This window comes from Jaculus jaculus, chromosome 14 (genome assembly GCF_020740685.1).
Source record: "Jaculus jaculus isolate mJacJac1 chromosome 14, mJacJac1.mat.Y.cur, whole genome shotgun sequence".
Lineage (NCBI taxonomy): Eukaryota > Metazoa > Chordata > Mammalia > Rodentia > Dipodidae > Jaculus > Jaculus jaculus.
This window is the reverse complement of record NC_059115.1, coordinates 20002343-20290700: the sequence shown is the minus strand read 5'-3', so window position 1 is coordinate 20290700 and position 288358 is coordinate 20002343. Positions and strand designations below refer to the sequence as shown.

Below are 288358 nucleotides of genomic sequence, written 5' to 3'. Positions count from 1 at the left end.
TCCCTCCAGGCATCCACACTACAACGTGCCAAGCTCACCCCCTCCAGGATCTGAGTTTGAACTCCCACTCTGCTGTTCAGCTGTATGGCCCTGTCTCACTATAAACTCCATCTGTAAAATGCCCTCACCCAGAACTCAGTAACTCTGTTACCTCGCGTCTACTGGCTTCTGCTGGCCAAGCTTGTAGCTAGTTCCATGTTTTCGTCTCCAGAGGCTGTGCCACAGTTGGGAAACAAAATAGCTATAGTGTCCTGTTCAACTACCCAGTAGCCATTTTAAGCCATATGATTAATCAGAAAATCATGTTTAGTGTTTGGGTAGCAGTTTGTAGTTGTATAAAGTGCCTTCATTATTTTTGCTTTCTGCCTTTCTTCCTCCCTTCCTTCCATTCTTCCTCCGTCCTTCCTTTCCTCCTTCTGTCTGTTCCTCCATCTGCCTCTTCTTCCTTCCCTCCTTTCCCCCTCACTCCTTTTCTTCCTTTCTTTGTGTGTAGTGTGGCACTAAGGTTTGAGCCCAGGGCATGTGCTAGACAAGCATTCTACACTGAGCTCCCACCCCAGCTTTTTATTTTTCATTAAAAAATTTTATTCGGGCTGGAGAGATGGGTTAGCGGTTAAGCGCCTGCCTGTGAAGCCTAAGGACCCCGGTTCGAGGCTCGGTTCCCCAGGTCCCACGTTGGCCAGATGCACAAGGGGGCGCACGCGTCTGGAGTTCGTTTGCAGAGGCTGGAAGCCCTGGCGCGCCCATTCTCTCTCTCTCCCTCTATCTGTCTTTCTATGTCTGTCGCTCTCAAATAAATAAATAAAAAATGAACCAAAAAAAATTAAAAAAAAAATTTTATTCATGTATTCATTTGAGAGTGGGGGTGTAAACAGAGAGAAAGAGAGGATGGGTGCACCTGGGCCTCCAGTCACTGCAACTAAACTCCAGACACATGTTCCACCATATGCATCTGGTTTTATGTGGGTGCTAGGTAATCAAAATTGGGTCCTCAGGCTTTGCAGACAAGCACCTTTACTGCCAAGCTGGTAGTGGAACTAGGAAAACTCCAGCCTTATTTTTTATTCAAAAAAACCTGAGAATCTTGTTAAGTTGCCTAGGCTGACTTTGAACTTGCTATGTAGCTCAAGCCAGCCTCCAATTTGTAATTTTCCTACCCCAGCTTCCTGAGTAGCTTGGATGTGCCACTGCATCTGGCCTCAGTAATGCTACTGTGCCTCTGTGGTGAGATTTCTCATTATTTATTTATCTAGGTTTTTTGAGGGAGGGTCTCACTCTAACCCAAGCTGACTTAGAATTCACTATGTAGTCTCAGGGTGGCCTTGAATTCACAGTGATCCTTCTACCTCTGCTTCCTAAGTGCTGGAATTAAAGGTGTGTGCCACCACGCCCAGCTCCCCTCATTTATTTTTAATTTCATTAGCTTATTTCTTCTTGTTTTTCTTCTGCATAGTATTTGTGGTGTGTATGGGTCATGTGTGTGTATCCATGTGTGTGTGTTGACCCAGCATCCCATGAGGTGCATTCAACTGCAAAGCCCCGTCGTTTAAATCAGAACGACTGCTGTACTCTGCCCAAGCTATTCTCTAGTCTCTGCTCTCTATAGGACTGGGGTTGAAGCTGTTTGCATGGGCTCTGGAGATTCAAACTCAGGCAATCGCAGGTTCTCATGCTTGCTCAGGAAGTGCAATTTACTGTTAAGCCATCTCCAAAGTCCCCTTCCCTCTTTTGCTGAGGCAGGGTTTCACTGTGTATCGCAGGCTGGCCTTGAACTTCCATGCTCCTGCCTTTCACTCCTGAGCAGCTGGGGTGACAGGCGTGCGCCCCAGGATCAGCTTGGACACTTTGCTATTGTGCAGTTGTTTGCAGTTTTCCTCTGGGATCCATGTGAATTTATGAAAGTTTCCTTGTAAGTCAAGAAACCGGAGAACTTGGGCCACATCATTCACAGGAGGAAATTTTGAATCAGCTTTGACTGACAGAAGGAAAAACCCATGGGTTTCACATCTGACTTCATGTTATAAGAATTTCCTTCTTCATAATACGTATATTAGAGGAAGATCAGAACCTGTCTCTTTGTGCTTCCAACAAGACAAAAGGTCGCAGATGAGTGCAGGACCATCAGTCATCTTAGACATTAGAGAGGCCATCTGGTCCCCGCTAGCAAGAAGCAGGGACAGGCTTGTCCATGGAGCTAGCCCATGTGGGCCATCTCTTTCTAAGGCTGTGCATGAGTGGTGAGTCTTTAGTATTATTATTTCTCAAATTGTCATAGTTGTTACTTATTTGCAGGCACAGAGAGAGAGGGAATTAATATGGGTGCATTAGGGCCTCCTGCCACTGCAAACGAACTAAGGTGCATGTGCCATATATGTGGCTTTGCATGGGTGCTGGGAATTTGAACTTGGGCTGTCAGGCTGTGTAAGCCAGTGGGTTTAACCACTGAGCCATCTCTCCAGCCTGGGTCTTTTTATTCTTATTGTTGTGTTGTCTCTATTTTATTGTGAAAAGATTCATCCAGTGTAAACATATGCACCAAAAATATTAGTTTTGCTGGCTTGGCTCAGTGGATAAAGGGCTTGCTATATAGGTGTGGGTACCTGAGTTTGGATCCGAGAGCCCACAAGAAGCTGAACATTGTAGTAACAGCATCGAGGACTGACAGCTGAGGTTGTCCTCTGGCCTTCACGTGTGTGCCATGCCCATGTACGCGCGCGCGTGCGCGCGCACACACACACACACACACACACACACACACACACACACACGCCTCCCTCCAAGCCCCACAAAATAAAATACATCCTGCCTCCACCCACAAATTCCCTGGGTCCAGCCCTGTAGTGCAGTTTCCAAGGGTGAAAAAAATATATTAGTTTTCCTGGTTCCACTCCGAGGCCACTGCTGTAGGCATTTCAGATATGTATATTTCTTAGTTACCTTTCATGTTGCTGTGACCAAATATGCCAACAAAAGCAACTCAAGGAAGGAGGGTCTTATTTTCACTCACTGTTTCAGGAACAGACCAGCGAAGAAGTGGCCGAGGGAGCAGGAGGCAGAGCAGGTCAGCTGTGCCTGCTCTTAGGCAGCAGAGGGCAGCACATGCACGTGCTCAGCTTGCTTTCTCCTTTTCATCCAGGCCGGGACCCCCGCCCATGGAGCCGTGGGTCTTCTGGCCTCAATGAACCTAATCAGGATGATTCCTCACAGGCATACACAGAGGATCGTATCCTAGGTGATTCTAGGTCCTGTCAAGTTGACAATCAATAAACCATCACAACATAGTACAGAAAAAAAAACAAAAAACTGGGGCTGGAGAGATGGCTTAGCGGTTAAGCGCTCGCCTGTGAAGCCTAAGCACCCCGGTTCGAGGCTCGGTTCCCCAGGTCCCACGTTAGCCAGATGCACAAGGGGGCGCACGCGTCTGGAGTTCGTTTGCAGAGGCTGGAAGCCCTGGCGCGCCCATTCTCTCTCTCTCCCTCTATCTGTCTTTCTCTCTGTCTCTGTCACTCTCAAATAAATAAATAAAATATTTTAAAAAAATGTTTTTTAAAAAAAAAAATTCCCAGTCTTTTCCCCTACACAAATAGTTACTAACAAGACCGCTGATGTGAGAACACCCACGTATGCCTCTTCCTTCTTTTCTGAACTAAGGAGTTTAACTAGGGTCACAGCATCATGGGCAACAGGGTGGAGTTTCATGAGGCCCCATCTTTGCATCTCATATTTACATACTTTGAGGCAGTGTGATAAAACTCTTTCAACATACAAGTCTGTTCGCTTTATGTTGCCTGATCAGATACCTTCCATCAGGGTAAGAAAGAATATGTTGTGCTCCCACATTACAGATGAGAAAATGAGGAAAACCTGGAGTCCAGGTCAGTGGTTCCACGGCGCCCGCAGCACACCGCAGAACTACTGGGAACTTGTGCGTTTACACTTGTCGGGTTTTGTGGCACTGATGTTTGCATTGTTGGGACAAAACACCTGACCAGAAGCAGCATATGGAAGCAAAAGGTTTATTTCCAGCTTACAGCCTTTTAAAACTTTATTTGAAAACAGAGGGGGACAGAGAAGAGATAAGAGAGAGAGAGACACACACACAGAGAGACAGAGATTGGAGCGGAAGAGAATGGGCATGCCAGGGCCTTTAGCCACTACAAACTAACTGTAGACACATGCACCACTTGGTGCATCTAGCTTTACTTGGATACTGAGCAATCAAACTCAGGTTGTTAGGGTTGCAGGCAAGCACCTTAACCACTGAGCCATCTTTCCAGCCCCACTGTGTAGTTTTGAAGTGAAATTTCACTATGGTATAGAAAGCAAGGCAGGAGAAGCTACCCAGGTATCACATCTTATCAGCAGGGAGGATATAGAATGAACTGAATGTGGCAAGGGGGTCTTGGCCACAACACCCCAAGGCTTGGCCCCTGAAGTGTACCTCCTCCACCAAGGATCCACCTTCCAAAGGCTCAACAAACTTTCCAAAAAGCACTGCCAGCTAGTGATTAAGTATGAAGCTTCATCTCAAATACATGAAGCTATGGAGAACATTTTACAGTCAAACCACCACAGGCCTTATTCTGTGTCAGAAAGACTAGAGATGTGGCCTGGTGTATTAGTTATCTTTTTTAAAGAAATATTTGTGTTTTTATTTATTTATTTATTTTTGAGGTAGAGTTTCACTCTAGCCCAGGCTGTCCTGGAATTCACTATATAGTCTCAGGGTGGCTTTGAGCTTATGGTGATCCTCCTACCTCTTCCTCCCAAGTGCTGGAATTTTTAATTTTTATTATTTGAGAGAGAGAGAGGCAGAGAGAGAAAGAGAGAGAGAATGGGTATGCCAGGGACTCTAGCCACTGCAAACAAGCTCCAGATGCAGATCCTCCCTTATGCATCTGACTTACGTGGGTCCTGGGGAATCGAACCTGGGTCCTTTGGCTTTGCAGGCAAACACCTTAACTGCCAAGCTATCTCTCCAGCCCTGTATTAGTTATCTTTTTGTCACTATGACCAAACACCCAAGAAAAGAAAATTCTAGGAGGCTAAGAAATGCATTTTTTCTCATGGGTTCTGAGGGTTCAGGCCCTCGTTGCTAGGCTCCATGTGCTTGGGTGGCAGGAGCGTGTGACGGAGGACCACTGTTCACACTGTGGTGAATGGAGCGTGTGGCGGAGGACCACTGTTCACACTGTGGTGAATGGGAAGTAGAGAGAAAGAAAGGCAGCAACAAAGGGGTGAGTATAAGGTTCCCCCTAGCAACTTACTGCCAGCTAGTCTCCTCTGACGGTTCCACAGCCTTCAAAAATAGCATCAGCAGCTGGGAACAACTATGCAAAACATGACCTGTGAGGGACATTTCAGATCTGAACCATGACATGCATATATTTAAAGAGGACCTCCTGTGATAGAGTTTGTGATGGTGGTTGGGAAGGAAGATAAATGTTGGGTACTGATAAGCAAGAGGATACACCAGTCCTTCCTCCAACTGTCATTTTGATAGTTACATACAGCACGATACATAATTCATTAAATTTTTTTTTCTAGGGGCTGGAGAGATAGCTCAGTGGTTAAGAAGCTTGTCTGCAAAATCTTAAGGACCTGGGTTTGATTCCCCAGGACCCACATAAAGCCAGATGCACAAGGTAGTGTGTGTGTCTGCAGTTCATTTGCACTGGCTGGAGGGTCTGGAGTGCCCATTCTGTCTCCCCCCACCCTCTCGCTAAAATCTCTCTTGCTCTCAGATAAGCAATTTTTTTTAGTTATTCAAGTGAATGTGTGTGGGGGTGCATACCAGGGCCTCTTGCCCCTGTGAACAGTCATCAGATGCTTGCTACACTTTTTGTATCTGGCTTACCTGAGTGTCTTGGGAATTGAACCCTGGGGCTGTCGGCTTTGCAGGCAAGCACCTTTAACCACGGAACCATCCCCCAGCTCTGCATAGTTCACTTTTATTTAAAATCAAATGACACCTAATTCCCATTTGAATACTTCCTGCTGGAACCAGGTGTGGTAATTCATGCCTTTATTTATTTATTTTTTTAAATTTTTTATTTATTTATTTGAGAGCGACACAGAGAGAAAGACAGATAGAGGGAGAGAGAGAGAATGGGCGCGCCAGGGCTTCCAGCCTCTGCAAACGAACTCCAGACGCGTGCGCCCCCTTGTGCATCTGGCTAACGTGGGACCTGGGGAACCGAGCCTCGAACCAGGGTCCTTAGGCTTCACAGGCAAGCGCTTAACCGTTAAGCCATCTCTCCAGCCCTAATTCATGCCTTTAATCCTAGTACTTACTTGTGAGTTTGAAGTCAGCCTGGGCTACACAGTGAGTTCCAAGTCAAGCCGAGGCTAGCATGAGATCTTGCCTCAAAAAAATAAAACAGGAAGAGAAGGAGATGGCTCAAGAGGTAAGAGTGTTTGTTATAAGCATGATGGCCTCAGACCACCTGAGTTTATTCTCCAGGACCTGTGTAAACAGCTGCATGTGGCCATACAGGTCTGCAACCCCAGTCCTATGGGGAGCAGAGACTGGATCAACATTGGTGCTCTCTAAAACTTCAACTCTGAATTCAGAAAGAGTCTGTCGCAAGGAAATACCCAGATAAGCAATAGAGGAGGGACATCCAACGTTCTCTGTTGGCCTGTACACATACATGTGCACACGTTTGGCCATACTCATGCATACACCACCACCACCGACGCACATACTACATGTGTGAAAAACAAGCAAACAAGCAAAAACCCTTCCTGTTGGGTGCTGGTGGCCTAATAATATACTATTTTTCCTCCTTTATGCCTGAAACCCCACACTGTGCTTCACAAAATAGGCAGTAGGGGAAGCAACTCACCATCCCCCCCCCCCCCCCATGCTATGAGACAAGGATCTTTGGCTTGCTAGATAAAGGAAGAGAAGAAGATGGGCTGGAGAGATGGCTTAGCGGTTAAGCACTTGCCTGTGAAGCCTAAGGACCCTGGTTCGAGGCTCGGTTCCCCAGGTCCCACGTTAGCCAGATGCACAAGGGGGCGCACGTGTCTGGAGTTCGTTTGCAGAGGCTGGAAGCCCTGGCGCGCCCATTCTCTCTCTCTCCCTCTATCTGCCTTTCTCTCTGTGTCTGTCGCTCTCAAATAAATAAATAAAATTTAAAAAAAAAAAAAAAGGAAGAGAAGAAGAGGCAGAAATCAAGGGACCAACATCAAGTGGCAGACATGCCAGGGGCAGTGACTGTACTCCAAGGGGAGCCACCCCAGCTCTGTCTATAATGAGTGTAAAATTAGCATGGACAGCCCCTAACCACAGGCTACAGCAGAAGACACTTGATTTGCTTCTCAGTCTCTTGGCTAAGGTCAAGGGGAGAAAGCCTCAGCTATCAGTCCTCAGAGGCCATAATCAGTCAAGGGTGAACACTGTATTTTTTTTTTTCTTTAAAAGCAGAAGTGGCAGTTGGACATGGCGGCACAGGCCTGCAATGTCAACCTTCATGAAGAAGAGGCAGGAGGATGGTGAGTTTGAAGGCAGCCTGGGATTCGTAGTGAGACCCTATCTCAAAACAAAACAAAACACAGCAAAATTCAAAAACAGAAGTGGCATCCTATGTGCTCATCCTTTACCAAGGCTAAGTGGGGAAATCTTAAGCATTCAGAAACAAAGGGTTTGCACCATTGATTCAGACGCCAGAGAGACTACTGGTTACTCCTCTGAGTTGGTTGGAGATTACCCTCCTGGGATGGTCACCGTGAGGGATTGAAAAGCGCCTAGGGGATTAAGAAAGCACACCCCTGGATCTGCCTTTGAAGATTAATTAAGGGAGAGACACCCTCACTGTGGCTGGCCCCACCGTAGGCCAGGCTCCATGGAAGAACAGGAGGGAAGGAGAAAGTCAGTTCAGTGCAGGCATTTCCTCCCCTCTCTGCTTCCTGTCCTCTGCGATGCAAACAGCTGTGCTCTGCCCAGGTGCTTGGGTCAAGCGACCATAGACTGAGCCTTCACAAACCTTAGCCCAAATAAATCCTTCCTCCTTGAAATTGTTCTCGTCAGGTATTTTGTCAGAGCGTTGACAGAAATAACTGATATGTCTTCCTGCAAGAATGAAGTGGATTTAGAACTTTATCAAATTAAGTCAAAGGTCTATGTTTACTTTTTTGTGGTTTTTAATATTTTATTTATTTTTATTTGCAAGGGAGAGAGAGAGAAGGAAGGAGAGAGAGAGAGAGAGAGAGAGAGAGGAGAATGGCTTGCTGCTGTAAACAAAATCTAGATGCATGAGCCGTTTTGTGCATCTGGCTTTACGGTGGGTACTGGGGAATCAGGCCTCAGTTGTTAGGCTTTGCAGCAAGTTTCTTAACTGCAGAGGCATCCCTCCAGCCCATGTGTGTTTTTTATTAATTAATTTTTTAAAACATAAATTGTAATAATATGCTCTCTCCCTGTCACCATTTCCCTGTGGGCCCTCCTCAGTAGGGTTATTGGTGTTCACTGTGAGTAATTAGGGCCTCTGTCTCTAGGGGGTGCTGTGTCTGAGGATGCTTCTACCTGCCCCGTAGCTCTAACAATCTACCTGCCCCTCTTCTCCCTGAGCCTTCGCAGGAGTGTCCTCGGTTAGTGTTGACTTCTCCGCAGCTGCTGGGCTTCCGTTATGATGTGTTTCGGTAGGTCTGATTTTTATTTGATAGCTCAACCAATTTTGACCTGATGGGTGGTAACCTCTTGTCCCTCCCCCGCCCCCTTCTCATATAGCCAAGGTGCCGCTTTGTGCATCTGGCTTTCGGTGGATACGGGGGAATCAAACCTGAGCTGTTAGACTTTGCAAGCAAGTCCCTCAACTGCTTCGCCATCTCTCCAGTCCCTGTCCCTGATTCTGTAGTTTATACAAGCTAGCGCACCCTTCCAAATCTCATCATAATGGAGATACCGCGTTACACAGTTTTTATGGAAGAGATAACCAGAGAAAGTTGGGTCCCGCTGTGATGCATAGTCATGTTGGAGGCTAAAGTCCTGACAACTGCTTGGCTCTGCTGAGGGGCCTGTGGCTTCATGACAGCGTGGAGGATAGCAACATGCTGGGAGCGCATGTGAGCGTGGAGAGGCCACATGGGAAGACAAGAAGTGACAGCTGAGGGCTGGAGAGATGGCTTAGCGGTGAAGTGCTTGCCTATGAAGCCTAAGGACCCCGGTTCGAGGCTTGGTTCCCCAGGTCCCACGTTAGCCAGATACACAAGGGGGCGCATGCGTCTGGAGTTCGTTTGCAGAGGCTGGAAGCCCTGGCGCGCCCATTCTCTCTCTCTCCCTCTATCTGTCTTTCTCTCTGTGTCTGTCGCTCTCAAATAAATAAATTAATTAATTAAAAAAAAAAAGAAGTGACAGCTGAGACAGACAACCTTACAACCCCTTCTCAGGAGTGACCTACTCCGTGAGAAGGGCATTAATCCCCTGTGACCTACCACTTTCCATTATGTCCCACCTCCTAGAGACCCCATCACCTCGCAACCTGCCAAGGTGGGAACCACACTTAACCGCACGTGAGTCTTGGAGATGCACAATCAACCATGTCCAAACCATAGCTGTCACCTTTAAAAGTATCTCCGATCTTTGAAAACCCATAGTTACTAGCAGTTTACTTGAGTAGTGCCTGCGGATAAGAGAATGGTTGCTTCTCAGAACACTGTATTCAGAGAAGGCCGCCTGGGGTAGATTTGTTAAATGGTTCTAAAAGTCTGAGATGGGATGGCTCGTTGTTGGGTGATTATTAAAAAAAAAAAAAATACTCTGGTGGGGCTGGAGACATGGCTTAGTGGCTAAGGCACTTGCCTGCAAAGCCAAAGGATCCCAATTCAACTCTCCAGGACCCACGTAAGCCAGATGCACAAGATGGTGCATGTATCTGGAGTTCATTTGCAGTGGCTGGAGGCCCTGACATGCCTATTCTTTCTCTCTCTGTCTCTGTCTCTTTATCTCTCTCAAACAAATAAATAAAGAAATAAAATATATTTTTAAAGAACCTAATGAGCTTATTGTGGGCGTTAAATAATATAGTGGAATACTTTGTAAACAAAATACTCTGGGGATGGGAAGATGGCTCAGCTGTTAAAGATACTTGCTTGCAAAGCCTGATGGCCCAGGGTTTGATTCCTAAGCCATCCATGTAAGCTGGATGCAAGAAGTGGCACAAGCATTTGGGGTTTGCAGTGGCAAGAGGCTCTGACATACCCCCCACATAAATAAATAAAAATTAAAACACACACATACAAAGAGAGACACTATCTGTGTGACCGGGGATCAGTTGGTAGAGTGTTTGTCTAGCATGCACAAGGTCCTAGGTTCGATCCCCACCGCTGCTAGGTCTGTCGTCCCAGCTTTGAGGAGGTGGAGGCAAGAAGATCTGAGCGCAAGGTCATCCTTGGTGACATATCAAGTTAAACCCAATCTCAGTTATATGAGATCCTGTCTTAAGAAAGAAAGATGGAAAGAGAGTACAGAAACAGAAGGGAGGCAGTGCATCCTGTTCTCTGAACCTCTTTATTGCCCCACCTTTCTCCCCAGCCAAGGTTCCAGTCCTAAACCCCAGGAGACCCTCAGTGGAATCTGACTTCTGCATACTCGGCCTGGGTGTCCTGTGTTCTGAGGCAGGGGAAGTGGAGGTGAGCGTAATGTAGTTCTTCTGGGTCGTTCTCATTCTCGGAGGCTGGGGCTTGGGTGGGTGACTTGGACTCTGGGTAACCAGGAGAAACAAGATGTGGCTCGTTCTTCTTCTGCTTTGATTCAGGGCAGTGGGTGCCTATAGGAGGGGTCCTGGGAGGAGGGCTGGGCTTGGCCTTCCGATTCCGATTCTGAGGGAATAATGACCATCATTTATTCATTTACTCAACCAATACGTGTTCACCTGCCACATGCCAGGCACCTGCTTAGGGTAAGGGGCTTTAGCTGGGACTGTACCAACGACCATGAGCTTGCATTTTGTCTTGGGGACAGGACAAACAATAAATGAACGTGGCTGGAGAGATGTTCGATGGTTAAAAGTGCTTGTGCTTCCCGTGCAAACATGAGGGCCTGAGGAGACCGGAGAGACTGTTCTAGTTAGATTTTTGGGACCCACATAAACTGCTGAGTATGGCCAAGCGCATGGCATCTGTAACCCTAGCCCTGTGGGGAAGAGGAGTCCCAAGAATGTTCAGTGCTTGTGAAAAAATGGCAAGCTCTGGGATGAGTAAGAAACTGTGGCTCAAGGCTTACATAAGAGCCTTGAGTGGGGGTCAACAGTGACGGAGGGAAATACTGGATGTTCCCTCTGGCCTCTGCAGCCTAGTGTGTCTCACCACAGGTGAGAATATGTGCACCACAGGGGCACATACACATGCATACACTACATGTACTACGTTACACATATATACACACACACACAAAAGCAAAAAAAATGAACAAAAATATAATAATGGCCAAGTAATAAATGCATAAAAAATAGGGCTGGAGGGCTGGAGAGATGACTTAGTGGTTCAGGCCCCTCCCTGCAAAGGCTAATGACCAGAGTTCAATTCACAATACCCACATAAAGCCAGATGCACAAGGTGGCACATGTGTCTAGAGTTTGTTTGCAGTGGCTGGAGGCCCTGGCATGCCCAGTCTGCATCTTCTCTCTCTGCTTGCAAATAGATTAATTTTTCTTTTAACTAGGGGGGGTGGAGAGATGGCTCAGCGGTTACAGTGCTTGCCTGTAAAGTCTAAGGATCCAGGGTTTGACTCCCCTGTACCCATGTAAAGAGGTGCATACATCTGGAGTTCATTTGCAGTGGCTGGAGGCCCTGGCAAGTCCATTCTCTCTGTCTGTCTCTCTTCTATCTCTTTCTGCTTGCAAATAAATAAATAATGATTTTGTGTTTTTTTGTTTTTTTTTTAATGGCTGGGCAGATGGCTTAGCCATTAAGGTGCTTGCCTCTGACATCTAAGGGCCCAGGTTCTATTCCTCAGAACCCACATAAGCCAGATGCATATGGTGGCACATGCATCTGAAGTTTGTGGTGGCTGGAGGCCCTAGCGCACTCATTCTCTCTCTCATTCACTCTCTCTTTTTATAATGATGAATTAAAAAATAAAAGATTGGAAAATAAATCAGGATAATAGACAGTAGAAGGGAAGGTGGGATGATGATTTAAATAAGGCATCTAGGAGATGAGGTCACTGTTTCAAAGAGAGATCTGCATTTCTGTTCTCATGTCTGTTAAGTTCCCCAGTCTGTGGCCTTTTGTCATTGCAATTATTCAAATAGCCAAGATAAAGGAAATGTGGTACATGTGAACAATGGGATATTATTTAGCCACCAGAGGAAGAAATCTTATCACTAGTGATGTCATGGATGACATGCATTATGGTAAGTGGAAAAGCCAGCCACAGAAAGACAAATACGTATTACCTCCTATGTGGAATGTAAAAACCATTGTTCTCTGAGAAGTGGAGATTTTGACAGTGGTTATCAGAGGCTGGGGAGGAAAGAAGGGGAGTGAGGGCAGGTTAGTCAGTGGGTTACAAGTATACACAAGAAATAAGTTCTTATGTCCTACTGAGATTGGGATGACCACAGATCACAGTGTGATGTGTATTGTAAAGCTGTATAAAGCGAGTCGCTGGGTTGGGGATGTAGCTTAGTCAATGAAAGGCTTCACTAATGTGCACAAAGCCAGGGGCTTGAGTCAAGCATGGCATAAGCCAGACGTAGTGGTGCCTGCCTACAATCCCAGCAGGTAGAAGCAGTGAGGTCAGAAGTTCAAGGTCATCTTTGGCTACATAGGTGACTTTGAGGCCAGCCTGGGCTACATGGGATGGTCCAAAAAACAGAAGAGGAGGAAGAAGAGGTAGACAAGAAAGAGGAGGAGGAACAGAAAGAGAAAGAACTATACCCACAAAGCAAGTAACCTCACCACAAACAATGAATGCTTGAAGTGCTACTCCATCAAATGGGATCCCTGCATTGTACAGAAATTCACTGAGTCAGCACATTGTGTCCTGTACAATTATGATTTGTCAATAAAAACGATGAGCAAATAAATAGAACACCTGGGGAAGCTTAAGAGATTATTGTCAAACAAAAAGAATGAATTAACTGAGGCAAGAAGCAGCGTAGAATCTGGGGGAAAACTATTTCAGTGGAGGAAATGAGATTATCTGTTTGAGTAAAAGTAAGATTTTCTGTGTGATTAAGCAGGGAATCCAGGGAGACAGGTGGAAGCTAGCCAGACAGGAGCATGAAGACCCCGGAGAAGGCTTTGGAAATACAGAGATATTGTATTAGGAGGTGTGATAAGGAAGTGATTTGATGTATGCTTTTCTTAAGCTCTATACTTTAGAATAATTATAGAGTCCCAGGGTGTTGCGGAAGTAGAACAGAGGGGTCCATAGGCCCCAGTTTCTCCAGTAGTAATATTTAGCAAATATAATTAATTAATCAATTAACTGATTTATGAGAGAGAGAGAGAGAAAGAGAGAGAGGAAGAGGAAGAGGCATATATATATTGAGAGAGAGAGAGAGAGAGAGAGAGAGAGAGAGAGAATGGGCACATAAAGGCTCCAGCCACTGCAAGTGAACTCCAGATGCATACACTACTTTGTGCATCTGGCTTATGTGGGTGCTGGGGAACTGAACCTAGGTCCTTAGGCTTCACAGGCAAGCTCCTTAACCAGTAAGCTACCCTTCCAGGCCCCAGGAGCAACATTTTTATAGTATAATATTTACATAATAATATTAATATCTGACAAATGTATGTGTTAGCTACTTTTACAGAGAATCACCTATACTAATTTATCTTCAAAATATTTCTGCTGTGTATAATTTTTACCTAATCTTAGCATTCCCAGAGGCATTCATGTCCAACTCTTTCAACCTTTTATATATGTGCTTCATGACCTTTAGCTAATTATGATTTTAAAAAAATGTGTCCACCATCTTTCCTTCTTGAGCCATGACCTTAAACTTGAGGGTGTTCATGTTAGGAGTATACTCCTTAGCTGAGTATGCTAAGGACTGTACCCTTCACCTGAGCATACTAAAAGTGTACACTTTGACCTAGCATGCTCAGGAGGGTATCCTTTATCTGAGCATGCTCAGGAATGTACACTTCAATTGAGCATGCTCAGGAGTGTATCCCTTTGGCTGAGCATGCAGAGGCAGGTAATCTTTTTTTTTGGGGGGGGGTTTCGAGGTAGGGTCTCAAGCCCACGCTGATCTGGAATTTACTATGTATTGTCAGGGTGGCCTTGAACTCACAGTGATCCTCCTACCTCTGCCTCCTGAGTGCTGGGATTAAAGGCGTGTGCCACCATGCCCGGCTTTTTAGGGTAATCTTTAACCGAGCACCCTCAGAAGTATGTCTAAACTTACACATCCTCTTCCGTATGAATATGTAACAGCTCCCTGAGTAAAATCCCTATGCGTTCTTTGTTCAGAGAGGGTGATGTATTTGAAGGGGACATTGCTTTGTTCAGGGAGGAGATGGCTTTGAGGAGGGCTCAGCTTTGTAGATAACTTCAATGCTCTCCTCCCTGTAGCTAATATTTCTCTGCTCGTAAGTTTCTTGGCTATCCTTGTCTTAGCTGTGCACTCACCAGGATGAGAGCCTATTGCATCCAGTCACTGTGTGTGCAAAAGCTCTGTGTGAAAACTAGTGTTGTCGAATGAACCGGGTGACCCTCCAAGTTCATGTGCTGAAGTCCTAATCCCTAGTAAGTCAGAATGTGATCGATAGCATGGTAGAAAAGAAGCTCAAGTCGAACTGATTCACTGAGTTCCCGTAAGAGTTAACTGCTGAGGAGCTAAAACTTATCCTTGTCAGCAGATGGAAAAATCCCAAATAAGTGACTGTCCAGAACGGGCACAAAGGGAAGATAAGAAGAAAAGACAGTTTAGGCTAAAACAAAGTAAAATGGAGTTCACTGTTAGGGTGGCCAGACGACAGAAATGATTGATATGCAAATTGCCACATGGTGTTTGTTCACTTACCCCTCCCCTTGGCTATGAAAACTATAAAATGGAAATAATATCTCAGCTGGGGCCAGGGCTTCTTTGGAGGGCTCCCTCAAGCTCCCCCTCCCACCCCCCTAATAATCGCCTCTACTGTCACTCATCCTGGCGTTGGAGTGATCTTTCCAGAGAATTTCTACAACATCTCAAGATGGGTCTTTAAAGAGGTAATCAAGGTAAAATGAGGCCATATGAATGATCCCTAGTCCCTAAAAAGAAGAGATTGGGACATAGATAAGCAGAGGGAAAAGCGGGCCAGGACACATGGAAGAGACATCAGCCTACAAAACCCCAAACCGGCCCTGTTGACTCCTGAGCTGGGACTTTCGGCCTCCAGAAGCACAACAAAATAAAGGTTTATTGTATAAGCTGCCCAACATGGGGCCCTGGCTTTGCGCCCTCAGCACGCTAGTACAGGTAGATGTGAGCAGTCGCCAGAGCCAAGAGTCAGCCCTGCGCCTTGTCCTGGAGCAACTCCCTGCTGCTTAGCAACCCACTCATCTCACCTCCACCCCCCCTCCCCCAGCAAAGCACTCCTCTGCTCTCCAGCTTCATCACTGTATCTTTCCTTTTGTAGTAGGGTCTCGCTCTAGCCTAGGCTGACCTGGAATTCACTATGTAGTCTCAGGCTGGCCTCCCTCTCTATATATATAAAATCATGGCTTTGGGGACTTTCTGTTTGCATGTCTCTAAGACTCACCAACTTGTGGCCGCAAGAGGTGGTTCCTTGGGTTGCTGAGGAGTAAGTATTCCATAGGGTGGAAGTGTCTGTGTGGGTTTCTAAAGGATACCATGTGAAGAGAAATCGACTGGAAGGGTCAAGGCTAGAATCGAAGGGAGGACAGGAAGAGGGTGGCCGTGGTATTGAGGGGCAGTTAGGTAGCCAGACAGGAGGGAGGGCCCCTAGAGGGAACACGGTGCCTGCCCTTCAGCAGAACCACAGTTGAGCGTCTGATCCAGACATCCAGTCTGCTCTCTCGCCCCTGCTTGGGAGCCAGCCCTGAGCTCAGACCACTCAGCCTCAAGCTCACCTGAGTCTGAGGGTCAAGTCCACCGCAATAAGATCACAAATAGATTCTTACCAGGTGGGCAAGGCCTCTTGCTGGCTTTTTGTCTCTCCGGAACTCCCAGGTCCCTGCTCTGGCAAGCCCAGCTGGGTTGAAATGAGGTGCAGAGAACCCCTGCTCCCACGTGGGATCCCTACCTCCTCCTGCCTTTTGCAGGGCAGATCTTTGTACTTTTCTTCTCTTTTTCTCTCTAAATGTAATAAGATCCCTTTCCATGTTCTTCCCCCCCCCCCCCAGACCCATGCTCAACTCCCCCATGGGCTCTCAGACCACATGGGTGTATCATTTCTCTTTCGTTGGTCCATGGACTCTCCCTCATTCCCCTGACTTCCCTGAATAAATGTAATAGTTTATAAACTATCCTTCTCAGTCTGTTTATTCCAAGTCTTCATTAAAACAGATACAAACTCAGGGTTTGGAGTTTAAGGGCTTTTCCTGACTGCTCTGCCCGCAACCGCAACCCCGTTAAGGTGTCTGGGTGAGAGATGGACGCATGGACTGCACGGTTGAGGGAAGGGTGAGAGAAGTGCTTGGCTGTCTCCTGAAGGGATTTGGTGACGCAATGGTTGTGGGGGACACAGAACAGAAGAGTGAAAAAGAAGTCTATGGCCTTAGACAGGGCTGGGAAGTTGGTGTTATTTACTAAGGGGGCTGAGAGGGGGTGAGGAGCATAAACGAGAGGGGTGATCAATGTTGATTGTGCACTGACTAAATGTGAGGTGTCCACCAGCTGCTCACCCCGTTGCACGTGGGTCTGGAGTGTGGGGAAGAGTCTGGCAGAGCTTGGAGTCATCAGTGGTGACAAGTGATCCCCTACTTGTGGCTCACCTTTACCAAGCGCTTTCTAGGACCAAGGAACTCCTCTGAACATTATACTAGTGGAATATATTTAATCCAGGAAGGTAAGTACTACTGTGATGCCCGTGTTACAGTTCAAGACATTGAGGAACAGAGAAGTCAAATGATACATTCAAGAACACACTAGCCGAAGCAGGATGTGAGCCCAGGCAGGCTGACTTCAGACCCCACTCTGTACTTAATCAATAGGATATACTGTCTCATGAAGACTTTAATTATCAGGGCTTGGGGTGCAGTTGATCATCTGCCTACAACCCACAGTGAGGGGCTGGAGACATGACTCAGAGGTACAGCTCCTGCCCAGAATCCACAGTGAGGGCTGGGGGCGTGGCTCAAAGTAGAGTTCCTGTCTAGACTCCATAGTGAGAGGCTAGAGATGTGGCTGGACGATAGGATGCTGGCCAGGCATGCATAAGGCTCTAGGTCCCATCCCTAGCACAGCAAAAACAAATATTAAATGTTACCTATGATTATAAATCTTCTGGTGATGGTAGTAATGTAGGAAGAGCTATACATGGAGAAACAGCCTGTGTTCTAACCTTCAAACTAGGAAACAGGAAGAAGCAAGAGCTCTGAGGAGCCAGGGCTGATGTCTCTAAGGCAAAGATTCAGGCAGATTGGAGAAGGGTGTGTTAAGAAGTAGAGGGATGATGACTCACAGAAATGACTGGTAGTGTGGCTGGCTAGTCACTCACCAGGGATCTGGTCTTAGGGACCACGTTGATGTAGTCCAGGATTGTGCTGCCCCGTAGGATCTTGGGCCTGGAGGTCTGCTCCTGAGTCTTTTTCTTCCATAGCATCTTCATACTGAGGGAAAAGCCCTACATTACCATGGACTGTTGCATTTGGGCCCAGACCCCGGATCCCCACAGCTTCTCCCAACTCACAGGATCATGATGAGGCAGAGGGTGAGCAGAGCCATGACTCCGATGCCAAGAAATACACCACTAGTGAATGCTGTGGAGCTTGGTCTGCTGTCTGCACAAGGAGAAAAATGGGTGAGCGCATCCCATGGGAGCGTGAGGGTCTCACACTCACGAGGCCTTCTATTTTCCAGGTGTCACTGCACACATTGTACCTGAAACCACTTTGTTTCCTTCTAGGAAGATGGCCACATTCCAGGACAAGCCTTCTCACCTCTGTCCCACTACACACACACACACACACACACACACACACACACACACACACACGCACGTATGCACACGCACCTTGGGTTCTATATCCCCTCAACTTCTGTTCCAAGCACAAATCCCTGCTGCCCTCTACTCTCTAGACCCTCCACAGAGAATCTTGATTCTCCCACAGGCTGCTGACCAGGCAGCAAGAGGACAGTGGCTCTCTGGACTCCATGGGCATTCTGGGCCTCACAGCTGAGCCCAAAGCTGGCACTGAACCCCATGTGGAGGCTCAGGGAGCTGTTGGCCCAAGGTCCCATGGTGCTTGAGGTGACCGTGATGGAGTCATTGCTGCTGTTCCCCTTCAGCAGCTCCTCCCCCAGCTGCCAGTGCAGGGAGGGGGCCGGCCAGGCCCTGGAGGAGCAACTGCAGAGCAGACCCTCGGCCTCCCAGGAGCAGGAGGGTGCTGGCATCTGTGGGGGGTCTGTGGGGAGGGAGGAAAAGGGTCAACAGGTGAACAATGGTCCGTGGCATCAGGTGTCCCGTCCTCCACTCACAATGCACAGAGAGGCTCAGAGAGATGTACTGGGCACCCAGCGAGTTCTGCGCACTGCATGTGAATTTCCCTGCATGCTCCCACTGGACCAGAGGCAGCTCAAGGACCCCAGGGTCTGGAGAAAGGGTGGGGTCCAGGGTCTGTGACTCCAAGGTCCAGCTCAGTCTGGCTGGGGGGTTGCTGCGGGTGACACAGACCAGGCGCAGGCTCTGGCCCTCCAGGACTGGGAGGGAAGTGCCATTCCTGAGGATTTCCAGCACTAGGGAAGGGAAGAGGCAGAGAGCACGTGAGGTCCGGTCACCTGGAGCCCAGTGGAACACCTCAAGGCCCTGTTCCTTAGCCCTCCTTCCTACCTGTCCGATTTGCTTGGAAAACCATCACTCTTGGGTCCTCTGGAGCATCTGCAATGGAGACAGGGAACTGCTCTAGACAGGCCAGGGGCTTCCCTCTGGGCGGAGGATCTGTCCATCTGGGAGAGGTGGGTGGGTGAATTACTCCTTGGGACTCTAACACAAACAACCTGGTGGTATAGCAGCTATAAGCCTGGTGTGTTCCCTGCCTTCTTCAACCCCTTCCCTGTGCCAGGGACCTCTGGTGGGTCACACTCACACAGCACAGAGAGGTTCAGGGTGCGCTGCTGGAAGCCCAGCCTGTTCTCAGCTTGGCAGGTATAGCGTCCTGAGTCCTCAGCCTTCACCTCAGGGAGCTCCAGCCACAGGGTTCTGGATCCCAAAGGGCTAGACCATGAGAGAACTCGGTCCTCCAGGACCCAGCTCAGGGTGGCAGGGGGCTCGCTGGCAGCAGCACAGAGGAGCCTCAGGGCCTGGCCTTGATGGACTTTCAGATCTTCCAGATGTGAGATGTTTCCTTGGGATTCTAGAGCAAGAGAAGGAGTCTGTGGAGAAGGAGAAAGAGAAGAAGGAGGAGGAGAAAAAAAAGAGAGGAAAGAGAAGGAGGAGAGGCAGAGGGACATGAGAGACACCAAGTGATAGAGAGACAGGGAGATAGTGGAGGCAGAGACACATATAGAAACAAAGAAAGAGACGCAGAGAAAGAGGGGCAGAAAGATGGAGGAAGAGAGCTAAGGGCTGAAGGATGAGATCAGCTGCGTCACTGGCCCCTCCTCAGACTTTTCATTTCCCAAGGAGAGCTGGGCCACCCTGCCCTCTCCCCGATATACCCTTGGTACCTGACATAGTGCCTTGGAAGATGCTGATCACAAGATCTTTAGGGGCATCTGTGAGAAGATTGTGAGCTAACTTCAGGGTGGGATATCTTATTACCTCAGAGAAAGTACTTCAGGCAAACAGAAGCATGACCATGCCGAGGAAGACACGTGAAAACTCAGCACCAAAGCCTCCACCCCCATCCCTTCCCAGGGCCGAGGAGCACCAAGGACAAGGCTTCACACCTTCCTCTCTGCAGACCCTCTTGAGCCTGGAGCTGGGGGATTCTCTGTCCCCACCACCAGGCCTCTGCACAGCCCAATGCCCCACATCGCACTCACAGGCCATGTTCATCCTGACGGTCTTCTGGGTGCTCACACCCAGTCTGGGGAAGTCCACCTGACAGGTGAGCTCATCGTTATGGTGCTGAGGTTCTGGGGTGAAGGTCAGCACTGAGAAGTAGGAGGTGGATGGTGTGCCTCCTTGGGAGGAGGCTGCAGCCCCCCTCCAGGAGAAGGAAGGGGCTGAGCACCCCTCAAAGGCCCAGTTAAACACACAGAGCACTTTCACGGGCTGTCCCGGCTCTAGGGTCGCAGGGATGAAGATATCTGGCTTCTGAGTCAGGCCTAGGGGAGAGGTTGGCCAATCTTAGTGCCCCAGCAGGTCCTTTAAGAGCCTGTCCACTTAGCCTCAAGGTCTGTCCTTCCACAGTCCCATCCCAGTGCAAGGCAGGGGATCTCCACCATGGCTGCATCCCATACCTTCCACTTGCAGAATGAATCCATCCAGGAAATTATACTTATCAAAGCTTTTCTCCAGTCGGAAGAAGTACCCCATGCTGTCTTCCCTCTGAACATCTCGGATCATCAAGGAACAGTCCTGTTTTCCGGGATCCCCCACAAGCTGGAATCGTTCCTTGGTCCTAGGTCGCACTGCCTTATATTTGTTGTTCGTGGCCACCGGGTGACCTTTGTCCGTGTTGGTCCCTCTTGTAAACCAGTATCCATAAACCATAGAGTTAGGCCACGCGCTCTTGGGGGAGGAGAAAGAGCAAGGCACCAGGACACAGAGACCCTCCTGCACCGTCACGAGCTTCTCCACCTGTAGACTGTATTTGTCCGTAGCCTGGCTCTGCTGGCCCTGAACCCACTCACTGCCTAACAACAGCAGCAGCACTGGCAGCAACAGAGACATCTTGGCCTTGGGAAACTCCTGGACCTGCATGAGTTGGGCTGCCTCCTCAGCTGGGTCTGTGACTGATCAGAAGGAGAGGAAATGCAGGCGGAAGCTGGGCCCTTGGGACTCACCTCCGAGGTGAGCTGTTGACTGTGAATTCAGATGTCATCAAAGTCACTCTTCCTTTCTCCTCCATGTCTCACCAGCCGTGCCAACTTGCCGGCTCTGTGTGTTGTGGCATGTCGGCCTGACCCTTGGGCACGTGGGGCGGAAACTTCCCAGCCACCTCCGGTGGTGGGGATGCAACAGGGTAGAGCTGTGTGTGGCCTTGGGGCCTGGCTGGGGGTGGGTGAGAGGCGGTGGGTGCTTACCCTGGGGACCCGTCACTAAGGAAGCAGAAGTGAAAGTCCATGGTGGGGGCAGAGAAGAAAGGGCTCCTGAAGGAGGCTGCTCTTGACCCGTAAAATTCACAATGTCTGGTTTAATTGGCTTCCAGATTTAAAAGACAATTAATAGAAAATTTAAAAAAAAATAAGAAGTCTTGTTTCTTGGTATAAAAACATCCTAAGCTTAAATGGGACCTATTTATGCTAACAAAAAAATTGGTTTTGGTTTGTCTGAAATACAAATTTTACTAGATGTCTTCCTATTTTATACACTCCACCCCCAAATCAGGCAAGCATTGGTTGGCCTTAGCCCCACTCCTTGATTCTGTCCCCAGAATTGTCAGCCCGCTAGGTCTCTGTGCATTTCCTCATATCTTCTTCCTTTCCAGTTAAAGAACTGGAGATCTGACTCACAATACATGTAGCACTTAAAATCTTTTTAAAACTTATGTGTGTCAGGGGCTGGAGAGATGGCTTAGCGGTTAAGTGCTTGCCTGTAAAGCCTAAGGACCCCGGTTCGAGGCTCGGTTCCCCAGGACCCACGTTAGCCAGACGCACAAGGGGGTGCACGCTTCTGGAGTTTCTTTGCAGTGGCTGGAGGCTCTGGCGCGCCCATTCTCTCTCTCTCTCTGCCTTTCTCTCTGTGTCTGTCGCTCTCAAATAGATAAATAGAAAATGAACAAAAAAAGAAGAGAGCCGATGGAGGAGCAGCGGGCATCACCCTCTGCTTCCTCACTGTGGGCTGCCCTGCCTTCCCACCATGGAGGACTGTGACCTCCAGCTGTGAGCCGAAATAAACCTCCTCCCTCATGCTAATTTTCGTCAGGCATTTTGTCCCAGTAATGAAAAGGTAACTGATACAACCTGTGCACCAGGTGCCTGCTGCATGTTGGGAGGACACAAAGGTAGATTTCACAGGGAACCTGTCCTCAGGGGTACCTGATTTGATGAATGAAGATTCTGTGGAACATAAAAAGCATTGAGGTGCTCCTAAATGTCCCAGCTGCTAGGCATTTGTGGAGGTTATATCTTCTGTGTGTGGGGAAAGTCAGAGCAGGTCTCTTGGAGGTGACCATTAGCTGTCCCTACCTGCACTGTTTGTTTGTTTATTTGAGGTAGGGTCTCACTCTACCACAGACCTGGAATTCACTATGTAACCTCAGGCTGGTCTCAAACTCACAGTGATTCTCCTACCACTGCCTCCCGAATGCTGCGATTAAAGATTAAAACTCCCCAGTTATGTTTTACGAGAGAGAGAGAGAGAGAGAGAGAGAGAGAGAGAGAGAGAGAGAGTTGTGGATGTGTGCAGATGTGCACACCCTACCACACATGCAGAGGCCAGAGGAGAATGTCTGGTATTCTTCTCTTTTCACTTATCCTCCTGTTTCTTTGAGACATCTCTGACTCAACCCAGAGCTGCCATTTTTGCCCTTTTCTTGGTTAGCAAGCCCCATCAATTCTTTGGTCTCTGCTCCCTGTTGGACTGGGATTATAGTTGTAATGGCCCAGCTGTTTTAGATGCTGAGGAATTGAACTCAGGAGGTCTCAGGCCCTCTCAGAACCTCATGCTTACACAGCAAGCACTCTTAACCACTGAACCATATCCCCAGTCCACCGGGTTTTGTTTTTATGTATGCTGGATGATGTGAGAGAGTGCAATCAACTTTCTGTGTCTCTGGGTTTTTCATTCACAAATACAATTATTCATGGATTTAAAATTAAAAAAAAAAATTCTGTCTTGAGTATGGAGATCTTTTTGTCCTTATTCTTATTCCCTAAATTATATAGTGTTACAACAATTCACATAGTATTTATAATGTATTAGTTATTATAAGTAATGTAGAAATGATGTAAAGTACACAGAAGGATATGCATAAGTTATTGTGAGGCTCACACGGTGGGGGGTGGTAGGGAGAGAGAGATGCTTGCTGTGTAACCCACACAAAATTGAAATTTGCTGTTTAGCCCAGGCTGGAGTTGAACCCTTGATTCTTCTGCTCAACCTCCTAACTGCTTGGATTATACGTACTCACCCCCCGTCCCAACAATGGTACCACTTTTTTTTTTGAGACATGGTCTTATGTGTCTAGGGTGCTCTGGAACTCATTATGTGGCTGAGACTGACCTTGAACTTCTGATTCTCTGGAGAGTAGGCCTTATAGGCATGAGCCACCACACTCAGTTTTTGTGGTCCTGGAGGTAAAAATCCAGGACCCAGGCAGGTACCCTACCAACTGAGCTATATCCTTAGCACTAGCCCACTACCCATTTTTTTTTAAAAAAAATTGTTTCTTTTTATTTATTTATTTGATAGTGACAGACAGACACACACACACACACACAGAGAGAGAGAGAGAGAGAGAGAGAGAGAGAGAGAGAGGCAGATATAGAGAGAGAACGGGCATGCCAGGGCCTCCAGTCACTGCAAATGAACTCCAGACACGTGCACCCCCTTGTGCATCTGGCTAACATGGGTACTGGGGAATCGAGCCTCGAACCGGGGTCCTTAGGCTTCACAGGCAAGTGCTTAACCACTAAGCCATCTCTCCAGCCCCCAAACCTATTTAAAAAATATATATATATATACATTTTGGTTTTTCGAGGTAGGGTCTCACTCTAGCTCAGGCTGACCTGGAATTCACTCTCTAGTCTCAGGGTGGCCTTGAACTCATGGTGATCCTCCTACCTGTGCCTCCCAAGTGCTGGGATTAAAGGCGTGCGCCACCACGCCCGGCTAAAAAATATTTTATTTTTTTAAAAAATTATTTATTTGACAGAGAGAGAGAGAGAGAGAGAGAGCGCTCACCAGGGCCTCCAGCCACTGAAGAACCCAACCCACTCCAGCAGATGAACTCCAGGTGCGTGCACCCCCTTGTGCATCTGGCTAATGTGGGTCCTGGGGAATTGAGCCTGGGTCCTTTGGCTTTTCAGGCAAACACCTTAACCACTAAGCCATCCCTCCAGCCCCCACTACCCATTTCTTATAAGGGATTTGAGCATCCACAGGTGGTCCTGGGAACACCCTCCTATGGATGCTGAAGGAAGAACACATCATAGACTATTGTAGTCAGCTCCAAGTTGCTAGGATGAACATACAACCAGACAGTTTGGGGGAAGAAGGGATTTATTTCAAGCTTACAGATCCAGAGGAAGTTCGATCAGTAGTGGAAGAAGCTGCTACTTCCACACATCCAAGCACAGAGAGGGGAAAAAAAAATTCAGTCAAACCACAGCAAGCACCAAAAGCAGGCAGGACACGCCCACCAGAGCTCACACTGCTGTCTCCACCTTTGGTCTGGAAACAGATCCCCTCTTCCCCCCACCCCCGGGACACGCCCCGCTCCAGCAAGTGGCTGGAGATTTAAGCAGGAAGCTTAACTATCTGAGGCTACGGGCTCATACATTCACATTCAAACCACCACAACAGAGTAGCTGAAATCCTGAACGTTTATTGGGGGCTGAGATGAAGGTGGTGGGGTTGGGTTCTTCGGAGGGCATCTCTCCTTGGCCAGTAGGTGGCAGTGTTCGTCTGTCCTCTGGTTCATGTTGGAACAGGGCTATTAAGATTTGAATAAGAGGGCTGGAGAGATGGTTTAGCAGTTAAGGCATTTGCCTGTGAAGCCTAAGGACCCCCGGTTTGATTCCCCAGGACCCACGTAAGCCAGCTGCACAAAGGGGTGCATGTGTCTGGAGTTCATTTGCAGTGGATGGAGGCCCTGGTATGCTATTCTCCCTCCCTACCTCTCGCTCAGATAAATGAATAAAAGATCTGAATACAAAATGTCCTTCACAGGCTCATGTTTTAACTGCTTGATCCCCAGCTGGTGGCAATATTTTGAAGGCTGTGGAGGCTTTAGGAGGCAGGGTCTGGCTTGCTGAAGACGGTCTCTACAGGCAACTTGACTGTTAATTCTGGCTTGCTGTGTCTACTTCATGGGTTACCACCTTGTGACCTGGTTTCCACCTCAGGCTCCCTCTGCCATGTCTTCTCTGCTGTGACCGAGTGATCCTCTGAAGCCACGAGCGAAATAAATGCTTCTTCCCTGTGATGGTTAATTTTGACTGTCAACCTGATCAGCTTTTAGAATCACATAGGAGACACACCTCTGGCATGTGTCATTGGAAACGTCTTCCCTGGGGAGATACAAGCACATGTCTCCACCCTAGATAGGGCTCAGATGGCAGACCAAAGTATGATCACGCCAATGCCAGGTCAGTGAACCAGTGAGTGTGTCGAGCTTACTTACACAGCACCGAGAGGGGTTATTTACTGGATCACGAGGCCCTCAAAAGAGCCACCTTGATTGAAGCTTCCTGTGTTAAAAAGAAAAAATAAAAATACTCCTTGGACTCTTCTCCCTCAGCCATGGGGTGAGGGCTTACTTACAGAGTATTGGGACCCCAGGGCAGCAGCACCACTAAGCCTCATCCCACCCTGAATGATGACTTCGCTGTGGCCACTTCAAGGAGCTCCTTGATCCTGTCTAGGAGCGTGGAGGCTCTCAGAGCAGCACTTCAGTGATTGCTCCCACGGGTGCGCTTCCCTCAGGCTCGGAGTGAGGGCTTACTGCAGAGCAGAGCATGGAAACCCCAAAGCAGCGACTTTGATGGCTCTGCCCCTGAGGCCACGAGACCTTGCACAATATTGCATATAACTGGCCCAGAGGGGCGCGGAGCTCTCAGGTGGAGGTCTGATGACCCTCCTCACTCCTCCCGCGAGTTCTTCCTGCTGCTTTTGACAAAGCTGGCAATCGCTGCTCACTGCTTTCGATGGGGAGGAGTTTTGCTATGTCAGCATGTCTACGACAGCATTTCCAGAGAGAACTGACTGGAAAGGAGAAAGCAGCTGAGCACCAGCATTCATCCTCTGGCCTTCTTCACTGTGGATACAATGTGATCGGCTGCTCATGTTCCTGCTGTCATGGTGAACCATACCCTTGAACCATGAGCCAAAATTCACTCTCCTTCCTCCCTTAAATTACTTTTGTCGGGTATTTTTTTAAATTATTTATTTATTTATTTGAGAGCAACAGACACAGAGAGAAAGACAGATAGAGGGAGAGAGAGAGAATGGGCAAGCCAGGGCATCGAGCCACTGCAAACGAACTCCAGACGTGTGTGCCCCCTTGTGCATCTGGCTAACGTGGGACCTGGGGAACCGAGCCTCGAACTGGGGTCCTTAGGCTTCACAGGCAAGCGCTTAACCGCTAAGCCATCTCTCCAGCCCTTGTTGGGTATTTTATCACAGTAAGGATAAAAGTAACAACACATTCCCTTAAATTGTTTCTGCAAACGTGGTGCAAAAGTAACTAATAGACATACCCCACCAGGAATGACTTTATGGTAACCGGGTTACCTCATTCAATATGGTTTCCAAATACAGTCACATTCTCAGCAGATGGAGGTTAACGCACCACAGTGGGGTAGAATGGTTCAACCAGCAACATCCACATTTGCCTTTGGTTGATATCTGGGGTGCCTGTGATGGTTAATATTGCCAACTTGACTGGATGTAAAGTCATCTAGGAGACAAACCTTTGGGCATGTGGGCAGTACCATTCCATGAGTTGACGTTTTGGAGTGAATAAAAAGGTGAAAGTGAGCTAAGCACCAGCAGGTAGTCACTCAAGATTTTATCCTGAGAGGGCTGTAGGGTATGGGACTGAGGACTTGTGCCCTGAGCCCAAAGAAACTCTCCCCCCACTTAGGTTGCATGAATCAAATGCAGGGAAGGGTGAAGACCCCTATGGTGGAACTAATGCTCTTATAAGAAGAGAAAGGAGGCTATGCTCTGTCTGTCAAGGGAAAAAAAATTAAAAGACAGCTGTCTGTGAACTTGAAGGAGAGGTGTTATAGTCAGATGCACATTGATGGGCTGAACATCTGAGCAGGTAATTTACAGGAGGAAGGGATGTTTTCCAAGCTTGCAGATCCAGGGGCATTCCATCATGGCAGAAGCAGCAGCTTACTTTCTGAGATCCAAGCAGAGGGAAAAAACTGCAGCAAGCAAACACCAACACCAGCAGACACAAAACCTGCCAGAGCTCAAACTCCTCTCCACTCATTTGTGGGGTGGAATTTAGATACACCCCCAGTGACACCTTAGGACTGGACTCCAGGATCTGCTCCTGATGACACCTCTTCCAGCCAGGCATCTGGAGACCCACGTTACAAGCCTAATAAAACAGCCAAGTCTATGGGGGACATACATTCACCATAAGGGGCTCACTAAGAATCCAACCATAGTGGCACCATAGTCTTGGACCTTCTGCTTCCAGAATGTTGATAAATAACTGTTTGATGCTGGGCTGGGGAAGGCAGAGTTCAGGTGAGTGCTTACCTAGCATGCATAAAGCTTTGGATTCCATCTGTAGCACCATTTAAACCAGGAGCAAGAGTGTGTGCCTGTAATGCTAGCACTTAGGAGGTGGAAAAAGGAAGATCAGAAGTTCACGGGCATCCTTGGCTACATAGTGAGTTTGAGTACCAGCCTGAGCAACATGAAACTCTGGCTCAAAATGAAAAAAGGTTCACGTTTAAGCCATATGCCAAACAAATAGTGGAAACCCATTCAAAGCTACTGTGGTCTGGATATGGTCTGTCCCCTCTGCAAATCATGTGGAGATGGAATCCAAGAGACATGCAGAGGTGGGATCAGTTGCAGGTTTCAAGAGGTGATTAGGCACTTCCTGCTGCCAACAAATTCCAGATTCATGCTCCACCTTGTGCATCTGGATTTACATGGCTAACTGGGGAATCAAGCCTAGGTCATTAGGTTTTGCAGGCAAATACCTTAAGAGCTGAGCCATCTCCCCAGCCCAGACACTTTCCTAATTAATGGATGAATCTATGCATGCCTTTAATGGATCAATGGGTTCTCTCCAGAATGAGAATGTTATATGTATAAAACCTTTGGTTTGGTTAGGTATTTCAGCATCTCCCTATCTTTTTTCTTTTGTTTTAAATTTTTTATAAGAGAGAGAAAGAGAATTGGCATGCCAAGGCCTCTAGTCATTGTAATCAAACTCCAGACACATGTACCATCTTGTGTGCATGTACAACCTTGCCTGCATGCTTGCATCATATTGTGCATCTGGCTTCCATGGGACCTGGAGAGTTTAACATGAGTTCTTAGGCTTTGCAGGCAAGTGCCTTAGCTTCTAAGCCATCTCTCCAGCTCCCCCCGCCTTTTTTTACTAAGTATTTTTATTTATTTGCAAGCAGAGAGAGAAAATGGACACACCAGGCTCTCCAGCCACTGCAAACAGGCATACACCACTGTGCATCTGGCTTGATGTGGCCACTGGGGAATCGAATCTGGGTGGTTAGATTTTGCAGGCAAGCACCTTAACTCCTGAACCATTTCTCCATCCCCAGCATCTCTCTATCTTGTATCACCTGAGAATGCTACCAGCAAGAAGGCTATCAGAAGATGTATACCTCCACTTTAGACAACTCACCTAGTCTGTGGTATTGTTATGAGGTACTATTAGCAACAGCCAATGGGTGAAGGTGTGCTAAGGTAAGGTGTAGACCAAACTGACTAAGACAACTTTGGTCTAGTTTTCTCTCAGTCTAGGTAAGATTTATTTAGTTATCTAGTAATAGAATACCCCTGGCTTCCTAACTGGCAACCCAAAGCAAACCCTATTTCCTTAGACTTTTCCCAAATTGCCCAGCAAAAGCCCAAGTCCCATAATAAATGGTTTCTAACACTCTCTGAGTGCTGCAGCCAGAGTTTCCCACCATGTGCATCATTCCTCACTGCAATGAGCAATAACCTGACTGCAGGAGTGTTACTAGTGCTTGGGGCCTTTGGACATTCGACTGATGCATCTATTGACATGGTCAGTGTTGAGATTCGATTCCTTCCAAGTTGTTCCACAGCTGTTGTTCTGTTGATAATTACTTGGGTGAATGATATAAACTGAGGTGCACGTTTTCTGCTCATTACAGCCCAGATGAAGCTGCAGCATTCATGTTTCTGACATGTTCACTCTTGTTTGTTTATCTTTTATTTTGTGCGTATGTGTGTACATGGCCAAGCAGGCTACCACCCATGTGTGGATATCAGAGGACAACGTGTCCATGCTCGAAAAGTACCAGATGGAAAGAAATAATTAAGATCATGACAGAAATCAATTAAGAAAATAATTAAAAAGAATTGAAGAAAAAAAAATGGTTCTGGGCTGGAGAGATGGCTTAGCGGTTAAGCGCTTGCCTGTGAAGCCTAAGGACCCCGGTTCGAGGCTCGGTTCCCCAGGTCCCACGTTAGCCAGATGCACAAGGGGGCGCACGCGTCTGGAGTTTGTTTGCAGAGGCTGGAAGCCCTGGCGCGCCCATTCTCTCTCTCTTCCTCTATCTGTCTTTCTCTCTGTGTCTGTCGCTCTCAAATAAATAAGTAAAAAAAAAAAAAATTAAAAAAAAAATGGTTCTTTGAAAATATAAACACAATTGACAAACCTTTAGTGTAATTACCCAAGGTAGAGAGGCAGACCCTTAAAGAATAAGGAAGATATTCCAACAGCTACCAATGAAATCTGATGAATCATAATGACATATTTCAGCAACTATATTCTACTAAACTGGAAAATTTAGAAGAAATTGATAAAGTTCATGACACATATGTTCTACCAAAGTTAAAACTGAGAGGAGATAAAGAACTTAAAAAGTATTTTGATGAGATTGAAGCAGTAATGACAATCTCCCAACTACAGAAAGTCCAGGCATAGACGGCTTCATTGAAGAATTCTATCAGACCTTGATAGAAAATTTGAAACTGACTTCCAGTTAAGATGGCAGCATAGGAACCACGACAAAGCAGCCTAGGTGAGAAAAAGCCAAAGAAAACCCAGCAAAATACACACTGTTACTAAAAAGTGAGGTGAATGAGAAATTAAAACGGCAGCAGAGAAGTAGGAGAGTCTCAGAGCATCCAGAGCCCACACTGGCAGGCTGAAGCAGCTCCGGTAGTGGAAGCGGTGGTGGAAGCCGCAGCTCTGGCTCTGGCAACAACAGCAGCGGCTCCGGCACCGGTGACAGCGGCTCCAGCAGTGGCAGCTATAGCAGCGGCAACAGCGAAAGCTTCAGCAGTGGCAGCGGCAACTTCAGCAGCAGCAGTGGTGGGTCCAGCAGCAGCAGCTTCAGCAGCAGCGGCGGACCCAGCAGTGGAAGCTTCAGCAGCAGCAGCGGTGGATCCAGCAGCAGGGGTGCAGCTCTGCAGAGCCACAATTGCCAGGCTCGCTTTGCCCCACAGGAAAAGCCAGTGCCCAGCTCCAGAAAACAGAATAGTGGTCCAGCAACCCAGCCAGCCTACTTGACTGAGACCAAAATCATCCAAAAAGGTAACTGGGATTGCACCAGGAAGGGTCTCACTTGGTCACAAGCTGACTTGGAACCCTCAACAGACCAGAAATCTTAACTACTTTGTTGATAGAGGATCTGGATGTTATAATACCTACTCTTGCTAAATACTCGGTGCTGTTGTTGATTGAAGGTGTACAGTGTTTAGTTAAATTTTAGAATCTACCTGTAGTTTGTTCTACTCAGCATACTTGAATACTCCCATAACAGGCAAACTCAACCCCAAGAACACTTTTCTAGATACTCTGAGTGTTAAGAGCCACACCTAACATCTTAATCTCCTACACTGAAGATATATAACATCAGATCCATTGATACAGCTAAGAATACCCAGCTAACTAGAAAATCCAAGCATTAACTTAATCCAAGATGCAAAAATATATACATTATAACACAAGAAACACCAAAACCAAGACAATATAAATCCACCAAAATGTATTAATGCATCAGAGATGACCTCCAGTGAAAACGAGTTGGAGGAAATGCCTGAGAAAGATTTCAAAAGAATGATGTTAAATATGTTCAAAGAAGTCAGAGAGAAAATTAAAGGAATCAAAGAGGAAATCAAAGGAATCAAAGAAAACGCAGGGCACCAAGTTAATGAAATAAAGAAGGCAATATAAGACATAAATAAGGAAATAGAAATAACAAAGAAAAACCAGTCAGAATTACTAGCAAGGAAGCACATAGTTAATGAAATAAAAAACTCTGTAGAAAATCTCACCAGTAGAATGGATGAAGGTGAGGACAGAATATCTAAGCTAGAAGACCAGGTGGCAGATCTAATACAGTCCAACAAAGAGAAAGACAAACTAATAGAAAAGTATGAGTGGAAATTTCAAGATATTCTGGACACTATGAAAAGATTCAACATAAGAATTCAGGGCATAGTAGAAGGAGACAAATCTCACTCCAAAGGCATACTAGGTGTCCTCAACAAAATCATAGAAGAAAACTTCCCCCAAATTGGGAAAGAGGTGCCAATGCAGATACAGGAAGCCTTTAGAACCCCAGCCAGACAAAACCTGGGAAGAACCTCTCCTCGCCATATTGTAATCAAGCTACCAAACACACAATCCAAAGAAAAAATATTGAATGCAGTTAGAGAGAAAAATCAAGTTACCTACAAAGGAAAGCCCATCAGGATCACAGCAGATTACTCAACACAAACTTTAAAAGCCAGAAGAGCTTGGAGTGATGTGATCCAAATTCTGAAAGATAACAACTGTTAACCGAGGTTACTTTATCCTGCAAAGCTATCCATTCAAATAGATGGAGAAATAAGGACATTCCATGATAAAAGCAGGCTAAAGGAGTATTTGAAGACAAAACCAGCTCTACAGAAAATACTTGAAAGAATCCTCCATGCCAAAGAGAAGGAAAAGCACACATATAAAGAATGTGGAAAAAACAAGCAATACTCAAATACTAATTAACACAAGAGAGCAAAGGTAGAACTGGAACCACAAAAAAATGGCAAACATAAATAAACAACTTTCAGTAATATCACTTAACATCAACAGCCTCAATGCCCCAACCAAAAGATATAGATTTGCAGACTGGGTTAAAAAGCAGGATCCTACAATTTGTTGCCTCTAAGAAACTCACCTTTCTACAAAAGATGGACATTATCTTAGGGTGGAAGGTTGGAAAATGGTGTTTCAAGCAAATGGGCCTAGAAAACAAGCAGGGGTTGCCATCCTAATATCTGACAAGGTAGACTTCAGTCCAACGTTAGTCAAGAAAGATAAGGAAGGTCACGTTATATTGATTAAGGGCACACTCCAAAAGGAGGACATTACAATCCTAAACATATATGCACCTAACATGGGAGCTCCAAAATTCATCAAACAAACACTATTAGAACTAACGTCACAGATAACACCAAACATAGTGGTAGTGGGTGACTTCAACACCCCACTCTCATCAATTGACAGGTCATCCCATGAAAAAATAAACAGAGAGACATCTGGACTAAATGAGGTCATAGAAGGAATGGACCTAACAGATATATACAGGACATTCCATCTAAGTGCTGCAGAATATACATTCTTTTCAGCAGCACATGGAACATTCTCTAAAATAGACCATATATTAGGACACAAAGCAAATCTTAACAAATACAGGGAAATTGAAATAATTCCTTGCATTCTATCTGACCACAATGGAATTAAACTACAAATCCATAGCAAGAAAGGCTATAGAGCATACACAAAATCATGGAAACTAAATAATATACTACTAAATGATGAATGGGTCAATGAAGAAACCAAGAAGGAAATAAAAAAATTTATAGAGTCAAATGATAATGAGAACACAACATACCAAAATCTCTGGGACACAATGAAGGCGGTTCCAAGAGGTAAATTTATAGCTTTAAGTGCCTATGTTAAGAAATTAGAAAGGTTGCAAGTAAACGACCTAATGCTTCCCCTTAAAGCCTTGGAAAATGAAGAACAAGGCAAACCAAAAATCAGTAGATGGGAAGAAATAATAAAGTTTAGGGCAGAAATTAATGAAATAGAAACAACAACAGCAACAACAAAAAATAATTCAAAGAATCAATGAAACAAAGAGTTAGTTCTTTGAAAGAATAAACAAGATTGACAAACCCTTAGCAATTCTGACCAAAAAAAAAGAGAGAAGAGACACAAATTAATAAAATTAGAGATGAAAAAGGTAACATCACAACAGATGCCAGAGAAATTCAAAAAATCATAGGGACATACTATAAAAGCATATACTCCACAAAGTATGAAAATCTGAAAGAAATGGATGAGTTCCTCAATTTATATGACTTACCTAAATTAAATCAAGATGAGATTAATCACTTAAACAGATATATAACAAGCATGGAGATCTGAACAGTTATCAAAAATTTCCCAACTGAAAAAAGCCAAGGCCCAGATGGATTCACTGCTGAATTTTACCAGGCCTTCAAGGAAGTGCTAACACCATTGCTTCTTAAGCTTTTCCATAAAATAGAAAAAGAAGGAATTCTACCAAACACCTTCTATGAAGCCAGCATCACCCTGATACCAAAACCAGACAAAGATAGAACAAAAAAAGAAAATTACAGACCAATCTCCCTCATGAACATAGATGCAAAAATTCTCAACAAAATATTGGCAAACAGAATACAAGAATATATCAGAAAGACCATTCACCCTGACCAAGTAGGCTTTATCCCAGAGATGGTTCAATATACGCAAATCTATAAATGTAATACATCATATAACTGTGTTGGAGGACAAAAATCACATGATCATCTCATTAGACACAGAGAAAGCATTTGACAAAACCCAACATCCCTCCATGATAAAAGTCCTACAGAGACTGGAATAGAGGGAACATATCTCAGTATAATAAAGGCTATTTATGACATGTCTACAGCCAACATATTACTAAATGGGGAAAAACTGGAAGCTTTTCAACTAAAATCAGGAACAAGACAAGGGTGTCCACTGCCTCCACTTTTATTTAATATAGTTCTGGAAGTCTTAGCCATAGCAATAAGGCAAGAGACACACATAAAAGGGATACAAATTGGAAAGGAAGAGATCAAGTTATCATTATTTGCAGATGATATGATTCTATATATATATATAAAGGACCCTAAAGACTCTACTAGCAAACTGTTAGAGCTGATCAAAACCTACCGCCACGTAGCAGGATACAAAATAAATACACAGAAATCAGTAGCCTTCCTATATGCTAACAGCAAACACACAGAGGATGAAATCAGAGAATCACTCCCATTCACAATTGCATCAAAAAGCAATAAAGTACCTTGGAATAAACCTAACAAAGGAAATAAAGAATCTCTACAATGAGAACTTTAAAACACTCAAGGGAGAAATTGAAGAAGACACTAGGAAGTGGAAAAACATCTCTTGTTCCTGGATTGGAAGAATCAATATTGTGAAAATGGGAATCTTACCAAAAGCAATCTACACATTTAATGCAATCCCCATTAAAATTGCAAAGGCATTCTTCATGGAAATAGAAAAAAAAAATCCAAAAATTCATTTGGAATCACAAAAAACCTCGAATATCTAAAATAATACTGAGCAACAAAAAAGAGGCTGGTGGTATCACCATACCTGATTTTAACCTATACTACAGAGCCATAGTAACAAAAACAGTGTGGTAATGGCACAAAAGTAGACATGTAGATAAATGGAACAGAATAGAGGACCCAGGTGTAAGTCCAGGTAGCTATAGCCATATTCAATAAAAATGCCAAAGATACTCATTGGAGAAAAGACAGCCTCTTCAGCAAGTGGTGTTGGGAAAACTGGATATGTATCTGTAGAAGGATGAAAATAGATCCTTCTATCTCTCCATGCACAAGAATTAAGTCCAGATGGATTAAAGACCTTCACATCAGACTGGAAACTCTAAAACTGCTAGAGGAAAAAGTAGGGGAAGCCCTTCAACATATTGGTCTTGGTAAAGACTTTCTGAATACAACCCCAATTGCTCAGGCAATAAAACCACAGATTAACCACTGGGCCCTCATGAAATCACAAAGATTTTGTATGGCAAAGGACACTGTGAATAAAGCAAAGAGGCAGCCTACAGAATGGGAAAAAATCTTCGCCAGCTATATATCTGATAGAGGATTAATATCTAGGATATACAAAGAATTTAAAAAGTTAACTAATAAGGAATGCAGACTACTGTCAATGTGCTTGGCTGCCCACCAGAACTAGATGGTGAGACCATAGAGCTGAGGACACCACTGGCTGCTGCCCGGACACTGAGAAATCAAGCTAGAACTGTGCTGGACGCCACTTCTCTTCTGGCTACCTGCCACAGTGCTGGAAAGTACTATGCAGAAGGCTGGGGGAGAAAAGCCAACAGCTTTCAACTGCAGTGGACCCTGCAAGCTGCACAGTCAACCAGCCAGGCAAGATGTACCCATGGGTGCTAGAATGAGTAGTATCTAAGTTTTGGGGGGTAACAAACTGCTCTCTATATTTGAGGCTCACTCAGTGGCAGGTAATTCATCTCTAGCACTGAAAACTGAATAAAAATCATATGGCTTGGCAGGACATAGGTTCTAGAGGGAAGCTACCGTCATTCTCTGACTAAATGAATCCATTAAGCCCATCCAAATGCCTTCTAACTTGTATGTTTGTGCTCATTGATAAATTATATTTTCACTTTTGGTTAGAGGAGCTTTTTTTTTTTTCTTAAGTAGTAAAGTTGTGGGGACACATCATGTGTGGTCCCATCATTTCCCCCACCCTGTCCTCACTCCACTGAGGGCCCTCCTCAGTGTGAACGCTGGTATTCCTCATGGGGTTGTGGGTTATGAGTTATGAGAGCAGCAGTCAGTCGTGTGTGTGTGTGTGTGTGTGTGTGTGTGTGTGTGTGTGACTGTGTGTGGAGAGAGAGAGAGAGAGATAGGTTAGTGGAGAGAAGTGTAGTTCTAGAAGCCACACATCTAGTGCGGACCTTCTTCCCCTACTGCCTAATGTCATGACATTGATTGTTAACAGTGTTTTCTGAAGCAGGCTCTCACTCTAGCCCAGGTTGACCTGGAATTCACTCTGCAGCCTACAACTCATAGCTGTCTTCCTACCTTAGCCTCCTGAGCGCTGCTTTCCGGGATTAAAGGCTTGTACCACTGTGACCAACAAGTTGTTAACTCTTGAAGTGTGAATTTATGAACCATTCAGTTCATAAATTATGTGTGATAAATATCATGTATTCATGTTTTCTTTATTAGAAGTTCAACTGAGAAATTCTTATTCCTTATAACTATAGAAATATACATAATATATTGCTACGTCCACGGCGACCTCGCCTGTGTAGCAAGCAGAGATGCTTCTGCACTGGAAGAGAGCTGAGGACAGAGGGCCAGCACTCTTCGGAGGGATGCCTCCGGTGACCCCTTGGCAGTCAGTTACTGTAATGGTTCCTGCTGCCCATGAAGTCACGAAGACCCGATTGCTGGCGCCAATGAGCTGTTTTCTGCACTCTGTTTCTTTCCTGCTTCCTTCTAGTTGTTTGTCTAAGAACAGCTAATTCAACGCTCACTAGTAATCATGCACGCAATCAGAGTACAAGAAACAATTTGAGTATTGAATGTGCCCCTCCTATGATTAGGGCAATGGAGGAAATGTATAACTCTACTAGGAATAAAAAATTAACTCTAGGACAGTTTTTAGATGGTGTAGAGTAGAAACAGCTTATGATGTTTGAAGACAATACTGATCCTGAGAAAGTGAAAGTAGAAATGTTAATCGGTAATGTTCATAAGAAGTATGACGATTCTGCAGAAAAGAAGTTACAAAAGTTGGGCATTCCCACCAGAACGCTTCCTGGGGGGTATGTTCAGTACTTGATCAAGGGCTGATAGTGGACTCCTAGAGCTGGGAACTACTTAGATCCACTCCCCTATGAGGGAGGATATGATGAATTTGGTAATAGATGAATGAATTATGAAGGAAAAAGGAGTCTATGGCATTCTCTTCCATTTATGAAATGCTTAGCAAGGACACATAAGCCTTGGTGCTTATACTCTAGATAAGAAAGAAAAGAATTCCTGGAAAACATTAAACCAGCCTTAAAATATTGGTGGTCTTTTGGATAGAAACACTTTTATAATGAATATGAGGATTATATAAATAATCTAATAAGTGGAAAGAGATGGCTCTCTGCTCGGTTTATAAAAAATAAATAACCTATTGTTCACCTTACATCTCTTACCCCAAGCTTCTATTCATGTAAAGCTGTGGTCAATGGTGCAAGACGTCCTTCTTAAAAAATGGTTACATTCCTGGGGCTGGAGAGATGGCGTAGCGGTTAAGCACTTGCCTGTGAAGCCTAAGGACCCCGGTTCGAGGCTCAGTTCCCCAGGTCCCACGTTAGCCAGATGCACAAGGGAGCGCACGCGTCTGGAGTTCGTTTGCAGAGGCTGGAAGCCCTGGCGCGCCCATTCTCTCTCTCCCTCTATCTGTCTTTCTCTCTGTGTCTGTCGCTCTCAAATAAATAAAAAATTTAAAAAAAAAAAAAAGGTTACATTCCTGCCTGATAAATATTACATGTATGCTTACAATAGAACAATACTTAAGATTGTTTAGATTAATGATTTCTGAGATCACTTGTTGGCTTGCTAAGTTTCCCTGTTCAATCTGTATAAAACCTTCATGAAACCTTCAGTAAATTGCAGCAGCATATTCAACCTAGAGTGTGTCTGTCTGTCATTTCCTCGTCGAATCCCGAGTTCTCCTTGAGCCTTCGCCCTTGTTCTCCCTTGGTCCTGATCTCCCCGAGAGTCGGTCCGCGGCAATATATAAATACCTGGAATTTTAGTTCCAAATAACTAGAAAAAACAAGTGGGAATAATGGGACATGCTATTTTATATTTTAGATTCTGTTGCTGTTCGAAGTATGGTTTTGGTTTAACCCAGGCTGACCTGGAATTCACTATGTGGTCTCAGGCTGGCCTTGAACTCATGGCGATCATCCTACCTCAGCCTCCTGAGTGCTAAAAAAGGAATGTGACACCATGCCTGGTCTGCTTTATATTTTTGCATATGCCTTTAATGCAGGTCTTTCAGACTACATCGTATAGCCCCAACTCCCTGTTCCCCTGCACTGGAGGGTGTGCATGCAGAATGCGTAGGCCTGAGTTCCCTGCTGCTGCCATGGGGCTGCCTGAATCCTGCATTGGTGCTGCAGGAGCAGGCCTTTTGCTCCCAGCTTTTTGACTTCCTCCCTCTGGTTCCCCAACAGCTTGTTCCCCTGGGCTGGAGGGTTCATGTGAGCTATGGGAGCTGGCCTTATGTCCCCGTTCCCCGGCTTCGTAGCTCCTGGTTCCCCAATCCCTGCTTCCCCTGCATAGTAGGGTGCACACAAAGAGGGCAAGTACGCCTGAGCTCCCTGTTCTCCACCTCCCAGTTGCCCTGGTACCGCTGTTGCACTTGCAGCCTCCACAGCCTGCACATCTGCAGTTTATAAGCTCATCCTACTCCAATGTGATTCAAGTCTAATACAGAATACTCACTGAAGATCCTACAAGGGGCTGGGGAGATGGCTTAGTGGTTAAGCACTTGCCTATGAAGCCTAAGGACCCTAGTTCAAGGCACGATTCCCCAGGACCCATGTTAGCCAGATGCACAAGGGGGCGCACGCATCTGGAGTTCGTTTGCAGTGGCTGGAGGCCCTGGAGTGCCCATTCTCTCTGTCTCTCTCCCTCTGCCTCTTTCTCTCTCTGTCTGTCACTGTCAAATAAATAAAGAAAAAAATTAAAAAAAAATCCTACAAGGACAAATACTTGCTTCCTCCTTAATAAAATAAGACTTTTACCGGGAGATGGGTAGACCCCAACACACACACACACACACACACACAAAACAAACAAACAGCCAAAAACAATGAGAGTCAGAAAATTGAGAGATCTCCACAAAGGATGCATAGTTCCATAATGTAAGCCCCCAGTGAAAATATAGAGGAGAAGATGGTGGCTTCCTAACCACACTTCAGCTCTCAGGGTAATATCAGACAAGATCTGTGGGGCTTCAATTTGAGTAGGACTTAGCAGGCCTCCAGTGGGCAGGTACTAAGGGGCACAGTTGGGAATCTATGGATTCCCATGTTCTAAGGGACCCTCAGGTCTCTCCAATCACTTACCCCAGCCACGGCGCCCCTGACTCCCCAGCCAGGTTTTCTGCTGTGCTACCCTCAGGCTCCACAGACCACAACTGTGGGCTGTGCGCCTCCCAATTTCCCCTTGTCTGTTGCTTCAGTCCAAGGCCTACTCACTTCTCTACCTCCCACTGAGCTACCTGTCAGTCCCCCCCACACTCCGCCCCTTGTCAAGGCATCTGTCTGTGGCCTGCGTGCACTTCCTGTCTCCCAGAGCCCCCCACTCCCCAACTGCATATGGCTCACACTGGGATCCTGCAGGCTCCACCAACTGAGCCCACAGCCCACCTGTGCTCCTATCTCGTGCCCCTGTCTTGCCTCCTTGGTGGGCTGGCCTGCAGGCTGCCTCAGCTTCCCCTTGCTTGCAGAGCCTGCACACCCTGTCCTACAGGCACCCTCCTGTGTACCCCTTGGCCAGTGTCCCTGTCTTCCCAACACCAGTCATCTCCCTTATCCAGCCTGGGCTGTGGAACCTAGCAACCTCAACCATCTCTCTAATGCACTGCCTCACTCCCAGTGACTACTTGGTGCATCACCTCAGCCCCAGAAGGTGGAGGCAGGAAAACCAGGCAATTATGTGCCAGGAGGAACAAGTAAGTTGTCCATAACCTGTCCAGCTAGGTACAGTAGGAGAGTAAGGGCAAGGGCTAAGGCCTGGAGTCATAGGCAAGACAGAGCTAAGACCAGGTCAAAAGGACCTCAGAACCCCAATCCCACCTTTGGTAGTAGGTACCAGCCCAGAGTGTCTTATGCCTTCTACAACCTGCACATCCCCAAATACAAAGCCATCATTAGCCTGTTCTATTCAAACACAAAATGGAAGACTCACTGAAGACACTACAATGGAAAACTCTTGCTTCTTCCTTACATAAATAAGATTCCCACACTATGATGGGCAGGCTACAATGCAAAAGAAACAACAAAAGATAACAAACTGACATCTCCAACAAGGTTGCCTAGTCCCACAATGCAGGTCTCCAGTGAAAACATAGAGGAGACAACAGGAACAGAACTCCAAAATGAAGACACAACCAGGCTTGGCCTAATCTATTAGGTCAAAAAAACAGAGCAACCTCAAAAGAGAGATAAATGAATTGAGGCAAGCCAAAATACAATGGATCTCAATAACTAGCTGGTAAAGCTTAATGAAGACATAAGTAAATGCAAGAATGAATTTCAAGAATCATTAAGAAAATCAAAACATGACCTGAAGTTGAAACTAGCCATAGGGGTGGATACTATAAAGAAAAAGGCAACAAAAGATGCAAGCCAAATTGAACTAGTTAAAACCTCTCTAGAAACCCTCAAGAATAGAGTTGATCATGAGGAGGACAGAACCTCAGAGCTGGAAGACAAAATAGAAGCAACAGTTCAGGAATCCAAAAATTTTAAGAAGTTCAAAAAAAATTGTGAACAAAACATGAGGGGACTGTGGTAAACCCTAAAACATCCTAGCATTTGGATAATGGGTATACCAGGAAGGGAAGAAATTCAGATCAAAGGCATGGAGAATTTATTCAACAAAATTATCAAAGAAAGCTTTCCCACCTTCTCAAAAAAGAGTCCTATCAAGATACAAAAAGCTAACAACTCCAAACAGTCTGGACCAAAGAAGAAACTCTCCAAGGCATATCATCATTAAAACTCTAAACATTGAAAACAAAGAGAGAGGGCTAAAAGCAGCAAGAAAGAAACAATACACTACATACAAAGGCATTTCTATCAGAATTACCTCAGATTTCTTAGTGGAAACCCTGAAAGCCAGAGGGCCTGCAATGGAGCACTTCAAAGTCTAAAACACCATGGCTTCTGACCCAAACTACAGTGCCCAGTGAAAGTATACCTTATAATAGGTGGTGAAAGAAAAATTTCCCAGGATAAAAGCCAGCTCTATGATTGTATGAACACAAAGCCAAATCTACAGAGAATACTTCAGGGAATTCTACAAACAGAAGAGTCAAACAACCAATCTCAAGAGCCTATAAGAAGAAGATCACAATAACCAAAACCAGAGCATGCTCAGAAAAGTACAAAGTCCAAGAAAACACCAAAACCCCATAAAGCACCACAACAAGGCAGGTATTAAATCAAACCTCACATTTATAACCTTAAATATTAATGATCTTCACACATTCATCAAAAGACATAAACTAACAGGGTGGATCAGAAAAATGGACCCTTCGATCTGCTGTATTCAAGAAACCCACCTCACCACTAAAGATAGACACCTCTTCAAGGTAAAAGCATGGAAAGTGATATTCCAAGGAAATGGAAATAAGAAACAGGTGGGTGTTGCTATATTAATAGCTGATAAAATAGACTTCAAACCAAAAGTAACCAGGAATGACAAAGAAGCCCACTTCTTATTCATCAAAGGAATGATCCAACAAGAAGATATCACAATCATTATTCTATATGCATCAAACACAGGTGCACCACAGTTTATAAAACAAAACCTACTTGACAACAAAGCAGAAATAAACACCAACAACATCATAGTTGGGGAATTCAATACTCCACTATCATTGTCCTAATAGAAAATCAACAGGGAAGTAAGAGAGCTCAATATCACCACAGATCAACTAGACCTAATGGACATCTACAGAACATTTCACCCCAAATCTACAGAATAAACAGTCTTCTCAGCAGCCCATTGAACTGTCTCCAAAATAGATCATATATTAGGCCATAAGCATAAGTCCATAAATTCAGGAAAATTGACATAACTTCATGCATCATAACAGATCACAATGCTTTAAAGCTAGAAAGTAACAAGAGATACATCAAGAACTCTACCATTGCCTAGAGACTGAAAGATACACTTTTAAACAAAGAATGGGTGGTGGGGAAAAAAAGAAATTGTATAATTTCTAGAACTGAATGACATTGAGAACATAACTTGGCAAAACTTATGGGACACAACGAAGGCAGTCCTAAGAAGAAAATTCATAGCACTAAATGCCTTCATAACAAATACAGAGAGATCGCTAACTAATAACCTAACCATCTACCTAAAGGCATTGGAAAAAATAAGAAAAATCCAACCCAAAGAGGTTCAGACAGAAAGAAATAATCAAGATTAGAGCAGAAATTAATGAATTGGAATCTAAGAAAACAATTTAAGGATTGAAACAAAAACCTGGTTCTTTGAAAAAATGAACAAGGTTGATAAACTCTTGGCCCAGTTGATCAAGTGAAAATAAGAGAAGTCTCAAATTAACAAAATTAGAAATAAAACAGGATATGTCATAACAGATATCCATAAAATTGGATGAATCATCAGGCTTACTTCCAAAATCTCTACTCCATAAAACTGGATAATCTGGAAGAAATGGATGAATTCCTAGACACATACCACCTACCAAAACTGAAAGCTAAACAACCTAAACAAACCTATCATATCCATCGAGACAGAAAAGGTAATTCAGAAACCTCCCCCAAAAGAGAAGTCCAGCAGCAAATGGTTTCTCAGTCCAGTTCTATAAAACTTTCATGGAAGAACTGAAACCAATTTTTTCAAACTGTTTTACATAGTCAAAGAAGAGAGAATATTCCCCAACTCCTTTTATGAAGCTAGCATCACCCTCGTACCAAAACCAGACAGAGATACAACAAGAAAACTATAGGCTTATATCCCTGGTGAACTTACATCTAAAGATCCTGAACAAAATCTTTACAAACTGAATTAAACAACAGATCAAAAGCATACCTTGATCCAGTAGCTTTATCTCAGGAATGAAGAGTTGGAAATCAGTCAACATAATATACCATATAAATAAACTTAATCACAAGAACGCATGATCATTTCAATAGATGCAGAGAAGGCCTTTAAAAAAATACAACATCACTTCATTATCAAAACACTGGAGAGACTAGGCATGGATGGTTTATATATCAACACAATAAAGGCCATACATAAAGCATCTAAAGCCCAAATAATACTTAATGGGGAAAGACTCAAGAAGGTCCCACTGAGATTGGGAACAAGACAGGGGTGCCCACTCTTACCACTGCTCTTCATAGTTATAGAAGTCCTAGCCCAAGCAATAAGACAGAAGAAAGAAATAAAAGGAGCCACGCATGGTGGTGCACGCCTTTAATAAACTCATGGATTGCCATGAGTTTGAGGCCACCCTGAGACTACATAGTGAATTCCAGGTCAGCCTGGGCTACAGTGAGACCCTACCTTGAAAAACCAAAAAAAAAAAAAAAAAAATAGAAAGAAATAAAAGGGATCAAAAATTGGAAAGGAAGAAGTCAAGTTAGCCCTATTTTCAAATGACATGATCTTATGCATAAGTGATGCAAAAGTCTCTATCTCAGAACTTTTGAAGACTATTAATTAGTTCCTTCAGTAAAGTGGCAGGATACAAAATCAACACACAAATGACAAATATACAGAGAAAGAAATTATTAATAAGGCTGTCCCATATTCAATAACAACAAAAAATTTAAATACCTTGGAATAACACCAACCAAGGATATGAAAGACCTATATAATGAAAACTTTAAAGCACTCAAGAAAGAAATTGAGGAGGACTTGAGAAGATGGAAAGACCTTCCATGGTCCTGTATAGGTAGAATTAGTATTGTGAAAATGGCAATTCTATCAAAAGAAATATACAGATTTAGTGCAATGCCAATAAAAATTCCAGCATCATTCTTCACAGACATAGAAAAAAATGACCACAAAATTCATATGGAATGGCAGCAGGCTTCGGATATCCAAACATATCCTCAGCAAAAGATACACCTCTAGAGGTATCATTATACCTGATCTAAAGCTATATTACAAAGTCATAGTAACAGAAGCAGCATAATACTGGCAAAAAAAACAGAAATATAGACCAACGGAACTGAATTGAAGACCCAGCCCTTAGTTCAAACAACCACAGTTATTTGATCTTTGACAAATGAGCCAACAATGTTCACTGGAGAAAGGACAGCATCTTCAATGCTGGTCAAATTGTGTAATCACATGTAGAAAAATGAAACTAGACCCACTCTTTCCTCCATGCACAAAAATAAACTCCAAATGGATTAAGTATCTCAATATAAGACCTGAAACTCTTAATTGCCTGGAATTAAAAAAAAAACAAACAAACAGGTGGAACTATCCATGATATAGGAGTGGGGAAAGACTTCCTGATTAATACTCCAGTAGCCCAGGAAATTAAATAATTACCCAACCAGTGGGATCTCATGAAGCTTCAACGCTTTTGTGCAAAGAAACACACCATAAATTGAGTGAACAGACTACCTAAATACTTGGAGAGAATCTTCACCAGCTATACTACTGACAGAAGCCTAATACCTAAAATCCATAAAGAACTAAAAAAAAAAAAAAAAAATCAAACAATCCACTCAAAAAATGAGCAGAGAAAAGGATAGGGAATTCTCTCTCTGTCTCCTTCTCCCCCCCTCTCTCTTTTGAATAGGGAATTCTCAATGGAAGAAATACAAATGGCTAATACTCACAGATATGTTCAACATTCCTAACCATAAGTGATATGCAAATTAAAACAACTATGAGATTCCACCTTATTCCAGTAAGGATGGCAATCATTAAAAAATCAAATGAGGGCTGGAGAGATGGCTTAGCAGTCAAGTGCTTGCCTGTGCAGCCTAAGGACCCCGGTTAGAGGCTCAATTCCCCAGGACCCACGTAAGCCAGATGCACAAGGGGTGCATGTGTCTGGAGTTTGTTTGCAGTGGCTGGAGAATGGGCGCACCCATTCTCTCTCTCTCTCTCTCTCTCTCTCTCTCTATCTGCCTCTTTCTCTCTCTGTCTGTTGCTCTCAAATAGATAAATAAAAATATTTTTAAAAAATCAAATGACAAGTGTTGGTGGGGATGTAGGGAAAGAGGAACACTCATTCACTGCTGGTAGGAGTGTAAACTTGTACAGCCACCATGGAAATAAATATGGAGACTCATGAAAAAGATAAAATAGTGGTAACAACTGACCCAACCATTCCTCTTCTGGGTATCTACCCCAAAGCCTCCTCCACTGCAGAGATATTTGCTCAACCATGTTTATAGCTGCTCAATTCACAATAGCTAAAAACTGGAATCAACCCAGATGTCCATTGTTTGATGACTGGATAATAAAAATGTGGTATGTATACACAATGAAATTCTCTTCAGCAGTAAAGAAACATGATACAATGAAATTTGTAGAAAAATGGACAAACTTGGAACAGATCATATTAAGTGAACTCATACAAGCTCAGAAAGGCAAATGCCACACAGTCTCCCTCATCTGTGGTTCCTAAGGCATATCTGACAGGCAACTCAAAGGTCACATCATAGGGATGAAAATTGTCAGGGAAGGGAAATGGTGGGGGGGAAATATGCACAAAACTAAATCCAGAATGAATTCTTTCCATAGAAAACTTTTTCCTAGCTAGCAGACTAAATGATACAACCCTCAGCAGGAGTATGCAGGGATTGCTGGGTAAGAAGGACCCTTGAGAGGGTGGGATGAATCCAAACCCTACAACACTTGGCTCTGTACCAGAAATCGGTTACAATCCACATGAGCTGTTGATTGGAGAGGCCTATGAGGTCCCCAAAACAAGGCAGGCTTTTGCCAAAGCACTTGATTACTCACCTGAGGTCGAAGAGAGGGCTGTACTGCTGAAGACACCACATGCTGCCAACACAGGACATTGGGAAATCTGGATGGAACCTGAAAGGAAGTCAGGCTCCAGATGGTCTGCTCATATGGTGCTGGAAAGTACTACATGAGCTGCCGGGGGAACATAGCCAACAACCTTGTGAGCTAACAGGGGATGCTGCTGTACGAAAGCAGCCAGCCTGACAGAATGCACATGCCCGTACAATAGGGGCTCCCAGCCTAGGTGGGTAACCAGCGGCTCTCTTACTGGCTAACAGATCTGCTCAGTGGAAAGGAAACTTCAGGTAAAACTGGGACTCAGAATCCTATGGAGACCAAAATCATGTATTCCAGCAAGAAGCTCCCACTAGTCTTTAGCCAAAAGCGACGTTACACCCATCAAAATCTCTCTTAAACAATAATGCTTATCCCCTTGGACCTATACTGGCCGCAGTCTCCTTTGGAGAATCTGCTTTTCTTTTTTCAGAAGGCAGCTAGAATGTGTTGGGAGCTATGAACCAAACCTTGGCCATGTTAACAGAGACAGCCGTATAGCAAGTTAAGTTTCTACTTCCTTACCTAATACTCAACTACCAGAAACAATGGGATCATACACCTGGCTAAACACTCCCCCATCCTGCCTGTAGCTGATGAAGAAACAAAGGCATTGCTGTTTAACCAGTAACTCTGTGATCTTTGCCGTAACTGCTTCCCCTTCTCCCTACAACTCCTTGCCCTGACCACGTCCCCTTCCCCCTACAACCCTATATAAACCTATGTGGAAAAAATAAAATCTCGAGGCCTTGACAAACACCTAGCATGGTCTCCTTCTTGTGTCTGTTTGCCTTTTCCCACTCAGGTTAGCTTCTCCTCGAGTCCTTGTTCAACTCCCTGCTGGCCAGGGCAAGAATGAGGAGAGGAGATGAACCACCCTTACCTATCAGCCAGGGCCCAGGTGAAGCCAGAGGAAAAGGCTCAATGAGCAAAAGTGCTGCTCACGAGCGAGCCTGTCAACAGCACCAGGGTGACAGAGACAAACACTGAAGACACTCAACATGCACCAAGGCAGAAATCCAACACCTACTGAGAGCACAACACTAACGTAGACTTAAAACATGCCCACCACAGCTCGGGGACTTTTGTAGAAGAAGGAACAGAAAGTTTGTAAGAGCAACAACAGGGTAGGAGGGAATGTCCAGATGCATTGTCCCCCCAACCCTTATAATGACGGGCTGATGTTCTCACATCTCATAGCCCACAACCCCAGGAGGAATACCAGCATTCTCACTGAGGAAGGCTCTCAGTGGAATGGGGCAAGGAGGAGGGAAATGATGGTACTAACATATGTTGTATCCATACAACTTTCTATTTACTAAAAAGAATATGTTTTATAGCTGGCTGTGGTAGTACACGCCTTTAATTCTAGCAGTTGGGAGGCTGAGGTAGGAGGATCACTGTGAGTATGAGGCCAGTCTGGGACTACACAGTGAAACCCAGGTCAGCCTGTGATAGAGTGAGACCCTACCTCAAAACAATGCCAAAAAAGAATATGTTTTATAATTCTTAAATATTTTCAACTCCAGAATGAAATATGAGTCCAGTTATCTATGTGGATGCAGATGAAGGTATTGTGTTATAAACTTTATTAAAAATTTCAGGCATAACCAAATATAATGAAATATATAAAGAACCCTCTTTCAGTAATTATCAGCATACGTTTCATCCTATTTCATCTGTGATTCTCATTGCTATATTATTTTTAGGTAAATTGCAGGTCTTATATTGTCCATAAATGCTTTGGGATCTATCTGAGAAATGGTAGCTTTTTATATAGCCATAAGTGCCATTTGTGTATCTAATAAACTAGTGATGATTTCTGAAGGTTTTCACATCCTACATAAAACTTCTCACTTGAAATTTTTATTGAGAAGTTTATTGTATGAACATATTGTTTACATTCCCATTGGGTTGTACTCTTAGTCTCTCCCCCAACACCCATTCCATTGAGGGTGCTCCTCAGCAGAGTTATTGGTTCACTTGGAATTTAAGGGATCCACCTCTAAGTAAAATAACAGGCCTTTCCCACCTTATTTGCTTGTCCCTAGCTTGCCTCTCCCAAAAGTCTGCTTTGCATACATTTCCACTGTGTTCTCTTTGTAACCTCATTATTGAGCCCGTGCCTTTGCTATTTTGCAAATCTCTGAGTTCCTGGAAGAATAAAAGCATATGTAAGCAGACTACCAAACCCGAGGACACAGCACATGGAAGCTTGGAATACTATTGCTTCATGTGATGCTGCCTAATTATTGCAAGAGTACTATATACATTTTGGGTCTCCTTTAAAAGAAACAGTGACTAGGTATACAAGGGATGATAAGGTGCTTTGTATAAGCTTTCTTTATTGTCCAGACTATAATGTGAAAAACAGGTATCGTGTGGGAAGCCTAATGGTACATTATGGTGAAAAATCACCCCAAAACACTTACATAATGTATAGCATTTCCATTTGCCAGCAATGAATACCTTACAGTGAGCAGCATTATATTGTTAGAGATTGACATCACTTCAGGAAGTGACTGTGGACTTAAGCAGGGAGGAGTGGCAGCAACCAGCCCCTGTCAGAGGAGTCTGTACCAACATGTGATGTTGGAGGTCTACAGCCATCTCTTGTCAATGGGTGACCTCAGCTGACCTGGGAATCTTAGATGGCTCTCATTGAGATTCCCTTCCTTCTCTTTTCAGAACATGGTAGAATACCAGATGTTGTGGTTTGTTTTCATAGTTACTTCCTTTTGGAAACCACTAAGTATGATTTTACGCTCAGTAAAAGAACATGTTGATTCTTTTCCATGTAAGTCCATACAAAGTTTCATTGGATGACCTCTAAAACCTAAAAAGCTATACACAAAGCTCTTCGGAGTATCCCATTCTCAGTCCCAAGGTTATCCTTAGGGTAGAGAAAATAAATGAAGCCAGGCATGGTGGTGCGCAGCTTTAATCCCGGCACTTGGGAGGCAGAGGTAGGAGGATCACTGTGAGTTCGAGGCCATCCTGAGACTACAGAGTGAATTCCAGGTCAGTCTGAGCTAGAGTGAGATCCTACCTAAAAAAAAAAAAAAAAAAAACAGGAAAGAAAGAAAGAAAATAAATGAAGAAGTCTGGTTGGAGAGGCTGAAATCCCACATCTGAGATGTCAAGTTCAGTGGCTATTTCCCAGTTGGGATGAGCATCACTCAGGGACCAATTACCCATGGTAGACATCTAGATTGCCTCTTCCTGTCCTCTCTGGAAGTAATTCTTGAACACATTATGCTATAATTGTGGAATAAGAGACAGGGTAAGACTTCTCAAAGCTGAGTGCTAGGGAGGAAGCTTGTCCAATCACAGAGACAAGTATAGCTAAGTTAAGTCAGCCATAATAGTTCTTCTAGTGATCTGTTCTGGAGTCCGCTCCCACACGCAAATGCACAAGAATTTGCATATTTCATTTGTCAGCATTTGACGTGTTAGACTGCCTCCTCATTCTAATTTTGTTCGAATAACTGAGCAGGTAGAGCATCCCATCTGGTCATAGTTTCTGTGTATATGTTGGTTTTTGTGTTTGTCATTTTGTACCCATGTAGCTTTTGTTTTTGTTTTCCTGTTTGCCTCTGAATTGTTAGGTTTTCTCTTCTATGTCAATCTTCTTTTGTCTGTTCTCCTTCACTGTGGCACATCTGGCTTCCTACTTGGGATGCTTCTGTGCTCATGTTTCCATACAGCCTTTGCCTGAAGGGACCATCAATTGTGAACACTTTAGTCCTTGCCCTGCACCATGACGGTTCCTGTATTTATATCTCCAGTCCTTATGCTTCACTGTATCTACCGCCTAATTTAGCGGCTTGGATGATATGTCTCCCTCCCTCAATTTTTAGCTTTTAAAAGTTATTTATTTATTAGCACATGTGTGTGCATGTACAAATGTGTGTACACACTGTGTTCTCTTTTAGCTGCAAACAAATGCCTGTTCAGCTTTATATGTGGGTGGCTGGGAAATTGAGCCCTAGGTCAGCAAGCTTTGGAAGCAAATGCTGTTAACTGTGGAACCATTTCCCAAGTTTCTCCTTTCCTTGATTTAGGGAGGTCAGAAAGTCTGGTCATTCTCATCTAAATCAGAAAGTCTTTATATATAATTTTTATCAGGAACGTTAATAGATGAACATGCTGTAAATTGGCTATACTCCCATGAAGTTATCCTCTTTTATCCCTTCTCCCCTGCCCTCCATTTCACTGAGGGCCCATCTCAGAGGCTATCATTTATCACTGTAAGATGATGAATGCACTAGTTGGTTCACATCAGAAGGACAGAGCGTCACAGTACACCTTCTCATCCCGCGGCTCTTACAGTCTTTGCACCTCCTCTTCTGCAATGTTCCTTGAGACTTAGAGGGTGTGTAGGAAGTTTCCTTTAGTGTTGAGCTTTCGATAGACTCTTAATTTCTGTTTTGAGTCTCCCCAGTATCTACTACTACCGTAAAGAAAGTTCTTTAACTAGCAGTGAGAGCAGCTCTAACACAAGTTGATCTGGAATTCACTATGGAGTCTCAGGCTGGCCTTGAACTCACAGTGATCCTCCTACCTCTGCCTCCCGAGTGCTGGGATTAAAGGTACGTATCACCATGCCCAATAGCGCCCATATTTTACCTACCACTTCTTCAATGTTTCATGGACCATGCCAGGTGTGACAGAGATGACTTATCCAGTGCTGGGCACTCTGCTTTCTTTTTTATTATTTTGATTGGTCTTGAGTCTCCTTGGTATCCATCCCCATCTGTAAAAAGATCGTTTTGTTTTTAAATTAAATTGAATTTATTTATTTGAGAGAGAGAGAGAGAGAGAGAGAGAGAGAGAGAGAGGCAGATAGAGACAGAAAGAAAGAATAGATACATCAGGGCCACTGTATTGCCTTGGGCATCTGGCATATGAGGGTCCTGGGGAATCAAATCTAGGTCTTTTGGTTTTGCAAGCAAATGCCTTAGCCACTAAGCCATCTATCCAGCCCCAAAAGAAGATTTTTAAACTAAGAGTGAGAGGAAGCATTGATCACAGTGTATAAATATATACATTTAGACATAACCTCTCCATTTAGCCAAAGAACAGTGAAAGCTTTCCTCTAGAGTTGATGACCTCCTAAGCTATAGGCTTCTGACTTGGTTTTCAGTGCCAAGCATGAATTCTCACCCTCTGAGCGGGCCTGGTATCTAATCAGAGAGCAGTTGGTTACCACCACTATAACTTATGAGCCACTACTGTACCTGTGGGTACATCTTGCCCAGCTGGCTGATTTTATAGTTTGCAGAATCCACAGTTTGTTCATACCACTGATAACTTTTATCCCACAGCAACTCGCATAATGCTTTCCAACACTGTGAGAACTAGCCAGCTTGATTTCTCAGTGTCTCGGGACTGCAGAACACTGCGGTATCTTCGGCAGTAGGGTCTTACCACCCAGTTCTGGTGGGTAACCAAGCACCTTGCATAATGTGCGTTGTTTGGGGGGCCTTAAGGGCCTCCATGACCAACAGCTCACTGTGAGGGGCAATTAATCTCTCACACTGGGATTTACCAACAACAACCTAGGGTTTAGGGTCAAGTTTTCTTTACCTCAACAGGGTACTGCTGCCCAAACTCATTCAATCTCTCTCTTTCTCTCTAACGGAGCTAGTGGAGTCAGTTTCTATAGTACTTATTCATACCATCTTTAGTTTGTGTATCCCTGCCCCTCCCTTTCCTACCTTTCCCGTCTCCACTGAGACCTTTCTACCACCTGTATTCTGTTCTTCCACTTGCCTGTCTACTAATCCCCGCCCATAATCCCTTCCAAATTCTCCTTTCTCCAAGCCTCTTTCTAGCTGCCTGACCAGTGCTACTGAGGCTTGCAACAACTTATCAACAAACCTAACTATTCAAGTTAGGATCCACCTATGAGAGAGAACATGTGGTGTTTGTCTTTCTGTGCCCATGTCACCTCTCTTGGTATAATTCTTTCCAGATCCCCTCCCTCCACTTCCTTGTGAATTTCACTATTTCAGTTTACTACTGAATCCAACTCCATGGTGTATTTGTACCACATCTTCATTTGCCATTCATCAGTTGATAGGCATCTAGGCTGATTCCATTTCCTCACTGTTGTGAATAGAACAATAAACATGGCTGAGTGAGTATCTTTATAGTAAAGAGCAGAGTCTTTAGGGTAGATGCCCAGGAGTGGTATAGTTAGATCATATGGTAGATATATATTTTTTAATATTTTTATTTATTTGCAAAGAGAGAGACACAGAGAAAGAGAGAGAATCTGAATGGTCTGCCAGGGCCTCTATCTGCTGCAAACAAACTCCAGATACATGGGCCACTTTGTACATCTGGCTTTATGTGGGTACTGGGGAATTGAACATGGGTTGTTAGGCATTGCAGGCAAGTGCCTTAACCCCTGAGCCATCTTTCCAGTCCTTTTTGTTTTGTTGAGAACTCTCCATACTGTTTCCATGGTGGCTATAAAAGTTTATACTTCTACCAACATTGAATAAGCGTTCCTCTTTCCCACACCCTCACCAGCATTTGTTGTCATTTGATTTTTTTGATGTCTGCTATTCTGACCACAGTGAGATGAAAGAAAACTCACAATAGTTTTAATTTTCATTTCCCTGTTGGCTAAAGATGTTGAACATTTTAAAGGTGCTTATTGGTTATTTGTATTTCTTTTGGTAACTTTGTTCAGTTGCCTAATATATATATATATAGTGGGGATGGTGTTTCAAGGTAGGGTCTCACTCTAGTCTAGGCTGACCTGGAACTCACTGTGTAGTCTCAGGATGGCCTCAAACTCATGGCCATCCACCTACCTCTGCCTCCCAAGTGCTGGGGTTAAAGGCATGTGCCACCACGCCTGGCTCTGCCTACCCTATTTTTGACTGGGTTGGTTGATTATTTTATTATCTAGGTTTTTGAATTCTTTATATATTCTATATGTTAATCCTGTCAGGTGTATACATGGTGATGATTTTTCCCCATTTTATAGGTTGTCTGTTGATTCTATTGATGGTTTGCATATCTGTATAATAGTTTCTTTGGTTTCATGAGATCCCATTGCTTGAATGTCTTATTCCATGGGCTACTGAAGTTTTATTCAAAAAGTCTTTCCCTACACTTATATCTTGGAGTGCTCTCCCTACCTTTTTTTTCTACTCATTTCACAATTTCAGATTTTATTGAGGTGCTTGATCCATTTGCAATTGAGTTTTGTGCAGGGTGAGAGAAGTGGTTTTAGAATAAAACCTACTTTGTTGAAAATGCTGTCTTTTCTACAGTGTGTGGATTTTGGCCTCATCGTCAAAGACTGGGTAGCTGTACTTACTTGAACTTATGTCTGGATCCTCTGTTTTATTCCATTGATCTATATGTCTGTTTTTGTGCTGAAAACAGTATCAGGCTGTTTTTATTACTTTCGCTTTGTAGTATATCTTGGAATCAGGTACAATGGTACCATCACAGTGTTCTTTTTGCTGAGGACTTCTTCAATTATCTAAGAACTTTTGTGCTGCCATATGAACATTAAGGTTATTTTTTTTCATATATGTGAATAATGTACTTAGAATATTGATTGAAATTGCATTAAATCTGTATGTTGCTTTTGATAGGATGGTCATTTTCATGATATTGAGTCTTTCAGTCCATGAGTTTGGGAGATCTTTCCATCTTCTGATGTTTTCCTCCACTCCTTTCTTCAGTGTTTTGATATTTTCATTGTAGACATCTTTCACTTCCTTGGTTAGAGATATTTCAATGTATTTATTTTTTGTGTGGCTATTGTAAATGGGGCTGTTTCCCTGATTTCTTAGTGTATTTGTCATTGGTATAGAGGAAGGCTACCGATTTTGTGTGTGAATTTTGATAGGAGACAGAAATTGGCTAGGCAGTCATGGTAACAGAACTCCAAATGTGAATGGTTTTTTATTCCTTGACTAAAAGCAGGAAATGTCATTAAGCTTACAGAAATCTGGATGCTACATACTCCAGGAAAGATTTCTAGATTAAATTTACACCTAGAGGACAGAAACTCTGACCCTTACCTGAGATTACTGGTGAAGCTGTGAAATCTGGTCTTTCTCCACAATAACCAGCCAGCCTGGTTTTCCTCATGTAGCCACTCTCCATAAAAATCCAGATCTGAGTCTGAGGTGGGCTTCTCAAATCCCATTTTGCCTCTCTGAGCAAGAACGCCACCTTGCTTCTTTCTCTTACGTTCTAGGCTTAAGTCCCCTTCTCATCTTCCTAAGGTTTTAAACTGCCATAAGAATTTTCTGAAACTTATCCTTTGGTCCATGGATTTTATTCTTCAAATTCATAGGAGAAGGATCCAGGAACACCCTCAAATTACTGGTACATTGGTGTACAAGGAACCCAAAATTCCCGTATCATTTTATATCTTGCCATATCATCTACAAATAAGGCTAGTTTGACGTCCTCCTTTCCAATTTGTATCCCTTATTATTATATATTATTATTATATTATTATTATTATTATTTTTCATGTCTAATCACTCTAGCAAAGACTTCAAGTACAAATAGCAGTTGGGAAAATGGTTGCCCCTGTCTTGTTCCAGAATTTTGTGGGAGTATTTCAAATGTCCACTGCACAAAGCACTTTCTGGCATATGCTGCATGATATACATGAATTTTTGTTATATCTTGAGAACTGTGAGAATGTTTCTAGTCATTGACACCATTATCAGAATTCTTGTTACCGGACTCAAAGATCTCTGTGTTTTTAGGCCCAATTACCTCCATGCAATGCCTCCATTCTGTCCATTTAATCTATTTCTTCTTCTCTTCTTCTATCTCTTCCACACCCCAAAAGAGGAATCTTGATTCAATACTGTGCCACAGAAAGTTTCTGAAATTCCTCATTTCCAAATAGTGAGCAAGTAAAGTCAGAAGAGACAGTTTGTGGTCTTTCATTTTAGAACTGTGAGAGGATGTGACCCTGGAAACAGAAAAAAACACTTCCTACCCTTGAGACCTGATAGTTTCCTCAACAAGAGAATACTGAAAACAAGCAGTGATTGTGAATGTAAAGAGACATTCCTCTGGGGACTCACCACTCTTCTAAACAAATGAAACATCCCAAGTCTTCATTTGTAAAATGTTTTCTCTACAAATGAGTAGAGAAAATCAAAGCAATATCAGAGAGCAGTTTAATGACCTTGCTGTGTTGGGTCAGCTCTTCATACACACATGCCTCGTCCATGCCAACTTCACACTTCTTCATGGAAGGGAGAAATCATGCAAAGGTAACAATGGAAGAAAAGTTCTCAGTCACAAACAACCACTTACACAAGTAAGTGCCTGCAACCACTGAGCTGTCTCTTCAGTCCACCAGCCACTTCTGCAACAAGACAATCATTCTCCAGAGAAACCATTCGAAGGTACTGAAGGTGGGGTGCTCTTCAAACACAGGTCAGGCCTCTGTAAACTAGGTAACTCATACTACAGGAAAGATTTTTTTCTCTCACAAATGTGGGAGGTCTTTCCCCACGAAGTCAGTCATCCTCTCACCAGCAAACTCACACTGGTGAGACTTATGACTCCCCTGACTGTGGGAGACGCATCAGTGAGCCACACCACTGAAGTTGCAAGAGTTGGGGCTGTCTTACCCATAAGGGACTGTGGGAAAGCCTCCATTTCTTAGCCTCAAACTCCAAGAGCATGAATAAATTCACACAGGAGAGACCGGCTATGTGTCCATTCAATACAGAAAGGAGATTAACCAGAAGTCAATACTCACACCAGAGAGTATTCTCCCAGGGAACCCTTACAAATGCCAATCACCCATCCCAAGTGAAGATGAATGCCTGTGTAAAGTGAGCAAAATGTTGTATTTCTCTACATTTCTTTATACCTAGCTTAGAGAAAAACAGAAGTCACTTCCTTGTAGGAGCTCATAAAAGAATGGAATGAAGCACTTGTTTAAGCAGATGGAGATGGTAGATAAACAGAAGGCTCTGCTGGTCTGAGTAGCATTATCCCAGGTCTGTATTGTTGAGCAAACTCCTTAAGGACAGATAAATGGGAGACTCCTGGTCTGGTCACAGGCCTACTTCACACCCACCAGGGACTTCCTATAACTGATTTATGGTTTAACTCCCATCCTGTTTTTTTTTTTTTTTCCTCTTTCCTATAAACATCATATGGTTATTTCCAATGAAAGCCGAATCTTTAAACAATTCGGGGCTTCACTCTGAGATTCTGGTACAGACCTGGTATACCATTTTCTTTTCTTTCTTTTTTACCCAATAAAACTTTGCCTCACATTCTGTGAGATAGTGGTCTTACCTGTGTGACACCAGACCCCATAACACCTGAAGTGACCATGAAAGAGATGTTATGTGTGTCCCAGATGTTGTGAAACCTTCAACCAAAAGTCATTACTCAATATGCACCAGAAGAAAAGCCTTACAAATGCTGTGACTGTCGGAAAGTCTTTGTTACTAAGGTCCAATTCCTGCATGAGAAAATTCACAAAAGAGTAACCTTTGTGTGCACCAAAGGTAGGAAGGCCTTCAATGACAGGTTAATTTCCATAGACATAAGATAACTCTCTGGGTTGTGACCTTTTACCTGTCACAAATGTGGGAAAGCTTAATGGCAGAGGTCAGAGATGATGTCCCACCCATGAACTTATATTGGACTGAATCCTTAAGAATGCCCTGAGAGGGCTGGATGAATGGCTTAAAGCTTTTGTCCTGCAAAGCCAAAGGACCCAGATTTGATTCCCCAGGACCCACATTAGCCAGATGCACAAGGGGTGCACGTGTCTGGAGTTCATTTGAAATGGCTGGAGACCCTAGCATGCCCATTCTCTCTCTCTCTCCTTCTTTATCTGTTAAATAAATAAAAATAAAATATTTTTTTAAAAAGAATGCCCTGAGAATGGAAATCCTTTAGTAAAATCCTTTAGTAAAAACATCACAACTGAAGTTGCATTATCAAATTCACACAGGAGAGAAGGCCTACAAATGCACTGACTGGGAAAGCCTTGCCTACTAAAACCCAATTCTAAGAATGTGGGCAGATTCACTAGAAGAGAAACTCTATGTGTACACTGAATATGGGAAGCCCTTCAATCACAGTTCAGGTTTCCAAAGACTTGAGAAAATTCACACATTTTGTCTCAAATTGGAGAAGTTCTTAGGAGCCAGATGTGCTATCAGCAGAGTCATGCTGGAGAGAAATCCCATAAATGCCGTGTCCTACTTCTAGTTAAAGGTATTCCCACATTCAGTTAACACACAGTTTTTCTCATACATGAATTCATTCATGTTCCTATATTTGAGTTGCAGAAATGAAGTCTTTCCCTGTCACCACATTTATTTTTTGTTTGTTATTTTCTTTCTTTCTTTCTTTTTCTTGTTTTTGCTTTTTCTAGGTAGGGTCTCACTCTAGCCCAAGCTGACCTGGAATTCACTATGTAGTCTTAGGGTGGCCTCGAACTCATGGTGATCCTCCTACCTCTGCCTCCCAAGTGCTGGGATTAAAGGTGTGAGCCCCCATGCCCAGCTTCCCAGTCACCACATTTATAAGGCTCCCTCACTATCATCTATCCCAGCTGAAAGTGCGTCTACAAATTCATAGGGAAGAAAAACCTCATATGTGTTCCAGATGTGGAAAAGCTTTCTCCAAGCAGTCAAGGCTCAACTCCCACTTAAGAACCCATTCTGTTGACATGGCTCTTAGGTTTCAATGTAAGGAAAACAAAGCCCTTTTCAGTGTGGATGCTCATATCACAACCAATTAGAAAATACCAGCTGTACTTTAGGAATGTATGGCTACGTAAGGTGTGGTTCCACTTTAACCTTTGGGCTGGAATTCAGATCAGCACCAGTGACACCTCCACCAGCCAGGTAGATGGAGATTCAAGTTATAAGCTTTAATAAAACACCTGAGCCTATTCATCCAATGATGGGCACCTGGGTTATTCCAGTTTTTAGCTATTATGAATTGAGCAGATATAAACATAATTGAGCAAATATCTCTGAACTAAGGCAGGGAGCTTTTAGGGTAAATGCCCAGTAAGGCAATAGTAGGGTCTGTTGGTAACTCTACATTCATCCTTTTCAGGAGTCTCCAAATTCATTTCCACAGGAAATGAATGTACCAGCCAGCTTACCTTTCCACCAACAGTGAATGAGTATTCCTAGTTCTCCACATCCTCACCATCATTTGTTTTCATTTGATTTTTTAATGATTGCTATCCTTACTGGGGTAAGATGGAATCTCATAGTTGTTTTAATTTGCATTTCCCTGTTGGTTAGAGATGTTGAACTTTTTCCTAAGTGTGTGTTAGACATTTGTAATTCTTCCTCTGAGAAGTCCCTGTTTAGTTCTCTGCCCCAATTATGAAGTGGGTTGTTTGATTTTTTTTTTTAGTTGTTTAGTTTTTTGAGTTCTTTGTAGATTCTTGATATTAGGGTTCTGTAAGTGGTACAACTACAATGGTTTTCTCCTATTAAGTGGGTAATCTATTGGCTCTGCTTATGGTATGTTTGTGCAAAAGCTTTTTAGCTTCATGAGATCCCATTCGTTGTGTGCTTGTTTAATTTCCTTGGCTACTGGTATTTTGCTCAGGAAGTCTTTTCCCATATCATGTCTTTTCTCCATATATCATGGAGAGTGCCTCCTACTTTCTCTTCCAGTAGTTCAAGAGTTTCGGGTCTTATATTGAGGTCTTTAATCCATTTGGAGTTGATTTTTGTGCATTGCGAAATGAGTGGGTCTAACTTCTATTTTCTACATATGGTCATCCAATTTGCCCAACGCCATCTTTTGAAGATGCTGTCTCTCTCTGCAATATATATATATATATGGTAGAAGCTCAGCAGGGAGAACTACAGGCGTCTTATGGGTAGAAGCCAGGAGACTACTTAACGTCCCACAATGCACAGTCTACCCACCACTCCAAGAACTGCTCAGTTCCAGAGGCCTAAATGTGAATAGTTTTGAGGCTGCTGAGCTTGCTGAACCCTGCACCAATGCGGGGTGTGGGAAAGTACGGGGGTTGAGGACGCTGGAATGGGAGGGACATCCGAGGAGGGACTTTTTGTGCTGCATACACAGGACAAAGTTGACAACAGCACAGTGATGTGAGGCTGTAGATGTGGAGTGTAAAAAGGCTCAAAGGAACGTGAGAGATTTAGGAAGTGGTCAGGATTTGGGTGCTGTGCATGAGGAATAACAGAGGGAAGCAGTTCAGGTAGTTAAGGGTGAGATTGTGAGAAGCCTTCAATGTCCTCAACTGAGTGGTCTCTAGCAGAGAAACGAGGTTTAAGTAGAGGGAAGTATTAGGAAGCCCTTTGTGGAGCTCTGGATGAGTGGTAGGGTGTTGTGTTTGCTGGCCAAGTGTGGAGTCACTTTCCAGGATCCTCATTGGTGGATTCTAGGGAAGTGCTTTACCACTGAGCCATTTCCCCAGCTTCTCACCATGCATTCTAGGCAGGCCTCTAATGGTGAGCCACACCCCTAAGCGCTCACTGGTACCGAGCAATCCCTAGCCCTGGTTGTTTTTCTTTTCTTTTCTTTTCTTTTCTTTTCTTTTCTTTTCTTTTCTTTTCTTTTCTTTTCTTTTCTTTTCTTTTCTTTTCTTTTCTTTTCTCTTCTCTTCTCTTCTCTTCTCTTCTCTTCTCCTTTCCTTTCCCCTCCCCTCCCCTCCCCTCCCCTCCCCTCCCCTCCCCTCCCCTCCCCTCCCCTCCCTCTCTCCCTCCCTCTCTCTCTCTCTCTCTCTCTCTCTCTCTCTCTCTCGGTCTTTCTTTTTTTAAATGGAGACAGAATTTCTATGGAGTCCAGGTTGTCCCCCCCAACTCAAAATCCTTTCATCTCCTCCTCCCAAGTGCTCGGGTTACAGACATGTGCCACCATGGCTGGTTTTGGAAGCTCTCTTTTCAGATGGGAGCTGGGTGGGATGACATGGGGGCCCACAGGCTGAGAAGGGAGCCATTGCAAATGGTCTGGGGAAGAGAGGGCAAGACTTAGACTTAGGGGTGGGGAAGAGGGGACAGATCAGCAGCTTGACTGATGGTGAGTGGGGAGCGGGTGATGAGGAAGGGGGAGAAGCAAAACAAAACCCTGAAGAAGTAAAGTTGTCCTTGTGTTGATTCATTGATTTACATACCCGCGCTTCCCCTCTTTGATCAGTGGAGAGCAATGGGTGTGTCAAGGCCTCCAGCCTCTGCAAATGAACTTCAGACACATGCACCACCTTGTATATCTGGCTTACGTGGGTCCTGGGTCATCAAACCTAGGTCCTTTGGCTTTGCAGGCAGACTCCTTAACCACTAAACCATCTCTCCATCCCAAAGTTGAACTTTCTATGCTGACATGGTGCTAATCTCCAGCAGTAGGTACATTTCATTAATCTTATATATGCCATCTTCATATATTCTCTACTGTCCTGTTCATTTTAAAAAGCTCACAAGGCTGGAGAGATGGCTCAGCACTAAAGGAGCTTACCTATAGAGCCTAATGACCCAGGTGGCACATGCATCTGGAGTTTGCTTGCACTGGCTAGAGGCTCTGGCATGCCCATTCTCTCTTTCCATTTCTCTTTCTGTTTGCCTGTCTCTGTTTGCAAATAAATAAATAAATAAAATTATATATATATATATATATATATATATATATATATATATATAGTTTGACAACTCCTATACTTATAGACAACAAACCATGATATTTACCTCCCCTCCCCCACTTTCCCCTTTATAACTCTGCTCTCCATCATATCCCCTCTCTTTCTCTGCTAGCCTCTCTTTTAATTTGATGCCATCATCTTTTTCTCCTATTATGAGGGTCTTATGTAGGTATTGCTAGGCACTGTGAGGGCATGGATATCAAGGCCAATTTCTGTCTGGACAGTTGCATTGTAAGGAGTTGTACCCTTCCTTTGGCTCTTACATCCTTTCTGCCACCTCTTCTGCAATGAATCCTGAGCCTTGGAAGGTGTGATAGAGATGTTTCAGTGCTGAGCACTCCTCTGTCACTTTTGGGTAACCAGTGGTCACTTCCATGTGGAAAGAGAAGATTCTCTAACCAGAAGTGAGAGTAGCATTAATATATGAATATGAACATTAAGTATAGTGCTTCCAGGGCAATTTGGTGAGAATAATATATGCATTTATCCAGATAACAGCAGGCTTCATACCCCTTAGGCTCATGACCTCCCCTGCCATAGGCTTTTGATTAAGTTTTCAGTACCAGGCATGTATTCCCTCCCATAGAAGAGGCCTTCAGTCCAGTTAGAGAGCAGTTGGTTTCCCTCAGAGCAAACATGCCACTATTGCACTTGTTTGGTCTTTTGGCCTGTTTGGCTAAACTTGAGGTTTCCAGGGTCTGCTGTTTTTGCTGCTGATGACTTCTGTCTCCCATAAGACTGCATACAGTGCAGCTTTTTCCAGCTTTCAGTTGGCTGAGCTATAGGGAGAAGGTTTTCTGCTCAGCACCAGGTTGGTTTCTTAGTGATTTTGCCACTCAGGCATGTGAAGTATTCAGTAATAGGGTCTTACCATCTCTTTCTCATGGGAAACCAAGAATGTCTGTAATGTTTTAGGGGTATAGGGACATCCATGGCCAACAACTCACTGGAAGGTATCCCATCTCTGGCACTGAAATTTTTCTAGTGACAATCTATGGCTTCTGGATGTGCCATTATTTGAGAAAGTAGATTTTCATATGTCTTATTTAAAATATCTTGAGTTTTGATTGACCCTCCCTCCCCACCTTTCTTTTACACAATCTCTTCCCCTGACCTCGCTTAGGCCTTTCCCCTCCCTGTAATCTGTTCTTCTGCTTACATATATACAATACCACACATCAGCCATCATCTCGGTCACCTTTGCACATGACATTGGTGGTTCTGATCTTCTCTCTGCTCTTTCCCTGGATAGGATACGTATTCTTTTTCAAGTATAAACTCCTTTGATGGTTAGCTTGATAAACAATCCCCAGGTGTGCTTTATCGAAGTTCTTTAATTAGTTACCTACCACTTGAACTTTCTACGTACAACCTTGACAGTAAACAGATAAACAGATGTACTTTCCTCCCTATTCAGAGGTGAGCTCCCTTTCAGCTGTGCACTTCTCCAGGAAGAGTTTGCCCTGTGTGGTCATTCAGTTACAAACTCTGCTTGAGATCATGTCATGTCACCGTCCGACAAAAGATTCTCTCATTTTTCTGGTGCTAACTTTACTCTCCCTTGGAGAAACTGCTTCTCTTTTTCATATAGACGCAGATCCTAAGGAGAGAACCATCCCATCATACCTCAAAAGGGCCCCTGCTGAAACTAAGAATAATTGGTGAAACAAGCAAGGGTGCTGTTTTCTTGGTGAACCGGGTACCAGCACAAGGGTGAAGGAGATCAACACAGAGAACAATCAACTCCTACCAAATCAGATATCCAGAGACCCAGAGGCCCCTAACACATCACTGAAGCAGACTTAAAATGAACTCAACATGGCTCAGGGAAGTTTTGTGGAAGAAGTGGAAAGAATGTCAGAGCCACTCTTTGGGTCATGATACGCAGAGACATTTCTCCTACCCATAACTGTGGGCTAACTCCACAGTGCATGACCCATATGCCTCAACAAGGAGGGGCAGGGGGAGGGGGAGGACACGGATGAGCCTAACAATGGTATCAACTTGACTGTATACACTGAGTACAAAACTAATTAATAAAAAAAATAAAAAATATTCTCTCATCCTCTACATGAGTCCCTCTAATTTTTTATAGTCACCCAACAACCAAATGACCCTATGGGCAGGATTTGACTAGGCTGAGTGCACTTTGACCAGCCTATGGAAGTTTAGCATGCCACTCAGACTGCTTATATAACTCCCTGAAGCCTCATCCCGCTGAGCTGAGTGGCGTTCTTGTCCCTATTTTCACATGAGTGAAAGAAAGTAGCAGGAGATGAAGCTGGGAAGCAGATGTTTGAAACCTGGAAGCCTAACTTCAAAGATATAAATATGGCAGGGGGTGACTTCCAAACTTATGATACACGGTCTCACCATGAGACACAGACTGGTCTTGAGCTCCTGTTCCTTCCCTCTGCCTCCTGAGTGCTGGGGTTACAGGTTTGCTCCACTGCACCATTTACTTTATTACTTTTTTTTCAAAGCAGGGTTTCTTTTTTAAATTTTTATTTATTTATTTATAAGCAGAGAGAGATAGAGAGAAGAGAGACAGACAGGCAGAATGGGCACGCCAGGGCCTCTAGCCACTGTAAACGAACTCCAGATGCATGTGCACCTTGTGCATCTGGCTTACGTGGGTCCTGGGGGAGTTGAACCTGGGTCCTTTGGCTTCGCAGGCAAATGCCTTAACCCCTAAGCCATCTCTCCAGCCCACTTTATTACTTTTTTATTGAGGTGAAATTCTCATAACATGAATGGGATGAGTCTGAGGTCTCCATGGGCTTGCTGGCTGTCTGCTTCTAGAGGATGCTCACATTTCTTCTCTCAAGTTCCTCTACATTTCCAAACAGCCCATCAAGTGTGCCTTATGTATGAATCTCTGACTTTGCATTGGGGTCTTGAAGGTCGTGCATGCTTAAGCAGGTGCCATCCTTAGTGATCGATGAATGAATCCTACACTATGTGCAATTTGGTCATCCATTCACCAGTTGCATAACTTTGGTTGTTTCTTTGTTTGGGATAGTACAAAGAAAATTAAAATTGTCATGCTACTTTGTAGGGAATTCTCTAAGACAGTTTTAAAAGTGTCCAGCCACTGTAATAAAGCTGTTGGAGAGATGAGTGAGGTCCAAGAGGAGGCAGCTGTAGAATACTCCCAAGGCGGCAGGAAGGAGTCCAAGAAGGCTGATAATGGAGAGAACTTCGTCTTGTCGTTTGTTTGTTTCTTTTTAGATAGGGTCTTGCTTTGTAGCTCAGGCTGGCTTAGAACTCTTCATCATCCTACTACCACCTCCTTCCCAAGGGTTGTGATTACAAGCTTGAGCCACTCTGTCTGGGCTGGAACGAACTCCGTTAGTCCTCAGGACACTTTCTCCTGTGATGCTCATAAAAAATTTGATGTGTGTTATGAGGAGCTGTTACATGCTTCATTCTTCACATGAATATTGTGAAATGTGTTTACTTCCTTACTACTGGTGGACATTTGGGTCAATTACACTTTCACTGATTATAACTAATGCTGTTGTTGACATTTTTTTTTTTTCAGTCCTAGGGTTTAAGCCTAGTAGTGCCTTGGACATTATAGGCAAGGCCCCATCACCGAGCTCCATCCCCAGCCCTGCTGTGAACACACTTGTGTAAGTCCGATGAACAGCTGAATGTATTTCTGTTCTGTGGTTGGGCATTGTGGAATTTTATTTCCCTGTCCTTGACAACAGTGAAGGCGAACACTTCCCTGTGTGCTTATTGGCAACTCACATATCCAGTTTTCCTACTGGTTTGTCTGCCGTTGTTTACTGGTTAGTGGAAAAATTTTATAGGTTATTCATACAGTTATACTTATGATTCCTTTGTGAGATACTTTAAAATAAAATTTATTTATTTACTTATTTATTTGAGAGATATAAAGAGGCAGAGAGAAAGAGAGAGAATGGGTACACCAGGGTCTCCAGCCAATGTAAACAAACTCCAGACACATGTGCCACCTTGTGCATCTGGCTTATATGGGTCCTGGGGAATCGAACCTGGGTCCTTTGGCTTTGCAGGCAAGCACATTAACTGCTAAGCCATCTCTCCAGCCAAGTGTGAGATACTTTAATTAAGAAATATCTTCTCCACTAGATAGGCACATTTCAAAGTGGATTTATATTTTTTAAATAATATATATTCATAAAAATATTCAAGTAAACTAGAAGTAATAAGAGTCAAAAGATACCATGTCCCTCCACCACGTCGAATTGAATATGATTAAGTCACACATGTAACAAGATGACCGACAACACAGGTTGTATATTTTCTTCATTGATGTACCTTATGACTGTCATCCCATTTTACAGAAGGGCAAGTGAAGGCACAGAGAGGCAAAGTGATTGGCAAAAGCTAACATAGTTTGGATTTGAACCCAGGAGTCTGTGAACATCATGGCCTCAAGGAACTCCATTTTCCCCTTTAGAGCCTTTGGCTTGGAGGGTCTTTGACTTCAAGAATCTGCCTTCCTCAGGTTCCCTGCTTGGGGCTCCAGCTGGTGCTACGGCTTGTGGGGAGGGACGTCATAGCTTGTGGATCTTGATCTCTGAGTACTCGCACTGGGCGTGCTCAGGGTCCAGAGGCTGCCTGGGCTTCAGCCCTTGGAAACTGAGGGAGGCATAATGGAGCTCTGGCTCCTGCCCTGGAGTGTCTGTGGCTGTGGTTGTGGCTGTGTCCAGGGAAGAATGGTTTTCAGGGCTGGGTAACCTGGATGCATTGAGATCACCCTGACACAAGCAAGAGAGAAGGGCCTTTGAGAACAGTGGCAAAGACCATCAAAGAAATTTGAGACCCTTTCTGAGAGCTATTCTGGGTGGTCTGACCAGTGCAGAGGCCCAGGAGAGAAGGCATGAGGGCTCAACAGGAAGCAGCTACTCTGAGAGAAGCTTTGGTGGAGGGAGGAGAGGGAAACTCCCAGGCACCTCACCTATGGCTGCGGGAGGGAAGCTGGGCAGGGCGGGAAGACATCTGGGGAGAATAAGAGTTCCGTTTGACCTGCTAAGCTGCCCTGGCTTACCCGGCTGCAGCGTCTCACGTAGACACTGGGGGGAAGCATCCGGGAGACAATGCTCTTGGCAGGACATGTCTCCTCCCTGCTCGCTGCTTTTTCCGCTGATTTGGTTCTGTAGGTTCTCACTCTGGGAGAGAGAGCGGGACTTTTCATCTGAGCGGGGTGGCTGTTGGGAGCCCCAAAAGGCTGACTGCAAGATCAGAGACCCTTGTCTGGCCAGATGGCTCCCCTTTTCCTGGATGACTGGAACCTCATGAGGGGAACGGAATTGACATCTGCCCTAGGTGGCACGGCACCAGCTAACCACATCCACCTGGGCTTCATCACCTAGCGCCAGGAGGCTCTCTGGGAGTTGGGGAATTCTTTGACTTACTCCCGCCACCACCACTACTCCACGAAGCCTGCACCCAAATGAGGCCAGCACTCACATGACGACAATGAGGAAGGGGCAGACAGCAAGCAGGGCTGTGATACCAGCTCCCAAGATGGCCCCCTGAACCATTCCTGTCTCGGTCCCCGGTTTCCCTGGTGACGAAAGAGATTTGAGGTGATGGGCAGTCTTCCTGAGCCTAGGGCTGAGCATCCTACATTCCATGACCATGAGAATGCTTACTTCTGTCCTTGACTGGGGTCTTTCTCCCCACCTTCTGGTGTGCCCCCAACTTCCCCTTCCTCGTCAAAGGAAAAGGAACCCGCAGCTCTGTAGCTGCACTGCGTGCTGGGCCACCCCTTTGTCCCCCCCCTCCCAGTGTCCTGTTTGATCCAGCCACTCCGTGCCTTTCACGACGTCCTGATGCAGCAGCAGCAGGATGATGGCTCTCTGGGCCTCGTGGTCGTTCAAGGCCTCACAGCTGAGCCTGAGGCTAGAATTGAGCCGTCCGTGGAGTTTCAGGGTGCTGTTAGCCAAGGGTCCCATGGAGATGGAGGTGACCTTGAAAGAGGCGTTGCTGCTGTTCCCCTCCAGCAGCCCCGCCCCCAGCCGCCAGCGCAGGGAGGGGGCCGGCTGGGCTCGGGAGGAGCAGCTGCAGAGCAGACCCTCGGCCTCCCAGGAGCAGGAGGGTCCCAGCAGCTCTAGAGGATCTGGCGGAGCAAAGAGAAGGGTCAGAGGGGCTCTTCTGGGCTGGGCCCGCAGGGTCCTGCCCCTGGCATCCTCCTACTCACTCCTCATGATGAGGCTTACGGAGATTTCTACAGCGCTCAGCACGTACAGAGCTCGGCAGATATATTTTCCTTGGTCCTCTAATGTCACCTGAGGAAGCTGCAGCACCTGGTGAGTGGAGCTTTGGTTGGACTTCAGCTCCGGTTTCTCCCAGCTCACTTTGGCCTGGGGGTTGCTGTCAGCCACACAGTCCAGGAGCAAGGATTCACCCTCTTGAACCTGCAGAGATGAGTTGCTATGCAGCACCTCAGGTTCTGAGGAAGGAGAGAGAAGGGGAGCTCAGGCCCCCATGGAGCTCCATGCTGTTCTCCTCCTCCTATCACATAGGTCAGTCTTTTCTTGCGCTATCAGATTGTGCATTCGGCTTCAGGGGGAATAGAGAGGGGCCAAGGCACAATCTCCCAGAAGCCCCTGCGACTCCCTTTGGGCCTGCCTTTGGTCTCTCTCCTCCAGTTTTGGTCATCTGTGCCAACTCAGATCCCCATTTGCCCTGAATATTGTGCCATTCAGTCCTCAACACAGTGCACTGAGGCCTGTCTACTTTATTTGTGTCTGAAGGGCTCAGAGTCTAGGGGGCATGGTACCCTAATGCAGATGTCACAGAGCACCATGACAGATTTAGTGGTTGAAGCTGTCCACAAAACCCAGTGAGACTTCAGGACAAAGAGTGTTTCCCAGAAGAGAAAGGCTGAAGAAGAATGGGAAGAACAAGAGGAGTGGCCAGCAAACATGCCACTTGCCTACCCGTCAGAGCAGCTCTGGTGCAACTGGACAAGTCCTAGAGCAGGATGTTGCCTAGTAAAATCACCACAGGCCAAGCCAAAGCCATCCACACAATGGAAATAAATCCTTTCAGCTAACAAACAGCTGGCCTCCTTAACATGCAAAGGACTTCCTCAAGTCACATAAGAAATGGTCACAGAAGCCGGGCGTGGTGGTGCACGCCTTTAATCCCAGCACTCAGGAGGCAGAGGTAGGAGGATCGCCATGAGTTCAAGGCCACCCTGAGACTACAGAGTTAATTCCAAGTCAGCCTGGACCAGAGTGAGACCCTACCTTGAAAAACCAAAAAAAAAAAAAAAAAAAAAAGAATAAAAAGAAAAGAAATGGATGAAGAAACTCAAGTGAGTCTTAAACATAATAAAGCACACCCATCATTTTGACAAAATCATGATGTGAGTGAAAATGGCAGAGAATTCACTAGTGATGTCAGCAGGGTGGATGTGCTTAACAGGGAAAGAGACACAGTGCTCCTGGGAGAATAAATTAAGATAAATTCCATGTGGCACCATTTGGCTATATGTGTGGGGAAATTATAAACGGACTTTTTGTCTCAGAACTTTCTTCTCTAAAAAGTCACTTTTGCAGGCATGCATACAAATGTAGAGAATTTCACCTATGTCATTCACTTAAATGTTACTTGTTTTAATAAAAGACAAGATGCACCAGTTTTCTACCCAGACAGAACCAGTTAAACACCTTATAATCTCATATCATTGGAAAACCATGAGTCGTTAATAACGTGTGAAGGATTCCACCATATGAATGCAGAAAGAGCTTCAAGTTTGAGGGAAATAAACAAGTTTAATTCAGGCTTGTATCACTGTACTTTCTCGGTTGTGACAAATGTATCATAGTGATGTAAAAATTTAACAATGGAGGAACCTAGGTAACAGATCTAAGAAAATCTTATGTCTACTACACAGCTTTTCTACAAGTATAAGATCATCCCAAACTAATAGCTGTATTTAAAAATAAAAAGGGAGCCTGGAGCATAATTGAGTGAGAGAGTGTTTGCTTCGCATGCACAAAGTCCTGGGCTCAATTTTCAACAAATAAATAAGGAAATAAAAACATGATAAAATTTCAAAGTGATGTGTATAGAATGGTGTGTGTGTGTGTCTTTGCGTGTGTGTGTGTGTGTGTGTGTGTGTGTGTGTGTGTGTGTGTGTGTTTAAATGTGTAAGCATAGGTTATCTATGCAAGGACAGCCTAGATGAGAGAACAGAAGGTTTCAAGCAGTCACTGGGTTTTTCTAGGAATGGACTTCTAGTCCCCTAAAGTCCCTGTGTTAGCTTTAACCTGCAATGTGATGGAGATGGGGCCTTGGTGGGGGAGGGATAATTAGATTATCTGAGGTTGTGAGAGGGCTGGCTCTAAGTGGGATTTCTGAGATCCTATGAAGACACCTGACTGCTTGTGTAGCCTGCCTCTGTTGTATAAGGACTAGAGAGGTGGCCATCTGTAATCCAGGAAGGGTGCCCTCACCAGACATGGGATGGGTCAGCACCCTGAACTTCTAGCCTTCAGAACTGGGAGTCAGGTTCTCCGTTATGGAAGCTCAGGCAGAATAAGACACATTTCATGCTTGCTCTTTGACAAAATCACTCACAAGAAGGGCAGTAACTGTGAAGCAGGTCAGATTCGGGTTCTGAGGAGAAGGAGGGCAGGTTGGGGACTAAAACACAACCTTGGCACTGGGGACTTTCATAAGTGCACCTTGAGCAATGCCAAGGCCATGGGCCCCTCCGGGAGAGTGCAGTGTGTGGGTGACAAGTAAGTGAGGATGCCCCACATCACCACCCCACACCCAGAGCCTCCCCCTGCCTGAGCTGCGGTGCCTGTTTATCTTTAGGGGAACAATCCCTCCCCCGACTCCAGGGAGGAGATGTTACACCCTACCTGTGTGTTGTCCCCGGTACACCTTGATGGTCAGCTTCTCCGGAGCATCTGGATGAAGAGACATGATTGTGTCCTTTTCAGGGGCAGGAAGTGGTTGCTGGTGCTTCTCCCAGAAAATGTAGAGCAAGGAAGTAGGGTTGGGGTGCTCTCCACTTCTTCCCCATTCCTGTCTTTCAGTGCCAAACACACCACTCCTCCATTACACAACCCCAACACCCAGCCCCCGGGTCTGAGACATATTGACCTGACACTCACACAACACGTCTAGCTGGACAGTTTTCTCCACGGTCACACCAGCTCCAGGAAAAGTCACCCGGCAGGTGAGGTTGGTGCCATGGTCCTGGGGTCGGGGTGTGAAGGTCAGCTCTGAGAAGTAGGTGTTCCTAGAGGCCATGTGGGTGAGGTCAGCTGACATCCAGGAGAAGAGAGGGGGCTTCCCTTGCTCACAGGCCCAGGGCACGGAGCAGGTGAGGTTGCTTCGATAGCCAGCACTCAGGTTCCCTGGGACTTGGATGTCAGGAGTCTTTGTCAAAGCTGAGGCATGAGACGGAGACAGTCGGTCATGGCTGGGGCCCCTGGTTATACTCCAAAGCAGATGCTGCGTGAGTCCAGCTATCTCCACTCACCAGCCAGGCTGTCAGGTCAACAGCACTCCCCAGGGTTAGGAGCCGGGGATCCCCACCTCATCACGGTGTTGGTGCCATCAGGACCCATGCACATAACCTCATTGCTTACCCAGTACCTTCACAGCCAGTGGCTTCTTTGAGTAACTGTATTTCATACTTCCTCTCTCCACCCTGAAGAAGTATGCTCCTGTGTCACCCTGGCGTGCATCTTTGATGAGCAGGGAACAGTTACTGTTCTGAGGGTCCCCAGTGAGTTGGAATCGGCCCAGGGTGGCCTCCTTTACTTGTCGATTGGGGTTGTTTGTGGCCACTGGAGAGTCAGAATTTATATTGGCCCCATTCTGGAACCAGTAGCCAAACACAGAGTCCGTGGGGGAGGGAAAGCTGGGGAAGTGGACACTGCATGACACAAGGACACACAGACCCTCCTCCACCTCCACTGAAGAGGGTGCTTTCAGCTGGTACTCTGAATTCTGAGCCAAGGACCCTGCAGGGACACAAGAGTTACATTGGTCGTGCCCCACCAGCCCCTCCCTGTGCCCACTTACCTGCCCACGGCAGGGGCAACAGCAGTGGCCACAGCATCACCCCGAGGAAGGTTCCTGGGCTCCTGGGAGTGAGCAGAGAAGGAAGGAATGAGCAGAGGAAAGAGAAGGTGAGTGTCATTGGTGGTGCTGCGGGACGGAGAAAAAGCCCCAGCGAAAGCCTGGGGATGAGGCAGAGAGCCAGTGACCACAGAGGAGGAACTTCCCACACATGCTATGTGAGAGCCATAAAGGCCCTGGGAAAGCAACCACTTCCACTTTCCACATATGGTCCTTTGCTGTCACTCAGCAAGAAGGACCTGCCCTCAGCTCCTGGCCCTTTGTCTTTGGTCTTTTCCTCCCACCCCACTGTCCCCAACCGGCAAGTAGGCATCAATTGACCACTGGTGGCTTTAGATCAGCTGGCAGGGCAGGATTACAAAAGGGCTGGCAGGGCTGGAGGGATGGCTTAGTGGTGAAGACATTTGCCTGCAAAGCCGAAGGACCCAGGTTCAATTTCCCAGGACCCACATTAGCCAGATGCATAAGGGGGCACACACGTCTGGAATTTATTTACAGTGGCTAGAGGCCCTGGTGTGCCCATTCTCTCTCTCCCCCTTTCCCTCTTTCTTTGTCAAATAAATTTAAAAAAATAAAATATTTTTTAAAAAGGGCTGGCAGAGCAGGCATAAGGAAGAAAACACGAAGATGGAGTGGATGAATGAGGAATGAATGAATGATAAGTGAATGAATGCAACACACACATCCTGAACAGCTCCTCTTCGCTGGGAAGTGCAGTCAGAAGACAGACTGAGTTCTCCAGGGCCAGAGGACGCCCAGGTCACTCCAGCAGCTGTGAGTAAAGGTTAGTGCAGGGACACGTGGCAACCCTGCCACCGACTGTGAAGTAAGAGAAAGTTCTCAGGAACAAGTCAGTGAAGAGGGAGGACCAGGAGTCAGATGGATTCATGTGGACATGGCTTTCTCACCTCCTTCCTGTTCTTCCCTAGCTATCCCTGGTGTGGACCACACAGAGCAGGCCCCCAGAGCCCCTTGAGTGGGGCAACAGCAGCAGAAAGTGGAGAGGGGTGAATCAGAATTTGTGGCAGGTGGTCCTGGCACATGTCCCTCTGTGTTTCAGCTTCATTTGTCTCATGGCTGGACCACAGTCCCCAACCCTCAAATCTGAGGGGAATCCAACGCGTAGATGGAAGACAGCGTTCTCTGCACTTTGGAATAACTATCAAGCTGTGCGTCCCCACCATACCAGTGGCTACCGTGGCATCCCCGCTCATCCTGAGTGGTCATTCTCAGCCAAGCCCCCTACACCACCTCCTGGTGGTCCACACTTCTGTGGATCTTCCTCATTTGAGGCCACACAGGAAGGAGGTGAGGGTGCAAAGGCTGTCAGCGTAGACTGAATTCTCTAATACCCTCTGTCTGCCCGAGGAAGGGACAAACCCTCTCCGTGCATAGTTGGATGTCACATTCCGGGACCGACATCATGGACCACACTGATCCACCTTCAAGTTCATCTGCTGTAGTGCCAATCCCACACCCCACCTCAGAATGCGGCCGTGTCTGGATACAGTGCGTTTAAAGGGGTATTCAGTTAAAATGAGGCCATTAAGGTGGCCCTAATCCAATATAAGTCGTGTGCTTTTGAAATGAGAAAATTGAGACACAGACATTTCACACGATGTGAGGACACCGGGAGAAGATGCCACCTGCCGACCAGGGACGCAGGCCTCTGGAAGGAATCTGTCCTGCTAAGTTCTACCTCAGAACTGTCAGAGCACAAACTCAAGGTTTCAGCTGCCCAACCTGTGGACTTTGTCACTATAGCCAGAGCAGACTGGCACCTGGGGTCATCTTAAAGATGCCATGTGTTGCCACAGGGAAGCTGCTCAGGCACCCTGCCCTGGTCACAGTGAAGTGCACAGGGCCAAGCCGACTCAGTGTCAGTGGATCTGTGAAGTCAGGGTGCGGGAGGAGACTGGGAAGAAAAGGGTTGGGCCACCAAACCAAGTATCCTGCTGCCCCTGTGCCCCAGCCTTGCTCTGCGGTTATGTCGCCCCAACACACTTGCTCTCTCTTCCCTAGGACAGGACTTTTCCATCTGTAGAGCAGCATCTCCTAGGGACTGTGCTGAGGTGGGACAGACTCTGCGGAGACACATGTGGGGTCAGAGGAGGCAGAGATGGTGTCACCACCTGGAGACTTCAGAGCTTCACTGTAGGAGCCCAGGGGAGGGAATGTGGATCTGGCAAGACAATGGGACAGATGAGGTAGAAGGCAATGCCATTCAGGTCACAGAGCACTAAGGAAACTGGACTGTCTGTAGGAAAGAGCAATGGAGGGGAAATGACCAGGAGATGAGGAGGTGGCTCAATGGTTAAAGGTTCAATTACTCAGGACCCACGTAAGCCAGATGCACAAGGTGGTGATGCATCTGGAACTTGTTTGCAGTGGCTGGAGGCCCTGGCATGCTCATTCTCTCTCCTCTCTGAAATAAATAAGTAAATAAATAAATAGGCTGAAGAGATGGCTTAGCAGTCAAGGTGCTTTCCTGCAACGTCAAAGGACCCAGGTTCAATTGTGCAGGACCATGTAAGCCAGGTGCACAAGATGGTGCATGTGTCTGGAGTTTGTTTGCAGTGGCTGGATGCCCTGACATGCCCATTCTCTCTCTCTTTTCCTGTCTTTCCCTCTCTCTGCTTCATTCTCTCTCTCACATAAATACATATAAACATTTAAAAAAATTGAGAAGCAAATATGTTTATAAAGTGTTCAATGGGTCAGAACGTGTGTAATGGGTAAAGTGTGAGGAATAAAAAGAGCTTGATTACTCCAGAGGAAATGACAGATCAGGATTGGAGTTTGAGGTGTGGTTTCAAAACATTGTCATAAAGGCCTCCCTGAGAAGAACACAAGAGCTACGCTTCCAAGGTTCGCCCCACAATTGATGACTGGCTGAAGCCACAGGGTGCTGAAGGAGAGGCAATGTCTTCCAGGTCACAGAGCACAACTGGACTTTCTGCAGGAAAGAGGAGTGGGCAGAAAATGACCAGCATAGGCAATTTCAGCTCCTGATTGGCTCTTTATCTGTGCATGGGCTCCGAAGGTATGTCCTCCATCCACCTGACACTCTGACTGGGTAGTGGTCATAAGAAGCCCCTGGTTACCTGCAGTGTAGGGCCCTGCGCTGGCTGCTTGGCTTGTGGAAGCTGAGCAATGGAGAAAGCTCCTTGGGTAGGTCAAGGTCATGTCCTGTGCTTTCTGCCCTCTTCCCCACTGGCAGACAGATCATGACTGGATATCCAGATCACCTTGTGAAGGCCTGGTATTGGGACCGCACACCCTGATTTTCAGTAACACGGGGCTCCTTTCTCAGTCAGGTGGTGTGTAGCCGGCACATTCTGGGACCATGCACAAGACAACTTCACATGCTTATGATGGTCAGATGAAGCTTGCAAGCTAGTCAGTTCACCATGGGCCTGGCTCAGTGGTAATCAGCTGGTGCTCTTCATTCGGTCAGCAGTCAGGAACCATGTTGTCAAGCCAGTTACCCAGTCAGCCTGCCATCACTCAGTCACGTGTCCATCCTGTCTCCATGCAGTTACATGTTCATTACATTACCCCTCAGTCACGTGTTCATCCTGTCTCCACTCATTTAGTTGTTCATTGCAGTCCCTCAGTCATCTGCCCATGCTGTCACCTATCAATCAACTGGTCTCCCTGCCACACATAAATCACCTGCTCTTCCTCTCATCTTCCCATTACCATTATCTTTCCATGACCCCCTTGATATCCTGGTCATCCTGTCAATCCCAGTCATCTGTTGATTTTGTCACCTGCCATCACCTGGTCAGTCTATCTTCCTGTCAGTCCTCTCTTTAACCTGTCACCCTTCAGTATCCTGTTATAGTGTCATCACATATGTTACTTGGCTTAGTATCCACTGTCTGTCACTGTTCAGTATCCTGGTCAGCCAAAAGTGCAGTTGATAGGTCACCAGTCTACCAACAAGTCAACCGAGCAGTCTTGGTCAATGATGATGTGGGTGGCATTCAAAGTCAACAACTGGGCTGGAGAGACAGCTCAGTGACTAAGGCACTTGCCTGTAAAATCTTATAACCCAGGTTCAATTCTCTAATATGTAAAACCAGATGCACCAAGTGGCACATGTATCTGGAGTTAGCTTTCAGTGGGCTAGAGGTCCTGGTGTGCCCAGATATCCAGCCATTGGTCAGCTGCCATTTCTCTCCCCACCCCTAAGGTTTTAGGCCAAAGTCATGTTCTTTTTGCTGCCTGATCTAGGGTCATCGAAAGTCTTAAGTCTTAAGAAACTGCCTTCAACATCATCTCCCCCTCCTTTTCTGGAGAAGGGGTTCAGGCTGGGCTTCAGATGAGCTCCCTAGCCTACAAAGCTAATACATAGGACCTCAACTCCCTCCCACTGAAATCCTTTCCTCTGCAAACTGGTCTTCAGAAAGATACCTCAGGGGTTTCCAGGAGGAGCCTAGAGTGTGAGCACCAAAAGCTAGAGTACCAAAACACACGTTCTCTCAGGACAGAAACAGATCTGGGAGCCTGAGATGAGCTTTCCAGACACCCTTAAGGGGCTCTTAGTGCCCCATAAGTGCACCCACACACCCATGGTATCCTCAATGAAAGACTTAGGAGAGGCATGCTAGGGACAGACACTGCGCGTGGCGCACTTGGGCTCCCATGCTGGTCTGTGGCCCCAGACCCCCCTCCTCTTTGCCTCACATGTCCTCTCAGGAAGGCCCACTCCCTTCTTACATGCTTGTTTTTCCCCTTCCCACATTTCTGAGTAAGCTAAATGGCTAGTCCCCTTATCATAGGATCCTCCCACTTCAGTGCTGGGGTCCGACCTAGACAGTGCCAACCACCAAAAGGGGCAATCACCCAGACAGTGCCAATCACCGAGGGTGATCCAACCACCAAAAGAGATTTGAATCCTGAGAGTTCCAGGGACGGTTATCACTGACTTTGGTACTGAAAACGGCTCGAGAGTGGAGTTTGGGGGCTACCCAGTCAACAGGAGGACCCGAACCTGAAGATCTTGGGCCACAGAGGAGAGCATAGACAGGGAGTGGGCAGGCCTAGGGAGCAGGAATGTGTGTGGCCAGATGAGCTCCCACCGGGAGCAGGCTATGCAGAGCATTTCTCTCTGGCCCCACCTCCCAGCCCTCAGGCACTGTCCCTCTTGAGGGTTATCTGGAGAGCCTCAGGGATGGAGATGTACATCCTGAGGCCTCTGCTTTAGGCTCACTGCTCTATTCCTGCAAGGATTCTGTTTCACACCAGCCCCACAAAGTTGGCAAAGGAGAAACACAGTCAGGAGTAGAGTGTGTCTGTGCCTTTTTCTCCAGGTATGTCACCAGCCCTGTGACCCTGGGCAGTAGAGTCTCGGGCCTGAGGGGGAAGGACAATGCTTTGTGGTCACTTAATCCTGGCTCTGATGGATGTCCCTGTCCGGTGATGTCACACCTCCCTGGTGCTACTTGGAGGAGCTCCTTTTCCACCCAGGAAAGGCATGAGCCTATATAGCTGCCTAGCACTGTGGATTCTGGGTAGAGGTGGGGAATCTGGTGATCTGGTGAGTGGTAGAGATGGGGGATCCGGTCGGTGGTAGGGAATGAGGGGTACAGCTGCTCTGATTCTATCTATCCTCAGTCCTGGAGTCCCAATCTTTCTAGCCATCTTTACTCCACTTCTTTGCATTCTTTTTGACTCTTTCCTGCACTGTTTCCAATGTCTTTATGGTTGTATTAGAGGGGTCAGCAGGGAAAGATAGACCGAGGCCATCTGTTTAGACCACAAGTCTAACAGTCACTGTTTAATGTTTTGGCTGGAAGGTCTATCCTTATTCCCAGCCTCCCATTATCAAAAAATGGAAGCCTGATTCAGTTGCCTCTTCTGAGGGGGGATGAGCATCAGGCACAATGCCAGATGTTTCCACTTGGTTTCTCAGTGGTTATCATGAATGCTGACATGATGCCCTCACCCTTCATGATGTGGATGAAGGTAAGGAATTGGGGGCTGTTTCTCCTAACACTGATTTTTATCATTTCAATCTGTTTTTCAGGAAGAAGACCAGAAGACAGCTTCTGTTGCTGTCTACCACCTCCTCCCAGACACCTGCTTTTGAGCTCGTTTGTAAGGAGAAGGTCTCTGTCCCAAATGGACATGGACATGGGTGTTTTTAGAGGAGGAGTGAGGACACCCCAGGAGGGAGGGATGCCATGCAGAGAATGGCTTAGGTTCAGGGGTAGGATACAGCCATGAGGAGCAGGCAAGGGCAGCCTGGAGCACAGCTTAGTAGCCTGGAGCCCATGGGCACCAGTCTATAAGCTAAGTCCTGCTGGAGTGCAGTCACGCAGGCTCACCTGCAGGCAACCATGGCTGCCTGTGTGCTTCAGCAGCAGAGGTGAGTAGTCGCAATGCAGACCACGTAGGCTGCAGAGCCCGAAGTATTCACCATCTGATCATTTACAAAACAGCGTGTAAATGTCAGGGTGAAATGCTTTGAAATTCTTCTTTGGGATGTACAGCTGTGGAAGTATTTTTACTGTGGTTAGCTCTGAAGTTTAGAAAACCCCCAATGCTAATAAGAGATCTGGATCGTAGCTGGACATAAAGGAGACAGGAAATTCAAGTAGGAAGAGGTTAGATGCCATTAGGGAAGACTTAGGAGTGGAGAGTGGGAAGATGCTGGAGGAAAAGTTAAGGAACAAAAGGGTTTGCTGTAGGGATTTAATCATGGGGTGAGGCTGATGGAGGGGGGTTGGTACCATGTCTGGAATAACCACACTGGGCTTGTGGACCAAATGCCCACATGGGAGGAACCAGTCATCCACCCTCTCCCTACACCAGGAGTCCTCTCCACTACCTTGAGAAGTAGGACTAGTAACATCCATTAGACAGACAGGAACACAGACTTGGTTCCCAATCTCTGGTTACAAAATCATAGAACTTCAACAGAGGAGGAGACACACACAGTTGTCTGTCACACACTTCCTACTGGGATGGAAAGTTTCGGAAGCAGCCTGTGAGGTCCACAGAGGACACGGGTCTTTGGGATGAGAATAATACTTCTGAGGTCTCCTCAGTGGGTTCGGATCTCCGAGTACTCTGTGGAGGTGTCCTCCTGAAGCCTCATGCTATGAAAACTGAGGGTGGCGTAGTGGAGGTCCTGCTCCATCCCCATGGTGGAGGTTTCCTCTGAAGACCTTGGGGGCTCAGTGGGACTGTAAGGCTTAGAGTCCAGCTTGTGACCCTGTGTAGAAAGGAAGGAAGGAGTCATAACAGGACACTGAGACAGAGATTGCCATAAGGTAAACAGGACTCATGAAATGAATTTCATTCTGATGGAGTAATTATTCACTCATTCTTCCGTGGAATGTTCCTGAAGGCATTATTTGGTCATTTATCCAACACTTCATGTACTGATTTCCTGCTTCTCGGATATACCGATCTCCCATGAGACCTAGAGGAAACTGTTATGACTGTAGTCATTTTACCGAAAGGGAAGCTAAGCCTCGGGGAGGCCGGATCCTTCACATAGTCTCCCATCTCTTGATCAGGAAGTCCACCCAGGTCTCTCTGAGACTTTCTGTGTGTTGGATCCATAGGAGGCAGGAGTACAGAGACAAACCCTATGGCTCAGGTGGATGAAGCCAGCTTGTTACATCAGCATGTGATTTTCAAGTGTGCCACCATACAGGTGAGTCAGTGAGAGGCAGAACACCAGCAAGTTCCTCAGACCCCACCTTCATCTCATGGATTGCCATGCAGCGGGACACCCTAGGAGTGCCTTTGTCACAGGTTTGAGGTGCCTGTCACAGACGGGCACACAGGGCACCCTGGAGACACAGCATTGGACACTGGTGGAAATGGTCAGCGATCGCAGAGCAAGAGAAGTGTGCTGAGGAAGGTGCTGACTGCACCTGTGCTATCCTGATCTGGGCTCCTGATGATCCTGGAGACACTGCTTCTCTTAGGGAGAGATAGTTTGTAGGGACAGTAAAGGAGGTGCCTGGGTACACCTATACGAACAGTTAATCCAAATTCAAACACAACCACATTTAAAATTTTTTTTTTGTTAGCCGGGTGTGGTGGTGCACGCCTTTAATCCCAGCACTTGGGAGGCAGAGGTAGGAAGATTGCCATGAGTTCGAGGCCACCCTGAGACTCCATAGTGAATTCCAGGTCAGCCTGGGCTAGAGTGAGACCCTACCTCGAAAAATCAAAAAAAAAAAAAAAAAAAACCAAAAAAATTTATTTTGTTCATTTATTTATTTGAGAGAGACAGACAGAAAGAGAAAGAGGCAGAGAGAGACAGAGAATAGGCAGGCCAGGGCCTCCTGCCACTGCTAACGAACTCCAGACTCGTGTGCCCCCCTGTGCATCTGGCTAACGTGGGTCCTGGGGAATCAAGCCTCGAACTGGGGTCCTTAGGCTTCACAGGCAAGGGCTTAACCACTAAGCCATCTCTCCAGCCCCCAACCACATTTTTAATGGAGCTCTTACACTCTGGGCACTGTCCTTCAGACCCATAAACCTTTAGGTCCCAGGTACCAGGTAAGTAGAGATAGCCTCGACCCCAGAACCAGTTGAAATTATAAACAGGGACAATCCTAGCCTGACAAGCCTGCTCACCCTGTCTCATCTAGTCCTTCACATGGTCACCACAGTCAGGACTTCTGTCCATGACTCCCTTCACCACCACTGATGCTCTGTGGCCTCCTGTGATGCCGCGTGCCTGTTTCTCCAAGACACTGATTCTTACACTGTTTTCTAAAGGGAAATCATCTCATGATTGACAGGCCATGCTGTGACTAAATAACACACACACACACACACACACACACACACCATAAAGCAAGGGGGCATGTAAAAAGCTCAGAGCTGGGTTATGAATGGGTCACTGCCATGGGCCACCACAGGGAGGTGTGTTGAAGGTAGACTAGGTCCCAGGTGCTCCTGTCACTCACCTGGGAGGCTGGCTGCACGGCGGGGGAGCTGTAGCTAGTGCCCATTCTGATCCTGGCTGTTTTCTTCCGGTGTGACTTCACTCTGGTGGGAGACACAAGGGTCTCTCAGCCTCATTTGCTCGGGGTCATTTTCATGACCATGACACAAGCCTCAGGAACACTCATCTAGCTGCCTTCATGATTGGACTGTCACAGGGACCCCTCTTGTTCCCACTTCCTCAGTGATTTGGACTAGGTGCTTTGGGACAGACTCATACATGTCTGATAGTTGTAGCTTAGGGTTCTCAACACCCCATAGCCTGTTCTCTAGAAAAAGATCCTCATGCTTCTCCAGGTCCCTCCAAGTCCATGTCCCCGTGCTCCAGCCCTGGCCCACTCCTGACCCATGGCTGAAGCTCACATGAAGACGACCAGGCAGAAACAGATGGAGAGCAGGGTTACGACACCAGCGCCCCCTATGGCACCCCGAACCACTCCTGAAACTGCTTTTGTCCCCAGGTTTCCTGCTGAAGAAAGAGACATCTGTGAACTCCAATCCTTTTAAAAAATTATTTTAAATTTATTTTATTATTATCATGTAATTATTATTTACTTTAATTTATTATTCATAAATAAACTTATTTATAAGAACTGAAACTCTAAAATGACTAGAAGAAAAAACAAGGAGAACACTCTGAAATCTAAGTGTAGGGAAAGACTTTCTGAATAAGACCCCAGTAGCTCAAGAAATTAGTTAAACACACAAGCACAGTGATCTGATGAAATTAAAAAAGCTATTGTAGGGCTGGAGAGATGGCTTAGCGGTTAAGCTCTTGCCTGTGAAGCCTAAGGACCCCGGTTCGAGGCTCGGTTCCCCAGGTCCCACGTTAGCCAGATGCACAAGGGGGCGCACGCATCTGGAGTTCGTTTGCAGAGGCTGGAAGCCCTGGTGCACCCATTCTCTCTCTCTCCCTCTACCTGTCTTTCTCTCTGTGTTTGTCGCTCTCAAATAAATAAATAAATAAATAAAAAAGAAAGAAAAAAGAAAAGCATAAGCCAAATTCAATGGCTTTAAAAAAGTTAAAAAAAAAAAAAGCTATTGTACAGATAAGTAAATCATCAACAGAGTCCATAGGCAACCTACTGAATGGGAGAAAATCTTTGCCAGCTATACATTTGACAGAGGGTTACTATCTAGAATTTACATATGACTGAAAAAATTAGGTGATTTTAAAAGTCAAACAACTCACTAAAAACAATGGGGGCAGGGAAATGAACAGAGTTCACAAAGAAAGAAAATGGTGAATAAACACCTAAAGAGTTGTTCAACATCTTTAACAATCATTGAAATGCAAATTAAAATGACTTTGATGGGCTGGAGAGATGGCTTAGAGGTTAAGGCATTTGCCTGCAAAGCCAAAGGATCCTGGTTTGGCTCTCCAGGACCCACATAAGCCAGATGCACAAGGTGGCGCACGCAACTGGAGTTTGCAGTGGCTTGAGGCCTTGGTGTGTATATTCTCTCTCTCTCTCTCTCTCTTCCTCTCTCTCAAATAAATAAATAAAAAATATTTTTAAAAATGACTTTGAAATTCCATCTCATGCCAGTCAGCATGGCAAGCATAAAAAAATAAAAAATCAGGGCTGTAGAGATGGCTTCGCAGTTAAGGCACTAGCTTGTGAAGCCTAAGGATCCATGCTTGACTCCTAAGCCATAAAGCAGACATACCATGGTGAGGCAAGTGCAAGGTCGCAATGTCCACTAGGTGGCGCAAGCATCTAGAGTTCAATTTCAGTGGCTGAGGCCCTCGCCTGCTGATTCTCTGTTTCTCTAGCTTTCTTTAAAATAAGAAAATATATACATATATATTTTTTAATTTTTGTTTTGTTCACTTTTTATTTATTTATTTGAGAGTGACAGAGAGAGAAAGAGACAGAGAGAGAGAGAGAGAGAGAGAGATTGAGAAGGGGCGTGCCAGGGCTTCCAGCCACTACAAATGAACTCCAGATGTGTGCACCCCCTTGTGCATCTGGCTAACATGGGTCCTGGGGAACCGAGCCTCGAACCCGGGTCCTTAGGCTTCACAGGCCAGCGCTTAACCGCTAAGCCATCTCTCCAGCCCTATACATATATTTTTAAAGACTCAAATAACAACAGATGACTGCAGAGAAAAAGGAAACCTCATCCACTGCTGGTAGGAGTTCAAACTTGTAAAGCCACTATGGAAATCAGTAGGGAGCCTCCTCAAAACGCTGACAATAGACCTATCATTTTATCTAGCTATACCACTCCTGAACACCTCTACCCGGAGACTGTAGTTTACTACAGAAACACTTGCTCACCCATACTTGTCTCTGCCCTATTTACAATAGGAATTGGAATCAGCCCAGATTCCATGAATAGTTAATGAAGATGTGATACACACACATACATGCATACATACACACACACAATGGAATTCTATGCAATGGTAAGGAAACATGAAATAATAAAATTTGCAGGAAAATGGGTGGACTTGGGAAACAATACTAAATGAGGTTTACACAGGCTCAGAAAGACAAACACTGCATTATTCTGAAGGTTGTTAGAGCCTTTAAGCACTGGAGCTTGGCTTGAGAAAGTAAAACACCAGGGACCTTTGCAAATCATACCTACCCCAATTGCGGTCCTGCTCTCCCAGATTCCTGATTGGGTACAAACTTCTTTTACATACTCTTCCTGCCTTTGCTATTGTCATGGCCTGAAATCTCTCTGAAAATGTGAGACAAGATATACTTTTCTTCCTTTCAGTTGTTTCTGTTAAGTATTTAGCGACAACATTCAAAATAGACCTGCTTTCTTTTTTTTTAAAAAAAATATTCTTTAAAATTGTTTTAAATTTATTTGCAAACAGAGAGAGATAGAAAAGAGACAGAGAGAGAATGGCTACACCAGGGCCCCAGCCACCGTAAGGATGCATGCACCACTGTGCATCTGACTTTACGTGGGTACTTGGGAATCAAACCCCAGTTGTTAGGCTTTGCAGGCCAGCACCTTAACCACTGAGCAATTTCTCCAGCCTACTTTCTTTTCCTTTGAGGACTGAAGGAAGGGACTACCATGTTCATCATTGTGTGACTTACAACAGTCACAGTTACTTTCTCATTGCTAGAACAAATATCTGACCACAAACAGCTTATGGGAGGAAAGGGTTTATATTAGATTTCTAGAATACAGGGGAAGCATCATCAATAGATAAATAGCCGAGAAACACCACCAGTAGTCAGCAATCATGGACAGCCAGAGCTCCAACTGGCTCTGTACACCTAGTAGAGCTGGACTAAAGGTCCACCCCCCAAAGACACACCTCTTCCCTAGTATATGAAGCTATGATTGTTGGACAGGGGGAGATGGCTGAATGGCTAAAGGCACTTTTATGCAAGGCTTGCCAGCCTGGATTCAATTCCCCAGGACCTATATAAAGCTAGATGTGCAAAGTTGCGCTTGAGTTCATTTGTGGTGGCAAGAGTCCCTGGCACAGCCATTCTCTCTCTTTTCTCTCCCTCCCTCCTTCTCCTTGTTAGAGGTGGGTCACCTTTCTAAGAGTTGTCAGCTATGGAGTCCCTGAGGACCCATAAATCATATGGGCTGTTGCCATTACTATCTTTCCCATGCCCAAACTAGATGTCTATTGCTTAAGACACCATACACTTTGGCTGCACATCTTCCAATTCAGCTGTGGACTGTGGTATCAAAATGCCAGGAAATACGTGCCTAATGGTACAATAGCAGCACAACTAAGATATGAGCAGCTTAGGGGTGACAGGGCCCCAAATGCAAAAATGAGGAATGTCTTTGAGCCTATGGGGGAAGTTGTAGGTCGTTCCACCTCACTACAGGCCAGAAATGTCACAAGGGAGAATCTGGCCTTTGTCTTATCTCCTAAAACCTCAGCATAGGAGATGAATAAATGCCACCATTCCTATCTCTTCCTTTCCTGGGAGAAGAAGCAATGTAAGGGGATTATCCATCGTCCTGAAGCCCAGGCCCCTGACACTGGGACGGCCTTGGGTGAACGAATTTTCTGTCAGCTACCTAGGCAGACTATCCTCACGTCAGCACCAGCCATCCAGAGCATTTCACAGACATGCCAAGAAAAACCACAGCTGATTGCTATGGCTCCTGAAGGCACAACTCCAGCCAGGGATATTTGGGGCAGTGTGTAGTCAGTTGCCTACTACCATAAGCCCTGATGAACTCCAGATGACCATAGACCATTGCCACCTGGCCTAGGGAGGGAAGCGCACCTCCCCTGTGGTCTGGCAGAGTGGCTGCAGCTAAGAGCCAATGCTGTGATTAGTCCAAAACCCAATCTCTATAGCTGTGATTGGTTCAAAACAAATGGCTGTGCCTTATCCAAACGTCCATTCTCAGGCTGTGAAAACAGCTGCTCGGGCTTTCTTCAGAGTCGGCTGGGAGGCAGGCACTGGGTTGCCTGCCCTGGTGGTGCATCACCAGGTCCAATAAAGGACTGGCTGGTCTTCTCTTGCTCACTGTCAGTAGTGGAGTCTGTGCTGGGAACCCGACAAAGAAGCAGTGTGGAGAAAGCATTGTGAGGACATGAGTGGATGGCAGGGTCAGTGACAGCAACAGCCGAGCAGCTGGAAGGCTGAGTTGTAGAAGGGACAAGGCAGACATCTTTCTGATGTCCAGAAAAGAAGCAGTGGAGCAGGAAGCCGGGCAGAAGAAGTAGAGAGGCGGCTGGAAAGCCAGGTGTGGTGGCTCACGTCTACAATCTCAGCACTCAAGATGCTGAGGTAGGAGGGACTGCTGTGGGTTTGTGGTCAGCCTGGGCTCCACAGTGATTTCAGGGTCATCCTGGGCTAGAGTGAGACCCTGCTTCAAAAACAAATAAGCAGAGGTGGCGAGAGATGTAGAGGTGAGCCTAGAGAAGGGTAAGAGGGGCTGGAGAAATGGCTCAGGAGTCATGAACACTTCCTGTGCAAGCATGAGGGCTCGAGGAGTCCTTAGAGACACTCAGGTTCAATCCCCAGGACCCATATAAACAGCTGGGCATGGCCATGCACATCTGTAACTGGAGTCCTATAGGGAAGCAGAGACCCATTGGAGCTCGTGAAAAAATGACACGATCCAGGACCAGTAAGAGTCTCCAGCTTAAGTAGAGTGATGGAGGGCTGGAGAGATGGCTTAGCCGTTAGGCGCTTCCCTGTGAAGCCTAAGGATCCGGGTTCGAGGCTCGATTCCTCAGGTCCCACGTTAGCCAGATGCACGAGGGGGCGCACGCGTCTGGAGTTCGTTTGCAGGGGCTAGAGGCCCTGGCGCGCCCATTCTTTCTTTCTCTATCTGCTTCTTTCTCTCTCTGACTGTTGCTCTCAAATAAATAAATAAAAATTAACGAAAAAAAAAGAAGAAGAAGAGTGATGGAGGGAAACACCCAATTTTCCACTCCAGCCCTTGTGGGCGTACACACCCTACCACAGGCGAGCACATGCGTGGAGCACCACCTGGGTACGCACACACGCATGCACCACATCACCTTCCCTGTTCCCCCCACACACAGAGGCAAAGAAAGGCAAGATAAGAGGCCGTGAGGACCCAGAAGTTTACAGGACAAGGGTCTCAAACTCAGGCCAAGAGCTGCAACGCTGGCTGCTCTCAAGGACAGGGAAATCCTGACCTCCTAGGCCAAGACAACTATAAACCTGGTCCTGGTACCCGGGGCCTGCAAGAGAAATGTAACACTAGGGGGCGCCACTTAGCTCCTGCTTCTGCTCCAGGCTGCCCTTGAAGACCTCCTTCACTACACATGATTCCTATCCCAGTAGAGCAAAGGAACCCCACACACCCACCCAAATGGGTGCTTAGCAGGACCATGAATTCTGGGTGCACATGAAAAACATTCACTTAGCGACAGTGAGAGTGACAGAGTGCTCGGGACCCCACAGACTCCAAGTCCTCTTCCCTCCCAGGGAATGGATCTCCAGGCCTCCTCTATCCATCACTCCTGGTCACTGTGGTCCTATGTGCCTGCAGAAGGGGCTGGAAACCAGCCCGGCAGAGAGAAGCTCGTCCTGCCTCACCGTGGTTCCAAGCACGCCAGCACCCAGACGCAGGGCCATGTCTCAGCATCTCGTTTCTGCTGCTGAGGAAACCCATCCCCGCCCTGCCGGGCTGTTTGTCCCATGGAGACCAGATGTTGTTATAAATAGGAACAGGACAGGGTGGGGAATGCTCATGGGTGAGCAGAGGTCAGGGCTAAAGCGGGAGGATTAGCAATAAAAATATGACAATAACACAACACACCTGCCAAGCCTAACGGTGGAAAGAAGTATCCTTGTCTCTGCCTCTTCTCACAGAGATGGACTGAGGCATTTATAACCCCATGGTGAATACCAATAACCCAATAACCCCACTAGGCCAGTCTTAAGTGGAATGTGAGCAGGGGGGGGGGGGGGAGGGTGGAGGTTAAGAGGACAACACAAAGGGAATGGGACCAACATGTCATTTGTTCATACAGTAAAGTGCATAATTAATAACAAAGTTAAACATGGGCTGGAGGGATGGCTTAGCAGTTAAGGCGTTTGCCTGCAAAGCCAAAGGACCCAAGTTCGCTTCCCCAGGACCCATGTAAGCCAGATGCACAAGGGGGCACATGTGTCTGGAGTTTGTTTGCAGTGGTTGGAAGCCCGGGAGCACCCATTCTCTCTCTCTCTCTTTCTCTCTCTCTCTCTCTCTCTCTCTCTCTCTCTCTCTCTCTCTCTCTCTGTCAAGTAAATAAATAAATAAAAGCAAAATATTTAAAAAAATTTTTTTTTGTTTATTTATTTGAGAGCGACAGACACAGAGAGAAAGACAGATAGAGGGAGAGAGGGAGAATGGGCACGCCAGGGCTTCCAGCCTCTGCAAGCGAACTCCAGATGTGTGCGCCCCCTTGTGCATCTGGCTAACGTGGGACCTGGGGAACCGAGCCTCGAACTGGGGTCCTTAGGCTTCACAGGCAAGCGCTTAACTGCTAAGCCATCTCTCCAGCCCGCAAAATATTTTAAAAAAAATTTTTTAAATATGTTAATAAAACAAATTGCCCCAAAGAGATGGTGAGGGCTGTGTGAGTGCTCCGTGTGCCACTGTCACGGAACATATCAGACATGTGCCAAACTCATAGTACATACAAAAGCAAGGGTGAAAGCTAATGTGACCTATAGACGCCACGTGACAGTCACACACCAAGAAGGTCCATCACATGTGGCAATGGAACACCTGGTTGGGGTGGTGACCACGCAGGAGGCTGTGCACATGGGAGACTACCAGGTACATGGTTAACCTCTGTGTACTGCTTCCAAACTTAAACTGCGCTAAACACTGACAGCTATTTTTTTTAAAAAAAAATCCAGCCGGGTGTGGTGGCACATGTCTTTAATCCCAGCACTCGGAAGGCAGAGGTAGGAGGATCGCCGTGAGTTCGAGGCCACCCTGAGACTACATAGTGAATTCCAGGTCAGCCTGGGCTAAAGTGAGAACCTGCCTTGAAAAACCAAAAAAAAAAAAAAAAAAATTCCCAAGTTGCTGGAAGGAGAAGTAACGGCACACATGCTCAAGGGGAAACCTGCTGACTCATTACCGCCACCCCCTCCATCAGAGAACCCCAGGTCAAGAGGCCTCATGAGTCACTCAGGATGAACCTCTCACATCTGAATCCAACAAACACCCAGCTTGAGTGAGGCTGGTACAGACATGTCCCCAGCAACAGCCCCATGGATGGAGGTCATTCCTGCTGGGCCACGGAGACACAGATTGGGATTCTCTGGAGTATATGGACAGCACAAAGGAGCATGTTGTCTTTACCTGCGTACAGGGTATGCTAAGGAAGCACTCTATGGCACCATCTCTGCAATCAGAATCCCAGAGGACAGGGTTTGTGTCATTCTGTGTCCTCTACTAAGCCATGTCTGAAGGACTCAGCCACCATGATTCTCCAGCATCACCACCCTGTCACCTTGAGAAAACCACCCTCACACCCTCAGGGACCAGGTCTCCTGTCTTTACTCACAGGAGACATTGAGCTGGATGGTCCTCTCCACAGTCACACCAGCTCCAGGGAAGGTCACCTGACAGGTGAGGTAGGTGCCATGGTCCTGGGGCCGGGGCGTGAGGGTCAGCATTGAGGAGAGTGAGGTCCTGGGGCCGGTGGAGATGAGAGCAGCTGACATCCAGGAGAAGATGGGGGGTGTCCCCCGCTCACAGGCCCAGGGCACTGAGCAGGTCAGGTTGCTGGGATGACCAGGATCTAGAGTCTGTGGGAGGTCGATGTGGGGGGTATGGTTGAGGGCTGGTGAGGAAAAGGGGACACAGGATCAGGACAGAGCAACATGCGACCTTGGGGAAGTCCAGGCTCTGGTCTAGCCCCTCCACTTAGTTCTGAGACTGTAGCCCCAGCCCCTCCCAGTTTGGGGGGTCCCATCCCAGACCTGTCCTGTGGCTGGCTCTGTAGTACCCATGACTTACCTGTCACCTGCACAGTCACTGGGCTCCCACAGTAATTCCATTTCACTCTTCCTTTCTCCACCCGAAAGAAATAAGAACCACTGTCACGCCTCCGTGCATCTCGGATGTCCAGGGAGCAGTTGCTATTCCTCAGGTCCCTGGGGAGGTGGAATCTGCCTTGGGTGATCTTCTGCACAGCTTTATGTGGGCTGTTTGTGGCCACTGGAAGCTCATGTCTTGTGTTGGCCTCTTTCCAGAACCAGAAGCCAGCGACAGACTGAGACCAGCTGTCCAAGGAGGGGTAAGAGAATTTACAGGGCACAAGGACACACAGGCCCTCCTGCACCGTCACGGAGCTAGTTACCTGCAGCTTGTAATCCTCGTCATTGTCCTCGCACGCAGTGGTAAGAGGACTGCAGGATGTGAGGCGTGTCCACTTACCAGTCCAGAGCAGGGACAGTAGTAGCACCCACATGATGGTGGAGGGACACACTGGGATTCCCAGGCTGCTACATGTGAGCAGAGAAAAAGGGAACATCCTGCTAGGGAGGAGCACGGAACCTCAGTGGTTCACGGAAGAGGAACCTCAGACGCCCAGGCAGCCACTGCTTTCTCCTCTGCAGAGAGTGGAGACAAACCCCCAGGCTGAGACCCAAGGGACCTCAGAGACCAGCATGAGCCAAAGACAGAAAGCATGCCCCACCTCATCTTTCCACTCCCATCCAACAGTAGGTCTCAAGTAGAGACTTTGAGACTTTTAATTTTCTTCCACTCTGGATTTTTGTTTTTTATTTTGTGTTTCCTCTTGAGGTTGGAAACCAAGCTCTTACATAACTTAGGCAAATGTAGTACCTTAAAGCCTGTTTTTTTTTGTTTGTTTTTTTTTTTAAGAGAGAGAAAGGATGAGGCAGGCAGATAGAGAGAATGGGTGCTTCAGGGCCTCCAGCCACTGCAAACAAACTCAAGACACATGCACCACATTGTGCACCTGACTTACATGGGTCGTGGGTAATTGAACCTGGGTCCTTAGGCTTCACTGGCAAGTGCCTTAACCACTAAGCCATCTCTTTAGCCCAAGCCTGATTTTTTTTTTTTTTCGAGGTAGGGTCTCACTCTAGCTCAGGCTAATCTGGAATTCACTAGGTAGTCTCAGGCTGGCCCCAAACTCACAGCGATCCTCCTACCTCTGCCTCCTGAGTGCTGGGATTAAAGGCATGTACCACCATGCCTGGCTTGCAAGCCTGGTTTTCTGAGACAACGTCTCTCTATGTAGCCTAGGCTGGCTTCAAACTCATAAACCCCTCTGCCTCAGCCTCTTGAGTTCTAGAATTACAGTCATGAACCATCAGGCCTACTTCAAAAGGTCTTTCAGTTCATGGTCTCAATCAGAACCCAGTCCTCACCTGTCTAGCCGTACAATATCAGCCACATGTAGACTCAGCAGGTGGCACGTCATGCAGGATGTGGGGTATCCGTGAGTGTGTGAAGGATGGGGATCCACAAAGAACCGATGCCAGCATCTCTTCAGTCCTCACTCAACAAGCACACAGTGAGCTCTGGACATGGGGTGGGGCTAGACACAGGAAGGATCACCTGTGTCCTGATGTCAACACCGAGCTGATCCCTATGCAGAGCCCCCACAATCACCATGCACGTGCTTCGGTCTTCAGAGTGGCTAGCATTGAGGGGTTCGCCCCTGCCATGGTGCCAAGTTGGGTATATTTCTAAAGCCTGAACTCAGAATTTTCTCCTTCACGTCCAAAGCCCTGATTCCTGAGGGGTCCATGACAATTTCAGAGAAGAACCATGTGGTGTCCCCATGAGATGCAAAAGTGGAACACGTATACTCAACCAGTGCAGGAAAAAAGAAAAAGAAAAAAAAAGCCTGCTCACTAATGCTGCCCAAGGTGTGGTGTGGTCAGCTGCAACATCCGTGTCCTCACCATGCGGACCAGCACTTCCTTCCACAGCACAAGTCTGTGTCTCCCAGTTAGATGTACATTGTCTTCCCATCAGCCAAGTGGATTTTGTAGCAGACGTTAAATATTCCATTTGGGTCATATATGGCTTTCCATGCCATCATAGCATTTGGTGTTAGTGGGGTTTTAAATTCATTTTAATTTGTACTATTTAAGCCATTCTAATTGTATATGCTGGTGTGTAATCCTTTTATTTAAGCAAAACCTTATTGTTTTAATTTTAAAATTATTTTAGAGCAATTTGGACTTTATAGAAAATAAGCAAAAAACAAACAAACAAAAAAACAAAAACAGAGTTTCTGCGTATACTAGCTCTTCTCATATGTTTATATAAACAAAATCTTGTCCTATAGGCTTGGAGTCCTTTCTTCTTCTGACATATGTTAGCTTAAATCTGGAAAGTTCACCTTTGTTCAGAGAAGTTTCTTTCTTTCAGAAAGAAAGGATAATTGGTGACTATTGGGGACATTCACTTTGTCAAAGGGCTGGAGAGATTGCTCAGTGGTTAAGGTGCTTTCCTGAAAAGCCTAAGGACTCAGGTTGGATTCCCAAGGATCCACATAAAGCCAGATGCACAAGGTGGCACATGCATCTAGAGTTCATTTGCAGTAGCTGGAGGCCCTGATTCCTGTTGGGTGAGAAAAGTCACCAACAATTTTAACCAGCAGTAGACCCTGCAAACTTCACAGCTGGCCAGCCAGGCAAATGTACCAACTGATGTAGAAAAGGTATTTGACAAAGTCCAACATGCCTTCATGAAAAAAATCCTGGGAAAAGTTGGAATAAATGAAACATATCTCAAAATGATATTATAACCAGTGGCCAACAGTATGCTTAGAGAAAAACTACATCCATTTCCCCTAAAAACAGGAATAAGAAAAGGATGTCTGCCCCTACTACTTCTATGCAGTATTATTCTAGAAGTCCTAACAAAAGCAATAGGATAACAAGAAGACATGAAAGAATAAAAATAGAGATGGATGCATACAAGTTGGTGTACATGTCTGGAGTTCAATTACAGTGGCTGGAGGCCTTGGCATGCAATTCTCTCTCGTAAAAAATATCACAAAAATTTTTTAAAAATAGAGAAGTCAAATTAGCCCTATTTGCAGGTGACATGATCCTACACTTAAAAGACCTAATAGCGTCTACAAAAAACTCCTACAGTTAATAAATACCTTCAGTAAATTTGAGGATACAGTAGTTAATAGACAAAGTCAGCAACTTCCATATACACCACTAATTAATTCACAGAGAAGAAATCAATGAAACTACCCTATTCACAATAGTTACTAAAAATTAAATACCTAGGAATAAACCTAACCAAAAATGTGAAAGGTGTCTACAAGGAAAGCTTCAAGACACTAACAAGAGGAATCAAAGAGACCTGCTCACTATGGAAAGACCATCTATGCTCTTAGCTTGGCAGAATTAACTGTGAACATCTTACCACCAAAATTCCAGTGATGTTACTCTTCAAGCTAGGCAAAAGTAATCCAGGAATTCATATGGCACCACAAAAGACCATGAATAGCCAAAAAAAAAAAAAAAAATCCTAAAGACCTTTTCACCATCTTGGGTCCCATGCAGGCCTGCTGGGAACAGGACTTCTAAAAGGCATAAATATGTCTGAAAGGCTCTGGTGCAAGGCCATTTTTGCTGGCTATAAGCAGGGTCTCCAGAACCAAAGGGAGCACATGGCTTTTCTTAGAGTTGAAGGTGTTTATGCCCGAGATGAAACTGAATCTATTTGGGCAAGAGACGTGCTTATGTGTACAAAGCAAAAAACAACACAGTGACTCCTGGTGGCAAACCTAATAAAACAAGAGTCATCTGGGGAAAGGTAACTGGTAACTGGGGCCCATGGAAACAGTGGCATGGCTGGAGCCTAATTCCTAAGCAGCCTTCCTGCCAAGGCCATTGGACACAGAACACGGGTGATGCTGTACCCTTCAGGGATTTAAGAACAGTCAATAAATAAAAGTGCATTTGTGGGCTGGAAAGATGGCTTAGTGGTTAAGCGCTTGCCTGTGAAGCCTAAGGACCCCGGTTCGAGGCTCAGTTCCCCAGGTCCCACGTTAGCCAGATGCACAAGGGGGCGCACGCGTCTGGAGTTCGTTTGCAGAGGCTGGAAGCCCTGGCGCGCCCATTCTCTCTCTGTCCCTCTATCTGTCTTTCTGTCTGTGTCTGTCGCTCTCAAATAAATAAATAAATAAATAAATAAATAAATAAATAAAATTTTTTTAAAAGTGCATTTGTGCTTTTGTAACAAACAAACAAACAAACAAAAAATTCTAGAGAGAAAGAACACAGCTAGTCATATCACAATAGCTGATCTGAAATTATACAGGGCAATAGTGATAATGACAAGCATGGTACTGACACCAAGACAGACACACAGACCAGTGGGACAGAAGATCCAGAAGTAAATCCACACTGCTTTGTCCACCTAATTTTTAAAAACTAATTTTGAACTTTACTGTGTGAACATATTGCAGGTTGGTCATAGTCCCATGACGTTATAGTCTTTCCCCTTTCCCTGGTCCCTATTCCCCTGAGACCCTCCTCAGGTGGGCTATCAGTGTTCACTGCGGGGTCAAGAATGCACCAATCAGTCTGTGTGGGGGGGGGGGGGGACAATGCCTCAGGAGACTCCTTCCTAATGTGCTGGCCACCAAAATTATTCAGTTGAAAAAAGACAGCTTATTCAACAAATGGTGCAGGCAAAACTGGATATGCACCTGCAGAAGAATATCTCCCTGTACAAATATTAAATCAAAGTAGATCATAAACCTCAATCTAAAACCTGAAGGACAGAAGATGCTAGAGGAAAAAGTAGGCAACACTCTCCAGGCTATTGGCATAGGCAAGAACTTTCTGAACAGGACTCCAATAGCATGGAAAATAGCCCACTAAATCAACAAATGATACTACACGAAATTAAAAAGTTTCACGCAGCAAAAGAAACCATCAACAGAGTGAGCAGACAGCCTATAGAATGGGAGAACATCTTTGTCAGCTATACTTTAAACAGGGAGCTAATAACCAGAGCTTACAAAGGCAAAATTTGAACACCAAAAAAAAATATATATATATTACCAATCACCAAATGGGCTAATGAATGGAACAGACAGTGCAGAAGTGAGAAACATAAATGGCGAAGGAGTCAAACAATGTTCAACATCCCTAGCCGTCAGGGAAATGCAAATCCAAACAGCTTTGAGATACCATGTTACCCCGGCCAGAATGGTTATCATCAAGAAAACAGACAGCAAAAGCGAGTGCAGATACAGCAAAGGAGAAGCCCTCAGCTACTGTGGGTAGCAGGGCACATTATGGAAACCAGTATGGAGAGACCCAAAGGGTAGAAACAAACCTCCCACATGACCCCATCATGCCAGTCCTGGGCATCTACTTTAAGGACTCTACAATCTTCTACAGAGATTCTTGCTTATCTATGTTTATTGCAGCACCATTTACAATAGCTAAGAAATGGAATCAGCCGAGATGCCTGTGGCACATACAAACCATGGGATTCTATGCAGCAGTACAGAAAAGTGAAATTATGAAATTTACAAGAAAAGGGGTGGATTTGGAAAGAATCATATTAAATGAAGCGACTCAAACTTAGAAAGATCAACATCGCATGTTCTCTCACATAGGCAGGTATTAGCATGTAACGTCTATTTATAAGTATGTGTATATAGGAGGGAAATGGGAATTAAACCTTTAAAGATAGAACCGTAACCAAAAATGACCCGGAAGAATGGGGAGGCGAAAGCAAAAGGATACATACGATACAGGGAAGAGGGCAATGGGAAGAAGAGGGAGAGGAGTGGGAAATAAAAAACCTTGTACTTGGGCTGGAGAGATGGCTTAGCGGTTCAGCGCTTGCCTGTGAAGCCTAAGGACCCCGGTTCGAGGCTCGGTTCCCCAGGTCCCACGTTAGCCAGATGCACAAGGGGGCGCACGCGTCTGGAGTTCGTTTGCAGAGGCTGGAAGCCCTGGCGCGCCCATTCTCTCTCTCTCCCTCTACCTGTCTTTCTCTCTGTGTCTGTCGCTCTCAAATAAATAAAATTTAAAAAAAAAAAAAAAAAACCTTGTACTTGAGCCAGGTGTGTGATGGTGCACGTCATTAAACCCAGCACTCGGGAGGCAGAGGTAGGAGGATCACAGTGAGTTCGGGACCACCCTGAGGCTACATAGTGAATTCCAGGTCAGCCTGAGCTAGAATGAGACCCTACCTCAAAAAAAAAAAAAATGTTTTTAAGAATGTAGATTCTAGGGATGAAACTCAGGTCCTTATGCTTGTGAGACACGCATTTTACTGACTGTATAGGCTAAACTAGAAGGTTGCCCACTCTGGGGGAAGGTCTTCCTTCCTCAGTTGAGCCTTCTAGGAAACACCCTCACAGACCTGTCCAATAGTTGTGACTCTTACTTGATTCCTGAATATCATTGTCAAAAAGAGAAAAGGTGGGTTGGAGCAATAGCTTAACAGTTAAGGAGCTTGCCTGCAAAGCCTAAGGACCCAGGTTTGATTCCTCAGTACCTACCTAAGCCAGATAAGGTGCATGCATCTAGAGTTTGTTTGCAGAGGCTCTCTCTTTCTCTATAAATAAATTTTAAAAGTTAAAATATTGCAGGGCATGGTGGAACATGCCTTTGACCCCAGAACTTGGGAGGCAGAGGTATGTGTTCAAGGCCACCCTGAAGTCTCACAGTGAATTCCAGGTCAGCCTGAGCTAGAGCGAGACCCTACCTCAAAAAAAAACAGACACAAAAGTAAAAATATTAAATAAGAGAACAAATGAATGTTGTCAAAATATGAGGAAAGGGAATCCATAGACGCTTTTTAAAAAAATTATTTATTTATTTATTTATCTGAGAGCGACAGACACAGAGAGAAAGACAGATAGAGAGAGAGAGAGAGAATGGGCGCGCCAGGGCTTCCAGCCTCTGCAAACGAACTCCAGACGCGTGCGCCCCCTTGTGCACCTGGCTAACGTGGGACCTGGGGAACCGAGCCTCGAACCGGGGTCCTTAGGCTTCACAGGCAAGCGCTTAACCGCTAAGCCATCTCTCCAGCCCAACACTTTTTTGTAGAAATGAAAATTGGTACAACCATTGTGGAAATGTGTGGAAGTTTCTCAAAAAAGTCAAAAGTAGTATGACCATTTGTGCCAGCAATGTCATTCCTGGGTCTATAGAGAGCCAAAGAACATGAGATCAGCATCTCAATGGGAAGCGGGACCTTCTTATCCATGGCAGCACTATCCCAACAGCCAAGGCATGGACTCAGCCTGAATGTCCACCAAGGGAGACTGGGTTTATTTCAGCTTAAAGTTTCGAGGGAAAGCTTCATCATGGTGGAGGGAGCTGGCTCACTTCATCACACACTAGGATGAGAGAGAAGAGCATCAAACACTAGCTGGCTCTGAACACATCCAGTGGAGCTAGACTCATCAACCACAAGGTCTGCTGCCCCCAGCAACACACCATAGCAAGGCTCAACCTCCCAAAGAGTACTCTACTTGCACTCTTTTGATTGGTCCTAAGTTTTTGGCGGGTTAGGTCTAGGGGAGTTTCAGGAGGGTTAGGTAATTTTTTTTAACTGATTGGCTAGGCAAGTAGCCATTACAGTTGTGCATCTCTGATTGGTTGGGGCAGAATGGTTATGGAAAGCACAAAAGGGACATGTCTCCGGGAACCGACTCAGTCCCTGGGCGGTTATCCTTTCCAGCCACATGTCAGGATCACTGTTGATTAACAGCCTGCCCTTTCTTGCCTGCCTCTCCAGGAAACTGGAACTTAGGCCTAGTTATGGTGACACCTTACTGAAGCCTGCCATGATGTCAGTTTGGTCCCTTCATAGCCACCCCAGGGAGGTGCCCAAAAGGATGGGGGATGCTGAGGCCCCATCTCACTCACCTGTGAGACTAACCCAGGACAGTATTTCCACTGTGTCTGTGCGCTACTGGATTCACTTTCTTCCTCCTGCAGGCCCTGATCGTGGGTGAGGAGAGCAGAGCCTTTAAGTGTGGCAACAAGGGGCCAATGTTCAGTGGCCACCTCCCTTGTGACCTGATCAGAGACAGGAGGTGACTGAGGGAGAGAAAGATGTCCAAAAATCTAGTTCCTCATGGATGAGAAAAGCATCCTTCCCACTTATGCCAAGTCTGGGAACAGACAACATCTAAGCTGAGTGAATTTGCCTCCCGACACACACACACATACACACACCTACCTGGCCTGCTTCTGTCCAGACCCCTTCATATGCCCCATCATGGGAATTTCATACCCAGCATCAGGTCTCCACATCTTCTCCTCATCCCAGGGGAAGTACTGACCTGAAGAAGAGGATGCAGAGCCCTAGAAGCAGGACCTTGTCAGCTGCCTCCCCAACAGCCACCAGAACCACCTCTGACAGGGTCTCTGATTTCCCTGCAGAAACATGGGTGAGGCAAAACTTACATAGTCACCAAAGGTAGAGTACTTTCTTTCACAGTGGGACTTAGATATTGCTGTAGTCAGCTCATCCTTTCTGGCAGAAACACCTGGCCAAGAGCAGTGTGGGTAAGGAGAGGACTTGTTTTGGCTTATAGACTTTTGAGGGATGCTCCATGATGGCAAGGGAAAATGATGGCATGGAGAGGATGGATATCACCTCTTGGACAACATCAGCATCAAGAGAGTGTGCCAAACACTGGCTGGCAAGGGGAAGCTGGCTATAACACCCATAAGCGTCCCCCCCCCACACACACACACACAACAGTTCACCTCCAGGAGCTTCCAGTTCCCAAATTGCCATCAGCTGGGGACCTAGCATCCAGAACACATAAGTTTATGAGGGACACCCAAATCAAACCACCACAGATGTAGTCCTCCAGATCTTCCTGAGCTCCTGGATATTTTACCACAGCAGCCCAAACCTCCTCCACCCCACACTCATTTGTCCAACAGTAAGTCAGCGAAAACACAACTTTCTCATTATAAAAAGTAATGTTTCTGTCATCTAAGGTGCTGGGAGGCAGTTCGGTTGGTAAAGCTCCTGCCTCACAGGTATGAAGACCTAGGTTTTATCCCCAGTGCACATATAAAATGCTGGGCATGGGAACATACTGGTAATCCCAGTTCTGAGGATACAGACATGATAGGGTTCCCAGGCCTTACTGGCCAGTCAATCAAGCCTGACTGGTAAAATTCTGGTGAGTAAGAAAGCCTGTCTTAATGGAGTTGGATGGTTTTCCTGTGGATGGCATTTAAGGTTGTCCCCTGACCTCCATGTGTACAGGCACATGTGTGCACACACACCCACACTCATGTGCATGCACATACAAACATCCATACTTAAAGAAACTTCTACCAGCAAGGAATGGTGGTGCGCACCTCTACTCCCAGTACTTAGCCTCAGGTAAAATGATTGTGATTTCAAAACCATCCCGGGCAACAGAACAAGACCGACTAAAAAAGAAAAGAAAAGAAAGAAACCAACTCATTTTTAAACAAAAAGTGAGTTCCTCCATGGATAATACCATGAAAGTAAAATCAAAACCCAGAGATTATGGGAATATATTTGCACATCACAGATGCGACGCAATTCTACTATCTGGCACACAGAAAAATGCCTGCAGCTCAAATGACGCAGAACCCCAAATCCCTCTTGTAAATGGTCACAGGGTATTAAGGTAGAACTTCTCAGACACTGAGAGGGAACTGACCAGTGAGAACATGGCGACACTCTCCCCTCCTCCTGGTCACTTCAGTGCACATCCATACTGCGGTGGGACAGCTGTGCACACCCAGCGGCGGGCTGCAATTCCGTGAGAAGGAAAGTAATCCCACTGATGGGAATGTGGGCACAGCTGGAAGGGACAGGAAGTGGTGCGACACTGTGGAAGCCACTGTGCATCTTCTCAAGAGAAAAACACAGAGCCCAGCAACCATGGTGGCGATTCCCCTCCTGGGTGTGTACTCAGAAAACAGAAACTTGTTCTCCAACATTCCCATGGCCTCAACCATGACAGAACAGAGAGGAAACACCCCTATGTCCATCACGTGATAAACAGGTGAACATAGTGTGGGCTAGCAAACAAGGGGGTGGTATTTAGGTTTGCAAAGGAAGGAAACACTGGTGTATGCTACCTGTAAGGATGGACCCTGAAAACACTATGATAGGGGACAGTGGCCAGACACATAAAGCCATGCATCTTGCCTTCTGTCTCTGTGCCATGTGCTGAGGAAGTGACTCAAGAGACCACAGTGAGTCAGTGTTTGCCAGAGGACAGGGAGGGACAGCATAGTGGGCACACGGTTTCTTTCTGGGGTTATAAAAAAGCACTGGTCACAAGGTGACCATGGTTACCTGGTGCTTGTTAGTGCTGCTCTAACGCTGATAATTATAAAAACGACAGGAGACTGGGTATGGTGGCCCACCCTTTTAATCCCAGCACTTGGGAGGCAGTGGTAAGAGGATCACCATGAGTTCAAAGCTACACTGAGACTACATAGTGAATTCCAGGTCTGAGCTAGACTGAGACCCTATCTCAAAAAAACCAAAAATTAAAAAAAAATTAAAATGACACCGAAAATTTTCTAATAACAATCTATGGCTCTTGAGTGTTCCATTGCCAAGAAATGTAGGTTTCCATATGACTTATTTATATCCCCTTAGATTTTGATTAGCCCTTCCTCCACCTTTCCTTTACTCAACCTCTTCCCCTGATCTCACTTAGGCCTTTTCACCCTCCAATAATCTGTTCTTCTACTTACATATCAGTGCCAGGGATGGGATACCTTCCAGTGACTTGTTGGCCAGGGAGGTCCCTGATGCCCCCCAAACATTACAGGCCACAGCCAAGGTCCTTAGTTTCCCACCAGGAATAGATGGTAAGACCCTATTGCTGAAGACTCCACATACTTGGGCTGCAAGGCCACTGAGAAATCCTGCTGGAACTGAGCTAATAACCTCCTCTATCTAGACCAGCTGACAGAAAGCTGGAAGAAGCCATTCTGCATGCAGTTCAATGGGAGAAAGAGAAAACACCAGTTAAGGTACTCAACAGTGGACACTGCAAGCCTTATATTTGGCCAGCCAGGCCAAATGAGCCAATGGGAGCAATAGTGGCACATGGGTCATGGTGGAAACCAACTGCCCTCTAATTAGACTGGAGGCCCATTCCATGGGAGGGAATATATCCCTTATAATGAAAACTTAAGACAGGCGTAGTTATGAGCTCTAGAGGTGTAATGTCTGCTGCTGTCTGGCTAAAAGTATATACTATGCTCACCAAAGTGCCATGTTAGCACTTCTCTTAGTGTTCATACCCATATATTAATTCTACTCTTACTGTTTTGGTAGAGAAGCTTCTCTTTTTAGATGGCAGTGACCTTGGGATGACTCAGAAGGCATCATGGTGCTGGGAAGAAGTGACAGAGGAGTGCTCAGCACTGCAGTATCTCTAATCACACCTTCCAAGGCTCAGGGTCCATTGCAGAAGAGGTGGCGGAAAGAATGTAAGAGCCAAAGGAAGGGTAGGACTCCTTACAACGTGCTTCTCCAGACACAAAATGACCTGGATATCCATGACCTCACAGTTCCTAACACTACCCACACAAGACCATCATGATAGGAGGAGAATAAAAGAGACTGATTGAGAGGGGAGGGGATTTAATGAAGATTGGAGTTTCAAAGGGGAAAGTGGGGGGAGGAGGAAAGGAATTACCATGGGTTGTTTATGATCATACAATCATGGAAGTTGTCGATAAAAATGTTTAAATGAGGGCTGGAGAGATGGCTTAGCGGTTAAGGCGTTTGCCCGCAAAGGCAAAGGATCCCGGTTCTACTCTCCAGGACCCATGTAAGCCAGATGCACAAGGGAGTGCACACATCTGGAGTTTGTTTGCAGTGGCTGGAGGCCTTGGCGTGTCCATTCTCTCTCTCTCTCTCTCTCTCTCTCTCTCTCCCTCCATCTTTCTCTCCTCAAATAAATAAATAAATAAAATATATATTTAAAAAATTTTTAATGACAAGATATTGTTAACTTTTACCTGAGCCCGGCAGTCATACACAGCATTCTTCAGAGATGTGGCTCAGTGATCCTCCTCAGGGTTAATCCCAAGCCAAAAACTAAACACAAAGAGATTTCATCCCATCCTGGGTAGAGTAGCTCACCATCAACTCTCACCATTGGGAAAGGGCTTTTAATCACCCTTCATGTGGAACCACTGGTCACAATTCTCAAAATTACACAGGATCCTTCCACTACTTGGAGTGGCCAAGGGTTGTTTCCAGGAGTCCAAAGAACTGAGGAGTGGGTGGAGACCCGTGTTCAGGCATATGATTAGGGGAATTTGAGGAAAGGGGGCCACTGGTTCTCCAACAAGGAGTCTGTTTCCAGGGTGAGGAGGGATGGACCACATCCTCACATGAAGGGGCACCACTTCCCCAACCACAATGGCTCCCCTATCTTGCACTCCCCACATATGGACCAGCTTCCCCAGAGACTTGGGTTTTGAGGTTCTGTACAGCATCTTGAAGAAGAGAAAACTTCCATCTTATGTGTGGGTGAGTGTGAGACAAGACAGGGTAACCCAACATCATCCCAGAGAGCTTCAAAGGACAGTGGAACAGGGCCCCTGGCATTCCAGGACCCAGACTCAGCCACCACCATCTCCATTCCTCAGGGGGCCAGTATTCTGGCTGCCCTCACTGGTGACATTGAGATGGATGGTCCTCCCTATAGTCACACCAGCTCCAGGGAAGGTCACCTGACAGGTGAGGTTAGTGGCATGGTCCTGGGGTGGGATCGTGATCACCAGCGCTGAGGAGAGTGTGGCCCTGGAGCCTGGGGAGGTGAGACTAGCTAACATCTGAGAGAAGATAGGCAGTGTCTCCCACACACAGGCCCAGGGTACAGAGCAGGTCAGGTTGCTGGGATGGCTGGTTTGCAGCACTGGGATGTGAATGACAGGAGTTAGTATCAGACCTGGAAAGGAGACAGGGACTATGGTAGGCACTCCCAAGTGTGCCCCCAAAGGCAGACTCTGCTCAAGGCCAGCCAGCATCCCCCAAACAGCCATAGCATTTGATTCAAAGGGTACCCTCATGATGAGGAGCAGGGGATCACAGCCCTACCCTGGGGACCCTCAGGACCCATCCATATGGCCTCATTGCTTATCCATCACACTAATGGACAGCTGGTCCTGCTTGCAATTATATTTCAGAGTAAATCCTTTCTCCACCCTGAAGAAGTACACTCCCGTGTCACTTTTCCATGATACTGTGATGAGGAGAAAGCAGTTGCTATTCTGAGGGTCCCCAAGGTGGTGGAATTGACCCCAGGGGGCCTCCTGTACTTGTCAATTGGGGTTGTTTGTGGCCACTGGAGAATCCAGACGTGCCTTGACACCTTCCTAAAACCAGTAGCCAAAGACAAAGCCAGTGGAGGGATTGGGGTAGGAGACACTGCAGGTCATGAGGACACACAGACCCTCCTGCACCATGATCACCAACTTGGGCAGATCCAGCTTGAATGGGGGAGCCTGAGCCAGGGACCCTGCAGAGAAACTAGAGTTATCTTGGTGGTCCTGTCTTACCAACCCCTCCCTGTGTTCACTCACCTGCCCACAGCAGGGGCAGCAGAGGCAGTCACAGTAGGTGCTCGTGGGTTCTTACAGGTGAGCAGAGAATGGTGGGGTAAGCGCTTGAACGCGTGTCCTTGAGCATGAGAGTGTCAGGCTTTGGTGTCATGGGGCTGAGCGGAAAACCCACGGGAGCCATAGAGTGAAAGCTGAGTGACCACAGAAGAGGAACGTCCCACCACACGCCGTCAGCACTTTCAAGAGCCTCGGAGAGCAACCACTTCCACTTTTGGGGGCTGAGGGGTGGCTTCGAGGCAGGGTCTCACACTAGCCCAGGCTGACCTATAACTCATTCTGTAGTCTCAGCCCAGCCTTGAACTCACAGTGATCCTCTCACCTCTGTCTCCCTAGTGCTGGGAGTGCTGGCATCAAAGGCTTGCACCACCATGCCCTGCCAGTTCCACTTTTTGCATAGTGCCATGTTGGGGGGGGGGCACTCATTAGGAGGGCCTGCCCCCAGTTCTTGGATCTCTACCTGTGACACTTCCAACTACCCTGTCCCCAGCAGCCCAAAAGATGCTGCTGGCACCCACAGCCTCTGGAAGCTAGGGAGGACCATCCTGGCAGGAGCACGACTCAGGAGAGGCTGGCAGAGAAATCATGGAGAAGAACGCGTGAGTGCATTGCTCTGGGGTGAGGGAGGCGGGGTTAATGAATGAATGACTGAATAAGCAAAGTGGGTAAATGAATGTAAATGCCACACCCCCAGCAGCTCCTCTTTACTGGAAAGTGGAGTCAGAGGGGAGGACGAGACAGTCACCAAGGACTGAGGAGGTAGAGAGACCCAGGCCACCCCAGCAGCTGTAAGGGGGGGGGTGTGATGCAGGGGTCTGTGGACTCTGACTTTCGTGGGTAGTAGCAGGAGGTTCTCAGGAATAAGTGGACTGAAACCACGACTCCGATGGTTTCATGAGGAGGTAACCTCAAGTGGGGCTTCCTAACCTTCCTTACAAACCTTCCCCAGGCCTCCCCTGTGGGTGTGGACCACACAGAGGACTCCAGGGGGCCCTGTAGGAGGGGCAAAGCAGCAGGAAGCTGGGACTTTGGAGGCAAGTGGACCTGGCCTATATCCCCTCTATGTCTCAACTTCCTCATCTGTCACACAGAGGAACTACAGCCCCAAATCCTGTCTGAGGAGGCTTCAATGGGAGGGTGGAGGGCGGTGTTCTCAGACTCAGTGGTGTAGACTCGGGGGTAGCTGTCGGGTTGCATGGCCCACGTGCCCCAGAGACCACAGTGGCCTCCCTGCTCTTCTCAGACCTCAGCAATCGTCTCCTGGTGGTTCACACTTCCTGGGCCCTCCTCATTTAAGGCCTCCCAGGAAGGAGGTCAGAGCACAGAGGCTACCGGTATGGACTTGGCTCCCCAATGCCTGTGCTGACCTGCCCGGAGAAGGGGCAGAACCCCCCTGCACAGTCAGATGTCCACATTCCTGGAGTGTCATGGGCTGGATTGGATCCATCTTTTAAGTTTATGTGCTGAAGTCCTGACCCCCTGCACCTCAGAAAGTGATTATATCTGGAAACTGGGTATTTAAATAGGTATTCAGTTAAAATGAGGTCATTAGGGTGGCCTTAATATGAGTTGTGTGCTTATGAGAAGAGGAAATTGAGACATAAACACACCCAGGATAGAGTATGTAAGGATACAGGGAGAAGGCGCCATCTTCAGGCCAAAGAGAGATGCCTTTGGAGGAATCTGTCCTGCTGAACCTTGGCCTAGGACTTCAGGCTCACAACTGTGCGAACACAAACAAGGCCTGTGGACTTTGTCACTGAAGCCTGAGCGAACTGACACCTGGGGTCATCCTGACAATGCTGTGTGTTCACACACACACACACACACACACACACACACACACACACACACAAAGCTGTTCAGGCCATGGTGAATCACACGGTGTTAGTGGCCAAGCTGTGAGACCTGGCTGGGCAGATGAAGGAGAAAGGAGATGAAGGAGAAAGACTGGAAGGGTTGGGCCACCAGAGGAACCATCCGCTGCCACGGAGTCACCATCTCTCCTCTTTCCATGAGGACATTTCTCATCTGCGCAGCAGCATCTCCTCGGGGCTCTGCTGAGGTGGGACAGAGTGCTGGGACACGTGCAAACAGGACAGGCAGACACAACCTCACAGTCTGGACACTTCAGAGCTGAGCCAGCACGGGTGTTACGGGTGGTCTGTGTGTGCATGTGTGTATGCGCACGCGTGTGTGTGCGTGTGCACACGCTTCCAGGTTTTTGGTATTTTAGTCAAAGCCTGAAGAAAGGTGCACAAAATATTTTAATGGCAAGAAACTTCATTAAGACCAAAGCTAATGTAAAGGTCTGAAAGCACAGCCAAAGTGGCATCAGGCCACTTGAGTGGGGAGTATGCATGGGCAACAGGAAGTGCTCCGGGGCTTCTCCTTTAGGAGAGGATGGATTGGGTGCTAAGGGTGTAGCTTGGGCAGGGCTCTGGCTTGATTTGGGGTTGTGTAACATTGTCTACTATGCATATTTTTCCCATGGCTCATCTGAGTTTAATCATATGTATGCCCAGTTATACATAGGCATAGGATGGCAAACAGGGGCTTCTCCCTAAAAGTTCACTGAGAGGATACAGTTTACATTACTGCACATTCGCTCAAAGCCAGTCCCGGCTAGATGAGCTCCCTGCTGCTCCCATCCTGCATCTATCTAAGAACATACTTCAATGAGTACGGGTCATGAAGAACGATTGCTAGAGGAGGAGCAAACTAGCTCAGTGTTTGCAGCAGGATGTATGTGCAGTTTGTTACAGGCGGGGAAGCCGGGAGAGGGGGGCCCATGTTCCCAACAGGTTTAGGAGGAGAATGTGTTTACTGCTCAAGCAGTGTCCCGAGTGGTCACCTCATGGGGGCTAGGCTACGGGATTCCAGGGGAGGCACTGTGGGTCTGCTAAGAGGATGGATGGATATGGTGGGAGGCAAGGTCATCCAGGTCACAGATACAACCAAAGATAGATATCATGGAGGGAAGAGCACTGATGACCAGATCGCTCTATATGGAGCTCTGTTGTGCTAGGACAGCCAGACTATAAACAAAAGGGGCTGGGTGTGGCGGTGCAGGGGTCTCAGCACTCACTACTCCGGGAGGCAGAGGTAGGAGGCTCCCTGCGAGTCTGTGACCAGCCTAGGGCTGCAGAGTGAGTCCCAGCTCGGCTGGGGCTAGAGCGAGACCGTGCCTGTAAACACCCAGACACGTGGGCTGGAGCGGACGGCCTAGCGAAGGGTTGTAGCTCTCCCCGAAAACCAGAGGGCACTGAAGAGTTCATAACCATCCCTAAGGCTAGAAGGCCATAAAAGAAATACCCGCGGCGTTCGCGCAGGCGCCGCGCTCCCCGCTCTGCCCTGCGCTCCGCGGGCCGGCGGCCTCCGGGACCCCCGCCGCGGGCCCGGGATGGGGGGGCCGGGGGCGACCGGGGGTTCCCCAAGGAGCCGGACCAGTGCGTGGAGCAGCTCCACGGGAGCCGAGTGCGGACGCCGTGCGAGAAGACTAAGGAGATCCTGACCAAGGAGTCAATCGTGCGGGAAGTGCGGTGCTCCCCCCACCCCGCAGCCATCGGTGGAGCTCCGTGGCTTTGCAGCGCTGTTTAGGATTGGCGGGAAGGCCCCAGACCCGAACTACCTATTCATAGACAGAGGCTACTACTCTGTGGAGACCTTGACTGTCCTTGTGGCCTTGAAGGTGCCTTATCCAGAGCGCACTACCATATCGCGAGGAAATCACGGAAGTCCTCAAATTACCCAAGTATATGGCTTTTATGATGAGCGTTTTACAGAGTATGGAAATGCCAACGTGAGGAAAGACTTTACAGATCTGATTGTCTTGCACTTACAGCTTTAGTAGATGACAGGTTTTCTGCCTGCATGGAGGACTCTCTCCATCCAGAGGTACACCGGATCATCTAAGAGCCCTGGGCCTTTTACAGGAAGTGCCACATGAGGGCCCAGTGCGTGATCTGAGCATCGTGGTGGGTGGGGCATCTCACCACGTGGTGCTGGCTACACTTTTGGACAGGATAAAGCGTTAGTAACTATCCCCAAGGCTAGAAAGCCATAAGAGAAATAACAGAGGTTCAAGCGCCACATGTTCTCTCTCATATGTGGATCCTAGCTACAGATGATTGGGCTTCTGCTTGAGAATGAAAATACTTAGTAGCAGAGGCCAGTAAGTTAACAAGGAGACATAAAGGGAAGAGAAAGGAAGGGAGGAGGGTACTTAATAGGTTGATATTGTATATATGTAAGTACAATGATTGATATGGGGAGGTAATATGATGGAGAACGGAATTTCAAAGGGGAAAGTGTGTATGTGGGGGGAATTACCATGGGATTTTTTTTTATAATCATGGAAAATGCTAATAAAAATTTAAAAAACAAAAAGAAATAACAGAGGAGTTCAGCTCGGCTTCCCTGATTGATGATATACTCCCCTTAGCTCAGACTCAGTCTTGAAGAACCAGGGACCAGCTGGGTATCCTCCCTTAGGCATTCCTGGCTGAAGAAGCCCACTCTGAACAGACACAAGCAGCTACAAGTTCCCTGTCTACTACACCTGGTCCAGCCTGTTTTTCTTAGGATCCTCCTTATGAACTTGCACCTCAGCCTGGTTCAGTGCTTCAGACTTCATCCCGCTGGAAGGCTGCTGTCCCTCGCTGTTTCTCTAAATAAACAGTCTGTCGAGCTCAAGCCCAGTGTTCTCTCTTGCTTTTCTCTTACACTTTCCTTTCACTTACCAGTTAAGCTACTTGCCTGCAAAGCCAAAGGACCTAGGTTTATTGCCCCAGTACCTACATAAAGTCAGATGCACAAGGTGGCACAAGCGTTTTGTTCTTTGCAGTTGCTGGAGGCCCCGGCACACCCATTCTCCCTCTCTCTCTCTGTCTCTCAATCTCAAATAATTAAATAAAATATTAAGAACATTTTTAAAACCCCATATGTGTGTGTATGTAAATGTATGTATGCAATCGAGGAGTAAAAAAAATTAGAAAATGTGTAATGGGTTAGAAAATGCATAGTGGGCAAACACTGAGGAGGGAAAGCCTGGTTTATCCAAAAGAAACTGAGTGATAGGGTTGGAGTCTGGGAGGAGTTTCAGGAGCTTGGTCATAGAAGGCTTCCCTGACAAGTAAACAGAGCCATGGTGCCAGGGGTCCATCCACTGTTTCTTATTTATTTATTTATTTATTTTGAGAGAGAGAGAGAGAGAGAATGGGTGCTCCAGGGGCTTTCAGCCACTGTGAACAAACTCTAGATGCGTGTACCCCCTTGTGCGCATGTGTGACATTGCATGCTTGTGTCACTTTTGTGTCTGGCAAGATACCTGGGACCTGGATCAGCTAAAACCACAGAAAAGGATATGCACTTTCAGTTCCTTATTGGATCTGGTAGCCAAGTATCAGTGCCAAGAGGCACTTGTTCCATCTCCCTGATTGGTGAGGGCCCTAAAGCAGCTGATTGGCGTGGTGGTACACTCCTTTAATCCCAGCACTGAGGAGGCAGAGGTAGGAGGATCGCTGTGAAGTTCGAGGCAACCCTGAGATTACATAGTGAATACCAGGTCAGCCTGGGCTAGAGTGAGACCTTACCTTGAAGCCTGACCCCCCCGAATAAATAGTTTAAAGCGGATAAAAGAAGAATTTTGAAAATATGTTTTGAAAGAGGAGAGCACAAGTAGATAGGCAATAATAGTTTTTGTACCTTAATGTCACAACTGTACATTAAATTTAATTTTTAAAGTATTAGATATTAGATACCGTTTTAAAAGATGCAATAACATATCCATTTTTATTATATGCAGAGTAAACTTATATAGATTCTGATTGTTATTGTTCAGTGGGGTTGGATGTCCTGTATTTTTTTTGTGTGAAAAGGAAAAGCAGATAGAGAATTGGCACTCCAGGGCCAAAGCCACTGAAATTGAACTCCAGAAGCTTGTGCCACCTAGTGAGCATGTGCGAACTTTCACTTGCCTCACCTTTGTGCATCTGGCTAAGGTGGGATCTGCGAACATGGGTCCTTAGGCTTTTCAGGCAAGTGCCTTCACGGAGGGGCTGTTTTTAATAGGAAAAAGCTGGTTACCTAGATGTCTGTCCTTATAGATCTTTGGAGCACCAGATATTGTAGCTGAACCAGGTCAGGATAAGAGCTATGGTTGGGGACCGGTTGGCTGTTGGACCTTGAGGGGCTTATGTGGTTGGAGGTCTTTATCTCTTTATCTGAGGAATCACAATTTGGAGTGCTCTGTAGATCAATTTCAGAAGGGTCATGTCCATTGCTCAAGTTCTTTAAACATCAGCAAAGATTTTATATATGTATGGATGTATATGTGTGCGTGTGTGTATGTATGCATGTGCACACATACACACACACACATGCACACACACATTTCTATGGCTTGGTCTTGAACAGAAGATCAGCCACTTCTGTTTTTAAATTTGGGGAGTGTTGTAGACATCCAAACCACACACAGTTTGGGGGAGGAAGAGATTTATTTCAAACTTACAGATCTGGTGTGTGTGTGTGTCGTGGGGGGGGGGTCCATCCATGGTGGAAGAAGCTGATTCCATACATTCAAGCAATGAGAAACAACCAACTAGCCAGTAAAAATCTAAAGCAGCAAGCACAAACAGGCAGCAAGCAGCAGGGACCTAGGAAGAGTCCAAACCTCTCTACATACCTTTGTGCTGGAAATCAGATACAACCCCAAGCACATCTTCAAGCCTGTAATTTCTGTCTAGCTATATCACCACCCTCTTATACATGACAACCTCATGGAAGCTGTATCATGGAGTCTCTCTTTTGGTTAACTTTCTAGCTCCTGTGTCCTCTAGCATTTCCCAAGATCACTTAAAGTAGGTGGAGGGCAGGAAGGAGAAACAACTTGAATCCCAGGTGAAGGTCTTGTCATCCTCCTCCTCCTTCTACTAGAAAGTGTCCCTGGCTCCACTACCATTACCATAGACCTAGCCAGCACTGTATTGTTCTACCAAATTAGTTTATCATGGCTAAGGGGCCAAGATAATATCTACTCCATGATGGCTTCACATTATGCCCGGTAGCACTTCTCTTCTTGTTGCTGGGATGAAACATCCAGCCTGAAGCAGCTTATGGAAGGAAAAGGTTTATTTCAGCTGGCAGTTTCAAGGGGGAAGTTTCAGCATAGTGGGGAAAGCATGGCACAAGAAGGAAGTTGGTTCACGCTTTCACATAGAGGCAATAGGAAGGAAGTAGTTTAAGTCCTGGACTTGGAGCTGGGCTGCATAATTCTAGCCCTCCCCCCACCCAGGAATACACCTCCTCTAGCAGGACTCCCAAAGGCTCCACAACATTCCTAAATTGCCACCAGCTGGGGACCAAGTGTTCAAAGCACATGGAGACTATGGGGCCATTTTGCATTCAAAACATCTACCTGCTCTGTGTGTGTGATGAAGTGGGGGCAGTATACTGCACCAGCGTCCTTCTCAGTTCTGCTTTCCAACCTGGTGTCTCTGGGCGGAAGGGAAGAGGCCCAGGCTTGAGGATAAAGACAGTGCTTTGTGGCTTCTACGTCCTGGCTTTTATCAATCCCACTGTCCTGTGATGCCAGATCTGCCTGGTAATCCTGGGGAGAAGGCGGGGGCTCCTCTTTCACTAAGGATTTAGCTGAGCACATTTAACCACACAGTTGCCATGTGGTGGAGAGAGTGATTTGAGGGCTCTTCCCCAGTGGGTGGGTGGATGGTGGGAAGGGGAAGGTGCAGATGCCCTGTTGATTCCAGATTTTGGGGTACAGGAGGGGTCCCTTAAGTTTATGAGCCCTAATTTTGAGTCCTGTCCTATTTTTTAAAAAATGATAAAAATGGACTCAAGAAGGGCAGATTATGAATCATTGAGTTTATTGAGGGAGAAATCACAAATTGGGATCTAGGAAGAAGGCTAGAGCAGAGGAATAAGCACACAGAAAGCAGGAAACATGCACTTATAAGGAAGGCATACAATAGCTCATGAGGCTCATGTAAGAGAAATGGAGGTTTTTAGGGAATGAGCCATAAGCACGTGGGGGATAAGACCTATGTAGAGATATTGAGGAGAAACACACTCGTGTGGGAGGCACAGCATAGTCTGTGAGATTCATTTAAGAGGAATAGCTGGAGCAGAGCCATAAACATGTGGAAGACAGAACCGAGGTACTTATGCAGAGAAATTTAGAGACACCGCATCTGCCCTAGCTTCCCCAAGGAAGAATGCTAAGAGGGAAAATGGTGGAGACTGAAGGAAGAAGAGCAGAGGGAAGATGTCAAAAGAGAGTCTAAGAAATCCAGATGAGAAATGAGTTGGAAAGAGAGTTACACCCAGGGTTACCCTGAGTTTAGAGAAATTATACAGGTAAGAGGCCCAGAGTTCAGAGAAAGCAGCCACGTGATAGATCTAGAGTATAAGGGAATTACACCTGTGGTAGACTCAGACCAGAGGAGAATCTTAAGTGTGATTAAAGTAAGAAGTTACCCTAGGGCTGGAGAGATGGCTTAGCGGTTAAGCACTTGCCTGTGAAGCCTTAACCCTGGTTCGAGACTCGATTCTCCAGGACCCACGTTAGCCAGATGCACAAGGGGGCGTATGTGTCTGGAGTTCGTTTGCAGTGGCTGGAAGCCCTGGCGTGCCCATTCTATCTATCTACCTCTTTCTCTGTTACTCTCAAATAAATAAAAATAAAAAAAATAAAAATAAAAAAAAAGAAGTTGCCCTAAAGTGTGAAGTATAAAATAATCAGAAAATTACCCAGACCAAGAAACAGTATTCTGTTCTCCCCTGCCCCTGCCACACCACCACCCAACCCACCAGGCTGGATGAGAGGGAAAGCCAGACTCATGTGCATTAAACCAGAGATCACAGGACAGAGTGAGACAGAAAAAGAAGGCTGAAAATAGCCTTTATAGTCAACTGAAAATGGATTCTTTCATCAGATTCAGATATGTAAGGGGGAAACCCGATGGTTTGTAATTTGAAGGGCAGACCCCAGAGGACAGCCCGCCTAGGAAGTATGTGAGACAGTGGGCAGCAGGAAGTACTGTAGCTGTTGTAGATGAATCTGGATCACACAAGCATTCCATTCCTGAATTCCATTCCTGCCAAGGCACGTTGGCATGTGGGTTGGCATCTCCTGGCTCTTCTCTTTTGGACGTTTGTCCCTAACTAAAACTTCCTGAAGGAAGTTAGCTTTCTCCTGAGTCTCTTATGCTGTCCCTGTGTGGTACCTCAGTCCTGAACTCCAAGCCCCGCTGGCCTCATCGACTTTCTCAAGTTGTCTTTGTCGCCATCTACAAGGTTCATGGTTGTGTGTTGGGGGTGGAGGTGTACTGGAGAGTAGTGGATAGATGCCATCTTCTCTGAACCAGAAGTCTAAAGTTTACCAGTGTTTCAATCTGCAGCTCAATGTGTATGAAAAGCCTCACATTTTCATAAAGAAAAATCTAACTCAAGAATCCTTTCTGAGGACAGGGATGGAGGTGTGGGCATCAGGTACTTTTGTCAGAAAGTTCCACTTGGTTTAATAATGGTCCTCATGGATATTAACATGATATATAATCTCATAATGATTTGTGAGCTGCTGAGGAATTTGGGCTCTTGCTGATGAAACTGATTTATTATTATTATTATTTTATATTTTTTGGAGGAAGAGTCCTAGCTCCTGCTGCTGTTCATCATCTCTGAGGGGGAATTAGTCAGGAGAGGGCCTGAAAGAGGGAATGAAGCAGATGTAACACTGTCTGCCTCTCCAGCAGAACAAGAGTCCAGCATCCGATTCAGTCTCATCCAATCAGCTCCCCCCCCCCCTCTCTCTCTCTCTCTTCCTTTCTCTTTCTCCCAGGTGTGCCTACCCCTTCTGAATCCCTGACCAATCAGCTGTCTCTCGGCCCTGCACATGGAACATCTCAGGGAGATCTGAGTGGAATTCATTGGCGGTGGCCAAGCAGCAGTTGGCTCTGGAGCTGAGCTGATGGGACTCCGTCTTACAAAGCTGCGGACTCCAGGATTTCCCTTGGCAAAGCCGGGAGGACTTTCAGTGAGTCTCTCAGAATGCCTGCTGCCTGACAGCCTGTGCTACTGTTTTCTCTTTCTTGGAAGTTTTTGGAACTATATTAAGTATACTGTTGCTTATTTTTGCTTTCATTTCCCCCTTTCTCAATAGTAATAGGGAATCCAATGCAGATATGTTTATACAGTTACCAATGATTAAACAGGAAAAGAATGTTTCTGCAGAAATTTCTGAGGCTGTAATGTTTAAGCAAATTATGGATCCTGAAACTACAACTAAGTTCCTTAACACCACAAATGTATGTTTCACCTGAGACATGTCCCACTCATTGCTACATGCCTTATTGCCTGAGCTAGGACTCACAGTACTATATTGAAGAGCGGCGGTGAGAGTGGACACCCCTATCTTGTTCCTGATCTCAATAGGAATTCCTTCAGTCTCTTTCCATTAAGAATTATTTGGGCTCTAGAAGCTTTATATATAGCCTTTATAATTTGAGATATAAACCATCCATGCCAATTCCCTCCAATGTTTTGATCATGAAGTGATGTTGTATTTTGTCAAAGGCCTTTTCTGCATCTACTGAAATTATCATGTGGTTTCTGTGTTTAAGCTTATTTATATGGTGTATTACATTGTCATATTTTCGTATGTTGAACCACTCTTACATTGCTGGGATGAATCCTACTTGATCAAAGTGGTAATGCTTTTCATGTGTTGTTGAATTTGGTTTGCTAGGATTTTGTTCAGGATCTTTGCATTTAAGTTCATCAGGGAAAGAGGTCTGTAGTTTTCTTTTCTTGTGGCACCTCTGCCTGGCTTTGGTATTACGGTGATACTAGCTTCATAGAAAGAGTTGAGGAGCTTTCTCTGTTCTCTGATTCTGTGGCATACTTTGAGAAATATTGGTTTGAGTTCTTCCATGAAGGTTTGATAGAATTCAGATGAGAAGGCACCTGGTCCTGGACTCTTCTTTTGGGGGAGGTTTTTGATTAACTTTTCAATCTTAATGGGTGTGATAGGTTTGTTTAGGAGATTAATCTGCTCTGAGTTTAGCTTTGGTAGATGGTATGTGTCTAAGAATTTATCCATTTCCTCCATATTTTCAAGTTTTGTGGACTAGAGGTTTTTGAAGTAAGACCTGATGATTCTCCCAAATTCACTTATGTCTGTTGTCACCTTTCCTTTTTCATATTATCCAATTTTGTGGAGTAGAGGTTTTTGAAATAAGTCCTGATGATCCTCCCAATTCACTATGTCTGTTATGATCTCTTTTTTTTTTTCATTTCTAATTTTGATTTGGAGTGTTTCTTTTTTTGTTTGTTTGTTTGATCAAATTGGCCAAGGGCTTATAATCTTGTTTACTTTTTCAAAGAACCAGCTCCTTGTTTCATCAATTTTCTTAGTTTCCAATTCATTAATTTCTGTTCTGATCTTAATTATTTCTTTCCATCTGGAGCTTTTTGGGTTGGATTCTTCTTGTTTTTCCAGTACCTTTAAGTGGATGGCTAGGTTATTGATTTGAGATCTCTCTGTCTTTGTTATGAAGGTATTTAATGTTATGAATTTTCCCCTGAGGATTGCCTTCATTGTGTCCCATAAGTTTTGGTTCAGTGTGTTCTCATTGTCATTCATTTCTAGAAATTTCACTTTTTATTTTGTCCACTACACATTTATTGTTTAAAAGTGTGTTGTTCAGCTTCCAAGAGCTGATGGGATTCCTGGTGCATCTTTTGTTGTTAATTTATAGCAATACAGCATTGTGATCTGATATCATGCAGGAAATTATGTCAATCTTCCTAAATATATGGAGGCAGGCTTTATGACCCAGGGTATGATCTATTTTGTGGAGGTTCCATGGGCTGCTGAGAAAAATGTGCAGTCTGTGGATTTGGGGTAGGATGTTCTGTAGATGTCCATTAGGTCTAATTGTTCTATGGCTTTATTGAGCTCTCTCACTTTCCTGTTGATTTTCTGTTTGGATGATCTATCTGTTGCTGATAGTGGAGTATTTAAGTTTAAGTCCCAACTATTATGGTGTTGGTGGTTATTTCTGTTTTGTTGTCAAGTAGGTTTTGTTTTATGAATTGTGGTGCCCCTGTGTTTGGTGTATAAAGATTTATGATTGGGATAGCTTCTTGTTAGATCATTCCCTTGATAAATAGGGCTTCTTTGTCTTTTTTGATTACTTTTGGTTTGAAGTCTATTTTGTCCAATGTTAGTATAGCTATGCCTGCTTGTTTCTTCTTCCCATTTGCTTAGAATATCATTTCCCACTCGTTCACCCTGAGGAGGTGTCTGTCTCTAGTGCTGAGGTGTTTTTCTTGAAGACAACAGATTTAGAGCTCTAATTTTCTGATCCGCCCTGTTAGCTTATCTCTTGATGGGTGAATTAAGGCCATTGATATTTTGGGTAATGACTGAGATCCCTGCCATACTGTGGTCGTTTATGTGGTTTGGTGTTTTCTTGTACTTTGTAGTTTTTTGTGCCTTATCTGAGTTTGGTTATTGTGATCTGCTTCTTGTAGGCACTTGAGATTGATTATTTGATTCTTCTGTGCAGAGAATTTCCTGAAGTACTCTCTCTGTAGGTTTGGCTTTGTGTTCTTATGGTTGTGAATCTGAGTTTTATCATGGGAAGTTTTTCTTTCACCATCTATCATGAGGGATACTTTTGCTGTGTAGAGTAGTTTGGGTTGGAAGCCATAGGTTCTTAGACTTTGCAATGTTCCATTCCAGGTCCTTCTGGATTTTAGGGTTTCCATTGAGAAGTCTGAAGTAATTCTGATGGGGTTACCTTTAAATGTAATGTGTTATTTTTCCCTAGCTGCTTTTAGGACTTTCTCTTTGGTATCAATGTTTAGAGTCTTAATGACAATATGTCTTGCAGAATTTCTCCTTTGGTCCATTCTGTTTGGAGTTCTGTTAGCTTCTTGTAATCTGATCAGCTTTTCTTTTGACAGAGTGGGAAAGTTTTCTATGATAATTTTGTTGAATAATTCTCTGAATTTCTTCCCCTTCTGGCATTCCCATGATCCAAAAGTTGGGACCCTCATTTTCTGCTCACAAAAGTTTTTGTACATTTTGAAACTTTTGGACTCACAAACTGTTTCTTATGTTTTGTCTTCCAGTTGTGAATTTCTATCCTCCATACGGCTGACTCTATTCTTGAGAGCTTCTATAGAGTTTTGGGCTTGTCCAATTTGGTTTGCATTTTGTACTGTTTTTTAATGTATACTTTCCATCCCTCTGTTGAGTTCTCTTTTCACATCATTTTCTGCCTTTCTTGATGCTTCTTGGAATTCATCCTTGCATTTCTTTATGTCTTCATTAACCTTAGCCAGCTGGTTATTGAGATCCTATTTTTGTGGCTCTCCTTCAAATCATTTAACTGTCTTTGGAATACTTCCAGGTTCTTATCTGTTAGGTCTAGTAGTGTGAGGACAGCATTCATGCAATTATTGGCCCTTTGTTGCTTTTCTGAAAGTTCTGCTATTTGCTTGGTCAGGGTAGCATAGATTATATCTTCATTTTGGGGTTCTGATCCTAATGTCTCTTCTATGCTTTGATTAGATACATCCACTGTGGGACTGGGAAATCTTATTAGTTTTATTTGCACTTGACTGTTCATGTTATTCCTTTTGCAGTGCGGTCTGCCCATCACAGGTAGAAGCATTATTTAATTTAGGAGGAAGCTATGGTCTATCCTTGAAGTGCATTCAGTGGTTATTCCTTTTTAAAATATTTTTGCCAACTTCCATAATTGTAAATAATATCCCATGATAATTCACTCCTTACCCCCACTTTCCCCTTTGAAACTCCACTCTCCATCATATCCCCTCCCCCTCTCAGTCTCTTTTATTTTGATGTCATGATCTTTTCTTCCTTTTATGATGGTCTTGTGTAGGTAGTGTCAGACACTGTGAGGTCATGGATATCCAGGTCATTTTGTGTCTGGAGGAGCACGTTGTAAGGAGTCCTACCCTTCCTTTGGCTCTTACATTCTTTCTGCCACATCTTCCGCAATGGATCCTGAGCCTTTGAAGGTGTGATAGAGATATTGCAGTGCTGAGCACTCCTCTGTCACTTCTTCTCAGCACCATGGTGCCTTCTGAGTCATCCCAAGGTCACTGCCATCTGAAAATAGAAGGTTCTCTAACCAAAAGTGAGAGTAGCATTAATATATGGCTATGAATATTAGGAGAAGTGCTTAGCAGCATAGTATATACTTTTAGCCAGGCAGCAGCAGATGTTACACTCCTAGGGATCATGACTACTCCTGTTGTAGATTTTCAGTATCAGGGATATATTCCCTTCCATGGAGCGGGCCTCCAGTCAAATTAGAGTGTGGTTAGTTTCCCTCATAACAGATGTGCTACTATTGCATCTGTTGGCTCATTTGGCCTGGCTGGCCAAATATAAGGCTTGCAGTGTCCACTCTTGGGTATCTTCACTGGTGAATTCTCTGTCTCCCATTGAATTTCATGCAGCATGGTTTTTCCCAGCTTTCTGTCAGCTGGTCTACATGGAGGATGTTTTCAGCTCAGGTCCAGCAGGGTTTCTCAGTGACCTTGCAGCCCAAGTATATGGAGTATTCAGCAATAGTTTATTCCTTTAAAAAAAATTGTTTTTTAGTTATTTATTTGAGAGTGACAGACACAGAGAAAAAGGAAGAGAGAGAGAATGGGCGCTCCAGCCACTGCAAACTAACTCCAGATGCGTGCATCTCCTTGTGCATCTGGCTAATGTGGGTCCTGGGGAATCTAGTCTCAAACCTGGGTCCTGAGGCTTCAGAGGCAAGTGCTCAATGGCTAAGCCATCTCTCCAGCCCAAGTTACTCCTTTTTATGTTTGCTTCCACTAGTTTTCTGGTGGCAATTGGGCCTGCCTGCTCAAAGGGAAGGAGCCCATGAGGCTCTGGTGGGGGCCTGAGGACCTGATGTAGAGGCTTGTCGTTCGGTGATTCTGAGTATTGAAGTGCATGGTCATGTGGTCTGAAGTGGGCGGGTGGGGGGGGGGGGGCGAAGATGGGGTTTGGCCAGTGGGGTGGTGCCTGAGCCTGAAGGCATGGGTGGAGCTAATCTGACTAGCCTGGGTCCTTGAAAGGGGGTAAGAGGTGGTAGCGAGTGGGAAGCCGATCCTGAGCCTGGAGGCTGGATGGATCTACACTGGCTTGCTGGCTTGGGTCCGCACATGTGGATGGGGGGTGGTGAGGTGTGGCGTGGTGTTCCCAAGCCTGGATACACGGGTGGAGCTATGTCGGCCTGCTGGCTTGGGTCTGGGCCTGGGGTGGGGGCTGGCGGCGAGCGGGATGGTGTTCCCAGTGGAGGCGAGTGAGTGGAACAGCATTGGTGCTCTGTGTGCGGGCAAGTGGGATGGCGTTTGCAAGCACGGTGACCAGTGGGAGGGCATGGGTCGGTGGTGACTAGTGGGGCCGTGTGTGGCATGGGACGTGGACGGCGCTCGCGGGGCAGGGAGAGCGGCCGGGTGTTCACGTCTTGGTGGCCAGTGGGATGGTGTTCACCCGTGCCTGGGGGCGCAGGCCAAGCCACGCTGGCCTGGGTCTCCTTGCCTGCAGTTAATGCAGGAGGACCCTGTGGCTGGGTCTATGGCTAGGATGGCTTCGTGAGGGGATTGAGGGATTGGTGTACCACCCGAGAGCATGGGAATCAGCGAATTCAATTAATTGTTGTCCCTCCACGCCTTCCCACTGGAAGTCTGTTAGAGTCAGCTCCCCCCAGAAGACCCAATGAACCCTTAATGTCTTGCCGTTCCTTCTCCAGGAGGTGCAGTACTGTTAGGCTGACACCATCGTGAACGGAAGATCCAGACATCTATTTTTGAGCTCATTTAGAAGCAGAAGAGCGTCTCAGTCCTAGGGGGACATGAGGAGGAGTGGGGAAGCCCACAGGAGGAGGGATGCCATGGAGGAGCAGGCAAATGCAGCCTAGAGCAGACTCAGTACCCTGGAGCCCATGGAAGCCAGTCTATAAGCTAAGTCCTGCTGGATCACAGACATACAGACTCACCTGCAGGCACCCGTGGCTGCTTTTGTGCTTCAGCAGGAAAGGTGAGCAGGCGCAAGGAAGAAAATATAGGCTGCAGAGCCTGGAATATTTATTATCTGACCATTTACAAAACATCTTGTAAATGTTGTGGCTTTTAAATTATTCTTTTGGGATGGAGAGCTGGGAAAAGTATTACTACTGTGGTCAGCTCTGGGGCTTAGAAAGTTCTCCAAACACTAATATGACATTTGGACCTGTATCGGGACATCAAGGTGTCAGGGAATCCAAGCAAGGAGAAATGGGATGGCAAGAAGGAAGTTAGGAGTCTGTTGTAGTTTTTTTTTTTTTTTTTTTTTTTTTTTTAATTATTACAGGCTGGAGAGATGGCTTAGCAGTTAAGGCATTTGTCTGTGAAGCCTAAGAACTCATGTTTGGATCTCCAGGTCCCACACAGCCAGCACACAGTGATGTGAGCATGCAATGTCACGCATGTGCCACAAGGAGGCGCACGCATCTGGAGTTTGTTTGCAGTGGCTGAAGTTCCTGGTGTGCCCATTCTCTCCCCCCCTTCCCCCCACCCCCCACCCCCGTTTCTTTCTCCTTTTCTCAAAATAAATTTTAAAATCATTTATTGGGCTTCAGGCTTTTGCCTGTGAAGCCTAAGGACTCACACTCAACTCCCCAGTACCCACATAAGCCAGATATATATACATGGTGGTACAAGTGTCTGGAGTTCATTTGCAGTGGCTAGAGGCCTTGGCATGACCATTCTCTTTCTGTCTGCCTCCCTCTCTCTCCCTTTCTCTTTCAAATAAATAAAAATAAAATATTATTTATTTATTTGAGAGAGAGAAAGAAGCAAACAGAAAGAGAGAGTATGGGTATGCCAGGGCTTCCTGCCTCTGAAAATAATCTCCAGATACATGCGCTACTTAGTGCATCTGGCTTTACATGGGTCCCGGAGACTCAAACCCAGGCTGTCATGTTTAAAAGAAAGCATTTTTGGACAAACCAAAGTGTAAGCTGACGGCCCGAGATATTGCCGCCAAGCTGGGAACCCGGGAGATGGCCGAGATGGACCCCAAGACTATGCAGGAGATCACCTTGGTGGTGGAGACACTCTTGTAGCAGATGCAGGATAAATTCCAGACCATGTCTGACCAGATCATTGGGAGAATTGATGATGTGAGCAGTCGCATTGACGATCTGGAGAAAAACATCGCCGACCTCATGACACAGGCTGGAGTGGAAGAGCTGGAAGGTGAAAACAAGATACCTGCCACACAGAAGAGTTGAAGCTGCCAATAATTCACACTGAGATTTGGAGTACCATTTTTTCAAGCCCGGAAAACCCATGTGGCTTTCTGAAGCTAACATCTCTGTGTAGACAGGTTTTGTAAAGTGTGTTCTTACCACATCCTGTATAGCTAGTTTATAGACTGACCTTCCCCTTCCCTCCAGTTTCTCAGACACACTATCTTCACATCTTAGAACCTGGCCAGTTATCTCTTAATTACTAAACACTAAAATTTTGTTGATTCCTGCATAAAATTGTCAAATTTTTTAGTGTATTTTTGTGAAGTCATTTTTCTCCTGCTGTTCTTTTGTAGTAGTTGCTGTTTGATAAAAGTGGCTGTATAATTTTTATTAGGTAAACAGTAAATCATTCCCTTATTGGTAGATTCAGTGAAGTGAAACATTTGTAGAGTTTAGAGTTCTTTTATTTTCAGCACAAAGTGACTATTGAGCTAATACTAAATAGAGTGTTGAAAATACTTCTCAGATGGCTGAGAACGTTTTTAAATGTCTGTGTAGAAGTATCTGTCACGACACTGCTGCCAAAACTCAGAGTTGAACCACAGCTTGTGACTAAGTCTGAGATGAGATGCTGAAACCAGCAAGAGGTAACCATTGCCACTCTACATCCAGGGCTTTGAAAACTCAGCGAGTGAGCCAACAGCCTGAAGCATGGTGGCATTCATTTGTGAGATTTGCATGAGATTCTAGTAACTTCAGAGGGCTCCATCTATGTTCATTGACAGTAATTACCAGAAAACAGTTTAGCAGGATCTTAAAACCGGGTAATTCCATCCTTTCTTTGAGCTACTGACTGGAAAAGTGGAAAGAGAGACCACATGACTCTATGCCAATCACATGGCTCAATAATGATGTGTGGCTGGTAAGAGGCTCTGGCTTTTAAGAAATAATATTTTACTTGAACTGTTTCTTGCCTAAATTCTTGCAGAATAAAAATTTTATTATTGATTATAGAAGACAGATAATAAACTCTTGTCATTGACAATTCCAGTGTCTGGAGTGCCAAGCCTAGAAGGCGCTTCTGATTACCTGGAAGGTGATCCATGTCACCGTTCCCACAAAGTGATTTCATACAATAAAAACATGAATACATGGGAAAAAGAAAGAAAGCATCTTTAACTGCTGAGCCATCTCTCCAGCTCTGTTGTAGGGTTTTGAGCAGTGAGTGAAGCTGATGTAGGGACTTGTTCCATGTCTCCATAAGCACCCTGAGCCTGTGGGCCAAATGTGTCTCAGGTGGGAGAGCAGTGAGCCCACATTCTCCCTGTACCAGGACTCCTTGGATGAGTCTTTCAATTGAACCTTGATTTATCTTCCTGGAAACCCTGAGGAGTAGACATGTTGACATACTTTGAATGGAGAGGAAACCCAGACATGGAACAGGGAACTGTGTTTCTTTATGTCATAGTCTTGGTAAATGCAAAAGCACATACTTGGCCACAGGTCTCTGGTTGAAAATTCCAATTATTTCACAGAGCAGGAGACTCAAACAGCGGTCTGAACACACTGCCTTTGGGGATGAGAAGTATATTAGTCAACTTCTCGTTGCTGAGACAAGATACCTGATAAAAATTAGTTTAAGGGAAGATTTATTGCAGCTTACAGTTCTAGGTTACATATAGTTCACATGTCAGAGAAGGCATCGCAGCAGGAGAGGCAGCTGGTCACACTGGCGCCCAGTGAAGAAAAGAGAGAGTGGCAGATGCTGGTGTTCAGCCAGCTCTCTCCTTTTTATAGAGTCTAAGACCCTGGCCCATGGAATAGCGCTGCCCACAGTTAAGGTGGGTCTTCCCATTTTAGTCGACCTAACCAAGTTAATCACTCACAGGTATGCTCAGAGGAAGACTGATCTATATGATCCCTCAGAAGTGGTTCTAGGTCTTGTCAAAGTGACATTCAGTATAAACCATCATAGTGTCTTTCTGAGAATCACCCTCAAGGCTCCATAAAGGACACCAAGTCCTGGAGGCTCCTCAGTGAAGCTGGGTCTCTGAATAGTATAAGGCGGTATCCTCTCAAGTCCTTGCCCCATGAAAGTTGAGGGTGGCATAGTGTAGGTCCTGCTCCATCCCTAAGGCAGGGGACTCCCTTGAAGAGCTTGGGTGCTCAGCAGGTCTGTGAAAATTGGAGTCTTTCTGTTGACCCTGTGTGGACAGAAAAGAAGGGGGTCACAATGGAAAACTCAGAGAGGGACTACGTGAAGGTAGAAAAGGTCTATAAAATGAATTTATACTGACAGGACATTTATTCACTGTCATTCTTCCATGGGATGTTCCTGAAGGCATCACATGACCATGTATCCAACACTTATAGTACTGATTTTCCTCTTGCCAGATATACTGACCATTCACAAGACCTAGTGGAAAATTCTATGATTTTACCCATTTTATAGAAAGGGAAGCTAAGAGCCAGGTGTAGTGACATCTACCTTTAATCCTAGCACTTGGGAGGAAGTGTTAAGAGGATTGTCATGAGTTCAAGGTCATCCTTAAACTACATAGTGAATTACAGGTCAGCCTGGGCTAGAACAAGACCCTACCTCAAAAACAAAAATAGGCTGAAGAGATTGCTTAGTGGTTAAGGCACTTGCCTGCAAAGACAAAGATCCCAGGTTCAATTTTCCAGGACCCATATAAGCCAGATGCACAAGGTGGCACATGTGTCTGGAGTTCATTTTCAGCAGCTAAAGGTCCAGGCATGCTCAATCTCTCTCTTTCTCTCACACACACTCTCTCTCTCCCTCTTTTTCTTTCAAGTAAATAAATAAAATTTTTTAAAGAAAATTTAAAAGGGATGGGGATCTAAGCTTCAGGGAGGTTGGGTCCTTCACAGGGACACCCATCAACAGATCATAAACCCCACTCAGGTCTCCTGAGATGTTCCATGTGCAGGTCTTGGGTTCACAGGAGGGTAGCAATGCAGAGACAGGCCTGTGGTTCAGGTGTTAGAGGGATAAAGACAGATTGCTGCAACATGTGATTACTAAGTGTGCCACCATATAGGTGAGCCAAAAGAGGCATAAAACCAGCAAGTTCTTCAGGGACCATGTTCTTGTAGATCTCTATATGATGGAGACATCACTGGAATGCTGTTAACACAAGGCCTAAGGTGCCCATCACAGACAGGAGAACAGAATATCCTGGAGACTTAGCATTGAATGCTGGTGGAAATGGCTAGTGATTATACAGCAAGACCATCTCCTGCTGCTGGACCAATCCCCAGCTCTAATTTACTACAATACTTCTCAAAAATATCTTTAATACCCACAGTGCCCATCTCCTTGCCTCCTCCTCCTCCTCTCTCCTCAATGCTCACCAATCAGGAGCGATTTCTCCCCATGAGGCTTCCGCACCTGATGGTAAGATGGGCTAGATTCCACTCTGTTAAACCTGTGTCAGCCTCATCCTTGATATTGCACCTGACAGCATCTAAAACAAATATCTAGTCCCCTCCTTGACACCTTATCACCCCTGGCCACGGGACCCGTCCTCATTGGTGGCTTTCCTCTGTGGCTGCTCCTCTCAGTGCGTTGGCTGTTTCCTTCTCATCTCCAAGATTCTTGAGTGCTGGAGTGCCCCTTACATTGTCTGTGGGCCTGCTCTTCTTTGTGGTTTCAAACTAACAGATCTTGATGTGGTAGGTCCCCAAACTGTCCTGTGTGGACCCTGCTCTGACTCCAGACACTGACATCTTTATCTTCATCCTTGGAAGCGCAGTGAGATGCTGATTGTTGCAGAAGTTCAGTCCACCAGCAGTGCTGGCCATCACAGTCATTGGAAGGTCAGGTCTGAAGTTACACAGGATCAGCACAGTGCAGTCACCTCTAACCTCTATGGGCACCTATGACATCTATAGATGTCTATGGAGTCATTGTTGATGACCATGACATTCGTGTAGTGGAGACAGTGGCCTATCTTGTCTCATGTCACATGGCCATTCATTCTCACCCATTGGCTTTTCAAGATGTATCCAGAGTCTGACCTCCCAATCAGACCCATCACAAGGACCCTGGACTGTGTGTGTTCCTCTTGGGAACTGAGTCTTACAGTTTTCTCAATGGCAATTATCCCATGAGTGACAGGTCTGTGATCAAATAACACACATACATCAAAAAGGAAGGGGACGGGGGCAAGCTGAGTTCTGGACTATGGAATGTTGCACCCTAGTGGGCCACACCTGGAAGTGTACTGAAGATGGACAGGGTCCCAGAGTGCCCATGCCACGCACCTGGGAGGCTGGGGATCTGTAGTTCATGTCCACCATGGTCCTGGCTGCTTTCTTCCTGTGAGACTTCACTCTGGTGGGAGACACAGGACTCATTCAGGCTGGTTTGCTCAGATGTGAGCCATTGTCATAATCTTGGAATTGGCCACCATTGCAGGTTTTGGGAATGCTGCCCATCAAACCCTTCTTACACCACTCTCTCAGTTTCAGGGACCAGGTGCTGGGGACAGACCCATGCTTTCCCAGTGGTTGCATCCTGAGTTTCCAATACCACTCAGACCATGTTGTGACCCTAGGTCCTTGCAACCATGCAAATTCCTCCAATGCCATGTCTCCAACCTTGGTGCTCCCCTGACCCAGAGTTGGGGCTCACATGAAGAAGATGAGGCAGAAGCAGATGGCGAGCAGAGCTGTAACACCAATGCCCCCAATCACTCCCAGGAGCTCTTCTGTTGCTGCTTTTGTCCCTGCTGAAAAAAAACAGGTATGGCTGGTCTCTGATCTGGATAAGCAGGCCTGACCCCACCTCTGCACCTCTAAGAACCTATCCTCTGAGTTGAAGTTCTTCCCAAAGTCCTTCTCCACTCACAGAACTTCATAATTGTCCAGAACCTGAGGAGAAGGACATGATCTACCTGATCTAGATAGATAGCAGAATCTCTCTCTTCCAAGACCCATGCTCCTTACAACCCAGAGACTCTGCAGCAGAACCCAGTTGTGGACACAGCAGAAGCATGAAGCTTGGGTCCCAAGAGCTTTGCACTAGACACAGTGAAGGGGACAGAGAGAAGGTGGGACAGCACAGAGTTGACCCTCCTCTCTTCACATGAAGTGTGTCTGAGTTTCCTCTCCTGATCTCCTCTGTCCTGTCACTCAGGGACACTGATTATTTGCACTGTAGAAGGGGCAGGAAGCAAGGGGGCAGGAAGTAGTTGTCTGACCACAAAGACAGAGCCAGGTATATACTCCATGGTTCATCCTGGCTATGTCTCCCAGGATCCCAGCTCCCAGATGTAGGGGTAGGCCTTGGCATCTGTCTACGACACTAAGGGAAAGGCACCCCTCCCTTGATGGGTTCTTTACCCAGTGAGGACCAGACATCATTATGAATGGAACAGAACATGGTGGGGAGTGCTGGTGGCTGGTTTTGTGTGAACTCTTCTGGGGAGAACCAGTAAGTGCCTGCTACCCCAGGCTGAATAAACTAAAAGCTGACTCCACCAAAATTCACCTTAATGGAGTGATGAGCTTATTGGTCTTTGTAATGGGAATGTGGAGACCCCTCAGCAGTTGCACTGAGAACTCTCATGGCCGCACGGATAACAACCTCCCCATGGCTGGGCATATGTTTCTCCCTGTCGCTTGACCTTGTGCTTTCTATGTGCTCCACTGCTCCCCCGAGGCCACAAGACCTCATGCATCATTGCAGAGAGCTGGCACCCAGAGTGACTGAGGTCTCAGGGGAGCTACGACTCTCTTCCCCAGCAGCCCTCTTTCTATGGGGGAATATCAACAGGCCCAATCTGGAGTTTCTCATGTGCAGTCAGAGCTACTTTCTGATGGCAAAACTGACTTTTTTCAGAGAACCATGACACATAACAGTTAGACCAAAATCAGAGCAAAAGGCTGGGGAACTGGCAGGGAACATATCTTAATAACAGTAAAATAAAATGTCTTAAAGAGTCATGTCACTATTCCATGTGAAGCTATCATAGGGAGCATGTCATGCATGTGTCAGACCCATGGGATATACAATGACAAGAGAGAACCCTGATGTGACTCCAGGTAACAGTGACAAGTATGAAGGTTCATTATCGGTGACAATGGACCACCTGGTAGGGATGATAACAACACAGGAGTCTGTGCCCACGTAAACAGGTAAAGAAAACCTCTGTATTTTCCATTTAATTTTGTTAGAAGATAAATTGCTCTAAATACTAGCCTATTGCTTTTTATTTTGAGAGAGAGAGAGAGAGAACGAGGCAGAGAGAGAGAGAGAAAGAGAGAGCACATAGGTGCACCAGGGCTTTCAGCCACTGTGAACAAACTCCAGACGTGTGTGCCTCCTTGTAGCACACATGTGACATTGTGTGTTTGCGTCACTGTGCATCTGGCTACATGGGACCTAGAGATTTAAACATGAGTTTTTAGACATCACAGGCAAGCACCTTAACTGATAAGGCATCTCTCCAGCCCTTAGTCTATTTTTAAAATGCCCCAACATCAGAGATGGAAGGGAAATAGATCTATATGCATGGTTGAGGGGAAGCTGACTCATGACCATCTTCTACCCAGTGTCAAAGAACACATGGTCAGGAGGTTTGAAGAGCCATTTTGGGATGAACCTCTCACCACATCTGCATCTGAAAACCATGTCTGAGTGAAGCCGGCACAGGCATGTCCCTAGCAACAGCCCCAAGGAGGGAGGTCACTCCTGCTGGACCAAGTCCTGGTAGACATGGAATGGGGTTCTCTGTAGCATCTGGGCCACAAGAGGGGTATTCCCTCTTCACATGGGTGAAAGTGAAGTAAGACAGTAATTCCCACTCCCACAGGGATAAGGCCTGTGTCCTTCTATTTGCCCTGCTAATCCAGGTGTCCAGGACTCAGCTTCCAAGGCTCTGCAGCCTTGCTTTCCTACACCTTCACACCCTCGGGGATCAGGGCCCTGGCTGCACTCACAGGTGACATTGAGCTGGATGGTCCTCTCCACAGTCACACCAGCTCCAGGGAAGGTCACCTGACAGGTAAGGTAGGTGCCATGGTCCTGGGGCCGGGGCATGAGGGTCAGCATTGAGGAGAGCGTGGTCCTGGGGCCGGTGGAGATGAGAGCAGATGACATCCAGGAGAAGATGGGGGGTGTCCCCCGCTCACAGGCCCAGGGCACTGAGCAGGTCAGGTTGCTGGGATGGCCAGCATCCAGGGTCATTGGGAGGTTGATGTGGGGGGTGTGGGTGAGGGCTGGTGAGGCAAAAGGGACACAGGATCAGGACAGAGCAACATGCAACCTTGGGGAAGCCCAGGCTCTGATCCAGCTCTTCCTCTAAACCCAGATGCTCCAACCCCACCTCTCCTCTGTTCGGGTCCCAGACTACCCTAGCCATGCCCTGAACCTTCCCCTGACTGTCACTCACCTGTCACATGCACTACTGAGAGGTTCTTACAGTAATTCCATGTTTTATATCCTTCTGGCAGGAAGAAGTATGAGCCATTGTCACCCTTCTGTGCATCTCTGATGTCCAGGGAGCAGTTATTTTTCAGTGGGTCCTGGAGTATATAGAATCGCCCCTTGGTGTCCTTCTGCACTAGTTTCATCTGGTTGTTGGTGGCCACAGGAGAGTCATGATATGGGTCAGCCTCTGTACGGAACCAGGAGCCAAAGCTTTTAAAGGAGTATGGATGTCTGAGTTCGCACGGCACAAGAACACACAGACCTTCCTGCACCGTCACTAACTCCTGCACTTCCAGCTTGTATCTCTGACCAACGTCCTTGCACTCCGTGGCCATTGGTCCATTGGCTCCCAGTGCCCAGTCATCTGCCCACGTCAGGGCCAGCAGCCAGAGCAGCAACATTGAAGGGTTTCTGGGCTCCCAGGAGTGCACAGAGACGGGGAGTGCAGCAGAACCCACCAAAGTGCAGCTGGCAAGGAATCAGAGCGCTCAGCTTACAGAAGAGGAACCAGAGGGCCGTGGGTGATGGGAGCTCCTGCCTCTGCACAGAACTGACAACACAGACCAGTGAGACGTTAGAAACCCGCCCGGACAGGAGCAGAGGAGGAGTCCTGCCCTGTCTTGCGTGTCACCTTTCAACACTCGGATGGTCTCAGACGTGGGTGGCATCTGAGGCCCTGTCCCTCTGTGGGAGTGTTTCTCATTTCCTGCAGCGCTGGGCTTCCGGTGCCACGGGGCTGCCACCCTACCCTCATCTCTTCTGGGACTCTGTCTTTCTGTGTAGGCCAAACTGTTCTTGAACTCAGCACTCCCTGGCCTCAGTCTCTCTAGTGCTGGCTTTACAGGTATGTGCCATCGCGTCTGGCTTCTGAAGGGCTTTCTTGCATCACTGTCACCTCCCGGAGCTGTCTCCCTCCTGCCTGGCCTGGCAGTGTCACAGACAGTGTGGGTCCTGCCAGATGTGTGGCTGGAAAGAAGAGTCCTCAGGGATCTGGTGACAGCATCTCTTCACTCCTTCACTCACTCATTCAGCAAACACTCTGGGCATTGGGAGGTTGGTCACATGTGCCCTGGTCCTCATGCTGAGCTGCTGCCATGCAGGAGCCTCAACACACACACACACACACACACGATGCCATCTTCAGAGCTGTGGCACTGGGGAGATTGCCACCTGCCATGGTGGCATGTGGGTATATTTTTTACAAAAAAAAGCATGCACTCAGGACTTGAGAGATGGCTCAGCAGTTGAGGTGCTTGCCTGCAAAGCCTAACAGTCTGGGTTTGATTCCCCAGGACCCATGTGGCTAGAGGACCTGGTGTGCCCATTCTCATTCTCTCTTTCTCCTTGCATGGTAGCACATACCTTTAATCCCAGTACTCAGGAGGCAAACATAGGAGAATTGCTATGAGTTCAAGAGCACTCTGAGACTATATAGTAGATTCCAAGACAGCTGGAGCTACAGTGAGATCTCACCTTGAAAAAAAATAAAAAGGAGGGCTGGAGAGATGGCTTAGCGGTTAAGCGCTTGCCTGTGAAGCCTAAGTACCCCGGTTCGAGGCTCAGTTCCCCAGGTCCCACGTTAGCCAGATGCACAGGGGGCGCATGCGTCTGGAGTTCGTTTGCAGTGGCTGGAGGCCCTGACACACTCATTCTCTCTCTCTGTCTGCCTCTTTCTCTCTCTGTCTGTTGTTCTCAAATAAATAAATAAAAATGAACAAAAAATTTTTTTAAAAAAAAAAGGAAAGAAAAAAAAGCAATACTAAAAAAAAATGCACTCAAAATTTGCTCCCCACAATTAGTACTCTGATGTGCTCGTGACAACTGCAGGATAAGACCATGCGGTGTCCTCATGTGACACGGGGTGGGGGGGACACATAATGTGAACCAATGCAGAAGAAATGGCTATTCACCAGTGCTGCATTTGGGGTGGTGTGAATAGTGGCGACACCCGTGTTCTCACAAGCCGACCAGCACTTCTTCCATGTCACAAATCTGTGTCCTCCACTTAGACGTACCTCAGAATACACCACGGTTCCATTGGTGAGTGGGTTTGCAGCAGGAATTAAATCTGGGTTGGTCAGGCGGTTGTTCGTCTCAGTCAGCATAGACTTGAAGGTCTGGCTTCCTTCTCCAGGCATCTCACATCGCAGACTGCGCATGTGATTGCAGGGGCTTATTGCCAGTGTTCCCTTTTACCCGCTGGCCTGTGCTCTCCTGCTCCCATGGAGCTCTTCATGTAACACACTCCCCAGGAGTTGGGGGCAGATGGATGGTTTGGGGGATTGGATAAAGCTGCTGGAAGTATGAACAGGTGAACAGGTGGGGTTCAGTGTGCACATGAGTCCATATTCCTCGGGTAAATACTGAGGAGTATGTCACTTGCTCATATGTTCTGTGCAAAGTTATATTTGTACGAAATTGGCTAACCATTCTTCAAGAGGCTGTATATTTTGCACTTCCACTAACAGTGTGTGTGAGCTTACTATAGCACTTGAAATTATCAATTTTTTTTAAACTATTTATGTATTTGTCTTTTATTTTTTAGCCATTCTTTTTTTTTTTTTTGAGGCAGTGTCTCACTCTAGTCCAGGCTGACCTGAAATTCTCTATGCAGTCTCAGGGTGGCCTCGAACTCACAGCAATCCTCCTATCTATGCCTCCAGAGTGCTGGGATTAAAGGTGTGAGCCACCACACACAGCTCATTCTTTTTTTCTTTTTTTGAGACAAGCCCAACTGACTGGCCTTTTATAATGAGAGAGAGAGAGAGTGGGAGAGAATGGGCATGCCAGGACCTCTAGCCACTGCAAATGAACTCCAGACACATGTGCCACTTTATGCATCTAGTTTTATGTGGGTACTGGGGAATTGAACCTGGGCCCTTAGGCTTTGCAAGAAAGCACCGTAACCACTGAGTGATCTCTCCAGCCCTATTTTGTAGCCATTGTAATTGGTCTCTATGGACATCTCAATCTGGTTTTTTCTGTAATTCCATAATTGTAATAAGGGTGAGCACATTTTCATATAATTATCAGTTCAATTATTTTCCTTTGGTAAAGTAGATGCTGGAATGTTTGGTTATATTTTCTTATTGTCATGTTAAAAATCTACATGAAAATTTACCATCTGGGCCCAGTGTGGTGGCACACGCCTTTAATTCCAGCACTTTGGAGGCTGAAGTAGGAGAATTGCTGTGAGTTGAGGCCAGCCTGAGACTACATAGTGAATTCCAGGTCAGCCTGGGCAAGAGCAAAACAATATCTTGAGACAAACAAACAAACAAAAAATGCTATTTGGGAGCTGAGAAGATGGCTCAGCAGTTAAAGGCCCTTGCTTGCAAGGGTGGTGACTTGAATTTGATCCTCCTCAGCACCATATAAAATGGGATGCAAAGCGTTACACATGTCTACAACCCCAACACACCTATACACCTATGGCAATGGGAGAAGAAGCCAGAAGAATCTAGAAAGTTGCAAGCAGCAGGGGCAAGAGAGACAACTATCTCAAAAGAAGCAAGAAAGAGGCCATGAGTAAGGAGAATGGAGAAGTGCTTACAGAAGTAGAAATGTAAGTAGAGGATCAGAATACTGGTGGTGGAAAGATCTAAGAGGGGAGGTCAGATCAGGAGGATGGAAGAGAGGAAAGCGTGGGGAGGTTTAGCCCAAACTAAAGATGATATGAATAAACCACATGAAAGCCTACTTCTTTATTATAGAATGAAAATTTAAGCCATAGCTTGTTATAAGAAAACTCCAGTGCCAGTGAAGGGTGAATTACCAGTGTATTGTTCTAAATCTTGCCCATGACAGAAAATCTTCCATATTTGGGCTTGTTAGTCTGGCTCATTTCGCCTGACATTAGATGTCCAATTCTACCTACTTTGCTGGAAACCACATGCCATCTTAATGATCTTTTGTGGAACAGTGGAATCTTGTCCTTAAGTTCTGGGTTACACATAAGGGGAGTTCTAGTGCGGGGCACAGGTGGGCAGGAGGAAAAAAATCTAAAAGGGGTAGTAAGGTCTGAGACAGATAGGGAAGTTTCAGAGCTCAGAGAAATGCAGGTATCTCTTTTCAGGACCTATCACTGTTGCCTTTGAAATCCTAGCATTAATTATTTTTCACATAGCTGTGGCAAAATACCTTCCCAGTGCTAATTAAGGGAGAAGTTAATTGGCTCATGGTTTCAAAGTCACAGTGCATCCCAGTGAGGAAGAAGTGCTAACACTCTGCCTGTGCTCACATTTTTTTTTCCTCAAATTTTTGTACATTGAGAAGCAAAGAGATAGGCTAGAACCAGAGGTGGCATAGCCCTCAGGGCCTTCCCAGAGGGCCTGATGTCCATCAGCTAGGCCACATGTCCCAAAGGTTCCATGGCCTCTGTAAACAGTGTTTTCAACTGGGGACCAAGTGTTTCAACATTTGACCTTGTGGGGGACATTTCACATTCAAACCATAGTGCTCTGTAAAAAGTCTTGGCACTTGTGAGTAAATAAAGGATCATGCCAGGGGGTGTGGCGGGGAAGGAGAACCACATGTATTTCCCATTTGGTTCTGGTGGCGTTGTAGCAGTTATCTTCTCATTGCCAGAATGAAGCACCCAACCAGAAGCAGCTTATATATAGGAGTTTATTTTCAGCATCCAGTGTGAAAGGGAAGTTTCGTTATGGCAGGAAAAACACAGCAAGAGCATAAGGCTGGGCCGGGCGCTGTGGTGCACGCACTAGGGAGGCAGAGGTAGGAGGATCACCGTGAGTTCGAGGCCACCCTGAGAATACAGAGTGAATTCCAGGTGAGCCTGGGCTAGAGTGAGACCCCACCTCAAAAAACAAAAACAAAAACAAACAAAAAAGAGCATCAGGCTGGCTCCCAGGCGGGTAGCAGCATGAATAAGCCAGCAAGCTGGTCTTGGCTATAAACTCTCAAGAGCCCCCACCCCGCTGCCAGGGACACATGTCCCAAAGGCTCCACCAGCTAGGGACTAAGGACAAGGCTGGGGGGGAGGGGACTTTTTACAAAGTCTCAAAAGCATTCAGTATTAGTCACCAGCGTCCCTGCATAGTGGGTGATGGCACTCTTACAGAGGGCTCCTCGTGTTTGATAAGCACACACCCACCCTGACAGCCTGCAGACAAAAGCTGAGGTCCAAACAGGGACAGGGAGAAGAGGGCAAGGAAGGACATTCAGGAGTGGGAACTGCACTTCAGAGGCTCCAGTGCAGGAGTTTGGGGGGAGTCCGTGAGAGGGCCGTGAAGCAGGAAGGGAGGACTCAGAGTATGGCGGGGGCCGACTGCACAAGGTCTCCAGTGCAGGCTGTGGAGTGTGTCCATCTCCATCCGACACAGGGCTGTTCCGACCGTGGAGGAAGCGGGCGATGGCTGCAGCTGGAGATCTGTTCCAGAGACCAATTCTAGGGATACATGGGAACAGGGAATGTACAGGATTCAGAGAGCAGGGAGAGAGATGAGGGCCAAGGACAGCTAGGGTCAGGGTGGAGAATGGAGTCAGGATGGACTGGGGTGAGGAGGTGGAGAGGCCATGTGGTAGTTCACGGATAAACAGTAGAGAGGTCATGATGGAGACTCACAGCTAAGATGGGGCCTCGGAACCAGGGGCATCATGGAAACCCAGCAGGGACATGGGATATAATGGGGATGGGAGAGGATGAAGATTGCCTGAGGTTAGGCTGAGCCAGGCCATCGTGTGACCACCACAAGGAGATGTCCAAAAGGATGTAGGATGCTGGGACCCATACATACCACTCACCTGAGCGACTAAGTCATGACCGTGTCATGGTCCCTGTGCACTGTTAGCCTCACCGTCTTCTTCCTGCAGGGCTTCATGCTAAGTGAGGAGACCAGGACCCTCGGGGTGGGCATTGGGGGACTGTGTACATCAGCCACCTTTCCTGTGCCCTGATCGGGGGCTGAAAAGGTGACTGAGGAAAAGAACGATGCCAAGCCCATGGGACCTGCTGGATGCAACCGGTCTGTCTCAACATGGGCCAGAACTAGGGACAAAACAACATCTAGCCCATGTGGAGTTCTTACCACCTACAAAGCCCTCTGCCTGGACTCTGGTCCTCCAGATACCTTCATGTCCCCAGCACTGGGAATCTAGGTTCAGCCTTGGGTCCCTGCCTTCCTCACACCTCCTCCTCTTCCAGGGGCAGAACTCACCTGAAAAGGATGAGACAGAGCCAGAGAAGCAGGACCTTGAGCGCCGCCTCCCCCATAGCCACCAGAACCACCTCTGCCAGGGGCCCTGATCTCCCTGCACAAATAAGGACAGGCTGGACTCACCTTCGAATCACAGCAGGAGTCCCTCCTCTTCTAGTAGGACTTGGATTTGGTCCTTCAGAGCTTCCTTCCTTCCTAGATCTGGTATCACATCAGCCCAGATCTCCTCCAACCCTACACCCCATTGTCCAACAACAGTAAGTCAGAGAAAAGCGAATCTCTCTCTATCAAAATTAAAACCTCTGTCAGCCAGCTATTGTGCCGCATGTCTGTAGTCCCAGCACTCTGGGGGCAGAGGTAGAAGGATAATGAGTTCAAAGACAGCCTGGGCTACATAGCAAGATCCTCCAGCCTCAAAAAAAAAAAAAAGTCTGAGTTAGAGAGATTGCTTAGTGGTTAAGGCACTTGCCTGTGAAGCCTAGGGACCCAGGTTCAATTCCCCAGTACCCAAGTAAGCCAGATGCACAAGGTGGCACATTCATCTGGAGTTCATTTGCAGTGGCTGGAGGCCTTGGGACACCCATTCTCTCTCTCTCTCCATATATATATGTCCTGTTTGTCTCTTTCAAATAAATAAATAAAAATAAAAAGATTAAAAACAAGTCAACCAAACAAACTGAAAACAAAGTAACATTTAGGGGCTAAAGGGTTAGGGCACTTGCCTGCAAAGCCTAATGATCTGGATTTGATACCCCAGTATCCACATAAATCCAGATGCACAAAGTGACGCATGCATCTGGAGTACATTTGCAGTAGCTAGAAGCCCTGGTGCAGCCATATTCAATCATTTATTAATTCATTCTCTCACTTCTTGCAAATAAATAATATATTTTTTAAGTGGCATTTAGATCACTAATTAATACTATCAAGGGAAGGCTGGAGAGATGGCTTAGCAGTTAAGGTGTTTGCCTGCAAAGCCAAAGGATCCCGGTTTGATTATCCAGAGCTCATGTAAGCCAGATGCACAAGGTGGCACATGCATCTGGAGTTTGTTTGCAGTGGATGGGGCCCTGGCACGCCCATTATCTCCCTCTCTGCCTCTTTTTATCACTCAAATAAATAAATAAAATATATTAAATAATAATAATATCAAAGGAGGGTTTGAGAGATGGCTAGCAGTTAAAGCACATGCCTGCAAAGTCTAAGGACCTGGGTTTGATTCCCCAGTACCCACATAAAGCCAGATGCACAAAATGGTGTGTGCATCTGGTGTTTGTTTGCAGTGGCTGGAGGTCCTGAGACACCCATTATCTCTGTCTCTCTTCTCTCTTTGCTTGCAAATAATAAAAATATTTTTAAAATAAATAAATAAGTATCAAGGGAGCTGGGCATGTGGTGCATGCCTTTAATCTCAACACTCAGGAGGCTGAGGTTGAAGGATGGCCATGAGTAAGAGGCCAGCCTGAAGTTACAATGAATTTCAGGTCAAAAATAAGAATAAAAATCAAGAAGAGGGTTGGCAAGATGGCTCAGAGAGTAAAGTGCTTGCTGCAGAAGCATGAGGACTTGAGTTCAGATCCCCAGAACTCACGTAAAAGCTGGGTGCTGTAGGGGGGCATCTGCCATCCCAGCATGCTTATGATGGGATGGAAAGTGGAAACAGAAGTCTCCTGGAAATCTTTGAGCCAGCTCGCTTGGCTTATAAAGCAGCGAACAAAGAGACTCCCTGCCTCAAACAAGGGGGAGGCAAGGGCAGATAGCCGAAGTTGTCCTCTGGGCTCCACATGTGTGCCACAGCACTCCCGTGCCTGCCGTCACATGCATGAACACACGCACACACATGCACACACACTACAAGGAACACAAACAACCCATCACATGACTAATCATAGAATGTTCAAGAATGTCTCAAAAGTAGATATATGAATGACCAGTGAGTACATGACAGTGCTCTTCCCATCCTCCTTGTGCACATCCACATTGCAGCGTGACTTAATGAGAAGGAAAATAATCACACTGATGGGAATGTGGAGTGTTTGGAACCATGGGCATGGCTGGAGGGGACAGGAAGTGGTGTGACACCATGGAAGCCAGTCAGCATCTCCTCAGGAGAAAAACAGAATGCCAACAGCCATGGTGCTGTTTCCCTTCCTGCGTGTGCGCTCAGGTAACCGAAACTTGCTCAGCCCTGAGTGGAAATCTCTTGTGTCCATCACCTGACAAACAGATGAGCAAACTGTGATCTATGCAAATAATAAATGTTATATAGGTTTACAAAGGAATGAAACACTGGGGCATGCTACAGGGGTGAGCCCTGAAAACACAATGCCAGGGGACAATAGTCAGACACAAAGGGCTACATTTTCTTTTGTATTTGTGTAGGTGTGCCTATTCATGTGTGTGTGCACACATGTGTGTGGGGTCACATGCATGTATATGTGTTGGCCAGAGGACAGGACAACCTCAGGTATCGTCCTCAGATGCCACACCTCTTTTAATAAAGGGTCTGTCGCTGGCCTGGAACCCACCTAATCAGGCTACATTGGCCGGTCAGCCCCAGGGATCTTCCTGTCTCCATCTCCCTAACTCTGAAATTGTAAGTGCATACCACCATTCCTGGCTTTCTCTTTTTAAACATAGGTTCTGTGGATCACACCCAGGTCCTAATGCTTGCAAGGCAAGCACTTTACTATCTGAGTCTTCTCCTAGACCCAAATTTTCTTAGGCAACTTGGCAGAGACCATAGCAGGTCAGTGGTCAGTGTTTTCCACAGAAGATGCAGGGAGTCAGCATCGGGGGAAGTGTTTCTTTTAGGGGTGGTAAAAAGGTTCTGGAGTCATACAATGGCATTGCTTGTATGATAGTGGTAGGTGAATTTTATCTCAAATAAAGATATAGCTCAGGCTGACTTTGAACTCATGATAATCTTCCTACCTTAGCCCCCTGAGTGCTGGGATTATAGGTGTGAGCCAACTTCAAATAAAGATATAAAGGGCTAGGGTTATAGTCCAGTGATAAAGTGCCAGTGTAGCATGCATGAGGTCCTGGATTCAATCCCCAATATTACAAAAAAGACTATTTGAGGGCTGGAGGGGTGGCTCAGTGGTTAAGGAGCTTGCCTGTGAAGCCTAAGGGCCCAGGTTTAATTCCCCAGTATCCATGTAAAGCCAGATGCACAAGGTGATGCATGCATCTGGAGTTCGTTTGCAGTGGCTACAGGCCCTGGTACAATCATTCTCTTGGTTTGCCTCTTTCTCATAAACAAATATTTTTTAAAAAGCTATTTGAGTAAAAATATAAGAACTATAAGGAAATTCTAAATTTTACCTGACTCCTACAAGACCCTAAGAGCTCCCTAGGGGCTAACATGTGACTCAGCACTCTTCCCCAAGATCAAGCCCCAGCACCCAAAACAATGGGTAAATAGAAGCACACACCTTCATCTCTCATTGTGGGGCATGTACTATTGCCCGACCTTCATGGAGGAAAACCACTGGGCAATCATTCTCAAAATCAGAAATACAAGTGATCCAGCTACATTTTGCATTTAGGAGTTTCTCCTCCCTGCCCCCCCCCCCATTACACACACATTTGTGGGTATACAAGACTATTTACTGAGCCCTGCTGTTGGCTGAATGAACTCAGTGCTGTGGCATTGGTACAAAATGCCACGGAATTGGCATCTATCCATGCAGTGGGAAACTACAGGCATGGAGAACAAGGATTGTCTGTGCTACTGACATCCAGCGACCTCTCAGATCCTCAAGTGGATGAACCCAGGCACAGTGCAGACACTGATCACTTGTGGGTAGAGGACTGAAGTTCTGGAGATAGACTGCTGGTTGTGTCCTAGAGAGGTTTGCCTGTGTGGCTATGCCTCCTGCACAAACACCCCATATATATATATATGTATATACACATATATGTTCATATGAATATATAGCCCAGACTAGAGGCAGATCAGATATACCAGATGCATGAAAAGTATCCACAATATGTGGTTTCATGAATGTTGGCTGTCCCTGTAGCTGCTGAGGGAAAGATGAGTGGGTGGAGACAAACTCAAATTTCAGCATGAGCTGTGGACAGGTAGTAGCCACTGGTTTCCCCACTAGAATCTCTGTCTACAGGGAGTGATGGTCCCTGCCCTAACTGAAGAGGTCTTGCTCCCACAGCCCACAATGGTTCCCCCTTCCTGGGGCAGCTCCTCTGGAGGCTGGGTCTATTGGGGTCTGTTTAGCGTCTTTGAGAGGAAGAGAGAATTTCCATCTTAAGTTGAAGTAAGAATGAGATAAGACAGGACTCCCTGCCCTGCCCAGAGCTCACTCAGAGTCAGAAGGATTGAGCCCTTCTGGATCACCAACTTAAAGGCCATCCGGGACACAGCTACCATGAACCTCCCAAGCTTGGATTGGAACTCACAGGAGACATTGAGCTGGATGGTCCTCTCCACAGTCACACCAGCTCCAGGGAAGGTCACCTGACAGGTGAGGTAGGTGCCATGGTCCTGGGGCCGGGGCGTGAGGGTCAGCATTGAGGAGAGCGTGGTCCTGGGGCCGGTGGAGATGAGAGCAGCTGACATCCAGGAGAAGATGGGGGTGTCCCTCACTCACAGGCCCAGGGCACCAAGCAGGTCAGGTTGCTGGGATGGCCAGGCTCCAGGGTTAGTGGGATGTCGATGCGGGGGGTGTGGGTGAGGGTTGGTGGGCTGAGGGCAACAGGTTGGATCAGGAAGGGGGAGGTGCAGCCATGGGGATAGCTCTGCTTCAGCCCTGGTGCTCTGGCCTCAGCTGTTCCCAGGACAGAGCCCCAGGCCACATCTGCCTAGCTGCACCCTTAACCATCAGCTGGGTCTCCTGGAGTCAGAACCTTACCTGTCACGTGCACAGAGATTGTATTACCAAAATAATTCCTGAATCCATCCAAAAGAAATAAGATCCATTGTCGGGCTGGAGAGATGGCTTAGCGGTTAAGCGCTTGCCTGTGAAGCCTAAGGACCCCGGTTCGAGGCTCAATTCCCCAGGACCCACGTTAGCCAGATGCACAAGGGGGCCGCATGCATCTGGAATTCGTCTGTAGTGGCTGGAAGCCCTGGCCGGCCCATTCTCTCTCCCTCTCTCCGCCTCGTTCTCTATCTGTCGCTTTCAAATAGATAACTAAAAATAAACAAACAAACAAAAAAGATCCATTGTCACCCCTCTGAGCGTCTCTGATGTCCAGGGAACAGTTGTTTCTCCCCTGGACACTGGGCAGGAGGAATAGGCCCTGGGTCTCCTTCTGCCCCTGTCTCTTTGGCTTGCTTGTGGCCACTGGAAGGAAAATCCAGGTTTATATCCGCCCCTGCACGGAACCAGTAGCTGGCCCCAGGCTCTGGAAAGTCTATCTAGGAGGAGTAATGGAAGAATGTGCAAGGCACAAAGACGCAAAGGCCGTCCTGCACTGTCACCAACTCTTGCACCTTAAAGGATAGGTGCCTAGAACAGGCACCCCGGCACCCTGCAGCAACAGGAAGGTGGGCTCCAGGTACCCAGTCACCAGCCCAGAATAAGGGCAGCAACACAGACAGCAACATCACAGCGCCGGGTGGCTGTTTGGTGAGCTCCAGTGAGTGAGCAAAGAAGGAAAGGCAAGGGAGGCGCCGCGGGTAGGCAAAAGCTGCAGACAGACCACAAATATCAGTTCCCAGAAGAGGAACCCTGGACCACAGGAGGCCTGGACTTTTCTGTCTATTGAGAGGGAACCTGGGCGACCCAGGAAGCAAGCAACAGGTGTGGTTAAAAAAAAAAAAAAACAAGGGCTGGAGAGATGGCTTAGCGATTAAGCGCTTGCCTGTGAAGCCTAAGGACCCCGGTTCGAGGCTCGGTTCCCCAGGTCCCACGTTAGCCAGATGCACAAGGGGGCGCACGCGTCTGGAGTTCGTTTGCAGAGGCTGGAGGCCCTGGCGCGCCCATTCTCTCTCTCTCTCTCTATCTGCCTCTTTCTCTCTCTGTCACTCTCAAATAAAAAAGAAAACAAAAAAAAACCTTTAAAAAAATTGTTAACAACAACAAAAGTAGGCATAACATGGTATTTCTCCATCAGTTGGAGTCCACCATTAAAAAAAAAAAACAAAAAAAAAAAAAAACAAAATTAAAATTGATTTGTTAAGTTACTATAAAAATTAATTATTAAAAGCTAAAACTTATTTTTGTTAACAAATAAAAGATCTCAAAAACCTGTCCCACCCCCAAAATTATAAAAAAAAAACAATTTAAAAGAAAACAAAATAAAATTCATTACTAGAATAACTTAACTACAAAACTAATCTACAAATTGTCACAGCCTGTTTGTTCACTCGCCCCTCCCCTTAAGCATAAAAACTATAAAATAAAAATAAAATCTCCACTTGGGGCCAAAACTTCTTTAAAGGACGACCTCAAACATTTTTTGCTCCCAAATAATAAACTCTACTTTCACTCATACTAACATTAAAATAATCTTTCCAAAAATTTTTTCTACAACACAGGGAAGAGCAGAGCATACCCTGCACCCGCTCAGACGCTTCTCTCCAGCACTGGGGAGGGACCTGGACACAGGACAAGTCTAAGGTCTTCCCACTCTGAAGGTTTTTCTTTCTCTATTAAATATTTTTATTGTATTTATTTGAGAGAGAGAGAGAGAGAATGGGTCCACCAGGTATGGACCTCTGGCCATGCACCTGGCTCTGCAAGAGTGCTAAGGAATCAAACCCAGACTGTCAGGCTTTGCAAGCAAGTGTCTTTAGCCACATAGCCAACTCCTCAGATCCTCTTTTCCTTTTATAATTAAAAATATTTATTTATTTATTTATGAGAAAGAGAGAGGAAGAGTAAGACAGAGAGAGAGAGAGAATGGGAGCAACAGGGCATCTAGCTACTGCAAACTCCAAACTCATGCACCACCTTGTGCATCTGGCTTTATGTGGGTAATGGGGAATCAAATCTGGGTCCTTAGGCTTTGCAGGCAAGCATCTTAACTGCTGAGCCATCTCTCCAGACCCCTCTTTTTCTTTTTATTGGTATGTTAATTATACATAACAATGGATTTCATTATGACAGTTTCCTACATGTAGACAATATAATTTTTGCACTGTATGTGTGTGCACGTTTGAACATGTGGGGTGTACATGCGAGCCCATAAGTGTGAAGGCCAGAAGTTGACACCGGGGCGGTCTGCTTCACTCACTCTTCACCTCATTCCTTGACAAAGGCTCTCTTGCTGAACTTAAAGCTATCCAGCTGAAATAGACTAGCTAGCTGGTGAGCCCCAGGACTGCTCCCTTCCTCTACCTCCCCAGCACTGCTAGGTTCCATACGTCTGGCATTTTACATGGATTCCGGAGATCGGAACTCAGATCTTCATAGTTGCACAGCAAGCGCCTTGCCCACTGGGTCCTCTTCCCAGCCCCGACAAGATATTTTTACCACACTCGCCCCCAATTACCCTCTCTTCTTCCCTTCCCATTCCAGCTGCTCCCCTCCCTCGTCCCAACCAGTGCTCCTACGTACTTGCCATTTCTTGTTATATTATTATTTTCTCTTTTGTCCACATTTTTATTCTTAGATATGGACATATTTTATATATAAACACCACATGTTGGTACCATCCTTTCCCTCATCCCTCACCTTTTCCGAAGACGCCTTCCTCATTGGGGTGCTGTTCAACCCCATGAGGACTGTGGGTCATGCATTGTAGGGGCAGCAGTCAGTTATGAAGGAGAGGCAATGTCTCTGTGCAAAATGTCCCAATTTATGGCTCTAACAATCTTTCTGCCCCCTTTTCTGCAAAATTCCCTGAGCCATTCTGGGAGCATTTTAAGTCTACTTCAGTGGTGGGCTCTTAGGAGCATCTGGATCTCTGGTTTGGTAGGTGTTAAGTATCTTTCAGTATCTTTCTCTATCACCCTTATGTTGATATCAGCTTAACTAAGAAAGCAGCACTCTTGCTCATTTCCCCAGTTCCTCTGTGGTTTCAGCTGGGGCGGGGGATGGAGTGCACTGAGTCATTTATCTCCTCAAATCCAGTTCCCATAAGAAAAAGAGAAACAGATTCTCTAACGGAGAGTTAAGTCAGAGCCAGTTAAATGGGATAACCATTATTAATTTAGAGAAAATTAAAAGTGTTTAGACAGTCTTGTAGTCTAAGGTTAGTGGGAGCTTGACAATGGAAAGCAGAATCATTATCTGGATATGATTCTGACTTGTTTCCCAGTTCCAGATATGGTTTCTTTTCCATTGAGTGGATCTGTTAGCCAATCCAAGAGCAGTGGGTTACCCACCATGGCTGTGTGCCACTATTGCACTTGTGTGAGCATCAAGTCAATTTGTTTGCTTCTGAGTCACTTAGACTTTGAGTTGCTTGGACAGATGTTGGCCACTTTCCCCTCGTAGCTCATGTAGCACGTTCAAGCACTAGATGGGCTGATTGTCTGGGGACTGGCTCTCCTCTGTATTCCAACCAGGTCTCTCCATGGTCCATGCCAACAGCATTTGGTGTCTTCAGCAGTTGGGTATTACCATTAACCCCTGGTGAGTAATCAAGTGTCCTGGCAGAAGTCTGTCTTGTTTGTTTTGGGAGAACTAGTAGGTTTCTCTGATCAACAACTCATTGTGGGTGTAGACCACATCCAGGGCGGTCTAGGTCTTCAATCTGTTCCATTGGTGTATGGTTCTTTTTTTTATTGCAGTACAATGCTGGTTTTGTCACTATGGTTTTGTAATATAGTTTGAGATCAGGTATGGTGATACCACCAGAGGTGCTTATTTTGCTGAGGATATGTTTAGATATCCGAGGCCTTCTGCCATTCCATATAAATTTTGAAATCATTTTTTAAAATCTCTGTGAAGAATGATGCTGGTATTTTTATTGTTATTGCATTAAATCTGTATTAAACCTGGTGCAGGGAATTACAGGCCAGCACCCAGGGAAAAGAAAAAATAAAAAGCCAGGAAAGAAAGAAAAACAAAGAATTTGAGGTTAGATTTCATCTCGCTCTCTCCAGGGCCCTTTCATTCAGGTGCTCCCTCTAAGGTCCTCTTGAGGGTTACACCTTTTAGTCTGACTTCCAGGATATAGGATTCTATGGTACCAGTTCAATTTTGGTTCAGTTTATGTCCCCCCACCCTTTCCCTTCCCTAAAACCCTACCCTCCCTATTGTCCAAGCCTCAAGATGCTATTCAGTTGTGTCAGCAACTTGGACTGATCCAGGTTAGGAACTGCAGATGAGTGAAATCATGTGATGGTTGTCGGCCATTTTTCTACAAATGTCAGTGTGTATTTTTTTCCTACTGCTGAGTAGAATTCCATCGTGTAGGTATGCCACATCTTGGTTATCCATTCATCCAATGATGGGCACCTGAGTTGATTCCAGTTTTTAGCTATTATGAATTGGGCAGCTATCAACATGGTTGAGCAAATATTTCTAAACTGAGATGTGGAGCTTGTAGGGGAATAACAGAGTCTGTTGGTAACTCTATATTCATCCTTGTCAGGAGTCTCCAAATTGACTCCCACAGTGGTTGTACCAGCTTCCATTCCCACCAATAGTTAATGAGTGCTTCATTATCTCCACAGCCCTGCCAACATTTGTTTTTCATTTGATTTTTTTTTTTTTTAATGTTTGCTATCCTTGCTGGGGTAAGGTGGAATCTCATAGTAGTATTCATTTGCATTTCCCTAATGGTTAGGGGTGTGGAACATTTTCTGAAATGTGTGTTAGCCATTTGTAATTCTCCCTCTGAGAACTTCCTATTTAGTTCTCTGCCCCACCTTTGGAGAGGGTTGTTTGATTTTTTTTATTGTTTAGTTTTTTAAATTCCTTGTAGATTCTAGATATTCGGTTTCTGTCAGTTGTATAGCTGGCAAAGATTTTCTCCCATTCAGTGGGTAATCTGTTGGCTCTGCTTATGGTATGTTTGTCCATGCAAAAGCTTTTTAGATTCCTGATATCCCATTGGTTGAGTGCTTGTTCAATTTCCTTGGCTACTGGAGTTTTGTTCAGGAGGTCTTTTCCCAGTTCTATATCATGGAGTGTGCTTCCTGTTTTTTCTTCCAGTAGTTGAAGAGTTTCAGGTCTTATATTGAGGTCTCTAATCCATTTGGACTTGATTTTTGTGTTGATTTTGGCAAAATGGGTGGGTCTAATTTCATTTTTCTACATATGGTCATCAAATTGGTCCAACACCATTTGTTGAAGATGCTGTCTTTTCTTCAGTCTACATTATTGGCACCTTTGTCAAAGATCAAGCAGCTATAGTTGCTTGCCCTAAGGTCTGGGTCTTCTGTTCCATTGGTGTATGTTTCTGTTTTTATTCCAGTACCATGCTGTTTTTGTCACTATGGCTTTGTAATATAGTTTGAGATCAGATATGGTGATATCACCAGAGGTGTTTATTTTGCTGAGGATATGTTTGGATATCTGAGGCCTTCTTCCATTCTATATAAATTTGAAATCAATTTCTAAATCTCTGTGAAGAATGATGCTGGTATTTTTATTGTTATTGCATTAAATCTGTTTATTGCTTTTGGTAGAATTGCCATTTTCACAATATTAATTCTATCTACCAGGAGCATGGGAGGTCTTAACATCTTCTCAAGTCCTTCTCTATTTCTCACTTGAGTATTTTTGTTTCATTAGATAGGCCTTTCACATCCTTTGTTAGTGTTTGTTGCAGTCCAGTTTGCATTGCTGGTAGAAATCACCCAACCAAAAGCAGCTTCTGGGAAAAAGAGATTTATTTTGGCTTACAGGCTCGAGGGGAAGCTCCACGATGGCAGGGGGAAACGATGGCATGAGCAGAGGGTGGACATCACCCCCTGGCCAATGTAAGGTGGACCACAGCAACAAGAGGATGTGCCAACAACTGGCATGGGGAAACTGGCTATAATACCCATAAGCCCGCCCCCAACAATATACTCCCTCCAGGAGGTGTTAATTCCCAAATCTCCATCAGCTGGGAACCTAGCATTCAGAACACCTAAGTTTATGGGGGACACCTGAATCAAACTACCACAGTGTTATTCCATGGGATTTAATTTTTTGCTGCTATTGAAAATGGGACAGCCGCACTGATTTCTTTCTTTGTATATTTGTCCTTTTCATATAGAAAGGCTGCTGAATTTTGTGCATTAGACCATGAGTCTTGTAATGTGTGATAAAGATACTACAGTACTGATTACTCCAGTCACTTCTTTCCAGCACCATGTGATTACAGGTGTGCATGGCCATGCTCAGCTGTTTATGTGGGGTCTGGAGATTGGAACTTGGAAGGTCTCAAGGCCCCTCAAGACCCTCATGTTTGTCCAGAAAGCACATCTAACTGCTGAGCCATCTCTCCAGCCCTTCTTTCTACCTTAAAATATTTTTTTAATAGTGACACTTTCTTTTATTTTATTTTAGAGAGACAGCCATTCAAATCGAATTCCAGTGGGCATGTGCAACCTTGAGCATTCCTCAACTTTGTGTGCCTGGCTTACATGGGATCTAGAGAGTTGAATATGGTTCCTTAGGCTTAGCAGGCAAGCACCTTAACCACAAAGCTATCTCTCCAGCCCTCTTTCTACCTCTCTCTCCATATGTATATATTTGAGAGGGAGGAGGAGAGAAAGAGAGGAAGAGAGGAAGAGAATGGGTGTGCCATTGTAAATGAACTGCAGATGCATGTGTCACTTTGAACATCTGGCATATGTGGGTAGTGGGGAATATAACTTATGGCCTTAGGCTTTGCAGGCAAGTGCCTTAACCACTAAGCAATCTCTCCAGCCCTCTATCTTTGAATAAAGTTCTCAACTCTGACTTACCAAATTAGATCTATCTATCAGAAGCTAAGTATCCTAGAGTTTCACATGGGTACAGATCTCTAAAAAGGAACTCCCCAGATTGCTAGGAGATGAGCTGATGGGTTAAAGGAGAGCAAAATTTCAGTCCTATTCAACATCACTGACATTACCAGAATTTTTAAGATTAATTTTAATTGTTACTCTGTTATCCATTCTAATTAGCATATGCTGGTATCCCATTCTCGTTTTTTTATATCTATGTAGAAAGAGCACAAGAGAGAGAGAATGGGTGCACCAGGGCCTCCAGCCACTTCAAACAAACACATGAAAACACATGTGCAACCCTGTGCATCTGGCTTACATGGGTACTAAGGAATCAAACGTGGGTCTTTAGGCTTCACAGGCAACCGCCTTCACGACTAAGCCATCTCTTCAGTTCCCTCCCTTTCTGTTTTTAAAATATTTTTTTAAATTTTTTATTTATTTATTTGAGAGCAACAGACACAGAGAGAAAGACAGATAGAGGGAGAGAGAGAGAATGGGCGCGCCAGGGCTTCCAGCCTCTGCAAACAAACTCCAGACACATGCGCCCCCTTGTGCATGTGGCTAACATGGGACCTGGGGAACCGAGCCTCGAACCGGGGTCCTCAGGCTTCACAGGCAAGTGCTTAACCACTAAGCCATCTCTCCAGCCCTCCCTTTCTGTTTTTAATCTACCATTTCATAATGGCCAATGATGCTGAGCCTTTTTTCAACTGATTATTACTTGTCTTTTTCTCCTCTGGTGAAGTGGCTCATCACATGTTTGGGTGTGTTTTGTTGTAGATATGGGAAACTCTACACAGAAATTACCATTTCAACGTCTTTGATGGCACAAGTGAGTGACTTGAAGGACATTCCCTCTGTTGTGCAACCATCTCTCCCATCACTGATAGAAATTTCATCTCCTCAGAATGGAACTCTGTTCCCATTAAAGACATCTTTCCATCTTCCCCTGGCCACAACCACTCCTCTTTCCTGGTCTATGAATCTTCCCACCCCAAGCATCTCATGTGAGTGGAATCACATAGCACTGAGCTTCTTGCCTCTGCCTCATTTCACTGAGCACTGTGCACTCAAGCTTGGTCCATGCTGCAGTCTGCTCTGTGTGTGCGGGGTGCTTGGGGCAGAGGAGTGTGGCATCTGCAGGTGGACACTAGAGTTGCTGTTAGTTGTGAATTTTGCTACTATGACTGTAGATACAGAAACAGAAAAAAAAAAAAAAGTTGGCTCAAGTCCCTGTCTCTAAGACTTCAGGGTGTCTGGTGAGATTAACTCTATTTTTTTTAAATTTTTTATTTATTTATTTGAGAGCGACAGACACAGAGAGAAGGACAGATAGAGGGAGAGAGAGAGAATGGGCGCGCCAGGGCTTCCAGCCTCTGCAAACGAACTCCAGACGAGTGCGCCCCCTTGTGCATCTGGCTAACGTGGGACCTGGGGAACCGAGCCTCGAACCGGGGTCCTTAGGCTTCACAGGCAAGCGCTTAACCACTAAGCCATCTCTCCAGCCCAGATTAGCTCTATTTTTAACTGGTGAGGAACCACAGCAATGATTTCTGCCTGGGTGTACTGTTTCACTTTCTTGGAAGCTCTGTGCAAGGGTTACAGTTCCTCTACGTCCTCTTAACTGCTTGTCGTTTCCAACTTCTTTATTAATAACTATTGTCAAGGATGTAGAGAGGCACCTCATTGTGACTTTACTGCATTTACTGAGAGTGCACGACAGGAGGTTTGGATGTGATGGGTCTCACTTGCACTCTTCTTGACTAGTGACCCTGAGAACTTTTCTTGTGCTTATTGACCATCTGTATACCTTTAGTGAAATGTCTGTACAATTAAAATGGGTATGCCTGGGCCACTAGCCACTCCAAACTCCATATGCGTGTGCCAGTTTGTGCATCTGGATTCACATGTATACTGGAGAATTGAATTTGGATCATTAGGCTTTGCAGACAAATGTCTTAGCCACTGAGCCATCTCTTCAGCTCTAGTGTGTGTGTATGTGTGTACATAAATTAGGGTATGGTCAGTTTACAAGATGACAGTCTTCATAATCACATTTACATTACAACATATTGTATATTTTGCTCATAATCACCCTTATAATCTTCTCTCTCTCTTTTCTGTTTCTCCTAGTAACCTTTCTCTTCCCAAATAGTCTCCTATCCACTTTTATATTATGTATGTGCTTATATAAAATTCTGGATCCCACAAATTAGAGAAAGCATGTGGCACTTGAGTTTTTAGTCTGGATTATTTACTCTTGCAAATGATATAATTTATTTCTGAAAATATTATTATTTATTTGCAAGACACAGACAGAGAGGGGAGCAGACAGAGAGAGAATGAGTACGGGCACACCAGGTCCTCCTGCCACTGCAAATGAACTCCTGATGCATGTGCCTCTATGTACATCTGGCTTTACCTGGGTACTGTGGAACTGAACCCAAACCATCAGGCTATACAAGCAAGTGCCTTTAACCTTTGGGCTATCTCTCCAGCCCCTAATTGACTTCTTTATGCAGCTAAGCTTTTCAAAGGGCTTCTTGTGCTCCCTCACATCTAATTTTTTTCTGACATTTTTTTCAATTAAATCTTCATACTTGCTCCTGCCACTCCTCTAAAACTGCTCCAGTCAGAGCTGGAGAGATTACTGCAGGCCTTCTAGCCCAAATGCAATTCCCCAACACTCACACGAAGCGGGACACCAACTGGCACACACGTCTGTAGTGCCAATGCCCCTTCAGCAATGGGAGACAGAACCAGAAAAGTCTGGAAGCTCACAGGCCAGCTAGACTGGCACACATAAGGAAGACCCCATTTCACGCAAAGTACAAAGGACAAATACCCTGAGGTTGTCCTCAGGCCTCCAGACTTGCACTGTGGCAGGTGTGCACACCTGCATACCCATACACATACACAGCCCTCCCACGTGCACACACAATTAAAAAAAAAATTTATTGACAACTCCCCTAACAGTATAGACAATAAACCATGATAATTTCCTCCCATCATCCCTATTGTCCCTCTCCCAAATCCACTCTCCACTGAATCCCTTCTTCTTTCTGATTGTCTCTCTGGTATTTTGATGTCATCCCTTTCCCCCTGCTTTTATGAAGGTCTTGCGCAGTCACGCACTATGAGGTCATGGATATTAAAGCCACTTTGAGTCTGAACGATTGCATTGTAAGCAGTCCTACCCTTCCTTTGGCTCTGACATTCTTTCCACCACCTCTTCTACAATGCACCCTGAACCTTGGAGGGTGTGATAGAGATGTCTCAGTGCTAAACACAATCCTGTCACTTCTTTCCAGCACTATGGTGAATTTTCAGTCACCCCAGTGGCCACCACCACCTAAAAAGAGAAGCTTCTCTAACCAAAGGTGGAAGTAGCATTAATATATGAGCGTAAGTGTTTAGTGGGTGGTTTGGTGGGCATAATATATCTATTTAACCAGACAATTGTGGTCATTACTCCTCTAGGGCTTATGGCCTCCCCAGCCACAGGCTTTTGACTAGGTCTTCAGTACTAGGCATGTATTTCCTTGGGTGGAGCAGGCCCGTACTCCAATCAGAGAGCAGTTGCCACCATTGCATGCCATATTGCACCAGTTGGAACTTTTGGCCTGGCTAACTGGCCATAAGGCTTGCATGGTCCACTTCTGGTTAACACTGTAGGGGACCTCTGTTTCCCCAAAAGGCGGCATGTGGCACAGCTCTTCCCAGCACTCTGACAGCTAGTCAGCAGGGAGGAGATTTCCAGCTCAGCTTCAGCTTGATTTCTCAGTGATCTTCAGCCTACGCTTATACACACATAATCTTTAAAAAAAAATTTTTTGTTTCTGTCTATTTATTTATTTAAGAGTGATAGGCAGAGAGAGAAAGAGGCATCAAGAAAGAGAAAGAGAGGGCTGGAGAGATGGCTTAGCGGTTAAGCGCTTGCCTGTGAAGCCTAAGGACCCCGGTTCGAGGCTCGGTTCCCCAGGTCCCACGTTAGCCAGATGCACAAGGGGGCGCACACGTCTGGAGTTCGTTTGCAGAGGCTGGAAGCCCTGGCGCGCCCATTCCCTCTCTCTCCCTCTATCTGTCTTTCTCTCTGTGTCTGTCGCTCTCAAATAAATAAAATTTAAAAAAAAAAAAAAAAAAAGAAAGAGAAAGAGAGAGAGGGAATGGGCGCACCAGGGCCTCCAGCCACTACAAACGAACTCCAGACGTGCATGCCCCCTTGTGCATCTGGCTAAAATGGGTCCTGGGGAGTCGAGCCTCAAACCAGGATCCTTAGGCTTCCCTGGCAAGCGCTTAACCACTAGGCCATCTCTCCAGCCCCTAACACATATAAGTTTAAAAAAGATTTTAAGTGCTTTATTTATTTGAGAGAGAGAGAGTGAAAGTTGCAGATAAAGAGAGAGAATGGGTGCGCCAGGGCCTCCAGAGGCATGCACCACTTTGTGCATATGGCTTATGTGGATACTGGAAATTGAACCTGGGTCCTTAGGCTTCACAGGCAAGTGCCTTAACTGCTAAGCCATCTCTCCAGCACACACATAATTTTTTAAAGGAAAAAGTACCCTGCTCTTGTCAATGATCTTGGAGTGTACACAAGAGCAGCTCAAAGTGGGTAAAAGGCTCAAATGTAGGATCTGAAGCTATAAACATTAGTGGAGGAAAAGAGAGCTGATTCTGTACCACTGCCCTGTGAAATAATATTTTTGGATACGCCCTCAAAAGCACAGGTAATGAGGAATGGTGTCTTCTGAATATGACAAGTGTGCTACACTCATAGACTCACAGCCGATGGGGTTTCCCACACATGACTGAGCCGGTCAATATTTCTCACAGATGAGTGAGGGGTCCATGAGACCCCACAGATGACAGCATAAATAGTGGAAACTGATGATTGCTGGGAAAGAGAACATCAGGCCTTTAGTGCTGTAGCCACTGGAGGATTGCCCCTTCTCCAGTAAATAACCGCTCGCCCATGATTAAGCAAATGAGCATACTTTAAGTCAATGGATCAAAACAATAGACAAGGCATGGAAGTAGGATAGGGATCTAATGGGAAGAAGGGAAGCCATGGGAGAAGGAGGAAGACAGAGGGCAAATAGAGAAAGCACAAGCACCAGAGGCCATCAGAGGGCAGCTATTATTAAAAAAGAAAAAGAGGCCAGGTGTGGTGGCACATGCCATTAATCCCAGCACTCGGGAGGCAGAGATGAGGATCACTGTGAGTTTGAGGCCACCCTGAGACTCCATAGTAATTTCCAGGTCAGCCTGGGCTACAATGAGACCCTGACTTGAAAAAAAAAAAAAAAGAAGAAGAAAAAGAAAGAAAAAACAGAAGAAGAAGGGCTAGGAATATCTCAGTAGTTAAAGACACTTGCTTGCAAATCCTGCCAGCCAGGGTTTGTTCCCTAGCTCCATGTTAAGCCAGATACCAAAAACAATGCAAGCATCTGGCCTTTGTTTGAACTGACATGAGACTCTGGACAGGAAAAAAAAAAAAAAAAAGGCTGAAAAGATGGCCCTCATCTTTTCAAGTATGAGGGTCTAAGACAATCTCAGTTAAATTCCCCAGGGCCCATGTAAACAGTCGGGCATGGCCATGCATGTCTGTAACCCCAGTCCTGTAGGGAGCGTAGACCAGAGAATCTCTGGGACTTGGGAAAATTGCAACTCCACATTCGGAGGGACATTCAGTCTCAAGGCAAATACTCAGATGAATGATGGAGGAGGGACACCTGACATTCTCCTCTGCTGGCCTCCACGTACCCATGAGTGCATGTGCATATACAAACGTGTAACACATGAGAAGGAGAGAGACAGAAGTGTTGGTAAAGATGTGAGGAAGAGGAATCTTTATACATTATTTGTGGAATGTAAATTAGTACCAGCATCATGAAACATAGCATGGCGATTTCTTACTAAATTAAATAAAAAGCAGGGCTGAGGAGATGGCTCCATGGTTAAAGGCACTTGCTTGCAAAACCTGATGGCCTAGGGTTCAGCTCCCCAGCCACCCACATAAAGCTAGATGCACAAAGTGGTACAGGCATCTGGACTTCATTTCCAGCAGCAAGAGGCCCTGGTATGCCCAAATGAACTCTCTTTCACCCACACTCTCTATGCCTCTCAAAATAATTAATTAATTAAAATAAAAAATAGAATGGGGCTGGAGAGATGGCTTAGCGGTTAAGCACTTGCCTGTGAAGCCTAAGGACCCCGGTTCAAGGCTCGGTTCCCCAGGTCCCACGTTAGCCAGATGCACAAGGGGGTGCACACGTCTGGAGTTTGTTTGCAGAGGCTGGAAGCCCTGGCGCGCCCAATCTCTCTCTCCCTCTATCTGTCTTTCTCTCTGTGTCTGTCGCTCTCAAATAAATAAATAAATAATTAAAAAAAAATAGAATGACCACAAGTTCCTGCAATCCCATTCCTGGATGCAATAGACTCCAAGGAAAAGAGATCACCATCTCAGTGGGGAAATCTGCTCCTCTTGTGCATTGCAGCATTCCCAGCAGTCAAAGCCTGGCATGGATTCAGCCTGGATGTCCATCAAAGAGAACTGGATAAGAAAAATAGATGAACACACACATACACAGTAGAATCTTGTGTAACTTAGGAAATTGGAGTTCCAGTGGTGCAATTGGTTAACGGGCAATACTTATGCAGAATGGAAGGAAACAGTGAAATTTGCAGCAACACAGATGAACTTGGAGGAGGGCATCGTTCTGTGTGAAACAAAGCCAGTGGAGAAGGACATGGACTCTGAAATATTCAAACTCATGCATACATGAGAAGAAACGTGGTGGGGCTGGGGAGAGGGGGGAACTTGGTCAGCGGGTACAGAGTGGACAGGTGGAGAGAAGGACGAGTTCTGAAGCTCTACTGCACAGTATGGCCACAGTTAATAACATTTGCACATTTCAAAATTGCTAAGAGATGAAAGAGCAAATGTTCCTCACAATCACATGAAACAAGGGCCACTGGAGACAGAGCAATGTTGCAATGAATATGGGGTATTGGGCTGGGGAGATGGCTCAGCAGTTAAGGCGCTTGCTTGAATATGGGGGTTAACTCAAAGTAAAGAGGTGGCAAGCATGTGAGGTGTTTCATGTAATGTTATATAGCCTGCCTCCATGTTCCATAGTCTAAATATATTTCAAATTTCGTGTAATATACCATACTTGCATGCTGTGTGTATTTGCTAATAAACTAACAATCATAATAATAACTTGATAACTGTATATCTACAAAAGTCGCATTTTATGCAAGAAATTCATAATCTTTTTTAAAATTTCTGACTCGTAATTCAGTGAGCTAAAAATATTCAGAGCAATTCAAATAGGTTGTCAGGTGTACTAGACAAGCAAAAACCTGTTACAAGAGTCATCAAGGACAGATATGCTTCATCTTCTCCATGTATAATCACACTTTTCTCTGTGTTCTAGTTTCTTTCTTTTCTATTGTGTGTGTTCTGACACAGGGTCTGGCTGCATAGCCCTGACTGGCCTAGAACTGCTATGTAGACCAGGCTACCCTCAAACTCACAGAGATCTCCCTGTTTATCCCTTATGAATGCTGAGATTACGGGCATGTAATCTCACCATGCCTGGCCTTGTAACCACCTTTCCTACCTCTCCTACCCCAGCCTGTGGGCATCACTTTAAAAGTCACCTTGCCATACTGTAACATGCACTCTTTCCCACCCTCCATACACTTGCATGTAGCTCTGTGGCTGGTATTCTCACGCTGATATCAACATGCTTCTCAGAATTCACACCTGCCTTCTAGCTTCCTGCTCTGTGGTGCAGAGGTAAGGTCCTGACCTCACTTGTTCTTTCCTATCCCCCTCTGACCACATCCATTTGGAACCCCTATTACCCTGACCTTCTACATGTATCAAAGTTATGTATCCCATACAAAGTCCCTGGCTCATCAGAGCATTGCCTCCTCTGAGGTGATGCAGCAGCCCTTCCCCTTCAGTAGAGTGTGGGATGTCACACATGACTCAGGTCTTAAATATGTGGCTTCCAAATGATGCTGTTATAGGAACAGGTGAGGAACCTGTAAGAGATGAGACCTAGTAAAGAGATCTGAGCCTGACATAGATGTTGGGACCCTGGCACCGACCTCTCTCTCTCTTTTGCCTCCCGACTCCCACGGATGAGGAGGCCTGTGCCCTGGTGCTTTCCCGCCATGGAGCACTGTGTCACCACAGGCCCACAGCAGTTGGGGACAAACAGCTCTGGATGGAAACCTTTGACACCATGAGTTGTCTACTTCAGGTTTGTGACAGTGATAGAAAGCTGATCAACACACCCTTGTCTATTGTTCTGGGACTTACTCTGCCTTGTTCCAAGCAGAGCAGCCGTGGGAATCCCATTAAAGGTCCAGTCACAGCTCTGCTCTCCTCCAAGGCTCTGCAATCTTGCCTCACCCTGAAGACCCTACAATTGGCATTCTTCCACTGCCCTCCTTCTGCCACCATCTTTTCTTCTTCCTTTTTTTTTTTTTTTTTTTTTTTTTTTTTTTTTTTTTTTTTTTTTTTGGTCTTTCGAGATAGGGTTTAGTCTAGTCCAGGTTGACCTGGCATTCACTATGTAGTTTCAGGGTGGCCTCAAACTCATGGTGATCCTCCTACCTCTGCCTCCCTAAAAATGTGCACCACCATGCCTGGCTTTTAATTCTTTAAACAAAACTATTTTAAAAATCTTATTTTATTTTATTTTTTCTCAATTTCTTAAACATTTTCCATGATTATAAAAAATATCCCATGGTAATACCTTCCCTTCCCCCCTTTTCCCCTTTGAAGTTCCATTCTCCATTATATCCCCTCCCCATCTCAATCAGACTCTCTTTTATATTGATGTCGTGATCTTTCCCTCCTCTTATAATGGTCTTGTGTAGGTAGTGTCAGGCACTGTGAGGTCATGGATATCGAGGCCATTTTATGTCTGGAGAGAGTCACTATTCTACATAATGGATGCTGCAGGAGGCACTGGAGGTTTTATAACCATATGCCTACCCAGATAAGCTTCAGACAGAGTGTGGGGTGATCAGGACAGACAGGGAAGGATGTTACCTTTACCAGTCAGCTTCTGTGCCTCAAACTAACACTTAATTTGATAAGCTAACAGGGATAGCAACTTCACTGAAGTATATGCTAAAATTCATGATATATTAATCAGGATATTAAAAAATTTCACAAAGGTTCCAGGAATGTTAGTTTGCTAACAATATCTTTTTAGAATAAAGTCATTTGTGCCGGGCGTAGCACAATCCCAGCACTCGGGAGGCAGAGGTAGGAGGATCGCCATGAGTTCAAGGCCACCCTGAGACTCCATAGTGAATTCCAGGTCAGTCTGGGCTAGAGAGAGACCCTACCTCGAAAAGCCAAGAGACAAGAAACCTAGAATAAAGTCATTTGTTAATTTACTAAAGACATTTTCCTTTTCCCAGTAGTCAAAGGGGATGATAGTCGCTGGAATGTGAGGACTGCCTCTGCTAACCAGGACAGAGTAGTCCACAAACCACTTCAGAAACGAGGACTTCCTCAAATGTACTTAATACTATACATAAGCCAAACAAGTGCAGTGGTAAGCATTTGCTTATTGCAATGTCACTAGACACATCTCTATAATAATCTACATGTCTTCTTTGAGGTATTCATTTGGCCTACTTCATTTAAAAATGATAGTAATAAATGATTTAATACAAAATGTTAAAGTTTAAGACTTGTTTTCCAATTTAAGATAAAACATTCTATTAATAAAATCCACTGTAAAAACATTTATATTCCGTGCAAAATGACCTCTTAGTAAAAAAATGTCTGTGGTTCTTTGATCCTACTATCTAAAAAAGCAGAGGAAAGTTCCACTTGTTTGAAGCCACAGGATTTATTAGACCTGTTCATAACCTTTCATTAAAGCCAACAGCTAAAATGACTACTTACAGAGTATCAGGGCTCCAAGTTCAATTGGCCTACGGGGGTGGGTGGTCACACCTAATCCTTTGGGAACTCCAGGAGATGTGGTGCTGGCCCTAAACTCTGGATACAGAATCATCACTCATGTGGGCCTCAGTCAGAAGGTCAAGCTCATTTCTGAAGCACGGGATGTGATGCCTCCTGCTTCTGCCCTCAAGTCCTGAAGAACTGACTCTGGGGAACAGCTCCTGGTACCTCAGAGGATGCGAAATTATGCATCAAATCCTTCTACTGTACCTTTGTTGCAGGAGAGACAAGGCAAGACACCAGGAAGAGGCAGGACGCAGGTTTCAATCAGGCTGCAGTGGCACCCCATGGACTATTGTCTCAAGGCCTGGGTGCCGCGAAGAGAAGTTGTTACATTTTATTTTATGCATTGGGTTGGAAGGGGTTTACAGTAAAAATGCTACTTACATATTGACTGGTTAACAGAAAAGTCTTCAAATATATGATTATAAGAAATTGGTAATGGACTGGAGAGATGGCTCAGTGGTTAAGGTGCTTGCCTGCAAAACCTAACGGCCTGGATTCAATTTCCCAGTACCCATGTAAAGCCAGATGCATAAAGTGGCACATGCATCTGGAGTTCATTTACAGTGGCTGGAGGCCCTGGCATGCCCATTTCCTCTCTCTCTCTGTCACTCTTCTCTGTGTCTCTATTTCTCTCTGTGTGCAAATAAATAAATAAATACAATTTTTAAAAATTAAAAAAGACATTCACAAGTTATTAGAAGTTGTTAAGCTCCCCATAAATAGTTTCCAGAGAGGTGTGAAATTTCTTGTCTGAGGCAAACAGTAAGAGGAAGTTCTTTTTGCAGGGGAAAAAAAAAACAAAACATAATTTGGTTGACAGCAGCCAGCTAGGCTAACAACAAGCCTCTCAGAGTTTTGCTGGTGTTATGGGGTCTGGTGTCACACAAGTAAGACCATTTCAACTCAACGGAATGTGAGGCAAAGTTTTGTTGGGTTAAAAATAAAGGGGGGGGGAATAAAAACTCCAGATTCTGAGTGAAGCCCTGAACTGTTTGGAGTGTCAGTTTTTTGTATTTTAAAAGAAGAAACAGTTGGGGGAATTAAGCCTAAATTCACGAACTCATTTACACTCTGGTGGATACAGGACGTTGCCGCAGTCATTTAAAAGTAAAAGAACAAGGAGGAATTGTAAATAGTTTACTGTCTGTGGCAGTTACAGAAAGAGAGCACTTAGTGTTTGCGAGTTCGGGGCCAGTGCAGTGGCCAGTGAGAGTCCCGCTTATCTTCAGGAGTTTGCTCAACAGTGCAGGCCTCAGGAAATGCTATTGATCCCAGCAGAGCCTCTTGCTTACTTGCTATTAGCAGAGCCTCCTGTTTGTCTGCCATCAACAGGGTCTCCTGACTTCTATATTTCTCTAGGCTGTCTTTACACTGGCAGACACTGACAGTAGAGCAGGGAGAGTAAGGATTCAATCCTTACTTAAAATCCTTGTTTCCTTTCCATGTTCTACACCACCTTGGGTCTATCAATTCATTCCTCCTACAGTGCTACACTGTTTTCACCTTTTGATATGGCTTTTGCCATGCTTCTCCTCCTCCCCCCATCAGGTTGTACTGGTCCCATGTATTCCACATTTAAAACATCTACATAAGATATTTATCCTCAGGGGATCATGGAATGCTTCCTGATTATCATGTACAAGAAGGTCCATTTCAGATCTCCTTTAATCTTCACTTGGCTTCACTTGCTCTTTCCCAATAATCAGTCCCAGTTTTCCATTTTCACATGTTCAAAGAAAGAAAAGGAAACAAAAACGCTGAAAATACAGATAAAAGATATTTTTCTTACTTCCATTTTATTCATGGGCTTGTTTTGCGAGGCAGGTTCTCACTCTCGCCCAGGCTCTCCAGGACCTCACTCTGTAGCCCCAGGCAGGCCCTGAACTCACGAGGATCCTCCTACCTCAGCCTCCCTAGTGCTGGGATCACAGGCGTGAGTCACCACATTAGGACACACACACACACACACACACACACACACACACACACACACACACACACACACACAGTGAATAAGCACCCTACCAATGTGGGGACATCAGCTGACTTACTCTGACATTCCACTAGACTTCCCTGACTGTATGGAATGGGAGTTTTCCCATCGTGGCATCCATCACGGGGAACCAACCGGGCCGGTGCATGACAATTTCTGGAGCGACAGGAAGCACCGAATGAGCCTCGGTCACTCTTGGCAAACCGTAGCTTCAGAATCGCTAGTGAGCATGCGCGAACCTCCCGGCCCGAGGGAGGATGCTGACGGAATTGAAAATGGTCCAGAGTGGCCATTTCGGCGCAGTCACGTGGTCTGCGGTGTTGTCGCTGTCCAGACGCCGAGGGTTTTGGGGGCCACCGTTATCCGGGGCCCTCCGGCGCCGGGGTGAGTCTCGGGGAGGGATGGCTTCCCGGGACCGGCTCCGCGGGGTGGCCGGAGGCGTCCTTCTCCCGCGTCTCCGTGGTTCCCGGGGTCTGTCACCTTGTCGCCTCACTTCAACTTTCTTCCATGTCGGGTTCTACGCCGTCGCCCCTCCGAGCTGTCCACGGAGGACAGTGGACGGTCCTGGGGACACTCGGGCGGGACCGTCCGCCCGGGGCGCTGAGGGTCGGCCCTGGTCCTGGTGGGGAGCTGGCGCCTCGGGGTGCGGGACTTTGTGGCAGGCTCGGGGCGGCGGCGGGTGACCGCAGGGACCGGGAGAGTGGGCGGTGAGGGTGGACGGGAGACCCGTGACGCGAGGCCCGGGGTCGGCGGTGGTCCTGCGAGGGAGACTGCGCTGCTCTCTAGCCAGGGAGTGTCCGCAGACCCCTGGTTACAAAGACTGGCTGCGTATAAACACTGGCCTACAACAAAGAGAAAAATAACATAGAGTATATAACAATGGGAAAAAAGTTGATTTCCTCTTTTGTCCCTCATTGGAGACAGCCATTCCCAGTCTGCCTGTCTCTTTCCTAAGCAGGGTGAATACTTAGAATGGATGGAACAAAAGCTAGAGATACACATTTGTACTTTTAGCGGTGGGCCTGGCCACCAGCTGGGAGGTAGCCCTTGGTGAAGGTGCCAGGGCTTCTGGGTACCCATTATTTCCATTCCCAGCATGAAATTTCTTGGAAGCTAAAGCTGAAATAAAATTAATTTAGGGCCTGGAGAGAGGGCTCAGCATTTAAGGCACTTGCCAGCAAAGCCTGATGACCTGAGTTCAGTTCCCCAGGACCCACATAAAGCTAGAAGTAAAAGATGGCACATGTGACTGGAGTTCATTTGCAGTGGCTAGAGGCCCTGATGTACCCATTCTGTTGCTCACTTTGTCTCTCCTTCACACTCTCTCTCTCAAAAAAATCTTAAAATCTCTTTAAAAAATCTAAAAACAAATCCTAATTCCTAGGGCAGTCTTCCATTGAGGTCCTTGGATGTGCTTTGGTGGGTCAGTGCTGACCTCTCTATGGTCCCTGTGGATATGGTAAGGCTCTGTGACAGGTATTGGGACACAATGATGCTGCTTCCATATGTGTACATACATTTGCGCCTCTCTGTTAGGATTTATTTGGGGTTTTCAAGAAACCTGTAAATTGCTATCTCTGGCTAACCTTTATTGACTATCAAGCTGGTGGTCATTTAGGGAGCTTGGGGGTTCTGGGTTCCACTCATTGGAGGTCATCGAAAGTCATTGGTGTCAGTAACCGCACACATGCTCACACACACACACACACACACACACACACACACACACACACGTATGTATGTATTTTACCACTGGTGATGGAGAAGCTACAAGTGCTCAGTGAATGGGGTCCTGGTGCATATGTACAGGTTTTCTGGATCAAGGAAGGATACGAGTCTGAATTTAAGTGATGTGTCCAAGTGAATACACTGTGTGGCATGTCATAGATAGACACAGAAATGATTAAGATCTTAAAATAAGTACTAGAAATGGCCATCACCCCTCTGAGCTCTCCAAAGGCAAAAGAAAATTGAAAAAAAAATTGTTTTGGATGCTGATCACACGGGGAGTGTGTCATTTTGACTGAGGTGACCCCGTGATTCCACCTCTTGGCCTCAAGGCAGATTATGGAGTGACATATAGCTTCACTTGTCTCAGCTGGAAAAAAAAATAGGTGTGCTAATGACATATAGCTTAGAGCAGTCTGTGACAATTAAAACTTAAAATCAGCAGTTAAGGTACTTGTCTGCAAAGCCTAGAGACCCAAGGTTGGTTCCCCAGTACCCTCATAAGACAGATTCACAAAGTAGCACATGTATCTGGAGTTCATTTGCAACAGCTGGTGGCCCTGGCATGCCTATTCTCTTTCTCTCTCCTTGCAAATAAGTAAAATATTTTTAATTAAAATAAAATCAACGTACTGATTTGTATTTGCCACCCTCCATGCAGATGCTAAGGGCTTTCATCAGATCCCACTTTGGAAACAAGTTAATGTCTTCCACTTCTCACGGTTAAAAGGTGAGTGACTGCAATGAATCCCTTCCCACCTGTAGACCAAACTCATGTTTTTTTTTTAATTGTTTTTTTCTAAGTAACAAAAGTAAGGTTGTGTGTGTGGGGGGGGGGGGCTGTTTGTTTTGTTTTCCGAGGTATGTAATCCCAGGCTGGCCTAGAACTCATGGCAATATTCCTCCCTCTGCTTCCCCAGTGCTGGAATTAAAGGCATGTGCCACCATGCTTGGCAAAAGTAAGGTTTTCCTTGGACTTTGTCATGTCTGCATAGTGACCTTCATATTGGGCCCTCAGAAACTCATGGGCAAATGTTGAATGACTGACCACATGATCATCGCCTCTCTAGGACTTTCCAGTATCTCGGCAGAGCCCTGGATCAGGTCACATCATTCAGACTGCAGAATTTCCCTTCACACCACTGCTGACTTCTGCCTGGCTACTCTCCTTGGAGCATCCAGGAAGCCATCAGCTTAAAGTTCCTGCAAAAACAAAATCCATCTGCCAACAATAGAGACCAAGAGAAGGAACATGCCTGCTGCCATGAAATCCTCCCAGAAGCCCCAGAGCCTGGGTCCAGAGGAGCTGGATGGCTCATGTGAGGTAAGCAGTAGGGTGGTACTCCAGGTTCAGTTGTCTAAACCAGAAGGCAGACAGAAAAGTAGAATTCCAGAAATGACCTTGATCTGCGAGCTAAGAGCAGACCACAGAGGGCTGATGCACCAGGACCTCCCAATCTTTCCATGACCTGCTGTCTGTACTGCCTCTTGGGTTTTTGAGTTGAGATTTATCCTTATTTCATACACTCGTCAAGGTCCCTTGTTCCTGTATCATTTTCTCCCATTCTTACCTACTGTCATTTTATGTGAGTGTGTCCTAGGGTTCATTAGACATGTGTGCATGGCATATAGCTCTTAAGAGACCATGAATATCTGACTCTGCCTGCCAAAAAAATCAAAATAATCACCATATATTTAGTTATCTATATGAAGTAATCTTGAAAACATATGCATACATTTTTAAAGATGTCATGGAAATAGCATTTCTTTTATATTTTATGCATATACCATTATTGTCTGAGTTTACATTACAGGATGGAAGTCGCTTTGTAAACAATTATTATTTATTTGCAAAGACAGAGAGAGAGAGAAGGAATGGGCACGCCAGGGCCTCTTGCCATTGCAAACCAACTCCAGATGCACATGCCACTTGGTATGTTGGTGTATTCAGCTTTATGTGGGTGCTGGGGAACTGAACTCAGGTTGTCAGGTTTTACAAGCAAGGCCTTTAACTGCTGGGCCATTTCTCCAGCCCTGAAGTCACATTTGTCCTCTTAAGGTCTTCCATACCTTACCCCCATCAGAAACATTTTCTTTTCTCTCTTTTTGGAAACCCTGTCATTCAGATGTTGGTTTTCCATTTCAAAGTGTTTATATACACTTGTCATTGTCTGTTTCTTTTTGTTGTTTTCTGGTAAAATATCTCAACTTTGCCTTCTATCCCTTCTAATAATTGTTATTGTTCTTTTTTAACAGGCATGTGTAAGAGCATGTTCATTTTAACAATGTGTTAATGTGGTGTTTTTGGTTCATGGGTGAACTGTTTCTAAGGATACTGGAGATATTGTGAAATATGATTTTCTGAATGAATGAGCATTTCAAGTGAGCTTGGGCACATTCAGGGTGGTATGACCATTGACTGAGCATTTCAGAAGTTAAAATGAGGACTGGGGATATGGCTCAGTGGTTAAGGGCACTTACTTACAAAGTCTGACAGCCCAGATTTGATTGCCCAGGACCCACGTAAGGACAGCTGCACAAAGTGGCACATGCATTTGGAGTTCATTTGCAGGAGCCCTGGCACACCCATACTCACTCCTCAAATAAATAAAAAGATAAATAAATACATTTTTAAAATCAAAAGCAATCCAAAAGTTAAAATGAAACAGTTTATTTTTTAAAATTATTTATTTATTTATTTGAGAGCGACAGACACAGAGAGAAGGACAGATAGAGGGAGAGAGAGGGAATGGGCGCGCCAGGGCTTCCAGCCTCTGCAAACGAACTCCAGACGTATGCGCCCCCTTGTGCATCTGGCTAACGTGAGACCTGGGGAACCGAGCCTCGAACCGGGGTCCTTAGGCTTCACAGGCAAGCGCTTAACCGCTAGGCCATCTCTGCAGCCCTGAAACAGTTTATTTTGTGGAAAGTCTTCAATTCTCTTAATGTCCCTCCTTCCTGTGATCTTGTATTATGATGCTTGGCCACTTCATTCACTACTTCCCAATCACTCCTCCTCCACCCCAAAGCCCACCACCCTCCTCACTTTCATGTAAAGTTACCACCTTATATGAGAGGCAAAGTGTAGGGTGAGAAAAGCTTCTTCTTACACTTAATACTGACAGAAGACACACATGCTAAGTGTTTTTCACCCAGTAAAAAGAGAGTTGTCTGCACAGCCCAGAACATGGGAAGATGTTCACTATCCTTAATCATGAGAGAAGTGTCAATTTAAATACCATGGCTCCCTCCACTAGAAGGTCTAAAGTGAACTCCACCTGTAATGTAATCCCAGTGTGCACATGTATTGAGTAAGCCAGAAGGACACTCTTGTACTGCTAATGAAAGGTTGAATTAGTACCGCCAATTTAGAAAATCACAGTTTTCTTTGTGAACATAGTGTAGACCCAACAGACACATGCAGATTCAATAACTAACTTAATTATTGCCAGCCTGAGCATTGACAGTATGGCATTTCCTTGCAGATTTAATTTGTATATGGCTGATGTTGAACCTAGGTAATTGTGTTTGTAAAGATTATGTATCTATTTGCTTTTTTTAAAGCAGTGATATGATCCAAACATGTACTTTCTTTTTTTTGGCTTATGTTTCACTTCTTTGACTTGCTTTTTTAAATGCATTTTCTGGCTTAGCTACTGATGTTTGTGTCTAGTCTCAATTTTGTATTATCTTATGTCATTTACTACCTTTTGGTTCTTTTGCACTTCTGTTTTACCCCTCTGCATCTGTGATTCCTCTGGAATTTGTTTATTTATCTTTTTTTTGTTGTGTTTTTTTTTTTTTTGTTTTTCAAGGTAGGGTTTCACTCTAGCCCAGGCTGACCTGGAATTCACTAGAGTCTCAAGATGGTCTTCAACTCACAGCAATCCTTCTACCTCTGCCTCCTGAGTGCTGGGATTAAAGGCATGCGCCACTACACTGGCTTGGAATTTATTTTTGTGTAGGAAGCCAATTTTATTCTCCCCCCTTCATGTCTCCTCAGTTATTCTTTATGGACACACTGTTTTGCTCACTGTCTGTCACACCTTGTGCCTACACTGTCATGGGAATCTTGCATTCTGTGTCTTTTCTGAGCTGTTGATCTGTCCATAGCCTTTATAACTTGAATTGTTATCATTATATGTTCCCATAGCCAATGGCACCAGCCCTTAAATTCTCTCTACTGACCTTGTGGCCTGAGAAGTTCTTTTCTGAGGCTTCTCTTCATGTGAAGCCAGGCTCTTGTACTGTAATGCAGAAAAAAAAATTCAGGATGAGTTGGTATGAGTAAAGCTGTAGTTTATTGAGAAAAGGATAGTAGCACATACACATAGCTGAGTTGTGGACCTTAAATGTCTTATCAACAGCTATTCCCACTATATACATGGTTCACAAGAAGGTCAAGACATGTTTTTAAATTTTTTTTTCTATTTTTTATTTTTGTTTGTTTTTGTTTTTCGAGGTAGGGTCTCACTCTATCCCAGGCTGACCTGGAATTCACTATGGAGTCTCAGGGTGGCCTCGAACTCATGGCAGTCCTCCTACCTCTGCCTCCCAAGTGCTGGAATTAAAGGCGTGCGCCACCATGCCCAGCTTACTTTTTTATTTTTAAAAATACATCTTATATATTTATTTGGGAGAAAGAGGTAGAGAGAGGGGGAGAGAGACAGAGAAAGAAAGAGAATGGACACACCAGGGCCTTCAGCCACTGCAAACGAACTCCCTTGTGCATCTGGCTTCTGTGGGTCCTGGAGAGTCAAACTAGGATCCTTTGGCTTTGCAGGAAGTGCCTTAAATGCTAAGCTTTCTCTCCAGCCCAAGACATGTTTTGATTATAGATATGGTTCATAATCCTTATAAGGTCTCTTGAAAAGTCTTCTAGGTCACAAGGAGATCAAAATATATTTTGCTGATAAGCATGGTTCATAATCTTATTTGTGAGTTTGAGAAAGGTATAGTCTTTTATTATGATTTAGTCAGCTGTGTCAAAATTCTTGCTCTCAGCAGGAGAAAATAAAACCAGAGCTTGGGAGTGAGGGGTTCCTTTCCCCTTCCATGCCCCTCAGTTTTCCCTGTATTTTCTTCCTCGGAGCCTTAAAAAAAAATTTTTTTTTAAATGTATTTAGTAAGAGAGAGAGAGAATGGGCATGGCAAGGCCTTTAGCCACTGCAATATACTCCAGACACATGTACCACCATGTGCATCTGGCTTACGTGAGTTCTGGGGAGTCGAACCTGTGTCCTTAGGCCTTGTAGTCCAATGCCTCAACTGCTAAGCCATCTCTACAGCCCCCTCAGAGATTTTGAGAACTCTGGATGTGTTGGGAAATGTGCAGAGGGATGAGGTTAAATCAAGTATACTATTAAATTGATTTCATCTCTTTCTTTTTATTGTGGTAACTAGAAATTTAGAGATTAATTTGTGGTTCCCATTGTACTTATATTGGACAGCCCTGATGTAGAGGCTTGATTAGACTCCCATTTGACCTTTTTTTTTTGCAAGTATACTTCACAGTGTGCATAGCATGTGTATACTAGTACTTCCTAGCAAATACACGTCATGTCTGGTCATCTCCTGTGGTGTTGAACTTGATCTCTGGTAAGAGTGATGTCGACCTAATCCTCGTACATGTGGACCATAGCAGGGCTTTATCTGTAAGCTTTTCACGGATGCTTCAAGCTGCACTTGTCATCTGCAGTTCTTCTATAATGAAAATCTTTCCACCACTAACTCTTCATTAATCTCAAATTTGATTCTGTGGAAAAGACCAGCTTTTTGAATACAAATATGATTTTTTATCAATTTTTTAAAAAATTATTTGTGTGTGGGCTGGAGAGATGGCTTAGCGGTTAGGCGCTTGCCTGTGAAGCCTAAGGACCCCGGTTCGAGGCTCGGTTCCCCAGGTCCCACGTTAGCCAGATGCACAAGGGGGCACACGCGTCTGGAGTTCGTTTGCAGAGGCTGGAAGCCCTGGCGCACCCATTCTCTCTCTCTCCTCTATCTGTCTTTCTCTCTCTGTCTGTTGCTCTCAAATAAATTTAAAAAAAAATTATTTGTGTGTATATGTATTTGCATGTGCATGTTTTCTTTATTATTTATTTATTCATTTATTTATTGAGGTAGGGTCTCACTCTAGCTCAGGCTGACATGGAATTCACTATGTAGCCTCAGGTGGCCTCAAACTCATGGTGATCCTCCTACCTATATCTCCTGAGTGCTGGGATTAAAGGCATGAGCCACCACGCCCCGCTGTGTGCATGTTTTCATTCAGCTTTATGTGGACACTGAAAAATTGAACCCATGCCAGTAGGTTTGTAAGCAAGCACCTTTACCTGCCTAGCCATCTCCACAGCCCAATGTGGTTGGTTCTTCTATGCACTTAAAATTCATAAGTGGAATTCTGTTAGTTACAATTTAAAAACCTCTTGTTAGGCTGGAGAGATCACTCAGTGGTTAAGGCGCTTGCCTGTGAAGCCTAAGGATCCAGGTTCAATTCCCCAGAAACCATGTAAGCCAGATGCCCTATGGTGGTACATGCATCTCGAGTTCATTTGCAGTGGCTGGAGGCCCTGGAGTGCCCATTCTTTCTCTCTCTGTCTCTCTCTCTCTGCTTCAAAATAAATTGTTAAAAAATTGTCTAATTCTCTTGACAGTCAGACCCATGCAACACTACTTGAGACTTGGATGACATCCACCTTCCAAACATCCACAAACTACTTCTCTTTCCCCTTACAAGGAGCAGTTTACTACTCCCTATTCACTGTGGATGCTCCTGCATTCTCTTCACCCACATTTTTCTAGAAACGGCATTTTCTGCATCCTGCATTAAACGTCTCATTCCCCATTTAAGCTGTTCAGCTAGTCTAAGCTGTGTGAAAGCCCCTCCCACATGTGTCCTGTCCAGTACTGTCCGGTATTTGCCGCTTCCGCTTCCAGCGGTGTGCCTCTTGTCCATTTACACCATGAGCCCTTTTTAACCTGGACACTTGAGCCTGCATATTTCCTGTTTGATTTTTGTAATTTTTTAATGTGTGTGTGGGGGGGGGGGCAGAATTGGCACACTTGGGCCTCCAGCCTCTGCAATTGAACTCCAGATGGGTGTACCACCTTGTGTGCATTTGCAAACTCATGTGCTTGTGTCTTCTTGTGCATCTGGCTTACACGGGACCTGGGGAATTGAACATGGGACCTTAGGTTTAGCAGGCAAGCACCTTAACTAACCCATCTCCCCAGCCCTATTTCCTGTTTTATAGTCTCTGAGTTGCAGTAAGAGTAGAATGTATGTATGCTGAGCCCACAGGACTCAAGACAACTAATGTTGGTTACTAAATGCCGTGGTATGCATTCTTTCTTGGAATATTAAAGAGAATCCACTTCTATCTCGGAGAAGGAAAAAGAAAAATTTCTTAAGGGATGGCAGGATTTTTTTTTAATGAACTGTTTTCATCCTCTAAAATGCATTGTCAAGTGGGACATTTTCTGGGAAGCTTAATAATGTATCATGGTGAATGTATCAAGCTCATTGCTCGATGTCATGACCTATTCATCAGTGATGAGTAATTCACAGTGAGGTGGCTATGTTCTTACAGAGTTTGGTGTCCTTTGAGGATGTAACTGTGGTCTTCAGCCAGGAGGAGTGGCAGCAGCTGGACCCTGCCCAGAGATGCCTGTATCGCGAGGTGATGCTGGAGACCTACAGCCACCTCTTGTCAGTGGGTGAGCACTGCTGGCCTGGGAATCTTGGCAGGTGATGGGATATCAAGATGATGGGTTTTTCCTTGGTTTGTCCTGATGGCTCATTGCTTTTGGTTCCTCCCAGTGTCACTTTGCCTAGTAGAAAAATGTTGACTTTTGCCATGAGCCAATGCAAAACTTCATTGGATGACCTCTTAAACACAAGAGACTACACACCAATGCCACACCCTTCCAATTTGTAGGCTGTCACATTCCCAACCGAGAGACCGTCTTCAGCCCGAAGAAAAGAAAGAAAACACAAGTGGGGAAGACTAAACTGCCACGTCAGCGGTGCTGTTGCCAAGGTGAGCGTGCTATCCAGAGGGAGGCAGATGCTGGTGGGGGAGCCATTCTCTGTCAACTTCATCCACTTATTTTCCTAAGGGTGATGTAGCAGCTACCTTCTTGTTGCTGGGACCGAACACCTCACCCAAAGCAGCTGATGAGCAAAGAGGGTTTATTTCAGCTATGAAATATTCCAGGCATGAAAAAGACAGCAGGGTGTCACATCAGCTGAGAGGAAGGAGTCTGAGTGAGCTCGCTCTGAACAGCCAGTGGGTTGGACGAGTAAACTTCAAGGCCCACCTCGGTACCATGCCTGCAGCAAGGCTCCACCTCCCAAAGGCTCTACCAGCTGGAGATAAGCATGAGGCTTAATCACGAACACGTAAAGCTGTGGGGGGATTTTACGTTCAAAGCACCACAGGTGGGCACCTGGATTGCCTCTTACTCCTACTTTCTATAAACTACAATGCATGGCATTATAAATATGGACTAGGGGCCAGGAGAAGACTTAATGGGGAATACTGGGAAGTAGGCTGCCAAGTATTACTAAGTTAACTAATTCAGTTGTACTCTCCTGATGCTCTATAAAAATGCCCAGTCCCAAGCTGGGCGTGGTGGTGCATATCTTTAACCCCAGCACTTAGTAGGCAGATGTAGGAGGATCGCCATGAGTTCGAGGCCACCCTGACAATACACAGTGAATGCCAGGTCAGCCTGGCTGGAGTGAAACTCTACTTCGAAAAACAAAAACAAAAACAAAACAAATAAAAAAAGCTCAGTCCCATGTGCAGATGCACAAGGATTTGTCTTTGTACATCTTCTGTCAGCACTAGACACTGACTGAATTGGTTAATATACTACTCATGTGATATGTTACAGGGTTGTTTTCTTGTTCTAATTTAATTTTTCTAATAATTTATTAGAGCATCTCATCATACCTGGTAACTGACTGTGTTTTCCATGTGTGTGTTACTTTTTTTTTTTTTTAACTGTTCATTTGCCCTTCAATTCATTGATTTACTTCTGTGGTAGATCTATTTTTGTTTCTCACTAAATGTAGCACCAAAGCCTTAGTGCTCAGAATGTTTCTCTGATCATGTTCCCGTATAGGAATTGCCTGAAAGGCCTGATCCATTTTGTACATTCAGTCCTCATAGTTGTATTGTGAAAATTCCAACATAGTTTTCTCAAGGCCTTATTTAACCTGTATTGGCTGCCTTATTTAGCTCGGTGGAGGACAGTTCCCATGAGATAGCTCTCTGACTTGTAGGAAATCAGAAAGTGGATCCCTCTCATCCAAGTCAGAAATTGTGACAAGATTATTTTCTTTCTTTTTAAAAAGTATTTTATTGTTATTTATTTGAAAGATAGATCCAGAAATAGGCAGGGAGAGAGAGAAAGAATGGGCACGTCAAGGCCTCCAGCCACTGCAGATGAACTCCAGATACATGGGTGCCCCCTTGTGCATCTGGCTTATGTGGTTCCTGGGGAATGGAACCTGGGTCCTTTGGCTTTGCAGGCAAGCGCCTTAACTGCTAAGTCATCCCTCCAGCCCTTCTTTCTTTTTGAATTTTATTTTTATTTATTTACTTATTTGACAGAGAAAGAAGGAGAGAGAGAGAGAGAGAGGGCGGGGGGAGAAAGGGTGTGCCAGGGCCTCCAGTCACTGCAAACGAACTCCAGATGCATGAGCCCCCTTGTGCATATGGCTAATGTGGGTTCTAAGGAATTGAACCTGGGTCCTTTGGCTTTGCAGGCAAGTGCCTTAACCACTAAGCCATCTCTCCAGCCTTTTTTTCTTTCTTTGTGAGTGTTTCTGTGTTGCTCAGGTGAGCCTTGAGCTTACCACATAAGCTGGGCTGGCCGCAAGTTTAGCAGTTATCCTGACGTCCTCTCCAGTGCTAAGATTGCAGGCATCCGTGCATGCACCATCACGCTCAGACAGAAATGCTTTCCATCTGACAAATTTTGTTTCTTTGGTTCTACTGAAGGTCAATGTCAGATGTCTTCCTAAATCACTCTCTACCTTATTTGTTGAGACAGGGTCTCACTGAACCCGGAGCTCACAGATACAGCTAGTGAAGGTAGCCCAGGGTTCAGCCTGTTTCCATCTCTGAACTCCACAGGTACAGACAAGTGCCATCAAGCCAGCATTTATGTGGGTGCTAGGGTCCTCAGGCTTGCATGACAAGCACTTTACCAACTGAGTCATTTCTCGAGCCCCTTGGATCTAGCTTTTTAATCCAGTCAGTCACTGTACATCTCTTTGGTTGGTAAGTTAAGGCCATTTACATTTAAGGTTATTATGGAAAAATGTTTACTGAATCCTGTGATTTTTATTGGTTGGTTTTCTAGTTGGTTGGATTGTTTTTCCTTTTCCTGTTAGTCTTAGGGGTTTGTTGGCTTGCTGTACTATATGGTTTCTTTGCTTTTTGTTTTTGACATCTTGACTAATATGTCCTGGAGAGAACTTCTCTGATCATCTGTCTCTGGGGTGCTAAGTGCTTCTTGCATTTGGATATCAATTTCCTTCTCTAGATTTGGGTGATTCTCTGCTATAATTTCATTAAATAGATTCTTCATGCCTTTAGTTTTCTCTCAGGTTCTTCTGTCCTGTAGATTCTTAGGTTTGATCTCTTGGTTGTATCCCAGAGTTCTTGGACATTGCGGTCATGTTTGTTTGTTTGTTTGTTTGTTCATTTTTGCTTGTGTATGCCTGGTGCATGCATATGTACGTGCCCTCACAGTGCTCCATATGCTCGCCTATGGGGTCACTCGCCTGTAGTGGCCAGGGTGAAACGTCAGGTGTCCTGCTCCAACGCTCTTCTACCTGGTCTTGTTCTGAGTCTCTTTTTACTGAATCTGGAGTTTATGGGACTCTGATGATTTTCTGGTCTCTGCTCCCCTTCAGGACTGAAATTACAGGCATGCATGGTGTGGTAGTTTGAATGCATGGCCTCCAATATATTCAGGATGTTATTAAAGTTTGTAATTTAGATCTGCATCCACTTGGCTAGAGGAGGTGACACTGGGTGGATTTTAGGGTCCAGCCCTAAGGCATGAGGGTGGATTTGGAATCCCAGTCTAAACATATGCCAAGTGCCTGAGTCCTGCCTGGTGTCCCTGAAGTGAGCTTGCTTGCTCTTTCATGGTGGCTTGTGGTTTTCTTTCTCTGCTTGGACCTGTGAAAGTTGGCTAGCTTCTTCTGCCATTATGGAACTTATCCTCTATCTTCAAATATATCCCTTCCTCCATTACTGTGCCTGGTTTGGACGTTCATCTTGGCATTGTGAAGCTGTCTACTACACATGGCTGCACCCAGCTGTTTATGTGGGATCTGGAGATTTGAACCTGGGCAGTCTCAGGCCCTCTCAGGCCCTCATGCTTGTGCAGAAAGCATCCTTAACTGCTGAGCCATCTCTCCAGCCCTTTTTCTGTTTTTCTGAAGCAGGGTCTCACTCTAACCCAGGCTAACTTGGAACTTATTCTATAGCTCAGGTTGGCCTTGAACTCATGGTGATTCTTTACCTCAGCCTTCTGAGTGCTGGGATTGAAGGTGTGCATTACCTAGCTTTATTGAATTTTCAGTGTTGTAACCCCTTGACCTTGTCCTCCATCCTGATATTTTTTCTTCTATTTAGTTGAATCTGTATGAAGCTGTAGGTGATTTTTTTTCATGGTGTTTTAAACTTTCATTTATGGAATTTTTCATTTTGAACATTTATACTTTTTTTATATGCTTGCCAAATTTTTCTTCCATATTGTTGACTTTTTCATCCATATCACTGGTTATCTCATCCATTTTGCTTTTTCATTTTTGTTACTGCCTTCTCTCTCCAAGACATAGAGATTCAGTTCATCTGTATGTTCGTATCTTCTGAGGTTTTGGAGTTTTTTAACCAGTAAATATTTGAAATCCTCGTTGTCACTTTATCTATTTCAGGGTCTTTGAATTCAGTACTTGAGTTAGGATCTTTTGGAGGAGTCACATTGTCCTTTCATATTTCTTGTGTTTTGTGCTATAATTTTCACATTTGTTAATTTGGATACCTCTTCTAGTTCTACTTAGGTATCTTATTGAGCACCCTATTCTCTCTCTCTCTCTCTCTCTCTCTCTCTCTCTCTCTCTCTCTGTGTGTGTGTGTGTGTGTGTGTGTGTGTGTGTGTGTTGTGTATGCAGTGTCTATATGCTGATGTGGCACCCTGTGATTCTCTAATCCCCACAGGACTGGGATTACATGTGTGCATGAACATGCCCAGCTATTTACATGGGTTCTGGAGATTTGAATTCAGGCAATCTAAGGCACTCATGTTTGTGCAAGAAGCACACTTAACTGCTAAGTCATCTCTTCGGCTCCTGAACTGCCTACTCCTGAGAGCTGTTTCCAGTACCACTCAATGAGAAAACAAAGTGTTATGAAAGCAACATTAAATCCTATAAGATAGAAATACACTTAAAACCAGCTAAAGCTCATTAATAAATCAGCAATGACTATAAGCCAAAAAAGAGAAAAGCTAATGCTGAATGTGCTATCAAGTTAAAAATTATTTGGTGGAGGGGAGGGCTGGAGAAATTACTTAGTGGTTAAAAGCACTTGATTGCAAAGCCTCACGGCTCAGATTCAGATCCCCAGTACTCACATAAAGCCATGTGCACAAAGTGGTGCATACATCTGGAGTTTATTTATAGTGGCAAGAGGCTCTAACATGCCCATATTTTCTCTCTTTTTCTCTCTCGTCCTCCCTCCCTTTCTCTTTCTCTCCTTGAAAGTAAATTTTAAAATATTTCTAAAGTGATTTGTAGTAAATGAAAAAATAGTGAATGAATGAATAATGGAAAAAGGTGATGAAAGGGGGAAAATAAGGAGAACTAAGTTTAAATAAATGAGAAGAAGAATAGGTAAAATGTTGTGGAGAATAAGAGACAAATAACAATTTTCCACTAATGAGAAAGCTTAGAAACAAAGTTAAATAAATGTAAGAAGGAAAATTAAAAAATGAAAACAGACTGGGGAAGTGGCTTAATGGTTAAAGGTGCCTGATTACATGCCCATGTAAACTGCTGGGCACGGCCACGCAAGCTTCTACCCCTCGCTGTGGGGAGCAGAGACTGGAGAATCTGGGGCTCACAAAAGCAGCAGTTCTAGGTTCAGAGAAGAGACTTAGTCTCAAAACACATGAGTGAGCAATGGAGGGGGACACTCAATGTTCTCTATGGGCTCCACATGCATGTGCATGGGGCATGTGCATCTGCACACACATGTGCATTCACACTACACACACACATACACATATATAAGAAATAAATAAATGAGCCGGGCGTGGTGGCGCACGCCTTTAATCCCAGCACTCGGGAGGCAGAGGTAGGAGGATTGCCGTGAGTTCGAGGCCACCCTGAGACTCCATAGTGAATTCCAGGTCAGCCTGGGTTAGAGTGAGACCCTACCTCAAAAAACCAAAATAAATAAATAACAAATAATGAAAATGAGAATATTTTGCAAAAAAAAAAAATCACACCTATATTAGTTATCTTACTTGTTGCTGTGACCAAATACCTGACAAGAAGTAGCTTCAGGGGGAAAAAAAAAAATGCTGTTTTAGCTTTCAGTTCCAGAATATTGTGGCAGGGAAGACATGACCGAGGGGGGCCCGCTCATCACGTGCATCCACATTCAGGAAGAAAGGGCAAATAGGAAGTGGGGCCAGCACCGGGCATGGTGGCACGCATCTTTCATCCCAGCATTAGGGAGGCTGGGGCAGGAGGATCGCTGTGAGGCTAGCGCAACTTGCCCTGAGCCTAACGAGGCCCTGCCCCATTAGGCATTTTAAGTCAGGTCTATGTGCAACCTACACACCTGGTTTGGCTTCAGGTGTAGTCATCATTTGTGACTTTTGTTTCAGAAACATATCCTTGTCTTACTGAGAAGACAGAGAGATAGAGAGAGGCGCCTAGAGTCAAACCCAGGGCCTTATGAATGCGGTCAAATGGAAACTAGCAGGCCAAAAGAGATGAGAAACCAAATGAAATGTATCAAAATCTATCCTCCTTGTTTTCTGTTGTTTTTTCAAGTACAAAATATGTAAAAGTGCATTAAATAATTTGCATGAAATTTTCTGGATCCAAAATTAGACTGGGGATATAGCTGAGTGATGGGCCACCTGCTCAGAATCCACCACTGAGGGTCTGGGGACACAGCTCAGTGGTGGTCCATCGCACACCTTTAATCCCACCACTTGGGAGGCTGAGGTAGGAGGCTTGATGTTAGCTCAAGACTACCCTAAGACTCCATTTCAGGTCAGCCTGAGTGAGAGTAAGACCCTACCTCAAAAAAACAAAAGGAAAGAAGAAAAAATAGGAAGTGGGGCCAAGCAATAATACCTGAAAGGCCTATCTCCTGTGACTCACTTCTTCCATAAGGCTCCAGCTCCTAAAATTCTACAATCTTCCCAAGCAGGACCACCAGATGGGGACCAAGTGTTCATATCTGTGAGCCCATGGAGGACATTTCACATTCAAACCACAACTGTATCAGTTATTATGTATAACTAACATATGCTATTGAGGAATATTGTGGCTAGTGAGGTAACTCGGTAAATCAAATACTTGCCATGCAAGCATGAGGTCCTAAGTCTGTAGATTAGCAAAATGGTTTTGACCATTTACTTAATCATTCGGTTTCCATTTCCTTGTGTGTAAGGTGGGAAAGGGAGATGTAGGGCTGGAGAGATGGCTCAGCAGCCCTTGCCTGCAAAGCCTAATGACTGGTATTCTATTCCTTAGTACCCGTGAGGCAGATGCACAAAATGATGCAGGCATCTTGAGTTAGTTTGCAGTGGCTAGACTCCCTGAAACACCCATTCTCTGCCTCTTTCTTTCTCTCTCTCTCTCTGTATGTATGTATTTTTTTTTTTTCAGTTTTTCAAGGTAGGGTCTTGTTGAAGCCCAGGCAGACCTAGAATTCACTATATAGTCTCAGGGTGGCCTTGAACTTGTGGCGATCCTCCTACCTCTGCCTCCTGAGTGCTGGGATTAAAGGCTTGTGCCACTATGCCCAGCTAAAAGAAATATTTTTTAAGTAAATGTAGTTGACTCATAGGGCAGTTTTGAAGATTAAATGACTTTGTATCTATTGCATAGAAAACCACCTGGACCATACTAAGTGGAAAATAAACAAATATTTGCATAATGTAAGGGCTGGGTGAGTATGGGCATTCACTGATACTGTCATCAGCATCGTTAGGATCTCATGTAGGGATTTCTTTTTTTAACTTTTTATTGACAACTTCCATAATTATAGGCAATAAACCATGGTAATTCTCTCCCCTCCCCTACTTTTCTCTTCACAAATCCACTCTCTGTCATACCCCCTCCCCCTCTCAATTAATCTCTCTTTCATTTTGATGTCATCATCTTTTCCTTCTCTTATGAGGGTCTTGTGTAGGTAGTGCCAGGCACTGTGAGGTCATGGGTATCCAGGCCATTTCTGAAAGATTGCATCGTAAGCAGTCCTACCCTTCCTTTGGCTCTTACATTCTTTCTGCCACCTCTTCTGTAATGGACCATGAACCTTGGAGGGTGTGACAGAGATGCTTCAGTGCTGAACACTCCTCTGTCATTTCTTCTCAGCCCTATGGTGCCTTTTGAATCATCCCAGAGGTTACCACCATCTGAAAAGAGAAGCTTCTCTAACCCAAAAGTGAGAGTAGCATTAATATATGAGTATGAATGCTAAGAGAAGTGCTTACTGGGCAGTTTGGTGAGCATAATATATGCATCTAGCCAGACACCAGCAGACATTACACCCCTAGGGCTCATGACCTCCCCCATCCTAGTTTCTCAGTACCAGACATGCATTTCCTTCCATGGAACGGGACTTCAGGTCCAATTAGTGAGTGGTTGGTTTCCCAGAGATTTCTCTGTGTCTTAATTAACTCTTTGTGATTCCTCATCCGTCCTATTTATTTATTCCTTCATTCTCTCATCTCCCAGGTTGGGAGTCAGGGCTTCACAACTCTCAACAGGAATTCTCTGAGAACACAGCATTTCAAAATGACAAGGCAACTGAAGTCACAAGACATTTTTCGTGGTGTTCCATTCTAGAAGAACTATGGCAGGATGTTGATCCTGCAAAAAGAGGTCAGCAAAACCAGATCCCACCCTTGAGGCCTGGTGTTTTCCTCAGCAGGAAAACACTGAGCACAGACAGGGGCTGGGAACATGACGAGCCTGGGAAAACCCTTCCTTGGAGACCTAACCCTGTCTCTGCACAAAAAGGGCCTCCAAAGTGTTGCTCGCTGGAAAAAAGTTTGACGCCTAACCTGGACAGAAATGGTCAGAATCAAAGCAGTGCCACAAAGAAGCTTAATGACATTGTCACATCTGGTCAGCTCTTCACACAAGACTTGTCTGATGCCAACTGCATGCATCAACGAGAGAAATCATTCAAGGGTAGTCAATGCACAAAAGTCCTCAGCCATAAAAAGACACCTGCGTTGCATGAGACACATTCTCAGGAGAAACAAAATGAGGATGGAAAGGGCTTCCATGACAGGTCAGCTTTCCATAAACATCATGCATCTCACACTGGGGACAGACCTTTTGTCTGTCACACATGTGGGAAAGCCTTCCTCCAGGAGGCAGAGTTGGCATGTCACCAAGAAACTCACATAGGAGAGAAGCCTTACGAATGTCCCGATTGTGGGAAGTCATTTAGTCGGACGTCCAACCTGCAGGTGCATCACAGAATTCACACTGGGGAGAAGCCCTATGAATGTCGGGACTGTGGGAAGTCATTCAATAATACATCCCAACTGAAGGTACACTATCGAATACACACTGGTGAGAGACCTTATGTGTGTGCTGAGTGCGGAAAGGCCTTCAAGCAAAAGTCAATCCTTAGCACACACCAGATGATTCACACAGGGGAGAAGCCTTACAAATGCAGTGCCTGCGAGAAGTCATTTAGTTGTACATCCCGACTGAAGGTGCATTATCAAATTCACATGAAGGAGAGACCTTATGAATGTGGTGACTGTGGGAAAGCTTTCAAGCGCAAGTCAAGCCTCACCGTACACCAGAAAATTCATATTAGGCGTATACACCATGTATGCGCTGAGTGTGGGAAAGCCTTCAGTGAGAAGTCAGAATTCAGCATGCACCAGAGAATTCACATGCAGAAGAATTCTCACAGATGTGGCGACTGTGGGAAATCATTTACTTACGCATCCCAGCTGAAGATGCATCGTCGAATTCACACGGGGGAAAAGCCTTACAAATGCCGGGACTGTGGGAAGTCGTTTACTTACTCATTCACACTGAACGTGCACCGTCGAATCCACAAGGGGGAGAAGCCTCACAGATGTAGCGTCTGTGGGAGAACCTTGGCTTCTAAGTACCAACTGGAAGAGCATGAGCGAATTCACACGGGCGAGAAGCCCTACGTGTGCACTGAGTGTGGGAAAGCTTTCCACGGCAGGTCAGGTTTCCTGAGACATCAGATAACTCACACTAGGGATAAACCTTTCGTCTGTCACAAATGTGGGAAGTCATTCTTCCAGAGATCACAGTTGACGTCGCATCAGCAAACTCACACTGGAGAGAAGCCTTATAAATGCCGTTACTGTGGGAAATCATTTAGTCATACATCCCAGCTGACAGTGCATCACCGGATTCACACAGGCGAGAGGCCTTACAAGTGTACCTACTGTGGGAAATCGTTCAGTAATTCCTCCCAGCTGAAGGAGCACCTCCGAATCCACACAGGAGAAACACCTTATGCCTGTTCTGAATGTGGGAAGGCCTTCAGCAGGAGATCGTCCCTCAATCTGCACGTGAAAATTCACACTGGAGAGAAGCACCACGTATGCAGTGAGTGTGGGAAAGCCTTCAGTCAGAAGTCAGTACTTACAACACACCAGAGGATTCACACTGGGGAGAAGCCGTACAAATGCAGTGACTGCGGGAAAGCTTTGGCGTCTAAGGGCCAGCTCCGAGATCACCAGCGAATTCACACCGGAGAGAAACCATATGTTTGCACAGAGTGTGGCAAGGGCTTCTATGGCAGGTCGTCTTTGCATAGGCACCAGATAACTCACACTAGGGAGAGACCTTTTGTCTGTCACAAATGTGGAAAAGCCTTCCTCCAGAAGTCAGCATTGACTTCCCATCAGCAGATTCACACAGGAGAGAAACCTTATGTGTGTACGGAATGTGGGAAGGGTTTCTACAACAAGTCATCTTTGCCTAGACATCAGATAACTCACACTAGGGGACGACATTTTGTCTGTCACAAATGTGGGAAGTCCTTCCTACAGAAATCAACATTGACAGCCCATCAGCGAACTCACACTGGAGGGAAGCCTTAGGAATGCCATGGAAAGTGTGCCATAATACATCCCTGTTGAAGGTCCATATCATATCCATGTAAGAAAATGCGTTAGTATACAAAGAGTGTGGGAGTCCATTCAGCATTGTTCCCAGCTAAAATTACAGCTTTGAATTCATAGTGGGGAGAGACCATATGTGGGTTCTGAAGGTGGGACAGTCAACGTCAGATTGCAGAAGATACCAAGCAACTCATAGCAGACACAGTCTTACAGACATAGTTGTTGCATGAAAGGCTTTACCAAGAAGTCAATAGATAGTCTATAAGCATATTTCTATTTGAAGTATAATCTTTTGAGTTCCTTGAAGAAAATATTTTATGAGATTTCATTCTAATAGAATTGTACTTAAATATCTAGATACACATTGCTTGTTTAAATACATACAACATTATATGAAAGAAATAAAGAACTTGTAAGAAAATGCACAAATGTCCACATTGGGAGTGGCCTTTTTAGGGATTATGAATTTCATTCCATGAGGAAGCCCTAAATAATGGGTTGAGAAACTCTGTAGAAAGTGGGATAAGACACATTACCAGACTATGCAGGGAAATTCTATCAATGGTATCCCCTTTATTGTAGAATATGAATATTTCTAAAGGCAACAATGGGAAAGACAGGACAGTATTTTTATGGATCTATACCATATATATATATATGATTGTACATTTTATGTAAATGGTTTGATCAGCATACATATATTTGCATACATATTTCTTTAGCCTACTGCAAAATTCATTTTCTAGTGGGATTATTATTATTTTTTCAAGTAGAGTCTTACTCTAATCTAGGCTTACCTGGAACTCACTCTGTACTTCCAGGTTGATCTCAAACTCACAGCAATCCTCCTACCTCTGCCTCCTGAGTGCTGGGATTAAAGGCATGCACCACCACACCTGGCTGTTGTTTTGTTTTGGAGGAAGAGTTTCACTCTAGCCCAGGCTGACCTGGATCTCACTCTGTAGCCCAGGTCAGAGTGAGCCTGGCCTCATGGCAATCCTCCTACCTCAGCATCCCAACTATTGGAATTGTAGGTGTGAGCAACTGCCCAGCCCTCTGCCATATGGTTTTCATGTCTACAAAAGGAAGAGTGTGTTTATACCTCACTCCATGAGAGAATTAAACGTGGGGGGGGGGTTGTGGGTGTGTGTCTGTATGTAATATCTTGGAACTTCATGGGAAATCAAGTAGCTAGTGAATTTTAGTATACCTCTATATCCCTGAGCCAGCCTGGTTTCCTGTTAGCTAGGTGTGAACCTGAGCCTGAGATGAGTGCTGTTAATCCACTGGAAGTCTTTGACATATGAGGAAAGGGTTAGCAGGTTGGACCATTACTCTCAGTCACAGGTCCCTTTCAAGGATGAGAGACCAAGATAGCTTGTCAAGAGCAAACTCAGAAGGTGTTTCTGCAGTGAGGAGACTCCACAGTGGGGCTTGTATATATTGAAGCAACAATTTATTATCAGGTAGCAAATGGGGCACAGTACCAACACTTACCCTCATCCCAAGGTAGCCCTGGTAGGGCTGCATAAAGAGAGAAAGTTAAAACACTGTTCATCAAAATCTCAAAGGTTCCTTTCTGGTGAAAAACTTCCACTTGCTCCTGGGCATGGAAGAGGTGCACGTGAAAGAGACAGCGCTTCAGGTTCTGGGCTTGTCCCTCAGGATGGCATTACCACCTCTGGGTGGAGATGTGCCTAGCAGATAAATGGCCAGTATTGGCCTCTTAGCATCACCACTGGCTTCTTGTCTACCACCTTCTCTGGAATCATATTCAAAGGATCATCTGAGAAAGAAGCAGAAGCCTGACTATTCAGAGACCCACATCGTCAACCCTGCAATCCAATTGTTCTATGACTAGACCTCTCCTAGAACCTCAGAATGTGGTCTTGTAGAAAACTGAAACTTTACTAAAGTAACATGATGTGGTCATACTGAGATGGGAAGCCCCTGAATCTAATATATGGTATCCTTATTAAAAAGCCATGTTGTCGAAGTTATCTTTGTGTTGCTGGCACAAAGCACCAGACCAAAAGCAGCTTGTGGAGGGAAAGTGCTTATTTTGGCTGACAAACTTGAGGGGAAGCTCCATGATGGCAGAGGAGAATGTGGCATGAGCAGAGGCTGAACTTCACCTTCTGGCCAACATCAGGTGGACAACAGCAACAGGAGAGTGTGCCAAGCACTGGCAAGGGGAAGCTGTCTATAACACCCATAAGCCCACCCCTACAACACACCCCCTCCAGCAGGGCTCCACTTGCCACCAGCTGGGGACCAAACATTCAGTACATGTGAGGTCATGGGGGAGACCTAATTCAAACCATCATACATATGAAGACCCAGAAAGAGCAAAGTACGCTGTGGAGGCAAAGATTACTGTGACACGCACCCGAGCCATGGGATACTGATGAGTGCCAGCCGCCACCAGAGCCAAGGAATCACGGGTGGCTCCTTCCTCAGGAGTCTCCAGAAAAGACTAACCTGTTCCGGCACCTTGATTTCAAAATCCTGGCTCCAGGACTGTGAGAGAATGGATTTTTGTTTTGCCACCTACAGCAGTCCTGGAATATGACAGCGCAGAGGGTGCTGGGATGCCCATGTGGGCTGGCATTCTCTGCCCTTCAGGGTCCCCTGTTGCCTCCCAGTACCTTTTTCCCTATTCCCTCATGCCCCGTTCCCGAATATGTATGACATCATATTCACTGTCGTGTGAGCAAACGCCTCATATGTTGCTTTTTCTTTCTATTTCCAAATGATCCAAAATCGAAGCTTCCCGATGTCTTGTCCTAATTGGTTCTCAAACCTTTGCTGTCACTTTCTTTTTCTTAATATTTTTATTGACAACTATACTTACAATTAACCATCATTCTCTCCCTTCCCTCACTTTCCCCTTCATAACTCCACTCTCCATCATATCCCCTCCCTCTCTTCATTAGTCTATTATTATTATTATTATTATTATTTGGGGTTTTTTGAGGTAGGGTCTCACTCTAGCCCAGGCTGACCTGGAATTCACTATGGAGTCTCAGGCTGGCCTCGAACTCACGTTGATCCTCCTACCTCTGCCTCTCGAGTGCTGGGACTAAAGGTGTGTGCCACCACAACTGGCTTTAGTTTCTCTTTTATTTTGCTGTCATCGTCTTTTTCTCCTAGTATGAGTGTCTTGTGAAGGTATTGCTAGGCACTGAGAGGTCATGGATATCGAGGCCAATTTCTGTCTGGACAATTGCATTGTAAGGAGTGGTACCCTTCCTTTGGCTCTTACACTCTTTCCACCACCTCTTCCGCAATGAATCCTGAGCCTTGGAGGGTGTGATAGAGATGTCTCAGTGCTGAGCACTTCTCTGTCACTTCTTCTCAGCACTATGTTGCCTTTTGGACCATCCCAATGGTTACCGCCATCTGAAAAGAGAGGCTTCTCCAACCAAAAGTGAAAGTAGTGAGCCAGGCGTGGTGGCACACACCTTTAATCCCAGCACTTGGGAGGCAGAGGTAGGAGGATCACCATGAGTTCGAGGCCACCCTGAAACTATGTAGTTAATTCCAGGTCAGCCTGGACTAGAGTGAGACCTTGCCTTGAAAAACCAAAAAAAAAAAAAAAAAAGAGAGAGTAGCATTAATATGTGAATATGAACATTAAGTGCAGTGCTTTCAGAGTAGTTTGGTGAGGATAATATATGCATTTAGCCAGACAAGAACAGGCTTTATACCCCTAAGGCTGAGGACCTACCCTGCAACAGGCTTTTGATTAGGTTTTCAGTTCCAGGCATTTATTCCCTCTCATAGAGCAGACCTCCAGTCCAATTAGAGAGCAGTTGGTTTCCCCAGAGCAGGCATGCCACTGTTACACCTGTTTGGTCATTAGGCCTATCTGGCCAAACTTGAGGCTTCCAGTGTCCACTGTTTTCACTGCTGATGACTTCTGTCTCCCATAGGGCTGCTTTTTCCAGCTTTCAGTTGGCTAGTCTACAGGGAGAAGGTTTTCAGCTCAGCACCAGTTTGATTTCTCAGCAACGTTGCCTTCCAGGCATGTGGAGTCTTCAGCAATAGGGTCTCACCATCTGTTACACATGGGAAACCAAGGCCCTTGCTTTTTCTGTCACTTTCATTCCTTTCTCTTATTGAGAACCCCTCCCCATGTCCATTCCCTTTGTGGGCCAGATTGTTTTGGAGCTTTTTTGAGACTGTATCTCATGTAGCTCAGGCTGGCCCTGAACTCCCTATGTAGGCTAGGCTAGCTGTAAACTGATCTTGAAAAAACCCTGCTCTGCAAGTTTATGGGGCGTATGCACATGTGTGTTCAAATGTGTGTTCAAATGCATGTGCTCCATGCTCACATGTAGAGGCCAGAGGAGAATGTTAGGTGTCTTCTCCATCCCTCACCTGTGTTTCTTTGAATATCTCTCATTAAGTCCAGAGTTGCTGTTTGACCCGGAACTTGCTATGTACACCAGGTTGGCCTGAACTCATGGAGGGTCCTAACCAAAAATTAAAAAAAGAAGAAGAAAGAGAGTGAGAGAAAGAAAGAAGGAAAGAAAGGAAGAAAGAAAGAACTGCTTAATAGCCTAGTGGCTACTACATTGATATTCAGGGACCCTGGTATCCCTACAAAATGGTGAATAGTTCTGGAATGACCTGCTTGCATGTGGCCCTCTCGGCCTTTCTTCGTGTGTGGATATGGAACCAATTAGCTGAGGAATCCCCACACACCATGCCCCACAGTATCCCACTGTTGCAAGTAATAGCAAATTTAAAATCTGTTCATTACCACTATTAAGGAACTGAAAAGACCATCCTCTGAAATGAAGAAAATACTTGTATATCATACATGTGATAAGTGCCTGAAGAAGGTAGAAATAAGTATACAGAACACTTGCTTTTTTTGTTTGTTTGTTTTTTGTTTTTCGAGGTAGGGTTTCACTCTAGTACAGGCTGACCTGGAATTCACTATTCACTATGTAGTCTCAAGGTGGCCTGGAACTCAGGGTGATCCTCCTCCCTCTGCCTCCTGAGTGCTGGGGTTAAAGACCTGTACCACCATGCCCAGTGTTTGTTTTGTTTTTGAGGCAGGGTTTCACTTGCTGTAGCCCATGCTGGCCTTGAACGTGGAGCTCTTCCTACCTCAGCCTTCCCAGTGCTGGATTTGAAGGCATGAGCCACCACTCTCAGCTCAAGAACAGGGTGTGTGTGTGTGTGTGTGTGTGTGTGTGTGTATTGCATTGTGTGTGCCTGCAGTGGAGCGTGCTTGCCTGCAGTGGCCAAATGGAATGTTAGGTGTCCCACTCCATCCCTCTTCCACATATTTTTGTTTGAGTAAGATTCTCTCACTTATCCCAGAGTGTGCAGTTTTTTTGTTTGTTCTGTTTTTGTTTTGTGAGCTCCAGAGACTGCGGTTACAGGCAAATATGGGTATGTCCAGCCATTTTCCTGGGTAGGGTTCTAGAAAATCAGTCAAGTTGGGAGATCTCAGAACCACTCAAGCCCTCATGCCTGATCAGGGAGTCCCCTTAACCACTGAGCCATTTCTCCAGCCCAGAAAGAACTCTTAAAGGTCATGTTGCTAGCCAGGCGTGGTGGCAGACGCCTTTAATCCCAGCACTCGGAGGCAGAGAGGAGGATCGCCGTGAGTTCAAGGCCACCCTGAGAATACAGAATGAATTCCAGGTCAGCCTGGACTAGAGTGAAACCCTACCCCCCCCCAAAAAAAAAAAGAAAGAAAGAAAAGAAAAGAAAAAGGTTGCTAAGGAGCCAAATCATCCAATGGTTACAGGATTAGAAGAAAACCAAAAACAGAAAACAAATGATCAATTGATACACAAAAATTCTCATTACCTTGAATTGTTTCTTGAGCACACACAAGAACTGCAGTGACATCCCCTTGCACACCCAGCCACGAGTTTTTAATCTTCATTTGACATTTCCCAATAATCCCACCAAGTTTTCAGTATTCAGTAATTCAGAGGGCTAAAAACCAACTCAGGGGCTTCAAGAATGATTCAGTGGTTAAGGTGCTTGCCAGTTAAAGCCTAATGACCTGAGTTTGATTCCCCATTACCCACGTAAAGTCAGTGGCACATGCATTTGGAGTTCATTTGCACCAGCTGGAGGGCCCTGGTGTGCCCATATTCATATTCTCTCCCCCTCCCTCTTCCCCTCCCTCTCCCTCCCTTCCTTCCTCCCTCTCTTTCTCTCTCTCTCATATCTCCTAGGTGTGGTGGCTTGTGTCTTCAATCCAAGCACAAGGGACGCATGGGTAGGAGGATGGCTGTGAGTTCAGAGGCCAGCCTGAGACTACATTGTGAATTCCAGGTCATCCTGAGCTAGAGCGAGACCCTACCTGGAAAAACCAAAAATTAAGGAAAGAATTGTTCTTCCAATGCACAAGGAGTTCCAGGTCAGCTTGTGCTTCAGGGTAAGAGTGAGGGACTATCTTAAAAAAAAAAAAGGTAAAGACTGGGTACATGGCTCAGCCACAAAAGACACCTGCTTGTAAAGCCTGTAGCCATGGGTTCAATTCCCTAACACCCATGTAAGGGTGGATACAAGTGGTGCATGCATCTGTTATCTTAAGTCCCCAAGACAATGAATGGCAGAGCCAGAAAAACCCTAAGCTCCCACATCAACTAATCTGATGTTCGTTTGCAGACTGGCAATTCATTTTTTGTAGCAAGAGACCCTGTCTCAAGGTGGAGCAGACAAACCTCTTGCTCCAAAAGCGTGCATTGGAACATGCATGCACGCGCACACAAGTAAAATACCAATAACCCCACAGAGTAAAACTCTCAGCAGAATGGGGCTGGGGAGGTGGGGTCTAAGTACAAAAATTAATCCTCCTACCCATGCCTCCTACACCTAGGAGAGAGGGAGAGGGAAAGGGAGAGGGAGAGAGGGAGAGAGAGAAATGAATATGGGCACACCAGGGCCCTCCAGCTGGTGTAACTGAACTCCAAATGCATGTGCCACTGTGCATCTGACTTTACGTGGATAATGGGGAATCAAACTCGGGTCATTAGGCTTTAACAGGCAAGTGCCTTAACCGCTGAACCACCTTTCCAGCCCCTGAGTTGGTTTTTAGCCCCTAAATTACTGAATACTGACTATTTGCTGGGATTATTGGGGTTATTTAAAAAACTAATAATTTAAAATTTAAAAAATTAATGCAGGTCGGGAGTGGTGACGCACGCCTTTAATCCCAGCATTCGGGAGGCAGAGGTAGGAGGATCACCGTGAGTTGGTGGCCACTCTGAGACCACATGGTGAATTTCAGGTCAGCCTGGGCTACAGTGAGACCCTATCTCGAAAAACCAAAAAAAAAAGCAATGCCGGTTTATGTTAGACAAAGACACATGCATATTAGAAAGCAGTGAATATATCCACTGAGAATGTGCGCGGCGGGCTCATACTTTTACTTTGACATTCCCACTTGTCTTCCCTGGCTGTACGGAATGGGAGTTTTTTGATGGTGGCCTCCAGTATCAGTACACTGTGGGTGCGGCCATGACAGTTTCTGAGCGAACCGGAACTACGGAGTGCGCCATGGCAACTATTGGCGCATCGCAGCTTCGGAAGTGTTCGTGAGCAGGCGTGCAATTCCCAGCCTGGGAACAAAGTCCGTGCCCAGCGTTCGCGGAAGCCGGAAGTGGCCCGGAGTGGCCTTTTCAGTTTAGTCTTTGGGGTGTTTCTGTGGTGATCCCGCGGTGGGACCGGTTGTGGGGGCTTTGGGCGGTTGGAGAGGCAAAGCTGGCTTGCGCGGAGAGCGGGCCCGCGCAGAGGGAGCTCTGAGCCAGGTGACGCGCGGGAGCGGAGCGCCGGCTGCTGGGGGCTGAAGGACGGGGTCTCGGAGGAGGAGCGGTGGGTGAGGGTGTGTGGTCGAGCTGAAAGATCAGCTAGTTAACGTTCACTTTTCCGTGCGTGGTCTCCACACTTTCGTCTTTTTGTGACCAAAAAGTGTACGCCCGGGTCGGATTTTGCAGCTGTTGGCCCGTGAACGTTGTTCCCTGGAGAAGAGTGGACCCGCGTCTCCGAGCGTCGCGGCGAGGGTGCCCGGGCCTGCGGGACCTTGGGGACGGAGGTTCCGTGCTAGCGGCGCTGGAGGGGTCAGTCACGGGCTAGGAGCTGCTCGCTTCGGGTGTGGAGGACTTTGAGGATGCTTTGGTCAGCTCACAGTGGACTCAGGAGAGGGGTTGAGTATATGAGCTGGTAAATCGGAGGCCTAGGACGGATAAGACCCTTGAGTCCAAGGTCAGTGGTGACCATCTCTGACCTGAGCTCAAGGGCCCTTGCTCCTGGAGAGCCCACTGTGGGGGTTTGAGAGGGTGACTGCATTGCCTTATGGCCAGTGGTTGTTAGTGGAGCCGTGGCTTTGGGTCCCAACGCTGGCCCACATGAAGGGAAAATGAGCGCATAAAATATACAAAAATGGAACAGTGAACTTACTGTGTTTCGACCCAAACTGAGGAGCTAGCCTTTCTTACTCTGTCCGTAGAGGATTGAAGGAAGCCTGTTGTGTTGACTCACGCCTGTGATACCCAGCACTGAGGACACTGAGACTGGAGGGTCGTTTAAGTTCCAGGCCAGCCTGCACTGCAATGAGACCCTGTGTCAAAACAAGTTGCTGGGGATGCAGCTCAGTTGGTAGAGTGCTTGTCTTGGAAAGCCCCTTGCTTTTGATCCCCAGTACCATATAAAACTGAGCATAATAGTAATTTGGGAGGAGGAGGAGGCAGAAGTTCAAGGTTAAAGTCGTTTGCTTGCAATGAAAACCTGATGGCTCGGGTTTGATTCCTCAGTACCCATGTAAAGCCAGATGCACAACGTGGTGCATCTGTCTGGAGTTTGTGTGCAGAGGCAGGAGGTCCTGGACCACCCATACTCTCTGTGTCTGCCTCTTTCAGATAAATAAATAAATAAAATGTTTAAAATAAATAAAATGTGAGCGCTGTGGTGAATTCTTCTTTCCCTTTAGTTAAGACTTCTGCTCCTCTTCTTTATTTTTTTCCCCCAACTGTGACTAAAGAGTAGGGCTACCTGGGGGTGGTGGCGGACGCCCCTCGGGAGGCAGAGGTAGGAGGATTGGCATGAGTTCAAGGCCAGCCTGAGACTGAATAGTGAATTGCAGGTCAGCCTGAGCTAGAGTGAGACCCCACCTCGAAAAACCAAAAAAAAGAGAGAGAGAGAGAGAGAGAGTAGAGATTTCTGACATTTATGTACTTTGCACAGTTGTCATACTGACTTTCACATTGACGCCCCCCCCACCAGAAACCTATATGCAAATAAATGTTGGATAAGTGACCACATGGGTCACTGCCTTTGTGGGGCTTTCTGTATCTCTACAGTTCCCTGAGTCAGGTCAGCTCACCTTGTTCTGGCTGCCCGATATCCTGTCATAGCACAGCAGGCTAAACTAACTCTCTGCCTGGATCTTCTAGATACTCCTGAAAAAAATAATTCTACTAGCAAAAGAGACTAAGAGTAGAATACAGAAAGAACATGCCTGCTGGTATGACTTTGTCTCAGAAGTCCCAGAGACTTGGAGCTGAGAAGCCGCATGAATCATGTGAGGTAAGAGGGAGCTGCCCCAATGTATCAGTTACTCTTTTGTTGCTGGGACAAATACCCAACCAGAAGCAGGTTTATTTCACCTTATAATTCTAGAGGCAGGATCTGGTTTTTTTTTGTTGTTTGTTTGTTTTTTTATAAAACATTTTATTTATTTACTTGAGAGCGACAGACACAGAGAGAAAGACAGATAGAGGGGGAGAGAGGGAGAATGGGCGCGCCAGGGCTTCCAGCCTCTGCAAACGAACTCCAGACGTGTGCGCCCCCTTGTGCATCTGGCTAACGTGGGACCTGGGGAACCGAGCCTCAAACCGGGGTCCTTAGGCTTCACAGGCAAGCGCTTAACCGCTAAGCCATCTCTCCAGCCCAGGATCTGTTTGTTTTAAGAGAGGGACTCACTCAAGTCTAGGTTGACCCAAACTCACTCTGTAGCCCAAATTAGCTTTGAACTCATGGCAGTCCTCTTACCTCAGCCTCCTGAGTACTGGGAATGTAGGTGTGAGCCACCTTCCCAGTTAGGATCTATGTTTTTTAAAATTTTTATTTATGCATTTCCATTTTTTAAAATATTTATTTATTTATTTGCAAGCAGAGAGAGACCGACAGAGCGAATGGGCACACCAGGGCCTCTAGCCACTGCAAACAAACTCCAGATAAATGTGCCCCTTGTGCATCTGGCTTATGTGCGTCCTGGGGAATTGAACCTGGGTCCTTTGGCTTCGTAGGCAAATGCCTTAACCACTAAGCAGCCTCACCAGTCCATGTATTTCCATTTTTTTACATTTTCATGCATGAATATAGTGTATTTTTTCTGTACCGGTTACCCTTGCTTACCTCTCCCATTAACACCCTTCTTTCCTATTAATTTGCATGTTACTTTCATGCCTTTAAAAGACATTTTATTTACTTATTTATTTGAGAGAGACAGAGAAAGAGAATGGGCATGCCAGGACCTTATAGCCATTGTAAACAAACTCCAGACACATGTGCCACATTGTGTATCTGGCTTTACATGGATAATGGGGAATTAGACCCAGGTCCTTAGGCTTTGCAGGTAAGTACCACTGAGCCATCTTTTGAGCCCTCCCCTGTTCTTTCAACCTATTGAGTTAAATTAGGGTTGCTTGCTTTCACAGGTGAAAGGTTATTTACCATGGAATGAACAGTTTTACCAGTGCCTACACCACTGATGAACCTGACTCCCTAGCAACCATTAGCTACTGTGGGAGGGGTGGGGTCTCGTATGCCCTTCCCCTATCAAAGGTTATGCAGTAACAGACTCAGTCTTGTGCAGGAAACCACAGCAGCTATGAATTCATGAGTGTAATGGCCATGCAGCAGCCAGAAGACACTGTTCACAGCCGTCTGCCCCATCCATGCTCTTCTTTCCACTCCCTCTTCTGCAAGGTTCCCTGAGCCATGAGGCGTCCTGCTTGAGGTTTAGATGTCCGGATTAAGGCCGAACCCACACCAGTCACTCATTCTCACCAGTTTTGCCAGCTTTGCATCTCTGCATCAACCACTGCCCATTGTAGTAAGAAACTTCTGTGATAAAGGCTTGAAGCAGCACTGATCTATGGGAACAAATACAGATATTTAGAAAGCAGTTTGACATGCTGTCTACTTAGCAAATCCACAGTGGTACGTTTCCTCCTGGGGCCTGTGTTCCATTCCATAGGCTTTTGACCAGGTTTACAGTACCAAACATGAAGTCTGTCCCTCCAACAGAGCTGGCCTCAAATCCAATCAGAAAGAAGTTGGTTATTCCTATAATTTTCATGCCACGATTGTACTAGTGGGCATGTCTTTCCTAGTAGGTAGTTATTGAATACACAGGGTCCATTACTGGTAGGACTGTTGATAGCTTTTCTCCCCCAGCAGCTTGCATAGTACCTTTTCACATGAAGAAAGCTCCAGCTTGGATTTTTTTTTAAAAATAGTTGGGGCTGGAGAACTGGCTTAGCAGTTAAGGCTCTTGCCTGAAAAGCCAAAGGACCCAGGAGTTTGTTTGCAGCAGCTGGAGACCCTGGCATGCCCGTTCATTCTCTGTCTGTCTGTCTCTCTTTCTCTCTCTCTCTCTCTCCCTTTTCTCTGTAAAAATAAAGAAATAAAAATAAAATATTTGGGGCTGGAGAGATGGCTTAGCAGTTAAGGTATTTGCCTGTGAAGCCCAAGAACCCAGTTTCAGTTCCCCAGTACCCATGTGAAACAGATGCACAAGGTGGTGCATGCATCTGGAGTTTGTTTGCAGTGGCTATAGGCCCTAGTGTACCCGTTCTCTCTCTCAAATAAGTAAATAAAATAAAATAAAGAAATGTAACATGAAAATATTAATAAGCCAGGTGTGCTAGTGCACACCTTTAATCCCAGCACTTGGGAGGCAGAGGTAGGAGGATTGCCATGAGTTTGAGGCCACCTTGAGACTACATAGTTAATTCCAGGTCAGCCTGGGCTAGAGTGAGCCCCTACTTCAAAATAATGATGTATGTATGTGTGTGTGTGTGTGTGTATTCACTTTAAAATATTTTATTTAAGAATGAAAGAGAGAAGGAGGTGGGGATGGGAGAGAATGGGCACACCAGGGCCTCCAGCCACTGCAAACACCAGCTGTACCACCTTGTGCACCTGGCTCTTTAGGTGGGTATTGGGGAATCAGACTCAGGTCCTTAAGCTTTTCAGGCAAGCACCACAACCACTGAGCTATCTCACCAGCCCTAGGATATTTTTTGAAATATTTATTTGCAAGCAGAGAGAGAAATGGGCATGCCAGGGCCTACTACCACTGCAATCAAAATCCAGATACATGTACCACCTTGTGCTTCTGGCTTTATGTGGGTACTGGGGAATAAAACTCAGGCTGTCAGGTTTTGTAAACAAGAGCCATCTCTCCAGCTCTGAAATGGGGGTTTTATAGGAAACTTAATGATGCATACTGGGGGCAGGGGGTGCAGGGAATCACTAAAAACACGCCTCTTTATGCAATGTGCTATTTGTCAACAATTCACAGTGAAGTGAAGTGTCTTATTACAGAGACTGGTGTCCTTTGAGGATGTGTCTGTGGACTTCACTTGGGAGGAGTGGCAACACCTGGACCTTGCCCAGAGATGTCTGTACCAGGATGTGATGCTGGAGATCTACAGCCACCTCTTATCAGTGGGTGAGCACAGCTGGCCTGGAAATCTAGGATAGATGTTTCTTACTTCCTTTCTTTGCTGAACATGGTAGGATATCAGAAGTATTTTATGTTTTTCCCATGGCTTGTCCTAGTAGCTCATTCTCTTTGGGACCCTCCAAGGATTACTTTGTATCCATGGAAAATGTTAACTTTTACAATTAGCCAATATAAAATTCATTGGATGACCCATAAAACCCAAGAACTTCCACCCAATTCCATTATCCTTCCAACCCACAGGACATCCCAATCTCAGCCCAGAGGTCCTCTTCAGAATGGAGAAAGGAAAGGAGGCACAGAAATGGGAGGCTGAATTCTTGCATAAGAGGTTTCAGTGTCAAGGTGAGTGACTTGCTCAAGTGGAGGTCGATACTGCTGGGGAGTGTCGTCAGCCTGCTTCACTTAGTCATTCCCTCAGTAGGGGACACCTAGGTTGCCTTCTCCCAGTTTTCACAAAAACTACAACACATGTTATGAATGCGGAATATAGTAAGAAAGTTAGATGCTCGGCAGTCTCCTTGCCCCATCACAGAGATTACTATGCCTAAGTTGCTTAACAAAATCATACTCATGGCAGTGTGTACAGATGCTGCACAGTACCTTGTGCAAATGCAGACAGACTTGTTTTTACACACCTTGTTTGTTGACATGGAGCATTAACAAACTTGGTTTAATACACTGCCTGTGTGGTGTGTAAAAGGACCACCACTGCCCTAAGTTTTCTAATACTTAGAGCATCTCATTATATCTGTTACAGACTAGGTTATCCATGTGTTTGTTACTTTTTCTACCATTATCGTTTTGTGCCCATATGGTTTTCTGCTTTTTCACATTTATTTGGCCTGCATTTATTACTATTATTATTTTTTTTTTTCTGTGCTGGATCTTCTTTAGTGGAGATGCTGCAGGCTAGTGTTTCATGCATTCCTGTCTGCTTTCTTACAGGAATTGCCTCAGAGGGCCTTCCCTGTCAACATTTGTTCCTCATATTGGTATTGTGATGATGCTGCATTAGTAGCTCTAGTCTCTGTGTGTAAAATGTATTTGTTGACATCTGGATACTTGGAGTACATTTGCCATCAGATGGCTCCCTTACTTAAATTTAGGAGATCAGAAGTTGCAGTCAACCTGGTGCCAGTTAGAAAGTCTTTTCATCTGACATATTTTGGCTTCTTGGCTCTTTAAAATCCTTGAACTTTAAGGTATCACTTTTGGGTTCCTACCCATTTTTATTTTCCAATTTATAATTTATGTGATGTTTTCTTAATTTCACTGGGATCAAAACAAAGTTACTCCATTTTTTCTTTTGATTAAGTAATTAATTAATTTATTTATTTGCAAGCAGAAAGAGAGAGAGAGAAAAAAGAGAGACAGACAGAGAGAATGGCCGTGCCAGGGCCTCCAGACACTGCAAACAAACTCCAGGTGCATGTGTCACCTCATGCACCTGGCTTTAAGAGGGTACTTGGCTATTGAACCCATGGTTATTCAGATTTGCAAGCAAGCACTTTAACTGCCATCTTTCTAGCCTTATATTTATTCATTTATTCATTTATTTATTTTTTTGAGGTAGGGTCTTGCTCTAGCCCAGGCTGACCTGGAACTCACTCACATAATTTGAGGCTGGCCTCAAACTCACAGTGATCCTCCTACCTCAGCCTCATGAGTGCTAAGATTAAAGATGTGTACTACCATGCCCCACTATATTTTCTTATTTAGACTTCTACTGAGATTTATGGGTTTCACTTGAGAAATTAGTCAGAATCCTAATGACAGATTTTAATTACATTGAGCATTTCTATCTCATTCTTTTTTCATGGAATTTAACACAAAAATAAAATATACCTATTTTCTATTATGTAGAATTAACCGGTTCTTTTCAGTGATCTTGGCATCATGGCCACTTATTTACAATTTAAAAGTACCCCTGAGTGATTTTCTTTTTTTTTCTTTTTTTTTTTTTTTCATTTGTTTGCTTTATTTTATTTTATTGTTTTTGAGGTAAAATTTCACTGTAGCCCAGGCTGGCCTTGAACTCATGGAGTTCCTCCTGCCTCAGCCTTCCAAGTGATGGGATTGTCGATGTGAACTTACATCCGGAATATTATGTGTAAAGCAGGGAGAGAGTGTGTAAGTGTATTAGGAGGTTGTTGTAATGATTAAATGAGTCTTATGCCCATAGAAAGTTGGCTGGTGCATACTGGGTACACTGTAGACATGAGTATTTGCCATATTTCTCATCATTGTCACCATCGTCAGTACTACCTGACTCATTTTGTCTGTGTTCAGTCTCAATGAGCCCTCTGTCATTTCCTCCTTCATCCTGTTAGTTCTGCCTGTTTCTTCATCTCTTTCTTTCTCAACAGGGGAATCCAAGCTTAATGCAGCACATCAACAAATTTCTGTGAAAGCCTCATTTCTAAATGATGGGATCAGTGAAGTCATGAGATATGGTTTACGGTGTTCCACTTCAGAGCTGTGGCAGGATGCTGACCCAACAAAGAATGATCAACAAAACCAGATCCCACCCTTGAGGCCTGGTGCTTTCCTCAGCAAGAAAGCACTGAACACAGACAGGGGCTGGGAGTGTGAAGAACCTGGGGAAACCATTCCTTTGGGCCACCACCTCACTTCTACACAAAACAGACCTCAAAAATTATGTTCTCTTGCAAAAAAGATGAGGCCTAACCTACAATCAAATGGTAAAAATCAAAGTAGTGTCACCAAACAATTTAATGACCTTGTTGTGTCTAGTCAGCTCTTCTTGAATGGCTCCTCTAATGTCAAGTGCATGGTTACTCAGGGGCGAGAGACATGCAGAGATAATGAGATTGAAAACGTTCTTGGCCATCAACAACCATTTGTGCAGCAGGAAATTCATTTTCAGGACAAACCAGTTGACTGTACTGAATGCGGGAAGGCCTTCCGAAGCTGGTCAGCATTCTGTCAACATCAGATGTCTCATACTAGCAAGACACCTTTTCTCTGTCACACATATGGGGAAGCCTTCTTGCAGATGTCAGAGTTGACATCCCATCAACAGAGTCACACCGAAAAGGACAATGAGTGTCCCAACTGTGGGAAATCCTTCCTCTGTGTATTCCACCATCATCAAACTCACACCAGGGAGAAACCTGCTGAATGCTGTGTCTATGGTAAGTCATTCAGCTGTACACCCCAGCTGAAGTTGAATCATGGAATGCACCCTGACAGCAGACCTTATGTGTGTTGTGAGTGTGGGAAGGCCTATAAGCAACAGTCAGTCCTCAACATACACCAGAGAATTCACACAGGGAAGAACATTCATAGATGTGATGACTGTGGGAAATTGTTTGTTTACATATCTGACTTCAAGAAGCATCGTCGGATTCATACAGGTGAGAAGCCTTACAGATGTCATGAATGTGGGAAATTGTTCAGTATTCAATCTGACCTGCACGTGCATCACCGAGTTCACACTGGTGAGAAACCTTATAAATGCTGTGAGTGTGGGAAATTGTTCAGTACTAAATCCCACTTGCAAGTACATCATCGAATCCACACTGATGAAAGACCTTACAAATGCTGTGACTGTGGGAAATCATTCAGAAGAACTACCCACCTGAAAGTGCACCATCGAATTCACACTGGTGAGAAACCTCATATGTGTTCTGACTGTGGGAAGGCTTTCCGTGATAAGTCAGTCCTCCGTATACATCAGAGAATTCACACTGGGGAAAAGCCTTACACATGCAATGACTGTGGGAAAACCATGTCTACTAAGTCTCAACTCAGAGAACATCAACGAATTCACACAGGTGAGAAACCTTATGTGTGTGCCGATTGTGGGAAGGCCTTCAGTGGCAAGTCCTCTTTCTATGTACACCGTAGAATTCACAGTGGGGAGAGACCTTTTGTGTGTCACAAATGTGGGAAGAGCTTCCTACAGAAGGTACGGTTGACATCCCATCAACAAATTCATGCTAGAGAGAAGACTTAGGAACACTGTGACTAGGAAATAATTCTGTGTGTTGCATATCAACTGAAGGTGTGTCATCAGAGTCACAGGGAGAGAGCTGTTACCAATACTGTGACTATGAGAACTCAGAAATTGAAGGTGTATCATCAGAGTCACTGGAAGGGTAGTGTTACCAGTACTGCGACTGGGAGAACTCAGCACCTAAAGGCATGTCGTCAGATTCACAGGGAGAGAAATGTTACCAGCATTATGACTGTGAGGACTCCCAGCAACTGAAGGTGCATCATCAAATTCAAACTGGAGAGACTGTCTGTTTTCGGGATGCAGGAAATCTTTAAAACCATGTCAGATTTCAGTAGACATGAGCAATTCCTACCACATACAGTTTTTACAGACACTCTGATCACATAAAAGGCTTTAGCACCAAGTCAGTTCCTCATCCATACTCATCTAAATGTTCTCCTTTAGTTACTTGCAAAAGAATATTTAACGAGACATATGTAAGGCTCAGTTGATAAAAGCTTGCCTTGCAATCATGAGGTCTCAAGTTCAATCCCCAGAACCCATGTAAAATCTTGACATGTTGGTGTGTGCTTCTAATCCACATGATGGGGATCAGAGATAAATGGATCTTTGGGGTTAGCAGGCCAGCCAGCCTAACCTAATTGGCAAGCAAATGAAAGACCCTATCTTTCAAAAGGTGCCTGGCCCCTGAGGAGTGACACCTGAGGTTGTCCTCTGGCTTCTATACCTACACGTACCTGTGCTCCTGCACACATGTGTACCTGTGCCCACAAAATGTATAGAAAAAAAAAACCCCACACAGAATAATGGCCTAATTGGTAAAGTGCTTGCCACTCAAGCTTGAGAACCTGAGTTTGGATCCCCAGAACCGACTTAAGATGGCAGATGTAGCAGTCACCTTCTTGTTGCTGGGACTTGACACCTGACCAGAAGTAATTTAAGGGAGGAAAGAAAAGGTTTGTTTCAGGCTTACAGTTTCAACATGGTGGAGAAAAGCATGGCAGAGCAGGCAGCTGGGGAGTCATATCTCTGTAGGAAGGAAATCACCTGGGTGAGCCAGCTCTCAACACCCAGTAGGGCTGGACTAAACATCAAGGTCTGCCCTCATCAACATGTCTTCTCCCAAAGGGTCCACCAGCTGAGAGGAATCAATCGCAAACATTTGAGGCTATGGAGGACATTATACATTCAAACCACCATACCAGCCATTGTGGCACGCATCTACACACAGATGAGGAGTCCCTAGAACTCACTGGCTAGCTGTTATAACTGAATTGCCAAGTTCTAGGTTCAGTGAGAGACCCTGTCTCAAATAATAAAAAGTAGACAGCAATGGAGGAAAACCTCCAGCATCTAGCTCTGGCCTCCCCATGTGTACACACATACACCCACACACATAAGAATGTGTGTGGAAGCAGAATAAAGTCAGGACCATGACTTCCCATTGGTACATGATTACCATGGAATCTGTCCTTGTGTGTACATGGAGATCCTGAACCACTGTTACAGAATATTCCTCCAAACTGGAATATTGCTCCCTGAAGGGAGGAGGGAGTAGGAGATCTACAAGTCTGGGAGAGCTGAAACTTAAAAGCCCCAGCAACTCCCCAAGGTGATGGGAGCAGTAAACATCTGTTGAAGGGCTAATGCTGATTAGTGTCATGTAGCAATTTTCTTGGATTTAAACTTTCCTTCTTGGAGTTGGGGGAGAAAGGAGACTCAGGAGGTCAAGCCTGAGAAAGTTGAAACTTTAGACCCCTCCCTAAGGTTATATAAAGGGTAAACTGCTTGGGAGACTTAACCCATGGAGCTGCCTACAACTTATGCAGCTTGCTCCGAAGATGCTTCTCCTGTGAGTCAGTCATCATCTGTGTTGGGGTGTACTTTTCAGTATGCAGCTGCTTTGAATTACCCTGCTCTGGAAGTAACCTCAATAAGCCCATTAGTTTGGCAAAACTGGCTTACGTGCAAACATGCTTTGGTCTGTGGTCTGTGCCTTATTTGGGATGAACAGATTTGCATCTCTCCAGGGAAAAAGTTTCACATGGCAATCACAGTCATGGAAAACATCTGTGCTACTTATAACCAGTGTACCTCTGAGTTCAGACCAACCAGTTTGAGCCAGCCTGCATGACACTGATCACTTCTGGGGAGGGCACCCTGCAAAAGGGGAAATATTGGTGTGTTTTCTACATACTTACTCATGTTGTTGTGTCTCCTTGCACAAACACTGTTGAGGGAATAAAGGTACAAGACTGGGGAACAATCCAGAGATATGCGAGAAGCACCTGGAATATGTCATTTTTATGTGTGAACGTTGCCCTGTCCCTGTGGTGTGCAAGAGTCCCCATGAGTGACAAGTTGGGGACAGGTACAGTTATAGTTAAGGTTGATGCAAATGGTGATGGGCTATTGACTTTTTCCACTAAGGTTACTCTGTCTCATGCACTAACCCAGAGTGAGGACTGTCTAGAATGAAGTAAAGAGTCCCTGCTCCCCAGACCAGGAGGACTCCCCATGACCTGGACCAGGTCTTGACCCAGGTCATGGGATGATGTACAGCAATTTGAAGGGTGAGACAGAATTTCCATCTTGAGACAAGGCAGCACACCCACCACCACCTCAGAAAGCAGCCAGACAAGAACTTCCATGCCCCACACTCTGCCAAGCCTTCAGTTCATCAGCTCTCAGCCTAAGCTCCCCGACTCAGAACTTTGAGCACCCACCATTGGCCTTGCATTCACAGGAGTTGTAGGACTGGATGGTTCTGTCCAAAGTCAACACCAGTCCCAGGAAAGGTCACCAAACAGGTGAGGCTGTGAAAGACTCCCAGGAGGGAGACCCTCACTCAAGTCTCAGGAGAGCACGCACCCAAAGACACACAGGAGACCGAACTTGCTGCAAAAGCATGAGGCTTTATTCGGGAAGGCCAGAGCTCTGGGGTATACACTTATCTCACGCAGGAGACAGAGGAATCGACCCCCAGCCCCTTTGGAGGTTTCTTTTTATAGGATTTCTATAGCAAGAGCAGGTAGGGGGAGGTTTTACAAGGATGCTTACCAAGCAGGGATTGTTAACCTTTGTTGCAACTTTACTGGTACAGTTATGTCAAAACATGTTATCTTTACTCAACCAGAGTTCAAGCCTCCGGTTAGGCTATTTTAGGAGACCATTTCCTCATTCCTGTTTTTCTCGAAACTTGTTGGCTCAATCTATATCTTGTCTATTTTTAAATTTTACTCTTCCTGGGGCATAAGGTTTAGGTTCCCCTTTAGCTGTTTTGCAGCCACCATCTGTTTCTTTACAAAGTTTATCTTGAATTTTTTTATCCTATCTTTCAGCTGGTGTCATGGTCCTGAAGGTGAGCAGCACCATAGAGGGGCTTCCATAAGAGAGGAGACCCAAAGACAGGCCGCCAGATAGTATTCTGGCCTAGAGAATGTTTAAAAACAAAGAAAGTAGATTGGTCCAAAGAAGAGCCTACAATCTGGGTAGTTCCTTTAATTAGGTCTGGGGTTTCCTTCCCACCCTGAATGGGAGAAAGTGGGCCAGCCTTGTATTCCCAGATATTTTACCCAGGGCTGGTAGTTGATGCCCCAGGGATTCTTAATGAGGACTTCTAGTTGAGGACCCAGGGTATAAATCTTGACTGTAGGATACTCCTACAGGCCATTTTCATGGGATGTTACTAGTGTTTATCAGAGTATGTAGACATTTCTGTATATATGGGCTTGTGACTTTGACTGCATACAAAACAAGGCTGCCTTGCTTCTAATTCCTGCCACTGTCTTCAAAATCTCATTCAGGATGAGAAACAGAGGATCTTCAGCCGCTACATGGAGTCCCTCAGGACTCACCTCTGTGACCTCATTCCTCACCATGGCACACAAGGCTCACTTTCCATACCTATATGTCACATATGTATGGCCCTCCATTCTGTCTTAAGAGCAAGGTGTATTTGTGCTTCCACTACCTGGGGAGGTGAAATCAGCTCTTGAGCTTCTGTGTCAGTCAATCTTCCTTGCTTGTGACAAGTGAGGAAGCTATATAGTCTGTACTGGGCCTATCCTGGAACCATTAGTCAGTGACACACCACTGGAAGAGTGAAAGGTGAGGTGATGGAAAATATAGGGCATAAGTATACACAAATGTTGGGCCTTGAGAGGCCCAGACGTGAGGCCTAATGGAACTTCCTGAGCCTAACTGCCTCTGCCCAGCTGTGACTCAGCAGGGGGCCAAATGGCCTCTGGCCAGCTACTTCTGCACAGGAAGTTAGAGTCCTGCCCCCCCATGCGCCCTTAGAACCAATCATCTCAAAGATCGCTGTATGCTATTGGCCCTTACATCTCACCCCACCCTAAAGTCTCCGCCTTCGTTCTCAATATTATATAAACACCCGCCTGTAACAATAAAGTGAGTCCTGCTTTGAAAAGACTCCTGACTCACTGTGGTTTTTCTCCTGTGGCCAGGAGAGGTTTCTGGGTCTTCCAATGCTCATCATCCTCCCTCAACCCCTAGGGAGGAACCAGCAGGCCTGGTTCTTCCCTCGGCACTACCAGTGCTGGAAGGAGCCCAACACACAAATTCTCTTTTTTTTTTTTTTTAATTTTAAACCAGTTTAATTTTAAGAGTCTACATAAGGTAGAGAATACAGGCCACATACTATAATTTCATATACACAAAAGAAAGACACCATGATAGTAAAATGTTCCCTATTATGAAGCGTGAACCATTATGCAAACTTTAAAAGGGTGTTTTTGAAGGAACCCCAAGATGGGGACCCCACACTCTGCCCGGATATGGCGACACCCCAAATCACTCACGAGAAGCGGTCTTGATGCAAACTGTAAGAGGATTTTATTCCAAGCGCGCTGGGGCCCACAGTCGTACACCGCACAGGGATAGAGGACTGTAGAGCCAGTCAGTTTGTGCCACTCCATAGTTTTTAAGCCAATTAGTTTAATTTGTTCAAGCCCCTCGTGGACCAATCAGTCTCCTATGACCTTGGTGGTCAGCATTTGTGCAGGTCCTTGGGTGGGAGTAGCAGAGTGTGGTATCAGTCTCCTATGACCTTGGAGGTCAGCATTTGCGCACGTCCTTGGGTGGGGGTAGCAGAGTGTGGTATCAGTCTCCTGTGACCTTGGTGGTTTGAGGCAGGCTGCTACGGCTTATGGTGCGGGCTACTAAGGCTTACCGTGTGGGCTATTAAGGCTTATGGTACAGGCTATTTACAGAATCTAAATAATTGGTTCACTTCATTACTCATTTCCCATCCTTGAGGGCTAGCTCATGCCCTTTTTACCTAGTTTTATATTAGGAGCGGGCTCTGATATAATGAGAAGAGGGATTCTTTACTTGCTTCCAACAGAGTAAAGCCTGGAGTTTGAGGTATGCAGGGGCCCGCTTAAGCTCCCTTTGGAGCGTGATAGTATTTTGGGGCTTCTGAATTCTTGGGCCTTTCATTTTCTGTCTCTGTGTTAACGATGTAATCTGATGATTCTCTACCAGTTTAATTTATAAAGTGTCTATGGCATTACAGTGAGACTCTACCAATCTCAAAAAAAAACAAACAAAAAACAAAATCCCAACAAGAAAGAGCGTCCGTGATGAAATTATCCGTCGTCATTACGCGCCCACATGGGAAGTAGTAGGAGAGCATCTGTAGGAGGACAGCTTACTGTCCGCTCCTCCCCTCAGAAGTAGTCCCGTGTCTGTCCAGTCCACACTTAGGACTTTAACTTCATGAGCAGCCAAATCATACAGAGGAGCCTTGCAACTTCTTGTGTCCCACTGCTTGACAATTTTATCTAAAGAGCCTGAAATCAGCTGCTGTTCATGGGTAGGAGACCGCTTCACTGATGTGACCCAGCCTGTACGTGAGGTTAGGGACAGCGACACCAAAGAACCATCTTTAGCTCGAGGATCCCACAATCTGATATGCCTATCTGTGCTTCCAGATGCCAGACGTTTACAAAGTGGAGAATAGGAAATACAATTAAACACTTTGTTTCCTGACAAAGTTGACTTAAGACCACCAGACTCAACATCCCACATTCTAATTGTGTGGTCCCAAGATGCACTGCAGATTTCTTCAGCATCTGACCACAGTACTGAGGAAATTGCTTCTGTGTGGCCAGAGAGGGTCACTATGGGAGTTCCTGTCAGCCCCAACTGCTCTGTTTTTTGTTTCTTTCTTGGACGATCTGTAGATTCCTCCATTTAATCTTCATCTGTCAGGACTGTAGACCAGATCTTTAGCATCTTATCCCAGGAACCACTGCAAAATGTAGTCCCTGAGCTATCAACAGCTATGGAGTCCACACTGCTGGCAATGACCCCTGCGGCAGTGCAGGGCTTCCACCTTGTTCCTCTCCACATCCCACTCCCACAGGAGGATTGTCTGATCCATGGAGGCACTCAGGAGCCAGCAAGACAAACTATCTTTTTTTTACCCAAGCCAAATCTTTCACAACATCTGTATGTCCCGCAATTGTCATTATTGACTTTCCTTCCAAGGACCAGATTCCAGAAGTCTTATCATAAGAACCAGTTAAAATCCATTCCTCTGCCCCTTCCATTGAACTGATCCAGTCATCATGGAACATGCACTGCTCTGGCTGGGGTGCGGTGTATTTCTCCACATATAACTCCACAACCTCTTCCGATGAAATGTTCTCTAGTTCTATGTGCTTGACCAAGGGCATTCGCAGAAACTGGCCCTTGATAAGAAAATCAAACTCCACATGCTTGTGCAACTCATTTTTGGCCTGCAGTAGTTTATTAATGATGCTACTGAGGTCAGCAATTTCAGAGGTGGCGGGAATTGAGAAGGGAACATCATTGACTGTGTATTTCTTGTTTTCAGTGTAAAAGTGTGCCTGGAATTGAGCCATGGTGATCAGGACACACGAAATTTATCTGCAAAAATGCACGGGTTGGTAGCTCAAAAATAAGATCATTTCTGGAAGTGAGAGCCCATTATACTTCCTGTGTCTGCCCTTAAGCCTTTCAGAGATAACCCCAGAGATGTATCACATGCTAAAATACCACTTAATTCCTCATAATCTCGTTCAGGTCTACAATTCATTTTACATTACTGGGTGTTTTCACTCTAACTGGCCCCTCTTCATTTCTGCCCCCTTAGGTTCTAGATTGTTTCTGTGTGTTCAAAATTTTTCTTTTTTAATTCTTCATCTGAATCAGAAGTTTTTGTTCATCATCTGGGGACTATGAAATACTCCTAAATTATGTACAAGAAGATTCATTTCAGACCCTTTTTAAATGTTATACAAGACTTAATTTTCTATTTTTAGCAGCTTATAAAACAAAGAACCTTAATTTTCCTGTTTCTGGGGACCAAACCCAGGGCCTTAATTTTCTCAGGCAATCACTCTACCACTAGATTAAATTAGCCTCACGACCAACTAAGGAAGCATTTAAGTCCATTTGAAGATAGAAAAAGTACTTTTTCACAATATGCAATGTCAGCCTCTGTTAGAAATAGATATATGTACACACCAATATGAAATAAATGACATATCTCATGATAATTTGAGACAGCCTCTTTCCACAAGCCTTCCCAGACTGTATGAAGGGAATGCTTAAATGATGGAGACCTATAGTGTGGTGCCATGGGCGCGGCCATGACAGTTCCGGAAGAAACAGGAAGCACCTCACGCGCCATGATAACTATTGGCAAGCCATAACCTCGTTTGTAGTAGTGCGCATGCTCGTGGTCAGCCTTCACCGGAAGAAAGCGCGAGTGAAAGGTGATTGTTACCGGAGGTGGCCTAGAGTGGCCATCTCCAGCTTGGATTTTCTGGTGGTTCTGTGTCGACGTCGTTGCGGGCTCGCGGAAGGAATGGGGATGTTACCGAGGGGGTCCTGGCGTCCATCCCCGGGCGGAAGTCGGCTGCGCCGGGACGGGGGCGCCGCGCGCCGCGCGCCGAGCTTGCAGCGGTGAGGAGCGGGACGGGGTGGCGGTCGGCGTTGTGCTCGGTGCGGCGAGGTCATTTGAGTGATGGGCGTCTGATGGCCCTGCGAGGGCTTGCAGTCAAGCTGGTTGATTTTCTGGGAGTAAGAGAATGTTCTAACCTCACTTCAGGTTACTTCCATGTCGGGTTTTACGCCGTCGCCCCTCCGAGCTGTCCACGGAGGACAGTGGACGAGCGTCTCCGCGGCACCTTGGTGGTCACTCGGGCGGGACTGTCCGCCCGGGGCGCTGAGGGTCAGTCCTGGTCCTGGTGGGGAGCTGGTGCTTCGGGGTGGGGGACTTTGTCACAGGGTCGGGGCGGCGGCGGGTGACCACAGGGGTCGGGAGAGTGAGTGGTGAGGGTGGACTGGAGACACGTGGGGGGACAGTGTTGGTGTTTGTGAGGTGCATTGCTCTGCGCTTTCTAGCCTGGGAGTGTCTGTAGGGATTTCAGCCGTAAAGCCTGGCTCTGGGTGCAAACGCTGAGAAAACACCATAAAGTACATAAGAATGGAAACATGCATTTAACTACTGCTTTAACCTAAACGGGACCGGGTATCCTTAGTCTTCCTAAGCTTTCCCACAGAATCCTCCGGGACCGAACGCAGGATTAGTCAAAAGCCAGGGGGAGAGATGCTTATGCATATTTAGTTGTGGGTTTCTTAGGGTTATGTTAGGTCCTCACAGCACCCCTCCCCGGAAAAAAAAAAGTTAGGTTTGGCCAACCACCCTCTACAGGGGCACTGTGGTGCACGCCTTTAATCCCAGCACTCGGGAGGCAGATGTAGGATCGCCATGAGTTCGAGACGACCTGAGATTGCACAGTGAGTTCCAGGTTAGCCTGGGCTAGAATGAAATCCTACCACGAAAAACCAAAAAAAAAAAAAAAAAGACAAGACACAATTAATAAAGGCAGGCAGAAAAAGGAGATTGGTTCAACGTGAGTGAAACAGTTCTTCAAGGTCTTAACATAGGCCCAGAGTCATGAATTAAAAAAAAAAAAATCCTATCAGGCATGGCTCTGCCCATTGCCATTGTCTCTGTTTCAGTCTCTCCTATAAACGAGTCAGACAAATTGAAAATCTCTTTCCTGGAGGAGACAAATTCTACCATTGGCTAGCCCAGGGCTTCAGCCTTTGTCTTCTCCTAGTATGAGATTACTGGGGAAAGTTAGTTTCTTGAGGTCCTTTCTTACAATACCCGAGTAGCCAAGGGGGAGGGTCACAAATGTCTCATTAGAATAGCTTTGTGGGCTGGAGAGAGATGGCTCAGCACTTAAGGCACTTGTGTGCAAAGCCTAATGACTTGGATTTGATTCCCCAGTTCCCATATAAAGCCAGATGCACAAAGTGGCACATGCATCTGGAGTTCCTCTGTAGTTGCTGGAAGCCTTGGCATGCCCTTTTTCTCCCTCCCTCTCCTTCTCTGTGTCTCTCTCACTCGCTCTTTCTCTGCTTGCAAATAAATTTTAATAATAATAATAATAATAATGGAATATTTTCATTCCTGTCAGAGCTGTGTAATAGATTTAGTTACCAGAGCTGGGAGATGAGTTTTGTTTTTTGTTGGTCCAGAAACCAGAATTCCTGGCTGTATCCATTCCTGATACAGTATTTCCTGGAATGAGGCTGGAACTAAAAAAGAAAAAATTTTAACACATCTTAATTCCTGGGATTAGTTTATATGAGAATTAAAGGTTCGTTGTAGATGTATGGGTAGATCAGAACTGGCCTCTCCTAAAGATGCTGTAGACATGGTAAGAATCAGGGTCCTACAGTTAAGTAGAATGGTGGTGTAACGTTTTTAGTGGAAAAGTCTGGGTGAGGTTGGACCACTGCCCCAATATGGCTATTCAAGAGACTGGTTATGGTAAAAGATAGAGAAGAGACACCTTCAAAGTGATCATGTTAGGCAGAGGAGATAAAATGACCCCCAAGCCTCTGTTTGGTATACTGACTGCAAGGTTTGGGAGTGACCAAGACCACACAGACCACCCTGAGGCAAAGATGAAAGCTTTTATTTGTGAAAAGCACCAGTCTGGCTCACAAGAGAGGCGCACAGCCAACCTGAGTTTGAATTTCCAGATAGTGTGCTTTATGGGGCTTTTTCAGTTGGGGGAAGTGAGGAAGAAAAAAAAAAAAAAAAACTTGTTAAGTTGAATAGAAAAGTTCCTTTAGGGGAGATCATTACATTAACCATTTAAAATGGCTAGGATGTGACACCAGAACAGTGACCAGGTGACTTATGAGATAAGGGGTCAGGAAACCATGACCTGGGGCCTTGTTAGGCAAGGAGGAGATAATGACTAGGTGGTTCCTTGAAGAATGTGGATCATACACTTTTCTGTGCCTCTGTCACCATTCTGCTGACCATGGTGACTCCATCTTGGGAGCCCATCCCGACCTAACACTGACCTGAGGTTTAGGTTTAGAGGGCAAGAAGTATGGTGTATGACTAATGCCTGTGATCCCAGCACTCAAGAGACAGAAGTGGGGTGGGGTGGCAGTGGGAGGGGGAGTTGGAATCACTGCAAGAAAGAAGCGGGGGGCTGGCCTATGTAGTGCCAGGGCTACATAGCCAGACCGTGCCTGGAAAACAAATAAAATTAAGCCATCCTAGGTCCTGCCCATCCTTGTTTGAACTCTGGGCCTGCAGAGAGGTCCTTGAATTGTTATTCTGTCTGTTGCTGCCATAGGCCCCAGGGGGGCTATCTATTTCCCTGAGGATAATTACTTGTGCTTCAGGGTGGATCCTCACCCTCTTGGATAATTACCCTCACTTGGGAGTGTGCTCTATCCTCCAAGGCTTTGCTCAGAACAATGACTTATGTTTGTGCTATCAAGAGCCTGGGATGCTGTATGCGATGAATAAAATAGAATGGCTTGGTTGTATATGCATGTCAACCCATATCTGGGGAGGCAAACAGAGGCAGACCCCTGGGACTCCCTAGCCAGCTAGTTTAGGCTAGATGAGAAGATTGTTTGAGGGGAGGGAAAATGGCTCAGTGAATAAAGGTGCTTGCTAAGTTGCCTGTTGGGTTCCAGTTTCCAAGCTACCCATGTAAACTGAACATAAAAAGTAGAACAGATGTCTGGTGCTTATCTGCGGTGACAAGAAGCTTTGGAGCACCCCTGCACATACACGCTAGCATGCATGCAAATAAATTTAAAAAATTTGAAGTTGTGTGGAGTTCAAATAAAAATTAAGTTGATTAGGCTGGGGAGATGGCTCAGTACTTCAAAGTGCTTGCTTGCAAAGCCTGTCTGTCAACTGAGGTTCAATTCCCCAAATGCACAAATGGCTTATGCATGTGGAGTTTGTGGCAAGAGGCCCCACACACCCACACTCTCTCCTCTCTCTCATTAACAAATAAGTAAAATATTTAAAGTAAATTAAAAACTACTTTAAAAAATTAGGTTGGTAGCTTGTTGACTTCTGTTCATATTTACCACATGTCAGGCAGGTGCTGAGGACTTGATGAGTCACATCTCCCCAGTGCTTGTGAAGAATGCCTGCCTCCTCACCTCAGAAACTACAAGTGAGTCAGTGTCTTCCTCTAGTCACAGTGAAATGGTAATAGAGCTGCAATGAATCCTTAAGTTTACTCCAAACTCATGTTTTCCCCCTAACCCTGGCCAGTAACAAGAATAAAGCTTTTCTGGGCTTTTTCTACTATGTATTGTGTGCATCAAGACCTTCATATAGGGCCCTTACAAGTGACCACGTGGTCATTGTCTTCCCAGGGTTGTATGTTGCCTTTCCAGATCCCTGGAGCAGGCCACGCCATGCATGCTGCAGGATTTCCCAGCATCCCACAGCTGCCCTCTGCCCCGCTGCTGTACTTGAAGACTTCAGTTGCCCACTCAGCTTCCAGATCCTGAGGAAACCAGAGAGGACATGCCTGCTGACATGAGCTTCTGCCTGAAGCCCCAGGGCCAGGGGGCAGAGGAGCAGGATGGACCCTGTGAGGTAAGCAGGAGCCTGCCCCAGCTCCAGCTCTACAGCAAAAGAGAACAGACACTGGGAGCAGCCAGTGCTGGACTTCTGTTCCTGGGGTGAGCTTCCTCCTCCTCCTTCTTCCTCCTCCCTCTTCTTTCTTCTTCCTCCTCCTCCCTCCTCCTCGAGGACTCCTTCCTCCTCCCTCTTCTTTCGTCTTCTTCCTCCTCCTCTCTCCTTCCTCCCTTCTTCCCTCCTTCCTCCTTCTCCCCCCTCCTCTCTCTTCCTCCTTTTTCTTTCTTCTTCTTCCTCCTTCCTTCTTTCTTCTTCCTCCTCCTCCTCTTTCTCCTCCTCTCCTTCTTCTTTCTTCTTCATTATTGTTATTATTAAACCAGGGGGAAAGGGCAGTAGCAGACTAAGAAAATTATTCCACCCAAGTTCAGCTTGATGAATCAGTGAGATACTTGGGCTTACTTGTGAGAGCATGGGTGAGGAGTAGCTTCCAGGAGTGTGGGTGACTGGGATAGCTGTCTCCTGACAGTTCCTACCTCCTACTCCCAGCATGGTTGACAGCCTGTGAAAGTCTCCCCACAGCAGTTGTTCACAGCCTACAGGTTTCTAGAACCCCCAGACAAGACCTTTTGCCTGTCGCCTCTCCGTAGACATAAATGTTTCAGTCCTGAGGCAGCAGCTACACAGCACCCTTTTCCACATACATATCAGGACCCTGATTCCTCAGTGCACTGACTTTTGAAAGCCAAGTCTTGAAACACTAATGTTGAGAGGAAGGTAGAAGATGCTGTTAAGTTGATTTCATCTGTTCCTTTTTAACATGGCCACTAGAAATTTTGAGATTACTTCTCTGGTTCCCATTATATTTGCATTGGAAAGTGCTCTCTCTCTCTAGAGGCTGGATCAGATTCCACTTTGCTTTTGCTTTTTTCTTCTTCTTTTGCAAGAATACTTCATAGTGTGGTGGCACATGTGCATGTTGCATCCTGTCAGGTGCATATTATGTCTGGTCATCACTCTCCTGTGATGTGAAAATTGATTATTGGATTCAGATATCCCAGTCTTAACGTCTTATAGCACATCAGCGGGATGTGAGGAGAAAAAGTATTACTCTCGTCACTGTTCTTCAGGCTGCATTCTTTGCCTTCCATCTTTCCCGTTTCCAAGGCTCCCACTGGCTCAGGCAGGACAGCCAGAGGAGATTTGCTTCCGGGTGGCGGGTGGCAGGTGGCAGGTGCTGGTTGCTTAATAAGTTCCCTAGGGATCTTCTTTTATTTTTTAATAGTTTAATTCCAAATGAGAGAGATCACACCAAGGCTTCTTGCCACTGCAAATGGCACATAGGCCACTTTGTATGTCTGGCTTTATACAGGTACTGTATAAATCAAACCCAGGCAGTCATGCTTTGCAAGCACGCAACCTTAACCACTGAGCCAACTCTCCAGCCCTCCCAAGGGATCTTGATTTTTGTTGGAAGGGGGCAAAAAAGAGCGTAAAAAGAGTGTGTTACTTTGCCTCTTTCCCCCCAGGTTTCTTTGGATATATTCTATTCTGCCATCCTAACCAGAAGTGTTTTGTTTTTGAGGCAGCGTCTCACTCTAGTCCATGATGACCTGGAACTCATTGTTTATCCCAGCCTAGCTTCAACTTCATGATGATCCTAATGCCTCCACCTCCCAAGTGCTGGGATTGGAGGTGTGAGTCACCATGCCCAGCTGGGGTATCTTTATAAACTTTGTTTTTGTCCCAGAATATATAGTGTGTAGTAGGTATTTTGTGGAAAGCTTAAAATGACACATCCTATGGAGAAACGTCCCTGAAACACATCCCTGTATGTAATGTCCTATTTGTCCATGATTAGTATTTCCAGTAAGGTGTGTTGTTACAGAAATTGGTGTCCTTTGAGGATGTGACTGTGGACTTCAGCTGGGAGGAGTGGCAGCAGCTGGACCCTGTCCAGAGATGCTTGTACCAGGACGTGATGCTAGAGACCTACAGCCACCTCTTGTCAGTGGGTGAGCATAGCGGCATGAAATCCAAGTTAGGCCTATTTCCTTCTCTTTGTTGAATGTGGTGGGATAGCAGAAGTATCTTAGGGATGCCCCCCTGTGGTTTATCCTGGTGGTACACTACTTTTGAACCCCACCAAGTACCCAGTCCAAACTGTTGACTGTTCCACTGGTGCTTACCCTATGGGATGACCTCTCAAACCCAGGAAGCTCAAAACAGAAACAAATCCAATATTCTTCCAATTGACAGGATATCCTATTCCCAGCCCAGAGGTCATCTTTAGGATGAAGAAAGACAAGGAAACATGGATGTGGGAGGCTGAATCCTCATGTCAGATTGGCCACGGTCAAGGTGAGTGACTGTTACCTAGGTGTAGTTAGATAGCACTTAAGAGCACCATGAGCCTTCCTTGCTTACCTGTTCTCTCAGTGGTGCATCCTAGATTGCATCCTACGCCCCGTTTTCACAACAAACCCTGCAGTACATTGTATTGTAATTGTGAAATAAAGGATGGCAACTTGTTCTCAAAGGTAGACTCTAGGTAGTAGTATGCTTTATCAGGGAGATGCTTTATACTTAAGTGGAGTGACTCAACCATATCTTTTATTTTTTATTTTTATTTTTTTTTATTTTTTTTAATTTTTTTTTAAATTTTTTATTTATTTATTTGAGAGCCACAGACACAGAGAGAAAGACAGATAGAGGGAGAGAGAGAGAATGGGCGCGCCAAGGCTTCCAGCCTCTGCAAACGAACTCCAGATGCGTGCGCCCCCTTGTGCATCTGGCTAACGTGGGACCTGGGGAACCGAGCCTTGAACCGGGGTCCTTAGGCTTCACAGGCAAGCACTTAACCGCTAAGCCATCTCTCCAGCCCTCAACCATATCTTTTATTTATTTATTTGAGAGAGTGAGAAAAGAGGCAGGGAGAGAATGTGTGCACTGGGGCCTCCAGACGAACTCCAGACACATATGCCACCTTATGTGTCTGGCTTTATGTGGGTACTGGGAATCAAAGCTGGGTCCTTAGGCTTTGCAGGCAAGCACTTTAAGCACTGAGCCCTCATTCCAGCCCAAGCATATCTTTATTTAAACTTTCTTATTAACAGTTTTTATTCATGTATTTTGATCATAATCCTCTTCCATTGGCTTCTTTTGTTCCCTCTTCTCCAAACCCTTTCCATTGAACCCATCCTTCTTTCCAACGATTCCCTCTTTTATTTTGAGGTCTATTTTTTTATAATGTTTTTGTTTATTTGAAAGCAAGGAGAGGAGAGAATGGGCATGCCAGGGCCTCTAGGCATTGCAAACAAACTCCAAATGCACACATCTGGCTTTACATGGGTACTGGGGAATCGAACCTGGGTTATTAGGCTTTACAGACAAGTGCCTTTAACCACCAACTAATCTCACTAGCACCCAAGTAACTGCTTTTGAGGTTTGCCTGAAATACACTCATGTGGGGAGTGACTTTAGAGCTAGTTGTCATGGCAAATGACAGTTGCTACTGATGAAGCAGTTTTGTTTTGGAACAAAGGAGCCTGTCAAGCAAGCTTAGTTAGGATAGAGAATATTAAATGATGAAAGTTAGGAGTAAATAAGATCATTTTCCTGTCAACAGTGCTAAGATAGACTAGAGCTACATGGAAAAGCTGTGCAACATGGTTCTCATCTTTCACACTGGGCATTTCTTGTGGTAACCTAAAATACATTGTACATTCTTATAATCTCTAAGAATGATAAGCAAAGCCATTCTTATGTAAAATTGCTATTTATGGACAGTAATCTGAGGGTATGGATAAATTGCCTTCTTAATATGACTGAGGCTCTGGGTTTGATCCCTACCCACATGGAAAACAAAAATATATCAAAGAACTTAACCAGGTGAAGAACTGGGCAAAGGACATAAGTATGTATTTTTTTTTTTAATTTATTTTGTTTGAGAGCGACAGACACAGAGAAAGACAGATAGAGGGAGAGAGAGAGAATGGGCGCGCCAGGGCTTCCAGCCGCTGCTAACGAACTCCAGACACATGCGCCCCCTTGTGCATCTGGCTAACGTGGGACCTGGGGAACCGAGCCTTGAACCGGGGTCCGTAGGCTTCACAGGCAAGCGCTTAACCGCTAAGCCATCTCTCCAGCCCATAAGTATGTATTTTTATAGCACTAATGAAGTTCTCTACTGTGATCTTCCTTGAAGCCTTCCTGTCCCCTGCCAGTGTTCTAGATGTTTTCTCCCTGCTTACCCTTGTACCTCTTTGTGGCCTTGTCTCTTACATAAGTAGAGCCAGTTGCTTTTAACTAAGTGATCTTGGCTCTTGTATGCTTCTGGTTCCTCTTGTAAACTGCAGAGAGTAGGTGTATTACCCAGAGGGTAGGAGTAGCATTAATTGGTGGGGATAGTTTTTTTTTTTTGAGGTAGGGTCTCACTCTAGCCCAGGCTGACCTGGAATTCACTATGGAGTCTAAGGGTGGCCTCAAACTCACTGCAAATCCTCCTACCTCTGCCTCCTGAGTGCTGGAATTAAAGGTGTATACCACCACATCCAGCTCTTAAATGAGTTTTTAAAAATATTTATTTGAGAGAGAGAGGCAGACAAACAGAGAGGGGCATGCCAGGGCCTCCAGCCACTGCAAACAAACTTTAGACATATGCACCACCTTGTGCATCTGGCTTACATGAGTACTGGAGAATTGAACCTGGGTTCTTTGGTTTTGCAGGCAAACCCCTTAACTGCTAAGCCATCTCTCCAGCCCTTAAATGATTTTCCGTTCATTGTACAGAAAGTTCTCTGGCACCTACTGGAGGCTATATACCACACATATATATATATATCCATGCAAGGGCTGTGGGAGTATTTCTTATCATTGTCACCATTGTCAGCATCAGTAGTGCCTGACTCTGATTTTCTGTGTGCAGTTTCAATGAACCCTGTGTCACTCCTCTTTAATTGTATTCATTCTGCCTATTTCTTCATGTCTTTCCCTCTCAACAGGGGACTCAAAGCTTGACACAGCACAAATTCCTGTGAAAGCTTCATTTCTGAATGATGGGATTGGCAAGGTTATGAGGTACAGTTCATGGTGTTCCATTTCAGAAGAACTGTGGCAGGATGCTGCCCTAACTAAGAGAGATCAGCAGAACCAGATTCCACCCTTGAGGCCTGGTGCTTTCCTCAGCAAGAAAACACTGAGCACAGACAGGGGTTGTGAATGTGATGAGCCTGGGGAAACCATTCCTTTGGGGTACCTCCTCATTTCTACACAAAGGGGACCTCCAATATGTTGCTCATTTGCAAAAAGTGTGAAGCCTGTCATAGAAGTAAATCAAAGCAGTGTCACAAAACAGCCGAATGATGTTGTATCTAGTCAGCTCTTCACAGAAGACTCGTCTAACACTAACCTGACAGCTTCTCATAGTCGAGAGGAAATGTGCACAGATCATCAGTTTGGCAAAACTCTCAGCCACAAACCACCACCTATTCAGCATGAAGTACTTTTTCACAAACTGATTGAATGTACTGTGTGCAGGAAGGTCTTCACTGGCAGGTCAGCTTTCTGTCAACATCAGTTAACTAGCACTAGGGAGACACCTTTTGTCTGTCACACATGTGGGAAAGCCTTCCTTCAGAGGTCTGAGTTGACTTCCCATGAAGGAACTCACATAGGAGAGAAGCCTTATGAATGCCTTGACTGTGGGAAACCGTTCAGTTATCTATCCCAGCTGAAGGTGCATCATCGAATACACACTGGTGAGAGACCTTATGAGTGTTCTGACTGTGGGAAGTCCTTCAGCCAGAAGTCAGTCCTTAGTGCCCACCAGAGAACTCACACCGGAGAGAAGCCATACACATGCAGTGACTGTGGGAAATTGTTTGCTCATGCATCAGATCTGAAGAAACATCGTCGGTGTCACACAGGGGAGAAGCCTTACAAGTGCCATGACTGTGGCAAGTTATTCAGTACCAAATCCCACCTGCAGATACATCACCGAATGCACACTGATGAGAGACCTTACAGATGCTGCAACTGCGGGAAGTCATTCAGGAGAACATCCCACCTGAAGGTGCATCATCGAATTCACACTGGTGAGAAACCTCATTTGTGTTCTGACTGTGGGAAGGCCTTCAGCCATAAGTCAGGCCTCATCACCCATCAGAGAATTCACACTGGGGAGAAGCCCTACACATGTGCAGACTGCGGGAAAGCCATGTCTTCTAAGGGCCAACTCAGAGAGCACCAGAGGATTCACACAGGTGAGAAGCCCTATGTGTGCACCGAGTGCGGGAAAGGCTTCAGTGGCAGGTCCTCTTTACATACCCATCGGAGAACTCACAGTGGGGAGAGACCTTTTGTCTGCCACAGATGTGGGAAGGGCTTCCTGCGGAAATCACGATTGACATCCCATCAACAAACTCATACCAGAGAGAAGACTTAGGAACACTGTGACTGGGAAATTGTCCTGTGATGCATATCAACTGAAGGTGCATCATCAGAGTCACGGGGAGGGGAGTGTTACCAGTACTGTGAGAACTCAACAACTGAAGATGCATCACTAAAAATTCAAAATGGGGAGAGTCCTCGTGTGTGTCTGAACGCAGGAAGGCCTTCAACAACATGTCAGATTTCAGTAGACAGATGCAACTCTTCCCAGAAACATTATATACACTGGTACCAAATAAAAAGCTTTATTTATACAAAGTTAATTCTTCAGTCACATTCCTAAGTGAAATACTCTTCTTGAGTTACTTGAAAAATATTATACCTAATCACACATTTTACCATTCATAGTTCAGGCAAAAAAGTTGTTCATTGCTTATTTAAGCTCAAATTATATATGATGAAAACTCATAAATAACTTGTAAGAGTCAGCACAGATGTCCATTTTTTTAAAAATTATTTATTTATTTGAGAGCGACAGAGAGAAAGACAGATAGAGGGAGAGAGAGAGAGAGAATGGGTGCGCCAGGGCTTCCAGCCTCTGCAAACGAACTCCAGACACCTGCGCCCCTTGTGCATCTGGCTAACGTGGGACCTGGGGAACTGAGCCTCGAACCGGGGTCCGTAGGCTTCACAGGCAAGTGCTTCACCGCTAAGCCATCTCTCCAGCCCTAGATGTCCATTTTTATAATGAACTTTTGTATATTTAGTGGGGTTTTCTGGTTTTTTTTTAGGCAGAGTCTCACTCTAGGCTGGTCTTAAACTCATGGCCAACCTCCTACCTCAGCTTCCTGAGTGCTGGGATTCTGGAATTACAGGATTGAGCCATCACATCTCACTTTTAGTAAACATTTTAAGAATTATCAGTTTCATTGCTGGAAGAAACTTTGACTAGTGATTTGAGATGTCTCTCTACCCACAGTTTGCCAGGTTTTATTAGAGAATTTGTGGGAAATTTGTCTAATGGTTTCATTACTTATTGTGGGATACTACAATTTTTTTTAAGTGCCAGGAAGCAAATTATAAACATGTGTCTTTTATGTTATATGTAATAATACATTTATTATATGTATGTGTGTACATGGTTGGTCAGCATATACATTATATTAAAAGTCTAGGGGCTAGAGAAACGGCTTAGTGGTGAAGCGCTTGCCTGTGAATCCTAAGGACCCCGGTTCAAGGCTCGATTTCCCAGGAACCACCTTAGCCAGATGCACAAGGGGGCACACACATCTGGAGTTCGTTTTCAGTGGCTGGAGGCCCTGGCACACCCATTCTCTCTCTCTCTATCTGCCTCTTTATCTGTCACTTTCAAATAAATCAATAAAAATAAACAACAACAACAAAAAGTCTAGGTTTGCCTTCAGTTTGGTGGCATTTGCTGCAGAATTCACTGCCTTGCATGAGCGGAGAGTTTTTTTTTTTAAGGATCTAGTTTGCAGTTAAAAAGTATATATCCCTGCTCTTTGGCTCTTCATCTCTCCTGAACTTCCAGGTCCCTGCTCTGGTAAGTATCCCCTCTGTTTGGCCCTGATGGGCTGAGATGGGGGGGGGACGGACACTGACTCCTCTCACATGGACTTTCTATCCCCTCCTGCCTTCCACAGTGCAAGAACTCTCTGTATTTTCTCCTTTTCTCATAACCCAATAGAGTCTTAAGTTAAAAAAAAAAAATGTATCCCTATGGGCACTCCATCTTAAGGTTACATCATTAGTAAATTATTATATAACTGTGCCTTTGAGAAGTAAAAATAGGGCTGGAGGGATGGCTTAGCGGTAAAAGCGTTTGCCTGCAAAGCCAAATGACCCAGATTTGATTCCCCAGGACCCGCATAAGCCAGACGCACAAGGGGGTGCATGTGTCGGGTTCGTTTGCAGTGACTGGAGGCCCTGGCGTGCCCATTCTGTCTCTCTCTCTTTCTCTTTTCCTCTCTGTCAAATAAATAATAAAAAGAAAAAAATAATATTTTTATTGAAAGAGAGGGAGACAATGAGGTAGACAGAGACAGAGAGGATGGTTGTACCAGAGCCACCTGCCACTGTAAATGAACTCCAGACATATGAGCCACTCTGTGCATCTGGTTTTACATGGGTGTTGGGGAATTTAACCCAGGCCTTCAGGCTTTGCAAGCAAGTGCCTTCAACCACTGAACCATCTCTCCAGTCCCACTCCTTTGTTGTTATTGTTGTTTGTTTTTTGTTTTTTCAAGGTAGGGTCTCTCTCTAGCCTAGGTTGACCAGGAATTCACTATGGAGTCTCAGGGTGGCCTCGAACTCACAGTGATCCTCCTACCTCTGCCTCCCGAGTGCTGGGATTAAAGGCGTGCACAGCTATGCCCAGCTCCGCTCCTTTGTTAGTTAAGCTCTGGGCTTGCTTCCTTAATAGCTGATCATGTGTACTGAGCCAACCATTCAGTCTAGGCCTGTTCATATTATTATGCAAGCTTGTAGTCATACATACCAGGATTCAGCAACATGGACCATTTTGGCCTATCTGGTTTTCAGAAAAATAATGTGTTGAAACCCAGCCATACTCATTAACATGCATTGTCCAGGAGTGAGGAGTGTCCAACTGGGAGAATTGCCTACTTGTGGCAGAGACTATATAGCCCCCAAGCTGAGAAAGTTTTTGTTACCTGCTTTACTGAAGATTCCTGTCAACACATGACACACAAATACTACTGTGGTTATAATCATATACCTCCACAAGGTCTCTGAGTTTATATATTTACTTAATTTTATTTATTTGCAAGCAGAGAGAGAGAGGGAATGGGCACACAAGAGCCTCTTGCTATTACAAACTCCAGATGCATGTACCACTTTGTGCATCTGGCTTTAGGTGGGTAGTGAGGATTTGTACCTAGGCTATAGGCTTGCAAGTAAATGCTTTAAACCACTGAGCTATATCTCCAGTCCTCTCTGTGTTTTCTAAAAAAAAAATTATTTGAGAGTCCGTATGGATGCACCAGGGCCTCTTGCCACTACAAACAAACTCTAGACACATGCCACTTTGTGCATCTGGCTTTATGTAGGTACTGGGAAATCAGACCTGGGTAGGCAGACTGTAAGCGAGTGCCTTTAACCACTGAGCCATCTTCCTAGCCCTCTTTGTTTTTGCAGGCACATACCGCTTTTTTCACTCTGAAATGTGTCACCAATGACATGATATTCTGTGAGGTTGAAGTGGCAACATGTAGTCAGCCATTTTTGTTTGGCCATTCATTTGTGAGGCAGTGTTGGGTAGTCCAGGCTGACTCTGAACCTGCTTTATAACTAAGGAAGACCTTCAATTTTGATTCTTTTACCCCGAGTGCTAGGATTACAGGTGTTGACCACCACATCTGGTTTATTTATACAGTGCTGGGATGGAATCTAGGAGTTTGTCTATGCTAGGCAACCACCACTGTACCAACTGAGCTATGGTGCCAGACCACTGATTCATTCTTTCATTCTTGTCTTTTGAATCTTTTCAGAGGCTTTGGCAAGGTGGAAATAACACCCTCCAAGAATGATGAAGGACACACCTAGCTAGTGAACAGCAGGAACAGGTAGAGGACCTGTGGGACAAGTGGGTTACACGTGAGGCCTGTTCACAGCAGTTTACACTGTTTCTAAGAATACAGAAGTTTTGTTTGTTGTTTGTTTGTTTGTTTTGAGATAGGCTCTCACTCTAGCCTCGTCTGGTCTCAAACTCAGGAAACCTCCAGCTTCAGCCTCACAAGTGATGGACTAAAGAGGTAAGCTACTATGCCTAGCTTTGTATAAAAACAAAACAAAAATATTGGCTGCCAGTGCTGTTATACTGCCAAGCCCACTGCCCCTCACAATGTACTAAGTAAAACTTTTTAAAATAATAAAATTATACTTATGAGAAGGGACTTTGGTCCCATAGGGACCATGGGTGTGCTTTGAAACTATCATGTAGAAAATTTCAGGTCCTCATCTTTACTATTCATATGGCTTTGCTTATTTCCCCATTATCACCCACTTTCCAAATTTCAGAGTGCAGGGGGTAAAATATGCAATGTCACCTCCTCTTATAAATAAACCTGGGCACCCTCAAACTGTTAAATCCCCTGTCAGTCTTGAACAGTCTAGTCTGTGATACTTCATTCTCTCTGACTGATGGTCCTATGGGCATGGCCATGAACATTTCTTTTTTTTTTTTTTAAACTTAATTGACAACCTCTGTACAAACATAAAGTATACCATGGTCATAATTGCCTCCTACCACCCTCTTTCCCCTTCCTGAGTCCCCCCCCCCCGAATCTCTTTCTAATTGATCTCTCTTCTATTTTGATGACATCACTTTTTTTCCTTGTGTAGCTAGCTAGCATCATCCGCCAGTGTGAGGTCATGAATTCCACAGCCCCCTTGGGTCTGGAAGACAGTATTGTAAGCACTCATCCCCTTCTTTTGGCTCTTGCATTCTGTGGTAGTTTGATTCAGGTGTCCCCCATAAATTTAGGTGCTCTGAATGCTAGGTTCCCAGCTGGCGAAGATTTGGGAATTAACACCTCTGGGAGGCAGTGTATTGTTGGGGGTGGGCTTATAGGTATTATAGCCAGTGTTCCCTTGCCAGTGTTTACCACACTCACCTAATGTTGGCTGGGAAGTGATGTCCACCCTCTGCTCATGCCTTCATTTTCCCCTGGCATCGTGGAGCTTCCCTTCTAGTCTGTAAGCCAAAATAAAGCTTTGTTCCCACAAGCTGCCCTTGGTCAGGTGATTTCTGCCAGCAGTGCGAACCTGACTGCAATACATTCTTTCCGCCACCTCTTCTGCAATGATTCCTGAGTCTTGGCGGGTGTAATAGAGATGTCTCAGTGCTGAACACACCACTGTCCTTTCTTCTCAGCACATTGGTGAGTTTTGAGTATCTCCAGTGGTCAATGCCATCTGAAAAGAGATGCTTCTCTAATCAAAAGCGAGAGTAGCATTAATATATGTGTATAAACTTAAGTATTTAGTGGGGTGTTTGATGAGTATATTATATCCATTTAGCCAGACAACAGAAACAGTCTCCCTGCTAGGGCTTATTACCTCCCTAGGCATAGGCTTTTGGTTAGGTTTTCAGTACCAGGCAGGAATTCCATCCCTTAGAGTGGCCTCAGGTCCATTTCAGAGAGCAGTTGGTTTCCCCATAACAGACACGCACCATTGCACCAGTTGGTATACTTGGCCTGGCTGTCCAGCCATAAAAGCTTGCAGGGTCCACTGCTGGTTTACACTGTAGATGACATTTCTCCCTACATAGCTCTTCTCAGCATCCTGACAGTCAACAGGCTTCTAGCTCAGCTCAAATTTGATTTCTCAGTGACCTTGCAGCCCAAGCATGTGGAGTTTTCAGCAATGGGATCTTACCTTCTAGTTCTGGTGGGCAACCAAGAGCCTTCTCCATAGGCTGTAATATTTTGGGGGAGCCAGGGGCCTCCCTGACCAACACCTCACTGGAAGGTATCCCACCCCTGGCACTGAAATTTTCTAGTACCAATCTATGGCTTCTGGGCACAGAATTACATAGTTCTCCAAGATACTTCTGCCAAAAACTCTCAGCCATGGGGCTGGAAAGATGGCTTAGCAGTTAAGTGCTTGCCTGTGAAGCCTAAGGACCGCCTGTTCGAGGCTCAATTACCCAGGACTCGCATTAGCCAGATGCACAAGGGGTGCACGCCTCTGGAGTTCATTTGCAGTGGCTGGAGGCCCTGGCGTGCCCATTCTCTCTCTCTCTCCCTCTTTCTCACTTTCAAATAAATAAACAAAAATTTAAAAAAATCTCTCAGCCATGACCTTTTATGAAAGAACAGAAAGTACCCAACTCTCCATGATAACTGCCACCAAGCCATAACTTTAGGAATGTCAGTGGGCATGCGCACAATCCACCTGCAATGCGATCTTAACTGAAAGCCAGTACAGCCCCAAGAGCGCCAGAGTGGTTGGTTGGACTGAGAGCTTCTCGTGCTTCTGCGCTGGTATTGTTGGCTGTTGGCTGTGGGGATTCTCTGATGTCAGTGACCAGTTCTCTGACATCAGTAGCAAAAGTTGGTGACTGTGGGGATACTCTGACATCAGTGATCAGTTCTCTGATGTCGGTGAGCAGAAATCGGTGGCTGCTAGGATTCTCTGACATCACTGTGGCTGAGGGCCTCCTGCGGCTGGTGCACAAAGGGTTTGAGCAGGAGAAGAGTCTGCTGCAAAAGGGCCAGTGACTAGGGTGGGTGAGGTGTGTTTGGCTGAGGTGAGTTTTCTGGGGTCAGTGATGGGCTGTGAATGACCAGGATTATTGTAGGTTTCCCACTGGGCTGGGGAGAGTGGGGCAGAGAGGGTGGATGGGAGACACATGACAGGGCCTGAAGTGAGTGGGGGTCCTACGAGGGTGACTGCACTGCTTTCTGGCCAGAGAGTGTCAGCAGACTCCTGGTTATCAAGCCTAGCTGGCCTGCATAAAGAGAAAATGTCATAAGTCTGAAAGGCAAGAAGAAGCATAAAGGTTGTTTGTGGATGCTGACAATAGGAAACCACATGATAAAGGGGATAGGGTCGCTTAGAACAAGGCATCTGGAGACTGACCCTCGGCTTGACCTCTTAGTAACCTCGGGCAGAAGATAGTGTTAGTTACCTCACCTGAACAAAGCAGCTATTCTTTTTATTTATTTATTTATTTGAAAGCGACAGACGCAGAGAGGAAGACAGATAGAGGGAGAGAGAATGGGCGCGCCAGGGCTTCCAGCCGCTGCAAACGAACTCCAGACGCGTGCGCCCCCTTGTGCATCTGGCTAACGTGGGACCTGGGGAACCGAGCCTCGAACCAGGGTCCTTAGGCTTCTCAGGCAAGCATTTAACCGCTAAGCCATCTCTCCAGCCCAAAAGCAGCTATTCTAATACTATGACATAGTTGAAAGAGCTGTAGGAGTTAAATAGGCGTTTAAATTTGTGGGGTTGGGAAGATAAATGGCTCAGTGAATAAAGTGCTTGCCATACAACTCTGAGCACCTAAATTCTTCTCCTCAGAGCCATGTAATGGCTGCACATGGCAGACTTCTCTAATCCCACGGGTCCTATACCAGGTGTGAGGGGAGCACAGGAGCATTTCCCAGAAGACTGCAGACCAATGACAAGACTGAGAGAACATGCCTTGAGACAAGTACAAGGCAGGGACCAACCTGAAAGTTGTCCTCTGACTCCCATATGTGCCTGCCTGCACAACACCCACATCATAAACATGTACCCGCCTGCACTCACACACACATCATACACACGTATCCACCTGCACTCACACAACAGCCACATCATACACATGTACCCACCTGCACTCACACAACAGCCACATCATACACACGTATCCACCTGCACTCACACAACAGCCACATCATACACATGCACCCGCCTGCACTCACACAACACCCACATCATACACATGTAACGCCTGCACTCACACAACAGCCACATCATACACATGCACCCGCCTTCACTCACACAACACCCACATCATACACACGTATCCACCTGCACTCACACAACACCCACATCATACACATGCACCCGCCTGCACTCACACAACAGCCACATCATACACATGCACCCGCCTGCACTCACACAACAGCCACATCATACACACGTATCCACATGCACTCACACAACACCCACATCATACACATGCACCCGCCTGCACTCACACAACACCCACATCATACACATGCACCCGCCTGCACTCACACAACACCCACATCATACAGATGTATCCACCTGCACTCACACAACAGCCACATCATACACATGCACCCGCCTGCACTCACACAACAGCCACATCATACAGATGTATCCACCTGCACTCACACAACAGCCACATCATACACATGCACCCGCCTGCACTCACACAACAGCCACATCATACAGATGTATCCACCTGCACTCACACAACAGCCACATCATACACATGCACCCGCCTGCACTCACACAACACCCACATCATACACATGCACCCGCCTGCACTCACATAACACCCACATCATACACATGTACCCGCCTGCACTCACACAACAGCCACATCATACACATGCACCCGCCTGCACTCACACAACACCCACATCATACACATGCACCCGCCTTCACTCACACAACACCCACATCATACACATGTACCCACCTGCACTCACACAACAGCCACATCATACACATGTACCCACCTGCACTCACACAACAGCCACATCATACACACGTATCCACCTGCACTCACACAACACCCACATCATACACATGTACCGCCTGCACTCACACAACAGCCACATCATACACATGCACCCGCCTTCACTCACACAACACCCACATCATACACACGTATCCACCTGCACTCACACAACACCCACATCATACACATGCACCCGCCTGCACTCACACAACAGCCACATCATACACATGCACCCGCCTGCACTCACACAACAGCCACATCATACACACGTATCCACCTGCACTCACACAACACCCACATCATACACATGCACCCGCCTGCACTCACACAACACCCACATCATACACATGCACCCGCCTGCACTCACACAACACCCACATCATACAGATGTATCCACCTGCACTCACACAACAGCCACATCATACACATGCACCCGCCTGCACTCACACAACAGCCACATCATACAGATGTATCCACCTGCACTCACACAACAGCCACATCATACACATGCACCCGCCTGCACTCACACAACAGCCACATCATACAGATGTATCCACCTGCACTCACACAACAGCCACATCATACACATGCACCCGCCTGCACTCACACAACACCCACATCATACACATGCACCCGCCTGCACTCACATAACACCCACATCATACACATGTACCTGCCTGCACTCACACAACAGCCACATCATACACATGCACCCGCCTGCACTCACACAACACCCACATCATACACATGCACCCGCCTTCACTCAAACAACACCCACATCATACACATGTACCCACCTACACTCACACAACAGCCACATCATACACATGTACCCACCTGCACTCACACAACAGCCACATCATACACACGTATCCACCTGCACTCACACAACACCCACATCATACAGATGTATCCACCTGCACTCACACAACACCCACATCATACACATGCACCCGCCTTCACTCACACAACACCCACATCATACACATGTACCCACCTGCACTCACACAACAGCCACATCATACACATGCACCCGCCTTCACTCACACAACACCCACATCATACACACGTATCCACCTGCACTCACATAACACCCACATCATACACACGTATCCACCTGCACTCACACAACACCCACATCATACAGATGTATCCACCTGCACTCACACAACACCCACATCATACACATGCACCCGCCTGCACTCACACAACACCCACATCATACACATGTACCCGCCTGCACTCACACAACACCCACATAATACAGATGTATCCACCTGTACTCACACAACAGCCACATCATACACATGCACCCGCCTGCACTCACACAACAGCCACATCATACAGATGTATCCACCTGCACTCACACAACAGCCACATCATACACATGCACCCGCCTGCACTCACACAACACCCACATCATACACATGCACCCGCCTGCACTCACACAACACCCACATCATACACATGTACCTGCCTGCACTCACACAACAGCCACATCATACACATGCACCCGCCTGCACTCACACAACACCCACATCATACACACGTATCCACCTGCACTCACACAACACCCACATCATACAGATGCATCCACCTGCACTCACACAACACCCACATCATACACATGACCCGCCTTCACTCACACAACACCCACATCATACACATGTACCCACCTGCACTCACACAACAGCCACATCATACACATGCACCCGCCTTCACTGACACAACACCCACATCATACACACGTATCCACCTGCACTCACATAACACCCACATCATGCACACGTATCCACCTGCACTCACACAACACCCACATCATACAGATGTATCCACCTGCACTCACACAACACCCACATCATACACACGTATCCACCTGCACTCACACAACACCCACATCATACACATGCACCCGCCTGCACTCACACAACAGCCACATCATACACATGCACCCGCCTGCACTCACACAACAGCCACATCATACACACGTATCCACCTGCACTCACACAACACCCACATCATACAGATGCATCCACCTGCACTCACACAACACCCACATCATACACATGCACCCGCCTGCACTCACACAACACCCACATCATACACACGTATCCACCTGCACTCACATAACACCCACATCATGCACACGTATCCACCTGCACTCACACAACACCCACATCATACAGATGTATCCACCTGCACTCACACAACACCCACATCATACACACGTATCCACCTGCACTCACACAACACCCACATCATACACATGCACCCGCCTGCACTCACACAACAGCCACATCATACACATGCACCCGCCTGCACTCACACAACAGCCACATCATACACACGTATCCACCTGCACTCACACAACACCCACATCATACAGATGCATCCACCTGCACTCACACAACACCCACATCATACACATGCACCCGCCTGCACTCACACAACACCCACATCATACAGATGTATCCACCTGCACTCACACAACAGCCACATCATACACATGCACCCGCCTGCACTCACACAACAGCCACATCATACAGATGTATCCACCTGCACTCACACAACAGCCACATCATACACATGCACCCGCCTGCACTCACACAACAGCCACATCATACAGATGTATCCACCTGCACTCACACAACAGCCACATCATACACATGCACCCGCCTGCACTCACACAACACCCACATCATACACATGCACCCGCCTGCACTCACATAACACCCACATCATACACATGTACCCGCCTGCACTCACACAACAGCCACATCATACACATGCACCCGCCTGCACTCACACAACACCCACATCATACACATGCACCCGCCTTCACTCACACAACACCCACATCATACACATGTACCCACCTGCACTCACACAACAGCCACATCATACACATGTACCCACCTGCACTCACACAACAGCCACATCATACACACGTATCCACCTGCACTCACACAACACCCACATCATACAGATGTATCCACCTGCACTCACACAACACCCACATCATACACATGCACCCGCCTTCACTCACACAACACCCACATCATACACATGTACCCACCTGCACTCACACAACAGCCACATCATACACATGCACCCGCCTTCACTCACACAACACCCACATCATACACACGTATCCACCTGCACTCACATAACACCCACATCATACACACGTATCCACCTGCACTCACACAACACCCACATCATACAGATGTATCCACCTGCACTCACACAACACCCACATCATACACATGCACCCGCCTGCACTCACACAACACCCACATCATACACATGTACCCGCCGGCACTCACACAACACCCACATAATACAGATGTATCCACCTGTACTCACACAACAGCCACATCATACACATGCACCCGCCTGCACTCACACAACAGCCACATCATACAGATGTATCCACCTGCACTCACACAACAGCCACATCATACACATGCACCCGCCTGCACTCACACAACACCCACATCATACACATGCACCCGCCTGCACTCACACAACACCCACATCATACACATGTACCTGCCTGCACTCACACAACAGCCACATCATACACATGCACCCGCCTGCACTCACACAACACCCACATCATACACACGTATCCACCTGCACTCACACAACACCCACATCATACAGATGTATCCACCTGCACTCACACAACACCCACATCATACACATGACCCGCCTTCACTCACACAACACCCACATCATACACATGTACCCACCTGCACTCACACAACAGCCACATCATACACATGCACCCGCCTTCACTGACACAACACCCACATCATACACACGTATCCACCTGCACTCACATAACACCCACATCATACACACGTATCCACCTGCACTCACACAACACCCACATCATACAGATGTATCCACCTGCACTCACACAACACCCACATCATACACATGCACCCGCCTGCACTCACACAACACCCACATCATACACATGCACCCGCCTTCACTCACACAACACCCACATCATACACATGCACCCGCCTTCACTCACACAACAGCCACATCATACAGATGTATCCACCTGCACTCACACAACACCCACATCATACACATGCACCCGCCTGAACTCACACAACACCCACATCATACACATGCACCCGCCTGCACTCACACACACACATCATACACACGTATCCACCTGCACTCACACAACAGCCACATCATACACATGCACCCGCCTTCACTCACACAACAGCCACATCATACACACGTATCCACCTGCACTCACACAACAGCCACATCATACACATGCATCCGCCTGCACTCACACAACACCCACATCATACACACGTATCCACCTGCACTCACACAACACCCACATCATACACATGCACCCGCCTGCACTCACACAACACCCACATCATACAGATGTATCCACCTGCACTCACACAACACCCACATCATACACATGCACCCGCCTTCACTCACACAACACCCACATCATACACATGCACCCGCCTTCACTCACACAACACCCACATCATACACATGCACCCGCCTTCACTCACACAACACCCACATCATACACATGCACCCACCTGCACTCACACACACACATCATACACACGTATCCACCTGCACTCACACAACACCCACATCATACACATGCACCCGCCTGCACTCACACAACACCCACATCATACACATGTACCGCCTGCACTCACACAACAGCCACATCATACACATGCACCCGCCTTCACTCACACAACACCCACATCATACACACGTATCCACCTGCACTCACACAACACCCACATCATACACATGCACCCGCCTGCACTCACACAACAGCCACATCATACACATGCACCCGCCTGCACTCTAACAACAGCCACATCATACACACGTATCCACCTGCACTCACACAACACCCACATCATACACATGCACCCGCCTGCACTCACACAACACCCACATCATACACATGCACCCGCCTGCACTCACACAACACCCACATCATACAGATGTATCCACCTGCACTCACACAACAGCCACATCATACACATGCACCCGCCTGCACTCACACAACAGCCACATCATACAGATGTATCCACCTGCACTCACACAACAGCCACATCATACACATGCACCCGCCTGCACTCACACAACACCCACATCATACACATGCACCCGCCTGCACTCACATAACACCCACATCATACACATGTACCTGCCTGCACTCACACAACAGCCACATCATACACATGCACCCGCCTGCACTCACACAACACCCACATCATACACATGCACCCGCCTTCACTCACACAACACCCACATCATACACATGTACCCACCTGCACTCACACAACAGCCACATCATACACATGTACCCACCTGCACTCACACAACAGCCACATCATACACACGTATCCACCTGCACTCACACAACACCCACATCATACAGATGTATCCAACTGCACTCACACAACACCCACATCATACACATGCACCCGCCTTCACTCACACAACACCCACATCATACACATGTACCCACCTGCACTCACACAACAGCCACATCATACACATGCACCCGCCTTCACTCACACAACACCCACATCATACACACGTATCCACCTGCACTCACATAACACCCACATCATACACACATATCCACCTGCACTCACACAACACCCACATCATACAGATGTATCCACCTGCACTCACACAACACCCACATCATACACATGCACCCGCCTGCACTCACACAACACCCACATCATACACATGTACCCGCCTGCACTCACACAACACCCACATAATACAGATGTATCCACCTGTACTCACACAACAGCCACATCATACACATGCACCCGCCTGCACTCACACAACAGCCACATCATACAGATGTATCCACCTGCACTCACACAACAGCCACATCATACACATGCACCCGCCTGCACTCACACAACACCCACATCATACACATGCACCCGCCTGCACTCACACAACACCCACATCATACACATGTACCTGCCTGCACTCACACAACAGCCACATCATACACATGCACCCGCCTGCACTCACACAACACCCACATCATACACACGTATCCACCTGCACTCACACAACACCCACATCATACAGATGTATCCACCTGCACTCACACAACACCCACATCATACACATGACCCGCCTTCACTCACACAACACCCACATCATACACATGTACCCACCTGCACTCACACAACAGCCACATCATACACATGCACCCGCCTTCACTGACACAACACCCACATCATACACACGTATCCACCTGCACTCACATAACACCCACATCATACACACGTATCCACCTGCACTCACACAACACCCACATCATACAGATGTATCCACCTGCACTCACACAACACCCACATCATACACATGCACCCGCCTGCACTCACACAACACCCACATCATACACATGCACCCGCCTTCACTCACACAACACCCACATCATACACATGCACCCGCCTTCACTCACACAACAGCCACATCATACAGATGTATCCACCTGCACTCACACAACACCCACATCATACACATGCACCCGCCTGAACTCACACAACACCCACATCATACACATGCACCCGCCTGCACTCACACACACACATCATACACACGTATCCACCTGCACTCACACAACAGCCACATCATACACATGCACCCGCCTTCACTCACACAACAGCCACATCATACACACGTATCCACCTGCACTCACACAACAGCCACATCATACACATGCATCCGCCTGCACTCACACAACACCCACATCATACACACGTATCCACCTGCACTCACACAACACCCACATCATACACATGCACCCGCCTGCACTCACACAACACCCACATCATACAGATGTATCCACCTGCACTCACACAACACCCACATCATACACATGCACCCGCCTTCACTCACACAACACCCACATCATACACATGCACCCGCCTTCACTCACACAACACCCACATCATACACATGCACCCACCTGCACTCACACACACACATCATACACACGTATCCACCTGCACTCACACAACAGCCACATCATACACATGCACCCGCCTTCACTCACACAACACCCACATCATACACATGCACCCGCCTTCACTCACACAACACCCACATCATACACATGCACCCACCTGCACTCACACACACACATCATACACACGTATCCACCTGCACTCACACAACAGCCACATCATACACATGCACCCGCCTTCACTCACACAACAGCCACATCATACACACGTATCCACCTGCACTCACACAACACCCACATCATACAGATGTATCCACCTGCACTCACACAACACCCACATCATACACATGCACCCGCCTGCACTCACACAACACCCACATCATACACATGCACCCGCCTTTACTCACACAACACCCACATCATACACATGCACCCGCCTGCACTCACACACACACATCATACACACGTATCCACCTGCACTCACACAACAGCCACATCATACACATGCACCCGCCTTCACTCACACAACAGCCACATCATACACACGTATCCACCTGCACTCACACAACAGCCACATCATACACATGCATCCGCCTGCACTCACACAACACCCACATCATACCCATGTACCCGCCTTCACTCACACAACACCCACATCATACACATGCATCCGCCTGCACTCACACAACAGCCACATCATACACACGTATCCACCTGCACTCACACAACAGCCACATCATACACATGCATCCGCCTGCACTCACACAACACCCACATCATACACACGTATCCACCTGCACTCACACAACACCCACATCATACACATGCACCCGCCTGCACTCACACAACACCCACATCATACAGATGTATCCACCTGCACTCACACAACACCCACATCATACACATGCACCCGCCTTCACTCACACAACACCCACATCATACACATGCACCTGCCTTCACTCACACAACACCCACATCATACACATGTACCCACCTGCACTCACACACACACATCACACACACGTATCCACCTGCACTCACACAACAGCCACATCATACACATGCACCCGCCTTCACTCACACAACACCCACATCATACACATGCACCCGCCTTCACTCACACAACACCCACATCATACACATGCACCCACCTGCACTCACACACACACATCATACACACGTATCCACCTGCACTCACACAACAGCCACATCATACACATGCACCCGCCTTCACTCACACAACAGCCACATCATACACACGTATCCACCTGCACTCACACAACACCCACATCATACAGATGTATCCACCTGCACTCACACAACAGCCACATCATACACACGTATCCACCTGCACTCACACAACACCCACATCATACACATGCACCCGCCTGCACTCACACACACATCATACACACGTATCCACCTGCACTCACACAACACCCACATCATACACATGCACCCGCCTGCACTCACACAACACCCACATCATACACATGCACCCGCCTGCACTCACACAACACCCACATCATACACATGCACCCGCCTGCACTCCCACACACACATCATACAGATGTATCCACCTGCACTCACACAACAGCCACATCATACACATGCACCCGCCTGCACTCACACAACACCCACATCATACACATGCACCCGCCTGCACTCACATAACATCCACATCATACACATGCACCCGCCTGCACTCACACACACACATCATACACACGTATCCACCTGCACTCACACAACACCCACATCATACACATGCACCCGCCTGCACTCACACAACACCCACATCATACAGATGTATCCACCTGCACTCACACAACACCCACATCATACACATGCACCCGCCTTCACTCACACAACACCCACATCATACACATGCACCTGCCTTCACTCACACAACACCCACATCATACACATGCACCCACCTGCACTCACACACACACATCATACACACGTATCCACCTGCACTCACACAACAGCCACATCATACACATGCACCCGCCTTCACTCACACAACACCCACATCATACACATGCACCCGCCTTCACTCACACAACACCCACATCATACACATGCACCCACCTGCACTCACACACACACATCATACACACGTATCCACCTGCACTCACACAACAGCCACATCATACACATGCACCCGCCTTCACTCACACAACAGCCACATCATACACACGTATCCACCTGCACTCACACAACACCCACATCATACAGATGTATCCACCTGCACTCACACAACAGCCACATCATACACACGTATCCACCTGCACTCACACAACACCCACATCATACACATGCACCCGCCTGCACTCACACACACATCATACACACGTATCCACCTGCACTCACACAACACCCACATCATACACATGCACCCGCCTGCACTCACACAACACCCACATCATACACATGCACCCGCCTGCACTCACACAACACCCACATCATACACATGCACCCGCCTGCACTCCCACACACACATCATACAGATGTATCCACCTGCACTCACACAACAGCCACATCATACACATGCACCCGACTGCACTCACACAACACCCACATCATACACATGCACCCGCCTGCACTCACACAACATCCACATCATACACATGCACCCGCCTGCACTCACACACACACATCATACACACGTATCCACCTGCACTCACACAACAGCCACATCATACACATGCACCCGCCTTCACTCACACAACAGCCACATCATACACACGTATCCACCTGCACTCACACAACACCCACATCATACACATGCACCCGCCTGCACTCACACACACACATCATACACACGTATCCGCCTGCACTCACACAACACCCACATCATACAGATGTATCCACCTGCACTCACACAACACCCACATCATACACATGCACCCGCCTGCACTCACACAACACCCACATCATACACATGCACCCGCCTTTACTCACACAACACCCACATCATACACATGCACCCGCCTGCACTCACACAACAGCCACATCATACAGATGTATCCACCTGCACTCACACAACACCCACATCATACACATGCACCCGCCTGCACTCACACACACACATCATACACACGTATCCACCTGCACTCACACAACAGCCACATCATACACATGCACCCGCCTTCACTCACACAACAGCCACATCATACACACGTATCCACCTGCACTCACACAACAGCCACATCATACACATGCATCCGCCTGCACTCACACAACACCCACATCATACCCATGTACCCGCCTTCACTCACACAACACCCACATCATACACATGCATCCGCCTGCACTCACACAACAGCCACATCATACACACGTATCCACCTGCACTCACACAACAGCCACATCATACACATGCATCCGCCTGCACTCACACAACACCCACATCATACACACGTATCCACCTGCACTCACACAACACCCACATCATACACATGCACCCGCCTGCACTCACACAACACCCACATCATACAGATGTATCCACCTGCACTCACACAACACCCACATCATACACATGCACCCGCCTTCACTCACACAACACCCACATCATACACATGCACCCGCCTTCACTCACACAACACCCACATCATACACATGCACCCACCTGCACTCACACACACACATCATACACACGTATCCACCTGCACTCACACAACAGCCACATCATACACATGCACCCGCCTTCACTCACACAACACCCACATCATACACATGCACCCACCTGCACTCACACACACACATCATACACACGTATCCACCTGCACTCACACAACAGCCACATCATACACATGCACCCGCCTTCACTCACACAACAGCCACATCATACACACGTATCCACCTGCACTCACACAACACCCACATCATACAGATGTATCCACCTGCACTCACACAACAGCCACATCATACACACGTATCCACCTGCACTCACACAACACCCACATCATACACATGCACCCGCCTGCACTCACACACACATCATACACACGTATCCACCTGCACTCACACAACACCCACATCATACACATGCACCCGCCTGCACTCACACAACACCCACATCATACACATGCACCCGCCTGCACTCACACAACACCCACATCATACACATGCACCCGCCTGCACTCCCACACACACATCATACAGATGTATCCACCTGCACTCACACAACAGCCACATCATACACATGCACCCGCCTGCACTCACACAACACCCACATCATACACATGCACCCGCCTGCACTCACACAACATCCACATCATACACATGCACCCGCCTGCACTCACACACACACATCATACACACGTATCCACCTGCACTCACACAACAGCCACATCATACACATGCACCCGCCTTCACTCACACAACAGCCACATCATACACACGTATCCACCTCCACTCACACAACACCCACATCATACACATGCACCCGCCTGCACTCACACACACACATCATACACACATATCCGCCTGCACTCACACACTCACCATACACATGTACCCGCCTGCACTCACACAACAGCCACATCATACACATGCACCCGCCTTCACTCACACAACACCCACATCATACACATGAACCCGCCTGCACTCACACACACATTATACACATGTAACAGCCTGCACTCACACACACATCATACACATGTACCAGCCTGCACTCACACACACATCATACACATGCACCCGCCTGCACTCACACACCACATCATATACATGTACCAGCCTGCACTCACACACATACACATGTACCAGCCTGCACTCACACACACATCATACACATGCACCAGCCTGCACCCACACACACATCATACACTTGTACCAGCTTGCACTCACACAACACCCACATCATACACATGCACCCGACTGCACTCACACAACACACACATCATACACATGCACCCACCTGCACTCACACACACATCATATACATGTACCAGCCTGCATTCACACACTTCATACACATGCACCAGCCTGCACTCACACACACATCATACACGTGTCAGCCTGCACTCACACACACACACATCATATACATTAAGTATGTAACAATTTTTTTAAAGATGCAGGATTTAAAAAATATAAGCATTTAAGTTTTTAATTTGATGATTCTTTTATGTAGGCTTTTCTGAGCTTTGCCTAGTCTGCAGAGTACATTATTACCTTCACTTAGGGTCTTCAGAAATTCATGGGCAAATGCTGCTTGAATGACCACATTGCCTTCCCAGGGCTTTCCACTGTCTATGCAGAGCCCAGTCATGCCACATCATCCAGGTCGTCGTAGTACGTTGACACATGACCTTTGCTTGTTGCTTTCATTCACCCTCCCAGCCTCCAGCCCCTGAGAAAATCAGATCTGCCAACAGGAAAGACAAAGAGTGGGAATCAGAGAGGACATGGTTGCTGACATGAGCTCCTGTCTGAAGCCCCAGGGCCTGGGAGCAGGTGAGCAGGATGGGTGTTGTGAGGTAAATAGGCACTGCCCAGGTCCAGTTACACAGAACTGGAGGGCAGACACGGGAAGCAGATGATCTTTGGCTCTCCATTTCTGAGATGATCTTGAGCTGCAGGCTAAGAGCCAACGTCAGGGGCCAATAACCACACATCATAATCTTTTGATGACATGCTCATGGGGCTTAGGTTGAGCCTTCTGATACAGGACTTCCTGGGATCTCTTTCTGTTCTCCTGAGACAGAGAAGGCAAAGAGACTATTCCATCCATGTCCAACTTGGTGATCCAATGAGTTTATTGGGATTACTTACAAGAGCATGAGTGACTGCATCAGAAAACCCTTCCCTGAGCATATCCTAACAATGCATGAAAGCTGCTTCACTGGAGTCTGTTATGTGACATCCCAGCCACTAAGTGTTAAAAAGTTCATCCTTTCCAGCATTTGCAGCTATATTCTATTAGATTCTACTAGTTATATTCTATTAGACGTCATCAGCTCTTTTCTGTAACCTTATCGTTGTAGAGCATACTCTCTCTCTCTCTCTCTCTCTCTCTCTAAGATATATATATATCTTAGTCCTTTCACAATGCAAGCTCTTATCTATTGTCATTATACTGTTGTTAATGTCTACTATGTAGGTATTTATGTTCAATTGTAAATGAAAAAAAATTAAATTCTAGATGTCACAGGGGATATTTTGCCCTGTTTTGGACTAGAGATTGTAGTGGATTGATGGAGTAGTGGTATGAGATATGACAAGCATCAGTCTTGGTGGCCTAGCCATCTGTTTAATGGAAGGCTACTGGAAATGTAAGCATTATCATGGAGGTATGCAATTAGTGTCTGTAGGAAATTATTTAATTTTAAATCTTGACTGCAGGTGCATGAGGGAGAGGCCTTATGGATGTAGAGACAGTGGGAGAGCTTTCAGGCATTTAAATGCCAAGCCTCACTGTACACCATAAAATTTATAATAGACAAAAACACCATGTATGCAGTGAGGGTGGGGATGCCTTCAGCCAGAAGTCAAAACTCAGTACATATGGAGAAAATTTGCATGGAGAAGAATCCTCCCAAATGCAGTGACTATGGGAAGTTATTTACTTAGGCATCACAGCTGAAGGTCCATTGGGGAAAGGCCTCACAGGTATTGGGGCTGTGGGAACTCATTTACTTTTTCAGTCATACTGAAAGCTTTATTTACATCAAATTCACACAGGGGAGAAACCTCACTAATGTACTATGTATGAGAAACCTTTAGCTTCTAAGTACCAACTCAAAGTGTATGAGAGACCACATAGGAAAGAAACCCTATATGTACAATGAATGTAGGGAAAGCTTTCTATAGCATTTCAGGTTTCCTCACATCAGAAAACTCACTCTATAGAGAAATGTTTTCTGTCATATATGTGGGTAGGCCTTCTTCGATCTTTGAGTTGACATCCCATTAACAAATTGACACTTAAAAGTAGCCTTATGAATGTCATTACTGTGGGAAATTATTGAGGAACGCATCCCAACTGACTACATCATCAAAGTCATCTTGTTGAGAAATGGTGTTCTGAATGCAGGAAGGCAATTGAGCGCAAGTCACCGAGAACATGACAGAGAATTCACACAGCTGAGAAGCCTCACAAATGTCGGAGCTGTGAAAAAGCCTCACTGCTAGGCCTGACTCTTAACTGCTTGAACAGATTCTCACAGGAGAGAAACCCTATATGTGCACGGTACGTGGGAAGGCCTTCGGGGGCAGGTGAAATTTTCATAAATGTCAGCTAACACACATGAGGGAGAAACATTTTTGGTGTTGCAAATATGGCAAGGTTTTCTCCCAGGAGTAAGAATTAGCATTGTAACAGTGAAGTCACCCAGTGGAGAAATCTTAGAATGTCATAACTGGTGGGAAACTGTTGAGTAAACATCCCAGCCGGAGGTGCAACACTGAATTTACATAGAGGAAAGACATTATATGTGTTAAATGTAGGAAGGCTTTCACCTGGAAATCACCCCTCAGTCTACACCAGAAAATCCATACTGGAAACACCATTTATGCAGCACCTGTGGGAAAGCCTTCTAGTCAGAAGTCACACCAGAGGATTCACATGGCCGAGAAGACTCATCAAGGCACTGCCTATGGGAAAGCTGTTTCCTACACCTTGTTGGCAAAGTGCCTTGACCTCTTTTTCGTATTATTTCATTAGCCCCACACAGGGTGAAATACAGTTTGTCATATGGTCTCCATTTTATATTACAAGCATTACTTATACAAGCATCAGGCTGGCCACCATAATGCTTGGCTATTTGGGTCCCTTAATACAGGGTTTCATTAAATCTGAAATGAAGATATTTTCAGACACTGAATTCTATTATTCTATTATTTATTTTATTTGTTAGAGAGAGAGAGAATGGGCATGCCAGGGGCATCAGCCACTGCAAAACAAACTTCAGATGCAAGTACCACCTGGTGCATCTGGTTTATGTGGATACTGGGGAATCAAACCTGGGTCCTTTGGTTTTGCAGGCAAGCACCTTAACCTCTAAGCCATATCTCTCCAGCCCCCTGAATTCCACTATTCTATATGAAGTCTCATTCAGAACTCCTGTCATGTGCACTGTGTACCACAGCATTTATTATAAATGTCTGGTAAGGAGGAAAGACACGGAAAAAAAATTTCCATAAGAGGTTGGGCTGCACAGGCTCACTGCAGCAGCACACTGCCTGACTGCAATTCCAGGCTTATCAAACACACCCAGCTGTGCCATTCTGTGCCTCGGCTTCCCTTCTATAAAGTGGGGACTACTAGTAACAACAATTTGTGAGGGTTAGCCCTGTGTCTGAGAAACATAACACTCCAAATGAATGTTTAAAATCTTTGCACGGCTGCTGTTAGCTAATAAGTTCATTTTTATGAAAGGATATTGACATACATGGAGAAGAGTTTGGTAGATCAATAAATACAGGTTGGCATGCCTTATTTTTAAGAATCTGAAAGCCTCACTGTACCACAATGAACCACTTTTTATTATAATATTTTATCTTTATTTATTTGAGAGAGAGAGGCAGATAAAGAATGGGCATGCCAGGGCCTCTAGCCACTGAAGATGAACTCCAGATGCATGTGCCACCATGTGCATCTGCTTATGTGGGTACTGGGGAATCAAACCTGAGTCCTTAGGCTTTGCAGGCAAGTGCCTTAACTGGTAAGCCATTTCTCCTGGCCCTTGAATCACTTTTTTGAGCTCCAACATAACACCACATGTTGAAAATTCCATACTGAACCTGATGTGAAGGATTGCATTCAAAATATAGGCATTCCCAAGATAGTATATAAATTTTCCCTCAGGCTATACATATAAACACATGTATGTACATATATACCTATATTTACGGTATGTAGCAAACAATTTCATGTTAGCCCTGAGGTCCAAGATATCTCACTAGGTATATTCAGTACTTCAGAATAGGATAAAAACACTTGGTGGGCTGGAAAGATGGCTCAGAGGCTAAAAGCATTTGCTTACAAAGCCTAATGACCCAGGTTTGATTTGCCAGTACCCATATAAAGCCACATTTACAAACGGGTGCATCTAGAGTTTATTTGCAGTAGCAAGAGGCCTTAGCATACACATTCTTTCATTCTCTCTCATTTCTTCACCCTCTCTCTGCTTGAAAAGAAATAAATGTTTTTTAAAAACATTGCCTCAACAATTTCTGCTAAAGGATTATAAAGCTATATGAAAAGAAAAATAGATAAACCATAAAATTATTCATTTTTTGGAAAAATTATATTCAAGAGAAAAATGTCATCACATTATGTATAGACAGCAGTAGATGTAGTCAGTCATGAGAATAAAAGGGAAGATGGATCTGACCAGAACTGGAGTCACCGCTTCATACAGGGTTGGCCTTGGAAAGCTTGCAAGGGAGTGCTGGCAATGGCAGTATGTGAAAGATGCCAAAATCTGACCCTGATAACTCAATAGCAGCAAAGAAACTGTGCCTTTAAAAGATGAGGTAGAGCCTGTGTCATGGTACATGCCATAATCCCAGCACTCTGGAGACAGAGGCAGGATAGCCACAAGTTCAGGGCTAACCAGGTCCACATAGTGAGTTCCAGGCTAGCTGGCTGAGACCACATATGAGACCATGTGGAAAAAAAAAAAAAGACAGATTAAAGGTGGCACACACCTTTAATCCCAGCACTTGGGAGGCATAGGTAGGAGGGTCACTGTGAATTCGAGGCCACCCTGAGAAACTACATAGTGAATTCCAGGTAAGCCTAAAAAAAGAAAAAAACACTGTTTTGTTCTAGGCTGTCTAACAGTCTCTTGTCATTACGCTAACCCTGCAGTCACCCTGGGTTCCAGGACCAACAGAGCCTGCTGAATTATGGGTGCATCTTTCCTCCTGCCCCTATTCTTTCTCTTTTTAAACTTAAAATGCCTATCTGTACTGCAAAGATGAACATGGGAATCACTGGACCCCGTTTTCTCTTACAGTGTGGTCACATTGATCAAACCTCCTTTCTTGGCTTTTTACCACCACTGTCCACTTTACTGGTGCATGGAGATGGGTACCCAAGCCTAGTCTGTCCCAGAGCTGAGGCTTTTGATACTGGTTATAGGAAAACCACTCCTGTGTTTTTTAAAAAATATATATTTTATTTTTATTTGAGAGAGAAAGGGGGGGGGCAGAGAGAGGGGGAGAGAGTGGGTGTGCCCAGGCCTTCAGCTGCTGCAAACAAACTCCAGAAACATGTGCCAACTTGTTCATCTGGCTTATGTGGGTCCTGGGGACTCAAATCTGGTGTTTGTTTTGTTAGTTAGTTAGTTAGTTAGTTAGTTAGTTAGTTAGTTAGTTAGTTTGTTTGTTTAGCTTTGCAGGCTAGTGCCTTAACCACTGAGCCATCCCTCCAGCCCTCCTGTGGTGTTTTTTTCCTCTGTGGGAAGATCAAGGTCATCTCTGAAAAAGGCAGCCCAAGATCTGCTGCCTCCTGTGTTTATTCTCCAGTCATAGAGAACTTGACCCTGGAGAATGGCTCCTGGTACCTCAAATGACATGATATTAAATATATTAATCTTTATGTTCTAAAATGGGTCTATTGACATCCAATCTAGAGTTTTGTATTTTCCCTGTTAGACTCTGCCTCTCCCCCATTTTCCTTTCTCTGACCCATTTTACATAGTTTCCTTCCTTCCTTCCTTTTTTATTTTTCTTCTCAAGTTAGGGGTTCATGCTAGTCCAGGCTGACCTGGAATTCACTATGTAGTCTCAGACTGGCCTTGAACTCACAGTGGTCCTCTTACCTCAGGCATGCACCAACATGTCTAGTTCCATTCTACACAGTTTCTATTTATTCAACATTAAAGAAAAATTCTACATATGAGTGAGTGCAGCTTTTTTTCCTCTGGGGAACATGAAATGCTCTCGTTTTCATGAAAAAGGTTCATTTTAGGTCTTTACATGTACTCTTGAGTTCCCATTTTCCTAACCCTGCCCATTTTTTTCAATTTTAAGTAAATCAGAAAAAAAAAAAATAAGTCAGAACACACAAAACAACTGGGAAGCTGAGACAGGAGGTTCTCCATGAGCTCTAGACCAGCCTGGGCCAAAAAGAGACCCTGTGTCAAAACAACAAGAAGTCAAACACAAGAGAGAAGGGGGAGAGCACCTTTAAGATGATGTGAAAATGCATTTTTCACAATATTCATCGTGAAGCTATACGAGCTGGTACATGCCCACAGACCTTACAAAATTGAGGAAAGTCAGCCCTTGGTTATACAGCGAGTTCCAGGCCAGCCTAGCCTATGGACTATGTCTCAAAAAACCAACAAAGCTGGACGTGGCGGCGCATGCCTTCCATGTCAGCACCCAGGGGAGCTTCGAGGTGGGAAGGCTGACATGGGCTGGGGGCCACCCTGGCCTACAGAGTTCCATGTCTGACAGAGCTAGAGACCCCGCCTGAAAAAAAGAAAAAAAAGACATGCAGTGTCAGTTTAAGTTATAGATAGACATATGTACACATACGTGGTGAGTAAACCCTTTGTCCGTGCAGCGCAGACCCAGACTTTTACTCTGAAATGTTACACAGACCTTCTTTAGCGGTTCCGGCGTCCTCCAACGTCAGGGGCCTGGGCGGCGCCATGACAGCGCTGACGTCACAGGAACCGGGGCGCGTCGTGATAAATGGCGGCACCGCGCGATTCCGGAAGAGTCCGATTGTCCTTTCGCAGGGGTGGAAGTCTCCAGGCAGCGAGGACCGACGCCTTCCGTGTGCCATCTGCGCTGTCAGGACGCGGGGGCATCTGTCCCGCTGGCGCCCGGGGCTGCGTGGGGTCGGCGGGCCGCGCTCAGGTGAGTCCCGCGGGCAGGCGAGGCTGAGGGTCAGCCCCGGTCCTGGTGGGGTGCGGCGCGACTTTGTCACGGGCTCGGGGCGGCGAGGGTGGGCGGGAGGCCCGGGGTCGGCGGGTGGTCCTGCGAGGGAGACGGCGCTGCTCCCCGAGAGGCCAGTGTTATTACGGCCCTTGCCTACACCCGCTGGATGTGGCCTTCCCGAAGACAAACCGCCTCAAGGTGGGTGGGAACGTGCGTCTACTTCGGCTGAGGAGACAGAGCTCTTCAGCGCCCGCCTTTCCCTTCCCAGACGTCACATTTGTAGAGTGGCTGGAACAAAAGCCAGGAGAGGTGCGTTACGTACCTTCGCTGCGGGCCCGGGCACCAGCGCTGGGAGATGCTGCGCCTCTGTGCTGGCTCCAGGGACTAGGGCTTCTGAGGGTAGATCATGTCCATTCCCAGAAGAATATTTCCTGTGCGGAGCTAGAGCTGCAAAAGACAAATTAAAAAACAATTTTAGTATTTTATTTTTATTTATTTATTAGAGAGAGAGAATGGGTGTGCCAGGGCCTCTCGTCACTGCAAATGAACTCCAGATGCATGCACCACCATGTGCATATGGCTTACACGGGTTCTGAGGAGTCAAACCTGGGTCCTTAGGCTTCGCAGACACATGACTTAACCCTAAACTGTCTCTCCAGCCCCAAATTAAAACTTTAGTATTATTATTTTGTCGGGGGGCATGTTTGTGAGTGGGGGGCACACACATTCCACGGTGTGCATGTACAGATCAGAGGTCAATCTTCCTTCAGTCTTCTCCTGGTCACCTCATTTGAGGCAGTTTTCTTGCTCTGGATTCTCTCTCGCTGGCTCCTGGCTTCTGGGAAATTCTCCTGTGTGCCTCCCATGGCATTGTCAGCATGCTGCGGTTACTGAAGCTCACCATGGGCCACAGCTTCCATCTTTTCACCTGGAGTGTGGGGATTGAACTTAGATACTCCAGCCTGAACACGGAGTGCTTTATCCGCTGAGCCAGTTCCCCAGCTGACAAAAGACAATACCGTGGACATGAATTAGGGGTCCTTTGTAGATGTATGGGTATATCGCAGCTGGCCTCTCTTAGGGACCCCATGGACTTGTGAGGATCAGTGATTGACAGCCTGCCAGAGTGATGCTACTTCCTTATTGGGGCTAGTGAAAGTCATTGTTATCAATGATTGAATTCAGGTGTAGTAGGGTGAGTCTATGGACAGAGATGAGAAATGTTCAGTGAATGAAGGTCCTGTGTCGTGTGTGTGTGTGTGTGTGTGTGTGTGTGCACGCGCGTGCGCGTGTGCGTGCAGGTTTTCTGGGTCACAGAGGAGATTGGATCAACAGATTTATATAATGTGTCAGAAGAGAATAGTTTGGGTGGCATGTCATGGATGGACACAGAAATGTCAAATCCCCGAATAGGGACAAAACTGGCCATCACCCCCAAAAACTGCCAAGACCAGAGGAGATGAACAGGTTGTTTCTGGATGCTGACCACTCACAGTTTAGAACGAAGCAGCCATGGAGAGCCTGATCTTCTGCTCTTCTCCAGAATGACCTTAGGACTAACTAGGAAATAGCACAGAGCCTCACTTGCCTTATCTGACAAAATGAGTCTTCTGATGTTAATGACATAGGGTTGAAAGGGCTGTTTGAAATTTAAATAAAAAACCAAGCGGCTAGCCTGCCACTTGTTACTTGTGTTTACCACCTTCCTGGCCATTGCTGAGGGCCTGGTGAGCCTCATCTCACCTCTGACCCAATGTTGTGAGGAATACCTGCATCCTCACGTCAGAAGTGTAGCTCAGTTAATGCCTTCCTCTTCTCGCAGTTAAAAGGTGGGAGAGGGGCTGGATAGATGGCTCACTGGTTAAAGCGCTTGCCTGCAAAGCCTAATGACTGAGGTTCGATTCCCCAGTGCCTGCATAAAGCCAGATACACAAAGTGGCATATTCATCTGGAGTTTGTTTGCAGTGGCTGGAGGCCCTGGCATGCCCATTCTTTTTGTCTGTCTCTCTTCTCTCTATATCTATCTGCTTGTAAATAAATAAATAAAGGTGGGAGAGCTGTGGTGACTACTTTTTTGAGTCTAAATTCATACTTACCTTTTTGTTCTAACCCTGACACATAACAAGAGTTGGGATTTTCGGAGCTTTGCCTTATCTTCATTGTGTACATAGCAGCCTTCACTTTGAGTTCTCAGTGATTCATGGCACATGTTGCCTGAGTGACATGGTCATTGTCTTTCCAGGGCTTGTCAGCGTCTCTGCAGACCCCTGGTCATGCCACATCAGCTAGGCTGCAGTATTCAAATGATACCACAGCTGGCTTCTTCCCAGCAGCTCTGCTCAGAGCTTGCATTCACCCACCCAGCTTCCAGCCCCTGAGGAAATCAGATCTGCCAGCAAGAGAGACCACCCAGCTTCCAGCCCCTGAGGAAATCAGATCTGCCAGCAAGAGAGACCGAGAGTGGAAACCAGAGAGGACATGCCTGCTGACATGAGCTTCTGCCTGAAGCCCCAGGGCCTGGGAGCAGAGGAGCAGAATGGGCGTTGTGAGGTAAACAGCCACTGCCCCAGGTCCAGTTCTGCAGAGCCAGAGGACAGACACAGGAAGCAGATGGTCCTGGGCTCCCAATTCCAGAGACAAACCAAGGAAATTATTCCAACCAAGCCCAGCATGATAAACCATAGAGTTTGTTGTAGGTACTTACATGGATGGAGGGTATCTTCCAAGGGCATGATTAACTTGGGCAACTGTTTCACTGAAAAGCCCAACCTAAGCCTTCTGGGAGGTTCAGAAGGCTACATCACTGGAGTCTCAGAGTCTCCACCCCAGCACTTACACATCCTCTGGGAGGGTCCTGGTGAGCCTTTTTCCTCCATTCTTGATGTAATGTTTCAGCACAGAGAGGAACAGTTCACCATCACCCTCTTTGACACACACACTTATCTGGGCCCCTGAATCCTCAGTCCTTTCACTTTCTCTCCCAATTCATACTTACTCACTTTTGAAATCTTAAGATCTTGAATTAACAATTTGGGCATGTGGGGCTACATAAAGCATAGTATTAAGTTGACTTCATGTTTGCTTGTTTTTAATATGGCTAGTAAAAAATTGGGGATTAATGGTTCCCATTAATTTTGCTTTGGACATTTCTACTCGAGAGGCTTGATCAGATTCCAGTTGGGTATTTTTTTTACTTTGAATGAATACTTCACAGTGTGAGTGACATGTACGCACTGTTGCATCCTATCAGGGGTGCACCATGTATGGTTGTCTCCTGTGATTTAAAAATTGGTCATTGTTCAGGTGTGGTCAGTCCACTCTTCCTCTCTTTATAAAATATTTTCTTTACTTATTTAGAGAGGGGGGACAGATAGAGAAAATGGGTGTTCTAAGGCCTCCTGCCACTGCAGACAAACTATAGACGCATGCGCCACCTTGTGCATCTGGCTTATGTGGGTACTGTGGAATTGATCTAAGCTGTTTTTCCAGCCCCGTTCTTCCTTCCAAAGACCCCAGCAGAGCTTCACCTACATGGTTTAGCAGTCATTGGTGAGGGGGAAAAGCGCTGATGTCACTGTCCTTCCCACTGTGTTTCTCAGTTGCATTGTAGATCTTTCCATCAGCTCTTCAGCTAAGCACATTGGCCCCACTAGAAAAGACAGTCCTTGGGGGCTGGGATGTAGCTCAGTGGTGGAGTACTTACATAGCATGCCCAAAGTCCTGGGTTCAATCCACTGCATTTCATAAACCAGTCATGGTGGCGCATGCTTGCATATCAGCACTTAGGACATGGAAGCAGGAGGATTAGGAGTTTAAGGTCATTCTTGGCTACATAGAGTCTGGGGCCTGCCTGGGCTACATGAGACCTTGTCACAAGCAAGAAAAGGCAAGCCTTTTGAAATGAGAATATGGTCATTTTCTTTGCTTTTAAAATACACAACAATCTGTTACTAGCACTTAAAAACCCCATACCCATTTCACTATCCATCTTCCCCCTACATGCCTGGGACTTGGATGAGAAGTACTTTCCAAGCTTCACAGGGTCACCTTTCTCTTGTACAAAGCTGTCTGCTGCTCCCTGAATCCACTGTGGATTTTCCTACCACTCCATCTTCTCTCACCTTTTCTGGAAAAGGGTGGTTACCACATTATATTAGACTTCTCATGCCCAACTTAAGTTTTCCCACTGTAAGGAGCATGACAGGCATTCCCAGGTATAATTGCTGTCCCTTATTAGCCAGACCCAGTAGAGTGCTTCTGTATATTTCTACCATGTCCCCTTTGTGTCCCATATTTGGGCCTATGTACGTCTTGTTTTGCAGAAGTGCATGCAATATTGTTGGCCCCAGGAACCCAGTATTGCACTAGCCCAGCTTATTATAGGTGCTTTACAAATGTCATGCTGTCTATACTTTGTTAGACTTTAAAGAGAATCCATGTGTGGTCTTGCCAAAAATATGAGTATATCATTGCTTTAGTAAGCTGCTTTTATCTCCCAGAATGCAATGTGAAATAGGAAGCATATGGTGTGTCAGGGAGAGAAGTCACTAACAATCCACGTGTATGTCATGTCCTAATTGCTGAGGAGGGACCATTCACAGTGAAGTGGTGTGTTGTTGCAGAGATTGGTATCGTTTGAAGATGTGACCATGGACTTCAGCTGGGAGGAGTGGCAGCAGCTGGACCCTGTCCAGAGACGCCTGTACCAGGAGGTGATGCTGGAGATCTACAGCCACCTCTTGTCAGTGGGTGAGAACAGCTGGCCTGGAAATCTTGGATGGGCCTCACTGAAATTTCCTTCTTCTTTTTGCCAAACTTGGTGGTATATCAGATTATGTCATGTGTTTTCCCTCCCTTTGTTTTCCTGATAGTTCATTTCTTTAGGCCACCTTTAAGGATTACTTTGTGCCCAGTAAAAATTGTTGACTTTTGTTTTTAGAAAGAGAGAGCAAATTGGCAGGACCTCAGCCACTGAAGTTGAACTGCAGACACATGTGCCACCTAGTGGGCATTTGCGACCTTGCTCTTGCCTCACCTTTGTGTGTCTGGCTTACGTGGGATCTGGAGAGTCAAACATGGGTCCTTAGTAATTGCTAAGCCATCTCCCCAGCCCTTATTGACTTTTGTAGTGAGCTAATGCTTAATTAGATGACTGATAAAACCCAAAACGTGGGCTGGGGAGATGGCTCAGTGGTTAAAGATTTTTTTTTTTTTTTTTTGGCAGAGCCTGCTGGCCTGGGTTCAATCCCCAGTACTCATGTAAAATCAGATGCACAAAGTGGTGCATGCATCTGGAGTTCATTGGAGGCAAGAGGTCCCATCATGCCTGTTCTCTCTCTCTTAAATAAATAAATAAAATAAATAAATAAATAGTAAAAACCAAGAAGCTGCACACAAATCCAGCATCCTTCAATTCCCAGGGTATCTCATTCCCAGCCCAGAGGTCATCTTCAGGATGAAGAAAGGAAAGGAGGCACTGATAGAGCAGGCTGAATTGCCACATCAGAGGTATTGGTGTCAAGGTCAGTGAATGTTACACAAGTGGAGCCTACCTCAGGATACATTATATTATCAATACAGAATAGGGGCCAGGATAAGACTTTCTCAAAGGTGAATGCTCAGTAGTACCTGCTGCTTCATGGAGATAAGTTTGCCCAAGCTGACTGACTACTAGCTCTGTCATACTCTTCTCCTGATGGTCTGTCCCATGTGCAAAATGTACAAGGATTTGTCTTTCCACATCTTGTTTGCCAACACTCGGCATTAGCCATATTGATTTATGTATTGCCTATGTGATATGTAAATATGAGGGTTTTTTTTTTTTTTCCAAATTTCACTTTCTTTTTTTTCTTTTGTGTGTATGTGTGTGGTGCATGTGTGTATTTATTCATACGTGTTTGGATACATGTGTATGCACGTGTCTGTGGTGACCAGAGATCAGTGTTGGTTGTCGTAGATGCTCTCTACCTCATTTTTTTTTTTCTTTTTGTTTGAGTTAGGGTCTCACTTTAGCTCAGGCTGACCTGGAATTTACTATATAATCTCAGCTCAGGCTGACCTAGAATTCACTATGTAATCTCAGGGTGGCAAATTCATGGCAATCTTCCTACCTCTGCCTCCTGAGTGCTGGGCGTAAAGGTGTGTGTCACCATGCACAGCTCTCTACCTTATTTTTTAAAATTTATTTATTTTTCTACCTCATTTTTAAAGACAGGGTCTCTTGCTGACCAATTTGACTTGGCTAGTAGCCAACAAGCCATAGGGATCCTCCTGTCTCTACTCCCTAGCACTGAGATTGCTGTGCTTGCATGGCGAACACTTTACCTACTGAACCATCTCCCTAGCCCCTCAATTTAATTGTCCTAATAGAGTACTCATTATATCTGTTAACCTGGCCAGTTTCTCATTTTTTAAAATTTATTTATTTAATTAAGAACAACAGAGAGAGTGAGAGCAACAGAGAGAGAGAGGAAGAGAGAGAGAGAGGGTGTTGCAGTCTGGTTCGCATTGCTGGTAGAAATCACCCAACCAAGAGCAGCTTCTGGGAAAAAGAGGTTTATTTGGCTTACAGGCTCGAGGGGAAGCTCCACGATGGCAGGGGGAAACAATGGCATGAGCAGAGGGTGGACATCACCCCCTGGCCAACAGAAGATGGACCACAGCAACAGGAGGGTGTGCCAAACACTGGCATGGGGAAACTGGCTATAAAGCCCTTAAGCCCGCCCCCAACAATACACTCCCTCCAGGAGGCATTAATTCCCAAATATCCATCAGCTGGGAACCTAGCATTCAGAACACCTAAGTTTATGGGGGACACCTGAATCAAACCACCACAGAGGGAATGGGTGTGCCAGGGCCTCCAGCCACTGCAAATGAACTCCAGATGCATGTGCCACCTTGTGCATCTGACTAACGTGGGTCCTGGGGAATCAAGCCTCGAACTGGGGTCCTTAGGCATCACAGGCAAGCGCTTAACTGCTAAGCCATCTGTCCAGCCCCAGGTTCTCATTTTTGTTTTGTATTATTTTATCAAGTTTTAGTGTTACATTGACAGTGCCCTGTAAAAGCCTTGCGTTTCCTCCTTCAGACTCCACTCTGTCTGAGAATATAGGCCGCTACATAAATTATTCTGGTTGCCTTTCTCTGAACCTAATTTTTAAAACTTTATTTGTGTATGCATGGGTGCACCACTGTGGAGCTCAGAGGATAACCCTGAGGTGGTGTTCCCCTCCTTCCATCTTGTTTGAGTCAGCGTCTTTTGCTCTGGGTAGGTCAGACTGCTTGGCCTGCAAGCTTCCAGAGTCTCCTGATTCTGTCTTCCATTTGCTGTAGGTGAGTTGGGGTTATAGGCTCACACACAACTTGTTTCCAGCTTTACATGGCTGCTAGGAACACAAACTGTGGTTGGCGGTCTTGCAGAGCAAGTGCTTTTAACCAGTGGACCATATCCCCAGCCTTCTACAAAGCTAATCTTTCCCAGAGTAGAAAAATAGTCTTGGCCATTTACTGATCCAGTTTATACTTTCATTTCTTTATCCATAAAGTAAGGGACATGGGTATAATTACCTTTGACATTGTTGTAATTGGCATGGGAAGTTGCCTAACACTTGCTTCGTGCCGTATAGATGAGTGTTTGGTATATCGTAAGGGCTGTATGAGTGTTTCTACTCATGGTCGCCATCATCACTGGTGTCTTGGTTTCTCACTCAGGGATTTCTCTGTGTTCAGTCAGTCAGCTCTTTGTGACTCTTGTCCCTTCATCCTCTTCACTCTTCTTCTTTCTCCATCTCTTTCTCTTTCTAGAAGGGGAATCAGAGCTTGACACCCTCCCACAGGAAGTTTCTGAGAAAGCTTCAATTCAAAAGGACGTGGCAAGTGAAGTCACAAGAGATGGTTCCTGGTGTTCCATTTTAGAACTGTGGCAGGATGCTGACCTTACACAGAGAGACCAGGAAAACCTGATCCCATGCTGGAGACCTGGTGCTTTCCTCAGCATGAAAACACTGAGCACAAAAGGGGGCTGGAAATGTAATGAGCCAGAGAAAGTCATTCCTTTGGGGCCCCACCTCATTTCTACACAAAAGGGATCTACAAAATGTTGGTCACCTTCAAAATGTTTGAAACCTAGCTTAGAAGCAAACGGCAGAAATCAAAGCAATGTTACAAAACAGCCTCGTGACCTTGTTACTTCTGGTCAACTTTTCACACATGGACCTTCTAATACCAACTGTGTGATTACCCATAAAGGAGGAGAATCATACAAAGGTAATGAGTTTGGAAAAGTTAACTGTAAACAACCACTTAAGCAGCATGAAAATCATTGTTCTCAGGGGAAACTAGGGGAATGTACTGAATGTGGGAAGGTCTTCACTGGCGGGTCTGCTTTTCTTAAGCATCAGCTGATCCCCACCAGGGAGAGACCTTTTGTCTGTCACAAATGTGGGATGGATTTTCTCCAGAAATCTGAGTTGAAAACCCATCAAAGAACTCACAGAAGGGAAAAGAAGCATTATGAGTGTCCTGACTGTGGGAAATCCTTCACGCGTATATCCCATCTGCAGTTACATAATAGAATCCACACTGGGGAGAAGCCTTATGAATGTCCTGACTGTGGGAAATGGTTCCGTCGCACATCCCACCTGCAGGTGCATCATCGGATTCACACTGGGGAGAAGCCCTACAAATGCCGTGACTGTGAGAAATCGTTCAGTAATAGAACCCACCTGAAGGTGCATCATCGGATTCACACTGGGGAGAGACCTTATGTGTGTTCTGAATGCGGGAAGGCCTTCAACCAGAAGTCAATCCTCAGCACGCACCAGAGAATTCACACAGGGCAGAAACCCTACAAATGCAATGACTGTGGGAAAGCCTTTTCTGCCAAGGCCCAACTCCAAGTGCACGAGCGAATTCACACAGGCGAGAAACCTTACATTTGCACTGAATGTGGGAAGGCCTTCAGTGCCAGGTCAGGCTTCCATACACATAAGATAACTCACACTCGGGAGAGACCTTTTGTTTGTCAAAAATGTGGGAAGTCCTTCCTCCTGAGGTCAGAGCTGACATCCCATCAACGAATTCACAATGGAGAAAAGCCTTTTGAATGCCATGACTGTGGGAAATCCTTCAGCAAAACATCCCAACTGAAGGTGCATCATAGAATTCACACAGGAGAGAGACCTTATGTGTGTTCTGAATGTGGGAAGACCTTCAGCTGGAAATTATCCTTCAATCTACACATGAAAATTCACACTGGAGAAAAACACCATATATGCAGTGAGTGTGGGAAAGCCTTCAGTCAGAAGTCAGTACTTATAACACACCAGAGGATTCACACTGGGGAGAAGCCGTACAAATGCAGTGACTGTGGGAAAGCCTTGATTTCTAAGGGCCAACTCCAAGATCACCAGCGAGTTCACACGGGTGAGAAACCATATGTGTGCAGTAAGTGTGGGAAGGCCTTCAGTAGCAGGTCATCTTTGCATAGGCATCAGGTAACACACTAGGGAGAAACCATTTGCCACAAATGTGGAAGTCAGCATTGGTGTCAGCAGCCTCACATTAGAGAGAAGTCTTAGGAATGCTATGACTGGGAAACTGTCACACATAGCAGCTGGAGGTGCCCCACCATGCACATGAGGAGAAATGTTACCAGTGCAGCCACTGTGAGTCAACAGTGTATCCCAGCTAAAGGTGCGTCATCAGATTTGTTTCATGTAGAGACCTAATGTGTATTCTGAATTTGGAAGACAGCTATGCTGAACACTATAATACCACAAACGCACTGCTATTTTGAATTTAGGAAGACCTTTTGCCAGAGATTTCACATAGGAGAGTTGACTGACAAATGTAGTGGCCACAGAAAATTCTTCAGTCACACATCCCAGCTGAAAGGGGATCAGCAAATTTACACAACCGAGAAACCCTATGTGTGCACTGGATGTGGAAAGGTCTTCTAAGCAAAAATTAATACTCAATGCATTAGAGAGTCATAAGGAAGATTAGTCTTATCAGTGCCATAACGAGAAATCATTTATTAATGCAGCCCAACTGAAAGTGAATTGTAAATTTCATATCAATGGGAAACTTTATGTGAGTTCTGAATGCAGAAAGGCCTTCGACAGTAGGTCAGATTGTAATAGACACAAAGTAACTCATTCAAGAAACAGTTCTTACTGGAATCCCAGGTGAGTTTGAGAGTTTAGAAAGCTCACCTCCAAGCTTACTGATATAAGTTGAGGTGGTGAGTGAGGGGGCAGTTGGGCAGATTCTCTTCACTGATGTCCATTGGGTGGACCTCCCTGGTGAGGCATTCTGGATAGGAGACCTGGATCAACAAGGACCACTTTTTTTTTTCACCTGTGGCCTGTCTTGTTAGGAGGAGCAAAAATGGGTGAAGTTTTGATGGTGATGGTCTTGGTAAAGGAATGCACCCACAACTAGTGGATCAACCCCAAGAAATGACTACAGGAGCCCCTATGATGTTCCATTCTTGGAAAGGACTCAGAAGATCATGCTCATTGAAAGCCTCCCACTTTTCCTTGAGGTCTCACAGGTCTAGTCTCTTGTACCCAGACTTCTCTGATTAGCTTTGTAGATGGCAGAGGGAAACCAGAAAAAGAGGCTGGCCCAAGGGCATTCAATGCCACACTGCTTTTATGAAGGTGGTGGCTACCTTGGATAAGTGTCCAACCTCTTGATCCTCTCCAGGGCCTCTGGTAACACTAGACATGAGCTCTGCTGCTCCTCTAGGGAGTAACTTGGAGTAAGCGTCTGTGTTGTCTATAGAGTAGGATCAGCCTTGGCCTGTGCTCAGACGGGCAGCACACGCAGGTCAGGTTGTAATGCAAGTTCAGCATTTGATACTAGAACTAGACCAGATTCTTTAACATCCCTAGCATCCACACGGAGGATCCCACACCATGTGTGCATGCTCCCCTCCCCCACTGAGCCCCAGGTATCCCCTAGTGGTTTCTACAACTCATTGATTCGTCTCCTGCATAACCCAGCCTGGATGTGGCCGACTGCATGACCTCCTCATCACAGTAGGCATTCTCTGAGGGAAAACTTTAGGATTCCCCTTAGTACTAAGTCCCCAGTATCCAGCTTTGGGTGCCTGACCCATACCTCCTCCATGTCACCCAAGGAAGGGCAGAATCAGAAAAGCAGGGTCTTGACCTTTCTGGTGACCATAGGCCTTGTTTTTCCTGTGGAATGATGGACTGTGCTGGACTCACTTGCTAGCCATAGCCTTTGTCTAAGCTGTAGGATTGGACATAGTCCTCCAGACCTGCTTTCGTCCGTGGGTGTGGGGCCTCATCAGCCTAGGCCTCCTCACACCCTGAGCGTCTTACAGCTGTACAGAGAAGACATAACTTCCTTTTTAATTTTTTGAGGTAGTCTCACTCTAGCTCAGGCTGACCTGGAATTCACTATGTAGTCTCAGCCTCAAACTCACAGCATTCCTCCTACCTACTCTTGAGTGCTGTGATTACAGATGTGCACCACCATGCCCAGCTAAGTTTTTTTCCTTTTATCAAAATTAAAACTTACCAATTCACACTGTCAAGAGAATGAAATGGTCATCCACTGAACTGCAGAAACATTTTAAATCATCAATGTGATAAAAGTCTAATATCCCACATACAGAAAGAGCTCTTGTAGTTCAAAATTATTAAAAAAAACAAAAACACTACAAACTATTGGGGGAATAAAACACCCAGGCTGGAGGCAGGTCTAGACGTAGGTAAGATGGGCAATTCTTCTGTGTGACTATTGTCTTGTCCCTGTGATGACCAGAGGAGGTGGGGGCAGGTGCAGGGTTCAGAAAGTGAAAGAAAGAGAGGTGGGAGCAGTGCTGAGGTGGGCTGGGGGCTTCAGCTGGAGATGGGCCACTGGCTTCCACACAAGTAGCTCAGCCCAGGGTGTTTCCTCCTACGTGGGCCCACTTTCCAGTGTGTGTGGTTCTTTGCAGCATATGAGAGAGGAAGACAGAGGATAGGTCTTGAGGCAAGCTCCAGAGAAGACAGCACTCCCTGCTACCACCTCAGCATAAAAACAGCAGTCAGACAGTACCTGTGTTCTTCCATGTCCCCTTCATAACCAGGCCTCAGAGTCACCATGAATTCCTAGCTCTGGCATGATGCCCAAAGGACACATGTAGCTGGATAGTTCTCTCCATGGTCATAATAGCTCCAGGGAACTTTCTCAGACAGGTAATGTTGGTACTGTGTCCTAGGGTTGGGGAGTGAGGGCAGCTTACATCCACAAGAAGGTGGTGGTTACCCCTTCTCACAAGTGCCAGGCTCAGCAGGCCATGTTGCTGGTGCGGCCAGATGAGATGGGGTATATGGAGTGTCTGCAGTAGGGGAAAGAGGATCAGGAAGAGCGGCCGAGGACAGTGAGCCCTTAGCGCCCTATGTTCAGTCAGTGCCAGCATGAGGTTCCATCTCAGCCTTGCTGTGCGGATCCTATGACCTTCCCCTGGAGCCTGTCTCCTATCACGTGCATGGAGATGTGGTTTGTACAGTGAGTCCAAAAAGCTGCTGAGAAGAGTATATGATCTGCAGCGTTTGAATGGAATGTTGTGTGGATGTCTGTTACACCCATTTGATCTGTGATGCCATTTAATTTGTGTGTCGTCCCCTCCCTCCCTCCCTCCCTCCCTCCCTCCCTCCCTCCCTCTCTCTCTCTCTCTCTCTCTCTCTCTCTCCCTCCCTCCCTTTCTTATTTACTTATTTGCCAGGATAACCTTACAGTTGGTGAGAGTGGTGTATTGAAATCGCTCACTACTATTGTTCTAGGGTTGATCTTTGGCTATACCTGTAATAGTATTTGTTTTATTGGATGCACCTGTGGTCAAGGTGTATATGTTTAGAATTGTAATGTCTTCTTGATGAACTATTCCCTTATCTCTTCCAGTTTTGGTTTAAAGTCTGTTTTGTCAGAACATCCAATTCTGTTGATTTCCTAGTCCCATTTGTTTGGAAAGTATACCCATCCTTTAGCCTTAGTGTAGCATCTGTCTTTTTAAAAAATTTTGTTTTAAATGACAAATAGCTTTGCTGAGTATAGAAGTCTGGACTGGCAGTTGTTTTTCAGAATTTGAAATATATCACTCCATGTCCTAACTTCTGAAGTTTCTGTTGAGAAATCTGTTATTTTGGTGAACCTGCCTTTATATGTGTCTTTCTGTTTCTTGTTGCTTTCAAAATAATTTCTTTGTTTTGTTTAGTGGGTTAATTTACTATGGTGAGAGGACGTTCTTTCTGGTGGTCTAAATGTCTCTTCTGTCTGGATTTTTCTTTACCTAACTGAGGGAAGTTTTCTGCTAGATATTGTTAAACATATTTTTATCCCTTTAGAATGCAACTTTTCACCTTTATGCCCATGATTTTTTTAAACTTTTTTTTTGTGGGGGTGGGCAGGTTCTCCACTTTGAAGCCCAAGCTGTACTGAACTCTGTGTAAATTAAGCTGGACTTACACTCATGGTGATCTGCCTGCCTCAGCCTCTCAAATCCTGGAACTGTAAGTTTGAGTGACTATACCCAGTGCCCGTGATTCCTACATTTGTTCTTTTCATAGTGTTCCAAATCTCTTGGAAGCTCTACCTTGTTAATTTCTTTGCCCTTGTTGGAGTGTTCCAATTATTCCACCTTGTCTTCCAGCTTGATCTACTCGGCTAGTGAGGCTTTCCCTGGAGCTTGTTGCTTGATTCAGTGTGCTCTTCATTTCTGGATTCCAGTTTGGTTGTACTTTTTTGAAAAAAAAATTATTTATTTGCAGTCTCTCCAGCCGTGTGTGTGTGTGTATGTTTATGTACACACACACACACACACACACATACATATATTTATATTTATTTATTTATTTATTTTGTTGTTGTTGTTTGTAAGGAGAGAAAGGAAATGAGTATGTGTGCCAGAACCTCTTGCCACTGCATCAAAACTCCAGATGCTTGTATCAGCTGGCACATCAGGCTTTACATGAGTACAGGGGAATTGAACCCAGGCCAGCAAATTTTGCAAGCAAGTGATCTCAGCCCCCCCTGTTTTTTAGTATTCCTATCTGTATTGAATTCTTTCATGCACTTCCTTATCTCAGTAAGCTATTTGCATTTCCTCTTTTGATTTCTTTGAACATACTTATAAGCATTTGTTCAAGTTCTGTTTCTAGGAGTTCACTCTCACTGGAGGACGTTAGGCAGTTGCTAAAAGATTAATAATTTATGGAGAAGCTATGTTACATTGGTTTAGGTTACATGTTTTATTTAAATATTTTTATTTATTTATTAAAGAGAGGGGACATGGGCATGCCAGGACCTCTTGTTTTTGCAAATGAACTCCAGATGCATGTACCACATTATACATCTGGCTTTATGTAGGTACTTGGAAATCAGATCCAGGTTGATAGGCTTTGCAAGCAAGTGCTGTTAACTGCTGAGCCATCTCCCCAGGACTACTTGTCATTGTTGTTTTAATTACTCTTCTTTTTTAAAACATTTTTATTTATTTATTTATTTGAGAGGGAAGGAGAGAGGGAGGGAGAGAGAGAATATGGGTGTGCCAGGTCTTCCAGCCACTGCAAATGAACTCCAGATGCATGTGACACCTTGTGCATCTGGCTTATATAGGTCCTGGGGAATCAAACCTGGGTCCTTTTTTGCAGGCAAATGCCTTAATTGGTAAGCCATCTCTGCAGCCTTTTTTTTTTTTTCTTTTTTTTTTTAATTGCAACTTACACACCTGGAACTAGGTTACTGGTTGAATTTATTTCTTTAAATTGTATTTATTTATTTTAACTCACCTACAAAAGCATATATTCATTCAGAGTGAGGGTTTGCCCTGTTGAAAAGGGACTATGCTGTAGGGATCCAGTGTCATTTTCTTTTGCTAAGTCGATGTTCAGGACACAGGATAAAACCCCAGTGCTCTCTGGGTTTGCTTTCTGCCAGCCTCATGTTTCTCTCTGACACTCCTGTTGCTGCTCCTGCATGTTCACTGGCAAGACTGCAGTGATCTCACCAGAGCAACAGGTAAGGCTGAAGCCCCTCAGCCACTCAGAGCTCCTCGAGGGGAAAGGCCCTCATCACTGAATTCAGTGGAGGGAAGGGAAGGGTAGGACAGAAGCCTGTTGTGGCACCAAGCTTGCCAGGGTGAAAAGTGGAGCCAGAGCCTCGGTGCACTGGGCTCATTGGGGGTGAAGCCATACATGATGTCTCTGGTGAATGACATACCTGTCCCCATTGATAGCTATGATTTGAATATTTGATCTCCCCCGCAAAAAATTATTTTGAGGGCCTACTCTTCAAGGTGATGCCATTAAGAGGTGGGAGCCTCTGGGAGGAGGGTAGGTCGTGTGAATGGGTTAGTGTCCGTATAAAAGATCCCAGATAACTGCTTTTTCTCTCCCGCCATATGAGGATGTAGTGAGAAGGTACATCTCTGAACCAAGAGGAGGAGCATTGCCAGACACTGAATCTGCTGTGCACTTTTCTGCTTCTATAGGGCAATGTGGTGATGCAAATGTTTGCCCTTGAGCTAAGTGATGCTATATAGAAAAGGGTTAGTCCAGGAAGTCTGGCATCCTTAGTAGGATGGTCAATTTAGATGGCTGTGTGCCTGGGCTCAAGATGCCCATGTAGCTGATGAGTCCTCTCTGGCTGTGGCTGCAAGGATATATCCAGAAGCAGTCAGTGTTTGGACTGCAGACTAAAGATTGCCCTCACCGATATCAACAGGGCATTGTCCAATCTGTTGAATTTTCAAATAGAGCAGAAAGATGGAGGAGGAGCTCATCTGTTCTCTGCTTGAGCTCTCTGCTTGAGCTCAGGATCCCATGCAGGGGTCCACTGGACACTATTCAGGAGAGAAACACAAAGCATGCTGTTGCCCTGGGGCATTTCATTCCCACCCTCAGGAAAGACCATCAAGGGATAGATCTGGAGGTGGAGTCCAACAAGCACACAGTGTGTGTGCCTTCCACACCTGGATCCACAGGGTTGTTTGTGCAAATATCTTAAACACACATGATTACCTGGGAAAAGGTAGAATGCAGGCACAGGAAGACTGAAACTAAGCTGACATTATACTTTTAGAATCAGGTAGTGCCAAAATTCTAACTCGGGTCTCCAAGCTTTCAAAACTTGAATGTTTTCCAATAAACTCAAGTGTTTATTTGATCTGCTACAGCAACATGCTATAGATGACCAACAAATTTATTTTACATGATTTTGGAGACTGGGCTATCAATACCAAAGGTTGTCAGACTCTAGATAGATGTGCAATGAGGGTTATTTCCTGGTGGTCCTCACATGGCAAGGGGCTTTGGGGGAATCTTGTTTCTAAGTGTACCACCAGTCTATTTGTGCAGCTATAACAAGAAACATGAGAGTGGACCCTTGACTGAAATTTATGTCTCACTGTTCGGAGGCTGGGAGGTCCAAGACGTGTTTGTTGTTTACTTCCAAGATGGTGCCTCAAGCACTGGATTATGTGGTGGTGGAGACGAGCAAGGGCCTCACTAAGCTGGTTATCCAGTTCATGACAGCTGTACTTGGTTACCTGATCGCCTCCTGCTAGTACTGTTACACTGACTACTAAGTTTCAGTATGAGTCAAGGACCTGCCACATTCAAATCAAAACAATCATTCCGGGAATGGTGGCGCACACCTTTCATCCCAGCACTTGGGAGGCCAAGGTAGGAGGATCACTGTGAGTTCAAGGCTATCTTGAGACTACATAGTGCATTTCAGGTCAGCCTGGGCTAGGGTGAGATCCTACCTTGAAAGCCAAAAAAAGAAAAAGTCTAGTCCTTGTAATGCCAGAAAGTACTACATCGGATTTTGGGGGTGGAATTGTCATCAACAGTCTGACTCAACTCTGTACCCTGGGCACAATGTTACCAACTGGGGCTAGGCAAGATGTACTCACTGGTGCAGTAGCGCTAAGTCTGTATGTGGCTAATCAACTACTTCCTGCACTTGCCTGGTCCACTGGAGGGAATTCATGTCTAGTACTATCAACCTGGTCACCAGCCCATGGCTAGGGCTGCCATCGTACATCGTAGGGAAGCTGCTTTTGTTTGGCTAGGTGGATGTGATCTGCCCATCACCATGCCTTCTAGATTATTCCTGTAGATTAGTGCTGCTGTCAGCTTTGGTCAGAGGAACTCCTGTAGTGTTCAGTGATAACTGCAGAGACTCAGAACTGGTCAAAATTCTGAGAATAAGTGACTGTTGGATACGTAGCCATAAATGGGACATTTATCTCGTCCCCTTCAGTGCTTGGAATACTGTGGAAGAAGGCACAAAAGGAACGTGAGGAGCTGAAGGCGGGGTTGTAGTGCTGGGGCACACTGACTTCTGGAAGTGACGTAGCTGTTGTGCTTTTGAACCTAAAGCCGCTGTGATAACTTGCATGACACCGGCGTCCTGCCATGCACGGGGAAGGGCTTGCAAAGCCCCCCCGCCCCCGCAGGAGGATTCATGCACAGCTAATGGTTGATAGAGGGAGAAACGTTTTCTTCAGTGGTGCAGCCGTTGGCGAGGTGCTCCTGTAAACAGCGTTAATGAAACTCCTTGGGTCATCAGAAAGAAAGATGTGAAAGTAGCAGGAAGGCAAGTTCAAAAGAAGGGAATCAGCAGGACTAGATGAGGAGAGGGTCACGGAGGTGAATATGACTGAAGTACATTATGTACATGTGTGAAATGTCATCGTGAGTCCACTATTGTGTATAATTAATGCTAATAAAAAGAAAAAAATAAGCCTGGCTCTCAATCTCTCTGGCTTCCTGTCTCATGCGGTCTATCCCTCTCAAATACACTCCCACCATGACACCACCTGCCACGTGTGCTCGAAGGCCCTTACCTATGGCCAAACAGATGGACTGCCCAATGTGTGCTGCCAAAGCTACGAGTTCAAATCTCGTAAAGTTTCCAGCCTTTGTTACTTTTTTATAGCAGCAGAGAATGGATTCATGTAGAGATCTTGAGTAGAAACAAAGGGAGTGACGGTAAGTTGGAGGAATGGGAAGGGAGAGAGGGTTCAGGAGGGGAGTATAGGATAGTCACCCATATGTCTATGCATTTTCTGAGGCCTTTCTTCATCAGTTAATATAGACATAACAAAGACCCAGTTGCTTAGGAATCTCCTTGGATCCTCTTGGGTCTACTTTGAGGAAGACACTGAATTCATGGGTTTAGGGCTCAAGACTATTTCTGGCTCCAAAACCTATGTCTTATCCAAGCCTGCTGTGCGCCCAGTGCTGAGCGAGGCAGTAGAAAAGAAAGCAACTAGCGGTAGTGGTGGTGCAGGTGGGTGGGAGCCAATAATGGAGGTGTGGGGAGACAAAGTTTTGGTAAAGGGGATAGGGAAGAGAATCTTGTGAGGCTTAGGTGGCTCAGTCCTGCTGCTGTTCCCTCTGCAGCTATTTTCCTCAAGAAATGCTTGTTTGGGGGTTGGAGAGATGGCTCAGTGGGTGAGAGTGCTTCCTACACAAGCCTGAGGGCCTGAGACTGAGTTTGAACCCCCAGCACCCACGTGAACAGCTGGGCATACGTACAGGCCTGTAACCCCCAGTCCTGTGGGGAGTAGAGGCCAGAGAACCGCTGGAGCTTGCAAATCAGTGAGAGACTCCATCTCAAGGAAACACAGATGAACAGTGGGGGAGAGGACACATGATGTTCATGCACATGTGCACACACTACATACTACACCACATGCACATTCTACTTCCTCTTAGCTCTGCCTCACTAAATGCAATACAATCGTCAAGGCAGGGATTTTATACATTTGATCACAGTGCAGTGCCTAGAACAATGCCAGATACACAGCAGGTGATTAATAAGCGGTATTGAAGGAATAAAAACAAAAGTTGGAAACTCCTAACTGCAGGATTTGGACATGCCAAGCCTGATAAGTTAATCCTCCTCTACACATTATCATAACCTAGAGAGAAACATTTCCTACCAAGGAGATTTCCTTGGAAAACACTCATGATCTTATTTAGGGAGCATGGAGATCCCTTCCTTCTAGGCCACAGGGTGGGTTTCTGCTATTTCCCAAGGGGTCAGAGACAGCTAGCCTTCACCCATCTTCATCTTTGGACTCCAGCCTCCAGACAATTATTGTCTTAGGGCCTGATCCATTCCCCTTCCTGCTGCCCTCTGAGACCAGCCACCGGCACCCAGCACCCATCAAAGAACTGGATCTGAATACATTATATATGTGTATGAAAATCTCATAATGAATTCCATTATCATGTATATTAATAAATGATAATAAAAAGACAAGGAAAAATGAGCCTGGCTCTAAATTTCTCTGGGGATCCACCTGTTCCAGGTGAGCCTGATCTTAAGATTCTGTGACCCTGTATTATCTGATTTTATTTTCTGTATTGTAAGTGTTCTGGTATCCAGGGTCTTGCAGAGAGAAGAGACCAGTCATCCCAGAGCTGGCCACTTCCAACTGATGGCAAAGACTCACCTGGCAGTTCACCTTTCAGTATAGTCAATCAATCAATCAACCAATCCGTCTAGAGCTGCCCCACCCACCTCCCGAGATCTGGCTTTCAGCTCCAGTGCTATGATTATCCCAAGGCCAGGAACGCATGTCATGGTTGGCTCCCTGGAACCTGGAATACAAGTGGTTTAAGCCAGCTCCAAGGGCTAGCCCTGCCTTGCCATACCTTCTCCATGCTACTTCATCTGCCTCCTAACTGCCCCCAGGCTTCCCTACATAGGCCTGTGTCTCCTTGGTGACCCCCTCATGTGAGGAACTGTTGAATAATAACATTCTTTTCTGTGGCTGTTGCCTCCCAATCTGTTGGCCTCATCGTAGTTGAATAATGATAGTTAGGTGAACACACTCCAGGCTGGCGCCGAGAACTTGTCTGAGCTCATGAAGGAGAAAGTGCTCCCAGTCCAGGAAGAGGTGGGCTATGCAGACCGAGACAGAAACAGGTATCTTCCTCTTTGAATAACTTTGATCCTTTGCAGACAACTTGGTTTTGAAGAATTGATCACTAGTCTTACCACTCTTACAACCGCAGACCTCATTTATGTTCTGCTGTCTATAAATACAGCCATCCTGGGAGCTCAACTGATGAGTTTTGGAGGGAGGGCTGGGGAGATGTCTCAGTCCACAGTGCCTCCTGTGCCAACATGAGGGTCTGAGTTTGAGTCCCCAGAATTCGTGTAAAACACACACATACACACATACCAGCAGCACTTATAATCCTAGCCCTGGTGAGATGAGGTGGGGATCCTTGGGGTTTACTGGATAGGTAGTCTAGCCAAATAGGCAAGCCCCAGATTCAATGAGAGACACTGTCTCAAAAAATATGGTGGACAGGAATGCCACTGAGAAATCCTGCTGGAACTGAGCTGATAACCTCCTCCATGTAGACCAGCTGATAGAAAGCTGGAAGAAGCCATTCTACATACAGTTCAGTGGGAGAAAGATACACCACCAGGGAAGATACTCAACAGTGGACACTGCAAGCCTTATAGTTGGCCAGCCAGGCCAAATGAGCCAATGGGTGCAATAGTGGCATGTCTGTCATAGTGGAAACCAACTGCCCTCCAACTGGACTGGAGGCCCTCTCCAAGGGAGGGAATATATCCCTGATAACTGAAAACTTAAAACAGGGGTAGTCATGAGCCCTAGGGTTGTAACATCTGCTGATGTCTGGATAAGTGTATATACTATGCTTATCAAACTGCCCAGTAAGCACTTCTGTTAATATTTATATCCTTATATTAATGCTACTCTCACTTGGGATAGAGAATCTTCTCTTTTCAGATGGCAGTGACCTTGGGACAACTCAGAAGGTATCATGGTGCTGGAAAGAAGTAACTAGAGTACCGAGTAACATCTCACTCACACCTTCCAAGACTCAGGGTCTAATGTGGAAGAGGTGGCAGAAAGAATGTAAGAGCCAAAGGAAGGGTTGGACACCTTACAATGTGCCCTCTCAAGACAAAAAATTGGCCTGGATATCCATGACCTCATAGTGCCTGACACTACCTACACAAGACCATCATAAGAGGAGGGAAGGATCATGGCATCCAAATAGAGGAGAGACTTAATGAGATGGGGTGTGGATGTGATGGAGAATGGAGTTTCAAAGGGGAAAAGGGGGGAAGGAGGGTATTACCATGGGATATTTTTTATAATCATGGAAATTGTTTAATAAAATTGAGAAAAAAAATCAGAGCCTGAAAAAAAAATATGGTGGAGCTGGGCATGGTAGTGCATACCTTTAATCCCAGCACTTGGGAGGCAGAGGTAGAAGGATCACTGTGAGTTCGAGGCCACTCTGAGACTACATAGTGAATTCCAGGTCAGCCTGGGCTACAGTGAGACCCTATGTCTGTCTGTCCCCCCTCCCTCCCTCCCTTCTCCTCCTCCTCCTCCTCCTCTTCCTCCTCCTCCTCTTCCTCCTCCTCTTCTTCTTCTTCTTCTTCTTCTCTCTCTCTCTCTCTCTCTCTCTCTCTATATATATATATATATATATATATATATGTATGTATGTATGTATGTATGTATGTATATAGATGTGTGTGTGTGTGTGTATGTATATATATGTATATGCTGGCAAAGCATAATGGCCTGGATTTGATTTTCCAATGCCCATACAAAGCCAGAAGCACAAAGTGGCACATGGGCCAAGTTCACTTGTAATGGCAGAAGGCATGCAATACTCACTCTGTCAATCTCTTTCTCTCCATTGGTCTCCCTCTGAAATACATTTTTTAAAAATTATTTTTGGTTTTTCAAGGTAGGGTCTCACTCTATCCAGGCCAACCTGGAATTCACTATGTAGTCTCAGGGTGGCCTCAAATTCACAGTGATCCTCCTACCTCTGCCTCCCCAGTGCTGGGATTAAAATAAAAATATTTTTAAAATATGGCGGAGAGTGATTGAGGAAAACACCAATGTTGGCCTGTGGCCTCCACACATGCACCCACACATACATGTGCACAGACACATGAACATGTACTTGCAAATACAGTGTAAGCGTTTTGGAGAGACACAACTCAGTTCATAGCATTACAGCCTCATGGAGTCCCCACTCCCCTCTCCTCTCCGTCTGTAACGTAAGCAAGCCACATAAATCACATTCTGAACGTCCTCTTTGCATTCTCTACCATCCACCCCAGTGTCATTGGTGCTCAAAGCACGCTTATTTCTCCCAGAAGATCATGTATGAGTCTTGACCTGCATTGTTAGGTTTGTATGGTTTATGGTCTCAGCATCATCATTGTGGGTTTGTCCGTGGCAACCACAGGCCACAAAAGATGTGAAATTGCTTCAGTCCCCAGAGTGGGAGACAGTACCAAGTGTGGGGTACACAGCCTTCCTAATCTTCAGGGACTCCATCACTCCCAGCCTGAACCCAGAATGCTCACTCCATGACCCTGGGCAAGAGAGGCTCAGCTTCCCAGCCCCCTTCTAATCCTTCCCCTCCCACCACAGCACTGTGCTGAGATAGGAAGGGTTGAGTCATTTTCTGGGATTAGCTACCATCTAGATTCCCTCTTTCAAGGAGCTCAGAGCTGTAGGACCAATAAAAGTTCTGAAGGGAGAGATCATGGTGTATAAACACTGAGCCACTCCATATCAGAATGGGGCTGTCTTAAGGGACCCCTCTAAAGTGGGGGGGGAGGGAGGGAATTAACACAGGATTTTTTTTATAATCATAGAAAATGCTAATAAAAAATTTAAAAAAATAGAGACCCCTTTGTTTTTTCTTATTCAAGATAGAGTCTGGGCTGGAGAGATGGCTTAGCGGTTAAGCGCTCGCTTATGAAGCCTATGGACCCCGGTTCGAGGCTCGGTTCCCCAGGTCCCACGTTAGCCAGATGCACAAGGGGGCGCACGCGTCTGGAGTTCGTTTGCAGAGGCTGGAAGCCCTGGCGCGCCCATCCTCTCTCTCTCCCTCTATCTGTTTTTCTCTCTGTGTCTGTTGCTCTCAAATAAATAAATAACAAATGAACAACAACAACAACAAAAATGATAGAGTCTTACTCTGGTCCAGGCTGACCTGGAATTCACTATGTAGTTTCAGGGTGGCCTTGAACTCACTTTGATCCTTCTACCTCTGCCTCCTGAGTGCTGGGATTAAAGGCGTGCGCCACCACGCCTGGCAAGAGATACTCTTAACTGCTCACTTTGTAGAGACAGCTGAACTGCAGCTCAGAGAGGGAAACAGACGAGCCCAAGACCTCCGAGAGGAAGAGGACACCACCTGTTCTAACACTTGCTAGCTGCGGGTCTTCGTCCCAACCCTTGGTATCCAGCCGAGCCCGTCCCTGGCTAGGCAGCAGCGAGGCATGGCTTGAATTGCGCGCCCTCGCGCTATTCCTCCTGCAATTAGCTCTAGAGAGGCGCAAGTCAAAGTCAGGGACAGGGAAGAATAGAAGGCAGGTGGGCGAGGATGATTTTCACTTATTTGTAATAACTGAAATAAGTGCCAGTGGCTGGACATGAAACTGACCTCATCCCTCACTAGCCAGCGAGGTAATCCCCAGCTTCAGATTTTCGTGGTAGGAACTAGAATAGGACAAGAGCAGGCTTGGCCCCGCTCTCCTTAGGGGTTCACCTAGTGTGTACCAGACACCAAGGAAGGACAAGAGATAGAAGTAACGTGACTGCCACCTGGTGTCCAGAATCTGAATTACAGGTGCAGATTTTCCACAGCTTTCCAGTTACAGGGCTGTCCAACCTTTTGACATTGTGGCAGACGTTGTCATTTACAAAAGTCATGTCCAAGAAACACCTTGTGTCTCCTATATACTCTGGCACCCTCAAGATCACATAATCCTGGAGACAAGATGGAGTGATGGCTGGAAATCAGGTGAAGGGCTATGGACCTCACCCTACAACAAATAGTGTTGACTTCCCCATTACCATCACTGTAGACCTATCTCTGTATGGCTTGCTTATTTCATTGCCATGACTACGGGGCCAAGAATTCTGTAGTTCACAGTAGCAATCTCTACTTGGATGGTGACATCATGTTAGGCCTGGAGAAAATTACTTCACTGCTCCATGGGCCACCTTGGAATTCTGTTTTCTACAGACAGCTCCTGTTTTCTCCACAGGATCAGAGGCAAACATAAATATTTGAGGGCAGGAAGTCCTCTGTTTGCATCTTCTATATACTGCAGGCCCCAGGTCAACTATCTTTCCTTAGTGAGGAACTAAGTGCCTCAGTTTCTCCATCTCTGCAACAGGGAAATATCTACCACTGTGGTTTACTGTAAGATTGGAGGGAGTTTCATAAAGCAAATGGGACTCAGACAGTAGATGCAATTATTATGGCTAATACAAAAGCCACATCTTTCAGCTCCTAGGATAGAGGTCCTGGTTTGGAGGGTTGGAAACCACTGCTAGAACACCTGTTTATGACCAAGAGCTACCATTCCTGTGGAGGTCCCAGAATGGCTCAGGTAGGGCACAGGAACCTGCAGCCTTGTTACCCACTCCCTTCTCTGCAACCCCCCCCCCCCCAGTTCTGAGGCTGTTGTCTTTCACTCTCCAACATGGCCTCTCTCCCACATGTCCCTTGGAGAGGCGCAGAGCTTGGGGGAGCAGATACCACACTTAATTCACCCCAAGGTGGTAAATAACCTGGGCATCTCGACCAACGCCAGCTCCCTGGTGGAAGGCATGGATTCTGTGGCTGCCCAATGCCTCACCAACTCCTCCAACATCAAGTCGATGTCTTGCAGTAATGGGATAATGATTTCTGCAAACGTCAGAACTCTGGTCATCCACAAGGCCAGTTGTAAGATCTCCCTGTTGGTGGCCCGTGAATAGCTCCTGGGAGGGAAGCCAGAAATACATTACAGAATGCAGCAGGGAGACAGGCTGAGCTCGAGTTTGGTTGCATCATGGACCCACCTGAAGCCAGATTGATCTGGGTTGAAATCCCAGCACTGGTTCTTTAGCTCTGGGGCTTCCACTACCCTCACCACTCAGAGCCATGGAGTATTAAACTAATCCCCACTCTCACATTGGAAATGAAATGACCAGTGGGAGTTGATGGAGATCTAGCTTTTGTGTGAAGAGGGATCAGCTTTTGTTTCTTAAATTTATGTTCTGTTTATTGTTTTCTAAATCTTCAAATTCTACTCACTTATCTCTGTTCTCATCTTCTAAGTTTAGAAAAGCTTACGCTTTTTTTTTTGTTTACTTCACTTGCACTGGTAAACCAATAGTGAGTTATATTTAATCGCAGCATAAGAATTCAGCTCAGTAGTAGAGTTCCTAACTACAGTGAGGGCTGGTGACATGGCTCAGAGGTAGAGCTCCTGTCTAGAATCCAAAGTGAGGGGAATGGGGACGTGGCTCAGAGGTAGAGCTCCTGTCTAGAATCCACAGCAGGGGCTGGAGAGATGGCTTAAGAGTTAAGGCGCTTGCCTGCAAAGCTTAAGAACCCAGGTTCTATTCCTCAGTGCTCACATAAGCCAGATACACATGGTGGCACATACATCTGGAGTTTTTTTGCAATGGCTAGAGAGCCTGGTGCCCATTCTTTCTCTCTCTCATAAATAAATAAAAATATTAGAAATTACAACAATGGGTGGGGGACAGAGGACATGCAGTTCTCATTTTCAAATTCACCCTCAAGTTCTTGATTTCCACCCACAAGCAATATTTGCTTCCTCTGCAGCCTTCCTGCCACAGTCTTTCCACTTTCTCCTCGGGGAGGCTGTAGGGTCAGCCCTTCCTCTTTGATTCATTAACACTGGAGATCTGAATAAAGTACTTCACTGTCCAGGGCCAAGTCAAATTAGAAGTGATGATGTTTCATGACTTACTCTGGTCATACGGGCCATCGCAGTGGCTGGGGCATGACAAGCACATGGTACATGTTAGCCAGTAAATGGCAAGTGAATCCCTTCGAAGAGTCCCTGTGCCCATGCGATGAGGTCTCTGGATGATTTGCAGGAGGCGGCTTTGGATCTGGCCTCAGAGGAAAGGGGGTGTGTCACCCAAAAGCTGTGACTTCGGCATGGCCGGCGTGGAGGAAGGCTGTCTGGCATGGCTACTGCCTAGGCAAAAACACTGAGGAGGAAAGGTTTAGAGCTCTTTGGAGGGAGGGCGGGAAAGAAATTGGATTCACGATGTGGCTGGATGGTGCAGCGGTACAGAAGGTCGACTGCGTGGCCAGATCTTCCACAATGTACCCCTGATGCGGCCCATCTGCTCCCAGGACAGACGAGGGAAGGTCACGTTCGCATCCAAGGTGCTCAGGAGAGAGTGCTTGTGGATCCAGTGGTACTTGGGTCCTGAGCTGGAAATACAGGCACACTCCAGATCCATGCTGGAGCCAATCACGGTGGTCAGGACACCCTCAGAGACATCAGGCTCCGTCCACAGCAACACATACGTAGCCAGGCCTGTCTGCAGACTCAGGGTGGATCAGAGCTATACTTCTGCTCCCTTCAGTTCTCATTTTGTTTCCTGACTCCTTGTGACTGACATCCCCTCCTTCAGCCACAAATTGCCCTCACTCTGCACAATGAACCCCATCTCAAGACCCAATTACAGTAATAATATCTTCCATTGGCAAATACTGTACACACTATGGGCTAGTGCTCAGTAGCCCTTTACATTGTGGTAAAAAAAAAAAAAAAAAGGAATAGGGCAAAGCAAAACCCACATTGTACCTTCTGAGCTAAGCATGTGATTGGTTCCAGAATTACTCCATCATACAGATGGAAATGAAACACAGGGGCCTGAGGAGATGTTTGCTTCTCAAGCATGAGGACCTGAGTTCAAATCCCCGGCACTAATATAAAATGCCAGGGATGGAGGCAGTAGAGAACTTGCTTAGCATGTGTGAGGCAATGAGATATATCCCTAGCATATTAAAATAGAAACAATATGACCATACATTTCATACTTTTCTTTTTTTATTTTTATTTTTATTTTTTGTTCATTTTTTATTTATTTATTTGAGAGCGACAGACACAGGGAGAAAGACAGATAGAGGGAGAGAGATAGAATGGGAGCGCCAGGGCTTCCAGCCACTGCAAATGAACTCCAGACGCGTGCACCCCCTTGTGCATCTGGCTAACATGGGACCTGGGGAACCCAGCCTTGAACCGGGGTCCTTAGGCTTCACAGGCAAGCTCTTAACCGCTAAGCCATCTCTCCAGCCCCATTTCATACTTTTCTTTCTCTGACTACTGAGGTAAATCCTCAGCCCAGCAAGACTTCCTGGCATTCTCAAACAGCTCTTATGAATCTAATACCTGGACCTCGTGGGGCTGGTGATGTATCTCAGTAGTAGAGCACTTGCCTTTTATGAGCAAAGTCCTCAGTTCAATCCTTAGCACAACAACAATTTTTTTAAAAAGTGGGAACAAAAGTCCTGAAACTTAGGAATACATCCACACCTACTCTTTAATTTTTTTTAATTTTTATTTATTTGTTTGAGAGACAGAGAGAGAGAGACTGGGCACGCCAGGGCCTCCAGCCACTGCAAACGAACTCCAGATGCGTGCGCCCCCTTGTGCATCTGGCTAACGAGGATCCTGGGGAATCAAGGCTTGAACTGGGGTCCTTAGGCTTCACAGGCAAGCGCTTAACCACTAAACCATCTCTCCAGCCAAAAACACCTACTCTTTTCAACGCTCAGAGCTTAAAAAAAAAAAGACCATGTCTGGGGCTGGGGAAAATGGTGCTCAGTAATTAAAGGCACTTCCTTCCTTATAAAGCCTGCTGGCTAGGGTAGATTCAATTTTCCAGCGCCACAAAGCGCCAGATGCAAAACCAAAACTATAGCCAGAGAGGCTACAGCCGAGCCCTGACAATTATTTACTGCTGTTGTATAAACAAGGAACTTCAGCCATGAGGAGCTTAATCCTCTCCACTGAGTCATGTTTTTTGTGAGCCACATGCCCTCACTGTGGATCTAGACAGGAGCTCTACCTCTGAGCCACGCTCCCAGCCCTCACTGTGGATTCTGGGCAGGAGCTCTACCTCTGAGCCATGCCCCCAGCCCTCACTGTGGATTCTAGACAGGAGCTCAACAGCTAAGCCAAGCTCCCAGTCCAATACTCCATGGATCAGAATGGGGAGAGTAGTTGAGAATTTCCACAAATGTATGTGAGGGGGTGTATGCATGTTTGGTGTGTGGGTGCACTCACGTGTATGGTGCATGTGCATATACCTATGCCAGAAGTTGACGCTGAGTGTCTTTCTCATTCCCACAACCATTTCCCAACTTAATTTTCATTATTCTGTATGTGCATGTGTGTGTGGGGGGGTATGTTGTATTGGTGTGTGCACACCACATTGTACATATGGAGATCTGAGTGGTGTTTTTCCTCTCCTTCCATTTTGCCTGAGACAATATCTTATACATGTTTGGTTTCCTGCTTAGGGTGTGCCAGTCTAGCTGGCCTGAGAGCTTTGGATTCTCCTAACTTGGCCTTCCATCATCATAGGTGCCTTGAGATCACAGACGAATGCTTTATGTGGGTGCTGGGGAATTGAACTTGGGCAAGCAGGCTTGCAAGCAAGTGCATTTACCTACTGAGCAATATCCCTAGTCCCACCTTTTTTATTTTATTTTATTTATTTGAGAGAGAAAGAGGCACATAGAGAGGGAGAGAATGGGCATGCCAGGGCTTCTAGCCACTGCAAATGAACTCCAGATGCATGTGCCACCTTGCCCATCTGGCTTTACATGGGTACTGGTGAATTGACCCTGGGTCCTTTGGCTTTGCAGGCAAGTGCTTTAACCACTAAACTATCTCTCCATACAACCCCCCACCACCACCACTTATTTTTTGGAAAAAGGTCTTTCACTGAACCCAGAGTTGACTGATTGGGCTAGACTAGCTACCCACCTTGCCCTAGGGATTCCCTGTCTCTGTTTCCCTAGTGCTGGGATTGCAAGTGCTGTGCCTCCATTCCTGGCATTTTATATTAGTGCTGGGGACTTGAACTCAGGTCCTCATGCTCGAGAAGCAAACACTTTACTCACTGAGCCATCTCCTCAGGCCCATGTGTCTCTCATTTTCATCTGTAAGATGGAGTGATTCTGGAACCAATCACATGCTTAGGTTAGAAGGTACAATGTGAAGCTCCTACCAAATCAGAAAGCAAGAGCCCCAGAGGCCCCCAACACCTCAGCACTGAAGCAGACCAAAAATGAACCCAACATGGCTCAGGGAAATTTTATGGAAGAGGGGGTGGAAAGAATGTCAGAGCCACATGTTGGGTCATGATATGCAGAGACATTTATCATACCCATAACTGTGGGCTAACTCCACAATGCATGACCCATATACCTCAACAAGGAGGGGCCAAGGGGAGGGGGTAGATCACAGATGAGCCTAATAATGGTACCAAACTGACTGTATTTGCTATTCACAAAACTAATTAATAAAAAAATTTTAAATTTTTAAAAAAGAAGGTACAATATGGGTTTTGCTTTGCCCTATTCCTTTTTTTTTTTTTTTTTTTTTTTTACCACAATGTAAAGGGCTACTGAGCACTAGCCCATAGTGTGTACAGTATTTGCCAATGGAAGATATTATTACTGTAATTGGGTCTTGAGATGGGGTTCATTGTGCAGAGTGAGGGCAACTTGTGGCTGAAGGAGGGGATGTCAGTCACAAGGAGTCAGGAAACAAAACGCTGAAGGGAGCAGAAGTATAGCTCTGATCCACCCTGAGTCTACAGACAGGCCCGGCTACGTATGTGTTGCTGTGGACGGAGCCTGATGTCTCTGAGGGTGTCCTGACCACCGTGATTGGCTCCAGCATGGATCTGGAGTGTGCCTGTATTTCCAGCTCAGGACCCAAGTACCACTGGATCCACAAGCACTCTCTCCTGAGCACCTTGGATGCGAACGTGACCTTCCCTCGTCTGTCCTGGGAGCAGATGGGCCGCATCAGGGGTACATTGTGGAAGATCTGGCCACGCAGTCGACCTTCTGTACCACTGCACCATCCAGCCACATTGTGAATCCAATTTCTTTCCCGCCCTCCCTCCAAAGAGCTCTTAACCTTTCCTCCTCAGTGTTTTTGCCTAGGCAGTAGCCATGCCAGACAGCCTTCCTCCACGCCGGCCATGCCGAAGTCACAGCTTTTGGGTGACACACTCCCTTTCCTCTGAGGCCAGATCCAAAGCCGCCTCCTGCAAATCATCCAGAGACCTCATCGCATGGGCACAGGGACTCTTCGAAGGGATTCACTTGCCATTTACTGGCTAACATGTACCATGTGCTTGTCATGCCCCAGCCACTGCGATGGCCCGTATGACCAGAGTAAGTCATGAAACATCATCACTTCTAATTTGACTTGGTCCTGGGCAGTGAAGTACTTTATTCAAGTCTCCAGTGTTAATGAATCTAAGAGGAAGGGCTGACCCTACAGCCTCCCCGAGGAGAAAGTGGAAAGACTGTGGCAGGAAGGCTGCAGAGGAAGCAAATATTGCTTGTGGGTGGAAATCAAGAACTTGAGGGTGAATTTGAAAATGAGAACTGCATCTCCTCTGTCACCAAACACAGTTACACAGTCTTTTGCCCCAAGGAAACTGATTGACATGCTCAGGGAGAGAGCCCAGGCGTAGATGGGGGCGGGGGAGGCGGGTCAAGGGTTAAAAGTGCTCACTGCGCGAGCCTGATGTCGGGAGTTCAGAACCCATGGAACCGGACAAAAGCAGTGCTTCTGTCCAAGTTCATTCCTATGTGTCTGCGGCCATGGGAGGTAAAATCAGGAAAGTCTCAGAGTTCATGGTCCGGCGAGTCCGGTGTTTGCAGTAGCATACAAAGGAGACCCCGACTCATGTAAGGCGAAAGGCGAGGACCAGCACCCTGAGGTGAACTCTGACCCCCAGACGCAGACTGTGACATCCATGCTCACATGCGCACACGCCATGCACACACACACACACACACACATACATATATACACACGCACACACATAAGGAGGAGGACAGTTAAAAAGTGGGTTCTAGGGCGGGAGATATTCTTCATTTGGTCAGGTGCTTGCTGGGTCAGCATGAAGATCTGAGTTTGATGCCCAGAATACACGTAAAAATGCTGAGTGTAGTCCCAGCAGTGGGGAGGAAGAGACGTGTGGCTTTCTGGGTTCACTGGCCAGCTTGTCTACCCTCCTTGGAGAGCTCCAGGACAGCGAGACACCATGTCTGCGAAAAATAACAGTGGATGGTGTTGCTGAGGAATGGCTCTCAGGGCTGTTCTCCAGCCTCCACATGCATCTACACTGATGTGCATGAACCTCCCAGCCAACCCCTCCATACACTTGCAAGTGGGAACTCCAGAGTCAAATCGAACCTGGGTCATAGGCTTTATAGGCAAGCACCTTAACCATTAATCCATCTCTTTAGCCCCTCCACCCTAGTTTTTTGAGACAGAGTTTTGCACTGCAACTACAGTATACTAATGACTTGAATTCAAATTCCAGCCCACTCAGTGCCATCTGCAGGAACCAGGAGCAAGAGCTTCACCATTCTCAAACAACAGTTTATACGTCAGGCTGCCCCGAGAGTAAAAAACTGTAGAAAAGCAGCCAGGAAGCTGTCAGCCTGCCTCATCCCACAGGAAGCTACCAGCAGGCTCGGCCTCTGGGCTGGAAGCTCCTTCAGCCAGCCACACACTGTTCACTGGGCTCCTGCAATGTTCCATGTGCAGCTTGCTCGTGAAACCCACCGTGATACTTTGAATGTATGGCCCCATAAAGTCAGTTTTATTAAGATCGAGTTTGCCACTCAAGCCCAAATTCAAAATATCATTTCAACATGCAGTGAATATTCAAATTACGGCTTAGGAGTGAGGGAGGCGGCTCGGTTGGTAAAGTGCTTGCTGTGCAATTATGAGGACCCTAGTTCAGAGCCCCAGAGCCCATGTAAAAGCCAGGCGCGGCACTGTGTGCCTGTGATCCCAGCACTGGGAAGGCAGAGACAAGGAATCCCTGGGGCTCCTCGCCTTGCTAGTGTAGCCTAGTGAGTGAGTTCTAGGTTCCCCGAGAGACCCTGTCTCACAGGATAAGGTGGAGAATCATCGAGCAATGCACCCAGTGTTGACCCCTGGCCTCTACAGGCACATGCACACATGTGCGCACGCACTCACCCACCCAGGTCCATATGCACATGAGCATGTATACACACATACCACACACACGTGCATGTGCAATGAAGTAAAGTTATCACTGGTAGCTTTTATAACCTTTCTTTTGCTTATTAAACATAGTGTATTCTGAGTGCTTGGGAACACCATGTGGGCAGTGGCTGCCATGTTGGAGGGTGCAGCTGTAGGAAATTCAGTTTTGGGGGGATAAAGAGATGGCTCAGTGGTTGTGGTAGTGTGATTCAGGTATCTCCCATAAACTTAGGTGTTCTGAATGCTAGGTTCCCAGCTGATGGAGATTTGGAAATTAACACCTCCTGGAGGCAGTGTATTGTTGGGGGCGGGCTTATGGGTGTTAAAGCCAGTTTCCCCTTGCCAGTGTTTGGCACACCAAGGCCTCTAGGCCACCAGCCACATGCACCACTTTGTGCATCTGGCTTACCTGGGTACTGGGGAATTGAACCTGGGTCCTCGCAGGAAAGCACTTTGACCACTAAGCCATCTCTCCAGCCCTGAGAGCATCTTTTTTTAAAAAAAAAAATTTATTTATTTATTTATTTATTTGAGAGCGACAGACACAGAGAGAAAGACAGATAGAGGGAGAGAGAGAGAATGGGCGCGCCAGGGCTTCCAGCCTCTGCAAACGAACTCCAGATGCGTGCGCCCCCTTGTGCATCTGGCTAACGTGGGACCTGGGAAACCGAGCCTCGAACCGGGGTCCTTAGGCTTCACAGGCAAGCGCTTAACTGCTAAGCCATCTCTCCAGCCCCTGAGAGCATCTTTTAAAGATTTATTTGTACATGCATGTGTGTGTATGGACATGTCAGGGGAAATGAATCTGGGCTGGCATGCTTTGCAAGCAAGCACCTTTAACCCCTGAGCCTTCTCTCCAGTCCCCAGCAGGAATTATCTTGAATCCATATGGAAAGAACTAACATTTTAACAATTTTGATCTTCTAATACGTAAACATAGTATGTTTATTTTTTATTTTATTATTTTTTTTGGGGGGGGGTTTCCGAGGTAAAGTCTCACTCTAGCTCAGGTTGACCTGGATGGAATTCACTATGTAGTCTCAGGGCAGCCTTGAACTCATGGTGATCCTCCTGTCTGCCTCCCAAGTGCTGGGATTAACGGCATGCACCATCATGCCTGGCATTTTTTTTTAATGGTTTATTTCCTGTGTTCATTTAGGTCTATTTCATTTCTCTCAACAATTTTTTTTTGTAGTACAGAAGTACTGTAGGTTTAAAAAAAAATGTCCTTGAGGCTGGAGAAATGGCTCTGTAGTTAAAGGCACTTGCTTGTGCATCTCGCTTTATGTGGGTGCTGGGGAATCAAACCTGGGTCATAGGCTTTATAGGCAAGCACCTTAACCATTAAGCCATCTCTTTAGCCCCTCCACCCTAGTTTTTTGAGACAGAGTTTTGCACTGCAACTACAGTATACTAATTAAGCTAGTCTGGTTGGCCAGTAAACCCAGATTCTCCATCTCTGCCTCCTGAGCCCAGGATTACAGGCACATGCCTCCATACCTGGCATTTGGGTGGGTGCTGGGGATCTGAACACAGGTCCTCTTGCTTATGTGCCAAGCACTTTAACCACTGAGCCCTATTTTATTCCCCATGGCCCTATTTTATGGTTTTTAATGTTGCTATAAATGGGATGGGATCCAAATTTACAGACCATTAGTGCTTCATTGAGCTCTGTGATTTCTTGCCATCCAAGCTGCTTTCTGAAGTGGTTGCCAAGATCTACTCTTTCCTGCATTTGGGTGATGTGTGTAGGTGAAATTCAAGATTGTGTGGTTTCTCTCCTCAGATTACCCTGGTGTTGTTTTCAAACTTTGCGCATTCACTTGATGTGGTGGTCTGAATACTGGCCAACCAGTCTAGCTGAATCAGGTTGTGTGTGTCAGGGGAGTCAGCCAAGCGCAGAGAGAGAAGTTCCACATGATCTCACTCATATGGGGAAAAGGAAAACGGCAAGTTCCACAGTGACAGATGCTGCGTACTTTCTCTCATACATGCAAGCTTGATTTTACATAAATGTCACACATATGCCTATGGCAGTAGAATCACACATGCATATATGTGTATATATGCATATATATGTATGCATATACTTATATAATTATGATTTGGTTATACAATGTCCCCCACAGGAGTGTGTGTTTGAACATTTGTTCCTTAGCTGATGACACAGTTTTTTGCAAAGTAGGGAACTTTTTAGCTACATGGCCTAACTAATGGGGATAGGCCCTGAAAGTAATAACCACTTCTGCTTCTGGCCCAAGATCTGTTTCCTGGCTGGCCAAGATGTGAGGCACTTCCACCAAATACTCCCACTGCCATCCATGCCTTCCCCTCTGAGATGGACTGAAGCCCATGAGCCAAAATATACCTCTCATCTCTCAAGTGGCTTCTGTCAGGTGTTTTGTCACAGTGAAAAGAAAAGTAACTAATACATATGACACATATATGAGACATGAAAGTAGACAGGGGACATTTGGGAAAAAAGAAGGGGACTAATGACTAGCTGGAGAGAGACAAAAGAAGGTAATAAGGGTGAACATGATCAAAATACATGGTGTGCTTGTATGGAAATGTCATTGTGAAAGGCATCCCTTTGTACAACCAACACACATACTTTTTTAAAATAAAAATTAAATCAAAGCCAGGTGTGGTGGTGCAATGCTTTTAATCCCAGCATTCGGGAGGCAGAGGAAGGAGGATCACTGTGAGTTACAGGCCAGCCTGAGACTACGTAGCGAATTCCAGGTCAGCCTGGGCTAGAGAGAGACTCTACCTCAAAAACAAAAACAAAAACAAAAACAAAAAAAAGCTGGGCGTGGTGGCACATACCTTTAATCCCAGCACTTGGGAGGCAGAGGTAGGACGATCGTTATGAGTTCGAGGCCAGCCTGAGACTACACAGTGGTCACCAGAGGCTGGGGGTTGGGTGGCCATCATGGGTAGGTCCCGTGATGGCAGGAGAAGCGGGCTCTGGAGTCCTGTTCACAGCATGGTGACCCAGAGGCTTTTCCTTCTCCAGGACCAGGCAGGCTCTGATGTCCACCATGACCAAGACCATGTGGTTCCTCATTTGTTGATCTTTATCTCCGAGTACTCAGTGTTCTGCTGTTTCTGTGGGTCCCTGGGCTTCATCTCATGAAAGGTGAGGGACGCATAATATTCCTCTTCTTCCTCCTTAGCAGAGGGCGTGGCCATGGCTGTGGGAGGCTGGGGTGATAAGCTTTCATCTGTCTGTGATTCAACCAAGGGATTCTGTGTGAAGAGAGAGGGAGAAAGGGAGTTAGAGCGGAACACTGAGGACAAGAAGAGGCCAAGTACAAGTGGAAGCCCATCAGCTTCCCTCATCCACTCATCTACATGTATTGGGTATGTGTGTGTATGCATGTTTGTGCCCATACATGTGTGTGCATGTGTAAGGGAGAATAGAGGTCAATCTTGGATGCTGGTCCTCAAATATGCTGTTCACTTTAAAAAACTTTATTTTTGTTTATACTTTTATGTATTTTATGAGAGAGTAAAGCAGATGTGTGAGAGAGAGAGAGAGACAAGGAGAGAGAGCACACCAGGGCTTCTAGCTACTGCAAAGTCGGATGCATGCACCATCTTGTGCATCTGGCTTTATGTGGGTATGGGGAATTGAACCTGGGTCCTTAGGCTTTACAAGAAAGTTTCTTAACTGCTGAGCCATCTTTCCAACCCCAGAATTTTTTGAGAGAGTCTCTCACTGGTCTAGAGGTTCCCAAGTAAGCTAGATTAGCTGCCAGCAATCTCTGTGGATTCACTTGCATTCCCTTCCCCAGTGCTGACATGAGCATGATACTTCTATGTGTGTACTAGGGGTCAAACTATGCTTGTAAGCCAAGCACTTTACCAATTTAAGCTATTTCTCCAGCCTTTCCACACAAATTTCTTTTTGAGGCAAGACCAACAGACTGGCCTTTTTTTATTATGCAAGAGAGCAAGAGTGAGTGAGAGACAGAGAGAGATAATTGACGTGCCAGGACCTCCAGCCGCTATAATCAAACTCCAGAGGCATGAGCCACTTTGTGCACATGTGCAACCTTGCACACTTTCATCACCTTGTGCGTCTGGCTTACATGGGATCTGAAGAGTTGAACATGAGTCCTTAGGCTTTTATAAGCATGTGCCTTAATCTCTAAGCCATCTCTCCAGCCTTCCATATGCACTTTTGTTAAAACCCTTTTCATTGCTTTGCCCCAAAACTTAATATTTAATTTCCCACAATATCTCCATAAGCAAGATATATTTGTCTCCATTTTTAAAATATTTATTTACAAGCAGAAAGAGAGGGGAAGAGAGAGAGGGAGAGCTATAGCCTGGACACACCATGGCCTCTTGCTTCTTCCAACTCCAGACACATATACCGCTTGGTGTATCTGGCTTTATGTGTATGGCTGGAAAATTGAACCCCAGCTAGGCAGACCTTGCAAGCAATAGCCTTTAACCACTGAGGCATCTCCCCAGACCCTTTGTCTCCATTTTATAAATATGAAAATTTAGACTCAACTAAGTGAGTGGTTTGTCCAGACTTCCCGGCAAAGCCAGATGTGGTAATCCTGTAATCCCAGCACTCAGAAGGTAGGGACAGGAAGATTTGTACAATTTTTAATCCAGCCTGAGCTATATTGTGAGTTCCAGACTAGCCTTGGTTTATTAGTAAAACCTTGTCTCTAAACAAACCCCAGCTGGTTGTGGTGGCGCATGCCTTTATTCACAGCACTCAGGAGGCAGAGGCAGGAGGACCACCATGAGTTTCAGGTCACCCTGAGACTCCAAAATGAATTCCAGGTGAGCTAGAGTGAGACACTACCTCGAAAAACCAAAACAAACAAACAAAAGACATGCAGATGAGTGAAAGAGCAAGACAGCTGATATTCCTTTTTGGCCTCTACACACACGCACTGGGTACATGCATTTGCACATGCACTACTTCACAATACTATATACACATGTGCAAAAATTAAATAAAAGAAAAACATACCTATGATCACAAACTAAGAAGAAAAGGCCAGAAGATATTAATCAATAAATACCTAATTGTCAATTGTGACATGATAGGTAGGGACAGGGTAAGTGAATGAGATAAAGAGCCTTGATTGGCATAATGTCTGCCCTGCAGAAGCTTAAGTGGTGGTGAGTAGGGAATAATCCAGTCAAAGAAACTATATCTCTGACAGGAAGAATAATGACATCCACAAAAGGCCCTAAACACCCAGGACCTATAAATATGTAGCCTTGCATGGTCAGAGGGACTTGGAAGGTGGTATTAAGGATATCTAGACAAGGGAACAAGTCTGGATGATTTGGGAGTGCCCATTGTAATCACAGGGAACTTTACAAATGTAAGGTGGGGAGTGGGGAAGATGCTGGGCTGACAGCTCTTCCCATTGCCTTGGTTATGTAAATTAGTGTTTTGCCTATGTAAATTACAATTTGCATATGCTCACCTATGATCTCCATATGGCTAAATCCAAATGGCTGGCTATCTTTGTTTTTTCCTTCCTAGACATCATGGTAGCAGACACACCAATTGCACACATTTCTCAAATAGAGGCCTATCTGCACTAAATGACTTTTATAGATCCATCCCACCTCCACAGCAGGCCCTTTGTTAGTGGCTCACATCTCCCTGACCCTTAAATATTGTAATAGAATGTATGGCTGGTCCCAGAAAAAAATAAAAACCTCAAACTTTGAAGCATGGTTTCCACTGAATGGGTATTACTTTGATGGTAAAGTAGAAAAACTGGAAGTTAAAAATATAAGAGCATGGTTGGAAAGATGGCTTACCAGTCAAGATGCTTGTCTGCAAAGCCAAAGGACTCAGATTTGATTCCCCAGAACCTACATAAGCCAAAAGCACAAGGTGCATGCATCTAGAGTTTGTTTGCAGCTGTTGGAGGCCCTGCCATGCCTGTTCTCTCTGTCTCTCAAATGAATGTAAAAATAAATGTTTAAGAAAAAAATATCATAAATGTAGATATTGTAAGCCTGAACCTGAACCACACCCTGTTGTCCAACAGCTCACAAAACAATGTACTTGGATTGTGCTTCTTTTCTGCTTCAGATTGTCTCCTCCAGTCTTGACCTTAGTCTGTCTGCTCAGGGCCAAGGTCTGAGAGTAGCTGTGTGTCATTCCTCACTCACAGCCCATGGCTATTACTCACTGCCTTAGCTTCCCAACCTGTCCAGAAGCCGGGCCTGATTCCCTCCACTTTGTCTCCTTTTGACATCTGTGCCCCTTCCTTGCCATGGGGTTTCTTGCATGCAATATCCTGAAGGACTTGTGAGAAGTAAATTGGATCATTTTCTCTTGTGCTCCAAACTGCCCCAATGCTCACCACAGCCTGCCCACTCAGACACTGCTCCAAGCCCCCTCTCTGTGGTTGGCCCTTGCTTCCTCATCTTGTAAAAACACCTCTTTGCTGCTCTTTCACTCACTGGACAGCCTCCTGTTTCTCAGAACTGGCACTTGCTCCACCCTATGCCTGGAGCAAGCAAGGGGCAGAATCCCTCAGCACAACTGAAACCACAAGTCAACGGACAAATATATGGCAGAGCATATTTAGGAGCCCCACACCTGGTAAGGGACTCGTAATCAGAATAGGTAAAGAGCTCCTATAATTCAGCAAGAGTAAGCAAATAATCCAATCAGCAGAATAGACAAAGAACTTGAATAAACATTTATCCAATAAGATACACAAGTGAACAGATCTTCAATGTTATTAATTATTAGAGAAATGGAAATCAAAACCATAAGGAACTATCATCTCATGTTTATCAGGATGGCCACTATTAGAACATAATATAAAGGTGGAGAGATGACTTAGTAGTCAAGGTGCTTGCCTGCAAAGCCAAAGGACCCAGGTTCAATGCTTGATGACCCATGTAAGCCAGGTGCACAAGATGGAACATGCATCTGGAGTTTGTTTGCAGTGGCTGGAGGCCCTGGCACAGCCATTCTCTCTCTCTCCTCTCAGAAATAAATAGGTAAAAATAAAAGCCAACCATGGTGTCATATGCCTCTAATCCCAAGCACTTGGGAGGCAGAGATAAGAGTATAGCTGTGAATTCAAGGCCCCCCTGAGACTACAGAGTGAATTACAAGTCAGCCTGGGCTACAGTGTTACCCTACCTCAATAAAACAGAAGAAGAAGGAGAAAGAGTAGGAGGAGGAAGGAGAGGAGAAGAAAGGAAATAAAACAGAAAATAATAAGTGTTGATGAAGATGTAGAGAAATGGTATCTCATGTGCAGTATTAGTGTGAATGTAAAAATGGTTCAGCCATCATGGGAAACAGTATGACAGATTCCCAGAAATCTAAAAACAGAAGTATCAAATGACCCAATGACCTGTGTATAGATCCCAAAGAAATGAAAATAAGATCTTGAAAAGACATTTTGCAAATCTATGTTCACTCTAGTGATACTCACAGGAGCAAACAGGTAGAAGCAACTCACATAGCAACCCATGGTAAAGGAAATGTGAGACTTAGACCTAGAGTGGAATGTCACCAACGTTTTAACAAGAATGGAGTCTTGTTACATGCTGCAACATGGATGGACCCAAGCCAATCACAGAAAGACATGCTGTATACCTCCATTATGTGAGGTATCTGCAGCCATCAAACTCATACAAAGAAAGCAGAAGATGTCAGGGGTTATGGGGAAGTAGAAATGCGGGAGGGACAGTATGGACTTATTGCCCAATTTTAGTTTTGCAAGATGACAGTCCTAGGCATCTGTTGCACAAATATATTCTTCTTCTTCTTCTTCTTCTTCTTCTTCTTCTTCTTCTTCTTCTTCTTCTTCTTCTTCTTCTTCTTTTTTTTTTTTTTTTTTTTGCTGAGCATGGTGACATACACCTTTATGAGGGAGGGAATGGGGGGAGCAGAGAGAATTAGAGAATTGGCACAGTAGGGCCTCGGTGACTGCAGTTGAACACCAGATGTGTGGGCCACCTTGTACACATGTGCGACTTTGCACGTATGTATCACTTTGTGTGTCTGGCTTACATGGGACCTGTAAGAGTGGAACATGGGTCCTTAGGCTTCACAGACAAGTGCCTTAACTGCTAAGCAATCTCTCCAGCCACACAACTATATTATTAAAATGGTTACAATGGTAAATTTTATGTTGTGTGAGGTAATACATATCTAGATCACAAATATTTTAGCTAGATGATAGGTAGATAGAGCCAGCTAAATAGACAGAGACAGATGACACAGGGAGACACTAGGCAGATAGATGAGAGATAAAGAAGACTAGACAGTTAGATGCTATCTACCTAGACAGATGACAGAGATGGATGACAGATGATAGAAGACAGACAGAATGGTGGAAGATATACAGATGTACAGTGGTTTGAATATAGAGTGCTCCCATGGCCTCATGTGTTTATGATTACGACGCATACTCAGTTCCCAGCTGGTTGAGCCTTTGGGGGATGGAGCCTTGTTTTGGGAAGTAGTTTCCTGGCTGTAGACCTTGGGATTTTGTAGTCCAGTCCCTCTTGCCAGTGCTTTCCTCCCCAGTGATACAAGATGTGAGCCAGCTTCCCTGTCATGCTTCCCCACCACAGGGAAACTTCCCCTGGAAACTGTAACCTGAAACAAACCCTTTCCTTCCATAAGCTGCTTCTGGTTGGGTGTTTGTCCCAGCAACGAGATGATGAGAAGATAACTGCTGCAGATAGCAAAAAGCAAAACCAAACAAAAACCCACAGCCCATTTTCCTGTGCTTCTATTCTCTGTACTCTTCATTTACCTGAAAGACTGCCTCTATAAAAGACGCTGTGTTCATTTATTATTTATTTGATTGATCTAATTGTGTTGGTTATATCCTTCTGGCTAGAATGAGACATAATTGAACCCAAGGTTTTCAAAATTCTTCAAAGATAGGTCGGTCCTCTTGGCAAGTGCTCAATATTTCCTGAGTGACTAAAGGGACACATGCAACTCCATTGCTCAAAACCCTCCCAAAGTCACACTGTGGATATGGAAGAGGAAAAGTGCAGGTTCCTCTGAGGAAGACTTTGCAATATTGAGGCTGAAGAGTTTGGGCTTTATGTTTCGAGTCAATCCTTACATCAAATTTGGTCCACTGCTTTATTTATTTATTTATTATAGTGACAGAGAGAGAAAGTGAGAAAGAGCTGGAGAAAGAATTGGCACGCCAGAGCCTCAGCCACTGCAATTGAACTCCAGACGCTTGTGCCACCTACTGGGCATGTGCAAGCTTGTGCTTGTCTCACCTTTGTGTGTCTGACTTACGTGGGATCTGGAGAGTCAAACATGGGTCCTTAGGCTTTGCAGGTAAAAGCCTTAACTGCTAAGCCATCTCTCCAGCCCCCCACTGCTTTTTTAAAATAAAGTATTACCATGTTCATCAGTTACACTTGGGTATGCACTTTTCCATGATACAACAACAGAGCTGAACTGCTATAACAATGACTGTACAGCCCACAGAACCAAGCATATTTACCATCTGGCCCTTTATTAAAAGCTTATGTAGGGGGGGCTGGAGAGATGGGTTAGTGGTTAAGGTGCTTGCCTGTGAAGCCAAAAAACTCATGTTCAAATCTCCAGGTCCCACATAGCCAGGTGCACAGTGATGCACACAGTGTTGCACATGCACACAGGGTAGTACACACATCTGGAGTTTGTTCTCAGAGGCTGAAGGTCTTGACACACATTCTCTCTCTCTCTCTCTCTCTCTCTCTCAAAATAAAGAATAAAAACGTTTATGGGGAGCTGGAGAGATGGCTTAGCAGTTAAGGTGCTTCCCTGTGAAGCCTAAGGACCCATGTTTGACTCTCCAGGTCCCACATGAGCGACATGTGCAAGGTGATACAAGTGCATAAGACCACACATGCTCACAAGGTCAAATATGTGCACAAGGTGTTTGAAGTTTGGTTACAGTGGCTTGAGGTCCTGGTGTGCCAATTCTCTCTCTCTCTCTCTTGCATAAAAAATGTTTATGGGGGGGGGGGGGCTGGAGAGATGGCTGAGCCATTAAGGTGCTTGTGAGAAAAGCCAGAGGACCAAGCTTGATTCCCCAGGACCCACATAAACCAGATGTGCAAGGTGGTGTGTGCATCTAGAGTTCATTTGTAGTGGCTGGAGGCCCTGATGTGTCTATTTTCTACCTGTCTTCTTTCCTTCCTTCCTTCCTTCCTTCCTTCCTTCCTTCCTTCCTTCCTTCCTTCCTTCTTTCCTTCCTTTCTCCCCCCTCTCATAAATAAATACAAGTAAAATATTTTTAAAATAAGTTTATGGGGCCTAGGGAGATGCCTCTGTAGTTAAAGGCACTTTCTTGCAAAGCCTGATAGCCTGGGTTTGATTCCCCAGTACCCACATAAAGCCAGATGCACAAAGTGTATCTGGAGTTTGTTTGCAGTGGCAGGAAGCCCTGACATGCTCTCTCGCTCTCCTTTTCTATCTTTCTGTATCTCAAATACATAAATGAAAAACAATCAAGTTTATAGGGTGCTACTCTAGACAAAGGGGCTAGGGGACAGATGTTAAAATGCAAAGGAACTGGATAAAACTGGCTCTTGGTCACTAACTTCTGGTAGTGGGCAGGGAACAGAGACAGGGAACCGAGGAGGTCCAAGATTGAAAGGGACAACTTCAGCAATGACAGAAGTCAAGAGCAGGAGAGCAGGCTTACATGACCCAGTGACATCTGGGCCATAATGAAAGAAAGGGAGGACAGAGAGGAGCTTAGGCTTCCCTCGTGTTCGACCTGCAGGGTGGAGGGAATTGTCTGCAATCAGCAAGATGGGAAAGCAGACTAAAGAGGCTAGCTAGCTCCTAGCAAGAGACAGAAGAGCAACTTGGACCAGCTCAGCCAAGTAGACTCTGGGTCATCTCAAGAGAAGGGTCCAGGCAGGGAGGCTGCACATGGTTGGTGCCCATGTCACTCACCTGAGACACTGAGCCCTTGAGGGCACTGAGATCCGTCACCTCCGCCGTGGTACTTGCTGACTTCCTTCTCCAGAACATTACTCTGAGTGAGGACACCAGAGAATCTTTCAGTGTGACAAGATCCAGGACCACAGTACTTGCCTGCACTCTGTGCTTCCTACTAAATCTCTGGAAAGTGCTCTTATCAGAGAAGCTGCTGTTCTGAGGAGCCTCTCTCCCTCAGGAACAATGGGGCCTGAGGGTGACACACAGAAAACATTTTCCCAGAACTCAGCTCCCCTTGGCTGCCATCCAACCCAGGTCCGTCCAGCTCTGAGCTCAGGGTGGGGTGCCTGGTTTGTCCTTCCCCACCACGGGTCCTCCCTCCCTCCCGTGACCAATGCTCACAACATGAGAATGATGCAGAAGAATGAGAAGACCAGGGCTGTGGTGCCTGCGCCCACGAAGACCCCCCACATCACTCCGGACAGAGCTGCGTTACCTGCGGAGGGAGAGGCACCCTTGAGCCCTCCCTCTTCTCCCACCCTAGTTGGACACTGGGCTTCTGGCTTTCTCTATCTCTTGCTCAGACACCCAGACTAAGGTCCAGAAGGGACAGGGTCCGGGTCAAGTCTAGCAAGGGTGAGGAAGCATCAAGTTCTGCGGCTTGCTTTGATTTAAGTTTGGTGTTTTGGAATTATTTCACATACATTCTTACTTGTTTTAAAAAAATGCATCATGGGCTGGCAATGTATCTCAGTGGTAAAGCACTTCAGTAGCATGCCCAGGCCCCAGGTGACATCTCAAGTATGACAACCAACCAACCAAGCATCAAAACCTGGCATGAGGATAGGTCCTGTAATCCCAGCTACCTCTGAAGAAGACAGGAGACTCAAAAGTTCAAGGTATGCTGGGAAACTTAGTGAGACCCTGTATCAAAATATAAATAAATTGGAGCTGGAAAAATTGCTCAGTGGTTAAAGGCACTTGCTCTCGAGCCTGATGGCCTGAGTTCAGTCTGGATTCGATTCCCTACTGCCCATGTAAAGCCATATGCACAAAGTGGCACATACAACTGGAGTTCATTAATAGCAGCAGGATGCCTTGGCATGCCCATTCTCTTTAATAAACAAATAAATAATCGTAAATAAATAATTAAATAAAAGGGCTAGGGGTTGGGCTCAGTTGTACAAAGTTGGTTTAGAATCTATGGGGAGGACTAGGGATGTAGTTCAATAGCAGTGCACTTGCCCAGAATGACCTAAGTGCCAGGTTTAACCTTCAGTGCTTATATATGTGTGTGTGTGTGTGTGTGTATGTGTGTGTGTGTGTGTGTATATATATATATATATATATATATTCTTCAGTTGTTTTATCTATGTTCTTATGACATTTTGTTTTGGTTTCCCCTAAATATTATGTCAAGGGCAAAATCTGACTTCAGTTCAAGCCTACAAAAGCCCAGTACTCTGTGACCCCTGCACACTCTTTGGCACACTCCTTCCACTGGCTTTGTCCCAGTGAAACGGATACAGAAAAATTAAAAACAGGCTGTGGCTGAAAGGAAAATTTTGCACCTTGCAGCTTAGCTCAGGGAGGAAACAAGTTCTCCTGTGAGCTAAGGGAACTGGGTATGGATGGGAGACAGTGAAGAATGAACAGGCACTGTCCTTCTCTTGTCTTGCTCCAACCCAACGGTCACTTACCTTCCATGGCCAGGCTCAAGGAGAGCTGTTGGGAGCCCACAGTGTTCTGAGCCTTGCAGGTGAACTCTCCGCCCACTTTGAGATGGAGTGGAGATAATTCGAGCAAACCAGGGTTGGATGGATGCAAAGGGCCCACACTCAGGTTTCCCCAGAACCAGCTCAGTCTAGCAGGGGGGTTGCTGTCAGCCGCACAGAGCAGACTCAGAGACTGTCCCTCTGGAATTAGGAGAAATGAGCCATTCTCCAGGAATGTGGATGCTGTAGAGAAGGGACCAAGTGACAAAGAGATTAAAACAAAGAACACAGGCGACATGGGAGGGAGGTGGACACATCAACATGGACTAGACTACAGGAAATCCATGCTTTCATCCATCTTCAGAAAAGATGTAAATGTGTCTGGTTTCAGTGTGGGCAATATGAATGTCACTCTCAAAGGTAGAGACAGCATGTGATGTAGGAACATTTTGAGCTTAGGAACTGATCAAACACACAAGCAAACACACACATACACACAGATGTAAACACAAGACTAATCATTGCACACTGCTTCATTGTCAGGTATATCAATGCCAGGCTGTCATTGATACAAGAAGCCAGAGAATTGGGTCCTTCCATGCCGTGGAAACCACAGTCGGGGAGAATGAGGACTGTCTGTGTACCTACCATGCATTCACCTCTCAGATGCTCTGGTGGACAAAGCCAGGCTCAAACAACCTGTGCAGGCACTGGTCACTTCTAGGGAAGTGACTGAGCTACTAGGGTCAGTCTCCTGTGTGTGTTCTGAATGTTTCCTCTGTGGCCCTGTCTCTTTGAGAAAGCATTCAAATAAAAATCATAAGGGGAATGAAAAGCCAAAGATGAAGATTAATGTATCCATGGATGAGAAGGACTTAGAATGTGTCGCTCTGCTTTGTGAATGTCATCTTGTCCCTTTAATCACCAATGAGCAAGCGAAAGAGTGGTAGAATCAGTGACACGTACTAATGAAGCTGAGGGGACAATAGATAGGAGGGAACACTGTCTCCAACAAGGGATCTCTGCCACTGGGGTGAGCTTAGGGTGAGGAGAGGCTAGCCCTGCTCCCCCAGACCACAGAGGATCTACCCACCTCCTCCAACTCCTTCCCAGGTGGTCACAGTCAGGTTCTGTGGAGCATCTAGAACAGGAACATGAAAGGCAATCAGTAGGAAGCTCGGTATACACACTGCATAGGGATGGTGAGGGCAGGATACTCCTGACCTGCTCCAGCACCAAGATTATAGCACTCATTACTCAGAACACAGAAGATGACCAAGATCCCAATGCTCTGGGGACCCCACTCCATCAGACATCCCAATGTCCCTGCCTAGACTCACATGACACGTTGAGATAGGTGGTCGTTCTCCTGGTCACATTGGGTCCAGGTAGAGTCACCATGCAGGTGAGATTGGTGCCATGGTCCTGGGGCCGGGGCATGAGGCTCAACACCAAGGAGCGAGTGTTACTGGGGCCCAGGGTTGTCACAGAGCCCATAGTCCAGGATAAGATGGGAGGTGGGCCCGATTCACATGCCCAGGGAGCAGAGCAGGTCAGGTTGCTGGGCTGGCCGGCCTCTAAGGTCTCTGGGACGTCGATGTGGGGGTTGTGAGTTAGGGCTGGTGAACAGAAGAGGCACTGAGTGAGGTTGGGTGAGGTCCAGCTGTGGGAAAGTGCAGGCTTTGATCCACCTCCCCCCACTGAGCTCTGATGATCCAGCCCAGCCTCCCTGAGGTCAAGGTGACATCCTGGCCTTGTCCTGTGACACCCATAACCTTCCTATGTGGCTGAATAGAGGTTTACATTGACTTACCTTTCACAATCACAAGTACAAGTTTCTGATAGTTCCACTTTGTATTCCCTCTCTCTAGCCGAAAGAAGTATGACATCTTGTTCTTCCTGGCATCTCTGATTTCCAAGGTACAGTTGTTGTCCTTTGGATCCCCAACAAGGTAGAATCTGCCCACAGCAGCCTTCTGGACGCGTTGCTCTGGCTTGTTAGTAGCCACTGGAGAATCACGTTTTGTATCCGACCTTTGCAAGAACCAGAAGCCATAAACTGGGTCTGATTCAGTCCAATAATCCCGGGGATAGGAGAAATTGCAAGGCACATGGACACAGAGGCCCTCCTGCACAGTCACCTGACTTGGCACATTCAGCACGTAACCCTCAGGGTTTTTCCACACGCCATCCACCCTCTCAGGTCCCCAGAGCAGCAGGAGCAGAAGGAGCGGCAGCATGTCTGGCTGTAGCTCAGGGCCGCCATGGACAGTCTGCTCTATTGGACGCTTCTAGAAGGAACTGGAAGGAGGCCCCACAGGAAGCTGGGGGAGGATGTGACCGTGATTTTCTCAGCAGTCTGTCATGGCACACTCTGCACAGTGGCCTGGACCCTGTCCCCAACATATTACTTTCCAGGGAGAAGATGAGAGATCTTCCAGTAGCAGGAACTCCCCATGGGAGGAGGCTCAGTGGGGAAGTGGCAGGTTGAGTGAAGGGTTTACCTGGCCCAGATTCGAGGCCAGGCTTCTTTTTACAATCAGTGACATATGCAGAGGAGACTGTGCAGAGGTGGCGGTGAGTGTACTTCCTATTCAAACCCACAGAGGCCTGGGAGTATATCTCTGCTGGGAGAGTGATTGCTCTGTAAAGACAAGGCAGTGGGTTCAAAGCCAGCACCTCACAAGCCCAACCAGGTGTTGCATGCCGGTAATCTCAGCATTCGGGAAGCGGGTGGAGGCAGGGGAATCAGGATTTAGGTCATGCTTGGCCACATAGTGAGTCTCAGATGAGCTTGGGATTTATAAGACCTTGTGTGAAAAAATATAAACATATATAATTAAAACAAGCACACCTATGTCATGTACGGGGACATGGCCCACAATAGACAAAAAGGAACTGACTCTGTGGTCTCTGTACAGTGGAACCTGGTAGAGAGGATCGTCAAAAGGGAAGAAGAGACACAGGTTGTTATTCTGTCACAACAGGGGACATCCTGGAGAAGCTTGTGCCCCTCCCTTCTTCTTTTGAGGAACTTTTTATCTTTTTTGCTTTTTCCGAGGTAGGGCCTTACTCTAGCTCAGGCTGTCCTGGACATCACTATGTAGTCTCAGGCTGTCCTCTAACTCTGGGCAATCCTTCTACCTCTGCCTCGTGAGTGCTGGGATTAAAGGCATGAGCCACTATACCTGGCCTGAGGAATTTTTTATTAAGTATTTATTTATTTATTTGCACAGAGAAAGAGAGAGAGTGAGAGAGAGAGAGAAGGGGACAGTGAATGGGCAATTCAGGACCTCTACCATCTGTAATGATCTCTGGACACTGTGACACTTGGTGCAAACAACCTTACATGGTTACTAGGGAATTAAAGCCAGGTCATTAGACTTTGCAGGCAAGTATCTTAACCACTGAGCAATACCACCAGCACCCCTGAGGTATTTTTAATTTTTATTCCTTCATTTATTTGTGTGTGTGTGTGTGTGTGTGTGTGTGTGTAAGTACCCAGGAATTCTGCCACTGCAAATGAATTCCACATACACAAACCACTTTTGACTTCTGACCTTACACAGATGGCTGTGGATTTGAACTCAGGCCTGCAGACTTTCCACGCAAGCACTGAGCTTTCTCTCCAGTCCATGACTACAAAAGATGAAAATAGCATATACACAAAGAATTTAAATTTGCCCAGCGTTTCAATGGCCAGAAGGGCTGGGCTCTCTGATCTGCTTCCTATGGTCTTCAGTTTCTTAAGAAGAGCAGAAGGTTGCAAAGAAGAGGCCTGGGGAAGACACCGAGAGAGGGCACGCAAAAAGGGAACCTGTGACACCCGATCAAGATAAGTGGGAGGCCCATACAACCCCTTCTCCATTTTCAGAAGGTAAAGTTAAAATCCCTCCAAAATTCACGGGTTAAGATACTCTTGCCAAGTTTGTAGAGAAGGCTTAGTGGTTAAAGCACTTGCCAGCAATGCCAAAAGACTCAGTTTTGGTTCCCCAGGACGCAATTAATTCAGAGGTACAAGGTGGCACATGCTTGTGGAGTTTGTTTGCAGTGGTTGAAGACCCTGGAGCACCCAATCTCTCTCTCTCTCTCTCTCTCTCTCTTTCCTTTTTCCTTTCTTTAAAGTAAATAAATAAGTAAATAAATCTTCACTCCCACTGTTATAATAATGGAAGGTAGGGTTTTTGGATGGGGTTTCTGCCATGGGGTGGGATCTTTATGAAAGACATGAATGACCATGATTGTAGAGAGCCTTGAGAGGTTGTTTGCCTCTTTTAGCTCATGAAGACATGGAAGGACACCATCTGTGAGAGGATGTGCCTTCAGCGGACATGTCTTCTCCCGTATCTTGCTTTTGGCCCCCCTAACCTCCCTATCCATAAGTAATAAACTTCTGATGTCTGTAAGTCACTCTGTTTTCGCTGAATGCTCCAGCAACCCACCTGACTGGGACAGGATGTGATTTCCACAAGCTGCATGGGTGCCGAGCCTCACGCGCCATTCTCTGCACAGCAACATCTGGGTTGGAGACACACCGCTCACCGCACGATTTTATAACCTCCATTGCTAGGGAAGCGCAGAGTAGAGAAGGGAAGGGATTTTGCTCTGCAGGAGTGGAGCGTCAGATCTGAGGAAAATGAGGGAAAACAGACATGGCAGGGGCTTTCATGTGGT

The 288358-nt window shown here is 45.9% G+C and overlaps 10 protein-coding genes and 4 pseudogenes across 22 annotated transcripts; 7 read left to right on the top strand and 7 right to left on the bottom strand.

The window, feature by feature from the left end:
• Window positions 1-10494: 10494 nt before the first annotated feature.
• LOC101614573 (sialic acid-binding Ig-like lectin 10) lies at window positions 10495-20961 on the bottom strand. The gene is made up of 10 exons (XM_012952330.2): window positions 20529-20961; window positions 20109-20393; window positions 19782-19838; window positions 19211-19477; window positions 18955-19002; window positions 18603-18860; window positions 18245-18529; window positions 17815-17905; window positions 17623-17734; window positions 10495-10824 (listed from the first exon to the last, which is right to left on the bottom strand). The coding sequence occupies exons 1-10, from the start codon at window positions 20959-20961 to the stop codon at window positions 10570-10572; spliced, it is 2091 nt and encodes a 696-aa protein (XP_012807784.2). The 3' UTR covers window positions 10495-10569.
• Window positions 20962-65241: 44280 nt separating this feature from the next.
• LOC101614857 (sialic acid-binding Ig-like lectin 5) lies at window positions 65242-70864 on the bottom strand. Its single transcript, XM_045133365.1, has 9 exons — window positions 70745-70864; window positions 70306-70683; window positions 69826-70104; window positions 69571-69618; window positions 66891-67142; window positions 66507-66809; window positions 66158-66254; window positions 65736-65856; window positions 65242-65445 (listed from the first exon to the last, which is right to left on the bottom strand). The coding sequence occupies exons 1-9, from the start codon at window positions 70860-70862 to the stop codon at window positions 65242-65244; spliced, it is 1800 nt and encodes a 599-aa protein (XP_044989300.1). The 5' UTR covers window positions 70863-70864.
• A 6625-nt stretch (window positions 70865-77489) lies between these two features.
• Window positions 77490-105738, bottom strand: LOC105945071 (myeloid cell surface antigen CD33-like). The gene is made up of 6 exons (XM_045134529.1): window positions 105684-105738; window positions 88226-88713; window positions 87771-88049; window positions 80144-80249; window positions 79744-79825; window positions 77490-78026 (listed from the first exon to the last, which is right to left on the bottom strand). Exons 2-6 carry the CDS (start codon window positions 88677-88679, stop codon window positions 77856-77858), a joined length of 1092 nt encoding a protein of 363 aa, XP_044990464.1. The 5' UTR covers window positions 88680-88713; window positions 105684-105738; the 3' UTR covers window positions 77490-77855.
• Window positions 102427-106025, top strand: LOC101615713 (annotated as a pseudogene).
• Window positions 106026-118937: 12912 nt separating this feature from the next.
• LOC123454852 lies at window positions 118938-119322 on the top strand (annotated as a pseudogene).
• A 1882-nt stretch (window positions 119323-121204) lies between these two features.
• On the bottom strand, window positions 121205-126920 carry LOC101616014 (myeloid cell surface antigen CD33-like). Its single transcript, XM_045133364.1, has 5 exons — window positions 126548-126920; window positions 126090-126374; window positions 123787-123883; window positions 123417-123486; window positions 121205-121333 (listed from the first exon to the last, which is right to left on the bottom strand). The coding sequence occupies exons 1-5, from the start codon at window positions 126918-126920 to the stop codon at window positions 121205-121207; spliced, it is 954 nt and encodes a 317-aa protein (XP_044989299.1).
• Window positions 126921-126945: 25 nt separating this feature from the next.
• LOC101616303 lies at window positions 126946-140465 on the bottom strand (annotated as a pseudogene).
• A 16180-nt stretch (window positions 140466-156645) lies between these two features.
• LOC101616610 (zinc finger protein 175-like) lies at window positions 156646-177457 on the top strand. Its single transcript, XM_045133248.1, has 6 exons — window positions 156646-156992; window positions 158998-159066; window positions 159407-159660; window positions 165926-166052; window positions 166274-166375; window positions 174346-177457. The coding sequence occupies exons 3-6, from the start codon at window positions 159589-159591 to the stop codon at window positions 176718-176720; spliced, it is 2676 nt and encodes an 891-aa protein (XP_044989183.1). The 5' UTR covers window positions 156646-156992; window positions 158998-159066; window positions 159407-159588; the 3' UTR covers window positions 176721-177457.
• On the top strand, window positions 166270-195734 carry LOC101616915 (zinc finger protein OZF). 10 transcript variants are annotated; one of them, XM_045133253.1, is made up of 6 exons: window positions 166270-166375; window positions 182951-183135; window positions 186170-186302; window positions 189330-189456; window positions 189712-189813; window positions 191838-195734. In XM_045133253.1, the coding sequence occupies exons 3-6, from the start codon at window positions 186231-186233 to the stop codon at window positions 193448-193450; spliced, it is 1914 nt and encodes a 637-aa protein (XP_044989188.1). In that variant the 5' UTR covers window positions 166270-166375; window positions 182951-183135; window positions 186170-186230; the 3' UTR covers window positions 193451-195734. The 10 variants fall into 10 exon arrangements, with proteins under 10 accessions (XP_044989188.1, XP_044989185.1, XP_044989189.1 ...); XM_045133250.1 differs by having other exon boundaries at window positions 182951-183153; XM_045133258.1 differs by lacking the exons at window positions 166270-166375; window positions 182951-183135 and adding exons at window positions 184113-184528; window positions 190417-190463 and having other exon boundaries at window positions 191838-191970.
• A 3344-nt stretch (window positions 195735-199078) lies between these two features.
• LOC101617200 lies at window positions 199079-200354 on the bottom strand (annotated as a pseudogene).
• Window positions 200355-201234: 880 nt separating this feature from the next.
• On the top strand, window positions 201235-212086 carry LOC101617497 (zinc finger protein 175-like). Of its 3 annotated transcripts, none has more exons than XM_045134394.1 (6): window positions 201235-201412; window positions 204885-204963; window positions 205190-205394; window positions 207262-207388; window positions 207633-207734; window positions 210377-212086. In XM_045134394.1, the coding sequence occupies exons 3-6, from the start codon at window positions 205323-205325 to the stop codon at window positions 211816-211818; spliced, it is 1743 nt and encodes a 580-aa protein (XP_044990329.1). In that variant the 5' UTR covers window positions 201235-201412; window positions 204885-204963; window positions 205190-205322; the 3' UTR covers window positions 211819-212086. The 3 variants fall into 3 exon arrangements, with proteins under 3 accessions (XP_044990329.1, XP_044990328.1, XP_044990330.1); XM_045134393.1 differs by having other exon boundaries at window positions 205169-205394; XM_045134395.1 differs by lacking the exon at window positions 201235-201412 and having other exon boundaries at window positions 204887-204967; window positions 205169-205394.
• Window positions 212087-238689: 26603 nt separating this feature from the next.
• Window positions 238690-250600, top strand: LOC101617786 (zinc finger protein 175-like). Of its 2 annotated transcripts, XM_045133861.1 has the most exons (5): window positions 238690-238861; window positions 241125-241432; window positions 243505-243631; window positions 244303-244404; window positions 246686-250600. In XM_045133861.1, exons 2-5 carry the CDS (start codon window positions 241361-241363, stop codon window positions 248386-248388), a joined length of 2004 nt encoding a protein of 667 aa, XP_044989796.1. In that variant the 5' UTR covers window positions 238690-238861; window positions 241125-241360; the 3' UTR covers window positions 248389-250600. The 2 variants fall into 2 exon arrangements, 1 of the variants encoding a protein (XP_044989796.1); XR_006633459.1 differs by lacking the exons at window positions 244303-244404; window positions 246686-250600 and adding an exon at window positions 244107-244157.
• A 12847-nt stretch (window positions 250601-263447) lies between these two features.
• Window positions 263448-269027, top strand: Ceacam18 (CEA cell adhesion molecule 18). Its single transcript, XM_045133363.1, has 3 exons — window positions 263448-263619; window positions 268597-268809; window positions 268945-269027. Exons 1-3 carry the CDS (start codon window positions 263448-263450, stop codon window positions 269025-269027), a joined length of 468 nt encoding a protein of 155 aa, XP_044989298.1.
• Window positions 269028-273860: 4833 nt separating this feature from the next.
• On the bottom strand, window positions 273861-285924 carry LOC101593486 (sialic acid-binding Ig-like lectin 12). The gene is made up of 7 exons (XM_045133362.1): window positions 285498-285924; window positions 285025-285303; window positions 284778-284825; window positions 283670-283927; window positions 282372-282465; window positions 281985-282066; window positions 273861-274288 (listed from the first exon to the last, which is right to left on the bottom strand). The coding sequence occupies exons 1-7, from the start codon at window positions 285922-285924 to the stop codon at window positions 274103-274105; spliced, it is 1374 nt and encodes a 457-aa protein (XP_044989297.1). The 3' UTR covers window positions 273861-274102.
• Window positions 285925-288358: the final 2434 nt, after the last annotated feature.

Coding starts and splice junctions, on each gene's coding strand:
- LOC101614573 (XM_012952330.2), bottom strand. CDS start 20,961: ATGTCTCTGTTGCTGCCAGTGCTGCTGCTGTTGTTAGGCAGTGAGTGG. Junction 19,003..19,210: donor CCTGAACCTCTCTGTGCTGT/GTGAGTGTGACC, acceptor TCTCCATTGCAG/ATGCTCCAGAGGACCCAAGA. Junction 17,735..17,814: donor CTCTGCCTCATCATGATCCT/GTGAGTTGGGAG, acceptor CTTTTCCCTCAG/TATGAAGATGCTATGGAAGA.
- LOC101614857 (XM_045133365.1), bottom strand. CDS start 70,862: ATGACACTCACCTTCTCTTTCCTCTGCTCATTCCTTCCTTCTCTGCTC. Junction 66,255..66,506: donor GCATCAGGACGTCGTGAAAG/GCACGGAGTGGC, acceptor TTTCGTCACCAG/GGAAACCGGGGACCGAGACA. Junction 65,857..66,157: donor CCCTTCCTCATTGTCGTCAT/GTGAGTGCTGGC, acceptor TCTCTCTCCCAG/AGTGAGAACCTACAGAACCA.
- LOC105945071 (XM_045134529.1), bottom strand. CDS start 88,679: ATGTGGGTGCTACTACTGTCCCTGCTCTGGACTGGTAAGTGGACACGC. Junction 80,250..87,770: donor CATCCAGCTCAATGTCTCCT/GTGAGTAAAGAC, acceptor CTCTTTCTTCAG/CAGGAAACCTGGGGACAAAA. Junction 78,027..79,743: donor CCGTGCAGCCAGCCTCCCAG/GTGAGTGACAGG, acceptor CTTTCTACACAG/GGTCACAAGCTGGACTCTAA.
- LOC101616014 (XM_045133364.1), bottom strand. CDS start 126,920: ATGGCCACGGAGTGCAAGGACGTTGGTCAGAGATACAAGCTGGAAGTG. Junction 123,487..123,786: donor TTCTGCCTCATCTTCTTCAT/GTGAGCCCCAAC, acceptor GTCTCCCACCAG/AGTGAAGTCTCACAGGAAGA. Junction 121,334..123,416: donor ACAGATCCCCAGCCTCCCAG/GTGCGTGGCATG, acceptor CTGTCCACACAG/GGTCAACAGAAAGACTCCAA.
- LOC101616610 (XM_045133248.1), top strand. CDS start 159,589: ATGCCTGCTGCCATGAAATCCTCCCAGAAGCCCCAGAGCCTGGGTCCA. Junction 159,661..165,925: donor AGCTGGATGGCTCATGTGAG/GTAAGCAGTAGG, acceptor ATGTTCTTACAG/AGTTTGGTGTCCTTTGAGGA. Junction 166,376..174,345: donor TCAGCGGTGCTGTTGCCAAG/GTGAGCGTGCTA, acceptor CTCATCTCCCAG/GTTGGGAGTCAGGGCTTCAC.
- LOC101616915 (XM_045133253.1), top strand. CDS start 186,231: ATGCCTGCTGGTATGACTTTGTCTCAGAAGTCCCAGAGACTTGGAGCT. Junction 186,303..189,329: donor AGCCGCATGAATCATGTGAG/GTAAGAGGGAGC, acceptor GTCTTATTACAG/AGACTGGTGTCCTTTGAGGA. Junction 189,814..191,837: donor TAAGAGGTTTCAGTGTCAAG/GTGAGTGACTTG, acceptor CTTTCTCAACAG/GGGAATCCAAGCTTAATGCA.
- LOC101617497 (XM_045134394.1), top strand. CDS start 205,323: ATGCCTGCTGACATGAGCTTCTGCCTGAAGCCCCAGGGCCAGGGGGCA. Junction 205,395..207,261: donor AGCAGGATGGACCCTGTGAG/GTAAGCAGGAGC, acceptor GTGTTGTTACAG/AAATTGGTGTCCTTTGAGGA. Junction 207,389..207,632: donor CAGCCACCTCTTGTCAGTGG/GTGAGCATAGCG, acceptor TCCAATTGACAG/GATATCCTATTCCCAGCCCA.
- LOC101617786 (XM_045133861.1), top strand. CDS start 241,361: ATGCCTGCTGACATGAGCTTCTGCCTGAAGCCCCAGGGCCTGGGAGCA. Junction 243,632..244,302: donor CAGCCACCTCTTGTCAGTGG/GTGAGAACAGCT, acceptor TTCAATTCCCAG/GGTATCTCATTCCCAGCCCA. Junction 244,405..246,685: donor TCAGAGGTATTGGTGTCAAG/GTCAGTGAATGT, acceptor TTCTCTTTCTAG/AAGGGGAATCAGAGCTTGAC.
- Ceacam18 (XM_045133363.1), top strand. CDS start 263,448: ATGTCCCTTGGAGAGGCGCAGAGCTTGGGGGAGCAGATACCACACTTA. Junction 263,620..268,596: donor CATCAAGTCGATGTCTTGCA/GTAATGGGATAA, acceptor GTCTACAGACAG/GCCCGGCTACGTATGTGTTG. Junction 268,810..268,944: donor GCAGATGGGCCGCATCAGGG/GTACATTGTGGA, acceptor GTTTTTGCCTAG/GCAGTAGCCATGCCAGACAG.
- LOC101593486 (XM_045133362.1), bottom strand. CDS start 285,924: ATGCTGCCGCTCCTTCTGCTCCTGCTGCTCTGGGGACCTGAGAGGGTG. Junction 283,928..284,777: donor CTGGGAAGGAGTTGGAGGAG/GTGGGTAGATCC, acceptor CCTTCTCTACAG/CATCCACATTCCTGGAGAAT. Junction 282,466..283,669: donor CTTGAGCCTGGCCATGGAAG/GTAAGTGACCGT, acceptor CTCCCTCCGCAG/GTAACGCAGCTCTGTCCGGA.